The sequence below is a fragment of the Heterodontus francisci genome, chromosome 32 (genome assembly GCF_036365525.1).
Source record: "Heterodontus francisci isolate sHetFra1 chromosome 32, sHetFra1.hap1, whole genome shotgun sequence".
Taxonomy (NCBI): Eukaryota; Metazoa; Chordata; class Chondrichthyes; order Heterodontiformes; family Heterodontidae; genus Heterodontus; species Heterodontus francisci.
The window spans coordinates 14,798,179-15,086,536 of NC_090402.1; the positions used below are offsets into that span (position 1 = coordinate 14,798,179).

General features: G+C 42.8%; 3 protein-coding genes and 2 pseudogenes across 5 annotated transcripts; 3 read left to right on the plus strand and 2 right to left on the minus strand.

Moving 5' to 3' along the window:
- The first annotated feature begins 8,728 nt into the window (after positions 1 to 8,728).
- cdk9 (cyclin-dependent kinase 9 (CDC2-related kinase)) lies at positions 8,729 to 32,713 on the plus strand. Its single transcript, XM_068012296.1, has 7 exons — positions 8,729 to 8,902; positions 23,343 to 23,424; positions 24,735 to 24,825; positions 25,533 to 25,699; positions 26,668 to 26,839; positions 28,816 to 28,964; positions 30,563 to 32,713. Exons 1-7 carry the CDS (start codon positions 8,760 to 8,762, stop codon positions 30,926 to 30,928), a joined length of 1,170 nt encoding a protein of 389 aa, XP_067868397.1. The 5' UTR covers positions 8,729 to 8,759; the 3' UTR covers positions 30,929 to 32,713.
- Positions 32,714 to 38,665: 5,952 nt separating this feature from the next.
- On the plus strand, positions 38,666 to 89,626 carry fpgs (folylpolyglutamate synthase). Its single transcript, XM_068012307.1, has 16 exons — positions 38,666 to 38,854; positions 44,615 to 44,749; positions 45,402 to 45,455; positions 46,488 to 46,552; positions 54,766 to 54,880; positions 55,973 to 56,050; positions 56,410 to 56,471; positions 56,713 to 56,815; positions 57,253 to 57,330; positions 63,809 to 63,956; positions 67,139 to 67,240; positions 69,271 to 69,368; positions 70,552 to 70,604; positions 73,454 to 73,529; positions 79,980 to 80,046; positions 82,434 to 89,626. The coding sequence occupies exons 1-16, from the start codon at positions 38,681 to 38,683 to the stop codon at positions 82,859 to 82,861; spliced, it is 1,836 nt and encodes a 611-aa protein (XP_067868408.1). The 5' UTR covers positions 38,666 to 38,680; the 3' UTR covers positions 82,862 to 89,626.
- LOC137347386 (CDGSH iron-sulfur domain-containing protein 1 pseudogene) lies at positions 47,261 to 48,459 on the plus strand (annotated as a pseudogene).
- Positions 89,627 to 89,856: 230 nt separating the features above from the next.
- LOC137347654 (transforming growth factor beta receptor type 3-like) lies at positions 89,857 to 234,722 on the minus strand. Of its 3 annotated transcripts, XM_068012305.1 has the most exons (18): positions 234,453 to 234,722; positions 233,795 to 234,154; positions 231,077 to 231,304; positions 200,550 to 200,722; positions 178,782 to 178,895; positions 154,406 to 154,565; positions 148,969 to 149,128; positions 143,199 to 143,346; positions 136,063 to 136,234; positions 131,485 to 131,594; positions 129,224 to 129,361; positions 124,726 to 124,767; positions 121,751 to 121,894; positions 118,741 to 119,010; positions 118,124 to 118,190; positions 108,534 to 108,575; positions 102,573 to 102,686; positions 89,857 to 99,308 (listed from the first exon to the last, which is right to left on the minus strand). In XM_068012305.1, the coding sequence occupies exons 3-18, from the start codon at positions 231,132 to 231,134 to the stop codon at positions 99,190 to 99,192; spliced, it is 2,031 nt and encodes a 676-aa protein (XP_067868406.1). In that variant the 5' UTR covers positions 231,135 to 231,304; positions 233,795 to 234,154; positions 234,453 to 234,722; the 3' UTR covers positions 89,857 to 99,189. The 3 variants fall into 3 exon arrangements, with proteins under 3 accessions (XP_067868406.1, XP_067868405.1, XP_067868407.1); XM_068012304.1 differs by lacking the exon at positions 233,795 to 234,154; XM_068012306.1 differs by lacking the exons at positions 108,534 to 108,575; positions 233,795 to 234,154.
- Positions 234,723 to 267,818: 33,096 nt separating this feature from the next.
- Positions 267,819 to 268,202, minus strand: LOC137347419 (macrophage migration inhibitory factor pseudogene; annotated as a pseudogene).
- Positions 268,203 to 288,358: the final 20,156 nt, after the last annotated feature.

Genomic DNA, 288,358 nt, shown 5'->3' on the forward strand with positions numbered 1-288,358 from the left:
CACTGACGCCCCCACCACCCCCCCATGCCATGTGATCCATTTCGGATTGAGGACTGTTTTTCATATCTGCATACAAGGCCAGAGCTTGCATCCACTTTTCCATTAGCTTAAGGGGCAGCTCCTCAATTTCTAGTTGCACTTCATGCCCATACTCATGCTCCACACTTGGGTGTGCAGATGGAAGAGCAGATTGGAGGTCTGCTCCTGGGCTGGTGTTAACAACTACAGGTCCAGGATACATCAGGTCGACAGGAGGGGTTTCTCCGACTGCTTGCTGCTGTTCTGAGACCTAATGCACAGTCAGGTGAGCTGGATCAAGTGTGTGTCCACTGATTCGCCCGATGCCTTCTGCGACCAATGAGCACCGAGGAACCTCGTTTGTCCCATTGACGACACAAAATGACTCATTATCTAATACACTTTGCAGCACTCTTACTTTGACTGGGTCACTTGTTATGTATTAGCGGTGCCCTCCTCTGGAGGGGGAGCTTAGAAATCATACAAATTATAGAATCATTACAGTACAGAAGGAAGACATTTGGCCCATTGTGCTCATGCTGGCTCTCTGCACGAGCGACTCAGCTAGTCCCACTCCCCCGTCCTTACCCCGTAGTCCTGTAAATTTTCTCTCTTCAGATAATTGTCCAATTCCCTTTTGAAAGCCATGATTGAATCTGCCTCCACCGCACTGTCAGGCAGTGCATTCCAGATCCTAACCACTCGCTGCGTAAAAATGTTTTTCCTCATGTCACCGTAATTCTTTTGCCAATCACTTTATTTTTACTGGTGGTGTTCTCGACCTCGTGTTTGAATTCCTCCATGGCCTTGTCCCTCCCTATCTTGTAACCTCCTCCGGCCCTACAATGCTCCCAGCTCTTCTGTGAATTCCCTACTCCCATTGCCCTGCCATTGGCTGCTAGGACTGCAGTCGTCTCGGCCCTAAGCTCTGGAATTCCTGCCCTAAACTACTCTGTCTCTCTCTCTCTCCTCTTTTAAAGCACTTCTTAAAACTTACCAATTTAACCCAGCTTTTATTCACCCTGTCCTACTATCTCCTTTGGATCTTTTGTCTAATTCTTCTTTGGCCTCCTTATCTCGAGAGACAATGGGTAAGCGCCTGGAGGTGGTCAGTGGTTTGTGGAGCAGCGCCTGGAGTGGCTATAAAGGCCAATTCTAGAGTGACAGACTCTTCCACAGAAAGATTTGTTTGTCGGGGCTGTTACACAGTTGGCTCTCCCCTTGCACTTCTGTCTTTTTTCCTGCCAGCTGCTAAGTCTCTTCGACTCGCCACACTTTAGCCCCACCTTTATGACTGCCCGCCAGCTCTGGCGAATGCTGGCAACTGACTCCCACGACTTGTGATCAATGTCACAGGACTTCATGTCGTGTTTGCAGACGTCTTTAAAGCGGAGACATGGACGGCCGGTTGGTCTGATACCAGTGGCGAGCTCGCTGTACAATGTGTCTTTGGGGATCCTGCCATCTTCCATGCGGCTCACATGGCCAAGCCATCTCAAGCGCCACTGACTCAGTAGTGTGTATAAGCTGGGGATGTTGGCCGCCTCGAGGACTTCTGTGTTGGAGATACGGTCCTGCCACCTGATGCCAAGTATTCTCCGGAGGCAGCGAAGATGGAATGAATTGAGACGTCACTCTTGGCTGACATACGTTGTCCAGGCCTCGCTGCCGTAGAGCAAGGTACTGAGGGCACAGGCCTGATACACTCGGACTTTTGTGTTCCGTGTCAGTGCGCCATTTTCCACACTCTCTTGGCCAGTCTGGACATAGCAGTGGAAGCCTTTCCCATGCACTTGTTGATTTCTGCATCTAGAGACAGGTTACTGGTGATAGCTGAGCCTAGGTAGGTGAACTCTTGAACCACTTCCAGAGCGTGGTCGCCAATATTGATGGATGGAGCATTTCTGATGTCCTGTCCCCTGATGTTCGTTTTCTTGAGACTGATGGTTAGGCCAAACTCGTTGCAGGTAGGCGCAAACCTGTCGATGAGACTCTGCAGACACTCTTCAGTGTGAGATGTTAAAGCAGCATCGTCAGCAAAGAGGAGTTCCCTGATGAGAACTTTCCGTACTTTGGACTTCGCTCTTAGACGGGCAAGGTTGAACAACCTTCCCCCTTGTGTGGAGGAAAATTCCTTCTTCTGAAGACATGAATGCATGTGAGAGCAGCAGGGAGAGGAAAATCCCAAACAGTGTGTGTGCGATAACACAGCCCTGTTTCACGCCACTCAGGATAGGAAAGGGCTCTGATGAGGAGCCACCATGTTGAATTGTGCCTTTCATATTGTCATGGAATGAGGTGATGATACTTAGTAGCTTTGGTGGACATCCAATCTTTTCCAGTAGTCTGAAGAGACCACGTCTGCTGACGAGGTCAAAGGCTTTGGTGGGATCAATGAAAGCAATGTAGAGGGGCATCTGTTGTTCGCGGCATTTCTCCTGTATCTGACGAAGGGAGAACAGCATGTCAATGGTCGATCTCTTTGCACGAAAGCCACACTGTGCCTCAGGGTAGACGCGCGTGAATAACAACACAAACAACAACTTGTATTTCTGTTGCGCCTTTAATGTAGTAAACATTGCAAGACACTTCACTGGAATGTTATCAAATAAAATTTAACACCAAGCCACATTAGCAGATATGGGGCGGGTCTTGGTCAAAGAGATGAGTTTTAAAGACCATCTTAAAGCAGAAAAGGAAGGTAGAGAGGTGGAGAGATTCAGGGAGGGAACTGCAGAGCTTAGAACCCAGGCAACCAAAGGCACATCCATTAAAATTGGGGGTGCTTGAGAAGCCAGAATTGGAGGAGTCCAGATGCCTCAGGGGGTCTTCGGGCTGGAGGAGGTTACAAAGATAAGGACGGGTGGGGAAGGACTTGAAAACAAGATGCAAATTTTAAAATTGAGGTGTTGAAGTGCTTTGGGATGTTTTCTTATGTTAAAGGTGCTATATAAATACAAGTTGCTGTTGGTGTTAGGGTTATGTCAGTGTCACTCTATTGGTTGAAATTCAAAGTAGTCTGAAAAAGGAACTGCTTCAGAAAATCCATAGAGGTGTCATTTTCTAACTAGAAAGCATTTGTCTCTGTGTCATATTCACCTTTGTGTTTTAATAGGCACTGCTAACCACCAAATATGGCAAACTATTAGCACTATAACCATAAAATGATACAGCAGAGGAGGCTGTTTGGCCCATCATGTCTGTGCTGGTTCTTTTTTAAGAGCCGCCCAGTTAGTCGTTCTCCCCTGCTCTTTCCCCTGTAGATGTTTTACCCTTTGAGGATTTTTGGCATATTTTAACTAACTCAATGTTGAGACTTAATGAAGGTGATTTTTTTTGCTCTGTAGCATAAATTATCTGAAGCTACTAGATTTAAAAATATGAAGAACAATAAATGAGTGCCAAAAATGGCAAATAATGGTTTTCAATAAAATTCAGCAAATGCCACTTGGTATCTATGGATTTCAGAATAGTGGGGGATATACAAAACCACAAGTGAATTAAATCCTCTGTCCAGTGGCTGTATCAGCTGAGGAAGGGTCTGTCCAGTGTATCCCAGTGTGTGTATCAACTGGGGAAGGGTCTGTCCAGTGTATCCCAGTGTGTGTGTATCAGCTGAGGAAGGGTCTGTCCAGTGCATCCCAGTGTGTGATAATCAGGTGAGGAAGGGTCTGTCCAGTGTATCAGAGTGTGTGTGTATCAGCTGAGGAAGGGTCTGTCCAGTGCATCCCAGTGTGTGTGTATCAGCTGGGGAAGGGTCTGTCCAGTGCATCCCAGTGTGTGTGTAGCAGCTGAGGAAGAGTCTGTCCAGTGCATCCCAGTGTGTGATAATCAGCTGAGGAAGGGTCTGTCCAGTGTATCCCAGTGTGTGTGTATCGGCTGAGGAAGGGTCTGTCCAGTGCATCCCAGTGTGTGTGTATCAGCTGAGGAAGGGTCTGTCCACTGTATCCCAATGTGTGTGTATCAGCTGAGGAAGGGTCTGTCCAGTGCATCCCAGTGTGTGTGTGGCAGCTGAGGAAGAGTCTGTCCAGTGCATCCCAGTGTGTGATAATCAGCTGAGGAAGGGTCTGTCCAGTGTATCCCAGTGTGTGTGTATAGGCTGAGGAAGGGTCTGTCCAGTGCATCCCAGTGTGTGTGTATCAGCTGAGGAAGGGTCTGTCCAGTGTATCCTAGTGTGTGTGTATAGGCTGAGGAAGGGTCTGTCCAATGTATCCCAGTGTGTGTATCAGCTGAACAAGGGTCTGTCCAGTGTATCCCAGTGTGTGTGTAGCAGCTGGGGAAGGGACTGTCCAGTGTATCCCAGTGTGTGTGTATCAGCTGGGGAAGGGTCTGTCCAGTGTATCCTAGTGTGTGTATCAGCTGAGGAAGGGTCTGTCCAGTGTATCCCAGTGTGTGTGCATCAGCTGGGGAAGGGTCTGTCCAGTGTATCCCAGTGTGTGTGTATCAGCTGAGGAAGGGTCTGTCTAGTGCATCCCAGTGTGTGTGTAGCAGCTGGGGAAGGGACTGTCCAGTGTATCCCAGTGTGTGTGTATCAGCTGGGGAAGGGTCTGTCCAGTGTATCCTAGTGTGTGTATCTGCTGAGGAAGGGTCTGTCCAGTGTATCCCAGTGCGTGTATCAACAGGGGAAGGGTCTGTCCAGTGCATCCCAGTGTGTGTGTGTATCAGCTGAGGAAGGGTCTGTCCAGTGCATCCCAGTGTGTGTCTATCAGCTGAGGAAGGGTCTGTCCAGTGTATCCCAGTGTGTGTATCAGCTGAGGAAGGGTCTGTCCAGTGCATCCCAGTGTGTGTGTAGCAGCTGGGGAAGGGTCTGTCCAGTGTATCCCAGTGTGTGTGTATCAGCTGGGGAAGGGTCTGTCCAGTGTATCCCAGTGTGTGTATCAGTTGAGGAAGGGTCTGTCCAGTGCATCCCAGTGTGTGTGTATCAGCTGAGGAAGGGTCTGTCCAGTGCATCCCAGTGTGTGTGTATCAGCTGAGGAAGGGTCTGTCCAGTGCATCTCAGTGCATGTATCAACTGGGGAAGGGTCTGTCCAGTGCATCCCAGTGTGTGTGTATCAGCTGGGGAAGGGTCTGTAAAGTGTATCCCAGTGTGTGTATCAGCTGGGGAAGGGTCTGTCCAGTGTATCCCAGTGTGTGTATCAGCTGGGAAAGAGTCTGTCCAGTGTATCCCAGTGTGTGTATCAGCTGGGAAAGAGTCTGTCCAGTGTATCCCAGTGTGTGTGTATCAGCTGAGGAAGGGTCTGTCCAGTGCATCCCAGTGTGTGTGTAGCAGCTGGGGAAGGGACTGTCCAGTGTATCCCAGGGTGTGTGTATCAGCTGGGGTAGGGTCTGTCCAGTGTATCCCAGTGTGTGTATCAGCTGGGAAAGAGTCTGTCCAGTGTATCCCAGTGTGTGTATCAGCTGGGAAAGAGTCTGTCCAGTGCATCCCAGTGTGTGTGTGTGTATCAGCTGAGGAAGGGTCTGTCCAGTGCATCCCAGTGTGTGTCTATCAGCTGAGGAAGGGTCTGTCCAGTGTATCCCAGTGTGTGTATCAGCTGAGGAAGGGTCTGTCCAGTGCATCCCAGTGTGTGTGTAGCAGCTGGGGAAGGGTCTGTCCAGTGTATCCCAGTGTGTGTGTATCAGCTGGGGAAGGGTCTGTCCAGTGCATCCCAGTGTGTGTGTATCAGCTGAGGAAGGGTCTGTCCAGTGCATCCCAGTGTGTGTGTATCAGCTGAGGAAGGGTCTGTCCAGTGCATCTCAGTGCATGTATCAACTGGGGAAGGGTCTGTCCAGTGCATCCCAGTGTGTGTGTATCAGCTGAGGAAGGGTCTGTCCAGTGCATCCCAGTGTGTGTGTATCAGCTGAGGAAGGGTCTGTCCAGTGCATCTCAGTGCATGTATCAACTGGGGAAGGGTCTGTCCAGTGCATCCCAGTGTGTGTGTATCAGCTGGGGAAGGGTCTGTAAAGTGTATCCCAGTGTGTGTATCAGCTGGGGAAGGGTCTGTCCAGTGTATCCCAGTGTGTGTATCAGCTGGGAAAGAGTCTGTCCAGTGTATCCCAGTGTGTGTATCAGCTGGGAAAGAGTCTGTCCAGTGTATCCCAGTGTGTGTGTATCAGCTGAGGAAGGGTCTGTCCAGTGCATCCCAGTGTGTGTGTAGCAGCTGGGGAAGGGACTGTCCAGTGTATCCCAGGGTGTGTGTATCAGCTGGGGAAGGGTCTGTCCAGTGTATCCCAGTGCGTGTATCAACAGGGGAAGGGTCTGTCCATTGCATCCCAGTGTGTGTGTGTGTGTATCAGCTGAGGAAGGGTCTGTCCAGTGCATCCCAGTGTGTGTCTATCAGCTGAGGAAGGGTCTGTCCAGTGTATCCCAGTGTGTGTATCAGCTGAGGAAGGGTCTGTCCAGTGCATCCCAGTGTGTGTGTAGCAGCTGGGGAAGGGTCTGTCCAGTGTATCCCAGTGTGTGTGTATCAGCTGGGAAAGGGTCTGTCCAGTGTATCCCAGTGTGTGTGTATCAGCTGGGGAAGGGTCTGTCCACTGTATCCAGTGGGTGTATCAGTTGAGGAAGGGTCTGTCCAGTGCATCCCAGTGTGTGTGTATCAGCTGAGGAAGGGTCTGTCCAGTGCATCTCAGTGCATGTATCAGCTGTGGAAGGGTCTGTCCAGTGCATCCCAGTGTGTGTATCAGCTGGGAAAGAGTCTGTCCAGTGTATCCCAGTGTGTGTATCAGCTGGGAAAGAGTCTGTCCAGTGTATCCCAGTGTTTGTCTATCAGCTATAATAAAAACAAAAATCGCTGGAAATACTCAGCAGGTCTGGCAGCATCTGTGGAGAGAGAAGCAGAGTTAACGTTTCAGTTCAGTGACCCTTTTTTTTTGGATTAGATTAGAGATACAGCACTGAAACAGGCCCTTCGGCCCACCGAGTCTGTGCCTAACATCAACCACCCATTTATACTAATCCTACACTAATCCCATATTCCCAACAAACATCCCCACCTGTCCCTATATTTCCCTACCACCTACCTATACTGGTGACAATTTATAACGGCCAATTTACCTATCAACCTGCAAGTCTTTTGGCTTGTGGGAGGAAACCGGAGCACCCGGAGAAAACCCACGCAGACACAGGGAGAACTTGCAAACTCCACACAGGCAGCACCCAGAAGCGAACCCGGGTCCCTGGAGCTGTGAGGCTGCGGTGCTAACCACTGCGCCACTGTGCCGCCCAAAGAACTGGCAGATATAAGAAATGTAAAAGATTTTAAGCAAGTAAAGCGGGGGTGGGGCAAGAGATAATAAAAGAGAAGGTGTTGATAGGACAAGGTCACAAGAATAACTGACCAGAAGGTCATGGAGCAAAGGCAAACAATATGTTAATGGTGTGTTGAAAGAGAAAGCATTAGCACAGATAGGGTGTTAATGGACTGAAAGCTGAACAGCCACAAGCTCAAACATGAAAAAGACAGTGAGTAGGCACAGTAGAAACAAACTGAACAAACTAAAAGAAAAGGCTGCGTTTGCTGACGCTACCACGAGGTGGCGCTGTAGTGGCACATGCACAAATGCAGCATGTGCCACTAAAACGTCACAGTCTGCGACTTCAGGAAGCTGCCAGGACTAAAGATGGCGCTGTTCAAATAATCACACGAAGGCAACCTAACCTAAACACATGGCAGCACACAATGGCGGGCGGGATGGAGAGCGAGGGGGATGGGGGGGGGAGCGGAGCGGGATGGGGGGGGGGGAAGCAGAATGGAGCAGGACGGTCGGGGGGAGCAGAGCGGAGTGGGACGGTTGGGGGGAGCGGAGCGGGACGGGGAGCGGAGCAGAGCGGGACGGGGGGGGGTGGTGGGGAGCGGAGTGGGCCTGGGATGGAGGGACGGGGGCGTGGGGAGTGGAGCGGGCCGGGGCTGGGGGAGCGGGCCAGGGATGTGGGGGGGCGCGGCCAAAGAGAGCCGCGAGGGGGTTGAGCGGAGCGGCTGGAGAGAGCAGCGAGGGGTGGAGGGAAGCGGCCGGAGAGAGCAGCCAGGGTTGGGGGAGCGGAACTCGTCGCATGGGTGAATACCCGTTGGGCCGACCAGGCGCATGGCCCGAAGATGCACACGTTATGCGATGACGTCATCGGCGCATGCGCTAACCAGTCCTGGCAAGTCGGAATGCAGCACACGTGCAGAGAGCAGCAGCCCGTCTGCGCGTGTGCGCACCTTGGCGCAGCCTGACGATGTCAGTGGCTGGCTGCGTTGTCAGGAATCACTTTGAAAATAAAATAAAAACAAAAAAGGAAAAAGAAAAAAAAACTAAAAATAAAAGTAAAATGTGGGGCGCGTCATGCTCTGAAATTATTACACAGAGGGTGGTGAGTGCTTGGAACTTGCTGCCAGGGGAGGTGGTGGAAGCAGATACGATAGCGACGTTTAAGAGACATCTTGACAAATATATGAATTGGAAGGGAATAGAGGGATATGGGTCCTGGAAGTGCAGAAGGTGTTAGTTTCGGCAGGCATCAAGATCATGATGAAATGTCACTGACCTGAAACATTAACTCTGTTTCTCTCTCCACAGATGCTGCCAGACCTGCTGAGTATTTCCAGTGTTTCTTGTTTTTATTTCAGATTTCCAGCATCTGCAATATTTTGCTTTTATTTTTGTGTCTATCAGCTGGTGGACTGTGGGTGCTCAGGCTGCAGTGCCGCTCCCAGCCTCAGGGGGCCGCTGTCGGCAGCGGATGTGGATCAGCTCCCGGCATGCCGCAGCGGGCCCGGAAGTAGATGATGGCGAGGTGCCCGGATGGCGGAATGAGTGTCCGGCTCAGCGCCGACATGATCAAACATTATGAAGCGCTGGATTTCCAGTTCTGCGACGAAGTCGGGAAATACGAGAAGTTGGCGAAGATTGGGCAGGGTACCTTCGGGTGAGGCCTGTTTGGGGTTGGGTGGGAGGAGAGCGCGGGGCCTGGGCCCGGGCTATGTGCTGGGACTGGGGATGGGGTATCTGCTGGGGACGGGGGGGAACTGGGGAGGGAGTCAGGGGACTGGGCCTGGGAGGTGGCCGGGGGCCTGGGAGAGCTCACATACGCTGGACAGGCCCTGCATTTCTCTCAAGCTGTTGCATTTATATAGTGACCACCACGGCCTCAGGAAATCCTGAGGTTCATCATAGCCAGTGAATTGCTTCCAATGGCCCCTCTTCCTCCCCCATTGATACAGACCTTGTACCTCAGTCTGTTTGATCCAGTCCAGTCCCTTCTGTCTTCTTAAGACCAGCTTCTTTGACCAAGCTCTTCCCCTAATATTTCCTTATCTGGCACTGTGAGCTTTTGTCTGATAATTGCGCCTTTGAGATGTTTTGCAGTGTCACAGGCCCTATATAAATGTAAGTTGTCCGGGTCACGGATATTTCCATTCAGCAGAATAAATAACCCCATAATGGTTTGGGGAGCCTAAACCAGTCCCTGAGACCCTCCCTGGGTGTTGTGTATCCTGAGCCTTTGACTGAGTCTTGTTCCCCTTCCCACTAGAGAGTGGTAGTGAATGGTTGTTTTTCAACCATTGGAGAAAAGGTTTTGCAGTGGTGTCCCCCATTGGCTCAAATGCAGACTGTTGCTGTTTTTGTTATCTTGAATTTGGGTATACATGGCATAATTGTAAAATTTGGAAATGTAATAAACAATGGGAGGATGGTCAACTTCAGGGGGGTATAGACTGGTGAAATGAGCAGACACATGGCAGATAAAATGTAATGCAGCCAGTGTGAAGTGTTACATTTTGGTACAAGGAGGCAATATAAGCAAAATGGTACAATTTTATTGGGAATGTAGGAACAGAAATTTGGGGGTGTATGCACATAAATCTTTGCAGGTGACAGGACAAGCTGAGGATGTTTAAAAAGCATATGGGATAATTGCCTTTATTATTGGGGGCATAGAGTACAAAAACATGGAAGTTATGATAAACTTTTATCAAATACTGGCTGTATTGTGTTCAGTTCTGGGCACTACACTTTAGGAAGGATACCAAAGCCTCAGAGGGGATTCAGAAGAGGTTTACTAGAATGGTATCAAGGATGAGGAACTTCAGTATGTGGAGAAGCTGGGGTTATTCTTGTTAGAGCAGAAATGGTTACGAGGAGGTTTGTTGGAGGTGTTCAAAATTATGAAATGTTTTGATAGAATAAATAAACAGCAACTGTTTCCAGTGCCATCAGGCTCAGTAAACGAGGGTGCATATTTATGGTAATTGGCAAAAGAACCAGAAGTGAAATGAAGGGAATAGATTTGCGCAGCAAGATGTTATGATGTGAAGACCTGTTAAGGCACAAATGAAAAATGCAAGGCTCCATTGCATATACTTTAATGCAAGGAGTCTTACTAATAAGGCAGATGAATTGGCATTGATTAGCACATGGGATTATGTTATTGCTATCACAGAGACGTGGTTGAGGGAGGGGCAGGACTGGCAACCCAATATTCTAGGGTATAGAATCTTCAGGCGTGATAGGGGAGGGGATAAAACAGGAGGTGGTATTGCACTGTTGATCAAGGAGTCAGTTACTACAGTAAGGAGGGATGATATCTTAGGTTCCTCAAATGAGGCCATATGGGTAGAACTTGAGAACAAAAGGGGGGCAGTCACTTGGCTGGGCATGTACTACAGGCCTCCAAACAGTCAGGGTGAAATAGAGGAACAGATATGTAGGCAAATCTCAGAGAAGTGTAATAGTAGTAGGGGATTTCAACTTCCCTAATATCAACTGGGATAGTCTTGGTGCAAAAGGTTTAAAGGGGGAGGAATTCTGAAAATGCATACAGGAGAGCCTTTTGAGCTAGTACGTAGAAAGTCCGACAGGAGAAGGGGCGGTACTGGACCTAATCCTAGGGAATGAAGCTGGACAGGTGGTAGACGTATCAATGGGGGAGCATTTCGGGGATAGTGACCATAACTCTAAGATTTAAGGTAGTTATGGAAAAGGGCAAAGATGGGCCAGAAATAAAGGAAGGTACTGAATTGGGGGAAGGCCAATTTCAATTTGATAAAACAGGATCTGGCCAAAGTGGACTTGGAGCAGCTACCTGTAGGAAAGTCTACATCAGGCCAGTGGGAGTCATTCAAAGAGGAAATAGTGAGGGCTCAGGGCCAACATGTACCTGTTAAGGTGATGGGTAGGACCAACAAGTCCAGGGAACCCTGGATGTCAAGGGATATAGAGAATTGGATCAGGGGAAAAAAGGAGGCTTATGGCAGATTCAGAGCACTGAAAACATTGGAGGCATTAGAGGAGTATAGAAAGTGTAGGGGGGTACTTAAAGTAATGAGGAGAGCAAAGAGGGGACATGAAAAAACATTGGTGGTCAATATAAAGGAAAATCCTAAGGTGTTTTATCAGTATATTAAGGGCAAGAGGGTAACCAGGGAAAGTGTAGGGCCCATTAGGGATCAAAGTGGCAATCTGTGTGTGCAGCCGGAGGACGTAGGTGATGTTTTAAATTATTACTTTTCATCTGTTTTCACTGTGGAGAAGGACGATGTAGGTGTAGAGATCGGGGAGGGGAATTGCGATATACTTGAACATATTAACATTGAAAGGGAGGAAACATTAGATGTTTTAGCAGGCTTAAAAGTGGATAAATCCCCAGTCCCAGATGAGATGTATCCCAGGCTGTTATGTGAGGCAAGGGAGGTGATAGCAGGGGCTCTGACACAAATTTTCAGATCCTCTCTGGCCACAGGAGAGGTGCCAGAGGACTGGAGGACAGTGAATGTGGTACCCTTATTCAAGAAGTGTAGCAGGGGTAAACCAGGTAATTACAGGCCGGTGAGTCTAACATCAGTGGTAGGGAAACTATTGGAAAAAATTCTGAGGGACAGGATTAATCTCCACTTGGAGAGGCAGGGAATAATCAGGGATAGTCAGCATGTTTTTGTCAGGGGGAGATCGTGTCTAACTAACTTGATTTAATTTTGAGAGTTGGTGACTAGATGTGTAGATGAGGGTAAAGCAGTTGATGTAGTCTACATGGGCTTCAGTAAGGCTTTTGATAAGGTCTCGCATGGGAGATTGCTTAAGAAGCTAAGAGCCCGTGGGATCCAGGGCAAATTGGATCAAAAATTGGCTTGGTGACAGGAAACAGGGTAATGGTCAAGGGTTGTTTTTGCGAGTGGAAGCCTGTGACCAATGGTGTACCACAGGGATTGGTGCTGGGACCCTTGCTGTTTGTAGTGTACATTAATGATTTAGACGTGAATATAGGAGGTATGATAAGTAAGTTCGCAGGTGACACAAAAATTGGTGCTGTCGTAAATAGTGAGGAGGAAAGCCTTAGATTACAGGATGATATAGATGGGCGGAGCAGTGGCAAATGGAATTTAATCCTGAGAAGTGTGAGGTGATGCATTTTGGGAGAACTAACAAGGCAAGGGAATATACAATGGATGGTAGGACCCTAGGAAGTACAGAAGGTCAGAGGGACCTTGGTGTACTTGTCCAAAGATCACTGAAGGCAGCAGCACAGGTAGATAAGGTGGTTAGGAAGGCATATGGGATACTTGCCTTTATTAGTCGAGGCATAGAATATAAGAGCAGGGAGGTTATGATGGAACTGTATAAAACGCTAGTTAGGCCACAGCTGAAGTACTGTGTACGGTTCTGGGCAGCACACTATAGGAATGATGTGATTGCACTGGAGAGAGTGCAGAGGAGATTCACCAGGATGTTACCTGGGCTGGAGCATTTCAGCTATGAAGAGAGACTGAAAAGGCTAGGGTTGTTTTCCTTAGAACAGAGAAGTATGAGGGGGGACCTGATTGTGGTATACAAAATTATGAGGGACATTGATAGGTTAGATAGGAATAAACTTTTTCCCTTGGTGGAGGTGTCAATAACCAGGGGGCATAGATTTAAGGTAAGGGGCAGGAGGTTTAGAGGGGTTTGAGGAAAAATATTTTCACCCAGAGGGTGGTTGGATTCTGGAATACACGCCTGATGTGGTGGTAGAGGCAGGAACCCTCACAACATTTAAGAAGTATTTAGATGCGCACTTGAAACGCCATAGCATACAAGGCTACGGGCCAAGTGCTGGAAAATGGGGATGGAATAGTTAGGTGCTTGATGGCTGGCACAGACACGATGGGCTGAAGGGCCTGTTTCTGTGCTGTGTAGCTCTATGACTCTGGCATGTATTGGTTGAATCGGTTGAAGCAGTTTAGACAGTAACCATCAAAATGGAATTGGATGAATACTTGGGGGGAAATTTGCAGGGATGGGGGAAAAGAGCAAGGGTTTCTGACTACTTTGTTAGCTCTTCCAAAGAGCTGGCGCCGGCATTCTGTGGTAAATGAAAAGTCTAAAATGAAATAGAAAATGCTGGAAATGAACATGAGTAACCGCATGGAAAATATTTTGGGTTTTGTCCCTTTATTGAAACCTCCCATTGTCACACTGTAAATATTAACTGGGGTTTTCTCTGTGATGCTGATGGACTTGTGTACTTTTGGTATCTTCAGGTTTCATTTTAGGGACTTGCCAACTGGCTCATGTGATTCAAGGAGGTTTTGTGGATTACTGGGACTGGTTGCTGTGGATTATTATTTTTATGGGTGGATGTGTTTGGAGACAAATTTCTTTGACTAGCTTAGGAGTGTCTGATACTTATTTTAAACATTTGATTGCTGAATCTCTATCTGGTTATTGAAGGGAGGGTAAAAGATCCATAAAAGGAGGGGGGCACAGGTGAAGGGTGATTTAGAAATCTAAAGATAAAAGTCGAGGCAATAGAGCAGTGTAGCGATTTGGGATAGGAAGGGTGTTATGAAAGTGACTCCATTTTTAAATATTTTTTGAGGACTTGTGTTCTAAAATTGTGGAGATGGATTCATTGGAGGACTGAAGTGATTCCATAGATACTGGACTTTTTTTAAAGGGTAACTGGAAGGACTCTTCAAAAGAATATTTACTGGATGTCATGTCTTCAGCTAAGTAAACAACAGAAGGTGCCTTCTGACTATGGGAGTTGTTTACAAGAGATGTGACATGTCAAGATTTATGGTGCTCAGTGGTTTCATTTTTGAATACTGTTTTGAGTCCGTTGGGTTTGTAGCCTGAAAGAAACACCCAGCTCATCTTTTCTCCACCTCTCTGAGAAACCCTGCAAAAAATCCAGTGTGTGATACCTGTAACGCCTGATGCCATATTTCTCCTGAGAAGCTTTTGGAACTCCTCGCGACATCTGAACGAACTGCTTCTGAAAAGATCCCGGATACCCGACTGTGTGCCACCTGGAACATAACATATCTTATCCTTTATCTTCAAGAATTAACAAGTATTTTGGCCAAAGCATCTTTATTTTTCCTTTAACCGTTAACTGGTGTGTGTCTATGTGTTTGTTTGTGTTGGGTATTTAGAAGGGAATATATATTTACTGTCTTCACTTGAGTTGTTTTAAACAGACTCCAGAAGCTGGCTGAGCATGTCTACCCTGAGGCACAGTGTGGCTTTCGAGCAAAGAGATCCACCATTGACATGCTGTTCTCCCTTCGCCAGCTACAGGAGAAATGCCATGAGCAACAGATGCCCCTCTATGTTGCTTTCATAGATCTCATGAAAGCCTTTGACCTCGTCAGTAGACATGGTCTCCTGAGACTACTAGCAAAGATTGGATATCCACCAAAGCTACTATGTATCATCACCTCATTCCATGACAATATGAAAGGCACAATTCAGCATAACGGTGCCTCATCAGACCCCTTTCCTATCCTGAGTGGTGTGAAACAGGGCTGTGTTCTCGCACCTACACTGTTTGGGATCATCTTCTCACTGCTGCTCTCACATGCGTTCAAGTCTTCAAAAGAAGGAATTTTCCTCCACGCAAGATCAGATGGCAGGTTGTTCAACCTTGCCCGTCTTAGAGCGAAGACCAAAGTACGGAAAGTCCTCATCAGCGAACTTCTCTTTGCTGACGGTGCTGTATTAACATCCCACACAGAAGAGTGTCTGCAGAGACTCATTGACAGGATTGCAGCTGCCTGCAATGAATTTGACCTAACCATCAGCCGCAAGAAAACAAACATCATGGGACAGGACGTCAGAAATGCTCCATCCATCAATATCGGCGACCACACTCTTCCTAGGCTCAACTATCACCAGTAGCCTGTCTCTCGATGCAGAAATCAACAAGTGCATGGGAAAGGCGTCCGCTGCTATGTCCAGACTGGCCAAGAGGGTGTGGAAAAATGGCGCACTGACACGGAACACAAAAGTCAGAGTGTTTCAAGTCTGTGTCCTCAGTACCTCGTTCTACGGCAGCGAGGCCTGGACAACATATATCAGCCAAGAGCGACGTCTCAACTCATTCCATCTTCGCTGCCTCCGGAGAATCCTTGGCATCAGTTGGCAGGACCATATCTCCAATGCAGAAGTCCTCGAGGCAGCCAACATCCCCAGCGTATACACCCTACTGAGCCAGCAGTGCTTGAGATGGCTTGGCCATGTGAGCCGCACGGGAGATGGCTGGATCCCCAAGGACTCATTGTACAGCGAGCTCGTCACTGGTATCAGACCCACCGGCTGTCCATGTCTCCGCTTTAAAGACGTCTGCAAACGCGACATGAAGTCCTGTGATCACAAGTTGTGGGAGTCAGTTGCCAGTGATTGCCAGAGCTGGCGCACTGCCATAAAGACGGGGCTAAAGAGTGGCGAGTCGAAGAGACTTAGCAGTTGGCAGGAAAAAAGATAGAAGCGCAAGGAGACAGCCAACTATGTAACAGCCCCGACAACCAATTTCATCTGCAGCGCCTAGAGTCTGTCACTCTAGAAATGGCCTTTATAGACATTCCAGGCGCTGCTCCACGGACCACCTCTAGGCGCTTACCCATTGTCTCTCGAGACAAGGAGGCCAAAAGAAAGAAGATATATTTACTGTCATATTTCAGACAGTGTGTTAAAGCTTTGCATCTTTATTGACAAAGTCTTGTTTTATAATAAATTAATAATTTTGCTGATTATTAAAGAAACCTGGTTGGTGGATTTTATTCTGAAACAAAAATAGAGTATATAATTGGCCACATCGGTTACTGGGTACACATTTAAATAGATGTTGTGACCTGTGCCTGTGGAGAAGTGGAACCAGAGAAAGACCGTGCACTTCTCCCACCTTGGTCGTAACAAGGGACAGAGAGTTTAACGGTAATAGTGTATCAGTGAGTAAGATCCGTGCAAAGAATAGTGGTAAAATCATAACATTAAAGGCTCTTTGTCTGAATGCACAAAGCATTTGTAATGAGATTGATGAATTAGTGGCACAAATAAAGATAAATGGTTTAGATCTAATCTCCATTACAGAGGCTTGGTTACAAGGTTGGGAAATAAATATTCCAGGGTACACAGGCAGAATGGAAAAGGAGTAGCCCTGATAAAGGATGACATAAGGACAGTAGTGAGATAGGATCTTGGCTCAGAAAATCAGGGCATACAATGAATATTAAAGAAAGACTTGGATTTGTGTAGCATTTTTCATGACCACTGGACGTCTCAAAGTGCTTTGCAGTCAATTAAGTACTTTGGGTGGAGATTATGAATAACAAGGGTCAGAAAATGCTGTTTGACGTAGTTTATAGACTCCCTAGCAGTAGTTGTACTGTTGGACAGAGCAAGAAATAATTGGAGCTTGTAACAAATAACAATAGTCGTGGGGAACATTAATCTTCATATAGACAGGGTAAATCAAATTGGCAACGGTAATAAGAACAAAGAAAATTACAGCACAGGAACAGGCCCTTCGGCCCTCCAAGCCTACGCCGATCCAAATCCTCTATCTAAACCTGTCGCCTATTTTCTAAGGGTCTGTATCTCTTTACTTCCTGCCCATTCATGTATCTGTCTAGATACATCTTAAAAGACGCTATCGTGCCCGCGTCTACCACCTCCGCTGGTAATGCGTTCCATGCACCCACCACCCTCTGCGTAAAGAACTTTCCACACATATCCCCCCCTAAACTTTTCCCCTCTCACTTTGAACTCGTGTCCCCTTGTAATTGAATCCCCCACTCTGGGGAAAAAGCTTCTTGCTATCCACCCTGTCTATACCTCTCATGATTTTGTACACCTCAATCAGGTCCCCCCTCAAACTCCGTCTTTCTAATGAAAATAATCCTAATCTACTCAACCTCTCTTCATAGCTAGCGCCCTCCATACCAGGCAACATCCTGGTGAACCTCCTCTGCACCCTCTCCAAAGCATCCACATCCTTTTGGTAATGTGGCGACCAGAACTGCATGCAGTATTCCAAATGTGGCCGAACCAAAGTCCTATGCAACTGTAACATGACCTGCCAACTCTTGTACTCAATACCCCGTCCGATGAAGGAAAGCATGCCGTATGCCTTCTTGACCACTCTATTGACCTGCGTTGCCACCTTCAGGGAACAATGGACCTGAACACCCAAATCTCTCTGTACATCAATTTTCCCCAGGGCTTTTCCATTTACTGTATAATTCACTCTTGAATTGGATCTTCCAAAATGCATCACCTCGCATTTGCCCTGATTGAACTCCATCTGCCATTTCTCTGCCCAACTCTCCAGTCTATCTATATTCTGTTGTATTCTCTGACAGTCCCCTTCAGTATCTGCTACTCCACCAATCTTCGTGTCGTCTGCAAACTTGCTAATCAGACCACCTATACTTTCCTCCAAATCATTTATGTATATCACAAACAACAGTGGTCCCAGCACGGATCCCTGTGGAACACCACTGGTCACACGTCTCCATTTTGAGAAACTCCCTTCCACTGCTACTCTGTCTCCTGTTGCCCAGCCAGTTCTTTATCCATCTAGCTAGTACACCTTGGACCCCATGCGCCTTCACTTTCTCCATCAGCCTACCATGGGAACCTTATCAAACGCCTTACTGAGGTCCATGTATATGACATCTACAGCCCTTCCCTCATCAATCAACTTTGTCACTTCCTCAAAGAATTCTATTAAGTTGGTAAGACATGACCTTCCCTGCACAAAACCATGTTGCCTATCACTGATAAGCCCATTTTCTTCCAGATGGGAATAGATCCTATCCCTCAGTATCTTCTCCAGCAGCTTCCCTACCACTGACGTCAGGCTCACCGGTCTATAATTACCTGGATTTTCTGGACAGTGCGTTTGTAGAATGCTTTCGTGACAGTTTCCAACTAAAGACAAAGCTATTTTAGATCTGTCATTGTGTGATGCGGCAGGGTTAATTAGTAATTTTGTCGTAAAAGATCCTCTGGGGGGGAAAAAGTGATCATAATACAATTGAATTGCATATTTTGTTTGAGAGCGACATTCTCAAGTCCAAAACAAGGATCTGAAACCAAATTACATAGAAATGAGAGGAGAGTTGGCTAAGGTTTATTGGGTAAATAGGCTAAAAGGCAGTAAATAACTAGTGGCAAACATTAAAGACATGATTCAAAATATTCAACAAAAATATATTCCATTAAAAAAAAAACTCAGCAAGAAAGATCCATCCATGCTGGTGAAGTTATGGATAGCATAAATTAAAAGAAGCTTACAATGTTGCAAAGGACAGTAGTAAGCCTGAGAATTGAGAGTTTTAGAAACCAGCAAAGAGTGACCAAAGATTTGCTAAAAAGGGAAAAAACTAGAATGCATAAACAAGCCAGGAATATTAAAACAGATTGTAAGAGCTTTTACAAATATGTTAAAAGGAGAGTAGTTAAAGTAAGCATTGGTCCCTTAAAGGCAGAGGCAGGAGGAAATATCATGGGGCATGAGGAAATGGCAGAAATGTTGAACAAATATTTCGTGTCTGTCTTCACAATAGAAGACACAAATAGAGGATAACCAGTAGGCTAATAAGATTAAGGAACTTAAAGTAATTATATCAGCAGAGGAAAAAGTATTAATAGAAGCTTATGGGACTAAAAGCCGACAAATCACCAGGACCTAATGGCCTACATCCTAGGGTTCTAAAATAGGTAGCTGCAGAGATAATGGATGTGCTGGTTATGATTTTCTAACATTCCCTAGATTCTAGAACGGTCCCAGGGGATTGGACATTAGCAAATGTAACACTGCTATTCAAGAAATGAGGCTGAACGAAAACAGGGAACTACAGGCCAGTTAGTGTGACTTCAGTCGCTGGGAAAATGTTGGAATCTATTATTAAGGAAGTCTTAATGCACTTAGAAAATCATAGTATGATCAGACACAGTCAACATTGTTTTATGAAAGGGAAATTGTTTTTCACAAATTTATTAGAGAATGTAACTAGTAGGGTAGATAAAGGGGAGCCGGTAGATATAATATACCTGGATTTCCAAAAGACATTCAATAAAGTGCCACACAAAAGGTTAATATGCAAGATAAGGGCTCATGAAATTGGGGGTAATATATTAGCATATATTAGCATATTAGCTCCCGAGGAAGCTCCCTAGCTGTTCAACTCTATCCATGGCCATCTGCTCCCATCCCTAACGTTTTCTCCCCCAATCTGCCCTCTTAAACTGTTTAAATTCCCCTGGCTCTTTAAATCAGTTCATTTTAGCCCTATCTAAAAGTTAACAGTTAGTTTAGTGTATGTTACCTGGGCCCACTGCCCTCCACCAGCCACACCTGCTCTTTGTTTTCTCAATGAAATTGATCCGGATGAAACTGACGAGAACAGCTGCCGATACTTCAATCTCCGATCCTGCTGTCTTCACAGTCCAGAGTGTCTGCAGCCACGGCATGCGGTAAGTCCATTGAGGTGAAGAAGGAGCTGCGGGACCCGAGAGAAGTCCTGTGAAAAGGTGCCCCGAACACCCAAAACATCCACGAACGGCCCCCCCGGCCGCAACTTCAAAGCGCCCGCGGGAGATGGCTCGGAGAGCATCTGCAGCGCACTGTCGGCAATGCTGCATGCCTTTATTTAAACCACTGGAAAAAAAAAACCCTTAGCAAATGTAATCACCTCTAAGTCTGCCAAATGATGCTTCACCTCCCGAAGGACGTGGATGAGCTTTCCGGACGTCGATGGTGGGCACTGAGGAAATGGCTTATTACCTGCACCAGCTTCCCCCCCCCTCCCCCCCCTTTACCCCCCTTCCACCCCCCCCCACCCCCGTCCCCTTCCCTGCTCCATCCTCTCAGCTCACCCCCTCACAACCCCGTCCCAGCCCGCACCCCCCTCGCACCATCTTCACCCCGCACCCCCTTCCCCTGCACCCCCCCCCCACCCCCTCCCTCTACCCCTCCCCCTTGCATCCCCTCCTCCCAACGGCACCATCCTACACCTGTGTAGGGGCCCCAACAACCCCACTGCCTTGTGGGCGTCTCGGGAGAGACCAAGGCTAAGGGAGTAAACCCTAACAGAAAATCCGGAGCGGAACCCCGTAGGCGGTCATGTGTCACCTTTGGCATGTTTCCGGCAGTTCCTGCAGCCATACTGGTGCCAAACGTCGTGTCCTGCACTCCTTTGGACCCCACCAGAAAGGCCGAGAGGGGGGTTTTGACGACTGGGCAACTCTCAACCTCCATAAATTTGCCCAGGCATGCGCCATGGAGAGGTCACTCCATAGTTGCCTCACAGCGACTGAAACAACACGGAAGGCAGCAGTTACGGGTTATAAGTCCAGATAAATTGGCGTAGAAACTGGGCGCCACGGGTTGCCTTTGTCGGTGGGAGAGGTCATTGCACCTCACTGGACAGCTACCGCCCGCCTCAAACCGGGCAGCCCCCGGTCAATAAGGTTCTGTCCCGCCACAGTCTGCCTGCTTCAATGGGTGCTTGGAGCTCAGGGTCATTGCCCGAAAGGTGGACTGATACACCGCACCAAACAACAAAATTTCTCTGCAGCACCTGTGGAAGAGCCTGTCACTCCAGAATTGGCCTTTATAGCCACTCCAGGCGCTGCTTCACAAACCACTGACCACCTCCAGGCGCGTATCCATTGTCTCTCGAGATAAGGAGGCCCAAAAGAAAGAAAGAAAGAGAAGAAGAATATTAGCATGATTGGAGGATTGCTTAACAGGCAGGAAGCAGAGTGTCGGGATAAATGGAGCATTTTTAAGTTGGTAGGCTGTGACTAGTGGGGTGCTGCAAGAATCGGTGCTGGGGCCTCAGCTATTTACAATCTATATTAATGACTCAGATGAAGAGACAGAGAGTAATGTATCCAAGTTTGCTATCGATATACACGTAGGTGGGAATGCAAGCTGTGAGGAGGTCACAGAGGCTGCAAAGAGATATAGACAAGTTTAAGTGAGTGGGAACAAGGTGGCAGATGGAGTATAATATGGGGAAGTGTGAAGTTATTCACTTTGGTAGTAAGAATAAAAAGACAGAATATTTGTTAAATGGCATGTAACTTTTAAATGTTGTCCAGAGAGACTTGGATGTGTTTGTATGAGGAACACAAAGTTAGTATGCAGGTACAGCAAGCAGTTAGGTAGGCAAGTAGCATGTCGACCTTTATTGCAAGGGGCAATATCTCGGTCCTGGGATTGCTGCAGTGTTCCAGTGAACATCAACGCAAGCTCGAGGAACAGCATCTCATCTACCGATTAGGCACACTACAGCCTGCCGGACTGAACATTGAGTTCAATAATTTCAGAGCATGACAGCCCCCCCCATTTTACTTTCATTTTTAGTTTTTTCTTTTTTACATTTTTTACAACCTTTTTTTGCATTTATTTCATTTCCTCTGAGTTTGTTCAGTTTGCTTAGCCACTGTTTTTTTTCATGTTTGCACTTGCTGCTGTTCAATATTCAGTCCGTTAACACCTTTTCTGTACTAATGCTTTGTCTTTCAACACACCATTAACATATTGTTTGCCTTTGCTCCATGACCTTTTGGTCAGCTATGTGGCCTTGTCCAATCTACACCTCCTTTGTTATGTCTTGCCCCACCCCCACCTCACTTGCTTATAACCTGTGACTTTTTTAATATTTGTCAGTTCCGAAGAAGGGTCACTGACCTGAAACGTTAACTCTGCTTCTCTTTCCACAGATGCTGCCAGACCTGCTGAGTGGTTCCAGCATTTCTTGTTTTTTATTTGATTTCCAGCATCCGCAGTATTTTGCTTTTATTTATTGCAAGGGGATTGGAGTACAAGAATAAAGGAGTCATGCTACAATTGTATAGGGCTTTTGTGAGGCCACACTTGGCGTACTGTGCGCAGTTTTGGTCTCCATACCTAAGGAAGGATTTACTTGCCTTGGAGGTGGTACAGCAAAGGTTCATAGAAACATAGAAAAGTTACAGCACATAGAGACCATTCAGCCCATTGTGTCTGCACCGGCTGGAAAAACTAGCCGCCCAATCTAATGCCATCTTCCAGCACCTGGTCCGTAACCTTGCACGTTACTAGATTGCTTCCTGGGATGAAAGGGTTGCCTTATGATGAGAGGCTGAGTAAATCGGGTCTATATTCTCTGGAGCTTAGAAGAATGAGAGGCAGTGTCATTAAAACATACAAGATTCTGAAGGCGCTTGATAGTGTGGGCACTGAGAGGTTGTTTCCCTGGCTGGGGAATCAAGAGCAAGGGCACAGAGTCAGGATAAGGGATTGATTATTTAGGACTTAGATGAGGAAAAATTTCTTCACCCAAAGACTTGTGAATTATTGGAATTCTTTACCTCAAAGGATTGTGGATGCTCTATTGTTGATTATATTCAAGGCTGGGACAGATAGATTTTTGATCTCTTGGAATTGAGGGATTATGGGGCACAGGCAGGAAAGTGGAGTTGAGGCAAACTATCAGCTATGATTGTATTGCATGGCGTAGCAGGGTGAAATGGTCTACTCTTGCTCCTGTTTCTTATGGTAGGATTGGTATCCTTGCCCAACATGCATCCCTCAAACAATGCCAATGAAAGTATCTATCTGACATCTCATTAACTGTTTGTAGTTCTTTGCAGGGCAGTGAATTGGCAGTATTTAAAACACTTCAAGAAGTATTTTGTTGTGAAATGCTTTGAGATGTCCTAAGGAAGCACAAAGCCCTCTATGAAAGTTCTTTTAATCAGCTAGTTCAGATACAATGTCTCCATTGCAGATAGAACATACTTATATGGTGAAACTTCAAGAAATGCTTCTGAAGGCACGACACAATGGCTTGAAGAGGAGTAGGAATGGGAAACAACATTTTATGTTCTCTGATGCTGTAATACTTGCCAGTTTTACAATGAAGTTCTGTCGTTTCGATTTCAAGACCTATGAGTATACAAAAGTGGTGACTATTGAAATTGTTTTACAAAATTGTTGGAACTGTTTGACTCATTTTCCTTATTGTGGAATAGAATTATATGGCTATAATTGTTCGGGAGAATCTGTTGGCTCCTGGAAGTTTTGGACTGAAAATGCTGTGTTTGTTTTACAGGGAGGTATTTAAAGCACGTCATCGACAGACAGGCAAAAAAGTGGCTCTGAAGAAAGTCCTGATGGAAAATGAGAAAGAAGGGGTATGTGGTGTTACGTCAGCCTAAACATTAAAGTTAACTTTGTCTCCTCTGGAAGCTTACTGATGGGTTAAGTAATGGTGTGACATCTGTGAACACTGAATCTTGTGGTTTAAAAAAGTAATTGCCTATTCCTTAAGATTGAAGAATTCTTTCAGAAAACTTTCCTTTCTCTGTATACATTGGTTCATGTTGGTACATAACTGTGGGCACTGATCTCCCTCTGGTACCTCACCCAGGTCAAAGCCTGGGTGTTCTGCAGCAAGCAATTCACCTCCTGACTTCCTGCAGCCTATCCACCATCCACAAGGCCCAAGTATGATGGAATACTCTCCACTTGCCTGGGTGAGTGCTGCTCCAACAACACTCAAGAAACTCAACACCATCCAGGATACAGCAGCCCAATTGATCTGCACTCCATCCACCACCTTACAGTCACTCCCTCCACTACCAGTGCATCATGGCTGCAGTGCGTTCCAACTACAAGATGCACTACAGAAACTCGCCAAGGCTTCTTCAACAGCACCTCCCAAACCTCCAGGCACATGGGAACACCACCATCTCCACATTCCCTTCCAAGTCACACACCATCCTAACTTGAAAATAAATCGGCCTTCCTTCATCGCAGCTGGGTCAAAATCCTAGAAAGCCCTATCTAACAGCACTGTGGGCCACCACGCTGACTGCAGCGGTTCAAGATGGTGGCTCACCACCTCCTTCTCGAGGGCAATTGGGGAAGGGCAATAAATGAGGGCCTTGCCAGCGACACAAGCATCCCATGAACAAATATTAAAAACAAATAGTCGCTCGTGTGAGAGTCAAGCTAGTTGCCTTTTGCTGAGAGTCAAAATTCCAAGAGTTGACTTAACAAGAGAGTTGCTTCCAAATCCTGCATTCGTCTCTACTTCCGACCACATCTAATGGGCCAGGCATCAGTCCTGCGACCCTACTGTTCTATGTGGCCTAGTACAACACCAGGCAGCCCTTTACCAATTGATCTTTTTGATGTATCCCTGCCGCAGGGATTTTTATTTAATATAATCAAATATTCTTCTGTTTATTTATGTTGCTTGAGCTATTTTCCTGTGATTTGCTTTTTCTTAATTTTATTGGCACCTGACCCCTTCTAAGTGTTGCTTTTGATGGGTCAGGGGAGATGGAAATCTTATCCTCAACTGTAAATCTGCTTTCTCCTGTACCTGGTTGCAAATTAATATTTTGTAGTATAACTAGTTTGTTCGCTCTATTAATTTAAAGAAGTGTTTATACACAGGATTGCAGTGCAAATAATAGTTTTTCAATGTTTCTGCTAGTTTCCCATCACGGCTCTGAGAGAGATAAAGATCTTGCAACTTCTGAAGCACGAAAATGTGGTGAATCTTATTGAGATCTGCCGCACTAAAGGTGAGTTCACATCTCAAAATGCAAATCATTCATCGTATAATGTTTTAGTGGACTCCTGTCTTTGTGGAATTGTCGATCAATGTCCTGGTCTTTCCATTGCAGTTAACTGAAACTTGTCCACAGCAGATAGCCGCTATTATGCAGGGTTCATAGAGTATGTTCACATCCTGTCCATGCAGCATGTAATGGGCTGGCTTGGTGGGACCATGCGTTGGTGAGGGAAGTATGCAACATAACCCTTATCAGTAATAAAGGCTCTACATTTCTCCATCAAGTCTGCCTCAACAATAGAGCAACTCCTTCCTCAAATCAACTAATCATGCTTTCAATACAAACCTAGTGCTGACAGGCTTGTTTAAAAACGGATGGCATTGCAGCCAAAGAAATTTGCTCTTCGCCTGAAATTCAATTCCGTGCATTTTCCCAGTGAATAACAAGCATGAACGTTGTCTTTTGTTTCATCATTTATATATTTTTTAAAAATACAAATGTGCCAAACACCTTACTGGCTTGGGCAAATCTGTTTCCCATTCCAACCTATAGCCTGAATTGATGGCAGGTGAAGTTCTAGGTGAGGAAGACCCCACAGAACCGTAGTTTTTCTCCAAGAATGGCCATCTCCCTGCTTGGCTTACAGTTTTTGTTTCAACCCTAACAATGGATGGTTAAAGGAGGCAGTGATGTATATTTCTGTTTAATCGCTGCAGCCACACAGTACAACCGCTACAAGGGCAGCATCTACCTGGTATTTGACTTCTGTGAGCATGACCTTGCTGGACTGCTCAGCAATGCCAATGTGAAGTTCACGTTGGCAGAAATCAAGAAGGTTATGCAGATGTTGCTGAACGGGCTCTACTACATTCATCGGAACAAGGTGAGAAGCAGTGAAATGGGGTGACCTTGGTTGGTTTCATTTGCCTTTGGCTGGTTTGATGGGTTATGGTTAGCACTAAGCCTGCAGTTTTGGTCATAGCTACATGGTTAGCTGAGCACTGTAGAGGTAGGGCGGCACAGTGGCGCAGTGGTTTGCACCGCAGCCTCCAGGGACCCGGGTTCGATTCTAGGTACTGCCTGTGGAATTTGCACGTTCTCCCTGTGACCATGTGGGTTTTCGCCGGGTGCTCCGGTTTCCTCCCAAAGCCAAAGACTTGCAGGTGATGGGTAAATTGGCCATTGTAAATTGCCCCTATTGTAGGTAGGTGGTAGGGAATATGGGATTACTGTAGGGTTCGTATAAATGGGTGGTTCTTGGTCGGCACAGACTCGGTGGGCCGAAGGGCCTGTTTCAGTGCTGTATTTCTAAATTTAAAAAAATAATAATTAATAAATACATTATGCTGTTTTACCTGCAGTTTTGTATTTAAAAGACATTGGAGCTCTGTTAAATGGGGGTTATTTCTATACTGGGGTGCCTCTTCTAACACGGATACAATAGATTAAGTGGTCTGTGCTTTGTTGGCTGTAAAGTGCTTTGAGATGCCCTGAGTCTCTGAAAGTTGCAGTACAAGTGTACGCCTGTCTTTCTTCTCTTGTTGGTGTGTGTGGTGTCTTGTGTGCACAGTTACTACCACATTTTGTCTGTGACATTGCACTTCAGAGTAACTAAAATCCTTAATACATCTTAAAGGTGTTGGGTAAATGCAAGTCTCTCTAACTTTAACAGACACATTGTGTAACACACTGTAGTACATTATTGAGCTATGAAAGGCTCAGCATTTTAAATGGGGGCCTTCAGACTAACTGCAAAAATTTCAACTCACGATCCTGTCTTTGGAGAAATAAATACTAGTGTAAACTACTGACTCCATTTGTTTTATACAGTTTTTGCCCTTTTTTTTCCAGATCTTGCATCGAGATATGAAAGCAGCCAATGTCCTGATCACTCGGGACGGTGTGCTGAAACTGGCTGACTTTGGTCTAGCTCGAGCATTTAGTCTGGCCAAGAATAGCCAGCCAAACCGCTATACCAACAGGGTAGTGACACTGTGGTACCGGCCACCAGAGCTCCTGCTAGGTGGGTTACTTCAAACTCTACTGTATGTGACTAGCTTGGGTAGAATATACCCCTGGTGATAATTACCCCATGTGCCTTCAGTGTTTACAGGGTGAATATTGGAGGGGTGGGCGGTGGTGATATTGCTGTGGGGCCTTATACCTCCCAGGATCTCTTGCTCCCACAACCTATAGCTTTTAAAAACTGAACTTTGGTATCACCTAGTAATAATATCTGACCTAGCTTGTCAGTAAATCATTTCACTCTTAATGGGCATTAGCTTTTCCCTCATGGGTTCTGAATAAATGAAAGAATTCCTTCACCCTTTGCACCCCAAATTACTACCTTAAAGGAGCATCACCATCATATGTTCAGTAAATCTTTGTTTAAGAGCAAATGCAATAACAAGTATTGTGTTGAAACATGTCCAGGTGTCACTTGTATAATGTGGTGATGGTATGCCTCCTTGTTCCAAGCCCAAGACGCATGATTGAATACTGTTCCATGATAGGCTGTTTAGAATCAGTGCCAGACACTATATATGTTAAAGGACATAAATGTTATGTAGTGTGCTGAACATTTAGGGCTTATGTATGTTGTGGTAGTGTATTTGTTAGTATGTTAAATATAATCATTTAAATATATGTTTATGCTAATCTGTATGTCATCACAGGAAGTGATACAATATCACATGATCCAGTTCTCCTGCCCAGTCTGTTGGCACCTGCTAAGCTGAAACAGCAGCAAGGCTCCAATAAAGCTCTGTGTTCTAAACCTTTATGCCTGCTCTTCAGCTTCTTTAGTATTAGTCTAGAGAGAGATAATACAACAGTGTTATGCCAGTGAAAGGTGCTAATGCTGATTTATGAAGTAGAATCTGAAGGTTTGGCAACATCTTGTGGCCTAGAGAGGTCTGTATCAGGTAGGAAATGTTCATTTTTTTCTCACTAGTTTTCTTTCTTTGAGGGGTTGACTCTCCTGGGACACAGTGCTAGAGGGTGGTGGTAGGGGTTTGGAACTCACCGCCTGAAAAGGTGGTAGAGGCAGAAACTTTCATTGCATTTAAAAAGTACTTAGGTATGCATATGATGTGCTGTAACCGACAAGGCTACGGACCAAGCGCTGGAAAGTGGGATTGGGTTGGATAGCTCTTCTTTGGCTGGCATGGAGATGATGGACAGAATGGCCATTTTCTGTGCTGTAAATTTCTAGGGTTTTATGAATCTAGTTGCTCTCCACTGCCAGGCCCAAGTGGCATCGTGCAAACAAGCCAAGGATAAGGAGAAAAAACTTTGTCACTATGGATTTTAGGCTGGCTATCCTGTAATTGCCCATTTGAATTACATCTTATTTGTGATATTGGAAACAGGTTTGTAATTCTCTAGTTAGCTGGTACAATGTTTATGGAGGCCTAGAAAATATCCCTAATGCTTCACTAGTTTCTTCTAACTCCCTGGACATTCCAGGGTATATCCGACCTGATCCATGAACTAAGAGGGTATATAATCCTTCCGGCTTCTGCACAGCACATTCTTTGCTAACTTTTGTTATTGACTGCTTAAATGTATGTACTATGATGGAATACCACATGATGCAGTATTAAGCTTCACACACTGGATGGTGTTTGATTAACCAGTCTAACCCAGAGCAGTGGTGGCGGCTTCAGTGTTGCCAGTCAAAGGAAGGGATAAATGAGCCAGGGTAGCAGCTATCTAATGATTCCTATGGTAAGTGCATGTGTCTGTACATTGGGTGAGGACAGAATTGGACTGAGCTGTGATAACTATGTGGTCGATTGGTCTGTTGACATTCATTGTGCAGGTTTGCATGTGAAGACTAGCCCCTGGATGAGGTAAGAGGGCTACCTATGCTCTCGGGATTATATCTCAGCACCTTTGAGTGGAGGGTAGAAAACTGGGGAGTAAAACAGCCCTGCAAGTCATGTTTTGCTTCTTCGTTAGTAATGTTATTTCTTTACCTATTTTTCCTCAACACAGGTGAGCGTGATTATGGACCACCCATCGATCTGTGGGGAGCTGGGTGCATCATGGCTGAGATGTGGACTCGGAGTCCTATAATGCAGGGCAACACAGAACAACATCAGTTAACACTGATCAGTCAGCTCTGTGGCTCCATTACAGCAGAGGTAAGGCCAGCTGGTTCTGTTTTGACAATGGTGCTTAATGGTGTTCTATGAAGGCGGAGTTTACATTCAATACTAAGTTTTCAGATGTGGTGCAACTGTAAATGTATTGAGTGACCCATCGGCAGTGCTGTGGACCTGTGCTTCTGACTGTCAGAACAACTTGCATTTAGTGCATTTATTGTGGAAAACTTTCCACGGCTGCAGAGAAATTGCAAAGGATGAGGGGGCATAATGCAGCACGATCAGGATGTCATTTGTGACTTGGATTGGAGCTTTTTTAGTGCTGCGGCTGGGGTGGAAACTGGATTGGAGAGTTTCAACCATGAAGTTGCGGGAAAATTTGGTGCGTATTTGGAAGGCAGCAGCCTGTTCAAGGACTTGAGAGGAAAGAGTGTTTGGAGATTGGGTAATAATTTTCACAGACAGATAAGTCATGGTTTTTTTTGTTGTTGAGGGGTTGATGATGGAAAATTTGAAAGGAAGGAGGACAGTACCTTAGGCGAGGGTACCATTCACTATCAGCTAACGTGGACAGGAAAGGTAGCTGGATGGTCAGTTTTTAATGAGAATAGCTTTGAGACTAGGAGATGGGTCTAATGGACAAGATGAGCTCTGATGGTGTGAAGAGGGAAACTAATGAAAGGCGAATTCAGGGCTACGGCTTTGGGGAAGTTTGACTTGGGCAATGGGACGGGAGGGATATGGCCAAGGCAGCTGAATGTGTACTCTGAATCAGTGACAAAGCGGTCTGAGCTGCTTGCACTTGTTCGAGATGAGGGTGCTGGGATGGGCGTGTAAGGACACTGATAATAGAAGAAAGATGCTGCACGTCCGCTCTGCATTCCAGGATGATCCTAGAGTAGTGAGCAAATTTGGGATATAGTAGTTACTGGGTTAGTAATCCAGAGACTTGGACTGATTTGGAGACATGAGTTGAAATCCTACCATGACAGCTAAGGAATTTAAATTCAGTTGATTAAATGAATCTGGGATAAAAAGCATGCATCAGTAATAGTTGCTTTGAAACTACTGGATTGCTGTAAAAACCCATCTGGTTCACTAATGTCCTTTCGGAAAGAAAATCTACTGTGGTTGACTTTTAACTGCCCTCTGAAACGGCCTAGCAAGCCACTCAGTTGTATTCAAGGTGGCAGTTCACCACCAGCTTCTCGAGGGCAATAAATGCTGGCCTGGCCAGTGACGCTCACATCCCATGAATGAACAAACATTTTTGACAGAGGAGAAAATAACATTTTGGGATAAATCTTGAGAATCTTTTGGAAAATAACTTGCCTTCTATATTAAACTGCACAATTTAAACATTTCCTGTTTTAATCCCAGATTTCCAGTATTTTCGAGTTTAGTGTGTTATCGAAGACCCCAGTTTTATGGTGATTGAATAAGTAAAGCTCCAGATTTTATAACATGGTGTTCTGGGATTTTTACTGGTGACTTGGAGATCTCATTCCATGATTATACCCATTTCTCCATGACTATAATTCTATGTAGCATTTTACACAGTCTTAAGATATTGATAAAGATATTGACAAAAGAAAATCTTGTATTTTAGTGAAGATGAAACTTGTGCTTGCTTTCAGGTTTGGCCTAATGTTGAAAAGTATGAACTCTACCAAAAACTGGAATTGCCCAAAGGTCAGAAACGAAAGGTCAAAGACCGGCTGAAGGCTTATGTGAAAGACCCTTATGCACTGGACCTCATTGACAAGCTGCTTGTCCTCGACCCTGCCCAGAGGATTGACAGCGATGATGCGCTTAACCACGATTTCTTCTGGACTGACCCCATGCCTTCTGACCTCAAAAATATGCTCTCGACGCACAACCAGTCAATGTTTGAATACTTGGCCCCTCCCAGGAGGCGATGTAGTCACATGCCTCAGCAATCAGCCACTCAGAACAAGAATCCTGCTGCCGCCAACCAGACAGAGTTTGATCGAGTGTTCTGAATGTGTTAAAAGAAGTTAATGGAACAAAGAGTTGCCAGAGACAGGTTATTTTATTTATATAGCGGTGCCATTTTTGAGGTCTTATGATTGAGAAATATTGAACAGTCTACACATTAATTGTGCCTATTATTGATTGGGTGTTGATATCTTGGCAGAGGTACTTCTCTTCAGGAACCAAAAACTGAACTGAGGGTCCAGAAGTGACATTCTGAGATTCTGTTGTGAGCCTTGGGTTAGCTTGAGTTTTGCCCAGTGATGCTGTAGTGTTGAGCATCAGTTTAGAATTGTTCTGGACTTCTTTGTTCATGGTCTGCAATCATTTCATCATTGACTGATTGGTGAATTATCTTCATGTTGGTGCCTGGGGCAGTACGGGTGGCTCAGTGTGCATGGGCACACTTTGACGTGTTCGGGTATTGGTTTGTTCCTTGATCTCCACACAGTGTTGTCTGTCTGTTGAGATCTGGCGCTGCCCGACCGGAAAGGAAGGAAAAGTGAAGCATGCTACCCTGCTTGTAGCCTGTGAGTAGTTTGCCTCTCAAACCAGTTATGAGACCCTGAGACCTTGGGGGAGGCAGATGGAGAAGAGTATGATTTATGATCATTAAATTTTTTAATTTTACTGAGGCTACTTGGATCTTTGGATGTTAAGACAATTGCTTTTTAAAGATGTTTATCTTTATGATAAATTGTTCAGAAACTGTTCGTTTATAAACTTTTACCATGTTGAAGTGAGCGTCTTGATGGGCTTCTGGCTGTGTATCCGTAAAACCAAAAACAGCCAGAAATTTGCTTCCCTTTAATCCATTGATATTGTCAACAAGGTTATGTTGTACATTTGTGGAAGGGTTTTAAAAAACATTATATTAATTATTTAAGGAAAATGTTTTTTGTTGCAGGACAGTTGATACTTCAGGCAGGTTTGTGGTTACTGCCATTTTGTGATGCATTCCATTTGCGATGATGGATTTCTGATTCCTCTTCCGATGTTGCCTTTTTACTTATAGTCCACCCACCAGTTTGAGGGCCTGTCTGTAGCTGGAATGAGGTGCATTAAGTAGAATGGGTTTGTTCTTCCAAGCTGCATGCTTAATTTCAACCTCACTGTTCTGTGAAGTGCAGTCCTTTTTCTCTCTCTCTTCTCCCTCAACCCCGGCCCCCCCAAAATGTTGCGGCAGTGCTTACCTTGCTGGGTCACGTGATGAAAAGGATGTCCCTCCCCCCCCACCCTCTTGTGTAAGTGCACCAGTTGTCAGATGGTAGTTAGTGTCTGGCCAAAAGTATTACACTCTAGACTGAGAAGGGGTGTTTTTTTTAAACCTCATTTATGTAATAACTTTTGACTTGGTGCTTTCAGAGACCAGTGGTGTTGGCGGACCTGTTTTTTAAAACACAAAACCTGCTTCAGAAATTCCTTTACTGCAATTTTATTATTGGTCCAGGTCCCTTAATGTCAGGAGATCAGATTGCTCACTGGCAGTATAAAATAGTTCTTGGTTATCGGTGCTGCCAGAACTTTGCCTCTGGATGCACTTTACGTAGAAGTGCTGGAATGCCAATTAAGATTCAGTCCTGGTGGGGAGGGGGGGTGCTGGGGAGTGGCAGTTTAGGAAGTGCAGTTAATGTGCAATTCTTCAGTATAAGCAATTTCAATGTAAAGATTCTGTTACACGTACAGTGCAAGGTTAGAGAATATGCAAAATGTTTAGTAGTTTGTAACAAAGTGCATCAGTGAATATGAATTCTACCTTGTTCCAGATTTTTAAATAAACTGTTCTCAAACAACCCTGCTTTTCTGCTGTCTCCTATTTATAATGTAATGGGTCCATGGCTGTCGTACTGTGGATGGCCTTTGTTTTGGTTCATTGCCATGCTGTGTTTATTTTGGTGTTTTTTAAATCTATTTGTTTTCCTGTTCAGAACAGTCCATCCTGATAAGTTCTCTAGCAGGTACTCATTGCTTCAGCCAAATTCTTATCCATTTCCAAGAATTAAACTGAATCCCACCCAGCTTTGAGTTTAATGAATAGTCTATCATGTTCATGATGTAAAGCGCTTTGGGACATGAAAGGCCATTATATAAGTGCAAGTTTGTTCTTTCATGTTGGATATCTTTTGGGAGTCAAGGTTAGAATATGTAGGGCTTTGCACAATCAATTAGGGCTGTCATTTCCTCAAAAATGGTCAAGGAAATTGGTCAGGTGGGATCTCCCTCCACTCCCCCCACCCTGTGAAACCATGTTGACTGCTTTCAGCTGTACTTCCCAAGTGCTTCCACAAATCTGATTAAAATATGTATTTTTCTGAAGGATGTGTTTGCCCTGGACATCCTGCCCAAGGGCCAATCTTCATACAAAAGCAAAATACTGAAGATGCTAGAAATCTGAAATATAAACAGAAAATGCTGGAAATACTCAGCAGGTCTGCCAGCGTCTGTGGAGAGTGAAACAGTTAATGTTTCAGGTCAATGACCTTTCACCATTCTTCATGTGTGAGCCAAAACCTTAAGTATCAACAAGCTGTTTGACTGTGGAGGGTATCCCAGTGAAATTCAATCCTGTCCTTGCCCAATGTTCACACACATGCATTCTCCAGGCATCATTGAATCAGGAACCTTGGCTAATTTTCTCCTACCTAGCCCAAGGAAGATGAGGCCCCATCTAATAGTTCCCTATCCTGGTTGAAATTGGATAACAATACAGGGAATAAAACTTGGAATTATCCTAGATTGCATGACTGACAGTGATATATTTATCCACTATAATTGGAAGAACTTTAGATAGTATATATTGTATCACACCTATGTTTGTTGGTATCTTTATCATTTTCCACTTGTGTAAATGTCATTTTGTTCAGAAGAGTCTGATTTGACACACAGTGAAACAGAATGCTATCAATCCCAGATACAATCCTACTTCTGTCCAGCAGCCACTCACAGATCTAATGTGTATGATTGCAGTGATGAAATGTCACATCACAGATACTCTGGTCTCTGTCTACATCACACATCACTTAGACTGGTACTGCTTGTTGGAATAATGCATATTAGAGCAATGGTTGTCCTTTATTGAGTAACTGTCACTCTTCAACCCTGAATCTCACAGAGCATTGCACTTCCTTCCAAAACACAGGATGTGCAGAAAAGTATAGTCAAAGTTTGAAAAAGAGATTTCGATGCTTGGGTGGGTGGGTGGGTGCAGGGAGGGCAGAAAATGTTTTTAGAAGCCACTTTTATCTAAAGTTATGATTTTTAGGTCAGGTAGTTTCTGATCGGCGATGTGTTGAGTGAGAAGTTGCCATGTGAGTTTCAGTACCTCCCAGTAGGGAAAAATTGGAGAGGACACTTTCCCACTAAACCAGCCATGGTTTAACATTCATCTGAAAAACAGCACCTCTGGCAGTGCAGCATTCCCTACTACTGCGCTGAAGTGTCAGACTAGATTATGTGCTCTGGATTGGGACTTGAAGCCACAACCTTCTGACTCAGGTGAGAATGCTACCACTGAGCCAAGCCAGCCTTGGACAAACTATACAGGTGGGCTGAACAATGTCCAGTGAAATTTAATGTAAATCCAAGAATCTTAGTAGATTTGACATTTAACATATCCACCAATAGCCAAACGAGCAATGAACAAAACCAATAGAATGAAGAACCATAATAATAAAAGCAAAATACTGGGGATGCTGGAAATCTGAAATAAAAACAAAGTGTTGGAAATACTTAGCGGGTCTGGCAGCATCTGTGGAGAGAGAAACAGAATTAACGTTTCAGGTCTGTGACCTTTCATCAGAACTGGAATGATCAACTAGAATGATAAACCATATAGGCAAAACAGAGTTTGATGGGAAGACTTTCCTAAACTAAAATGTTCTGGTCAGACCACACCTCATACTGTGTCCAATTCTGGTCGCGGAGTCACAGGAGTAACATTCCAATGCTAGAAGTAGTACAAAGAAGTAGTACCTGTATGGATTCAATAGGCCAAATGGCCACTTTCTGTGCCGTAATGACTAAGAGCCATGTGGTTGATCCCAGTATTAAAGGTCTGAGTTATGAGCCAACACTGGAAGAACATGGGCATTTCAGCCACAAATGAAGGTATCTTAGTGGTAGTCTTGGGTAGTAAACCATTTGGATAAGTAAATATGGAAAGTTGCTTTAAACTAAATTGCATAAGGGAAAGAGAAGGTAGGTTCAAAACAGTAACAGACAAATTTAGGAGCGATGGCATAAAGTTCTTCACACACAGAGTGATCAACACATGGAATAGGATCCTTGGATAATGCGATGCAGGCAAATACCCTGAACTTATTTGTAAAACAAAAACTATTCACTGGAATTGGGGAAGTGCAGGTCTTTCTGAAGGCATGAAGTAGAGTGGATGGAATGGCCATCCACATCCTAGAGTCATGGAGACATTTCCAGCATGGAAGGAAGCCATTTGGCCATAGAGTTCATGCCAGCTCTCCACGGAGCATTCCAGTCAGACCCGGAGCCAATGTAGGTTAGCGAGCACAGGGATGATAGGTGAATGAGACGTTGCCAGTTTAGACATGGGCAGCAGAGTTTTGCATGACCTCAAGTCTACAGTGGGTCGAATGTGGGGGACCTACCAGGAATGCGTTGGAATAGTCAAGTATAGAGGTAATGCAGACACGAATGAAGTTTTCAGAAGATGAGCTGAGACGGGGTGAAGTCAGGTGATGCTACAGAGGTGGAAATTGGCAGTCTTAGTGATGGAATGAATATGAGATTGGAAGCTCATCTCGGGGTCAAATATGACATCAAGGTTGTGAACAGACTGCTGCCAGGGAGAGGGATGGAGTCAATGGCTAGGGAATGGAATTTGGAGCTGGGAATGAAAATGATAGCTTTGGTCTTCCCAATATTTAATTAGAGGAAATTTCTGCTCATTCAGTACTGGATATCTGAGAAGCAATCTGCTAGTTTAGCAACAGTGGAGGAGTCAAGAGACGTGGTGGTGAGGTAGAGCTGGGTATCGTCAGCGTACATATTGCCAAAGAGCAGCTTGTAGATGAGAAATAGGAGGGGGCCAAGCAGAGATAGTTGGGGGACACCAGAGCTAACAGTGCGGGAGCAGGAAGAAAAGCCATTGCAAGTGATTCTCTGGCTACAATTAGATAGCTAGAATGTAACAGGTGAGAGCAGTCCCACCCAGCTGGAAGACAGTGGAGGGGTGTTGGAGGAGGATGGTGTGGTCAACCGTTTCAAAGGCTGCAGACAGATCAAGAAGGACGGGGCGGCAAAGTTTACCTTTGTCACAGCCACATAAGATGTAATTTGTGACTTTGATACGAGCTATTTCTCTACTGTGGCCGGGGCAAAAATCTAATTGCAGGGATTTGAACATGAAGTTCTGGGAAAGTTGTAGTGGATTTGGGAGGTGACAACATGTTCAAGGACTTTGGAGAGGAAAGGGAGGTAGGAGATGGGATGGTAGTTTTCAAGGATGGTGGGGACAAGGGTTGTTTTTAAGGAGAGGGGTGGTGATGGCAGATTTAAAGGAGAGAGGGCAACACCTGAAGAAAGAGACCATTAACAATATCAGCTAACGGGACCAGGAGAGGAACTTGGGTGATCAACAGTTTAGTGGGAATAGGATTGAGGGAGCAGGAAGTGGATCTCATGGATAAGATGAGCTCAAAGAGGGAATGAGGGGAGATAGAAGAGAAACTAGAGAAAGATGCGGGTTCAGGGCTAGGGCAGGGGGGAGCATTGGAGGAAGTTTGGCCAGGTGGGTGAGTGGAAGGAAGGGAAGTGACAGAGGCAGCTGATCAGATGGTCTTGATTTTCGTGACAAAGAAGTCCATGAATTCATTGCACTTGTTGCATATGAGGGTGGAGGGGTCAGGGGAGAGGGGTTTAAGAGGACGGTTGCATTAGAGTAAAGAAGATCGGGGTTACCTTAGCATTCCAAGATGATCCTGGAGTAGTGAGCAGTTTTAGCAGATGAGCGCAGGAACTGATAGTGTTTTAAGTGGTCTAGCTAGATCTGGCAGTGGATGGCTAAACCAATTATCTGCCATATCGTTTCAAGTCTGTGTCCCTTGGACTTAAGGGAGTGGATATGAAGGCCATACCCAGGGAAAGGGCTGGTGGGGGTGGAGCTGGAGAGTAATTGTTTTATTTAATGGAGCTGACACTTCCAAGAAAGAATGATGGTGAGGAAAACAGTGAAATATTGTAATTTAAAACAAATAGACAGCCGCGGGCTGTAACTTTCTGATTCAATTATTAAATGTCTAAGTACAGGTCACTGCCAAACTCTTCAATTGTTAATTTTAAATGTGGCATTAGACTTTTGTTAGCCAAAGGTATTGATGGATATGGGGCAAAGGCTATGGAGTTAGGATGCAGATCAGCCATGATTCTCATTGAATAGAGGAACGATGCGTGCAGGGGCTGAATGGCCATTCCTATTCCTGTAAAAGATCCCACATGGGAGACTTATCAAGAAAGCAAATGCACATGGGATACAGGGTAACTTGATAAGGTGGATTCAAAATTGGCTCAGCTGTAGGAGACAGAGAGTGATGACAGACGGCTGTTTTAGTGACTGGAAGCCAGTGATCAGTGGCATACCACAGGGATCTGTGCTGGGTCCCCTATTGTTTGTCATTTTATATAAACGACATAGATGACTATGTGGGGGGTAGGATCAGTAAGTTTGCGGATGACACAAAGATTGGCCGAGTGGTTAACAGTGAGGTTGACTGTCTTGGGTTACAGGAAGACATAGATGGGATGGTCAAATGGGCAGAAAAGTGGCAGATGGAATTTAACCCTGAAAAGTGTGAGGTGATACACTTTGGAAGGAGTAATGTGACACGGAAGTATTTGATGAACGGCCTGACCCCGGGAAGTTCCGAGGAACAAAGGGACCTTGGCGTGTTTGTCCATTGATCTCTGAAGGCAGAAGGGCAGGTTAATAGGGTGGTGAAAAAGGCATATGGGACACTTGCCTTTATCAATTGAGGCATAGATTACAAAAGCAGGAAGGTCATGTTGGAGTTGTATAGAACTTTGGTAAGGCCACAGCTGGAGTACTGTGTGAAATTCTGGTCATCACATTATAGGAAGGATGTGATTGCATTGGAGGGGGTGCAGAGGCCATTCACCAAGATGTTGCCTGGGATGGAACATTTAAGCTATGAAGAGAGGTTGGATAGGCTTGGGTTGTTTTCACTGGAGCAGAGAAGACTGAGGGGTGACTTGATCGAGGTGTACAAGATTATGAGGGGCATGGACAGGGTGGATAGGGAGCAGCTGTTCCCCTTAGTTGAAGGGTCAGTTACGAGGGGGGACACAAGTTTAAGGTGAGGGGCAGGAGGTTTAAGGGGGATTTGAGGAAGAACTTTTTTACCCAGAGGGTGGTGACGGTCTGGAATGCACTGCCTGGGAGGGTGGTAGAGGCGGGTTGCCTCACATCCTTTAAAAAGTACCTGGATGAGCACTTGGCACGTCATAACATTCAAGGCTAAGTGCTGGCAAATGGGATTACATAGACAGGTCAGGTGTCTTTAATGCATCGGTGCAGAATCGATGGGCCCAAGGGCCTCTTCTGCACTGTATTATTCTGTGATTCTGTAAATAAATTCATTCAATTCAAAAAAAACTTTTGCCAGTATTAAAGATGGCGCCCCCTTTACACTACTCTTGTGCCAGGAGGTCAGAGGTTAGAGTTGGAGGTCAGAGGTTAGAGTTCTGGTCGAGCGGCGTGTGGGGCAGTGATGGCGCGGTTGTTCCGCGCTCTGACGGGGGCTTGGCTGATCATTCACAAGAGTTTAGTAACTGGAGCTGAGAGGAAAGGGGCGGGTCACAGAACATTGCCAGGCGTCTGGAGGAGAAGGTACAGCAGGGCTCCGACTAAAGCGGCCCTGTGCCTCCCCGCCATGGAGTACCAGGTAAAAGCAGCTGCTACCGGCGGGGACTGGGACACGGCCACAGGGCTGGGCCGGAGCCGAGTCTCAGTCCCCGGCGACGGCCTGGAGTCCGGTACCTGCCCGCGCTTTTGTTGGTACCGGACACTCGAACTCCGGGGGTGGTGGGCAGAGGGTGGGTCGGACATTGGGGTGGGGGGGGGGGGGTGGTTTGGACACTCTGGAGGGGGGGTGGTGGGCAGAGGGTAGTTCGGACACTTGGGGTGGGGGGGGTGGGTTTGGATACTCTAGAGGGGGGGTGGTGGGCAGAGGGTAGTTTGGACACTCGGGGTGGGGGGGGGTGGGCAGAGGGTAGTTTGGACACTCGGGGTGGGGGGGGGTGGGCAGAGGGTAGTTTGGACACTCGGGGTGGGGGGGGTGGGTTTGGATACTCTAGAGGGGGGGTGGTGGGCAGAGGGTAGTTTGGACACTCGGGGTGGGGGGTGGTGGGCAGAGGGTAGTTCGGACACTTGGGGTGGGGGGGGTGGGTTTGGATACTCTAGAGGGGGGGTGGTGGGCAGAGGGTGGTTCGGACACGGGGTGGGGGGGTTTTGGACACTTTGGAGGGGGGGTGGTGGGCAGAGGGTGGTTTGGACACTTGGGGTGGTGGGGGGGGGGGTTTGGACACTCTGGAGGGGGGGTGGTGGGCAGAGGGTGGTTCGGATACTTGGGGTTCGGGCAGGGAATCATTTTTCTCCACTCCACCCCGCTCCTGTTGCTCCATTAAGTGAGTAAATGTTGCAGCAGTAACTTTGTTTTTTTTTTCTCCCTGAAATCCTCAGCTTCAAATCCCAGGAGGAATTTCTCCTGTATTGATGCCTGGGTCTCCAGGTTCTCTGCTGTGTGGCCCTGACAGATGGTCCCACTACAGGCTGGGGAGGAGTCCTTCTAAAGGGGTTCCTGCTCAGTTACTGTCAGTTTAAATGGCTGCAAGCAGTTTATATAATTTTTTGTTGGTGGGGTTAATGTTTCTGGTTTGAAGTCATTTTGTCCCAGGTTTCAGGCCATGGGTGAGACAGTGACAGACGTGCCCTGGTGTTGGTTTGTTAACTTTTACTCATTTCCTTCCCGGACGAGGTAGACCTTGCACCATGCATAGTAAGCATTACCAGATTCCTAAAGGTTACTGCATGCTTGGTAGGAAGATGGAACTAATGCCAAGATTCCTGACCTCCTTTCTGAGGCTGGGACTGTTCCATTGCAGCATTAGTGATGTATATTCACAGTAATAGTTCTCATAACAAAAGCAACAAGTTGCATTTATAAGAGCGTCTTTTTTTATATTCTTTCATGGGATGTGAGCGTCGCTGGGAAGGCTAGCATTTGTTGCCCAACCCTAACTGCCCTTGATAACTGAGCAGCTTGCAAGGCCGTTTCAGATGGCAGTTAAGAGTCAACCACATTGCTGTGGGTCTGGAGTCACATGTAGGCCAGACCAGGTAAGGACAGCAGATTTCCTTCCCTAAAGGACATTAGTGAACTAGATTTTATGAAAATCCATGATGCTTCATGGCAGCATTACTGACACTGGCTTTCAATTCCCGATTTTTATTAAAGAATTGAATTTTACTAATTGAATATTTAATTGAATTTAAATTCCACCAGCTGCCATTCCACCAGGCTTTGAACCTGTGTCCCCATGGCATTAGCACGGGCCTCTGGATTATTAGTTCAGTGACACTACCACTACAGCACTGTCTTCACAAGACGTAAGGAAAAATGGATGCCAGGCGAAGAAGAAAAGATCGGGAGGGGTAACAAAAAGTTTTATCAAAGAGGTTGATTTTGAGGCGGAGAGACAGAGGCATCTAGGGATGGAATTCTAGATCTAAGTGGCTGAAGTATGTCCTCCAGCGGTGAGCAGAGGGATGGGGGAATAATAGACAATAAAATATGACCTAGCCTATGTTATCCAGCTCCTCGGAACAAATATTTTCAAAAGAAGCAACAGAGAGTCCACCTCCGTTTCCTGGCAAAATTCTGTGACGGTGCCACAATCCCTAGATTTATAAAGGGAGTAATAGTCCTTCTTGCTCATCACTCCCATTAAAATCTGAGACAGGACCAGTGTGCTTCCATTTTCCCTTTGTGACTTGAAATCTGTGTCGGACTGATGGGATGGAAGTTTGCTTTCTGTCAGGCATGGAAACCTACTTAAATGTTTCAAGGTACTTTCATGAGAACCCTAAATGTGCTTTTCTCCTTCCACCTCCTCCTCTGGAGGTGCTGAGGTACAGTTCCACAGGAGACAGCAGCCCCTGGTACTTTAGCTGCCTGTCATGTGTGAGATTAGACTGAGAGATTTAGTTTTGGGGGTAGCATTTCTACCCTCCTGCTCTGCCAACCTACTTGGACTTTGAGCTGGGCTTTTCTGGAGCAGGAAGCACAGTGGCTGACATTTTTGAGCTCCCTACCAAGCCTGGGACTATTGAGGGAAGTTGTAGCACCTTAACTGGGATTGGCACACTCCTTGTAGGCAGTGTTTTGATCCTGTGTCCTTGCTGGTCTCTATTGCTCCTTGTTGCTCTGGGTAGTGCAGTTACCGCTGCCTGATTGGGAGAGACTGCCTCCTTTCATTTTATTGAGTTCTCAAAGAAAAACAGTAGGTGCGGAATGATGTAGATTAAATTCCCACGTCTGTGTCCTTGAACTCAGTTGTTCTGGGTGAAGGGGACTGGTAACTGGGGGGGCATCTCTAGGTAACTGGCCAAGAGTGAGAAACCTGTGAGTAAGGTAAAGATCGGCGGTGGGGTTGGTGGAAAGCAATGAATCACATGAAGCAAACAAAATGCTGGGGTTCATTTCTAGAGGGATAGAATTGAAAAGCAAACAAGTTATGTTAAACTTGTATAGATCCTTGGTGAGGCCGCACTTGGTGTGCTGTGAACAGTTCTGCTCTCTGTGTTTATTAAAAGGATTATGAAAGGGTAGAGGTAGAGAAGATGTTTCCACTTGTGGAGGAGACCAAAACTAAGAGCCACAAATATGATAGTCACTAATAAATGCAATAGTGAATTGAGGAGAAACTTCTTTACCCAGGGAGTATGAGTGAGAGAGTGAATGTGGAACTCGCTACCACAAGGAGTAATTGAGGCAAATAGCGTAGATGCATTTAAAGGGGAGTTAGATAAGCACTTGAGGGAGAAAGGAATAGAAGGATGTGTTGGTATGGTGAAATGAGGAATGGTACAAGGAGGCTTGTGTGGAGCATGGGCCTGTTAGGCCGAATGGCCTGATTCTGCACTGTAAATTCTGTAAATCAGTCTGTACTCGCTGGAATTTACTGTGCAGGAGGAGTGGAGTGTTTACATTTCCAGCTGGACATTGTCCTCGGTTTGGAGCCAGGTTAAACCAGATGCAGGTGCCGAAGTTAATGATAGAATGAGTACGGTATGAGGATCACTCAAAAAGCTGCATAAATGAAAAGCATTGGATCTGCACCAAGTGTCAGGTGGTAATAAACTTGAGTTACGTTTATAAACACTTCTTTGTAGTTACAACTACCAAGGTGTTGATGGAATTGATTCCATAATTTCTGGCTGTCTGGTAGTAACTTGGCTTGTGTGTGAGCCCAGATATCGGATGTGCATACTTTACATTAGGGATCATCCCGTGGCAGTCAGGAGTTGGATATTTGCCTGATTTCTCCCAATTCCACCCCCAACCGGTTGTGAACCCCCTTCCCAGGCTAAGATCAGTTCATTTAGCACAGAGTGGCAATCGTACCTGGGACCTGCCTGGTCTGTATGTATCAGCATCAAAGCTATGGGGGAGCATAAAACACTTTGTGTAAAAATGATATTGGTTATTCCATACATTTTTTTTTTATAGAGTCATAGAAAGATACAGCACTGAAACAGGCCCTTCAGCCCAACGAGTCTGTGCCGACCAACAACCAACCATTTATACTAATCCTACATTAATCCCATATTCCCTACCACATCCCCACCATTCTCCTACCACCTACCTACACTAGGGGCAATTTACAGTGGCCAATTTTACCTGTCAACTTGCAAGTCTTTGGCTGTGGGAGGAAACTGGAGCACCCTGCAGAAACCCACGCGGTCACAGGGAGAACGTGCAAACTCTGCACAGGCAGTACCCAAAATCAAACCCAGGTCACTGGAGCTGTGAGGCTGCGGTGCTAACCACTGCGCCGCCTTTTACCTCAAGATTCTGGTATCTCTTCTGCATTCTAAGGTTGAAGGATCAGGCAGTTGGACCTTCCTCTAGGCGCTGGCACTGCCAGCACACCACTGGGCTGTATTGTTAGCTGACTCTCTTTTCATACTCTTTAACAAGCCCCCAACTCCTCCGCCTTCCCAGTTCTCTGTGGTTGCCCAAGATACTGCCCTGTATGTGGTGGTTTATGAGCAGGCATTGTAGCTCCCTCCGTGTTTCAGCAATTGTGCTACAGAAGCTCGTCAACCAGGTTTGATGCATGGTCTACACTGAAATAGTTAATTAGTTAGTTTGGTAGTCGGGGGTTGCAATTTGCGACAAGATCCTGGACTAGGCCTATCCAGCGATTCCCCACGTGGTTTTGCATGCTGCCAGGTCTCAACAGTCTAGGCTTGCATTAAGGGGGAGTATTTGAATGAGGCACCAGAGGGTGGCCGGGACCCGTGGAATTGTGCCCCAGCGAGAGTCAGTACCCATCAATGCAAGACAGGAATCAAGCCTGGGGCTTGCCTTGGTTACACAGCTCAACCTCACACCGGGTTAATTCATGTCACAAAAATATTTTAAAAATTGGTATATTGAAAGTCAGAACCAGGAAAGACTAATCGAGTCCCTGGTCATTAACCCAGTATTTATGGTGATATGCTGTGGGTAGTACAGTGAGAAGATGTAGAAGAACACTTTATACCTCGTATGCCTTAGGCTGAATCCATTTGATGAGATTGGATGGTTATGGATATCCAGGAGTGTGTTACAGACTGGAATCTAATCCTGGGGTTTGGATTACATGGATCGTGAGCACTTATCTTCCCTTTGGTGTTATATTGCTGCTGTGGAATCCCTCCTTGGTGGCTGCAATGTGTCCTCATGTGTCAACTGGACATATTTAGGGCAAAGTGCACTTAAGCCACTTTAACAATGATGAACCTTCATTTTTCGATATGATAAAGAGCCATGCACCCGAAGAGGTAACCTGTCTATTGCATTTTACAGCTAACCCCCAACCTGCTGTGTTTGCAGTAGTGTTTTATTATACTTTTAATTTGATGAGGTTCATTGTTGATCAGTTCAAGTAGCTCCCAGCAATATGACTACCAGAAGTTGTAGTGCCGGACTGATTGCCACCACTGCTGTAATACTCAACCACAGTTTGGAACAGTAAATTCTGTAACTGTATGGTTGGGACACAGTATGAAAGTTCCACACTTCCAGAATTCAGACCTGCGTTCTCTGAGTGTGTGCAGAACTGTGACAATTCTGACCATTTGCCTTAGTCTGTGCGACTGTTGCTTATCATTTCCTTTTGAGTGGAGTAGTCTCAAGTGACCCTTTGTGTTCAGGAATGGGTTGTGGGGAGCGTTAACTCTGCCGTGTACCTCCTCCATCTTACCTTTCCAGAGGGTACTCTAGGGCCTGGTGTGTTGCAGAATTGTAAAGTCTAAATTTATTTTTAAGCTTCCAATCCACAGAAGATGATGGGCCGAATGGCCTGTGCTGTATGATACTGTTAAGCGATGATTCTTTTAATGTTTAGTTGACCTGTGTCTTTGTATTTGGCTCCAGGACGCAGTACGAGCACTGAACACCCTCCAGACCAATGCCAGCACCCTGGAGCAGATCCGACGGGAGCAGGAGCGCGGTCAAAAGCAGGGCACTCTGGAAGCAATGAAATCCTTTGTGTACAGAGCTGGAATGACGGTAAAGGCTTAGAGCTTTTGTTGGTTGAGTGGGGAGATTCAGGTCGATGTACCTCATCAACCATCCACCCAAGTAATTGATTTCAAGTGAAGGTATCCAGTCAACCCATTGCCTATTGGGTGGGTCAGGGAGATTTTCCAGGTGGAGTCACCCATCCATTCTTCTGTGCTTCCTGATGACAGTGACCTGGGAGCAAGAGATGTGATGGGTGAAGGAAGATAGAACAAAGACAATAGGCATGATCTGGGGCTGTTCTTGGTTGAGGTGATGGGGACACCACAGTTGGCCTCAGTGTCTGGGTGACTGGAGAAGGTAAAATCAACCATGGTTTTCTGCTTCTGAGCACCATTTGGTTATGCTTGCTGGAAAAGATGTAGATGTGGGCATTGGGTGGATGAGTAAGCTGCCAGGGTATTCACTCTCCAGACTTGTCCACGAAGGTTGGTCATTTACCCAAGGGCAGTGGGACCTGTGCTACTGAACCTTGCCAGAGTCAACGCCTTCAGGGAAGGGGAGGGGAAGGAGAATGTAGGGTGGCACTTGTCCCAATCTAATAGATCCTCACCAGAAGGACTCCACATGATTGACACTCTCTCTTGTTAGAAGTTGCAATGTTCCAATAACCTTGAGCCTTTTCTTTTGTCAACGGCAGATTGAGGAGCTGGACCAGCTCGCCATCATCCATGTGACTGGGACAAAAGGCAAGGTCAGTCCATGACTAAAGGTAAATGGGTTTAAAAACGACAGAGGCAGCTGTAAATATTTCTGTTTGCTTTGTGGTTTGTTTTCTTTTATGCTGCAATTCTGAGGGTTTTACACCTGGAGCTAATGTGCTGGTGCTCTGGGTTGAGAGTCGTCCCCCTCGATTTCCCTCCCATGTACACTTTCCTGATCTTGTGTCCCTGGTTGAAGGGGGTGAAGTGCAGAATCTCGGGACTCCCAGACTGTGAGTGAGAGCATCGCCCTTCATCTGCTGAGGAGTGGGGTCAGCAAAAGTTTGGAAGCTTGCTACACGCTCGGTGTCTTGGTGGGTGATCTGTGACATGAGAGGTGGGGGGGGGGGGGGGGGGTTATATAGAAAAAGGGAATGACTGAAAGTCCCTTCTCTTAACTTCTGTAATAGACAGCCACTCCCCTTGTGACAAAGGAAATGTTGGGACAGTGTGTTTGAGGACAGGAGGCAGAGGGTGGGATCATTTTATGAATTCTTTAGCATCTGTCAGCAATGTGAAGGTGTTGGTGTTTGGAGCTTCTCAACAATCATTGCTTTCTGTCTGTTGGTTGCTGGAGGTTATTTAAAGAAGGAGCTTGCATTTTATCACATCTTTCCTGGCCTCAGAATGTCTCAAAGCACATGACAACCAAAAAATTACTTTTTTGAAGCGCATTCACTGTTCTGAAGGCAAATGCAGCAGCCAATATACACACAGCAAGTTACCATAAAGGGGTAAAGAGATATTTATTTATATCTCTGTCTCCCTGATAAGGTACGATGCTTCCTTTAAAAAAAAAGTTCCATCTGGTTCTGAAGCATTATTTTTTAAATCTTTAATAAGGACTTGTGACAGAAATCTAGGATCTCTCCCACTATAGGGACTTTTGCTTAGGGTTAAGTGGGTTCTTTGCTGACCAGCATTTCTCCAGAATGTATGTTCGTGTGTTTTCTTTTGTTTTTCCCACTTTGCTGTTAATGTCCATCATTTAAATGGTGACCTGAGTTTACTTTTGCTTATTTTAGGGCTCAACGTGTGCATTTTGTGAGAAGATATTACACAATTATGGATTAAAGACTGGTTTCTACAGGTAAAATGAAGAGTCCTGTGTGTTGAACATTAATAAACTCTGAATGATGGGGCGGGATCGTGTTATATCTTTTGGGGATTTTACAATAGATCAATTCATTGTTATAGGATCACCACCACCGCCCCTCCCCCCCACCCCCCCCCCCCCACAGATAAGCACTTGCTTCCTATGACCTGGCCTTGAACACAGAACCTTATCACTATGCCTGATCTGGAATATATCTCAATGCCAAGTCATTTCTGCACATAGTATGAGAATAAATAGATAGTGGCTTGTGATTACAAACTATTATCAGTTTTATTGAATGGTAAAAGTGTAATTGAACAAAATATGGCACAAACAGTAGTTTTTACAATAACAACTTGCATTTGTGTAGCACCTTTTAATGTAGAAATGAAAAGTGTTTATTATTCCTCATTGGAAAATTGAAAACAACAAAAATGCTTCTCCTGTTCACGTACTCCCTTTATTTCCTGAAGTTTAGAAGAATGAGAGTTGTTCTTATTGAAATATAAAGTTCTTAAGGGACTTATAGGGTAGATGCTGGGAGGTTGTTTCCCCTGGCCGGGGAGTTGGGAACTAGGGGGTTATAGACTCAGGATAAAGGGTCAGCCATTTAGGATTGAGACGAGAGATTTCTTCATTTAAAAGGTTGTGAATCTTTGGAATCCTCTACCCCAGGGGACTGTGGAAGATCAGTCGTTGAGGATGTTCAAGTCTGAGATCCACAGGTTTTTGGGTACTAAGGGAATCAAGGGGTATGTAGGAAGTGTAGCTGAAGTAGAAAATCAGCCATGATCTTATTGAATGGCGGAGCGGACCCGAAGGGCTAACTGGCCGACTCCTTCTATTTCTTATACTCTTAATGTCAGACAGCCTCAATGCCCGAGCCTGATAACCTTGTGTTTCTTTTTTGTGCGATTACAGTCTCTGGTCTGCTTGTTTTCATTGCCTGCTGACTGGCAGAGGTCGGCCCAGATCTAGGTACTGGTTCAATTGAAAATTTCCAAACTGGAATAGATAAACTTTTCTTGGATAAGAGTGTCAAGGGATTATAGAACAAAAGCGGTTAATTGGAGTTGAGATACGGATCAGCTATAATTAATTGAATAGCAGGGCAGCTCAAGGGGCCGAATGGTCTACTCTGTCTCCCATGGTAAATGCCAGTCAAAGTCTTCTGACGATATATTGTAACAAAAACTGTTAAAAATGTATCACTTGTGGCCTCCGTTAGGTTGTCAGATACTCACAGATTCAGAATGATGTTTTTAGAGGAAGATTGAAAGACATCTCTCGACCTGTCTGCCTATACCTGCCCAATATGTCAAGCTGACCAAATTGAATTGACTGACACCTAAGCAGATAGACATTGAGGAATGTTGCTTAGGGGTGATGTCTTTGAAAGGACCTTGACCGTAATGTGTATCCTCCTTAGCTTGGAAAAGCAGCTGAGAGTACCTAACATTTAAAGTGAAAGCTGGATTCCTGTTACTAAGACTGTACACAGACTTTTTTTTAACCTCGACATCCAGAAGGATACCCCTAAAGTAATGCATGCATTCGATATTGAAGGCCTGGGAGATAAAGCTGTGTATTGTAGATGCTGGCGATCTAAACAGTTCCCAATGTGTGATGGTTCTCACACCAAACACAATGAAGAAACTGGAGACAATGTAGGGCCACTGATAATCAAAAAAAGAGAAGCCTGATGTAAGGATTAGATTAGATTAGAGATACAGCACTGAAACAGGCCCTTCGGCCCACCGAGTCTGTGCCGAACATCAACCACCCATTTATACTTAATCGTACACTAATCCCATATTCCTACCAAACATCCCCACCTGTCCCTATATTTCCCTACCACCTACCTATACTAGTGACAATTTATAATGGCCAATTTACCTATCAACCTGCAAGTCTTTTGGCTTGTGGGAGGAAACCGGAGCACCCGGAGAAAACCCACGCAGACACAGGGAGAACTTGCAAACTCCACACAGGCAGTACCCGGAATTGAACCCGGGTCCCTGGAGCTGTGAGGCTGCGGTGCTAACCACTGCGCCACTGTGCCGCCCTATATTTTAACAAAAAAAAGCTATAGAACATGTTTTGTGTTAATCATCAAATAATTGCTGCACGACATCATGGCAAGTGTAAAATGAAATCGATGTAAGCTGTGTGGTGCAGACCTTAATTTTCAGCAAGGTCTGTTCTGTTTGACTGTGAAAACCCTAATCTTGGCCATGATATCACTTGAGATGTTCTTCAAAATGTCTGTGGTTGCTATTATTTTCTTTCTGTATGTATAAAGTAAACTATTGGAGTAGCACAATGCAATAAGATCATTTTCTCTAAATTGTAGTTGACAAATATATTATTTTGATCATTTTACAAAAGTCAAAAGAATAAAGGATTGGATGTTGTTTGGGGAAAAGAAAGTACGCAGACTTTTTATTATTAGAAATGTGAATCTGTCACAGGGATGGAACACTTTCATTTGTGGGATTTGGGTTCAGATCCCGCATAGACTGTAAAAACAATTCTCTTTGGACTGAAGGGATAATGGTCTTCCTTGTTTGCTGGCTGTAAAGGTCTTGAATTTAGGCCGTTTCAGCCTAGTTGCTATCACAAAAACCTTTGTAGCTTGGCATTGCAATCTCACTTGGATGCCACAGGGTTTTCTGTGTGGGAAATGGCTAAATCCTAGGATTCTCTGGGAAGCCAGGGAGGAGATTGCAGAGCCGTTGTTGTTGATCTTTATGTCGTCATTGTCGACAGGAGTAGTGCCGGAGGACTGGAGGATAGCAAATGTTGTCCCCTTGTTCAAGAAGGGGAGTAGAGACAGCCCTGGTAATTATAGACCTGTGAGCCTTACTTCGGTTGTGGGTAAAATGTTGGAAAGGGTTATAAGAGATAGGATTTATAATCATCTTGAAAAGAATAAGTTGATTTGCGATAGTCAGCACGGTTTTGTGAAAGGTAGGTCGTGCCTCACAAACCTTATTGAGTTTTTTGAGAAGGTGACCAAACAGGTGGATGAGGGTAAAGCCGTGGATGTGGTGTATATGGATTTCAGTAAGGCGTTTGATAAGGTTCCCCACGATAGGCTATTGCAGAAAATACGGAAGTATGGGGTTGAAGGTGATTTAGAGCTTTGGATCAGAAATTGGCTAGCTGAAAGAAGACAGAGGGTGGTGGTTGATGGCAAATGTTCATCCTGGAGTTTAGTTACTAGTGGTGTACCGCAAGGTTCTGTTTTGGGGCCACTGCTGTTTGTCATTTTTATAAATGACCTGGATGAGGGTGTAGAAGGGTGGGTTAGTAAATTTGCGGATGACACGAAGGTCGGTGGAGTTGTGGATAGTGTCGAAGGGTGTTGTAGGGTACAGAGGGACATAGATAGGCTGCAGAGCTGGGCTGAGAGATGGCAAATGGAGTTTAATGCGGAGAAGTGTGAGGTGATTCACTTTGGAAGGAGTAACAGCAGTGCAGAGTACTGGGCTAATGGGAAGATTCTTGGTAGTGTAGATGAGCAGAGAGATCTTGGTGTCCAGGTACATAAATCCCTGAAAGTTGCTACCCAGGTTAATAGGGCTGTTAAGAAGGCATATGGTGTGTTAGCTTTTATTAGTAGGGGGATCGAGTTTCGGAGCCACGAGGTCATGATGCAGCTGTACAAAACTCTGGTGAGGCCGCACCTTGAGTATTGCGTGCAGTTCTGGTCACCGCATTATAGGAAGGATGTGGAAGCTTTGGAAAGGGTGCAGAGGAGATTTACTAGGATGTTGCCTGGTATGGAAGGAAGGTCTTACGAGGAAAGGCTGAGGGACTTGGGGTTGTTTTCGTTAGAGAGAAGGAGGAGGAGAGGTGACTTAATAGAGACATACAAGATAATCAGAGGGTTAGATAGGGTGGATAGTGAGAGTCTTTTTCCTCGGATGATGATGGCAAACACGAGGGGACATAGCTTTAAGTTGAGGGGTGAAAGATATAGGACAGATGTCAGAGGTAGTTTCTTTACGCAGAGAGTAGTAGGGGTGTGGAACGCCCTGCCTGCAACAGTAGTAGACTCGCCAACTTTAAGGGCATTTAAGTGGTCATTGGATAGACATATGGATGAAAATGGAATAGTGTAGGTCAGATGATCGGCGCAACATCGAGGGCCGAAGGGCCTGTACTGCGCTGTAATGTTCTAATTCTAAAGTCATGTTGGGTACAGTGGGTGAACCTCAGAGTGGAGGACCGTTAAGGCGCATTCCCGAGGCAGTGTGGAGGCAGCATTACTCTACATCTAATCTGAACTGTGTTTGGGATGCTTGATAATATTGGATGACAAAAAGTGGAGAAGTGTCCCCTTTGATAACACTGATGCTGTTTTTTATTCATTCATGGGATGTGGGCATTGCTGGCACGGCCAGCATTTATTGCCCACCCCTACTTGTCCTTGAGAAGGTAATGGTGGGCTGTTGAATTGGTGCAGCCCATGCGATATAGGTACATCCACAGTGCTGTTAGGAAGGGATTTGCAGAATTTTGACCCAGGAACTGTGAAGGAATAGGTACATGGTGATTGTATTTCCATGTCAGGATGGTGTGTGTCTTAAAGAGGAATCTGTGGGTTGTGATGTTCCCATGGGACTGCTGCCTTTGTTCTTCTAAGTGGTAAAAGTTACAGGTTTGGAAGGTGCTGTTGAGGGAGCTTTGGCGAGTTGCTGCAGTGCATCTTTTAGATCGTAGACACTGTTGCCACTGTGTGCCAGTGGTGGATGGGGTGCCATTCAAGTGGGCTGCTTTGTCCTGGATGGTGTGGAGTTTCGAGTGTTGTTGGAGCTGAACTCCTCCAAGCAAATGGAGAGTATTCCATCACACTCCTGACTGCATTGTAGATGGTGGACAGGCTTTGGGGAGTTGGGAGGTGAGTTGCTCGCCACAGAATTTCCAGCCTCTGATTTGCTCTGGTAGCCACAGTATTTACATGGCTGGTCCAGTTAAGTTTCACTGGTCAGTGGTGACCCCCAGGATGTTGGTGCGGGATTCAGCTATGGATTTGGTTAGATTCTCTCTCATTGGAGATGGTCATTGCCTGGCACTTGTATGGCGCGAAAGTTACTTGCCACTTATGAAGTCCAAGCCTGAATGTTGTCCAATTCTTGCTGCATCTGGACATGGACTGCTTCAGTATCTGAGGAGTGGTGAATGTTACTGAACACTGCAATCAGTGAACATCCCCACTTCTGACCTCATGGTGGAGGGAAGATCATTGATGAAGCAGCTGAAAATGGTTGGGCCGAGGACACTACCCTGTGGAACTTCTGCAGCGATGTCCCGGGCCTGAGATGATTGGCCACCAACAACCACATTCATCTTACAGCCAGTGGAGAGTTTTCCCCCGATACCTATGGACTTCAATTTTGCTCGGGCTCCTTGATGCCACACTCGGTCAAATACTGTCTTGGTGTCAAGGGCAGTCACTCTAGTCTGTCTTCTAGAATTCAATTCTTTTGTCCATTATGTGAACCAAGGTGGTAATGAGGTCTGGAGCCGAGTGGTTTGAGTAGCACGTTATTGGTGAGAAAGTGCTGCTTGATAGCACTGTCGCCAACAACTTCTATAATTTTGCTGAGGATTGAGTAGACTGATGTGCAGTAATTGGCCAGATTGGATTTGTCCTGTTTTTGGTGGACAGGACATATATAGCAATTTTCCACTTTAAGCAAATGCCAGTGTTGTGGCTGTACTGGAACAGTTTGACAAGGAATGCGACTAGTTCTGGAGCACAAGTCTTCAGTATAGCCGGGATGTTGTTGGGGGCGAAAGCTTTTGCAGTATCCAGTGCCTTCAGCCATTTCTTGATATCACGTGAAGTGAATCAAATTGGCTGAAGACTGGCATCTGTATTCTGGGGACTTCAGGAGGAGGCAGAGATGGATCATCCAGTTGGTACTTCTGGCTGATGGTTGCAAATGCTTCAGTTTTTTCTTTTGCACTGATGTGCTGGGCTCCACCATCATTGAGGATGGGGGTGTTTGTGGAGCATCCTCTTCTGGTTGTTTAATTATCCACTACCATTTGTGATTGGATGTGGCAGGACTGCAGAGCTTTGATCTCATCCATCGGTTGTGGGATCGCTTAGCTCTGTCTATAGCATGTTGATTCCACTGTTTAGCTGGCATGAAGACCTGTGTTGTAGCTTCATCAGGTTGGCACCCTCATTTTTTGGTATGCTTGGTGCTGCTCTTGGCATGCCCATCTGTACTCATTGAACCAGGGTTGGTCCCCTGGCTTGATGTAATGGTAGAGTGAGGGATATTATAGACCATGAGATTACAAATTGTGGTGGAATACAATTCTGCTGCTGATGGCACACAATGTCTCCTAGATACCCAGTTTTGAGTTGCTAGATCTGTTCTCAATCTAACCCATTTAGTATGGTGGCAGTGCCATAAGACACAATGTTTGGTGTCCTCAGTGTGAAGGCGAGATTTTGTCTCCACAAGGACTGGGCAGTGGTCACTCCTGCCAAGACTCATGGACAGATGCATCTACAACAGGTAGAATAGTGAGGATGAGGTCAAGTAGGTTTTTCCCTCATGTTGGTTCTCTCACCACCTGCCGCACACCCAGTCTGAGAAATATTTCCTTCAGGACTCTGTCAGCTTGGTCAGTAGTGGTGCTACTGAACCACTGTTGGTGATGGACATTGAAGTCCCCCACCCAGAGTACATTCTGCACCCTTGCTGCCCTCAGTGCATCTTCCAATGGTGTTCGACATGGAGGAGTACGAATTCATCAACTGTTGGAGGGCAATAAGTGGTAATCGGCAGGAGGAGTCCTGCCCATGTTTGACCTGATGCCGTGAGACTTCATGGGTTCCAGGGTCAATGTCGAAGACTCCCCGGGTCACTCTTTTCTGACTATATTTGTGCCTCACCTCTGGTGGGTCTGTCATGCTCACCACCACCTTCTCAAGGGCAATTAGGGATGGGCAATAAATGCTGGCCTGGCCAGTGACGCCCACATCCCATGAATGAATAAAAGAAAATGCTGGTGGGCTCATGGAGAAGACTGGCTGATTCGCTGAGTATGACTGTCAGGCTGTTGCTTGACTAGTTTATGGGACAGCTCTCCCAATTTTGGCACAAGTCCCAGATGTTAGTGACCTTGCAGGGTCAACTGGGCAGGGTGTGCCATTGTCGATGCTGGGGGTGGGTGGTGGGGGGTCTGTCTGGTTTTATTCTTGTTCGTCTTTCCTGTAGTGGTTTGATACAACTGAGTGGCCTGCTAGGCCATTTCAGAGAGCAGTTAAGAGTCAAAAACACTGAATTGGGTCTACATGAAGACCAGACTGGGTAAGGATGGCAGATTTCCTTCATATAATGAACCAGATGGATTTTTATGATCATTGTCACCGTTAGTGAGATTAGCTTTTTATTCCATATTTATTTAACTGAGTTTAAATTCACTAGCTGCTGTGGTGAGATTTGAAGTCGAGTCTCAGCATTAGTCTAGGCTTCTGGATTACTAGTTCAGTAACATAACCACTATGCTACCATTCCCCCATATAATTGATCCTAATATTAAAAAGGCGAATTGCTCGTCGTGGGACAGAAGTGAGTCTGAAGTTTCCGCTGTATCATCCTCATAAAATCGTGTTCTCCAAGCCTGTCATCAGATCTAATTTTTGGACAACTGGACGATTGTGTTGCCCTTGGCTCCAGTGGTTTGAAAATGGATTCTTTCCACTTTGTCATGGATGGTGGAATCTCACGACAGCAGCTTTGTATTAAGAGTTTTCTGGTACTTAACTGTCTGTTTAGAGAGTCACAAGGCAGCAATTGACCACAATCACTGTTTTTAAAAAAAAAATTCTTCTTATTCTTCCTCTCTGCTTTTCATTCCTTCTTTTTTCTCCCTCATTCTTTTTCTTTCTGTACTCATTCTATTTCTCTCATTCCCTCCCTCTCCCTCTTCCCATGATACGTGGTTGAGTGCTCTGCTGTCACTGTCCAGTTTGTTCCGCCCCGCCGTCAATTCTTTCACTTTTCTTTCTCTGTGCCACTGTCTTCCTGTTCTAATCTCTATTCCATCTGTGTCTCTCCCTTCCACCCACCACTCCCCCAATATGCTCGCATGTGCACTTTTACTCTGTTGTATTCTCTCCCCTGTCTGCCTGTTTTCCAGGTGGTGTGTTCTAACCATCCTCTCCTTGTAAATAGCTCCCCACACCTGGTGCAAGTAAGGGAAAGAATCAGAGTTAATGGCAAACCAATCAGCAAAGACCTCTTTACAAAGTACTTCTGGCAGGTTTACAGCCGATTGGATGAATCTAAGGTAAGCTGGGTATGTGCCTTCTGGGTATTGTCATAGTTCCCAATGTGTGTGTTAGACTCTAGACTGTCTGTATAAATGGATAATTTTCGTCATCACTCTGTGTTGCCAAAGGATTCTTTTGCCTATAATACGGTGTTATTAGGATGTTGTGGCAATTGTATGCTGCAGCCAATAAGAGACACGCTGGTTTTCTTTGTTCATTATTACCTTTACTCATTCACTGGAAGTGGGCATCGCTGGCAAGGCCAGCATTTATTGCCCATTCCTAATTGCCCTTGAGGAGGAGGTGCTGAGCCGTCTCCTTGAACCGCTGCAGTCTGTGTAGTGAAGGTGCTTCTGCAGTGCTGTTGGGTGAGGATCGCTTGGATTTTGACCCAGTGATGATAGGAGAAGCAGCGATTATTAGCTTGCGTCAGGAAGGTGTGAGACTTGGAGATGAGGGTGTTCCTCTGCACCTTCTAGATAATGAGGTGGTGGGTTTGGGAGGTGCTTTGGTGATTTGTGGCAGTGCATCCTGCAGACAGTACACACAGCAGCCATGGTGTGCTGGTGTGTGGAATGATCTAATACAAATTACATTAGGTATGATCATAACAGTAACAACGTGCATTTGTGTAGCGCCTTTATTTAATTAAAACATCTCAAGGCCTTTCACAAACAAATTTTGATTGGAGTTTGCAACTGGAACTAAAACACAATCATGGAAGACAGTGTGCTGTCCTCTTAGTGATGATCCCTCCAGATTATGCACTGTCCCCTGCGTAATGTGCGCTGTACACTATCATCCCTGCACTGCCACCTATGGTCCCTGTGTAATGTGCACTGCCGTCCCTGCACTGTTGCCTGTGTGATATACACTCAGGCCTGAGAATTGCCCTTTTTTTGCTGAAGACGGTAGCTTTTTGGACTGTGCCATTTTGCACTTTAACTAGATTAGTGAGGCTTGCGCCCATGAGTGTGTGGCTCCAGTATAATATAGCTTTTGGAGCGGGGTGGGGGGGTGCTTGCTCCTGCGCTGGGGGGTGAAACAAGTCTAGAATCACCTCTAACCCATTTCTTTGTTTTTCTCCTCTCTCTCGATACCGTGCGCAGGATACTGACTCTGGGCCCATGCCTGCATACTTCCGTTTTCTCACCATCCTCGCATTCCACGTCTTCTTGCATGAAAAGGTAACCTGCCTAGCTCTGTGCCATCCCATTTAGTCTGGAGGGTGAACAAGGGGCCAAGCGATGCCACTCTTGCCAGCGACTCAGTGTCCTATTGCCTAGCCCTGCAGGATTGTTAGACATGTGATGTAAATGTGCTGCAATATCGAGGGACAACTCGATTCACAGGCTCCTGGCTGCAAATTAGAGTTAGTGGGTGGTCTGGCTCTAATGTGAGCAAAGTCTTTAGGTGGGAGAGGGGCGATTAATATCGATAAATCAGCAGAGCTCTTAATATTTTGTTTGATAACACTGATGGATACAGTTTGCTGTAAATTAAGATAAAAAATAATCTTTGAGTTTCACTGTTACGTTCCCTCCAGGTTGATCTAGCAATAATAGAGGTCGGGATTGGTGGAGCTTATGACTGTACCAACATAATCAGGTAATAAATGTTAATTTGGCTGGGGATGTTTCTCATTCCCCCCGCCCTGGCCACCGTCTGTCTATCTCCCCATCTCTTTATCCACCCCTCCTCCCCCCCCCCCCCCCCCTCCTCCTCCTCCCTGGTTACAGACCTACATATTTGGTTTCAATATGTCTGGTAGTGCCTGCTCTTTATTTAGATTTACTCACTAACCCTGAGGGAGCAGAATTCTGATCACCTGTTTGCTTGAAATGTTTAGGCGTCCCGTTGTGTCAGGGGTTTCATCACTGGGGATTGATCATGTCAGTATCCTAGGAGACACCATGGAGAAAATTGCTTGGCAAAAAGGAGGAATCTTCAAGGTAAGAGGAGACCCTTGCTTAGCCTGACCTCGTAATACAATCGTCTTACAGATGCGTGAGACACACATCCCCCAGTCCTGCTTGTGAGAGAATCTGCTCATATAACAGCCCAGCTCTGAGCTCTGTGTGCCCAACAGAAGCTGAATCATTGAGAACTGAAAACAGCCCTCCATATTGAGCAATGTATGCTTAAAATCTCCACTTGTGAAATGTGTGTATGGGTTAAGGAATGCTTTGTTTTTTGATTTTTATATCTGCCTCCACTTCAAATATAAAAATTAATTGGATATGAAGCACTTTAATGTGTCCTCAGGATGTGATAAATAAACTCACGTTCATTCTTTTTTTAACCTTTCCCTTTCACCCCTCCACTTTCCATCACTCAGTAATCCTGACCTCACTCTATTGTAAGTTAATGGCATTTCCTTGTTTTCCAGCCAGGGGTCCCAGCATTCACTGTTCCACAACCCAGTGGCCCGATGGCTGTCCTTGTTGAAAGAGCAAAGGAAATCGGGGTGAGTGGTCCTGAGGAGTGGGCAGGGACGTACAAAATAATTCCATTCACACTCTGACTGAGTGCCCCTTTCGGGTGAAAGCTCCTTGTGCTGAAACCTGAGCACTGCTGTACCTACAGTGACAATGATGCATGTCCCTCAGGCTGCAACAAAGATTTACCCATGTGCAGATTTTAAATCATGTCGCCATTTGGCTGACTCTTGCCAGGGGTCTGCCAGTGCTCCATTATCATTCCATGTTTCAGCAGGGACAGGCAGTGAGCCTGAGCAGGCTACGTAACCACGGGGGCAACATTGCCTAGTCTTGATTCCGTGCTTGTCTGGCGCTCTTGCGGCATTCTCCAGCAGCAGTCACGCAGTCCACGGGGGAATCGGAAGTCTCTTTCCCCTTCCCCTCCTCCTTCCCGAGGTCAGTCACAGTGGCTGTATTGCTAATTCAAACCTGGTCAGTGTGCCTGCATTTACCCAGAGGGAACTTTCTCAGATGTTGTGATACTTCCAATGTTTACAGGCAGCAGCTTTCAGCTCCATCCACAGGGATTTGATGTAAAAACAGAAAATGCTGAGCAGGTCAGACAGCATCGGGGAGAGAACAGTTAATGTTTCAGCTCAATAACCTTTCAACCGGGATCTGCTGTCATGTTAAGGGTCCTGTTTGTGGGAACGGAGTTGGTGACTGGGAAAGATTTGAACACCATTCACCCATTTGCTCGCACGTACTATTGTCCCTGTTCTGAAGTTGCTGAACCAGACTGGTTTACGCTGCCATAGAGGTCGGCTGTGCTGGCTTACCCATGTGACAGATGAAACTTGACGGTGAATGCAAATGGGCTATTCAACCATGAGAGGCAGTGTGGCCAGGACTGAATCTGTACCCCATGCTGCGCCCCACTTCAGTGCCGGTCAATCATCAACATCCTGGGGGTTACTATTGACCAGAAACTGAACTGGAGTAGCCATATAAATACTGTGGCTACAAGAGCAGGTCAGAGGCTGGGAATTCTGCGGTGAGTAACTCACCTCCTGACTCCCCAAAGCCTGTCCACCACCTACAAGGCATAAGTCAGGAGTATGATGGAATCTCCACTTGCCTGGATGAGTGCAGCTCCAGCAACACTCGAGAAGCTTGACACCATCCAGGGTAAAGCAGCCCGCTTGATTGGCACCCCATCCACCAACATTCACTCCCTCCACCACCGACACACAGTGGCAGCAGTGTGTACCATCTACAAGATGCACTGCAGCAAAGCACCAAGGCTCCTCAGACAGCACCTTTGAAATCCGCAATCTCTACCACCTAGAAGGACAAGGGCAGCACCTGTAATTTCCCCTCCAAGTCACACACCATCCTGACTTGGAACTATATCACTGTTCCTTCACTGTCGCTGGGTCAAAAACCTGGAACTCCCTTCCGAACAGCACTGTGGGTGTACCTACCCGACATAGAGTTGTACAGCACAGAAACAGGCCCTTCGGCCCATCGTGTCTGTGCCGGCCATCAAACAACTATCTATTCTAATCCCATGTTCCAGCTCTTGGCCCATAGCCTTGTATGCTATGGCGTTTTAAGTGCTCATCTAAATACTTCTTAAATGTTGTGAGGGTTCACGCCTCTACCACCCCTTCAGGTAGTGTGTTCCAGATTCCAACCACCCTCTGGGTGAAAAATGTTTTCCTCAAATCCCCTCTAAAACTCCTGTCCCTTACCTTAAATCTATTCCACCTGGTTATTGATCCCTCCGCTAAGGGAAAAAGTTTCTTCCTCTTTATCCTATCGATGCCCCTCATAATTTTGTATACCTGAATCAGGTCCCCCCTCAGCCTTCTCTGGAAAACAACCCTAGCCTATCCAGTCTCTGTTCATAGCTGAAAAGCTCCAGCCAGGCAACATCCTGGTGAATCTTCTCTGTACCCTCTCCAGTGCAATCACATCCTGTACCAGAACTGTACACAGTGCTCCAGCTGTGGCCTAACTAACATTTTATACAGCTCCATCATAACCTACCTGCTCTTATATTCTATGCCTCGGCTAATAAAGGCAAGTATCCCATATGCCTTCCTAACCACCTTATCCACCTGTGCTGCTGCCTTCAGTGATCAATGGACAAGTACACGAAGGTCCCTCTGACCCTCTGTACTTCCTAGGGTCCTACCATCCATTGAATATTCCCTGGCCTTGTTAGTCCTCCCAAAATGCATCACCTTGCACTTCTCAGAATTAAATTTCATTTGCCACTGCTCTGCCCATCTTACCAGCCCATCTATATTGTCCTGTTAGCTAAGGCTTTCCTCCTCACTATTTACGACACCACCAATTTTCGTGTCATCTGCGAACCTACTGATCATATCTCCTATATTCACATCTAAATCATTAATGTACACTACAAACAGCACCGATTCCTGCGGTACACCACTGGTCACAGGCTTCCACTTGCAAAAACAACCCTCGCCCATCACCCTCTGCCTCCTGCCACTTAGCCAATTTTGAATCCAATTTGCCAAATTGCCCTGGATCCCATGGGCTTTTACCTTCTTGACTAATCTCCCATGCGGGACCTTATCAAAAGCTTTACTGAAATCCATGTAGACTACATCAACTGCTTTACCCTCATCTACACATCTAGTCACATCCTCGAAAAATTCAATCAGATTTGTTAGACATGATCTCCCCCTGACAAAGCCATGCTGACTATCCTTGATTAATCCCTGACTCTCCAAGAGGAGATTAATCCTGTTCCTCAGAATTTTTCCGAGTGGTTTCCCTACCACTAATGTTAGACTCAGTGGCCTGTAATTACCCGGTTTATCCCTGCTATCCTTCTTGAATAGTGTCCTCCAGTCCTCTGGTACCTCTCCTGTGGCCAGAGAGGATTTGAAAATTTGTGTCAGAGCCCCTGCTATCACCTCCCTTGCTTCACATAACAGCCTGGGCTACATCTCATCTGGGCCTGGGGATTTATCTACTTTTAAGCCCACTAAAACATCTAATACATCCTTCCTTTCAATGCTAATTTGTTCAAGTATATCCCAATCCCCCTCCCTGATCTCTACACCTACATCATCCTTCTCCATAGTGAACACAGATGAAAAGTAATCATTTAAAACCTCACCTATGTCCTCTGGCTGTACACACAGACTACCACTCTGGCCCCTAATGGGTCCTACTCTTTCCCTGGTTATCCTCTTGCCCTTAATATACTTATAAAACGCTTTGGGATTTTCCATTATCTTGCCTGCCAGTGTTTTTTCATGTCCCCTCTTCGCTCTAATTACTTTTTTAAGTATCCCCCCACACTTTCTATACTCCTCTAGGGCCTCTGCTGTTTTCAGTGCTTTGATTCTGCCATAAGCCTCCTTCTGTTCCCTTATCCAATCCTCTATATCCCTTGTCATCCAAGGTTCCCTGGACTTGTTGATCCTACCCTTCACCTTTATGGGAACATGTTGGCCCTGAACTTTCACTTTTTCCTTTTTGAATGACTCCCACTGGTCTGATGTAGACTTTCCTACAAGTAGCTGCTCCCAGTCCACTTTGGCCAGATCTTGTTTTATCATATTGAAATCTGCCTTCCCCCAATTCAGTACCTTTATTTCCGGTCCCTCTTTGTCCTTTTCCATAACTACCTTAAATCTTAGAGTTCTGGTCACTATCCTCGAAATGTTTCCCCACTGACACTTCTGCCACTTGTCCGGCTCCATTCCCTAGGATTAGGTCCAGTACTGCCCCTTCTCTCGTAGGACGTTTCACATGCTAGCTTAAAAAGCTCTCCTGTATGCACTTTAAGAATTTCGTCCCCTTTAAGCCTTTTGCACTCAGACTATCCCAGTTGGTATTGGGGAAGTTGAAATCCCCTACTATTATTACCCTATTATTTTTACACCTCTCTGAGATTTGCCTACATACCTCTATCTCTCCCTGACTGTTTGAAGGCCTGTAGTACACTCCCAGCCAAATGATTGCCCCCTTTTTGTTTTTACTTTCTACCCATATGGCCTCATTTGAGCAACCTTCTAAGATATCATCCCTTCTTATTGCAATAATTGACTCCTTGATCAACAGTGTGATGCCACCTCCTCTTTTACGCCCTCCCCTGTCACTCCTGAAGATTCTATACCTTGGAATATTGAGCTGCCAGTCCTGCCGTTCCCTCAACCAGGTCTCTATGATAGCAATAATATCATATTTCCATGTGTTAATCAATGCCCTCATTTCATCTGCCTTACTAGTAATGTGTTAAAATAGATGCAATCCAGCCTTGCATTATTCGCTTGTATCTTAACAGGTCTATATTTGCTCTGCCTTCCAGACTGGCTCAGTTTCTCTTCTATATTTGACTGTGCATCACCCCCTTCTGTAACTCCACTCTGTATCCCATTCCCCTGCCAAATTCATTTTAACCCCCCCCCCCCAACAGCACTAGCAAACCTCCCAGCAAGGATGTTGGTCCTGTTCCGGTTCAGGATCAACCTGTCCAACTTGAACAGGTCCCACCTTCGCCAGAAACAGACCCAGTGATCCAGAAAACTAAAGCCCTCCCTCCTGCACCATGTCTTCAGCTACGCATTCATCTGCTCTATCCTCCTATTCCTGTACTCACTAGCACGTGGCACCAGGAGTAATCCAGAGATTATAACCTTTTGAGGTCCTGCTTTTTAATCTGCTACCTAGCTCCCTAAATTCTTGTTGCAGGACCTCATCCCTCTTTCTACCTATGTAGTTGGTACCAATGTGTACCACGACCTCTGACTGTTCACCCTCCCCCTTCAGAATGTCCTGCAGCCGTTCCATGACATCCTTGACCCTAGCACATACCATCCTGGAGTCACGTTTGCGGCCTCAGAAACGCCTATCTGTTTCCCTTATGATTGAATCCCCTATCACTATAGCCCTGCCATTCTTCGTCCTCCCCTCCTGTGCAGCAGAGCCCTCCATGGTGCCATGAACTTGGCTCTTTCTGCTTTCCCCTGAGCCATCTCTCCCAACAATATCCAAAGCGGTATATCTGTTAGACAAGCAGATGGCCACAGAGAACTTCTGTACTACCTGCCTTCCTCTTTGCCTGGTGGTCACCTTCCCTTCCTGCCTTTGCAGCATTTGCCTGCAGCGTGACCACCTTGCTAAACGTGCTATCCACGACGATCTCAGCATCACGGATGCTCCACAGTGAATCCACCCACAGCTCCAGCTCCATAATGCGGGTAGCCAGTAGCTGCAGATAGATGCAGTTCCTGCACACGTGGTCGTTGGGGATACTGGAAGCGTTCCTGATTTTCCGCATAGCACAGGAGGAGCATATCAGGGGTGCAAGCTCTCCTGCTATGACTTACCTTTAGATTGCTTAGTTACTCCCTTTAATTAAAAAATACTAATTATGCTAGGGGCCTTGTTCTACTCCAAACACTACCCATTACAATCTAAAGTCCTTAATAAATTGCAGTAAAAAAAACACACTTTAGTGGTGCTAACCTTATCACTTATAAGATAGGTTTTAAGGTTTTTTTTTCCCCCAAAAAATAGAATTTTCCCCTAATTTTTTAAAGCTATTTACAGGCACTAACAGCTATTACTCACCAACCAATCACCTTGCAGCTTTCCTGTGATGTCACTGACTTTTTTTTTCAAAACTCCGGCGCGCCTGGACTGCTCTCCTCTCCTGGAAGGTAAGTGTCTAGGCCACGATCCTCGGGCTCGATTTATTGGCTCCTCTCTCGGCATTCTCCCCTCAAGTCCACTCCTCTCCGCTCTGCTCTCGGAAGGTAAGTGTCTAGGCCACGATCCTCGGGCTCTATTTATTGGCTCCTCTCTCGGCATTCTCCCCTCAGTCCACTCCTCTCCGCTCCCGGAAGGTAAGACATTTATTTTATTTTATATTTAGAGATACAGCACTGAAACAGGCCCTTCAGCCCACTGAGTCTGTGCCGACCAAGAACCACCCATTTATACTCACCCTACAGTAATCCCATATTCCCTACCACCTACCTACACTAGGGGCAATTTACAGTGGCCAATTTACCTATCACCTGCAAGTCTTTGGCGGTGGGAGGAAACCCACACCCGGCGAAAACCCACACGGTCACAGGGAGAATTTGCAAACTCCGCACAGGCAGTATCCAGAATTGAACCCGGGTCCCTGGAGCTGTGAGGCTGCAGTGCTAACCACTGTGCCGCCCATGGACTGCAGTGGTTCAAGAAGGCAGCTCACCACCACCTTCTCAAGGGCAATTAGGGATGGGCAATAAAAGCTGGTCTGGTCAGCGACACCCATATCCTACGAATGAATTAAAAAAAAAATTCCTGCAGGACTCCTGGCCAGCTGTATTTCCCTCTTCCCCCTCCCCAGTGCCGATGTCATGGGGCTAATTGTGTTGCTGCTGCTGCTCTGTCTGAATGGTTCGAATGACTTGCCGCTGAAATTTCTGAGATTTGAAGTAAAGTAGCAGGGCTAGGTAATGAGCTCCTTCATTGTGCTTTCCCCAGTGTTCCCTGCAGCTCTGTCCGAGTTTGGAGGATTTCCAGTCCGAGGGGGAAAAGCTGAGTTTGGGATTGGCGGGAGAACATCAGAAATCCAACGCATCTCTGGCGCTGCAGCTGTGCCGGACGTGGCTGCAGCATCATCACCACCCAGGTGTGCAACTGCTGCCCTGACTTTGTGCTCTTGGTGCTGTCTCAGTAATTGGAACTGGAAAAGCAATCCGTGGATTTGGATTAAAGGTTTTTGGGATTGAAATTTTTAGGATCATTCTTTGGGTTAAATATATTTGCTTTTCTAGCCCCAATCTTGGTCTCGCTGTGATAAAACACCCCACCCCAGCCTGTGACTATTGGGATGAACTGCCTGTTGGTGTCCTCACATACCACCAGGAGGCATCCATGAGCTTTGTTTGATGTTTGGCCACAGTAGATCAGTACCTCATTGCGGGTACAAACCCATGTTGTCCTCTGTAGCACTCTTGCGGTGCTGTACAATCACAGGAATATACGCTGTACTTGTTTGGTGAATTTTGGGCTCATCAAGGTACAGGACATCAGAGCTAGAGGATGGAACTTCTTTTTAACCTTCTGTTAGCCCAGTTTCCAAAAGGCCTAGAAGATGAGAGTGACTGCCCTTGACATCAAGGCAGCGTTTGACCGAGTCTGGCATCAAGGAGCCCTAGCAAAACTGGAGTCAATGGGAATCAGGGAAAAATCTCCCGCTGGTTGGAGTCATACCTAGCTCAAAGAAAGGTGGTTGTGGTTGTTGGAGGTCAGTCCTCTAAGTCCCAGGACATCACTGCAGAAGTTCCTCAGGGTAGTGTCCTAGGCCCAACCATCTTCAGCTGCTTATTTTTATTTATTTAGAGATACAGCACTGAAACAGGCCCTTCGGCCCGCCGAGTCTGTGCTGACCATCAACCACCCATTTATACTAATCCTACACTAATTCCATATTCCTACCTCATCAATGACCTTCCCTCCATCATAAGGTCAGAAGTGGGGTTGTTTGCTGATGACTGTACAATGTTCACCTTTCGCGATGACTCAGATTACTGAAGCAGTCCGTGTAGAAATGCAACAAGACCTGGACAATATCCAGGCTTGGGCTGATAAGTGGCAAGTAACATTCGCACAAGTGCCAGGCAATGACCATATTAAACGAGAATATAACCATCTCCCCCTGATCAGTGTCTTTGCCATCACAGAATTCCCCCACTATCAACATCCTGGGGGGGTCACCATTGACCAGAAACTGAACTGGACCAACCACACATACTGTGGCTACAAAGGCAGATCAGAGGTTAAGAATCCTGCGGCGAGTAACTCACCTCCTGACTCCCCAAAGCCTGTCCACCATCTACAAGGCACAAGTCAGGAGTGTGTTGGAATATTCTCCACTTGCCTGGATGGGTGCAGCTCCGACAACACTCTATGTTCGACACCATCCAGTACAAAGCAGCCCACTTGATCAGCACCCTATTCACCACCTTCAACATTCACTCCCTTACCCACAGACGCACAGTGGCAGCAGTGTGTACCATCTACAAGATGCACTGTAGCAACTCACCAAGGTTCCTTCGACAGCACCTTTCAGACCAGCGACTTCTACCACCTAGAAGGACAAGGAACACCACCAGCTGCAAGTTCCCCTCCAAGCCACACATCATCCTGGCTTGGAACTATATCGCCATTCCTTCACTGTCGCTGGGTCAAAATCCTGGAACTCCCTTCCTCACATCACTGGGTTTACCTACACCCCAAGGACTGCAACGGTCAAGAAGGCGGCTCACTACCACCTTGTCGAGGGCAAATCGGGATAGGCAATAAATGCTGGCCTAGCCAGTGAAGCCCACATCCCACCAGCAAATTAAGTGGGCAAGTGTTGTAATAGATTGTGCCAGCTTGTCTTTGTTACAGGGGTTTATAATTAATGTTCTGTTTTTGTGGAATGTCTTTATTTAAACAGTGGAGGGAGCTAGGGAGCGGTCACGGAATCTGGCACATCCAGTAACAGCTGAAGCCACCCTTGCCCTCCCTGTATGGGTTAATGATTATACTCTGGTTGAGTTGTTCTTCCCGTATCTTGGAATCATGCACTTTGCTCTCTAGCCAGGCATGTACTGAAAGTCAAATAACAAATTAAATTGCTCCCCCATCTCCCTGCACCACGTGTGCTAGAAAGAGAGGTGAAGGGAATCAGCCAGGGGTCCTGCTGCTGTTCACTGTCCAGCCAGACCAGGTGGAAAATGCCACATGTGAATGTTGGGGGAATGGGTAACGCTCAACTTGGCTGCACTGCCCTCACCACCCCTCCCCCGGGGTCGATTACCTTGTGAATGCAGATAGTGGGTAAAGACTGGCTGCTTGTGGATAGGTGGTGTCGGAGAGGGACAGTACCCCAGCATGGCCCCAGTGCCTAAGAGGAATTTGGGTAGTTGGGAGTGGGGGTGGAAATGAAAACGAATTTTGACGTGTTATTGGAGTTGCGGCTGAGATTTTGCTGTGGGGACAGTGCAATTGCTTTCAGTCGGAATGTCCATTTAGCAACATCGTTTTCACTCTGCCCCTTGAGAGCCAGTGTAGGAAAAATAAATATTTGTTAGTAGAGTACAGGTACAGTGTTTACACTGCACCTTTTAATCAGGTACAACCCTGTCTGACATCAAAAAGGAAACCCTACTATTAGGCTTCAGTTTATAGGCTGTGTGACCAAGCGTATTTTCTTCCTATAGGTGCAGGGTTTCTCAACCATTTTGCTTCTGAGGTTCCCCTCTCGTGTTAGATTTCATGCGTCTCCTGTAACAGTTTTCGGTATAAAAATTTAGTTAATAGTTCATTGAATCTATGTTCTTTTTGTTTTGCTTATTTAATGTAAAACTTGTTGCTGGGCACCAGACCAAGGCTCGGGTGTTGCAGCTATGAGCCGCAAACCTCATTTACTGGCTGTTGGTCGAATAAAATAATCCTGGTGCTCAAGTCGGGTTTAAAAATTCACGAGAGAGAAAGAGAAACAGGGTGGTGGAGGGTGAGTGCGGTGCAAGGGTACAGAGACCCTCAAATTCCATGAAAATGCTGTCTTGCACCAACGGCCCACTTGGTGCACTGATCTCAGCTGTGCTGTTGAGGCAAGTGGGTGTGAGTCTGCAGTCGCCGGCTTCTAGTGACTAGATTCAGAGTAACCTCGTTGGAGGCCTGACCAGCACCACAGCTGGTGTGGCCGTTATGCGGTGTTGGGAAAGGTGCCGTTTGATTCTGTGTACTTGAGATACTTCACAGATTTTCATTTAATTTCCTGCAATGTCCTGAAACCCTTTTGTTTTTGGTTTCTTGCAGATTTTCCTCTGCTCCAAGGATCGCAGGACTTTGCCAGGGAGTACGTGAGGCAACAGCCGCCTATCAGCTCAGGATTCTGCCCGACCACCGCCATGATAGACGGTAACAACCCACCGGTAGCCCCGTGCGTGAAGCAGTTCCATGTGCCTTGGGCCAGCTGCTCTGTAATCGCCTATTACAGCATTCATTGCTCATAACTTCCTCAGTCTCGTAGAATTAGATATTACCGCACATTCAGCTCGGGGCTTTTTCTCCATGGGTCACATTCAGGATTGCTTTTGCTCCAAGTTTCTCTCTCTCTGCTGATTTGTGCTGTGGAATTTAGCGCTCCTGCCCTCTGGTCATTGTTCATGTGAGTGCAGTCATTCACTTTGCTGCTGTAAATATGTGCAGCTGCTGCCCTCTGGTGGATTTTTCTGACATAACATATAACACATGGTTTGCAGGAAGTGAAGAATTTCCTTTACTGCAGCGGGTTTCATTGTTCTTGAGTCTGGCATCAGATCATTTATGCAAGTAGCTGATGATCCAGAGGGTAAATGGAGCAGTAGAGAACTGAGCCACACGCTGATAGAGTTAGAGGAAGAGGGGGTGGGAGGAGGCTCGTTTTGAGCTTAAATGCTTGCATGGATCAGTGGGGCTGAATGGCCTGTTTCTGTTGACTCAAGAGTTTCTGCTCATTTTTGAATGTCAGTAAGGATAGATCAGATTCACCAGTAATGCCCCTTGAAGTAGAATAGTTTTTGGCTCACAGATGAATAAGGGGTGCTTGACTGAGATATTGGTATGTCAACAGCACAAGAAAGAGATGGGAGAAACTGAGGGAAGAAAATTAATTGGCTCCAACATCATACTGAGTTAAGGGAACCCAAAATTGGAGCGGGGGAGGGGACTGAGTTGCTACAGAAGGACGTTGGTTGGAGGGGTGATGTGCTAGAAATAGCTCTCATTGAGAGGAGAGGAGGGTAGCCTGAGAGAGACACCGAGAGAATGATGGTTTTCTACACTTCGTGTTTTCACTGGAGAAACACAAAAATTGAGCTATAACCAGGCCACTTTATCTGAAACGGTGCTGAAGGTCACTAGGAATGAATTCTGATGACCGGGGCTCACTGGAGCTGTATATAATGTGGAGAGGCTTGTTTTGTTAAATTATGTGGTGTCAAACTAACAAAAAAATTAATGAGAGGAGCTTTAAAATTGAAATGGATTATGTTGCATTATGTATGACTGCTGTTTTATTGGGGAGGTGGGTGGGGTGCTGAATTGCCGCCCATTGACGATACATTAGGTTTTAGACTGCACTTATCTTTATTCTGACTGGAGGTAATGGACTGAGTCTCTGGTTGCTGTCTGTTTTACAGTCTTTATTTCTCTCTTTTGAAGGCATCAACGTTATCTCTAGGGTTCCACATGCATTGGCTAAATTCAGATAACTCAGCCAAGATGGTCAGTATCATAGCAAAACCAATCACAAACCTTATCCTGTGCCACTAAACAAGTCATCTCCAGCAGGACTTGATGGGATCCTGGCCTATTACCCTCCACCCTGGGACCAATTGTAACACTTTGGCTGTAATAATCATGAGAGTTAAAGTGGCCCCTCATTATCTCCATGTCTCAAACTTCTACTGTACTGGAGAACCAAGGCAACTGAAACCAATTGTAACACTTCCATGGCCACCACATGCAGAGATCAGCGAACAGACCCAGCTCACATTTGAGACCCTCTTGTATGGGCTGGTACACATTGGAGGATGTATTTATCAAATGAGCCACCAGTGAGAGAGCGAGAGCTACTAACATGCTGAACCTCTCCTTTTTGCTTCTGTCTTGCAGTTGGCAAGGAATGACACCAACTGTCCAATTCTTAAAGTACAAAGCCAGTAACTACCGACGCGCTACAGTTCCCTGCTGTGTTAGTTATAGAAGAGACAACATTGAGCTATTTGTCCCTGGGTTCCCTGTAACTAGGTGAGACTTTTGAGGCAGACTTGAGTAGCTGGCCCAATCTCCCTGACATGGTTTGAGTTGGTGAGTATTTTTGCTGCAGACCCATATTTCTCCTGAAAGCAGTTCAGGGGTTTTAAGTGAAGAATCAATTTGTTGTGTCTTTGATCCTCTTTCCCTAGGATTACGTGATACAGAATGGCTGGGTCGATCGCAGATCCTGAAGCGAGGACCTGTGACGTATTACATCGATGGCGCTCACACGATTGGTAGTATAAAGGTGTGTTGGCATTACCTAGAGTCTGGCCTCTTCATTAGTGTTAGGGCTCCTACTTTGAGTCTGTAGTAGAGTGTTGAGGGTTGGAATCCCAACCAGTGCCTTGTATAAAGGCTTTCAGAACAGCTGCAGTGCACTACACCATATGATCAGGATCTGTGCAGCCAGTATCCCATACTTGGGCAACTTATTTGCCAAGAGGCGTATTGTAGGAACAGAGGGAAGAACAGTGTAGCAGTACAGCTGGGTGTTGCAACATGCATGGGGCAGCTGGCATGTCTATGGATAATGCCACTCCAGGCTGCATGTAGCTGAAGAACAGTGTGGCACTTGGGTCATGCTTAGCCCAATTTAAGGTGCTAGAATAACAAGATTGAAGTTCCCGCCTCCTGGACGATGAGCTCGCCCGAACCTGATCTTTGTGATGGAGACAATATGGGGTCAGAAGCTTAGCTTGGGGCCAAATAGGCTACTGAGTTTGCAGGCAGTCTGGTTCAGCCTTAGACAGTGGCTAGGGGAAGGGGATGGAATTGTTAGAAATAAGGTTTGCAGAACACACAAGCAGTGGAGGTGGTGGAGAAGTACAGCTGAATGTTGCATTATGCATGTGGAAGCTGGCATGTCTGCAGATACTGCTCCTGAGGCTGTATGTAGCTGAAGAAGAGGAAAGACCCACAGATAGATGTGGGACTCTCGATATAATGGTGCCTGAGCGAGAAGACAGGCCATTGATGATGATGATCTGGCTGCTGTTGGATAGCAAAAGGTGGAATCAAATAAGGATTGTCCCACTGAGTTGGACAACAGAGGAGAGGTGTCGGAGGAGCATGGTCTGGTCGATGAGAGGAGAGAATGCATCACGCTCCCAGAGAATGTTTGATACCTTTTGGTTAAGGCTGTTCTGTCAGGCATAAACCTGATTGAGAGATGTGAACAGTGTTGTGGGAAAGGTGGGCACAAATTTTGGAGGTGACAACATGTTCAAGAACTTTGGAGAGGCAAGAGAGGTTGTATTTGGGGTTGGTGGTTTTTAAGGACAGATGGGGTTGTGGGTGTTTATTTCTTTGAGGAGGGTGTAATGTCAAAGGGGGACATTTTGCAGAGAGGGATAAAGTTATAGAAGACATTGTGCTCCTTTACAGGTTTGTTCTTGGTGTGTGAGCATTGACTGTGGTCTTGTTTTCAGGCCTGTGTCAAGTGGTTTCGCGAGCATTCAGTGAAGGAGGCGCAGGCCGTGAGGTGAGTACCTGAAACTATGTGACCAGGGCTGTACTGTACTAGAGTACCTGGGCACATTACATCTGAAAGTTATTTACATTGCAGCAGCTTCCCCATGACTGAAAGCAGTGTACTGAGCCAGAAAGGTCCCAGGCTCGGTCCTGGTCTGTGTTGAGTTAGTGACTCTCAGTTTGTGCAGCAGTTAGGGCAATAAAATGACCTCTGTGCTATTTGCCAAGATTGGGGGTGGGGGGAGGTGGTTCGCAGGGTTGGGGGCTGGAGTAGGTTGGGGGAAGAAACATCAGCCATGATTCTCGTTTCTGATCACTGTCTCGAGGCTCCTGCTGGAGGCATGTGGTTGGGTGAGGACTAAAGATTGAACGAGATTGGGGGGAAAAAAAACTATTGTGATGCCAGAGGACTGGAGAATTGCAAATGTTACACCCTTGTTCAAAAAAGGGTGTAAAGATAAGCCCAGCAACTACAGACCAGTCAGGCACATGTACTAATGCAAATTAATTAAGAAAAATTTGTTTGAGAAAATCGTGTTTGACTAACTTGCTGGAGTTTCTGAAGAGGTAACAGAAAAGGTTGATGAGGGCAATGCTATTGATGTGGTGTACATAGACTTCCAAAAGGCATTGATACGGTGCTGCACAAAAGACTTGTGAGCAAAGTTATAGCTCATGGAATAAAAGGGACAGTGGCAACATGGATATGAAATTGGCTGTTTTACAGGAAACAGAGTAATGATTAATAGATGTTTTTCGAGCTGGAGGAAGGTTTGTAGTGGAGTTCCTCAGGGATCAGTGTTGGGACCCTTGCTATTTCTGATATATATTAATGGCCTCGACCTTGGTGTACAGGGTACAATTTCAAAGTTTGCAGCTGACATGAAACTTGGAAGCATTGTGAACTGTGAGGAGGATAATGTAGAACTTCACAAGGACATAGACAAGTTGGTGGAATGGGCGGGCAAGGGGTAGATGAAGTTCAATGTGGAGAAAAGTGAAATGATTGATTTTGGTAGGAAGAATGCCGAGAAACAATATAAGATAAAGGGTACAACTCTAAAGGGCGTGCAGAAGCAGAGGGACCTGGGTGTACATGTGCATAAGTTATTGAAGGTGGCAGGACAAGTTGAGAGTGCGTGAAGTACACAGTGTCCTGGGCTTTATTAATAGGGGCATAGAGTACAAGAGCAAGGAGATTATGTTGAACTTTTATAAAAGACACTAGTTCGGCCTCAGCTGGAGTATTGCGTCCAGTTCTGGACGCTGCACTTTAGGAAGGATGTGAAGGCGTTGAGAGGGCGCAGAAAAGATTCACGAGAATGGTTTCAGAGATGAGGAACTTCAGTTATGAAGGTAGATTGGAGAAGTTGGGACTGTTTTCCTTGAAGAGAAGGCTGAGAGGTATTCAAAATCATGAGGGGTCTGGGCAGAGTAGATAGAGAGAAACTGTTCCCACTTATGAAAGGATTGAGAATGAGAGAGCACAGATTTAAAGTATTTGGCAAAAGAAACAAAAGTGAGGAGGAAAAACTTTTTCACGCAGCGAGTGGTTAAGATCTGGAATGCGCTGTCTGAGTGTGTGGTGCAGGCAGGTTCAATCGAAAGGAATTAGACTGTTATCTGAATAGGAAGAATGTGCAGGATTGTAGGGAGAAGGTGGGGGAATGGAACTAGGTGAATTGCTCATTCAGAGAGCCAGTGCAGACATGAATGGCCAAATGGCGTTCATCTGCACTGTTACAATTCTGTGGTTCTTAGGGCCAGAGGCATGCTCTGTCTTTCATATTCTTTTTGCTAAATACTATATAGATTTCCTGCAGTTTACTGACATGGTCTGCCTCTATTCCTTCAGTCGGGCACTCCACTCTACACATTCATCACCGTATGTGTGCATGGAAGCTTTGTGCCAAAGCTAAGACTTCCTTTCATTCAAAAGCAAAATACTGTGGATGCTGGAGATCTGAAATAAAAACAGAAAATGCTGGAAATACTCAGCAGGTCTGGCAGCATCTGTGGCGAGAGAAACACAGTTAACGTTTCAGGTCTGTGACTTTTCATCAAACCACAGGTCCTGAACCTGAAATGTTAACTCTGACGCTGTGCGGCCTGCTGAGTATTTCCAACGCTTTTTGTTCTTCTGCTTTACAGTAGTGTGGTGGCCAAAATTTAACACCGTGTCCCTGATTGTGGCAGGCCAGTCCTCTGTACAGATTCGGTACCATTACTTGGTACCACTTCTTGGAAATGTTCAGACAGGATTGGGATTAGCCTGTCAATCCATTCGAGCCAAAATTTTTCCTGTCATCATTACTTTGAAGGCAGAGCTGACACTCTTCAAACCGTTGTTAAAACAACGCTGATCTTGGCATCATTCTGTAGCTCAGCAGTCCAGAAAGGCAATAGGGAAAGATGCCAAGCAGCAGCTGGCACCTGTAGAATTGTATTCCAGTCTGGGTCAGAGTCTTCAGGAGAATTGAAAGTGAGCTTTATAAAGAGGACGGCTGTATTCATTGTTAGAGTATCCTGATCCTTTTTCACGGGGGAGTGGTGTTTTAATGGGACACACTTCCCAGACCATACAGGGTGGTGGGTTTGAGGGAGGAGGGCAGGGGTGGATGGGGGAGAGGAAGGTTTAATGGGACGCACTGCCCACAACCGGGAGGTCGGGGGGGTGGGGGGGCGTGCGGATTTAGTGGGATGCACTGCTCAGACCCTGCAGGGTGTCAGGTTTGTGGTTGGGGGGGTGACGGGTGTCGTTTAATGGGACACATTGCCCAGACCCCAGCAGTAAGGGATGTGAAACTGCAGGTGTGAATTTGATGTATGAATTTGATTATTAAGCTGTTCTTCCGGCAGAGGATCCGTGGTACAGGTGCTGCTGTTCAACACAACAGGGGAGCGAGATGCTGCCGCACTGCTCAAACTGCTGATGGTAAGAATGGGATGTACGATGTATCCTGTGGAGAGTTGGGAGTTTGATCTGTCGCTCGCTGTTATACATAGGAAGGCACTTGTTTGCACCCGAGAGTTTTGAGTTCAGTCTCATAGAAATAGGAGCAGGAGTAGGCTATTCGGCCCTTCGAGCCTGCTTTGCCATTCAATAAAATCATGGCTGATCCACATCAACTCCACATTTCTGCTCTATCCCCATATCTCTTGTTTCCCTTAGTGCTGAAAAATCTATCAATCTCTGCCTTGAATATACTGAATGACTGAGTATCCCCAGTAGGAATTCCTCTACCCTCTGAGTGAAGAAATTCTCCTTATCCAAATGGCTGACCATGTGTCCTGAGACTATGACCCCTAGTTCTAGACTCTGCAGTAGGGGAAGCAGTCTCGGAGCATCTCCCTGTCAAGCCTTCTAGGAATTTTTTACGTTTCAATGAGGGACTCTCGTTGTTCTAAACTCCATAGAATCTAGGCTCGTGATACTGAACCTCATATTCATAGGAAGCTCTCTCATCCATCCCAGGAATCAATCTAAGTCACAGTGTTAGAATCTCAGGCCCTGTACACTCTGCGGCACATGGATTCCGGAAGGAATGCGCAGGGGGAAAAGTAATTCTCAATAGGACAAGAAACGTAATTTTCTTTACCTTTTCCTGTAGGTTACCTTCAGAGGTCAGGTTAGGTCAGGTTTCGGCAGTTTTGGTTGCCATCCTTCCAAAAAAGTGTACTTATAATGGACAGGGGACAGAGAGACACAGGAATGATGCTGGGGACCTGGGTGGCGCAGTGGGCTTCAAATCCAGCTCAGACAAGAGGATAAAACTGTCTGCTGGATGCAAGGGTCCTATTTGATTGAGCTTGGGCAGTCTAACTTCTAGTGGGCTGGAGCCTGTAGCAGAAAACTGACCGTGCTTTGGCGTTAAATGGCATTGTCACTTGGATGGTTGGTATGGGAAATGTGAAAAAAACCAAACTGATGTAGAAGTGAATGCTGTTCTGAGGTTGGGCTTGTCAGGTTTAATTAAAGTTTAGCCAGTCAGTGGAAACCCACGTTTTTGGTATCGCACTTGCACAAGTGCATGCAACGAGGATAGGATGAGATCACCCAGCAACCCCTTCCCTCACCCATCCAGCTCCGATGAAACCATTTACCCATTCAATAACTACACAATTCATTTTGAGAGTTGTGAAACTTTATAGAGTTCTCTACCTCAGAGGACTGTGAATGCTCAGTCGATGAGTATATTCAAGACTGAGCGATGGATTTTGGATACTAAGGGAATAACAGGGTATGGGAATAATGTGGGCAAGTGAGTTGAGGTAGAAGTTCCACAATTCAATGGCAGAGCAGACTCAAGGAGCCATATGGCCTACTTCTGCTCCAATTATGTTCTAATTTTCTGGGAGAGAGACAAAAGAACCCAGAGAAGTCTAATTCTGTTCTTGCTGCCTCTTTTTTTATTCATTCATGGGATGTGAGCGTCGCAGACTAGGCCTGCATTTATTGCCCATCCCGCATTGCCCTTGACAAGGTGGTGGTGAGTTTCCTCCTTGAAGCGCTGCAGTCCATGTGGGGTAGGGACACCCACAGTGCTGTTAGGAAGGGAGTTCCAGGACTTTGACCCAGTGACAGTGAAGGAACAGCAATATAGTTCCAAGTCAGGATGGTGTGTGGCTTGGAGGGGAACTTGCAGGTGGTGATGTTCGCAAGCATTTGCTGCCCTTGTTCTTCTAAATGGTAGAGGTTGCAGGTTTGGAAGGTGCTACCTAGTTTATTCAGGCAATGCTAGGTTATTCACCTGAAACTCTATTCAGGGCAACACCACGATTTCCAGGGAGTCACTTTTCTGTTTCATGGAACTGACGTCATTGAGGACACACAGCAGCTGAGAAAAGCTGGTTTGCATTGATGTTGGCAGATCCGCCCTGCACAGTGAAATATGAATCACATTTGTTACCTCAGTAAGAATCTTAACATTAAAATATGAGATATGAACCCCAGAGTAATTTAAAGAATTACACGACAAGATTTCACATTTTAAGACTTTTATTATAGCAGCTAAACTAAAAGAAATATTCATTAATTAAATAGTACTTTGTAAGTAGCTGATATCCCAAATTACAAAGAAGGGTATTTTCTTTACTTATTAAAATCTCACACAACACCCTATCTGTTACACAGTCCGCTTTTGGCACATTTTTAGCGGTTAAAAGTCCCAAACTCCTCCCTGTCGCAATGGGTTGGACCTCCCAGACCTTTTCAATGTCACTGCTGTCTTTGCTGACTTTTCCGACCACTTCCATCTGGTCTGCTGTAGATAAGATCACCCCTTGGCGATCCTATTGGTCTTTTCCTTCTCCGCAAACTTCAACTTTAAAAAAAAAAGAGGTTCAAATCTTTGCAGCCTTACGTTGTACCAGTCTTTGAGAGCAGGTTTTCCCCCTATCTCCCTTTGAGGCTGCCACTGCTGGTTGTCTATCTTACAGCCTGTCTGCCTTCAGAAAATCTGTTTGAATTTATCTGGAATCAATAGTTGATAGCTCATTGTCCTTTTCCAAAATGCAAAGTCCAGAAGTCTGACTTCCACAGAGCCACCTGGAGCTTCCATTGTTTCCACGTGTTAACAGCTGTCTGGTACATTTGCATCCTCAGAATCACTGACTCCTTGTTTACAATCCGCAAGTCTGGGAGGGTGAAACCCATTGTTCTTCAGGTGTTATACCCTAGCAGTGTCTCTGTCAAAGAAAAAGTCTTTGATCTGTGTTTTCTGTTCTGGTAACTAAGATTTCTGTCTTGTCTAAGCAGAGTGGATGTGAGGACACCTGACTTCACGGACTCCATCTTAAACTTATAAAAATCATAGTTTTTAAAACATAATCATGTTACAAAGTCCAGCGTTCATAATGCAATTATGTTCAGTTCCTGTAATTTTGGTTACTTGTCTAATAGGGTGGCACAGTGGCGCAGTGGTTAGCACCGCGGCCTCACAGCTCCAGCGACCCGGGTTCAGTTCTGGGTACTGCCTGTGCGGAGTTGGCAAGTTCTCCCTTTGACCACGTGGGTTTCCACCGGGTGCTCCGGTTTCCTCCCACAGCCAAAGACTTGCAGGTTGATAGGTAAATTGGCCATTTTAAATTGCCCCTAGTATAGGTAGGTGGTAGGGGAATATAGGGAAGGTGGAGATGTGGTAGGAATATGGGATTAGTGTGGGATTAGTATAAATGGGTGGTTGATGGTCGGCACAGACTCGGTGGGCCGAAGGGCCTGTTTCAGTGCTGTATCTCTAAATAGGATATGAATAAAAATGTCCTATGGTCCCAACTATAATCTGCACTCTTAATTTGTCTAGTTAGTCCACTTATGAAATATAAATCAAATCCCCCAGCACCTCACGTATCTAGTACCCTGCAATACCCTTCCAAAAGAGTTCATGGTTTGCTTGGAACTCTGCCATAAGGACTGCAGCATTTCAAGTGGACAGATCACTACCACCCTCTCGTGGGCAATAAATGCTGGCCTTGCCAGCGACACCCACGTCCCATGAACAAAAAAGATAGTTTACTGTCAGTCGCTTGTTATACATCAGTGTAATGTAAGGTAGTATTCCTTTCCTTTTATTTCTTTTTGATACCTACTCTTCAGTGAAGCCTTTGACTTCCTGTCCCAGGAAATTAAATCCTTTCTGTGTGTGGCAATTCGTTGGGTCTGAAGAAAAAGTTGCTGTTTCACTTTATGCGTGCCCGCTTCCTTTCACTTCCTTCACACTCAACCGTTCATACCATTATGTCCACATTCTGTTCCTTTAAGTCGAAATGGCCTTCAGGCTGGATTATTTCTGTAAAGCTAAAATTATAGATCACGTGCAGTGTATAAATTGTTTCCCATATATTATAATTGACAATTCCTGATGTAGGATGCTCCTTTTTTCTAGATTGTATAGTAAGTGATAACCAAGACATTATTAATGTTGAGTTTTATAAGATTTAGAACCTTACTTATAATTTGTTCTTCGTCCAGACAATAAGAATTTGGACAAGGAGACACCCGATGTAGTGGTATCAGGATGATTTATTAAGGTTCAAAGCAATACTTAACAAATCCAAGGCAGTTGATATCTTAGTCCAGATGGCCTTTACTCTCCTCCGGTCTAATGGCGCAGACAGCTCTTATCTTTCCCTTTATCATCATCAAATCTGTGCACCGAACCTCTCCAGGTCTGTCCTTTTATTCTTTGTAGCTGGTGGCTCCTTCTGTGCGCTGATTGGTTAGTTCATACATATCACTGTTTCGATTGGTCCTGCCATTTCATTTGTCAGTACTTCCATTTGTACATTAATTGTCACATGCGTGAAACAAAGTGCACTAACAATCCATTATAACCTTGAGGTCCATTAGATCATACAAACTTGTTACATAGTTTTCCATATCTGTTCTTTTCCTTCTGATTACCAAAATAAGTACAAATTAATTCTGGTTGACTCAAACTGTATAGGCTGAATTTTTTTCCAGTAAGATGCACAGCTAAAGTTAGCTCTTCATTTACCAAAACCTTATGCAACATATATTTATATATCATATATATATGATATATTCAATATGATATGTTCAAGTCCTCTGAAGAAGGAATTTTCCTCCACACAAGATCAGGGGGCAGGTTGTTCAACCTTGCCCGTCTAAGAGCGAAGTCCAAAGTATGGAAGGTCCTCATCAGGGAACTCCTCTTTGCTGACGATGCTGCTTTAACATCTCACACTGAAGAGTGCCTGCAGAGTCTCACCGACAGGTTTGCGGCTGCCTGCAATGAATTTGGCCTAACCATCAGCCTCAAGAAAACGAACATCATGGGGCAGGAGGTCAGAAATGCTCCATCCATCAATATTGGCGACCACGCTCTGGAAGTGGTTCAAGAGTTCACCTACCTAGGCTCAACTATCACCAGTAACCTGTCTCTAGATGCAGAAATCAACAAGCGCATGGGAAAGGCTTCCACTGCTATGTCCAGACTGGCCAAGAGAATGTGGGAAAATGGCGCACTGACACGGAACACAAAAGTCCGAGTGTATCAGGCCTGTGTCCTCAGTACCTTGCTCTATGGCAGCGAGGCCTGGACAACGTATGTCAGCCAAGAGCGACGTCTCAATTCATTCCCTCTTCGCTGCCTCCAGAGAATACTTGGCATCAGGTGGCAGGACTGTATCTCCAACACAGAAGTCCTCAAGGCGGCCAACATCCCCAGATTATACACACTACTGAGTCAGCGGCGCTTGAGATGGCTTGGCCATGTGAGCCGCATGGAAGATGGCAGGATCCCCAAAGACACATTGTACAGCGAGCTCGCCACTGGTATCAGACCCACCGGCCGTCCATGTCTCCGCTTTAAAGACGTCTGCAAATGCGACATGAAATCGTGTGACATTGATCACAAGTCGTGGGAGTCAGTTGCCAGCGTTCGCCAGAGCTGGCGGGCAGCCATAAAGATGGGGCTAAAGTGTGGCGAGTCGAAGAGACTTAGTAGTTGGCAGGAAAAAAGACAGAGGCGCAAGGGGAGAGCCAACTGTGTAACAGCCCCGACAAACAAATTTCTCTGCAGCACCTGTGGAAGAGCCTGTCACTCTAGAATTGGCCTTTATAGCCACTCCAGGCGCTGCTTCACAAACCACTGACCACCTCCAGGCGCTTATCCATTGTCTCTCGAGACAAGGAGGCCAAAGAAGATATATGAAAGTACATTAAGTTCATAATACAAAAAAGGGCCAGAAAAAAATGACAGAATCCACATTTCTTACAGTGTCCAGTTTCATTAGTCCTTATTTCTGTGATGTCTCCCATGTTTCTTTTTAAATGTAGTTATCTTTTTTAAGTGGAGAAGCTTGCAATGTGGGTAAATGCTGGACCCAAATCCTCAATGCCGCAGTATCTTATGATACAAAAGTACCACTGTTATGGCAGAAAGCTGAGCACCTACTTATGGCTTCTGCATTGGCATGACATCCCCTTTTTCAATAATCTGGGTGAAATGATGCCACTTGAGCACAGTTGCATTAAACAAAGAAGGGAGAGGAAGGAAGAAAGGAGCGAGTTTGCACACGAGAGCATTAGTCACAAAGGATAAAAAAATGCAGAAGAAATGTCTGAGTGATGAAACAAAGACCTTTAATTGAATAGTGAAAGTTAGTTGACCTTTAATATAACTTCCTCCTCACTCTGGCTGAATTCCTGATTTCACCTGCTGAATCAATTAGCAGATGATAAGTCTAAGAGTCGTCAGTGGCTACTCTCATAGATTAAGAGAAAAGTAGGAGGAGGTCATGAAGCAGGTCTCCCTTTTGACTAGAGTTGGTGCATGATGTAGGCAGACCGAGACGGGGGAGGAAAAATAATGGGAGTCTTGCCTGCTGCTAACAAAACAATCTGACCTCTGATTTCTTTCAGCCTTGTCAGTTTGATTTTGCTGTTTTCTGCCCCAATCTTTTGGACACGGCACAGAACCTGAATGCTGGTAAGTGCAGTTCTGGTCAATCATTTGGTTTTGAAATGTGGGCTCTAAAAAATGAAACCTCTAGGGGCCCTGTTGACAGTTCAGTGGATAAATGGTCTCATTGAAGATGTATTGAGCCATTCAGTCCAAGTGTACGGTGAAACATTGTTCTCACAGTATACGGAAACGTTACCCTTCTGTCTGGGAGAATCAATACTCAAGAATAGCCAATGTAAAAGGAAAACACTGAGACACGAAGATAGCTGACCCACCTTGGAAAAGGTTGTAATTCATTTTGGGCTAGAAACAGATCAACGGCAGTGATATCTGATCAATAAATAGCATTTGTCCCCATGACCCCGGTACCATTTCAGCTGATAAAGCGATTGAAAAGATGTATTTATGATGAGAAACTCGTAACGTTAGGACTCTATCTGTTGCAGCAGAGAAAGTTACACCACAGGGAGAATCTACTAGAAGTGTTCAAAATTGAGAGAGGTTGTGAAGTGTCAAGTAGGGAAGGATCCCCACGGTTTGGTGAGTCAGTAACAAGGACTGTAAGATTCAGGATTAGTAACAGAAGTGTAATGGTGTAGACACAATTCAGGGGAAGCTAGCTAAACACATGAGGGAGAAAGGAATAGAGGATCTGCAGCAGTTCAAGAAGGTGGCTGTCGAGGGCTATTCGGGATGGGCAATAAATGCTGGCCTTGCCAGTGGCACTCCTATCCCATGAACAAATAATGGGGGAAAAAATGTTGATGGGGTTCGATGAAGAAGGGTGTTAGGAGGTTGCTGGAGCATAAACCCCAGCATGTAAATACTATGTAAATTTGATGAAAATTTGCAATCTCGTTCAGTAGGCACAGGATGACTGGTGGGGGAAATTGAAAAGCTGGCACAGTATGTGTTGAGGCACATTGTTGGGACTGGGACAATGCAGAAAAGTGTTTTTCAAACGTTTTCAGTCTGGGAGGATAATGTATCCCAAAAATTTGAGCAACAGTTAAAGCTAGCTGCTTCACGGCGCTACTATGCAGTAGTGACACGTGTGATGTTTGCCACTAACAGGATGCTGCCATCAAGCCAAAAAGACGTCCTGCCTATCACACTAACGAGTAATGTGAAGCCAGAATTTCAATGCCAGTGTGATGCTAGGTATGTAGGCCGTACGTCACAAAGGCTGGCGGATCGTATCAAACATGTCCCTTCTGCTGTTCGCAACGGGCAAGATACGGGCCATACCCAACCAGCCCGTGCTTGCAAAACTCAAAACACAGTGTCCAACATTAGATGTGATTCTGCGATTGGACAACATTTGCTAAATAGTCCGCAGTGTGTTGAGAATTACGCCGACAACCAATTTAAGATTGCCAGTAGGGCTCGCAGTGTGGTGCATTTGCGTGTACTGGAAGCTGCATATATTAATATAATGGCCCTGTTCTTTGCAGGCAGAAAGAACATGTACACACATTGCGCCTGTTTCAGCTGAACAAAATAAGTGACAGCCATTCGCTGGTTCATTCTCAGGGCAATGTCTTGGCCAATCAGAGTAAAGCTGCCTGGATTAAATTTCAAACAAAGCTTGGCAGTTAACTGTCAGTCACTGTAAACTGGTGCATTCTCCATGGCAACGCTTCTACCAATCAGAGTTCACTTGCCAACCAATCAGCACTCTCTTCTCATACAGTATAAGTTGTTGTTTTCCTTTACATTGGCTATTCTTGAGTATTGTCCTGGTGAGTCCAAGATGAAAAGCTTTGACAACATGTCTCTATTTTCAGCAATTCATAAATTATTTTATTACTGACTCAAGTATTGTAAAGATTAGCAAGGGAAGCTGCAAGAGTTTTAATTCTGTATTTATTTTTGGAACACTAAGAGGTTGAACAAGATTATTTCTCCTTGGCTTTGGTAACCTTTTTAATCCTGGTGTGAATTTCTAGAAATTGGTACAACCTATCAGTTTGGCTCTGTTGGTAAAACTCCCAACTCCCCAGTCAGCAGGTTGTGGACTGAGACTGTATTGATTTGAGCATGTTATCTAGGTCAACAACAGTTTAGTACTCAAATAGTGTTAGATTGTTGGAGGTTCCAGTTTTGGAGGAGATATTAAACTGAAGTTCTGTCCTCTCAAATGATGTAGACGAACAGTAAGGTTCCTATGAATCCATTTAAAGAGCAGGAACTTACCCCAGTATCTAAACTTAACTGATCATTCATCCCATTACTATTTGTGGAATCCTGCAGTGTTCTGTATCTGACCTGTTACACTACGCTAGGAGTATTTGATGCTGGCACTGAGCCTTGTTCCCCAACTCTAGCATCTTTCATTTCGATGAGCACAAAAGATTTGCAAGAGAAAAACTGTTGATTTAAGTTTGACACACAAGATTTTGTTTTCTCAGATCAGAAAAATTACACAGTGTCTTTGGAGAACATGCTGAGTCGTTGCCTTGTCAACCATCGTGCCTGGTGTAAACTTACGGAGGTGAAGCGTGACAGTTTATGGAGCCTTCCTGGCAGTACCCTGGAGAGCTCAACCACATTGGTTAAGAAGGGTGATTTGGATGAGGGAATGTTACTGTTTCACGAACCGGAGCGTGAGCAGATAACCACTCGTGCGCTTGTTTTCCCTTGCATTAACAATGGCCTGCATTGGATAACACAAGGGCGCGACCCTGACCTCCAGCCCACATTGGCCAATCCACTCAATGTAAATCTGGCGGGGGCTGCGACTCTGAAAGAAGCTTCCACCATACAGATCCTGATCACGGGAAGCCTTCATCTTGTGGGCGGGTGCTTGAAACTGCTTGACCAGTCTTTATCTCAGTAAAAGCTCTTTTCTTTTTTTCTCCAGACCTTGCTGTATCCCTTTTAAGGATGAGGTGGGGATTCGGGGGGACATTTTCTAGGCCTGGGACGTTATCTGTTGTATTTAACTATATTCAAATACCAAGTACCTTAATGTAAAAGAGTTAAAACAAAGGCAGAGATGATGGTATTGACTGAGTAAAGTGGAATCTTGATTTTAATTTCACTAGAAGGTAGATGCCAGTCATGGCAATGAATCCCAGAACATAGATTTTTCTGGTATGTTTTACATGAGGTGAAGGTCAGGCTTTCAAGCCTGGAAGCATGTATTGGTTAAATTTTTGCACATGATTTATTTAAAAGAAAAAGTCTTAATTTTTATGGGTCTTAAAAAAATAAACTGGAAAGTAAGCTGGGTGTGGTCTAGTGAGTGACACGTTCTCTTTAGCACTACTGTTAGCTGAGTACAGTTGCACAGGAATACCTGAGATAACTTGACCTCTGATTTTTCTTTCTTCCTTTCCTTGTGGGAAGTGCATTACCTCTGGTAACACAACAGCAATTGGAAGTCAATATGTGGGAGTCGTAATGCTTCAGTGTGCACTGTGTGGCTGGTGGCTGACCAAATGGGCTCTTTTTTCAGGTTTTGAAGGTATCCAAAAAAAGATGTTAAAGAACTGGTTTTCACAAAAATTAATGAAACAGTTACCCTGTACAATTTGTGAAGAAATATTAATGAACCCTACCAACTATATTTGAATTGTAAACCAGAAGTCTAGGACAGGGGAGTAATAGTTGCAATTGACAGTCAGGTGGCATTTTCCACATATGTCCCAGGATCTGGGTGTCATTTCTAGGCAGAGGCTACGTTAATGGTCTGCCTGGGGATTTCACCAATAAAGACCTGTGGAACTGGGATAGGAGAATGACCAACCAGCAGAGACAATGCTTACAGGCAGGCCACGTGGAATTGCACAATCTTCCCCCATCGCCACAGAGTGACTCAGTCAGGGTTAGCTTGATGGCATTTCTAATGAGAAAGTAAATCTGTTCTTGCAGATTTCATCAGGCTAACCTGTAGAAAGGATAGTATTTTTTAAAAATCCTTCTGTTCCAACCCATCATTCATATACTTAGAGGACTAACTCCCAAGAGGATGACTGTAGAGTGGTCATGTGCCCTGTGCCCAATACCATATAAAAATGAACAAGTAAAGATCAATTGGTCTATCCAGCCTATCCCACATAGTTATGATGCCTTGTGTATCGCATCATACTCAAATGGACCTAAATGATCTCTTGGGGGAGGTGAAAAATGTGTAAAAACCCAAAACAGTTAGGTGGAAATAAATAAATATATCTCACCATAGCATGGTCACATTCCCAACATGTTGCAGCAAAGACTGATCATGTGAACCTAACTTGCTATGTCAGAGTGGCGGGACACATATTAGTATTAGTGATTCTGTTGCATGGTGTATTTGAGACGAGAACTCAACAGAGGGGAAGGGGAAAAACAGACGGCAAGTCACCATGATAATAAAAGCAAAATTCTGCGGATGCTGGAAATCTGAAATAAAAACAAATGCTGCAAATATCCAGCAGGTCTGGCAGCATCAGTGGAGAGAAACAGTTAACGTTTTAGGTCTGTCACCTTTCATCAGAACGGATGGCAAGTCACCAGGGGTTGTTCTTATGCACCATCTAGTGGTTTGTTACAGTAGCATGAAGTGAATTACTGATTGGAATTTTCACTGTGATGATGTTGCAGAGCAGCAAGATCTATTTTTTTAAAATACATTTTTACATTTTCTAAAAAAAAATTGCAGGGCATAAGCTTGCATGTACTTAGAGGATACTTTTTCTTGGTGGAATTGCCTGTGCTCAGCCCCAAACTTTGAGATAGAACATGCTGCAAGACTGTGTGTCTGCCAACAGTAGCAAACTCTATCTTTTTTGGCTATTGCATTGCCCATAGATTTTGCTTTTGGCTTTGTTGTGTTTATTTTATATTTTAACAAGATTCTCTGATTCAGAGTGTATTCCAGTTATTGGCATGCTAGAAACTTTTAGCTTTCCCTCTGATCACAGTAGGAGGATGAAACATCTCTGATTTTTTACAGTGCAGTGTGTTACTGTGTCACTGTGAGAATTCATCAAGTGAAGCCCATGTCCTTCCCCACAAAGAGGAGAAAAATAGGAGACATCTGGCAGAGTTAGTTATTCATACCTTCGCAGCCAGCTATAAAGTAGCCTTTAGTTGGGGCTCCAAGACATCCTGGCAATTGAGAATAATTTCATGAATGGAATGATCTGTAAATCAAGAAAAAACCCATACAGTTGAAGTTCATGTTCTGCCCTCCAGAATAGTGGCTGTTACAGATGCTGTAACCATATTGGTAGATTGAATAAAATCTATGGTTGTCACTGATTGCTGATGAGAGAAGTTACTTCCTTCTAAAGACAAGCAGCTTTATTAAATAATTTTAAATAATGACTGCTCAAACGGAACAGGAAACTATTGAGAACGGCTGTCAAATTCCTAAATGTGAAGTGGAAAAATAGCACCTCACTTCATACTTAATTAGATCTAGAACTGCTGTGGATGATCTGGCAGATTTATGTTGGAAAGGGTCGAGTTAAGCTGTTAAAACACATTATTATAGGATTTAGTTCCAAATGTTTTCACTGCTAGTGTAAAATCTGATTAACCAATTACAAGCTGCATTACCATATATTTTCCATATAACATACAACCAATACAAGGAAAATGAAACCTGTTTTAAGTAGATTATGTATAAACTTTTTTTAATATTGGAAATAGCCCCTGAAGTTTTTCTTGTTAAATTTAGTGTGAACTATTTCCAGTCTGAAAATAGACTTGGGATTCCAGCTGCATTTTTGCATACGTTAAATGTGGACAGTCAGTTTAGTCGTTTGTATGAAGCTGGTTCACCAGTATGTATGTTAATCTGTTATCTTAATTTTGTGTTGTGATCATCACAAAATGAACTAATTGTTAATTGTCATGGAAAATCATTAACTATAGAAAACATTTTAGTGAAGACCAAAAAGGGGATTTCGGGTTAGCAGAACAGCTGCAGTTCCACAAATTTGCACACCTAGTTGTTTCTCTGCTGTGTTGCCTTTTTATACTTTTAAAATTTGCTGATTTAGAGACAGCCTTTGAGTGGATATTTTCAGTGACCTCAAAGTTCTGTTTTAATGATCAGAATTGAGTGATGTCACTAAAGAGAATTCATACAAAATTTCTACTCTCAGGGTGGGTCAGTTTGAATGATTAACAGGCAGAATGGCATTGGGGAGGGAGGAATTATTTCAAGTGCTATAATTGTTTCCTTTTAAGGAGTATTGTGTCAATTAAGACCGATATAGTTTTCCTCTAAAGATCTCACAGCAGGATTGTCCACGTTGTTTCCTTTGAATTTCTTTCATTTTGAACTTAGAGCAGTGGCTTTAAGAAGTTATTCAGAAAATTAATTCCTGTTCAGATTTTTAAAAGACAATTTATTTTTGCATTTAAGTTTCTACTGAACGTCGATCCAAACAAGTCAACAAGTTTAATGCGTTATCAGATTGATAACTTGAAATGATACTTGTAACTGGTTTGAATGATTTCAAAGTAAATGGTGACTGAGAAAGTAATTCTAATCAACCTATTGCAAAGTTTTGTGATTTTTGCTGTAAATTATTAGTGTTTGCACTATTTGAGAAATTTGCATTAAAGAACTGATTTTTTTCATGTTGCTGTAACGTAAATCAGTATGTACCTTTTGAGTTGAGCTCATGTTCATTTAATACCACAAGAATACCCTAAAACTAATCGACTGCTATGGTTCTGGGTTTCTTTGCTATCTTCAGCACTTGCACCATTTAACACCATTTTGCATATGAAAAATTGCTAACATTCTATTTTTGTGCGTTACGCCACTTATGCGCTGTTAATGTGTGAGTTTCCTAAATCTTTTTGGCAACTGGAACAATCTCCTCGCCCAAGGCTTATGCACATTTACAAAGCGGTACCATTCACCTGATGGTGCTGTATCTGGTAACTTGGTTTATACCTATGTAAAAGAGGCACAGCTGCTCTCTGTTACCTGATACAGGGAGAAGTGTGGAGTTTGAGGGCTTTTGAAGAGATCCCCCTAAATTTTGTATGCTGATTTCTAGCTTTATAAGATCTTTTTCAATTTTGCTCTGAGACTTGCATTTGATCCCTACCCAAATAGTGCTACAGTTTGAACTCATCCCTACATTCTAGCTCTCATCTCCCCAACCGACAAAGAACAACTCTGGAGAAGGTATGGCGTACCTCTCTATGCCATTCTTATGGAAGAGCAACAGCAGCATGTGATGGTATTGAGTAAGGCAATAGAGCAGATGTTAACAATGACTGCCGGGGCTACCTTCTGCAAGGTAGTAAGGTTTACGCTACGGGATGGCTTCCTGCCTGCCATTCTCAGGAATCTGTCTTGTCTTCTGCCTCTTCTAAGATGACTTGCTGGTCTTTGTGAAAAATTCACAACCATTTGGTAAAATGCTGGCCTTTCCTGGTGCCCTATGAGCACAGCTGGCATTGGTGTTCAAATTTTCTACACTGTCTAAATTGTCAGACTGCTTTGCTGATGTCCAGTATTGGATGAACACAAATTTCCTGCAACTAAATATTGGAAGAAAAGTCTTCAGTCCCCGCCTCAAGCTCCAGACCGCTTTTTGGCATGGTTCACAATCTTGGTGTCACATTTGACCCCATGATGAGTTCCAATCAACTCTTGTGCCATTGCTACTTCCACCTCTCTAAAATCACCTGACTTTGCTCCTGCTGTTGAAACACTCTTCCTTGCCTTTATTACCTCTGGGACTTGACTATTCAAACACACTTGTATCCTGTCTCCCATGTTCCACCCTCTACAAACTTGAGGTCAACCAAAACTCTGCTGTCCTTAATACAATAAGTCCAATTCACCCATTATCACTGTGTTCACTGACCAACATTGTCTCCTGGTCGAGCAACACTTCGATTTAAAAATTCTCCATCCCTGTTTTCAAAACCTGTGAACTTGCCGCCACCCCTGCCCCCCCAATCTCTGTAACCTCTAACCCTACAACATTGCAAGATATCTGCACTCTATAACATTGCCCAACTCTACCCCCTTCCGCAGCTATGGCTTTGTGTGCATTCCTGATTTTAACCATGTTGGTGGTTGAGCCTTCAGCTGCCGAAGCTCTGGAATTTCTTACCTAAACTTCACTTTCCTCCTTAACATTCCATGAAACTTAGTCATCTGCCCCAACATCTTGTGTGATTTGGTGTCAAATTTAGTTTGATAACACTCCTGTGAAGCATCTTAAAATGTTTTTAACGATGTTAAAGATGTATAAATACAAGTTGTTCCCCATTAATATCTCCTTTTTTTCACATGCTGGCTATGGGAACACCATCAATTCTAGTGTTGTTCAGGAGGTAGGTAAGGTCTATTAAAATTTGACCAAGATAATTGTGAAGCAGTTGACTGCCTTGATCAGAACACTTCTAAAATGTTGTTTATCTTCAGTTGACTGTGCTATACTGTGCCCCAGTAATTGTCTCTCTTTCACATCAGTTTCCCTCTCCCCCTACCAAAGTGGAGGTTGGTGCTCCATTTTTGGCTATAAACCCTGGCTCACTGAAGATCTTTCACTATCACAGGAGAAAAGGCAATTTACTTCAAGTGCTAGAAAATTACACTTTAAACTTCTAATATTGTAAATTGGAACACAGGCTCGAGATGGGCAGTTTGTGGAAAATCAGCCATGTATAATTATTGACAGGATTCAGTCTTGTGGTGTTTGTGACGTTCTACTTATTGGTTTATTAGCTGTAGACCATTATACAGAATGCATCTTGGGACTAATGAGTTATGAGTGATAGAACACATACTGGATATCCCTAATAACTTGTATATTTTGCTGCTACATCATCCTGTAATTAAAACTACGCTATGTTCTGCACATGATTTTTCAAATGTAAGGGGGACTGGTTGCCCTCTGAAGCTCAATGCTAAAGTCACAACCCTTGACAAAAAGTATACAATGTAAAACTTGAGAAGTTATGGATGTGACTCTTGTTGTAATAAATGTATGATGATGATTAAAATGTACATCTGAACCAGTGTCATTAAAATGAAGGGTTCAGCTGGGTTCCAACCCTTCTAGCACAAACTGGCCAAAAAATTGATTCAGATTGTATTGATTGGCATCCTTCCGTCAGCAAGAGATGTTGGGAATGCCACCTCAGAACTTTGAGGTCCCATGAGATCATTTGCTGCACTACTTTTGATGGCTGAACAAGCCGATTCTGGAAAGGCAAAGTCTACCCCACGTGCCATGCATGAAATTGTCCCTTGATGGTGTTGCAGGATGATCTCTGCTGATGCCTTGTTTGCAGGGCTGCCGTCTGCTCTGGAGCTTCTGAAACCATTTTGGAGTGGTGAATTCCTGCTCCCAGCTGGTGTTGCTATTTATATCGATCCTCAGCTAGCGTTTCCCACTTGTGATTGACGTTGAAGGCTTTCATGCCTTTTTTGACAGCATCCTTGAATTGGGGCACCTGCTGGTCTCTTGGCACAGGATACCTTCCCATATAGATCCTGGAGAATGTGGCCATCTTCCTTCCTGGCTACAGGCCCAAGCCAGTGAAGCCTTCTTTGCATGCTATTAAGTTTTGTATTTCTATTGGTTAAACATTAGCATGTGCTCAGTTTTTTAAATAAAGAATCTAAAAATCATTCTAGCAACTAAGAGTTAATTTTTTTTTTAAAGTCCTGCTGAGGAGTTCTTGAGCATCTTGTTCTCACTGATATTATAGTACAAGGCCAGATAGTCCGATCATGCTCCAACTGGTATATCGATCCTGATGACACACTTTGGAAATAGCAAAAAAATGTCCTTGTAAATGAGAATGACAAAGCTTGATATAAATATCCTCCACCCCTCCAAAAAAAGGATTTTCTGCAGCGATGTCTAAAAAAATGTTTATTGTGACAATACTACTACATATGCTAGTACTCCATAGCACATAGGAGAAAGTCATAAGTAAAAGAACATGTGCTGGTTTTGCATTGTACATTGTGTGCTTTTATAACATTCATATTGCTGAGGTGTGGTTTAGTTTAGTTTAGAGATACAGCACTGAAACAGGCCCTTCGGCCCACCAAGTCTGTGCCGACCATCAACCACCCATTTATACTAATCCTACATTCCTACCACATCCCCACCTGACCCTATAATTCCCTACCACCTACCTATACTAGGGGCAATTTACCTACCAACCTGTAAGTCTTTTGGCTTGTGGGAGGAAACCAGAGCACCCGGAGAAAACCCACGCAGACACAGGGAGAACTTGCAAACTCCACATGGGCAGTACCCAGAATTGAACTCGGGTCGCTGGAGCTGTGAGGCTGTGGTGCTAACCAGTGCGCCACTGTGCCGTTGTTGTACATTCACCTGAGGGGGAGGGGGGGGGGAACAAACCCTTTCTTTGAGTATAGTTTTTTTAAAACAAGTATTTTGTTTTTCCCAGCATTGCATATCACTGAGCGTGTGATCCACCACAAGGCCTCCTCCATAACTTTATAATCAGCTATTAAGAGGCAGTCTTACCAGCTGCTCACACAACTCCAAACAGGTAACATAATGCATGAGCAAAAGTAGGCACAAAAACATGCTGATAACCTACATCTGTTTCGTTAACAACTAGTTACAGCAAGTGGAATATGTAGTTTTCAAATTAGTTCTGGTTTAGGTTAGTTTCAACCATTGATTTCCAACTATCCACAATTCAGCAACTTACATGTGTAAAATGTGACAAACTTGCTCATGTCTGAATCCTAGGTTGATTTTCTGTTGCACTTTAATGAGAGTATTTAATCCTCAGCAACCTTTCCATTCAGTTCTACTTTAATATTTTAATACCGTTTTACAGGATTTAAAGGTTTTTTAAGTCTACATAATTGAGTTCATGTTCCCAGAACAATTAAGAATAAACTTTATAATACTGACAGTAGTTATATATATATATCTCATAAAAGACTGATACAGGTCAATAATTATGTCTGTCTTCTTCGAAGACAAATCATTTGTAACTTCAGAAAATACATACAGAAATAGAATTAGAGCTTCTGTTAAAATTTCTATAAACAGAATATTTAGGATCTTCCAGCTAGTAGAACTATAGTTTGAATGAATATTCTGCCAACTGAAGATTCTGTAGATCAACACATGCTACAGTTTAAAAAGTACATCCTTCAATATACTTAGTCCTCACATTTTTAATTCATTCTATTGATATCAAGTCACTATGCAAATTAAAAGGATTTTAATAAAAATGCTTAAGATAGGGTAACTGTTACTATTCCCTTACACACATTTACACATGCATGTGGGTCAAAAAGGTACAAAGTACAATATATTTTAATTTTTAAAAATCAGAATCAAATTGATTTGAAGGCTCTTCCTGGAAGGAAGGCATACAAATCCTCAACTTTTGCAAAGATACAAATCTAATGCTATCCCTTTCAGAACTATTGGTTAAAACGATATATGTAAAAGGTTCTTTTAAGTACAGTTAATGAGTTTTTGTGTAACCATAAGGGATCATCTGAAGTTGCTTTGTGATCTCTCTTTGTCCTTTTACTTGTGAAAATATAATTTGCACTTCAAAAAATCCAGATAGTAGTTACCAGCAAAACAAATTTAGTTAAAAAGATCAGATTTTTTTGTAATGATAAAAGTTGATAAAGAAGAAACACTCAAATAAAAAAAACCACAAACATTGGGAAACTCAAGAGCCTCCCTTTTACTACGATGTGCTCTGGATATACATAACTGCTGTTTGTTTTCTCAGTGTGGAGCACGTTACTTTAAAACTATGAACTGGTTTGATATGGTAGATGTGTTCAGTTGTGGGAAAGACCAAAAAAAAGGGGCGGGCCATAAAAATAAGAGTCACCAGTAAATCCAACAGAGAATTTAGGAGAACCTTCTTTACCCAAAGAGTGGTAAGAATGTGGCTCTCGCTATCACAAGCAGTAGCTGAGGTGAATAGCATCAATGCATTTAATGTGAAAATAGGTAAGCACACAAAAGGGAGAACGAAACAGGATATGCTGATATGATTAGATGAAGAGCATCGGGAGGAGGCTCATGTGGAAACAAATGTCAGCAAAGACCAGTTTTGCCGATTGGCCTGGTTCTGTGTTGTAAATCCTATTTAAAATATGTTTCATCATAGGTCACCTAAAGGGAAAGTAGAAACTTATAAAACACATTTTGATACATCATATTTTTCAATGTTTCTACTGAATTTTTATATTGTCCAAAGAAGAGTTATTTATCTTACTGCTGTTTAGAACATGGCTCTGTGTTTACCATCTGCTTTCTATGTAGTGACTGCTTTTTATAAAATAAATTGCCAGAATGATGCTTCAGTGATCCAATATTGACTTGCTGCATATTTCTACCTCTGATGCTGGTTTGCAAGGTCGCCAATTTCATTAGTATATGGGATAAATCATTGTTTCCTTCATATACAAATAGTTTGATGATAATGAACAGTAACTTTAAACAGATCCTCAAACATTAGTTTTAGGGAAACAAAAAGGTTTGAATAGCATCAATTTCATGATTTCATACCTTAAGCTGTGCCAAACATAGTATCTCCAATCCCATTTGAAGTGCAAGCAAGTGATACCTACAAAGTTATTAGACTTGGGGAAGGTAAAGCTACAAAAGATATTTTATAAAATGCTGGATTTGAATGTCTACAAAAAGTTGTTTTTTTTAAAAAAAAAAGAAGAGGGACAACACTTGCCAGTCACACTGAAAAATGTGAGGGACCAGCAAAACCTCCCTTAGACTTAGTTCATGATTTTGTGACTGAAGGATGAACCCTGAACATTCAAGTTTGCTTTTGCCTCCCTGGTTGTAGATATTGCTGCAGATTTTGTGGATCATTATAAAAGACAATATTAAAATAAAAGTCCAATAGCAGAAGATTAATCAAAACAAAGATCTTTCAAACATATATAGAGCTCAGCCCCATGGAGTGATCCTATTGCATAAGTGAAGAATAAACAAAACTCAATTTTGGTTTAATCCACCTTATTCCACAGTCTAGAAAGGAATCATAAAAACACTGAATAATTGTAGTCATAACTGCAACACTGTACTTTCAGTAAATCAGCCATGTTTTCTTGTATTTTAGGTAAGGTTCTCCCTCATTGAATTAATTTTCTAGAAGAATTCAATCTCAATCCTTGAAAGCACTCAATATTCAATCCACTGCAGCATATCAAAGCAAATCAACATCTTACTTGACTCCTTCAGTACCCTGCACAAACACTGAAAATGGTAAAGACATCGCATTGAACATATGTAACAGATGGAAACCTCTTAGAGCAAATGTTTGCCAAGTGCCATCAGGCTGCAATTACCAGGCTTGAATGCATGAGTACTTGCAGCACAGAGTGTGTTGAGCGAGATACCATGTTAAACAGAGTTTTGGGAGATGGTCTTCATAAAAAGAAAACCTGAGTTTTAGATGGTGCTATTAGCTGTTGATAAGGCTGTTTAACATGACAAAAAATATCACAATGGTTTTGTAGTTGCCACAATATTATTTTTAAAATAAAATTATTAAATGTACGATACTATAATTAAAGCTCGACTCAATGCTGTTTATATTTACCACTCCTTCTGTACAAAAGATAACATTTTTATGAAAGATTCAGTATTTTGCAATAATCTACTGTAGAATTTTACCTTTTACAGTAGCTTACAGGATTTTTGTAATTTTTAAATCAAATAACTAACAAATTATAAAAGGGAAGCACCTACCAATGACGGCTAAATTCACGCTGTTCCATTTTCGTAACTACATAAGAATTTGAATTCTAGAGTATCAATTTTGTCACATCTTGTTCGGAGATGACAGGTCACTCCTGTTATTAATGGTTCCAATGGTAGAAGAATTGTGTGAATTTACTCAACTTATTTATTAACAAACATATTTGTTCATGCAAAGATGGATGGGGGAGAAACTAGGTGACAGTTGTCTGCAATACCGGCTTTCACCTCTCACACCTGAGTGATGGGATAGCAGTCTCTTGCCTCTGATAATTATAAGAGCTCCATGTGAATGAGTTTGAGCAGTCTCACCCACATACTTAATAAGCAGGGTTCCACTGCAGGAAAACTGTGCGACTGCCAAAGTTCAATCAGTAATGCCACAGTGTTAGCTGATGTGGGAAGATTTACACTTATACAGTAGGGGCGCTCTCCATTGGTTGGTGTGGAGGGCACTTTATTTGCTCCTAACTATGTTTGATGCGCACAAATTCACACTATAAATGCTAGGATTTGAATAGCCATCAACTATACAAATTAATATGACAAATAAAATTGTAAGTATTTGGGAACCAGAAATGATTTAAATGATAACTGGTGACACAAACCACATGAATATGCATTATAATACTTTGGTGATGGGAATCTACATGTAAACTATTGCCCCTTTGCATTAAAAAAAAATGATTGAAACATACAGTTCTTGTCCATTTATAAGAATGCATTTAAATATACTCACTCCAAAGCTAGAAATCTACAGACTAGGGCGGCACAGTGGCGCAGTGGTTAGCACCGCACCTTCACAGCTCCAGGGACCCGGGTTCGATTCCAGGTACTGCCTGTGTGGAGTTTGCAAGTTCTCCCTGTGTCTGCGTGGGTTTTCTCCGGGTGCTCTGGTTTCCTCCCACAAGCCAAAAGACTTGCAGGTTGATAGGTAAATTGGCCATTATAAATTGTCACTAGTGTAGGTAGGTAGGTGGTAGGGAAATATAGGGACAGGTGGGGATGTTTGGTAGCAATATGGGATTAGTGTAGGATTAGTATAAATGGGTGGTTGATGTTCAGCACAGACTCGGTGGGCCGAAGGGCCTGTTTCAGTGCTGTATCTCTAATCTAATCTAATCTAGACCTACTGGCAACACACAGCCTGTTGTAAAGGTAGGTTACAGTGGTGCCATCTAATAGCACCAGTAATTAACTGAAAAAAATTTGGCCATTGCCTGGAAGATACTTGGATGGAGAGGCAGGGGAATGGAGTTTTCAGGCGTATTTCTGAACATCAACACATTCTTCTGGATGAGAGTAAACAAACAAGCTTTTTTGTTCTTGGAAGAAGTGTAGCAAAAAAATTAAGAAACTTTATCTGAACGAAAACGCAATTAAAAACTGTAGAAAATTTAAATGCATTTCTTACATCAGTAATTAAATTCATGAATAAAAATGATTTCTAAGATAAACAATTTAACAATGAACAGAGGTATATACCATTTAATGAGATCATTAAAGGTGCACTACATTTCCCAATGGCCCACATTGGGAATTTATAAAATGAAGCTGGCCTTTGGACAGGACATCCTGATTTTTCTGCTAACAAAAACATGATTTCTTCCTTAAACCCTCGGTTTTTGTTATTTCTGCCCTTTTATGTTGCCCTGATCTATATTTTCCCCTAGTCAACCTGTCCTCTGTGTCTTCACTAACACTATGTAATTTTATAAATGGAATTACATACTATTCCTCATGGCTAACCACCATAATAGTACATTTATACAATTTCCTTCCCCTTATAATCTACAGGTTTTCACTCCTAAGCTTGACGAGATCTAATTGCCACTTGAATTAATTATTTTAAAGTTTGGTAGTGTGTGTTCTACACTACCAATTATCCTTCCTCTAGAATTCCTAATTTAAAAAAAAACTGAAAACTTGTGACTTTGCTGCTTGCGTGTTAACGTGGTACGATGTGTTAAGCAGTTGGATGCACTGAGCTCAAAGTCAGTTCACACTGATAACTATAAGGTGCTAAGCAACATCAGATTAAAAGACTTTAACTTTAAAGTGTTAATGTAGCTCCTATGGAATTTCTGTGGAAGTGAAACATTGAATGTCAAATTCAATGCTATGATCCAAATATATGCTGCCTGCATAGATTCTGAACATGATCTTCTATATTATCAATGAACTCAAAAGGAAAAAACACTTTAAAAAAATTAGCTACTGCTTTGAAAATATTTAATTTTCTCCTCTTAATGTAAAACTCCCAAATTGAGAGAATGGGCTGGAGAAACACTTCCCAGTCTCTACATGGTGCCATTTCAAAACCACTGTATTCCAGTCTTGTAAAGAATGAGAACAAGATCAGAGCATCAGAAAGGTCTGAGAAAGCCATTCACTTTCCTTTACTGATTTCCATAAGGCTTTGAGAGTCTTTCTAGAACAATCTGAAAGATGGCAGACTATATGATTAAATTTAATCTGGGATTTTTATTCCAGCTCCAAGATCTGTGTATGGGCTGATAAAGAGACTCACTGAAACTCTCTTTCTCCCTCTCGTAAGGCAAGGTTATCCACTGTCATTCATCTTGTTCAATGTCTAGATTAGTGTTTTGTTGGATACCAAGGTAGGAGATGGACTTGGCCCGATAAAGCAAAGCCAACTCAATTGAATATAACTGCACAGCTCCAGCGCATCGCTCATTATGCACCAGGAGCACAAAGCGGGGGAGCAGCATAGGGTCAAACTGGAATTTTGGGTGCCAGCAATCAGGGCAGGGCTCAAAGCTGCCAGTGGGGGTGGGGTTTGCAAAAGACCATTGTTCTTGAACAGCGTCTCCCCCTCTGCACCAGTTTCAAATAGGATTGATGTTGTAATACTGGCTCGAGTGCCTATACTGAGAATATTGCAGCAGTCCTTATTGCAGATTAGATTGTGTTAAATTCACTTGGGGATCTTGTACATTCTATGATGGAATTTGATGGTAAGTGCTCTCAAGTCTGTTAATAATGTCTTTGCATAGCCCAAGAGGGGATCTTGAGGAATTAATTGGACAAATCATGGAGCATATCTGTTCCAATTTTTCATTTATACTAATATGGGTGTTCCAGTGGATGCCAACTTCAGTCTAGTCAGAGTCCTTCCACAACACAGTGGGCGGCACAGTGGCGCAGTGGTTAGCACCGCAGCCTCACAGCTCCAGCGACCTGGGTTCAGTTCTGGGTACTGTCTGTGCAGTGTTTGCAAGTTCTCCCTGTGACTGCGTGGGTTTCCGTCGGGTGCTCCAGTTTCCTCCCACAGCCAAAGACTTGCAGGTTGATAGGTAAATTGGCCATTATAAATTGCCCCTAGTGTAGGTAGGTGGTAGGAGAATATGGTGGGGATGTGGTAGGGAATATGGGATTAATGTAGGATTAGTATACACGGGTGGTTGTTGGTCGGCACAGACTCGGTGGGCCGAAGGGCCTGTTTTAGTGTTGTATCTCTAAATAAAAGTAAACAAACAACAACTTATATTTGTATAGCACTGTTAACATAGTAAAATGTCTCACGGTGCTTCACAGGAGTGTAATCAGACTAAAACTGACACTGAGCCAAAGGAGATGACATTAGAACAGATGACCAAAAGCTTAGTCAAAGATATAAGTTTTAAGGAGTGTCTTAAAAGGAAGAGAGAACAGGAGAAAGGTTTAGGGAGAGAATTCTGGAGCTTAGGTTCGGGACAGCAAAAGGCACAGTCAACAATGATGTAGAAAAGAAAGTGGGCAATCCACAAAAAGTGAAAGGTGGAGGAATGCAGAGTTCTGAGAGGGTTGTAGAACTGCAGGAGGTTGCAGAGATAGGGAGGAACAAGACCCTGAAGGAATTTGAACACAAGGCTGAGAAATTTAATAAGGCTTTGCTGGACTGGGAGTCAATGTAAGTCAGTGCGCACAGGGGTGATATGTGAATGGGTCCTGGTTTCTTTTACATTAATTGTTCAATATAGGAAGAAAAAAAATCCTTTCTTCCCCTCTTCTTTAAAAAATAATCTTTGTCCAATTTGTGTAATTTTACTCCCTGGCCAAGTACAACAACAAACACATGCATTTATATAGCTACTTAGCATCGTAAAATAGCCCAAGACATTACAGTTTACAATGATGGAGGATGGTACTTTTTTCCATTTGGTAATAATTTTGGAAATTAAGTTGAAATAGGGCTTAACTGAAAGTCAATTGTCATTGGCTAGCACTGAATTCACATAAATGGCTCCTAGATTAGAGTTTAAATCTTGGCGAACACAGCACTCCGAATTGTGATCACTTCAATAATCATCTCTAAAAAGACTATATGGATGTAGTGCTCAGTTGAGTCTTTGTTTTATGACTTGTGAGCTCAGAAGATAATGATTTCTGGTTGTTTTAGTTTAATAATTCTGCAGTTAAAGACTGTACCCATGATTTTGTTTTTACATAAAAAACACAACGTTAAGAACCTGTAAAGCTGGTTTACCTTTTTTGGTTCCCTCTGACGTACCTTGTTTAGAGAACAAACCATCACAAGCTAGTTTTTTTCCTCTTATTTAGTCCATCATAATTTTCAAATTTTCCTTTTTTGAAAAGAATATTACTACCAGTGATATTGCAATTTAATATGTGCAGGGTACAGATAGCTAAATGCAGAGAATATCTTGATAAAATTGTGATAACTATAAGGAGTATTTTCACACTCCCAGCAGGGAATTGTACTCAAGTGCAGCATGGGGCAAAGATGTAGACCACAAAATCATAGCCCCAATTCTCTGACCTGCACTCTTGTTGATTGCAACTGCCTGCAGGGGCACAGGATTGTGGAATCACCCCTTATGTCATAATTGTTCAATTTCTTGCTTTAGTTGAAAATTAAAGGGATGAGACTAGTTATGTTTGCATCCATATAGGGGCAAATGCAAATGACAAAGCACACCCGTATAGTTTATATTACCACTGATAATCTTTCCTGTGAGAAAAAGAGCTAAAACTTGTTAAATCCCCACATAAAATACTTAAACAGTACTTCAATATTAAAAATACACAAATACCTGAATATTCATGGTTTATTCTAGCCTTATGTTCAGATGATAGTAATAAATCAGCCAAACCTTTACCCTTAAGACATCACCTGAACATTGTGAACAGATTACTGCATTGTAGTCACTGTCTGGCATCATTATTCTCTAGATGCCTGGCAGCTATCAGTTGGCAGTGCTTCTATCCGAGTTGCTGATGGTAGACTGTAAAGCCACCGATAGGAATTTGTAAAAAATTGGGTGACGGCTACTAGATTTATTTTGCAGCTGTTAAATTCGTCATTGTCAAAGATATTTTACCGTTGAATTCACCAAAGGTTACTTGGGAGCATTTTTGCTGAAATGGTGGTTGCCATATAACAATAACTAGTCAGTGTTGTCAAAAACATTGTAGATGATGGCTATGCAACGCTGCTGGTGGAACATGGTGTACTTTGGGTGCTACCGATGCTGTGGTTGGTGCTGCTGTTTTCAGATGCAGGTGGATTAGTAGGAACAGGCTGTTTCTTTTCAGAAGGACCTACAAGGCAGAAATAGGCAACAAACTAGTCATTGAAATTTTACCAGAAGTATGTCATGAACCTGTATACACGTTTGCAGTATTTCCTTATTTATCTCCAAAAATGCTATCACCGCTGTTAATTTAGCCATATATTCAAGTGCCTAATAGATGGTTCAGATTCCAATTTAGAATAGATCCAAGTTTTCCAAATTGGAAACGTCATTTTACTAAAGTTTGTTGCAGTATTAATGACCTTTCACTAGTACAGTTAGTAAATGCTATGGTTGATTTGGTAGCTCAGACTCAGTTTAGGCTTAATAATGCAGCTACTAGTGCAAACCTAGCCACCTTCACATTGAGCTGACTGTCTATAATTTGGTGGGGTCAATTCATATGAATAATTATTTTTAGTTGCCTGAGCAACTTTGTTCTTGTGCAAGGAGCTAGTCTAAATGGAAGGGGGAAGTGTGTGGGATGGGGTAACAATAAAATAATGCTTTAGCTGAAATTTAGAGGGATGTGGCTAGTTATAGTTGTGGCCATACAGGAGTAACATTTTTTTGAACTTTAGAAAGGCAGTAAATCCTGCCAAAGGCATTTTCAATGACTAAAGGGAGGAAATTAAATGGAAAGGAAACCCAATGTGGAGACACAAACTAGGGTCTGTGTGCAAGTGATGGATGATACAGCACTTGACTTCCTGTTTCATGGCTGAAGAAGTGGAGTGCTGTTGACTGAAGAGGCTTGTTCTGTTTGACACACCAGAATACCATCTTTTCAGGACAACAGTGCACCATAACTGGTAGGTGGTGGTGGCCAGGTTCAATACTGTGTACCCTAGCTGCAGGATCTGTGAACAAATGCAGAAGAAGATGGCACACTTTAAGGTAGCCAGCAAGGCAAGGTTATCCAACAGCACAAGATTATATGCCACAAAGTATTACCTGTTCCAAATTTACTGATCACCTATGCCAGGTTGTCCCACATACCTACAAGCGTTTTATTATATCTCATGCAGACTTCAGCAGTGCACATATTCAAGACGTAACTTATAACCACGAATCTTGCCATGTATCTTCCAAGGACATCACAACTCAAATCATATCCATGCAGACTTTCCTCCGCAATCTAGGATGCATCCTACGAGGGCCGCTTAACTTTTCTACTTTGAGGGCTGCCAACCTTTTAAATACCACCTCTATCTATTTTTATCCTATCCAATTTCTCTACTACCTCCTTCTTTACTATGACATTGGCAGCATCCTATTCTTTTGTGAAGTCAGAAGCAAAGTACTCACTTAGTACCTAAGCCATGCCCTCAGCCTCCACAACATTTCCTTTTTGGTTCTTAATCAACACCACCCTTCCTTTGGCTATGCTTTTACTCTGGAGATGTTTATAGAAGACTTTAATGCTTCCTCTTATATTACTTATCAATCTTTTTGCATATACACTCTTTGCCCCTCTAATTTCCTTTCTCAGTTCTCCTCTGCATTTTCTGTATTCTGCTTGATTCTCTGCTGTATTATGAACCTGACATTTATCATAAGTCTTTCCAATTTCTTTAGTCATCCAAGGATCTCTAGTTTTGAATGCACTTCCTTTCCGTCTCATAGGAATATGTTCAGCCTGTATCTATTTCCTTCTTGAATGCCTCCCATTGCTCATTTACTGTTTTACCTATCAATTTTTATTTTCAATCCACCTGGCCTAGATCCCTTTCAGACTCAGTGAAATTAGCTCTCTTCCTGTTGAGTATCTTTACCTTTTGATTGTTTCTCGTCTCTTCCATAATCACTCTAAACCTATTAGCTCACGTTGTACAATCCACCATCCCCAGCCAATGCTGTAGTAATATGCTCTGCTCTGTCAATGGTCAATTACACTTCTGAAGAAGGGTATCCACCTCAAAAGCTAACATCTTTTCTCTCCATAGATTCTGATTGGCTTGCTGAATATTTCCAGAATTTTATTTTTATTCTACTTCATTAGTGGTTGCTTGAAGCGGTGTTTGGGGAAACTCTTCCTATAATTGTTTCTCCTTCTCTGTGGTAGACACTTGGCCTCAGCTCAACACCTGCTCCTGAAACTGGGAGCTCCTCATTGGGGAGAAATCACAGCCTTAGACTCTGTCACTCTATTCTGTGGTGCCACTGCCATTTCTGGGATAAGAATATTGTACTGTGCTCCAGCAAACAGGGGATCAGATTTCTGGCTCTGAAAACTGGATGGGCACTCAGCAGCAAATAGAGTGACGAGACCCCCTGCCCACTCACCAACGCCCCCCCCCCCACTGCCACCACAAACCCCCAGCCTGTCCTTCCAGTAGGGATTTGCAATTCAGGCTAATGACCAGTGCATGTTAAAAAGGGTCTTGTTACAGATCTGCTAGATGTAAAAGCAGTGGAAAAAATTAGTTGCCTCATATTTCACTAGGCATGGAAGAGAATGAAGATATGGGGCGGGATTTTCCTTCTGGGGTCAGGAACCAATGCCGGGTGAACTTCTGGATCCCGACCCCATACCAGTTTGGAAGTAGACCCCTTACACGATTTTTCAGTGCCAGGTCAATTAATGGTCTGAGGGCACACTTGCCATCCAAATTAAGGATGGTGAGAAGGCTCCCGAGGCTGGGCAGCTAATAGGAGGCCCTCCAGTAATGATACTTTGGCAGCCCCAGCATCTGAGGTGGAAGCTGCCAATGTATGTAGGAGACAGAGAGTGCCCCCATCTTGAGGTGCTCTCTGAACACCTTGCTTTAAAAAACAATAGAAAGAGGCCACAGCTGACAGGCCATTCTCATGGAGGGGTGCCCCTCCACAGGGCGGCCTGCAGTCACAGCTGTAGCCATCACGGTATGGCAGTTGCAGGGGAGGGGTGTTTAAAAAGCCGGTTGGACCCTGTCCCCCCATGTGGTCTGCCACCAGGAGGCCACCTCCTCTCACCGGCTGTGTTTTGGCCACTGCAGGGGGCCCACCTGCCAACTGGAAAATTCCAGTCAGTGGCCAATGTTTATTGGCTACCCACCATTTGCGGGCAGTTCGCTGTTCTGCCCCGATCCGGCCTCTTTGAAAATGGCTCGGGGAAGGAACAGTGTCGGCAAGCCTGCACGATTTCAGCGGCGGCAAATTCTGGGCCCACCCAATCATGCTTCGAAAATCCAGCCCATGGTATCTGAAAATCAATAGTGAGTGTGGCAAACTGATACTCTAAAATGCTGGTTAAGAGGTCAAAATAAATGTATATAATTTATTAAAAATAGACTGTGAAGTTGGTACTCACTAGTGTGTGAATAGATATACCACAAAGCTGCAGTCAGCAATGCTCCAATGACAAATGCACCAAATGCAATTCCTAATACAGCTGACATTTCCAATCCTTGGATTTGTGAGGAATCTAAAACACATAATTAAGAACAGCTTAATTAGAATCAAGTTTCAACATTTAAACTACACCAGATTAACAGAAAATATTCTAGTCTACTAAAGAGTGTCAGAAATACATTAGCATCAAAATATTAGTTAGAAAGTGCACTAATTAAACTTTTGTTTTAGGAATCTAGGTATGCAGAAATATCCATATTACTGAGAAACAGTTTCCTTTACAACATGGGAATATTATAACAACTTAAAAATTTGTTCAGTATTGGCATTGCAGACATTAGCTATTTTAAAAGAAACATTACCTCAGCCGATCGCATTTTCAAAAAATATTTTGAACAACTTCATTTGTTCCCTTTTCTTTTTATTTTGTTGCTGGCTGTTTGTCTAACTGCCATCCACTCAGTATTTCACTGAAGACATCATGGCTGCTTCTTGAATGACAGCTACTACTGTACAGAATGATGTTTCTATGGTCAAATACTACCTGAACATTGAATGCAAACTCATTTGCTTCATGAAGGCCATGGGGTTGATAATGAAGTGCCCTGATTTCCACATCTGTGCCAAGTACAAATCCTTGTACTAGAGGGGATCATGCCACCCCAAGATAATTGTGCTATTTGGTGCCTCCTTTCCATGGAAAAATTAATGAAGGAATTTCCCCTTGCAAGCATAATGGTCATCACTTCCTTGACATGTACACTGCAGACTGACTGATATGGCAGATGTTTTATGGGATCATTTGGAAGGAGGCAGCAACAGCAAACCTCATGCTACAGTATTGGTAGAGAAAAAGAGGAGTTCAAAAATGGAAAACTATCCGGCATAAACAACTAATGTGCAGAACAAAATACATTTTCCATGTATATAAAAACCACCTCCCACCAAAAGTGAAAAATGTATTGAAGTCTGCTTCAGCAGTTGAAAGCCCGCAACTCCTGATTAGAGGCCTGCTCAGGTCGGGAAAAAAGAACCCGACCGATCCACAGTGGACCCGAGCCCGACCCGGCCAGAGTCCCTCAGAATTTGCCCTGAACCCGCCCCTACTCGGCCCGGCTCGACCCGACCATCCCTTTCACTTACCTTCCAACTGGGAAGCTCCATGAAGCTGCAGTGCATGCATGATGATGTCGTAGTGATGCCATCGCGCACTGCGCAGACTCTCAGTTTCATTCCGGACTCCCAGCTCAGGTAAGTTTTTTTTATTTTTAATACTTACCGGCAGAGCACTTACTGTGTGTGTCCGGCCCAACCCGACCCAATTCGACCTGGACTCAGCCCGACCCGACCCAAGCCCGAAAGTCATACCCTGAAGATGGGCCCGACCCGACCTGAACCAGACACGTCGTCGGGTCCAGGTTGGGTAGCAGGCCTCTACTCCTGATGCATCCACTTTTTTGGGCGAGCCCGCACTATGGACAGAGCCTCATCCAAGGTCATTAGATTAAATCAAAGGGCTACAAATCAAAGAATTTTAATATTTAAGTGAGAACTAAATCTCCCTCTGGAAAATCAGGTTCCTCATGGACTGGATGGATAAGGTAGAGCGCCTAATTTTCTAGCCCTGGAGCTAACAAAGGGCATTGTAAAATTTATCCTATATCAGACGTGGATCTCCTGTGGCATTGTTTGCAGTGAATTACATGAACCTATGGGGGTTAAACTAGATAAACTCTGAAAACGGATTTGGGGATCACGGTATGCAATTAACCTGCAACCATTCATAGCAATGCAGACAGCATGTAAAATTCATGCTGTCTGCAGCATCAGCAGGGTTGTCAGATATTGCAAAAAGGCTAGTGCTACTTAAAGGGAACCTGAACCTCTTAAAGGGGAATTGGATTGTGGCTATAAGAAGTGATAGGAGTCCTTTGTGAACTGAATCAGTGGCGTAATACTTAGCAGAATGATTGGTGCACAGTCTTTCACGTGCTTAATGTTTTCTGATGCTGCACTGGAGGCCTTGGTGCAGGAGACGGAGAGAAAGAGAGACATCCTAGGCTCAGGAGACACTAGGTGGAAGTAACAGGAGGTCAATGCCAAGAACACGGATGCAGGGCACTATTTATCAAGGTGAGCGAGTTCAATCTTCAAATAGCATATCCTATCAATTGTCACACTAGCTTCAGTAACTGCTCAATTCACAACACCCCCCTCACCCACCTAGTTCGATCAGGAAGCAACACTTCAAGTCATATGCTTTAATTCACCCCAGACAAGGTATTGTTGCAAGTCTCACACTCTGAACTCTCCACACTGGAGGCTATTTAACATTGACAGTCACATCCTTTTTTAAAAAAAATTTCATGGGATGTGGGCATCACTTGCATTTATGCATAGTAAAATGCCCTAATATGCTTCACAAGAACATTATTAAACAAAGTTTGATACTGAGCCACTTAAGGAGATATTATGGCAGGTAACTAAAAGTTTGGTCAAAGAGGTAGGTTTTAAGGAGCATCTTAAAAAAGAAAAGAGAAGCAGAGAGGCAAAGAGGTATAGGGAGGGAAAATCAGAGTTTAGTGCCTTGGGAGCTGAAAGCAAGGCAACCAATGGTAGAGTGACCAAAATTGGGGGTGCACAGGAGGCCAGCACAGCTATCACGGAGGGGTGTAGGACTGGAGAAAGTTGCAGATAGGGAGGGGTGAGGCCATGGAGTGATTTGAAAACAAGGATGATAATTTTAAAAATTGAGGTGTTGCTTAACTGGGAGCCAACACAAGTCAGCGAGCATAGGAGTGATGGGTGACTGGGACTTGGTGCTAGTTATGATACTGGCAGCAGAGTTTTGGATGAACTTAATTTTATAGAGGGTGGAAGATAGGTGGTCAGCCAGGACATGTAGGGATAATCAGTCTAGAGATAACAAAGGCATGGTTAAGAGTTTCAGAAGCAGATGAGCTGAGGCAGTGGTGGAATCAGATCCATTGATAGTATAGAGAGATCTGTAAGTGGTGGGACTCTGGGCACAAGCGCAGTGTGCAGAAGCCAGAGGCGATGTCACACAGTAGTTCAGCTGCAAAAGGACTTTGATGGTCCAGGCTGCAGAAGGCAGCTGAAGGGCATACACATCAAATGCTTGGTGCACTGAAAAACCTGCGCACAATTTAAAAGGAGCATGGAGGTGTTCACCACCAACTTGGTGCAGAACTTGGAGCTTAATCTTTCCAATGTGAAACAGGTGGTCCTCTCCATAAGCATACCTGTGGATCCCATCATGATGCAGTATCAGATGACCAATGTCACAGCTTCCATTGCAGCAGAAAGAGCTTCCATTAAAGCTCTGACCATTTGGAATCTCAGACTGTTGGCATGGTGGCTCTGGGTACCACTGTTGAAAGGAGCTTCCAGTCCAGCAATATGTTCTCCAACAGATCACAAGGATTGCTGAGGCACTTTCCTGGGAGAGTAGCAGTGGTTCTACAGAATACAAACCCTATTGTCCTCAGCATTCCCACTCCCAGTCCCTTGCTGTTGCCCGTCATCCAGTTGGTCAAGATTGCTGTAGCCCATACCAAGATGGTGTAGTCTGAAACTGCAACCTCATTTCAGAACTGCTCCAAGGTGTCCTTCAAACTCATCTGTAGCTTCCTCAACTGAAGGTCAGCAGATTGCCATGCTGCAGACACAGGGGAAGTACCTCATAGGAGCATTAGGTCAGGCACAGTTCCTGTCCAGAATCATGAGCCATGTTATGGGGGGAGATAACCCTCATCACCCAGTAGCTAGCCTTAAACTTGCTGTGCTATTTCAAATACAGGTGAAACAGTGGACTGCATCCAGGATAGAATGCATTGATCTGCATGATGCACTACCTGTGGAGCAGCTCACTGTGGGAGAGGAATCTATTTCTGTTGATGAATATGGCAGAGCTCAGATGAAGAGCACGAAAGATGATCTGGGTGCAACTGATGGTACCATGCACTTTGTGGAAGCCTGAAATCTGCTGTGGTTGCTCGTCTTGCTGGTTTCTGACAGGAGGGAATGAGATGTACTTGTTTCTCATTGTATGGGGATGGGGGTAGGGAACATGCAAGAATGACCATGCAAGGATGAACACATGGAAAATGGGTATGGTAAAATGTGTGCTGGGGAACAATTGCACAATTGAAGGGAGGGCAGGCATACTCAAAGCTTAAATGTAGGGACCAACTATAATGACAGACATCTTAGCTTCACTGAGGTCTATGAAGGAAAAGTTAATAGATATATTGAAAATAAGAAAAAATATTTTGTTAGATTAAATGTTATTAGTATGGTGCATGCAGTTTTAAACTTTTTTTTTTATTATGCAAGAAACTATTTTAATTCCTGCATATTTGGATTTGTGAGAAAGAAAAGTGGTGAACAAAAGATTTTAGAAAAAAAGATTGAGTCATTTCATTGCTTCAGTTCTTTGCTTGGTCCTCACTTGGAGTGAAGTAATTTGTTGTTTTTATTTTCAGCAAGTCAAGATGACAGCTGAAGGGTGATAACACACAGAAATGCATAGTTATAAAAAAATGTTACAACACTAGTAAATCCCACAGCAAGTCAGATGATATGCTGTTTTATAAAGAGAGAAGTCATACCACATAAAATGCAATTACTCCAAAATAAACGTATGTCTCTTTCTAATTGATGTTAGAGAGAGAAAGAGAGAGAAAGAGAGAGAGAAAGAGAAACAGAGAGAGAGAGAAAAAGAGAGAGAAAAAAAGAGAAAGAAACAGAGAGAGAGAGAAAAAGAGAGAGAGAGAGAGAGAGAGAGAGAGAGAGAAAGAGAGAGAGCGAGCATAAAAAGAGAGAGCGAGAGCGAGACGGAGACAGAGACCTAAATAGATGCCATTTTCATTAGGAACCCAATGGCAAAAAGGCTGGCATGCAAATACTTCATAATATTGTGCTATCAGCCATGTTTTATCTGTTGGATGAATCTATGTAAGTTATGATCTGATAAAATTCACATGCCATGTTTTAAATTAGAATGATTTTAAGTGAGATTGTAGTTATACTCAGGAATAGTTATACTTTGTGTCTATATATATATATATAAGGTTATAACTAAGTTATGGACTTTGTATTTAGAATCATGTTGTTAAATGTGAAATATATATTTGTATACTGTAGTGGGGAGATGGTGGGAGATGGTGTTTATTGTAACAATAATAGTAGAAGTAGTGTTGCTGTGAGACCGGACACCCATTCTGCATTTCAACTAAGACAGACTCAGTCACAATAAGGGATAGACTTGTAGGCCTCACAAAGGATGATGATGCAAATAAAGACCATTCAAGACTGGTGAGGTCATACCTGACCAAAGGGTTAAGGTGGACTATAACCTAATATGGAAGCAAGGAACCCTCGGAGGGAACCATAAATGACAGGTGGTGGGACAACTCTGGGCACACCAATTCAAGAAGAAACCAACCTACAGTCAACAGAGCACCTCAAGAAAGAAGACATCACCACCTTATGCAGCTTGGAAGGCAAGGACCGAGGACACACTCTATCCTGCTGTATAACTACTGCTGTTGGTTAAGTATTGCTTGTATATTCTTGCTGTACTTAATAAACTCTCTATCTTGATTAAGAAGCCAGAGTTTGTACCTTGTGGGTCAAAAGCTAGTCAACATCCCACCTAAACACACAAAAAACATACAGTGCTGCATGAAATATACTGGGCCAGCTAACACACACTGGAGTAATTTGAGAGAGAAAATATATTTTAATAACCTGCATGCATGCAAGAGTTGAATCTGCATTTTCTCAAATGTCCTTTTCCTCCCCTATAGATTTTAATTTTTCTATAATACACTAATGTATCATCCACTATACAAGAAACTTTTCAACTCTGGTATAACAGCATGGCAAAGGTACTAACCTTCTGGCCTGTAACTTGTGGGGTTTGGTAATTTGGGACAATCTAGAAGATAAAAATAAAACAATTTAACAAAATATTTCAGCAACCCCTTCTTGTAACTGTCCCTTGCAAGCCTTTCTAAATAAGTTATTCGTTTATTGTACTCAATACAATTTTGTTTGTAAATATTTAAAAATCAATTACTAATTCTGAAGATCTCAACAGTACTAATATTTTCAGTTTAATTTTATAGACCAAGTAAAATGTTTTTTAAAAAAATGATCAAATTGTCTAACTACTGCTGCCATCATATGTTGTTTGGATGAATATGAAAAGTTTTTTCTGTTAATCGGGTTTAAATTGTTATTAACTGCATCACAAGATAACTGCAGATGAGGAAAGCCATTAAACCACCTTGACTCTTCAGTCCAGACTAAGTCTGAAATCCCAACGCAACATACCACTGCTTCTTAAATGGTTCTTGGGGTTTTGCCTCCACAACTGTGTCCAGAAGTACTGCATGTATTGATCATGCTTCATGTGAAGAAAACAAGGCCCTAAGGAGAATTGGAAGATTATGGCCAGAGCCTCTGCAATTTCCACTTTTTTTTTTAAAATAATCATTCATGGGATGTGGGAATTTATTGCCCATCCCTAACTGCCCTTGAGAAGTAACCCAGGATGCAAGTCATCTGGGCTGGGTTATTTTTCTAATTGGAGTATTGCCAAGCTTTTAAGTACCTCCTCTTTATTTTTATTTTATTGAATATCACTGCTACCTCCTCCTTTACTACGACATTGGCAGAATTATTATTTTTTTTTTAAAAAAGAGACGCATTGGTGGACCAGGAACCAATATAGGTTAGCAAGCACAGGGGTGATGAGTGAATGGGACTTTGTGCATTAGCATATGGGCAGCAGAGTTTTAGATGAGCTCAGGATTGTCAAAGATTGAAAGTCAGCCAGGAGAACATTGGAAAAGAGAAAATGCAGTAAGTTGTCACTCCTAGTAACTATTCAGTAGCCGATGGTAGAATTGTGCATGTGCAGATGATGGCAAGTACATTATTGAGCATGTCTGTGATACCCCAATGGGCAAATGACCTGCCTAGAATCAGTGATGGCACTGAGAGTGTGGCGATTATGTATTTACAGCTCCACTGGATTAAATCCTTTGGGAGGTGAAAAAAAGGAAATTGATAGAGGAAATACTGGAGAGGAATTGGAAAAAAATCTGAAAAAGGGTGATGAGTTTCCAGATCACTAAAGCTTAGTTTTGCCTTAGGTTAAATGGTTGACAGCTCACAATGTCAATCATTAATTAATAGAACTGTGACAAGATAGTTTATAGGATATTACATTTCTTTTGTTAATGGTATTTCCATGGTTAAAGTAGACTCTCTTGAAAATAATTCATCTTTGGGACTGCATATTTCATAAAGCCAAAGTATTCACTTCTGGTGCCAAATTAGCTGTGATGTAACAGTGCTCTGTTGTAAACTAAAAGATATAATGCCAACCTGAATTACCTGCTGCTTTATTCTGAAATGGTCAATTAATGTAATTGTCCAGTCGAAAAGAAGATTTCTCCTACTCTGCCCAAGTGTTGGAATAGCTAAGCTCGATCACAGTAAGTTGCTGAGCCAGCAGTTTTGAGCTATTGGCATTCTGTGTTTTAAATCTTGTGGCTATTTAACAGCCTTATAAGATTGTGAAAAATAGAGTTTTGATTTCCTTCATTCATTGTTGAAGTTCAATTGAAATAAAGTACATGCCCAACAACCTTGCTGCAATTTATGAGTTTTCTTCCATCACTGTATTGCAGTCTGTGTGATGGTGGTGGCGTGTAGAGACTTGGTGGTAATTAGACAAAATCTCATTTTTAGTTTCAAGTTGCATATGCTTGTCCAGGTTTGTCATTAGTAAGATAGTTAGAAACATATCACAGCCAAAGTTCCTGGTTACTTTTTGTAAACCCAAGAAAGCAATAGTTAGAAATTCTGTAATCAAGTGAAATCTGCTGTATTGACTACTATTGTTTTGCTTTTATTTTCAATATAAAATCACATTGTCCAACATGTTATTGTTCTACAGGGTTCCCAAAAGTTCATTTACAGGAGTTGTCTTTGATACAGAGGATGACAGAAATATTCAAGTAAAGCCTAAAAAAATACAAGAACTAAACTTTTTGGAGTGCTCCTAAACTGCACAGAAACTAAATATTGATGCACTTTAATGATACTTCCAGTATGATAAAAATGATTGTGAGACATAACATATATAGGGGTACAAAGTGGAAAAAATCTGTAGGGAAAAAGCAGGGGAGTGGGACTAATTGGCTAGCTCTTTCAAAAAGTTGGCACAGGTATCACGGGCCTCATTCTGTGCTATATCATTCTGAATCTATGAAATTGGTTATGCAATGCATCCATTCTGTGGGCATAAAGCGAGCACAAAGCATACCAATTTAGCATGGGGACAGCCTGCGTTCAATCTGCACTGGCTTTGGTCTCACTCCTAAATTTGTGGGACCCTTTTTCTTTAGGCGCCCAGTGTTAGGACCTTTAATTATTTAAATTAGGGGCCTAATACCTGTTGAAAGGACCTCATTAAGGCAAGGATTCTTCAGCAGTTGCCAATAGGGTAGGTGAATTTTTCTTTACAAAAAACACATTCATGTGGAGCCACTGTGCTCCTCCAACGTCTCCCCACATAGCAAGTCCCCACATAGCTTCTCCAACACCTCCTTCCAGGAGGTCCTTGCCGACAAACCAAGTACCTCAACACTGATGTCTTCACTTGAGTTGCTTGTGCAGGGATGACTGTCAGCAGCTCGAACAGAATATGCTGATGAGGTCCAAGGACAAATTTCCATTCATGCTCGGGCCCAGACCAAAATCTACCCCACAATATATTTTTTAAATTACACTATTTCAGAAAGCACTGATTCTGTTTTTGACTAACTGGCTAGTAATTGAAGAATGTACTTCACCTCAGTCACATACTTCAAAAAGAAAATTCAAATGCAACTTTAGAATAGAATGCAAATGTTGGTTGTAATGAGTTTCAAGGCCAATCTTGCAAAGTCATATCCAATTCATTGTAGATTTTCTTTGGTCTATGGTGTCTTGGGAGCTGAATAAACAGCAACAGGAAACAAGAAACTATGAAAGGTTCAGCTCCTGCACAGCTGCAGAGAGGGAAGGAAAAGCTGCCTTAGGAAAGATACAGAATATTGTAAAACAGGAAGGAAGATCAGATTTCAAGTCTGCCTGCCACGATAACATCATAACTATAAACATTTCAGCACCAGCCTCTTGTACAAATAGATTTTTTTTAAAAAGTATGTTATTGACAGTATCTTTAGAAGTATTTGTCAGGACTTTTATAGCTACACAAATGATTGAAAGACACCAACTCAAGGTCAAGTTGGGGTAAGCAAATATAAAGATGTATGTGAACTTGTGAATATTTGAAGAATTAAAGTAAATATTAGCCATTTATTTTAAACCCCAGTTTTGTACGTTTTTAGAGCTTCTCACTAATACTCATCCTTCTCTGGCTAAGGATAATAAAAGTTGTGAGGTTAACTATCAATATTGCTCCATTGCAATGCAAGTCATTACAAGCTAGCTATTACATAAGAAGGTGATTGCTTTGCCATCTAATTTGAGGGAAATTTAATGAAGTTAAAGGTATTGACAATTAGTTGCAGAATCCGAGTTTTTGCTGACAAGTCTAGAAATAATTAATTCTGACTATTTCCTCAACACTTGATGTACATAAAAAGACAGAAAAAACAACAAATTATGTCTGGCACAAATATTTGTCACTTAGATTACCAACTGGTATTTATGATTTATCTATGTCTTATAACCACAAAACCTATTTCTTAAATTATGAAAGGTACCCACCTACCTAGGCTCAACTATCACCAGTAACCTGTCTCTAGATGCAGAAATCAACAAGCGCATGGGTAAGGCTTCCACTGCTATGTCCAGACTGGCCAAGAGAGTGTGGGAAAATGGCGCACTGACACGGAACACAAAAGTCCGAGTGTATCAGGCCTGTGTCCTCAGTACCTTGCTCTACGGCAGCGAGGCCTGGACAACGTATGCCAGCCAAGAGCGACGTCTCAATTCATTCCATCTTCGCTGCCTTCGGAGAATACTTGGCATCAGGTGGCAGGACTATATCTCCAACACAGAAGTCCTTGAAGCGGCCAACACCCCCAGCTTATACACACTACTGAGTCAGCGGCGCTTGAGATGGCTTGGCCATGTGAGCCGCATGGAAGATGGCAGGATCCCCAAAGACACATTGTACAGCGAGCTCGCCACTGGTATCAGACCCACCGGCCGTCCATGTCTCCGTTATAAAGACGTCTGCAAACGCGACATGAAATCGTGTGACATTGATCACAAGTCGTGGGAGTCAGTTGCCAGCATTCGCCAGAGCTGGCGGGCAGCCATAAAGACAGGGCTAAATTGTGGCGAGTCGAAGAGACTTAGTAGTTGGCAGGAAAAAAGACAGAGGCGCAAGGGGAGAGCCAACTGTGCAACAGCCCCAACAAACAAATTTCTCTGCAGCACCTGTGGAAGAGCCTGTCACTCCAGAATTGGCCTTTATAGCCACTCCAGGCGCTGCTTCACAAACCACTGACCACCTCCAGGCGCGTATCCATTGTCTCTCGAGATAAGGAGGCCCAAAGCAAATAACCACAAAACCTATTTCTTAAATTATGAAAGGTAGGCATAAACTTGTCCAATGGATTTTTCAAATTCATGAGCAAATCTTCCCCTATAAATATATTTCCAGTGGGTCAAGGATTAATGCAGGAAAATCTGATGGATAAGCTTGACAACAGAATATTTGATGGACAAATATTCAGTGGAAAAAAATGAAAGATAACTCTAAAGAGAAAGGGAATTATTCGAATTGGAGGTTTATATATCGATATGTAAACATAGATCCATAGGCAAGGATCTTTCTGTTCTCATTTAACAAGATTGTTTGTGCTCATGTGTAAACTCAAAATGCTTTTTATTGAATTCTTAATGGTTGGAAATATTAAATTTTTACTCATTGTCTAAAAAGCAGACAACTATTTCAGAAGATTCTGTAAAACATCATGGGCTGGATTCAGTTCTCTCCCAGGCGCAGGGGCCTGAAGATGCCTCTGGGAGAGGGCTGCCACACACCCCGACGCAGGAGGACCCAGTCCGAAATTACCCGTGACAGCGGGGCCTCATGGCACCCCCTCCCCCCCCCCAACCGCTCAGTGACGGGACCCCCCCCCCCCTATTTGCATATTTCAATAAATTAAAATGACTGCATTAATGATACTTACGTCACCGCCTGAGCTCCTGCTCTGATCTTTGGCCCGGTGGCCGGCACTCCCGCGCATTCGGATCCCCATCCGGGGTAACGAGGCGCCACACTGGTGGGGAGGAGGTAAGTTTCTCTGTGCGGTCAGTGGGGGAGCGAAAATGGGGTCAAAGTTACCGCACTGGTGTAGGGGATGATGGGAAGGGTTATAGTTTAATGTTTATTCACTTTGTGGGGCGGGGGGAAGGTCAGGTAGACAAGGTAGGTATTTTGGAGGGGGGGGAAAAAAAAAAAAGAGGGCAAATAATTAAATTGTTATTGGTGAGATGGGAGAGGGGCAGAAGACGTGTCTTTTTTAAAAATTTACTTTTACTGGTAGGGCTCAAAGCGCTTTAAAAATGGCATCAGCGCCTGCGCACAGGCAGTTGACGCCATTGCTGGGGACGGACTGCTTGCCCTCTCCATGTGATCGGGGCAGGGGGGTGGCGGGGGCGGCCCGCCCCAGCTATTACGATGAGCTGCTGCACAGAAGATTGCGGTGGCTCTGGGACTTTGCCCATCAGCTGCAGGAACAGATGATTCAGCACAATATGCAGCATTGAGAAGATACCCAATGGGTTAGTACATAAGTGTACCATCTAATGTGGCATGGAGTCAATTAGATCACCAAGACCACTAGGCTAGCAAGTGGAGGGTAGTTTTTGGCTTCTGATTAATATCCAATGCTGTAGGATGCATTAGTGAGAGACTCAAATGAGGACAGGATCAAGACAACTGTGATACCCTCCACTGTTGAATAATCTGCCAAAATTCACTGTCTAGGTTCACACAGGAGGGGTACATTTTTAACTTTGCACTCCCACCAGTAGAACACAATGGAAATTTGGGTACATTGAATTTCTGACATACACTGCCACCAGTCAAGACTCCACACCAGAGGATAAAATTGAAAAAATACTCAAAAAAACAATGTCTAGTTGGTGTAGGTATAGAGGGCTGCTGGATGGGAGGTTTAAGAAACAAAAAACTGGAAAGGTCAGTGTGCATTTTTCATTCAGAACCAAAATAACAGAATATTCTTGTTCTGATGTCCAAAGGCTTATACATTATGAAAACACTAATCTTAGTTTTTCTTGCTCTTGTCACGTCAGGATTAATGTCTGTTTATACTGGCTTCTGTCCACATGCAAGATACAAACAGATCCCTGCATCCCCTCTCTGATCATATATTCCAAATGTTTGATATCTTGCCACTAAGGTCACCTTCCACTCCTTCCCAAGGGCAATCCCGCCCTGACGTGGTGACATTTCAAGTTCATCGCCATGGTAACTGTAATTACCAGGAAAAAAGCTGGATTGAAAGGACCTCAGAGGTGCAAGTTGTTAAAGAATATGAAGTCAGCTGCCAAGTTTCAGGCTGCTCGTCTACAGCTTTACAGAGACAAAAACCAGGACAGACCATTCCGATCATTACAACAGATTTAACTCTTTCCAATCCAGCAACTCCAGAATCATCTTAAAGATCAACAGCAAAATGGATCACTGTGTACTAATAACACTGGTATAATCTGAACCATATAAATCAGTAAATGCAAAATTATGAATGCATCTTGTTTTATTTACCCCCACCCTACTTCCCTCCCCACCTCTCTAGAAAACACTAGGCTCTAAATTCAAAACAGTTGGCTGGCTTTACAGAAGTAATATAGGCAAAATGACAACAGATTTAGCAGTGTGACAGCCTGTGCCTGATTTGCATCCACACCCATTCATCACAACCTTTTTTAGGCCGCCCTGGTGACCACCTGAAACAAGCACAAACCTCACTTCAAGCTGCATGGTTACAGGACTTATCCATAAAATTCATCTGCCCAGAGCTCCACTGAGCATTACCTGGTTGGTAAGAGGCTTAACCAGCGGTCCTTGTCCCCATCAAATAAGCAATTAAAAAAAAAATCTTACAATGACATGGAGTCACTAGGAACAGGAGATTCGCAGCACGACTGTGGGCCACTGCCTACTCTCCTCCCCAAGAGCAACACCTCCCCCTCCCTTTCAGAACTTCCCTTAGGGCTGCTGCTGGTGAGGCAGGCTATAACAAATTAAGCCCCTACTGACTCTTACCAATTGCTGACCAAAGGTATTATTTCTTTGTGTGAGAGCCTATATAGTGTGTCAGCAGACTACTCACCACAGGGATCATGTGAGCCCAATTTGTTGATTCAGAGTGGAGTCATGCACTGATAGAGATTAAAGAATAGTGATCAAGAGAAAGAATATTGATTGGCTTTTCCCCCCTATAGCTCAGGAGCACTAAGGCTAATTATACTATACTCCATCTACTGTCCTGGCTGAGATCGGCCAATTCAAAATAGACCAAAAGTTGAATATGGCATCTTTTGGTATCCATGGGTTAGTGCTACACTGGGAGTGTCATTTCCCCATTAGGCCATTGGTGGAGATCTGTACAATTTTCCATTTAAACTAGCCAAATGTTAAGGTTTTATTTACTGCATGCAGATCTGATCACCTATTCATAGGAAGGATATTTGTGCCCTTGGGAGAGTAGAGAAATGAGCAATGAAAATGATTCCTGGCATCAGGAAATAAATTAAAGATTAAGGAAGCATGGTTTGTTTTCTTTGGAAAAGCAGAGACCCTGGAGGTAAAGTAATGCAAGTTTTCAATGTTATGATGGGAATTGACAATGCTGACCCAAGCAAATTTTTCATAATGGTGAAGGCTTCAAAAGGCAGATGACATGATTTAAAAATTAGGATGTCTGGAGGTAGGTAGCACTGGTAAAGGGGGGAGGGTAATAAACTTGAGGAATAAGCTACCAGGGAAAGTCAGTTATGTGGACAATATAATTGAGTTCAAGAGACAATTCAAAGAAGATGGGTAGCGGGTTTGATCTATCAAAAGATAATGGACTTCTTTGGCCTAATGATTTTTCCCATTCCTGAAAATTATGTTCCAGTCAGATATCACTCAAGCACCTTCAAGTACCACCTCCCACTGTGATGAATACATCTGAAAGACGTTTTTAAAAGCTGTGTTTATTAATTGTAAATTTATCTAGTCTAGGAAGCCAACTCAACAGTTGCTGTGACCATTGGAAACATGCAATCTGAAGGGATGAGAGTATGTTGTGAAATAATCAGCAAAAGAATGTATAGGGTTGGAAGATGAGCAGAGAAGGTCACTAATATGAAAGAACGACGAATAAAAAAGACAGACAGTAATCCAATTTAGTGGAAAAAGTATATATTGCTAACAGAATATTTTAAACAACTAAGCTGTTTCTACAATCAACACATTTCTCTTTTCTTTTGGTAAATTTACATTAAGCACAAAATTCAGACCCCTTCTTCAAAGTGCAGCTAAAGTCAGTATTCTATGATGTACTTTTTCTTTAAGACATAAGAAGTGTTGTCAATTTTATATTAAATGTTTAATTGTATTCAGGTGGTGGGCATTAACTGGGGATTCACTTGTACTCTTGTATATAGAAGTGGACTAAAACAGTGGTTGTTGGATTTGAAGGTGCATGTTTAGAATATGTGTCTGTAAAAAAAAAGCTTGTAAGTGTGTAACGAATAGGCTCTGGTTCTGTCTTTCACTGCCTGGCTATCTATGATAGAATAAGTGTGAGCTGGAGGAGAAACCTGAAGGCTGTTTTAACCCTTGACAACAGATCAACCCTACCATGGACTATATGCAAAATAAAACTCTTTACCTCGCTCCAACTATGGGGTAAGTTTCCCTTATGTGCTATTTGTAACAAAGAGCATAAATCCATTTATTATAAATGGGTTTGTTACACATAGGGCATTAAATAAATCTCCCCCATTGTGCCTTAGCACCAGGCTCAGAAAAGGGCACCCACGGCATGTGTTGCATTTTATACCTTGTGTCCTTTGAGTGCTAGATTCTGTCCAGTTTTGTTTTTGTGGAACAATTAAAACTGTTCTAAATTTATCTAAAAAGAGAGGAGATTTTTCCCATCAGATCCAACTGGGTCCAAAGTAAATGCAAGAAGTGAAAGAATAATGGTTTAACTCATTATGCTACTCTGTCCTTTTATGCCTTAACTTTCTCCTTTCTATTTGTTTGTCTTCACTTCTTTACCTCCTGTTACACAAATTCAAATAAGTAATGATATTGTTCAAATATTATGAAAAGCATAACAATAAAAAATACATTATAAAATTAAACACCTTAATGTTAAAGCACTTTTACAACCAAGTGGTTAATGAGCTTCAACAGGAAGCTGAACTTACCAGGATGCTGAGGACTACTGTTGTCAATTTTCAATGCTTTAGTTACCTTTCCCATTACAAAGCAAGTCTAGGAATAACAGGTCAAACAAATATTATTTATATGCAACTCATTTTAGTGATAGTGATGCAAGCTTATAGCCCTAGGAAGACACATGATCCTGGGGTTTATTTTACATGCACTGTTTCTTCACTAAAATTCTCTAACTACTGAACTACAAATTTACAATTTTGTCTTTTGCATAATATTAACAAGCAACATTTGAGTAACAACATTTGAAATAGTATGCATTCTGCTCCATAGAAGTCCTCATTTTCTATAGCAGTTGGAAGAAACCAGATTCACAAAGCAAAAACGTTGGCACCATTCCACCTGGCATTTTTGTTTTTCCAAACATTCTGGTTATTTCGCAGAACACTCATCTCAAAGTTTCTTTCAAGCAATTGTGTATATTACGTTACATAAATTAAAAATGATATATTGCTGTCATATCACGAGCAAAAATATAAAGATATAGCAAAATCTGGACCAAACAGAATCACCTTTAATCTCAAAGGGTTGATAGTTAAAATATTTAAGCAAACCATTAATATTATTATATTGTGGAACAGTGACTTACCAAAAGAGTATATGCTTCTTTATTGCATTCCATGTGTACATCCTCAACGTTTGGGCTCCATATGTTATAGAACATAAACTTGAAACGGCTGTGCAATATTTCTGTTTGATCACACTTAGTTTTATATGGTTCTAGATCAGTAAGAGCCACTGAGATGTTAGGGAGAATGACACCTTTATTTATTGAATTGATGGTAAATCTTGGGATAAGAGAGCAGTTTCGTAGTTTCACATTTTTAATCACCTCTCGTCCCACCGAAGGAAGTAAAATCTGCAAAAATATGACATTTCAATCAAAGCTGTGCAGCATAACTTAATAAAATTTCTTCAATATTAAAATAGGACAATTTTTTTATAGGTTTAGGCAAACTTTAATGTAAATAAAATTAGCTAATAGTTTGTATTTTATGAAACATATCAACAATGTTGGGCAAACACATGTCAAAAGAGAATACACAGGAAGGGAAGTGTGATAGAATACACAAAACACAAGAAATAGGAACAAGAGTAGACCATATCACCCATCGAGCCTGCTCCACTATTCAAAACGATCATGGCTGATCTTAGGATTCAACTTCACTTTCCCGCCTGCTCGCCAGACCCCTTAATTCCCTGAGACACCAAAAATTTGTCCATTCCAGCCTTAAATGTACTCAATGATGGAGCATCCACAACCCTCTGGGGTAGAGAATTTCAAAGATTCACAACCCTTTGAGTGAAGTAATTTCTCCTCATCTCAGTCCAAAACGATTGGCCCCTTATCCTGAGACTGTGACCCCGTGTTTTAGATTCCCCTACCAGCAGAAATAATCTTCCAATGTCTACTCTACCCAGCCCCTTTAGAATCATATATGTTTCAATGAAGATCACTTCTCATTCTTCTAAACTCCAGAGAATACAGGTACAATTTATTCAGCCTCTCATCATAGGACAACCCCACATCCCAGGGACCAATCTAGTGAAACTTCGCTGCACTACCTCCAATGCAAGTATATCCTTACTAAATTTGGAGACCAAACCTGCATACAGTATTCCAGATGTGTTCTCATCAAAACCCTGTACAAATGAAGACTGATGTTCCGAGGCACTGTCAATATGAGCAACCAATTTCATCAATTTTCAGTTGATTCATTGCAAGTCATCCTACAACCCTCTTTCCACAGAAATTTCACATAGATCTAGAAGGTGAAATTGGTCCATGCCAGTATTATGAAACAGACTCCTAGCAAAATCGACAGATTTTTCATCGTGCTAGCTTTCATTTCCTTGGAGAACATTGCTGAGATTTTTAATTTCAAACCAAGTAAAATCACCAATGAGACTAGGAAATGAGTCTCCAAAAAGAGTTTTTAACTAACATTCTGTGAACTTCAGTGGAATGAGGATTGGGCTCTGTGAAAAATCAGATGCCGATTCACTACAAGCCCATTTCATGCTGCTGGTGTAGACCAATTTCACCCCCTAATATTCAGCCAGATAAGTCACAAGCAGGTTGGTATTGGAAGCTGTAGTGGGTCCTTTAGCTGGAGGAGGATGGGATAGAATTGAAAATCTAGGAAAAAATCTAGCTGAGGATCCAAAAAAGAATGGAGCCATTAAAAAGCTGAATAATTTAAATTAATCAGTTCAACAATATATAATTGTTTGTCAAATAAGGTCTAATTTAAGACTGAGTTGGAACTTCAATTTGAACTTTGTTTATATGATTAATTTAATCAAATAAGTATTTATTTTTATTTATTTAGAGATACAGCACTGAAACAGGCCCTTCGGCCCACCGAGTCTATGCCGTCCAACAACCACCCATTTATACTAACCCTACAGTAATCCCATATTCCCTACCACCTACCTACACTAGGGGCAATTTACAATGGCCAATTTACCTATCACCTGCAAGTCTTTGGCTGTGGGAGGAAACCGGAGCACCCGGCGAAAACCCACGCGGTCACAGGGAGAATTTGCAATCTCCGCACAGGCAGTACCCAGAATTGAACCCGGGTCCCTGGAGCTGTGAGGCTGCGGTGCTAACCACTGCGCCACTGTGCCGCCCGTTAAACATTTCTCATTTATTATCTGAATTTCCTCAATATATTTTTCACTCACATTACAATTAAATTTCAGATTTTTATTACAAACTTCTCATTATATATCCTGTAAAATTATGGTTGAGAGCAAGTAATAAGGTTATAATGTACTTTGAAGGGTTAATTTACTCTAATTTCAGTAAACATGCATTAAATGAAGGATTGAGTGCCAGGTACAATGAGGATGGCTGTCATGTATCTTAAATTAATATTCATGGACATGACCCTAAGTTATCTTACATTTTTTGGATGAGAGAGATGTTCAACCTCATTCTTGTCTGCTTTTTAAAGGGAATAATGACAACAGAAGAAGAAATCAAAACAGATATTAAGACATTTAAGATAGAAAAGGGGAGATAACTGACAAACTAATCAAGCTTAGATAAGATGAAACCCATAGACCAGATGCATTGGATTCACATATATTTAAAGTTTGGGAAGAGATAGTAGAGGTGCTATTACGTATATATAAAAAAATCATTAGAAAAGGGAACAATGCCAGAGGACTTGTGGACAGCTAATGTGATTCCTATGTTTAAAAGAGGGAGATAGAACAAGTCCAGGGAATTATAGACTTAATGTCGGTGATAGGAAAGATAATGGAATCCTTATTCAAAGATGTAACAGAAAACATCTAGAAACTAAAAATATAATGAAGAGTAGTCAGCATCGTTTCCAAAAGGGAAGGTCTATAGTTTAAAGTGTAGTAAATTTTATAATAGGTAAATGTTACACAGACTCGGAGTTCCTGATAAATGGATTAAATGTGGCAAATCACTTACAGGAGTCAACTGCACATATTTTATAAAGATTTATGAAGGTGAGGGAGTAAGAGAAAGATAAGCATAAGACGACAGACTGAGAGAGGTCAAACATATAAACCTTAGACAAAGCTAGTTTAAAAATTGAATTAAAATATTGCTGTACCTCTCCATAGACAGCTGTGTTGTTGTAAATCTTTGAGGATGGCTTTTTAAAGTCAGGAAGCTCAAGAATTCTGATATAACCTCCGTCGCCAATAATGTTTTGTTTAACAAGATCACAAACCACTTGCATACGTGGGCAAACCACCTGATTAAGAAAGACAAGAGAAAATAAGATCAAAGATCACAATGAATACATTATTAAAGGGAAGCTTAATTTCAATTATGATTATGAATTAAAAATTGCCCAAGCCATTTTAAAAATAGATGAGCAGTGCATAGCCTTTGCAGTATCCAGTGCTTTCAAGTCATTTCTTGAACTCTTGCTGAATGAATCGAATTGGCTGAAGTCTGGCATCTGTGATACTGGGGACTTCAGGAGGAGACTGAGATGGATCATCAAATTGGCACTTCCGGCTGAAGGTTGTTGCAAATGCTTCAGCCTGATCTTTTGTACCGATAAGCTGGGCTTCCCCCATCATTGAGGATGGGGATATTCGTAGAGTCATCTCCTCCAGATAATTAATTGTCCACCACCATTCGCAACTGGATGTGGCAGGACTGCAGCACTTAGATCTGATCAATTGGTTATGGGATCGTTTAGCTGTATAGCATGCTGCTTCTGCTGTTTGGCTCGCAAGTAGTCCTGGGTTTTAGCTTCGCCAGGTTGACACCTCATTTTGAGGTATGCCTGGTGCTGCTGCTGGCATGCCCTCCTACACTCTTCATTGAACCAGAGTTGGTCCTCCAGCTTGATGGTGATGGTAGAGTGGGGGAATATGCTGGACTATGAGATTACAGATTGTGGTTCAGTACAATTCTGCTGCTGATGATGGCCCACAGCGCCTCATGGATGCCGAGTATTGCATTGCAGATCTGTTTGAAATCTATCCCATTTAGCACAGTGGTAGTGCCACACAACACAATGGAGAGTATTCTCAAGAATGACAGATTTCTAAATACCATTGACCTAAAGGGATATGAGGATAGTGTGGGAAAAAAGCAGTGAAGTGGGTGATCAGCCATGCTCATACTGAATGGTGGGGCAGGCTCGATGGGCTAAATGGCCTACTCCTGCTCCTATATTCCTATAAATGAATTGAAAAGAAGGAAGCACTAGCATTTATATAGCACTTTTCATGACCTCAAGACATCCCATATAAACTCTGCAGCGAATTAAGTATTTTTTCCCCAAGTGTAGTCTCTGTTGTAATGCCGGAAAATGCTACAGCCAATTTGCACAAAATATGATCCTACAAACAACAATGAAATAAATGACCACATAACTAGTTTTAGGGATGTTGGTTGATGGATAAATATTGGCCTGGACACCATAACACCCCGGTCATCTCCAAATATACCATGGGATCTTTTATGTCCACCTTTGAGAACAGGCAAGACCTCAGTTTAATGTTTCATCCGAAAGATAGCAGCTCTGATAATACAGCACACCTGTTGTTCTGCACCGAACTGTCAACCTAGATTATGTAGTCAAGACTCAGGAGCAGGGCACAAGCACATGCCTTTCTAGCTCAGAGGTGAGAGTGCTATTAATGAATCAAAGCAGACAACTTTAGTATTGCAGTATTCAGAGTGCCAAAAAGTCAAGAGGCAGGATTTTGCCTGCAGGCTTCTAAACCCCACCATCAGGCTCAAATGGGGGTCAGAAGCCCGCACTGTGAGACAAACAGTCACTCAATGTGACTTTCACCAGAGCGATCAATTAGAGGTTAAAGGGCTGGCTTGCTGTTCAATTAAAGGCGGCGTGCAGGCTCTTGTGACTGGAGAGCCAATCAGAGGCCTTCCAGCTTGAAAGAAGCAGCAGGATGCCATAGCAGGTAAGTGAAGGACAGGGTGCTTCAAACTGAAGGCATCTTCTCGCCAACTTAAAAATTTAAAACAAAAAATGGCCTTTGCAGCTGGGTCACCATTGTGAGGGGAGCCCTTCTACAGGATAGCCTGTGGCTTTTGCTGTGGCCAGGCAGAGCCTCTGCCTGGAGCACTGGCCTCACCACCCCGCCCCTATCTGCCATTGGGAGACCGCTTCCAGACAACTAAACGTTCACTTGGCGCCTCCGGAAACCTGGAGGCCAACTGGATTTTCCATTGGTCTTAATTTGTTTGATTGGCCACTTGTGGACATGTAGCCCTGTCACCTCCAGGATGGAGCCAGGGAACTGGCATACCAGTTGGCAGCACTATTTTCAGCACCCACCTACCTCCATTCCTGGACCAGAGGGGATAAAAATTCAGCCCAGGGAAGTCAAAAACCAGAAAGCCACTTACATAAGGACTTGGCTGGTAATAGTTCCTTATTAAGCATATCTCCTGTTTTGAAGATTACAATGTTCTAATGATGAATTCTGGATTTTCTATTAGTGATCTGAGGATCAATTTGCATGACTCTGTCCATTATTGCATGATAACTGTACATAGTAGCATTTATTATATATATGCAGGAAGTGAGGCCTGCTCCAAGTAGGGACAATCTTTCAGCTAGGAACAGAGCAAAACTTCCCAGTGACCTCAAAAGAAGCAGTTTTTCTGCTTACCCATCATTGTTAGCATGCTTAGTGTATCTCTATAAATTTCAGCACTAATTGCAGAACAGTGTTAAAGGGAGTAATGAGAAGCCCAATAATTGCTGCTCTCATTGGTTAACTCACCCACTAACATGAATGCAAGCAACCTGCGCAGGGAGCAATGGCATACTGTAACTGTGATAGTACTGCAGAGTCAACTCTACTTTTTTATATATTGATCGCAGAGGAACATTCAGGTGTACAAGTTATGATCGCGTTTGTCACTATTTTACTGTTGATGGTATTACAGACAGTCCCCAATCATCTACTATGAATTATGTATTAATGTTTGCGCTCTGCAATGGATCTTTTAGGACAGCAAGTCTGTAAATTTTAAAAGTGTATGTGCAAACAAAACCTATTTGCATCAGTAATATGTACTGAAAAGATTACTTACATCATCAATTATTTCAGTTCCATTGTACAACTTCACCTTTAGCTGTATAGAAAGGAATTTTGACAGAGTTGATTTTCTAAGTGTACACTGATTGGTTTAAATAAAAACAAGCATTAGGTCTGGTGGAATTTGACATGCATTCTGTTTATATATTTTAATCTATTTAGCAATTCCTTTATTCCCATTAACCTTTCATCTTCTTTCTGTAGGCATCAACATGCTATTATATTGTTCAACATTCATCAACAAATCTTCATTACCTTGCTCAAATGATTATTGATTTAAGATCTAGACAGATTGTCAGCAGGCTGTTTGATCACGGAGGCAGGAAAACAGGATCATCTCTTTCCTGTAGCCCAGAAATGCTGAAGCTAATTATAGCATTCCAGCACTGCCCGAGATCTGCTAACTCAACATAGACCACGGCTCAATAGTAATATCAATGTTCTGTTTCCATTAGCTTTTTCTTAGGTCTCCATAATACAGAAATACCTTTTTACAGGTAGCATTACAATATGGGAAAGTTCTTCAAATCCATTTTTGTTTGTATTTTCCCCCTATTTTGAGGCCCCATGTGCCAGACACTATTTCATTATCTGTTAGAGAATGATCTATTCCAAGAATTCCACCACTCGAGCCAAATGCTAGGATGTCAACAAGACTGACCCTTGTAGGAGAGGGATTTAGATTTGCTCTGCAACTTACCCTCAAACATGATTTCAGATGTTTCACTGTGACCAACCCCTCCACAATCATCTGGTTGAGTGTGACAGAATGGTACTTTTTAGAAAGGGATGCGATCCATAGATGGAAGACCCTCACAAACTGTACCACAGGCTAGCTGTCGTTAACTGTCGCATATTTCATGCCCGGCCAAGGAGCACTCTTTTTAAAGGAAACAAATGGCTCCTAGCCAGACTCTAAACTCCTTAACTAAGTCACCACCAATAGCGTGTAGGAATTATGCCTTCATTCATTTATTTCACAATTCTTTCTCCCTAGTTTTCTGTTTTCTTTCATCCTCTTCTGAAGGTATTGGCCCATGCTCAAGTACTGTTCGCTAGTACACTATTTATTCACTTAAAATTTTTACAATACCCCAAGCAGTCTAAATAGATTTTTTTTCTAAGTGCCTCTGTGTGCACATTTTAAGGCATAAAATATGGTAAAAGACTCACTATAAAGTGTACAAGCTACCTCACTTAACAGTATTTAGGATTATTTAAATCAAATGAACACAATTTTCCTTTAATACATTTTTTAAAAAAAAATTCGTTCATGGGATGTTGCCGTTACTGGCTCATTGCCCTCGAGAAGGTGGTGCAGACCATGTGGTATAGGTACACCCACTGTGCTGTTAGGGAGGGAGTCCCAAGATTTTGACCCAGCGACAGTCAAGTAACAATAATTATATTTCCAAAATGGAGACATGTTGTCGAAGCTTTTCATCTTGCACTCATCAGGACAATTGCAAGAATACCAATGTAAGGGAAGCAACAAATTTACACAGCATGAGAAGAGAGTTCTGATTGGCTGACAAGTGAACTCTGATTAGTAGAGGCATTGCCATGGAGAATGGACCAGTTTATGGTGACAGTTAACTGCCAAGCTTTGTTTGAAATTTAAACCAGGCAGCTTGACCGATTGGTCAAGGCATTGCCCTGAGGAACGAACCTATGAATGGGTGTCACTTATTTTGTTCAGCTGAAAACAGGCGCAAAATTTGTACATATTCTGTCTGCAAGAACAGGACCCTGTGTATTAATATATGTAGCTTCCAGTACGTGCAAATGCGCCATGCTGCGAGCCCTACTGACCATCTTAAATTGGTTGTCAGCGTAATTCTTAGCACACTGCGGATTATTTAGCAAATGTTGTTCAGTCACGGAATCACATCTAATGTTGGACACTGTGTTTTGAGTTTTGCAAGCATGGGCTGGTTGGGTACGGTCAGTACCTTGCCCGTTGCGAACAGCAGAAGGGACAAGTTGTTTGTTACGATCCGCCAGTCTTTGGGATGTACGGCCTATATACCTAGCATCACACTGGCATTGAAATTCATATATCACATTATTCATTTGTGTGATAGGCAGGACATCATTTTAGCTTGACGGCAGCATCCGGTTAGTGGCGAACACCACACGTGTTGCTACTGCATCGTAGCAGCGTGAATCAGCTAGCTTTACCTGTTGCTCAAATTTTTACCCTTTCAGGGTAATTTGAGGTAGACTGGGCACTTTTCAGGGCCGAAAAAGACAGCCTTAGACCCATTAATAAGTTGGTGTGATATACCATGAGCAATGATCTGATCAGTGTAGTCATGATCATGCAGGATGTATTGACCAGCAAAGGTGGGTATGTGGTAGACTGTGGTAGAGAACCCCTTAACAGATTTCTCAACTAATATGTCAAGGAAAGGGAGCTCGTTTGACTGCAAGTGTAGTTTTCCCTTCAAATCTCTGACTTCAACTCTAGCAGGGTTCCTTGATGCCATACTCAGGTAAATGCTGCCTTGATGCCAAGGGCAGTCATTCTCATCTCACCTCTGGAACGCAGATCTTTCTCTATGTTTCTACCAAGGCTGTAATGAGGTTTGGAGCCAAGTGATTCTGGTGGAACCCAAATGCAGCATCAGTAAGCAGGTTATTGGTGAGCAAGTGACGCTTGATAGCACTGTCGACCACACTTTCCAGCACTTAGCTGAAGATTGAGTAGACTGATGAGTGGTAATTGGCCGGGTTGGATTTGTCCTGTTTTCTGTGGACAAGATATACCTGGACGAGTTTCCACATTGTCAGTGTTGTAGCTGTAGAGGAACATCTTGGCTAGTGGTGTGGCTATTTCTGGAGCACAAATATTCAACACGACAGCCAGGATGTTGTCGAAGTCCATAGCCTTTCCAGTATCCAGTGCACTGGATTTCTTGATTTCACATGGAAGTGAACCTCCTCTGAACTGCCTCCAATGCAACTACATCCTTTCTCAAGTAAGGGGACCAAAACTGTACGCAATACTCCAGGTGCAGTCTCACCAATGCCTTGTACAGTTGCAGCAACACTTCCCTACTTTTATACTCTATTCCTTTAGCAATAAATGCCAAAATTCCATTTGCCTTTCTTATCACCTGCTGTACCTGCAAACTAGTTTTCTGCGATTAATGCATGAGGACACCCAGATCCCTCTGCACTGAAGCACTCTGAAGGTTCTCTCCATTTAGATAATAATTTGCCTTTCTATTCTTCCAACCAAAATGGATAACCTCACACTTATCCACGTTAAAATCCATCTGCCAAATTTTGGCCCATTTATCTAATCTATCCAGATCCATTTGTAGATTTCTTATTTCTTTATTGCAACTTACGATCCCACCTGTTTTAGTGTCATCTGCAAATCTGGCTATAGTACCTTCTATCCCTGCATCCAAGTCATTTATATAGATTGTAAATAGTTGGGGCCCGAGGAGCGAACCCTGTAGCACCCCACTAGTTACATCTTGCCAAACAGAAAAAGACTCATTTATCCCGACTCTGTTTCCTGTTGGTTAGCCAATTCACTATCCAAGCTAATAAATTGCCCCTAACCCCTATGAATTTACCCTGTGTATTAACCTTTTGTGTGGCACCTCACTACCTGCCACTGGCCCCCTCTGGCAGCTCTGACTTTCAGGCCTCAGCCAGCTCTGTCAGTAGCGCTGCTACCGAGCCACTCTTGGTGATGGAAATTTACATTCCCCACCCAGAGTGGGTTTGTGCCCTTGCTACCTTTAGTGCTTCTTCCAAGTGATGTTTAACATGGAGGAGTACTGATTCATCAGTTGAGGCAGGATGGTAGATGGTAATCTGGTTCCCTGCCCACATCTGACCTGATGCCAGTCAATGTTGAGAACTCTCAGGGCCATTCCCTCATAACTGACAAAATTGTGCTGCCACCTCTGGTCCTGTCGGTGGGACAGCATATCCTCAGGGATGTTGGAGGAGTCTGGGACATTGGCTGAAATGTATGATTCTGAGACTATGACTAGGTCAAGCTATTGCTTGACTAGTCTATGACACACCTCTCCCAATGTGGCACAAGTCCCCAGATGTCAGTGAGGAGGACTTTGGAGGGTCGACAGGGCAGGGTGTGTCTGTACTTTTTTTTGTTATTCAATTTTTCTGTAGCAACTTGATACAACTGAGTGGCTTGCTAGGCCATTTCAGAGAGCAATTAAGAGTCAACCACATTGCTGACAGTCTGGAATCACATGTAGGCCAAACTGGGTAAGGACAGCAGGTTTGCTTCCCTAAAGGGCATTAGTTTTTACAACAATCCAGTAGTTTCATAATCATCATTACTGAGAATAGTCTTTTATTCTAAAATTATTTAATTGAATTTAAGTTCCCCCAAGTTATGCTGATAACTTGTTCAATTAGTTTTATTGCAGTTATATTCCAATAAAATCACTATACTAGTATTATTAACTTGGATTTTTTTTTTAAATAGGAGGAATAACTCCTACCTTGTTTGTGTAGTTCTGACCATTTGTACTTTTGGTAGTTTTACATTTTGTGTATGGAAAGTATTTTAGGTAGAAGTGTGTTTCATTACTGCTTCCTTTGCAGTTGTCATCCAGTAATGTGATTTGCTGAATTGAGTTCTGGGAAAAGAAAAACAGAAAAAAAGTGGGAAAAAATAAAGTTACTCAAATATTAATGCACAAGTCCATTATCAGTAAAAAATGAACAGAAACTGTGGTAGGTGTAAGAAACACTGTTTTCCTCAATTGAGGATTCCCGATCACTATGCTCGACCATGTCCATCCCTTTTCTCACCCCTTCACCTCCCTTCCAGAACCACAATAGTATTCACCTTGTTCTCATCTTCCACTCACTAGCCTCCAGATTCAACAGATCATCCTCTGCCATCTCCAACATGATAAATAAATCTTCCCCTCCCCTTTCAGCATTCTGAAGGGACTGTTCCCTCTGCAACACCTGGTACACTCCTCAATACCCCTTCCCATAATACCTGCCTGTGAAAGCACAGGAGGTGCAACACCTGCTCTTTTACCTCCTCTGCTCCACTCCTTCCAGGTGATACAGTGATTTACTTGCACTTCTGTCAATTTAGTGCACTAAATTCGCTGCGCACAATACAGTCTTCTCTACAATGGGGAGACCAAAAGCAAACTGCTTTGCCAACACCTCCATTCAGTCCGCAAGCATGACCCTGGGCATCCGTTCGCCTGTCATTTTAATTCTCTATCCCAATTGGACCTCTGTGTCCTCACTCTCCAACACTGTTCCAATGAAGCTTAATGTAAACTCAAGGAACAGTACCTCATCTTTCCATTAGGCACTTTATAGCCTTCCAAGTCAACTCAGATCATCAATTTCAGCTCATAACCTGTACTGTTTCAGATTGCTTATGTTGGTAATGATCCTGCTAATTCCATTTACAGTTTCCAAAAGCTTCGCCTTCTTGCACCATCTTCCCTTATGTAATTTAATCTCTCCTACCTTCCACCTGATCACAGACCTTCCCTTTTGTTCTTCCCTCCCCTCCTCCCTTCGCTTGCCTTTGTACCTGTTTAAAATCTGTTGATCTTTCATCAGATCTGGAAAAAGAATTATCAGCCTGAAATGTTAACAGTTTTCCACAGATGTTGCCTGACCTGCTGAATATTTCCAGCATTTTCAGTTTTTATTTCAGATCTCCAGCATCTGCAGTATTTTTCGTTTGTAAGAAACAGTGTTGAGCTAAAAACTAGACAAATTTAGTTCATTTTTTTTTGGAAAATATTAATGAATGAAAACTATGCCCAAGGTACCAAAAACAACTTTGGTGGAGTTAAATAATCTACTTTACTTTTGAGTTTTCCTATAATTTTAGTAGTTCAATATTTCTAATTTGATCATACGTTAGTTCAGATCACATTGAATTAAGCCTTCAAATCTTACTGCGTGGTATCTGTGCATTGCAACCCACACCCAATGAGTAGAATGCCTTACTTTAGGGAGGCAAGAGCTACTGATAGTACTTTCAAGCTTGTGGTGTGAAACATTAACTGTGGCTCTATTTAAGTATATTCCATTTTGAATTTTCTTTAGTTACAATATTGAAACAGTGAGGTAGTTCACTTCAAAGTCTTGTCTTTTTCAAAGAGAACAAACTAGTCTGCTTTGATCATGATGCTCATCTCTTTACTCTCTCAAGGACAATATCTTCTTATGATTAGGTGACTAGAACTGCAAACATTTTCCAGTTAGGATATGACCACTGCCTTAGACAACCAACTGGTGCAGTTTCTGGACAGTTCTGTAAATGGCTAAGCTGCCTGCCCACCTGCTTCTGACCTAAGCCTGCTTAATTATGCAATCAGGGTCCTACACCGCAATATTCAGCTACAAATCGGCATTGTGTGCCATGCACACTCTGCCCATTTGTACCAGGAGGCATGCAACCAAACCAGTAGCCCTTAAAGGGGCTGTTTGTGGACACTAAAGGAAAGTCCCATAAATTTTCTTGGAAGAATTTTTTTGGTTCCAGGAGGAGCTAAATTACCATGGCTTGCTTCCAGCCCATGCTCAGTGTGGGAGTCAGCCAATTATCTGCCCTCCCACAACTAACAAGCTGCAGTTGTGCAGCTGTTTGGCACCTGCAGCTTGCCAACAGCATTTAAATGAGTCCCAAAACCAAGGCCTCACTGACTTTGTGCTCATTTTGGGTGCAAATCTAATACCCCTTCCTTGTTGCAAGAGCAGTATACTTGGTAGTTACCTTCCCAAATTTACTAACAGTGATTTCCATGCCTGATTCTCCACAGTGAACAGACTTAACATATTTGCCTGGAGACTCCGATTGCAATGTAGAAGTGTGGACATCATTTCCTGTTTAAGAAGATAAATAGTTCATAGTCAACCATATTGTTTCTAAAAAATGCCCACATTCTCCTTCCCCTCACCATAAGCGCTGAATTTCATACCATCCACTTTCAGCTGGCAAGGAAGTGGTTAGATAATAGAATGGGAGAAAATAATACATAATGAGCATATAATGTTTTCTTATAGAATGACAGCATTCTCTCTTTAATAACTAGAAGGGCACCAAGTCAAATTAATGAGACACATCTCAACCCAGTTCCAGACTATGGTTCACAAAACAAAACTGCCTTTCACTGTTGGGACAAATTCAGACAATTACTTTACCATTTGACCCATGCTATACCCAAAAACCATATTCTTTCCCCTGCACTGATTTTTTAAAAATGTTGCTTTTCAACCACAAATTTTGGATTATATTAAACATAAAATTATTTTCTAATTTTCAGGTGAACGAAAACCAGCAAGTTGGAAGGTAAAGACCAACAAATAGGAGGTTCCTACTGTACAGAGGTGTCAAATGATACATAGAATAAATGCTATTTCAATGCATATTTGTGGAGGCCATCATGCAAGAGATTTGAAGCGGAAATAAACTATTGTTCTAAACAAGGATATTTTAAAGTCATTGAAAGTTTGACTTGATTTTTGAGCAATATGTAATTACATACAAATATATATACACAAGTAGTTGGAGGTTTGCACGTCATGCATTTCTTTCCACAGTAAGCTTACTGCCTGTGTCACAAATTTTGAATAAATTTTTTAAGTTAACATTTATAATGGCAAAATCATATCAGCATATTATAATTGAAAATTTCTATTTGCTCATTACACAGAACTTATAGCACAGGATTAAGCCATTTGGCCCAACTTCCCAGTGCCAGTGTTCATGCTCCACATGAGTTTCCTCTCACCAATTTTCATCTAATCCTATCAGCACATACTTTATTCCTTTCTCCCTCATGTACTTCCCCTTAAATACATCGATGCTATTCACATAAACTAGTCCATGTGGTAGCAAGTTTCACTTTCTAATCACTCTCTGATTTCTCCTAAATTTCTTACTATCAGTGACTATCTTATATTTATAAATCCTAGTTTTGGACTCTTCCAGTGAAAATATCTTCTCTACATCATTATCTCACACTTTCAGAATTTTAAAGACCTCTATTACATTTCCCTTGGCTGGCTCTCTTTTCTAGAGAAAGGCTTGTTCAGTCTTTCCTGATAACCAATGCTCCCAGTAAGCTGCGCTACCTAGTGGCAACCCAAAAGTTCATGAGCAGGCTGCGCACAAGTTGGCTGCTTTAAGTTACGTGTGCATGGCCGCACAGAAAAGTTTTAAGAGACTGCGCACAAACAAATCACATGCACGCTCTCCAAAATAAAAAAAAATTAGAAGGTACATTGGTTTATAATCTCTTAGTTCTGGTATTATTCTTGTAAATTTTTTTGCATCTTCTTCAGTGCTTCTATATCCCATCATCTCACTGGATCTCTGCTACCTGTCCGACTATTCTGATTATCTGATTTGGAGCACTGATCCACCATCTACTAGCCCCCTTTCCTTTTATTATCAGTAATTGATTCAGACTTCCACTTAAGGCCCCAAGATCTACCACTTTATGATTCCACCTGCACGCCCCCTCCAATCTCATTGACCCTGAGACTGTGACCCCCAACCTCATGATCCCTTCCTGATCCATACTCCACCGACTAATCTTTTCACCTCTTTATCCTTCAGACCTGTCTTCTGAGCATCTAATCATGATTAAGTCAGCACTGAATTCTTAAAACAACATGAATCCTTTACAATCAATAACTGATTAAACTGCACAAAAGTGTGTAATGGGACAAAATTGGGCTCTGTAAAACCCATGTTTTGCATGCTACAAGCCCCATTAAGGTTCCAAAATTATGTCTGCAGCACCACACACTTCTAATACAAAGTGCACCAGATGCTATATTGGTAGAGGGTTAGCATGCATACCGAACATCTGCCAGCAGATGTTTTGAAGCTAGCACTGCCATTTTGAACCTCCAAGCGCCAACCTATTCCCTCTCTGAGCCTCGCATGGTTGAACATTTCATTAAGCAGCATGAAACCCTCACCACCCACCCTCAACCTGTACTATTTAAAGGGATCATCAACTACTTACAAATTAGTTGCTTGTTTATTTCTTCTGGCTGTTGCTGCAATTCCGGAAGTTTTGGATACTTTCTATAGTTGTTTAAAGTTTCAAAAGTCTACAGGGTATGGCCTGGCAGATACTGAAGTATTTCAAGGCTTCTGCACAAACCAGTTGCTCCCATACATTAATGCACCAATCGGCTTTCCCCTTGGCATTGAGCATGACAGGGATAATCAGAAGAGGGTATGCAGAGCAGGACAAGCTGCTAGGAGAGGGAGGAGGGGGAGGGTGGGGGGGGGGGTGGGTGAAAGAGAAGGATTCTCAGCAGGTCAAACCTGTCCTGGATGTTTAGGGAGAAATTGGCCTACCTGTACTTTAGCGAAGACCAATGTTCGACATGTCTGCACTTTACTAAGGTGGTCATCACTGCAGCCACAACCTCAACCTCGGAGCAGAGCAAGGACCACATTGTCCAGGGCTGTGAAGGTGACCGTGGCTATGAGTGTGTGTCTGGCTTCTTCTAGGCTGCTGCTGGAGAGTTACTGTTTGCAGTGCACTGATGCACAAGGTTCTCTCTGCTATGAGAGATAATTTAATTTCATCCACTCCTGCCTGACTCCATCCCTCTCCCTGGCAACAGTCTGAGATTAAGCCAGTCTGTTCACAACCTTAGTGTCGCATTTGACCCCGAGATGAATCTCTAACCTCATATTCGTGCCATCACTAAGACCGCCTATTTCCACCGCGAACATCGCTCAACTTCGCCCGTCTCAGCTCATCTTATTGATGCCATTGTTACCTGTAGAACTGACTATTCCAATAACCATCTGGCCAGCCTCCCACACATCCTACCCTCCATAAACTTGAGGTCATCCAAAATTCTGCTGCCCATATCTTAGCTTGCACCGAGTCCTGTTCACCTATCACTGCTGTGCTCACTAACCTACATTGGCTCCCGGTTAAGCATCATCTTGATTTAAAAATTCTCATCCTTCCTTTCAAATCCTTCTGTGGCATCGCCCCTCTGTCTCTAATGTCCTCCAGCCCCACAACCCTCAGGGATATCTATGCTCCTCTAATTCTGGTTTCTTGGGCATCCCTGATTTTAAATTGCTCCACCATTGGTGGCTCTGGCTTCAGTTTCCCAGGCCCCAAGCTCTGGAATACCCTCCCTACACCTCTCCACCTCTCTAACTTGCTTTTCTCCTTTTAGACACTACTTAAAACCTATCTGGTCATCTGACATATCTCCTTATGTGGCTTGGTGTCATATTTTGTTTTAGAATGCTCCTGTGAAACATCGAGACGTTTTATTACATTAAAGGTGCTACACGAATATAAATTGTTGTTGTTGTACTATCCTGGCAGCAGTCACAATGCATTTGTACTGTGGCAGTCTTCTCTGCCATGTGTATGTTAACCAGAGGGAACCAAAGGGTGGCTACTAGGCGACAAGAGTTATCCATTAACGATAAGGCTGATGACTTTGGTCTGTAACCTACACTCAAGCGCAGCAGGTATACAAGAGCCATGATGCCACAAGAAATCTGATAAAGCAGACCACTGACATCCTGAAGCATTGATTCTGTTGTTTGAACCACTCTGGAGGAGCCTTGCAGTACTTGGCTGCGGTATGCGGCATGCTGCACATCTTTGCCATCATGAGGAAACAGTCCTTGCCATCACCTGTCAAGCGAGAAGCTGAGAAGAGGAGCGTGAAGAACAGGAGGTGGAGGAGAAAGAGGAAGGGAGGCTACAAATTAGATACCCCCTTTTTGCCCAGACTGTATACAAACAACAATTCAAGAGTGATGCCAGTAACCTCAACTTGCCATTCATCAACAGTCCCACATTCATTACCTTCCCTCTGGCACTGACCATCACATTATCCTCTTGTCCACAATGCAAAGATAAAAGCCAACACAAAATACACATTCCAATCCAAACATATGAATTAAATCATGCCCCAAGTCTGTGTCCTCTGCTTATCAGCACTTCTGGCACTAGCAACAGTTTTTCCTTATTTACTCAAAACCATACATGATCCCGAATACCTCTATTAAATATCCTCTTAAATTTCCCTGTTCCAAGGTGAACAATGCCAGCCCCTCTAGTCTCTCCACATAACTGCAGTCTCACATCCCTGGCACCGCTGTAGCAAATCTCCTTTGTATCCACTCCAAAGCTCCAACACCTTTCCTAAATTTATGCTCCTTAATTTTTGGGAATTTGCTTATGCCACGTACCATTTCAGGCTCACATAGTTTACTTGACATCATCATATATTTCTTTGCCAACAAAAAATAACTTCAAAGGCTGTGCGAAACTATTGTTCCTCTTACCATGAAGTTCAAATTTAAGTTTGATCTCATCAACCAATGGAATCTCTGTCAGAGATGCAGTAGCTAACCCATTTTGAATGGTCCATTCCATCAGTTCTTCTGAGGCTTTTGGGAGATTAGAATCAACTGCTGATTTCAATCCTGGCCATGTTCCATTGGTTTCGTGAGATAGCTGAAAATTATACAAGGTTATTATTTAAATCAGACTACAGTTTACATTCAAATGCCATTACCGATGTCACCCTTCTAACTTTTCATTTTGTCAAGCAGTAGTCAGTTTACTCTGGTAAAAAGGAAAAAAATGCATGAAAAAAAAAGTTCACATGTTGGTCCTTTAGAGGATGAGAAGGGGAATTTAGTTATGGGATATGATGAAATGGCCGAGGCATTGAACAGGTATTTTGTATCAGTCTTCACAGTGGAGGACATTAATAACATGCCAGTAATTGACAAAGAGACGAACGTAGGTGAGGACCTGGAAACAATCATTATTACGGAAGAGGTAGTATTGGGCAAGCTAATGGAGCGAAGGATTGATAAGTCTCCTGGCCCTGATGGAATGCATCCCAGGGTACTAAAAGAGATGGCGGGAGAAATAGCAGGTGCACTGGCGGTTATTTTCCAAAATTCGCTGGACTCTGGGGTAGTCCCAGCAGATTGCAAAACAGCAGATGTGACGCCACTGTTTAAAAAGGGAGGTAGACAAAAGATGGGGAATTATAGACCGGTTAGCTTAACCTCTGTAGTGGGGAAGATGCTTGAGTCTATTATCAAGGAAGAAATAGCAGGGCATCTCGATAGAAATTGTCCCGTTGGGCAGACGCAGCATGGGTTCATGAAGGGCAGGTCATGCTTGACAAATCTTTTGGAATTCTATGATGACATTACGAGCAAGGTGGACAATGGGGACCCAGTGGATGTGGTGTACCTAGATTTCCAAAAGGCCTCCAACGAGGTGCCGCACAAGAGGCTGCTGCGTAAGATAAGGATGCATGGCGTTAGGGGTAAAGTATTAGCATGGATAGAGGATTGGTTGACTAACAGGAAGCAGAGAGTGGGGATAAATGAGTGCTATTCTGGTTGGCAGTCACTAGTGGTGTGCCTCAGGGATCGGTGTTGGGACCGCAATTATTTACAATTTATATAGATGATTTGGAGTTGGGGACCACGTGTAGGGTGTCAAAGTTTGCAGATGACACTAAGATGAGTGGCAGAGCAAAGTGTGCAGATGACTGTGAAACTTTGCAGAGGAACATAGATACATTGAGTGAGTGGGCAAAGGTCTGGCAGATGGAATACAATGTTAATAAATGTGAAGTCATTCATTTTGGTAGGAGTAACAGTAAAAAGGATTATTACTTGAATGGTAAAAAGTTGCAGCATGCTGCTATGCAGAGGGACCTGGGTGTCCTTGTGCATGAATCGCAGAAGGTTGGTCTGCAGGTACATCAAGTAATTAGGAAGGCAAATGGAATTTTGTCCTTCATTGCTAAAGGGATTGAGTTTAAAAGCAGAGAGGTTATGTTGCAGCTGTATAAGGTACTGGTTGAGGCCGCACCTGGAGTACTGTGTGCAGTTTTGGTCTCCTTACTTGAGAAAGGATGTACTGGCACTGGAGAGGGTGCAGAGGAGGTTCACTAGGTTGATTCCGGCTTATGAGGAGAGACTGAGTAGATTGGGATTATATTCATTGGAATTCAGAAGAATGAGGGGGGATCTTATAGAAACATATAAAATTATGAAGGGAATAGATAAGATACGAATAGATAAGATACAAGTAGAGAGGATATTTCCACTGGCAGGTGAAGCTAGGACAAGAGGGCATAGCCTCAAGATTAGAGGGAGCAGATTTAGGACTGAATTAAGAAGGAACTTCTTCACCCAGAGGGTTGTTAATCTATGGAATTCCTTGCCCAGTGAAGTAGTTGACGCTTCTTCAGTAAACGTTTTTAAAGCTAAGGTAGATATCTTTTTGAACAATAAAGGAATTAAGGGATACGGTAAGAGCGCGGGTAAGTGGATCTGAGTCCACGAAAAGATCAGCCATGATCTTATTGGTTGGCGGAGCAGGCTCGAGGGGCCGGACGGCCTACTCCTGCTCCTAGTTCTTATGATCTTATGATGTTCTTTGGGAAAAACAGCTAAATATTTTCTTTCCATATGCTCTTTGAAAGATGGGTCAAATGGCCTCCTTCTGTGCTATACTATTCTATTCTGTGAAAAACAAAGCATAATCCACTCCATTAACAAAATTATTTCTACTCTCAAAACCATTTTAACTTTTCAAGTTGTTCAGCAAAGTCTTACATCAGTGATCATTAACTCTTTTCATGTTTTGGAAGAACATTGCTTTGTATTATATTGTACATTTGAATAAAGTACAAAGGTAGCCAATTTGTGATGGCTATTAATAGTCAGCCTTATTATAAGCTTGTGCAGAATCAATCCAACTTTAATTACAAAATTTTCCACAAAAATTTTATTTTTTAATATTTGAATCACATCATCTTATGGAAATGCTACTGTCATAGGGAATTCAACAATCAGGGTGATAGACAGGGGTTTTTGCACTGCCGAAATGAGTCTTGCATGGTGTGTTGCTTCCCTGGTATCAGGGTAGGGGACATCATTGAACAGGTACAGAACGTTCTGTCAAGGGGGAGAGCAAGAATTCATAGCTCATGACAATGGAAGGAAAAAAAAGAGTTGAGGTCCTACAGACAGATTTTCAGGAGCTAGAGAGGAAACTAAACAGCAGGACCACAAAGTTGGTAATCTCTGGATTACTCCCAGGGTCACTTGCTAATGAGTATACGAACAGCAAAATAAAGCAAGTTAATGCATGGCTAGAGAAATAGTGCATGAGAAAAAGTTTCACATTCTTGGGCCAATGAGAGCAGTTCTGGGGCAGGAGACATCTGTATAAGGTGGATGGGTTGCACCCAACAGGACTGGGGCCAATGTACTCCCGGGAGGTTAACTGGTGCTGTGGGGAGAGTTTAAACTAATTTGGCAGAGGGAGGTGAACCAGGATGAAGCATCAGAGAGGGAAAAAGTGGTACATAGAGGACTGGGAAAGATGATCATGAGAATAAATAGTCCAGAAATAGGAGGGATCATACAGAAGAACAATGCTCAGCAGGCTAGGGCGGGTTTGGAGTGCATATGTAGAAATGCACATGTATAAATGCACAGAATGTGATAAATAAGGTTTGTGAACTGCAGGCACAAGTTTGCCATATGGAGTTATGATATCGTGTCAATAATGGAATCCTGCCTAAAAGGGGGGAATAGGAATTTAACACTTCTGGCAAGAGTGTATTCAGGAGGAATACAGGAAGGGATAAATGCAGAGGGGGCAATGGCGGCGACAATAATAGTCAAAAGATACAGGACTGGATTTTTGCCAGCCCCTCGATGTTGTGGATCGTGGTGGAGAGGCCCGTAAAATGCTTGCAGGAGCGGCCCCCCATGGCCCACAATGCCGAGAAGGCCCCGTTGATTATTGCCAACGGCAGCCAAGATTTCATTTGAATAATCAACTTCATGTAAATTAAATGATAACGAACGTACTTGGTCACGGCAGCCGTCCCACAGCGATATTATCAGCGACGGCTGCAACTCGCACGTCTTCGGAACTCCGTACGGAGTTCCAAGGTGAGACACGGTTGGGGAGGGGGTAGAAGTGCAAATTTCAGGGCGGGGTGGGGGGGGAAAAAACGGGAAAAAGACTTTTCATTGGTGAGGGGGATGGTGGGAAGGGACCAAGGTTTAAAGTAGCTAAAGGTCAGGAGGGGGAAGGTTGGGATCAGACCAAAACTTTTTTGAAGAGAAATGTTCAATTAATCCATCAATTCTTCCTTGGGGGTGTGTGTAAGGGCAGTGGGAATGTTATTAGGTGTTTCACTTACATTTGCACCATCGTCTATCTTTAAAAAATTTTATGTTGTGCAAGGGCTTGAAGCTCTTTAAAAATGGTGCTGGCACGGTGGCGCTGGACGCCGTTGCTGGGGACACAGGGGGTGCGGCTGTTATGCCCCCTCCAATTAAATGGGCACTCGCGTGTAATATCACAGGGGCTCTGCGGCAGCGCTTCCGTGTCGGAAAGCTGCCAACTTCAAAGCAAGCCGCTGCGGAGTGTGGCACCACGGTAAAATTCAGCCCACAGTTTAAGCCCTGAAAAGGGATTATTTTTTTAAAATTCTTTCACGGGATGTGGGCGTCACTGGCAAGGCCAGTATTTCTTGCCTGTCCCCAATTGCCGTCAAAAAGGTGGCGGTGAGCCGCCTTCTTGAACCCCGCTGCGGTCCATGTGGTGAAGGTACACCCACAGTACTGGTAAGAAGGGAGTTCTAGGATTTTGACCCAGTGACAGTGAAGGAACGGCGATACAGTTCCAAGTCAGGATGGTTGGTGTATGGCTTGCAGGGGAACTTGCAGGTGGTGGTGTTCCCATGCATCAGTTGCTCTTGTCCTTCTATGTGGTAGGGGTCGCATGTTTGGAAGGTGCTGTTGAAGGAGCCTTAGTGAGTTAATGCAGTGCATCTTGTATATGCTACACATGGCTGCTACTGTGCGTCACTGGTGAAGGGAGTGAATTTTGAAGATGGTGCATGGGGTGCCAATCAAGCAGGTTGCTTTGTCCTGGTTGGTGTTCAACATTCCAGAAGTTCTTGAAGCTGCACCCATCCAGGCAGGTGGAGAGTATTCCAGCACATTCCTGACTTGTGCCTTGTGGTGGACAGGCTTTGGTGAGTTACCCACCACAGAATTCCTAGCCTCTGACTTGTGCTTGTAACCACAGTAGTTATAAGGCTGGTCCAGTTCAGTTTCTGGTCAATGGTAACCCCCAGGGATGTTGATAGTGGGGGATTCAGCAATGGTAATGCCATTGAATGTCAAGCAGAGATCATTGGATTCTCTCTTGTTGGAGATAGTCATTGCCTGGCACTTGTGTGGCACGAATGTATCTTGCCACTCATCAGCCCAAGTCTTGCTGCATATGGATGCAGACTGCTACAGTATCTGAGGAGTCACAAATGATGCTGAGCATTGTGCAATCATCAGCTAACATCCCCACCTCTGACCTTACGATTAAGGGAAGATTATTGATGAAGCAGCTGAAGATGGTTGGGCCTAGGACACTACCCTGAGGAACTGCTGCAGTGATGTCTTGGGATTGAGATGATTGACCTCCAACAACCACAACCATCTGCCTTTGTGCAATGTATGACTCCAGCCAGTGCCAAGTTCCCCGCCACCCCCCCCACCCCCCCGATTCTCATTGACTCCAGTTTTGCTAGGGCTCCTTGATGCCACATTCACATGAGTAAGTGCTGTTTGATAGTGCTGTCAACGACACCTTCCATCATTTTGCTGATAATCGCGCGTAGACTGATGGGATGGTAACTGGCCGGGTTGGATTTGTCCTGCTTTGTGTGTACAGGACATACCTGGGCAATTTTCCACATTGTCGGGTAGGTGCCAGTGTTGTAGCTGTACTGGAACAGCTTGGCTTGGAATACGGCCAGTTCTAGAGCACAAGTCTTCAGTACTATTGCCAGAATGTTGTCAGGATCCTTTGCAGTATCCAGTGCCTTCAGCCATTTAGTTTAGTTTAGTTTAGAGATACAGCACTGAAACAGGCCCTTCGGCCCACAGAGCCTGTGCCGACCATCAACCACCCGTTTATACTAATCCTACACTAATCCCATATTCCTACCACAACCCCACCTGTCCCTATATTTCCCTACCACCTACCTATACTAGGGGCAATTTATAATGGCCAATTTACCTACCATGTGGAGTGAATCAAATTGGCTGAAGACTGGCATCTGTGATGTTGGGGATCTATTCAGTTTGAGTTAAGAAACAGAATAGGAACTATTACGCTGCTGGCTGTATACTATAGACCACCAAGTACTAGGAAGGAGATGAAGGAGCAAATTTGCAAACCAATTTTAGAAAGATGTGAAAACATTACAGTAGTGATAATAAAACAGAAAATGCTGGAAATACTAAGTAGGTCAGGCAGCATATGTGGAAGGAAAAACAGAGTTAACATTTCAGGTTGATGACCTTTCATCAGAACTGAAAGGAAAAAATCAGGAGAAACAATATAAAATGAAATGGTACAATTTTAAAGGGGTTGCAGGAAGAGTGACCATAGATAACTGTCATGTCTCCAGATGATGTCCCCAAGAAGCGACATATAGTTGAGGAAATGGAAGTAGCCAAGTATAGATCCTTGGGGATTCCAGAGGTAATGGCATGAGGGTGGGAAGAGATGCACTAGCTACAATTGAATAGGTGAGAGTGGGATTAAATAAGAGCTTGGTTAAGATTTATCATGTACATTAACTATCAAGCCATATCTACCGAAGTTCTTCTAAGCTACTTGCCAACTTTCTCAGCAATTCTTATTTTACAGAAAAAAATACAAACGTAAGTTTTATACTCTAGCTCTTCATTAAAGAAGGAGCATTAAAGGATAAATATTATATAGGAGAAAGGGGTCCATGAAATCCATGCAAGAGGAGATTGCTACAATTGACAAATTGTGTACAAATATAAGCCACACAATGAAAAGATAGAAAAGGTACAACGTTTGTTTTTAAAAACTATTCACATTTTGACTTTGTGTTCCTTAATGTAAGAAAACAGAGGAACTGTGATTTATAAATGCTAGCCAGCTGAGCAAAATGTGAAGAGAACAGACATCAGTTTCATTATCAGAGCTTTATGCAATTTCCTATAATGCAGGGAAGTACAATAAATTTTAATTTGACAAAATTAATCCTGTCTCATTTTACAAATTGTTCAATTGTATCAAAATTGGAGGTGGGAGATATTCTCATATCATGCAGGAGAGAGAAAATCAAGGGAAGATCACATCCTCCTTTAAAATACTACTTAAATGAATAGTTATCCATTCAAGATTTGTTTACTGGATATGAATCTATCCCATTTTAGGCACAATATAACAAAAAATACCAAATATAATTGCATCAATGTTTAGAACAAGATATTATTACATTTATTTAATTTATTTGAAAAATGTTCACCTCCCTAACCACAAGTGTTCCAAATGATTACTGTAACTTTGATGATATACGATTCTGATATTGTTTTGTTACCTTAAGGTGTAATGAAGGAGGAACTTCTCCCCTGATCTTTAAGTTCATAGGCTGATTGCTCTGTATAATGAGCCACACGCTGCACGAATGGCAATTATTCCCATGTGTAAATTCAACATCCATGTTAACGCTCTTCTTTTCTGAGCTCCTAGTTTCGTGACCCCCAAAAAGATTTGTGTCAAGAATACAATATTGCATAAATAGATAAGTCACAATATTTTAATGTTTGACCATACAATAGAAAATTAATAAAAGCTACAAGAACTAACAAAATGAGTCCAGATATGCAAAGTTTGATCATCCAGTCTTTCCCTCAAATCTAGATTTAAAAGCTAAAGAGGGACATAAATAAATAAAAAGGATTAGGAAAAAAATCCAGTCATCTAAAAATACAGACACAGGAGTTCTTTTGTTTGACTTACAATATGAGCTGAATATTTATTCATACTTATATATACAAAAATAATTTTCATTTTTGTTGAAAATTGTCATTCAAATAACATGTTCTACTTTAATATATCCTAGACTTTTCTACGGACTGCGAACTTTTCTACATCATACCAATACAACTTTGCAACAGGTAACAATAGACATGATTTGTTGGATGGGATTGGTTTCCTATTCTGAGTTTTCTTCCTGAGATGAAGATGCAGTTCATGTATGGCTCCATGCTAATATTCGTCCACCAAACTCAGCTTGATGTATTTAATAGCAGATAAAAATTTGCAGATGACCAACATAAGGAGCACAGTGAAGAAGAATGCAAGAGGCTCTAGGAGCACATAGAGACATTAGGGGAAATGGAAAATCCAACTCAACATTGATAAGTGTGAAATAGTATATTTTGGGATAAGGATAGAAGTGAAAATTGTAAAATTCTGAATGGAGTGAGAAAACAAAGGCTGCAGATACACATCTTTAAAAGCAGGACTGCCAGTGGAAAAAGCCACAAGTAGGGCAAATAGGTTTTATACAGAGGAAAAACATAATGATTAACTTATAGAAGGCACTGGCTAGACTGCAGTTGGAGTATTATGTGCAGTTGTGAACAACCCAATATAGAAAGCCATGGAACAGATGCAACTTTGATTCACTGGGAAAGCAACTAGGAAAAGAGCATCTAGTTATGATGAGAGGTTTGAAAACCTGTAGGTCAATTCACTAGAGCAGAGAAGGGTAAAGGGAGAAGATCTCAAATATCCATGTTGTTTCCACTGACTGGTGAATTGGTAACAAAAAAGATGTAGATTCAGGATTGGAAGCATAAAAGGGGAAGTTAGAAGAATTTCTTTGAAAGCTTAGCATTATGAGAATATTGAATGCTTTACCACAATTAGCTACTGATGTTGGAGCATTCACAACATTTGAGAGAGAATTAGGGAAAAATTTTGAGAAGAGCAACAAAATGGGATTATAGTATATTTGTTCCATTGCTTAAACACAACCAAATGGATTCCATACTTTCTATGGCTGTGATTAATATCAGTTTGATCCAACATTCATCATCATTAGCATGAACCTCCATAATCTAATACCTGGATCACAGCTCAACATCCTTAAAAATGACACGAGAACAAACTTTTTTAAAAAACTATATAACAACTTGCATTTATATAGCAGTTTTAATGTAGAAAATTGTTGAGGCGATATCAGACAAAATTAGACACTGAACCAAGGAAGAAGAAATTAGGAGGGATGTTAAAAAGCTTGGTAAAAGAGGTGAGTTTTAAAGAGCGTGGGTAGAGAGAGGAGAGAGAGAAAAAAAAAACCTGCTCTCAGAAGTCTGAGAAGACTTGAACCTCTTTTGAAAGTTGAAGCTTGGGGAGAAGTAGAAGACCAGCAGGATCATCACCTTATTCACAGATGTCCATGTCAAAAGTGCCCGGAGAAGTGAGCAAAGAGAACACTGATTTCTATAAAGGTCTGGGAGATCCAATCTATTGCAACTGGGAGGAGTTTGAGACTTTTAACCACAATGATTTTGCCAAAGAGGACTGTGTAACATGTAAAGTGTGGTGTGAGGTTTAAGTATTTTAATAAGTTAAAAAAAAACTTCTTTTTAATCTGGGGTATCAGCTGCTTACAAAGTACTATTTAGTTAACAGGGATTTCTTTTAATTTTGTTATAATAAAAGTCTTAAAATGTGAAATCATGCTGTGTAATTCATCAAGTTGGTCTGTGGGTTCATAGCTTGTATTTTTAATGTTAACGGTCTCAGTGAGGTCGTAACACATGTCCAAAGTTTTTTCATGAGCTGAGAACCAGAACCTTCCCAAATATGGTCTATAACTCAGTATTTGCTCCGATCTAAGGTCTTGTTTGATTAATTTTCCATTTTGTTAGCCCAAAATGTGATGAATAAATCAAGAGATTTTCCAGAAATTATTAATTTTTAAACTTGAAAGCCAAGATGTCAGGGTAGATTTGGGTGTAAATTGGAAATTCTGGTGCAAGCTGCTCTGGTTTTCAGTTGTGATTTTTTTACTTAAATTTCCACTCAAATTCATTTGCAAATCATCAAATGTAAAATCTTCCATGAAACAGCACAATTGGACAGTGTTTTCGAATGTAGCGACGTTTAAGAGACATCTTGACAAATACATGAATAGGAAGGGAATAGAGGGATATGGGCCCCGGAAGTGCAGAAGGTGTTAGTTTAGGCAGGCATCAAGATCAGCGCAGGCTTGGAGGGCCGAATGGCCTGTTCCTGTGCTGTACTGTTCTTTGTAATTTTTTTTGCATTAAAAATGTTCCTAGATATATTTAAGAGAACCCGGTGCAATTTTAATACTGCTGTAAATAGGAATCATCAGAAAAAATAAGCATTTATAATCAGAGTGTCTAGTCCACCATCTGAGAGTATCCCAATTTTAAATAACTGAAAGTGACTTAAAAAAACAGAACTATTAACTAGTCCCATTGGTATACAGTAGTCCGTTTTAGTATTTAAAATATTTAAAAGCTTCTAATAAGGTGCCTATTAGTATCCTTGCACCTAAAAAAAAAAAGTTCTCAAAGGCTTGCAAACAGGCACAATTAGCAGAAAATTGCCATGGTGATTAATTCAGTGTGGGGGAGGCAGTTTTCAGCATATTATTTTTCAACTAGTGCAAAAGATTGCAGAAACTCGATTTGCACCGGACATAATTTGCACGTGAAATTCTTCGATCTTTTGCACTGGTCTGGTCGATTTCAGACAAATTGCTGAGAAAACAGTGCAACCTAGTGAAAACGCTACTGTGTAATTGTACCATTTATTATTTTTAAATACAAATGATGAAACAATACAAATAAAACACTTTAATGCTGTTGGTGATATTAGTGGACGGACATTATTTTAAATGGATTAAAATAGTGGACAGTGAAATGTTAAAAGGTACAGATTAAATGTTTCTTCACTAACATTTCAATAGAAACTATTAGGCTAATATTTGATTCTTAAATTATTGGTACTAGACTTATAACGAAGTGTTTCTCCTTCAAAATCAACAAAATATGTTCAAAGAATAATGGAACGTAGATGATAAACAAACCCCCTGCAGAAAAGGAAAACAAGAATAGATCTTTCAGATTATTTTCTCTTTCTCCTGGAATAAAGATAAAACCTCTGCACAGTAAAACTCCTGTGCTTAGGAAAACATTAATTCGCACCAATTGAACTAGGCACTAGAACAACACTGTAGAGATAAAAAGAAAACTGAATATTGGAACTCTGAAATAAATTCAGAAGAATGCTGGAAATAGACAAGCCAGCCTGCATTAAAGATAGGTATCATTCAATCTCTCTAGAAATGTTAATTTAAAGGAGTTCAGTGTGAAATCATCCACTTTGAACCTAAGAAAGACAGATCAGAATATTTTCTAAATGATGAGAAGGTCAGGACTGTAGAAGAGCAAAGAGACTTTGGGATGCACGTTCAGAAATCACTTGCTAATGCAGAAGCTCAAAAAATAATTAAAAATCTAATAGAATATTAACCTTTATCTCAAGAAAGCTGGAATTCAAAGAGGGGGAAGGAAGTTATTCTGCCTTTGTATAAGGCTTTAATTAGATCACATCTGGAGTTCTGCATTCAGTTCTGGGTACTACACCTCAGGAAGGATATATTGGCCTTGGAAAGGATTTCAGCAGAGATTTACTAGAATGAAGCAGGAGCTAAACATATTGGGCTGAATTTTACGCCACCCCAACGGGTCGATTGGTGGCGTGGGGACGATGTAAAATTGAGCGGGAGGTTCCGGGAGGCCTACCCGCTCCCGCCTCCAGTCAACTTTACGGCGGTTGGGAGAGGTGGGGGGGCAGGGAACGGCCCGCCCAACTGAAGCCAATCAAGGCCCTTAAGAGGCCACTTAAGGGCCCGTGCCCGCCTCCATTGGTATTTTACTCATGGCAAGCGGCCATGCTGGGGACGTGAAAGGCCACCCAGCGATAGCTGCAAGCTAAAATCCAGCCCATTGTATTGTAGGAACAGGTTGCATAAACTAGGTTTGTATTCTATATAATACAGATTACGAAGGGATAATCAAATTGAGATGTTCAAGATGATCAAAGAATTTGATATGGTAGATAGAAAGTATTTCTTCTGGTAGGGGAGTTCAGAAAAGGGGGGCATAACATTAAAATTAGAGCTATGTTAACATAAGATTTTCACACACTGATTTATCCTGTTGCGTATTTCCAACATTTTTCTGTTTTTATATAGTTTTGGGGAGCGTGCTGGTTACCCTAATTTTTTTTCTCCACCTGTGAAGGATGCAATATCTTTTAAATATTTATAAGCTGACTTATACACCAAGCACTGTACGTACAATAACTGCTTTTAAGATCATCGTTCATTGTTATTTGACAGAAGTAATTGCTTTTGTTGGCACTGTAACTTTGGAAATGTAAAATAAAGTGTGGCTAAATAATGGTTTCCTCCTAGTACAGAAAAATTAAATATCTCAATTATGTTGACTCCTATATTTGACACAAATTAAATCAGAGATGATCTACAATTCCAAAATAAATTAGGTTAATTGATACTTTGAGAAGCACTAGAAAATTATTTATATTTCATTAATATGTCAGTAATTTTCTGACCCAGATAGAAATCTGGTAATTGGATTTTGGAAAAGTGAGGTGAAGGTTGTGAAGTTTGTTTTAGGTCTCATGACAAAGGGAACCCAATTCATTATACTCTTTTTTTTTTTTAAATACATAGGTTTTCTGGAGATAACCATGATGGGAAGCTGTACTTTAAAACATTCTTGAAGGCAAATGTCAGCAGTGCCATTATACACCCAAACTGCGGCAGTACTTGCGGATAAGTTAAAAATTACTGATTTGTGGGTATTTACTACAAAAATTACATACTGCCCAACTGGACCAAAGAACTGTGACATATATACCAGTTAAATGACTTATTAGCTGCTATTGGATTTTTTTTTCACTTTTGCTATAGTAATTGAATTTCCCAGAAGTGAAAATTTTTAAAACCCTGTTTCCACAATTTTGTCAGTGGGTCACCAATAATGATAAAACAGGTATTTCACACATTTTTTCATTAAAGAGGAAAAGACATGTGTGAGGAACTTACTCCTTAAATTGCATTTAGCTTTAACTCACCATTGATTACATCACTTTACTGGGATATCTGACCCTAGTTTTTCATAAAATACTTCATTACAATCACCTCATCGCCTTCACACCAGACTATATTTGTATCCAAGTTTTTAAAAATGTACTGAAGAAAAGAGTTGGGTTAATACACCCAACAAATTCTGTACCTGAAAAGCACGGGTATTAGATTTATGATGTGAGTTTGAGAAGCGATGTGTTGATCAGATGTCACACAACCCACCAAGTCGTCAGGAGGAAGTTTGTAATCTAGATACTTTTGATCACTGATACAAGGCTGTTGTTCACATTTAGACAGAAGCATTTCATCTGTTTAAAAAAAAATACAAGTTTAATTTAAGCAAGATAGATTCCAGTATTGATTATGCTAATAGAAAGAAAATCTTTAAAAAAAAAATCAGGGAAATAGCATAATCCTAGTAATGGCAGTTTTAGTTTTAAAACTATTTTTTTGCACTGAAAAACAAATATGTTTACAAATAAAGAGTTCCAAGTTAAATAGAATTGTTTGAAAATTCTAAGTCAAATGGAAATTGTTAAGTTTTTGAACAGAAAAAATGAATAGTTCTTTCCAGACTGGTTAGTTGCAGATAGCAAAGGCTCAAAACCTAAAATGAAAGCAAAACAAAAACTTTGTTACACTCTTAAGATAGCTATTAATAATGGGCTGCAAAAATAATGGTGCTCAACGATACACACAGTTATTGATGTGCAAATCAGCCAGCAAACTTGAGGGATTAATAGATACAGCGTGGGTGGCAAATCTTAACAATTGATTAACTCCATCCACCATTTATGTCAAACAAACAGTATCGCACCCTGACCCACTGTGTTATTTTTAAGAACTTACTGGATTTACACATTATTTGTGCACTGAATTTGCCACAGTAAGTACCTTTTTAACAATATGTTAATCAATCATTAATGAAAGACATAGCAACTTATCTAGCCCTAAAAGGGAACAATGTAAATGGTTCAATCTCATTCCTACACAGTAAATTGTTACTACATATTTTTTTAAATGCCAACTATAAAATTTACATTTTTTCAGTCTTTTTCTCTCTCAATCCAATCATTCTTTTCCTCTTTATTTCTCTTTCTGTGCCTGATTTAACTCTAATTCACCCACTCTAGTTTGCCCTCCTTCTCCATGGTTCCTGTTTCTTTCTCAATCCTTAAAATCTCATCGATATTGCTGGCTGTTAGTCGTATATTAATTGTTTTTAATTGTATCTAGTTGTGAGCATTAGCTGGAGATTTACTTGTGCCCCTATAAACAGACACAGATTGAAACTGTTGGGCTTGTTAGGTTCAGAGGTGTATGCTTGTAATGTGTAATTCTGTAACTAAATGCTTAAAAAGTGTATTGAGTGGCTCCAGTGCTATCCTTCAACTGCTTTCTGGAGTATAACATGGTAGCAGAGGATGGTTGCCTAAAGGTGCAGGTTGGAAACTAAGTAAACAAATTTTCAGACAGAAAACTAAAATCCTATTGGACATTGTGGAAAATGGCAGAGCAGGTGTAAATTATTGGGGTATGTTTATCCTCCAATGTTCTTGGAGTCGGAACCACATGATCAGTGAAAGAACGAAGTGGATATGTGGACATGAGTTACATCCCTACCAAAGAGGAAACGAGGTATAGTTTTGGCATTGTCGATTCCGACAATAAGTAAAATCAGAATAAAAGGATTTTGAGAGATGGATGCTGGGCAGTTGGATCGTGATGACGGTTTGGACTTTTATTAGAGTTCTTGGATGAAATCTACAAGAAAGATGATAGGTTAAATGCCTATGAGGCATTGTTAGACTTTGATAGGATTTTGGAAAACGGATAGTCATTCCATGGAAGAATATGTCATGATTTTTCATTCAGCCTTCATAGAACAAATGGGACATTCTGCAGTGACAGAAATAATATTAGACTCAATGATTGCCAGATTTCAAAATGGTCCACTGGATGCAGTGGAAGGGTGCCTTAGATCTAAAGGTATGGGATAAAGAGAAATATTTTCATTCTACATTGTAGACCTAGTGGCCAGATTAAGTCATTCTACAATAAGACATAGCAAGGACAAAAAGGTTATTATAAACAAAATCATGGAGAAATGGATAGGGATCAAACCTGGGACACCAGCTAAGTTTCTGACTGATAATAGAAAGGAATTTTCCAATGACATGTTCAGAGACTTTGTGAAAACATGAATACCGCAACTGAAAGTCCTTTCAACAATGAAGTCTGCAAAAGGAATCATGCAGTGATTGGTGAAATGCTGCATAAAATTCTTAGCTGATTAACCAGACTGCAAGTTGGCAGGGTGGTTCATGCCAAGAATTCACTCCTGATAGTTGGGGGATACAGGCCCTATCAATTAGTCCTTACACAATAGTCCTCCTGCTCTAGAAGGTATCCATTTTTTTCTGCATATTTGTTGCATGGACTGGCAGAATAGGGTGAAAGAGTAGAAAGAAAGAAAACACAGTGCAAGTACTGATGGCCGGTCTGGAAGTGACTCGTGCATCAGAAAATGCTCACCTACCGGGTAAGATCCTCTGATTTGTGCAAGAGGGAGATCTCGCTGCAGTAGTCCCGACAGACAGAAAAGTGAAGGTAGAGGCCATAGTTTGAATAGATCACACAATGAAATAAAGGTCACAAAACATACATCAACATAAAAGCTGCACTTCTGCAGGGTGACACTTATCAGAGAAGTGTTTCTGAAATTGGCCAAAGGAACAGCAGATTTAGAAGGAAAACTATGGAAACTAAACAAATGTATCTATGGCCCGAAAGAGGTTTCCAGTTTGTGGTATTTTTTCATTGAGATCTATGTTGCTGAAAATAAGTGGTGTTCAACTAAAAGCAGATCCCACAATGTTTTATTGTTATCATAAAGGAAAACTTTCAGGCATCTTCATGATATATACTGATGACTTACAGGGTGGTACTGTAAAATTTGGGAAATGTGTTATTAATAAAGAGTAGAATTTAAAATTGGGGGTCAGGTTTGTGGGGGTTTAAAATATATTGGTTTAGATACAAGCAGAGTAGGTCTGGAATAACTTTAAAATCAATAATCTTATTTAACCAGGATGGGAGTAGCACTCTCTAATCATACTAGGCCATCATTGAAAGATGATGTTATATCTAAGGAAGAGACCGAGCAATTGTGAAGCTTGACCGGTCAGTTGAACTGGTTAGGCATTCAAACTAGAACAGATGCCAGTTTTGATGTACTGGAGTTGAGTACTATGATGAAACACCCTAAAGTCGAATGTTTTAAAAGGGAAATAAAACAAAAGATTAAATGTGTATGTACATTCCCACCCTTAGGTGACCCAGAGAACATGAAACTATTTATTTTTAGTGATGCTTCACATGTTAATCTTCCTGATAAATATTCTAGTGCAGCTAGTTTTGCCAAGTATATTAAACTTATGAGCAGTCCGCTTGTGGGGCTGGATTTTGTGCTGGAGACGGGGCTCCTGGCATCGGGCCAAAAAGGCAGGGAGAACCCAGCCTCTGCCTCCCACCCCCTTCCCCTGGAGCCATCCTCCACTCTTTTTTTGCCAAAGTTTTAGGAGGTGGGATTCCTGTCCCAATCACAGGACTGACAGCTCAGCAGTATCAGCAGCAGCACCACCAGAAGCGGTGGTCATTGCCAGTACTGCAGAGGCCTCGGACACAGGCCCAGCACTGGAACCCTAGAGAGGAGGTAGGTCCAGAAGGCCTCGGCAAGGTCGGGGGGGAAGAGTGGTGTCTTGCGGCCCAGGGGGAACGGTTCCCTCATGGGACCCCCCACCCCGACTGATTCCAGAATGCTGGGGCCCTTAATTGGGCCTCAATTTGCCCGGGAAGATCGCTGGATGATGGGGATGCCACCCGCAGTGCGTCTCCGTGGCCCCCCCAGCCTCCGATCCTGCCTCGGTGGGGTCTGTAAAATCCCAGCCCTGATTTCAGCAAAACTGGTAGAATGCTGCTGTTCGGATCCTCAAGATGTTTGTAGCCAGCAACTTCAAAAGTACTCAAGCCTGCCTGCAGACTGCTTCACCTAACCGATGCTCCTTGGTTTCCAAGGCCACTAATGTCCAGAGCTTTTCCCTCCATTTGGGAGAGGGCTATTATATCTAGTACTCCCCTGCTCTTCCTTCTCTCACAAGTATTAAATACTGTTTTGTCCTGCTAAAACAGAGGTAAGTGGAGATTTGTAGGATTTATACATATAGAGCATCTACTGAAAGCGACAGAAGATGCAAGATGGAATGAAGATGGGGAGATGAAGAATGGAAAGTATGGAAGGTAATGTGAGGAAGAATACCTGGAAGAAAGTAGCAATTGTGCAAACAGTCCTATGACAGAAGAGAATGCTGTTGGTATGGTGTGAAGACAGCAAAGGAAGAAATGAGCGTGTTTGGATTAAGAGAGTTGTTTGATTAAGAGAGTTGCTGCGTGCACTTGTGATTGCATGCTGAAAGAATTGAAGAGAGAATTATTTAGTGGGAGGTGGGGGGAGGGGGGTAAAAGGAGTGTTGGCAGCTTTGTTGAAGGACATACAGAGCTATACACACCAATGCTGCCCAAGGTCACAGAGCCTTCTTCCAAAATAAATTCCAGGTCCTACAGGTCATGCTGCTGGCATTAACCCTCTAATGCCACCTCTGTCCAAGGCTGCTGGATAGTTGCCCTGGGTATGTTCATGTATGCCAAGAAATTGTACCTCCCTCCTATCCCTGACCACCTCCATCAGGACTTCCAGCAAGGTACATGAAAACCTGGGGGCACCCTGTGTCTCATTTTTTTAGATTTCCCTTCCCTACAGTAAGACAGTGAAATCCATCCAAAAGCAGGGAATGCAACCATGTATTCTCACTTTAATTAGGCCTTGAGGGGCCTACCAGAAGTTGCACAAGGAAAATCGGTAGACTTCCCATTTCCAGAGTTAAAATCAGCCCAGCCTCAAACTGGCAGCTGTGGGATTTTGCTGCTCACCCACCCACCCAGTTGAGAGCCTAATTTCAAAGCAAAATACTGCAGATGCTGGAAATCTGAAACAAAAAAAGTGCTGGAAAAACTCAGCAAGTCTGGCAGCATCTGTGGAGAGAGAAGCAAAGTTTACATTGCAGGTCTGAAACATAACCCTACCATTCACACAATTTGGTTTCATTGTTAGATCATGAGAATTAAATGGGTAATGCACCATTTAGAAAATGCTAGAACTAAAAGCATGTCAAGAAGAAATGACAGGTTAATTCTTCAGCTGCAAGACTCAGGACCCAGATAAGGAAGAATGTTGCACCCAATGTTAACCTGTCTTTTCTCTTTGCAGAGGCTACAAACATGTTCTCTATTTCCAGTATTTTCTGTTCATGTTTATATATATTTTTTTTTTAAATGTGGCTCCACAAGATTATAAAACAAATGTCTCATTTCAGTGTTCAGATCAATTATAAACCCTGAGCTTTTGTTTACTAGAATGATCACTAATTATATAGAACTGCAATTTTATATTTTAAACGTTCCCCCCACCACCCCAGACACCAGCAGAGAAATTGCCTCTGCATATTAAAATCTCTCTATATACTTACCTTCTTTCAGTTTTATTGTTATTCCATCAGACTTTTCAAGCTCAACAAAGTTGACGACTGAACTGCAATTTTTTTCAGCTGTCTTCAATAGTTCCTGAATAACTGAAGGCTTCATAATTCCCCTTGGGTTTAGAGGTAACACATGGGATTTTTTACCAGGCTGCAAAAATAAAAGCTTTAACAATTAGAATAACTACTTTAAAAGAACATATTTACAACATTTCTTATTGGTAACAGTTTTATATAATACTACTTTTTAAGCTGACACAATTACAAATGTTGAACAGTTCTTTTTTTTCACAAATACATTATAGCAGGGACCTTTGTGTATTTTGTAGAACACACTGCCATAATACCTTTGGAGGAGATTTTCTTTTGGCCACTGTTTATAATAAAATCATTCTAAAAGAACACATTGCTGATTTTGTTAGAAATAGGTAATCTTCCTGGTATGTTGTCACCATCATTATAAAAAAGTGTCAAAGATATTTTCCCTATGTATGTGCTGATGTAACTTGACAACTTTTTGTTTAAAGCATACATTCCAATTATCCATATGTAAAATAATTACACAACAGCACATCTTCTGTGGCTTTTCAAATTTTGATGATAATTAATCTCACAAACTCAGACAGATAACTGAAAGGTCAAATGTGTGTGACTGATTGGGAGGGGTGGGGAGGCAGGGAGTGGATAGAAAGAGAGGGAAAGAAATGGGATGCAAAGACTTGCCTGAAGAACATTTATGTTTAAAGAATTACATGCATAAATCCAGAATTGTGTGTTTTGGATTTCCAGCATTTGATTTATTTCTACTAGTCATTAATATGACTGATATTACCATTATTTAATTTACTAAATTTTACCTTAATTTTAAGATACAGAATTTCGCTTGCACACAATCTACTAGCATAAAGTGCTTTACATATATTATAGATAACTACAATGTTTCAAAGAAGTTGTAAAGCTACATTTGTACATACACACAAAGAAAAGAAAGCTCCCGCCATTATCTATTAAACTTAAATAAAATTAATCACCCTGTGGTTGTTAGGCAATAGTACTATCTTGAAATCGATTAGCTTTTAAAACAGGATGAAGATACCATAATAACAATAAAAAAGCAAAATACTGCAGATGCTGGAAATCTGAAATAAAAAGAAGAAATGCTGGAAATACTCAGCAGGTCTGGCAGCATCTGTGGAGAGAGAAACAGAGTTAAGGTTTCAGGTCAGAAGCCCTTCTTCAGAACTGACAAATATTAGAAATGTGAAAGGTTTTAAGCAAGTAAAGCGGGGGTGGGGCAAGAGTTAACAAAAGGTGAAGGTGTTGATAGGACAGGGTCACAGAGAATAATTGACCAGAAGGTCATGGGAACAAAGGCTAATGGTATGTTAATGGTGTGCTGAAAGACAAAGTGTTAGTAAAGAGAGGGTGTGAAAGACTGTAAAGCACAGAGCACTGCAAGGACGAACTTAAAAAACAAAACAGTGGGTAAGCACAGTGGAAACAAACTGAAAAACCTAAAATAAAATAAAATAAATAAAAAAAGGAAAAAGAAAAAATAACTAAGCATAAAAAGGTGGAACCCGTCATGCTCTGAGACTATTAAACTCAGTGTTCAGTCAGGCAGGCTGTAGTGTGCTTAATCAGTAAATGAGGTGCTGTTCCTCGAGCTTGTGTTGATGTTCGTTGGGACACTGCAGGAATCCCAGGACAGAGTTGTGAGCATGAGGGGGGGGCGGTGTTGAAATGGCCAGCAACCGGAAGCTTGGGGTCATGCTTACGGACTGGGCAGAGGTGTTCCGCAAAGCGGTCACCCAATCTGCCTTTGGTCTCCCCAGTGTAGAGGAGACCACATTGTGAGCAGTGAATACAGTACACTAAATTGAAAGAAGTACAAGTAAATCGCTGCTTCACCTGAAAGGAGTGTTTGGGGCCTTGGATAGTTAGGAGGTAAATGGGCAGGTATTACACCTTTTGCGATTGCAGGGGAAGGTGCCGTGGGAAAGGGACGAGGTGGTGGGGGTAATGGAGGAGTGGACGAGGGTGTCGCAGAGGGAATGATCCCTTCGGAATGCTGACAGGGGAAGATGAGTTTGGTAATGGCATCACGCTGTATGTGGCAGAGGATGATCCTTTGGATCTGGAGGCTGGTGGGGTGGAAAGTGAGGACAAGGGGAACCCTGTCGCACTTCTGAGAGAGAGGGGAAGGGATGAGGGTAGAGATACCATACTTGGTCTTGTAAAACAACCAAAATTATTCACTGTCAATACTGAATGAATTAGAGTGGTTACTTTGGAGTATGAATAGGACATAAAACAGGCAGTGAGCTGACCCTTGAGGTGACATTCCCCACTGTTGACCATTCATATGTAGACCTATTACAAGGACTGCCTGTCAGTGACCAACAGACTATTTATTCTTGGATACAATTAGAAAAAAATGTTTATTTTCATTGCAACCCCCTCAAGTCTCAGTTGAACACTTTGGAGCCAAACTTCTTCCTAAACTTCCTTCAAGTAGGACAGGAAGCAGGACCTTTTTGAACTTTTGTGCGTCAGCAGCTCAGAGTCTAGCTTTTTAAAGGCCCTTTGGTGGCCCAAGGCCATGACAAGAGAATCACTGTAAGGATTAAGGTGACTGCTTCTGACACAGTTTCTAGATTTGCTGACTAAATTGCCATTATTTTGTAGTAGTATAGAATAGCAAAATATATTGTAGTTATACCATATTAATTAAAAGCAAAAAATCTTATGCTCTAATCACCATTAACAAAGAAAACATTCTAACTCAAGAACTCTGTTCAGCTTAACTTTGCATTTATTCAAAATATTATATGCAGCATTGGATAAGAGACTGGGAATGATAAATTACATAGGTTTCAAAGATAACACTGTGGAAGGAAATAATGTGTCATGTATACTGTTGTATACTGTTATATACAGGTTAAAAAAAAAATTTGTTAATCATTCGTGGGATGTGGACATCACTGGAAAGGCCAGCAGTTATTGGCCTCGAAGGTGGCAGTGAGCCGGCTTCTTGAACCGCTGAAGTGCCATTAGGTAGGGAGTTCCAGGAATTTGACCCAGTGCCGATGAAGGGAGGGTGATATTTTCCAAGTGAGAATGGTGAGAGACTTAGAGCGGTACTGCTGGTGCTGTCATGTGCCTGCTGCCCCTGTTCTTCTAGGTGTTACAGGTCACTGATTTGGAAGGTGCTGTCGAAGGAAGCTTGACGAGTTGCTGCAGTGCATCTTGTATGTGGTACACACTGCTGCCACTGTACGTCGGTAGGGGAGGGAGTGAATGTTTAAGGTGGTGGATGGGGTGTTAATCAAGTGGCTGCCTTGCCCAGGATGGTGTCAAGCTTCTCGAGTTTTGTTGCAGCTGCACTCATCCAGGCAAGTGGAGGGAGTGTTCATTAAACTCCTGACTTGTGCCTTGTAGATAGTGGAAAGGCTTTGGGGAGTAAGGAGGCGAGTTACTCGCCATAGATTACTGAGCTTCTGACCTGCTCTTAAAGCTACAGTACTTATGTGGCCTGGTCCACAGTTAAGAACACAAGAAATATGAGCAGAAGTAGACCATATGGCCCATCGAGCCTGTTCCGCCATTTGATACAATCATGGCTGATCTTGGGCTTCAATTCTACTTTACTGCCCGCTCCCCGTATCCCTCGATTCCCGGCAAGACCAAAAATCTATCTATCCCAGCCTTAAATGTATGCAATGATGAAGCATCCACAACCCTCTGGCGTAGAGAATTCAAAAAGATTCACAACCCTTTGAGTGAATTAATTTCTCCTCCTCCTCAGTCCTAAATGATCGACCCCTTATCCAGAGACTGTGCCTCCACGTTCGAGATTCCCCGACCAGCGGAAACAATCTCTCAGCTTCTACCCTATCAAGTCCTTTCAGAATCTTGTATGTCTCAATTAGATCACCTCTTATTCTTCTAAACTCCAAAGAATATAGCCCCAATTTACTCAGCCTATCATAGGACAACCCCCTCATTCCAGGAAACAATTTAGTAAATCTTTGCTGCACCGCCTCCAGTACAAGTACATCCTTCCTTAAATGTGGAGACCAAAACTGCACACAGTACTCCAGGTGCGGTCTCACCAAAGCCCTGTATAACCTTAGTAAGATTTCTTTATTCCAGTACTCCAATCCCCTTGCAATAAAGGGCCAACATGCCCTTTGCCTTCCTAATAGCCTGCTGCACCTGCATGTTAACTTTGTGCGTTCCTTGTACGAGTACCCCCAAGTCTCTCTGAACATCAACACTTACCAGTTTGACACTTCTAAAAAATATTCTGCTTTTCTAGTTTTACGACCAAAGTGAACTTCACACTTCCCTACATTATACTCCATTTGCCATCTTGTTGCTCACTCACTTAACCAGTCTATATCTCTTTGCAGCCTCTCTACGTCCTCGCTGCGGCTTAGCTTTTCACCGAGCTTTGTATCAGCAAACTTAGATATATTACTCTCTGTCTCTTCATCCAAGTGGTTAATAGAGTGTAAATAGCTGAGGCTCCAGCACTGATCCTTGCAGCACCCCGCTATTCACTGCCTGACAACTTGAAACTGCCCTATTTATGCCAATTCTCTGCTTCCTGTCTGTTAACCCATCCTCTCCACACTAATATATCACCCCCAACACCATGAGTCCTTACCTCGCCTATTAATCGTTTATGGGCACCTTATCGAATGCCTCATGGAAATCCAGGTATACTACATTTACCTTTATTCTATAACACCTACCACATTCCCTTTTTTCTACCCTACTAGTTACATCCTCAAAAAACTCTAATAAATTGTCAAACAGGATTTCCCTTTAGTAAAATCATGCTGACTTGTTCTAATCATACAATGCTTTTCCAAGTGCATTGTTAAAACTTCTTTAATAGTTTCCAGCATCTTCCCAATGACTGATGTTGGGCTAACTGGCCTGTAGTTCCCCGTTTTCTCTCCACCTCCTTTCTTGAAAAGCAGCGTAACATTTGCCAACTTCCAATCTGACGGGACCATTCCTGAATCTAAGGAATTCTGGAAAACCATAGCCAGCGCATCCAATATCTTAGCAGCTATCTTTTAGAACCCTAGGGTGTAGGCCATCTGGTCCCAGGAACTTGTCAAGATTTTAGTTCCCTCAAGTTTCTCAGCTGATATCAATTTCCTTAATTTCCTCACTTTTTAGCCCCCAGGTTACTGCGTTTTTCTGGTATGGAACTTGTGTCTTCTACGGTGAAGACAGACACACAATATTTGTTCAATGCCTCTGCCATTTCCTCATTCCCCATGATGATTTCTCCTTCTCTGCCTCTAAGGGACCAATGTCTACTTTAGCTACTCTCTTCCTTTTTACGTAGCCATAAAAGCTCTTACAATTTGTTTTTATATTGCTGGCTAGTTTCTGATCAATGGTGACCTCCAGGATGTTGATGGTAGGGAATTCAGTGATAGTAATACTGTTGAACATCAAGGGAAGATGTTTAGATTCTCTCTTGTTAGAGATGCTCATTGCCCGACGCATGTTACTTGTCACTTATCAGCCCAAATTGGAATGTTATCCAGGTCTTACTACATACAGGCATGGACAGACTGCTTCATTACCTGAAGAGTTATGAATTAGAACTGAACTCTATACAAATCAGCAAACAACAACTGCCAACATTTTCATTGAATACTTTTGAGTGATGTGGTCAATAACATCACATTAAATTAATATAAAAGCAAAATACTGCAGATGCTGGAAATCTGAAATAAAAACAGTGCTGAAAATACTCAGCAGGTCTGGCAGCATCTGTGGAGAGAGAGAGCGAAAAACAGTTAACATTTCAGGTCTGCGACCTTTCATCAGATTTCCCACATCCACAGTAATTTGGTTTTGTATTCCTGCAGCTGCCGGCCTGCCACTGCAGAGGGGGAGCTTCTCCACAGGACAACCCGCAGCTTTGGCAATCGCATTGGGTGCGAGGTTTTACTAATAATTTGTACATAAACTTTTGGAATTATATTTAAAGTCCTTCATCAGGAGAGATATGGAAGGTCTTTGTGTTGTAACCAAAAGCAAAGTTTTGCATTATTAGTTGATAATATTGGATATTTTACATTAGCTACTGCCATTAAATCTACAAATAACTTGGTTATTTTTGTATCTTCACAGTTCTCCCTTGGAGAATGTGAAGTAGTGGATTGATTAACAGTCTCATAGGGCTGAATTTTCAAAAGGGCCGTGGAGGCAGGATCAGAGGTGGGAGAACCTACATTTTCCCACTACCCACCGGCATACTGGTCAGTCTCCACGATCCTGCCTCTGAGCAATTTTCATGGCAGCTACAACAGAGGGTAAAGGCTACCCGCCTGCCAATTAGGCTAATTAAATTTCCTATTGACGGCAATCATCAGAAGCCATCTGGAATAAGTTGAGGCAGTCTCCCAACGGCAGATTGGGGAGTCATCGATGCCACAATGATTTTAACCCCACCCCCAATGCGACTGCCACAGCTGCAGGCTGTCCTGTGGAGGAGCTCCCCCTCCGCAATGGTAGCCAGCAGATGTAAGAATACAAAAGAAAACTACTGTGGATGTGGGAAACCTGAAATGAAAACAAAATGCCGGAAATACTGAGTAGGTCAGGCAGCATCTGTGAAGACAAAAAGTTAAGGTTTCAGTTCGAAGACCTTTTCATCAGATCATCGACCTGAAACGTTAAATCTGTTTTTCTCTCTACTTGATCTGCTCAGTATTTCCAGCTTTTTTCATTTTTATTTTTAATGTTTGAACACTTCTTTGAAAGGGCGCCTCAAGATATAGGTGCCCCCTTGTTCTCCTACCTACATCGGCAGTTCCCACCTCTGACTATGGGCCTGCCAATTTTTCAGCGTTGGAGGGCCTCCAATTGGACCAGGCTCCTGAAAGCAGCCATTTAATTGGCCACCTTCTCAAATCAGCCTCTGGGTCCTGGTGCCAGCATGTGTGGGTTCCCAACCCGCATTTACTTTCAAAGGTAAGATCAGGACCCAGGAGCGAAAAATCAGCCTATAGTTCCTAACCTGCATAAACACTCCTCCTCATGACTGTGGCCAAATTTCACACCAGATAGGCAGGATGGGGTTTTGATCTTCCACAACAGAAATAATTAAAAGTGGCCACCCACATCCACTGAAAGCAAGTAACCCGCTAGTCAACTTGGGTCTCCACTCCTGGATAATACGGAGCAGGGTTCAAAGCCTGTACCTTCTGACTCAGAGGCAGGAATACTACCAAGCCAATGGCTCGCTCTATAATTACTGTTGGTGATAAATGCAAACAAAAACGAGATACAGTCATTTGATATTCCTGTTTATTTTAACATCTGCACCTTTCGAACAAGTACTTAGTCAAAATGTTTATTCTCACACGTCCACCCCAACGACATTTATATTACCCTTTAACATATGAATGCTAACTTTACTCTTGGTTATACCTGAAGTATAATATTACTCATTCCTTCTATTCTTCCCCTGGCAAAGTTACCTCTCCAAATCCAAATTTTTACTAATATTAAAGGCCAAAGTAGCCTTCTTGCAACTGACTGCAGTTAATTAAGAAATTCTTGGAGAATGGTCTATTACTGCAAAGTATCCCTGTAATACTCAAATACCAAAGCTCACTGCAAACAGATTTTTGGCTGAAAGCAACAAACATCCAAGTTAAATAACAAATAAAGGCTATTACTGTATTCTTAAACCAACTATTTCATATTTTCTACTTAAAATTCCAAAAAACACTAAGGATATTATCCATTTTAATTACTTTTTGTTATACAACAGGAGTACAAAACACTGTAGATTTGTGGTACTCAGCTTTTTTTTTTGAATATCAAACCACAATTATTCTTTAAAGGTTTTTAGTGTAAAGTTTATTTCATAGCAGACCACATTATATCAGAAATTTTGGAAAGCTGCCTGTCACTCAGATAACAGACACTGCCACTCACCCCGCTGCTCAGACTCCTTCCTGTACCATAGTCTACACCAAAGAAAAATAGCGTCAGTTATAAACAATGAGATTCCATAGTCCAGGAATGCTGCCAGCAGAAGAAAACAGAAGAAAAGTGTGATATAAAAAGAAGCAGCTTCTAAAGAAACACACTAAAGAGGATTGTTTGATCACAATTTCTCCAGAAGTGTAAATATGGGGTACAGTAGTACAGTGGTTATGTTACTGGACTAATAATTCAGGGAATGAGAGTTCAAATCCCAAGAGAATTTGATTCATTTTTTAAAATTGGAAATCATAAACTGGCCATCAATACAACATTGTTAAAAATAGTTATAAAAACCAAGCTGATTCACTAATGTCCTTTCGGGAAGGAAATATTCTGTTTTTACCTGTTCTGGCCTGGCCTATATGCGACTCCATTCTTACACCAGTGCGGCTGACTCAACAGCCCTCTGAATTAGCCAGAAAGCTGTTCCAAGCAGTTCAAGACCCCACCATCTTTTCAGTGCAACTAAGGTGGGGCAATAAATGCTGGCCTTGCTATTGACGCCCATGTCCCAAGAATGAATTCAAAAAATGTCTACCTTGGTCCCTATAGGCACCTTCCTGGAAAGTGTTCCCAAATCCTTCAAACTTTCCCCTCAAGTCTCTGCATGCATGCTTCCATTGCCACAATTGTCTCAACTTGAAAGTCCCTATACCACCAGATCTTTGATGGTGTTCCATCCCCACCATTTCTTCTTGGTTCCAGCTCCATACACTGAGCTTCAGTACTTATCTCATATGACTGCCAGCCACACAGTCCTACCTCATTCCACCTCTATATTGTCCTTTGATATATCCTGAGGATATGAACAATGCTTTAGAAATGAAAGTTCTTTTTCTTTTCCACACTGCACATTTCTGTTCCATCCTCCCATTCTTCTCATTAAACTCATCAGGGGTTAAATTAAGCCACATAGTGGCTGTTTCTCAGGTGTTACACAGCCATCTAATGACCCAAAATGGCATCCAAGAGGAATGTGCACACTTTCGTCAGGAATTGTGTAACACGCCATCTTGGTATAGCAGTTGGTGTGGGCACTGGCAACATGCTGAACAGAGAGATAATGTTTTTAGTTTTAGTGTGGATCAGGGTGCAATGCTGATTTGTAGCCACCACTACCATTTTGGAAGTCAACAGTGAGACAAATGCCCTGTCCTTTACCTCGCTCAGGAGAACATGATGCAAAACAGGATGATGCACACACCCCTTTCCCCACCCCAGCTTGCACTATTTAAGGGATCATGCGGTATTTAGAGGTTAGTTGCCACTTTATTGTTTCTGTTTGCTGCTGGAGTTGCATGCTTTTTTGGATGAGTTCTTGAAAGTGTCATTTATCTGCAGAGAGGGGTCTGGCTATGCTTGCAGCTCTGTAGCAGCTGTCTACTCCACAAAGTAGTTTCCTCCAGCCATGGGTGATCTAGTAGGGCCACTTGTCAATAGAATATGACTGGGAGCAGACTTAGAGAGAAGGAAAAAAAAAAGATGGAGAAATTAAAAGAAAATTAAAAAATTTAAAATTTGATAATTCCCAAGTACAAGTTAATACCTGAAGGACGACTTCACTGTTTCAATTGTTCCCCTTCTGGACCACAGATTTAAGATGCCATTTGTGCAAAACAAGCAGGGGAGAGGTGAAAATTGGCCAGAAAGTTTTGGAGATTTGCAACTCATGCCCCATCTCTTAATCCATTAAATTTGATGGCTAATTTTCTCGTTGTTAATGGTGCACGTTAATAACATGCCAGTACTCCTTCAGCAAGATGGAGCCCACTAAATGTATTCCCTTTGGCAAACACTATTATCTTAATGCAGAAGAGTTTCTAAGTACTGCAATCAGAGGCATGTCAGGGACATCAACAAGCACCACCGTAGGTTTGGTTGCATTCACTGGAGTAAATTTTAATTATTGGACAACTGACTGGTGAAGATTCCCATCCAGCCGTCCAAAAGTGCAGATAGGAGGCCTGGATAATTTAAATGTCAGACCTCATTATCATACACGCTGCAGGCTGAAAATTAGTGCCCTAGGGCATCCTGCCAGCTCTGAACTGCCACTATATCAGGCAGCCAAAGGGCTGGCCTGGGCCAGAAAAACATAGGGCAGGAAGGGAGTTTGTTCACACGACTGTGGGTGAACCAATGAGGCACTATCCTAGGTTATTTTTGTGCAGCCCAGTTGGACTACCCGCTAAAAATTGGTTGAGCATGCATAATGAAGCTTCACTCAGTTCTGTCCTAAAATGGCATTTGGAGCCCTATGTACATCACAGGACCTTTATTTGCATTATTAAAATGACCTACCGCCTGGGGCACTTTGATCACTCAGTGATAGATCTCTTTGAAGAAAACAGTTAGAACTCACTCCTATATGAAGTAGTAAGCAATTTTCAGGTCACTACTACCCTCATTATGCTTGGAGGCCCATGTTAAAATTTACCCCACTATATCTGCTAATTCTGTCACATCTCATAATGATTGTTGAGAATTAGATCTGCAGACCCTAGGTCAGAATGGATCCACCTATAGGTCTCTTCCATCTGCTGTGAGCACCTGCAGTCAATCTGTTCCATAGGTACAACAAGGTCAGCAGCAGGTGAGGTTACGAATTTCTTCTTGCTTTTTCCAACTTTCAGTCCTACCTGAAGGATCATCTGCACTATCAGCCAATGTGCTGGCCATATATGCATGGATGCATCAGTTAGCATAGCCAGCTATTTCATTTCCTTTGCCATTGACTAGCACCATGCGCAGGATACGGCTGCCTAATGTTATTGCACTGCTGCATTTCCCAAATTACTGTGCACTGAGCACTAAATGTTCTACAGGTTGCCTGGCAAATATTGTAGGATACATGCTTAGTAAACAGTACTATTGGGTAGTCTATTCTGACAGCTTTCTTAAGGTGTGTAATCACCTTCTACATGTTTCATGAACTGGCAATTAGTGCGCACAGCATTGAACCTTCCACTGTCATGCTGCAGTACTGCCCTCTAGAAGAGAGTGCCAAACAGAATAAAACTCCTCAAAACCATATACTTTAGCACATCCTCTCACAAGCCATCAAAAAAGGGTTCAAATATTGTACTGCTCTATCACTTGGCCACAGCCTTCATTTCCTGCTGGCCAAAGATTCCCCACCCCCTCCATGCACCTTCAAAGGCTTTTTAAACAGTTGCCTACGCAAGACAACAATTAAAAAGGCTTTCAAATAATTCCATTCACCAGCACAGCCTTCATAAATATAAAAATTTAAGTTTCCTTTTAAGTTTTCCAATATGGCTAACACAGAACTTCCCATTTCCCATCATGCTGAGCACCCATCATTAGGCCCATTATGGAGGTTTATCCGCACAAAATAATTAAAATTGGCTAACCACATGAAGTCCAAGAAGTTGGTCAATAGACAATGTGGTGGATGTAAAGTTTTAGTACTGAAACTAGAAAATATACACTTTTAGGCCTCAAGTGTCATGTATTGCAAGAGTATTTGTTACTTTGATCTTGAAATGGTCATAACATCTATCTCAAGAAAAAAAAATGTTTGCTCTAGTTCATCTTCCTTTTTGTCATATTGCATTTAACCAATTTTTGTTCAAAACACAGATGATTCTGTAAAGAGTAGAAATAAACAAACAACTCAAGATTTAGCTTTTTCACTGTCCTCTTTTTAATCTAGTAAATCTTGTATATCAAATATTATTTTGAGGACTGTGCAACAGTAGAAGGACCTGGCAGTGCATATTCACAAATCTTTGAAGGTGGCAGGACAATTTGATTTTTAAAAAGCTTATGGGGTAGTTGGCTTTATAAATAGGATCAATGAATACAAAAACAAGGAGGTCATGCTAAACGATTGCAAATCACTGGTTAGGCCTGAACTGGATGTCGATATCTTAGACAGGAAACAGAGGAGGTTACTCAGGATGATACTAGGGATGAGGGAGTTATGTGGAGAGATTGGGAAGCTGTAACGGTTCTCCTTAGAACAGAGAAGGTCAAGAGGAGACATAATAGAGGTATTCAAAATTGAGGGAGCTTAACAGTGCAAGTATGAAGAAACTGTAAGTGGGACAGTAACCAGAGGTCACAGATTTAAAGTAACTGTCAAAAGAACTATAGGGGAAAATGAGAAGAAAACTTTCATAAGGTGTAAATTGGGCTGTTAAGATCTGGAATTAACTACCTGAAAGAGTCGTGGAAGCAGATCACATAGTAACTTGCAAAAGGCAATTGGACATGTACTTGAAGAGGCTATGGGGAAAAACTTAGGATGTGGGCCTAATTTTGGACTGCCCTTACAAACAGCTGGCACAGGCACTATGGGCCAAATGTCCTCCTTTTGTGCTGTAAGATTTTATGATTCTACTGTTTAACTTTTCTGTTGGTAAGAGAAAAAACCATCAGTAAAATTTTCCCACAAAACACCTGGTAACTTGGACCAACGGAAATAACATTATGTCCAGAAAAAATTTGGTATTGCAGTTGCTTTATGTAATGTTGAAAATGTTGTCTTGCTGCCAGTTTAAGTAAAGGGATGTTACAGACCTTATTGAAAATAAACAACAGATTTGGCTTGATGGTGGCTGACTTACTCAAAGACAAACAAAACAGTAGGAGTGCTATTGACATAGAAGATGGGGATTAGTGTTACCTTACATACTAAGGTTTATGACCACATTACCCTGGACATATAGGAGAAGATGGGTGATACTGCAACTATATTACCTAAAGAAATGACAGCAAACTAAATCTTTGGAAGATGTCTTGGTGGAACAACATGTGACCCCACTTATAGAGAAAAGAATTATAACAGAACAAAATATAATAAAACTAGTTTTGTATACTAAAAAAGGACGAACTTGGATCCACACAGACTGTGGGAAAAGGACTACTGAATAACACCCCTTCGGTTTGAAACAAAAGAAAGACTGATCACCATGGAAACCTACATAACCTGGCTGTCCAGAGCAACGTTGCCCCTAATTTTTCTCAGCTGTGCAAGGCTTGCTTGTTGCAGTGCACAGTCCCTTCAGAGACTGCCACATGGCCACACATGCACGTATTTTAAAGAAAGAATTGTATTTTCACAACCACCAGATGTCTCAAAGCGCTTTACAGCCAATGAAGTACTTTTAAGTGTTGTTATGCAGGAAAGCTCCCACAAATAACAGTAATAATGACCAGCTAATTTGTTTTTGTGCTGTTGACTGAAGGATAAATATTAGCCAAGACACTGGGGATAACTGGAAGAGAAAAGGTGAAGGTGACGGAAAAAGAGCTCAACGTCATGCCGAGCGCAAAATTCATTTGAGGTGGGGCGTGTGAGGGGATAAAACGGAGTCCTTTGCCGAGTACAGATAACTGGGCATAACTCCCCAGCTCCTCTTCAAAATAGTGCCATGAGATCTTTTACATCCACCCAAGCAAGCAGATGAGGCCTCAGTTTATCTCATCTAAAGATGGCACCTCCGACAATGCAGTGCTCCCTCAGTACTGCACTGGAGCATCAGCCTTGATCTTTGTGCTCAAGCCCTGGAATGGGACTTGACTCTAAATCACAAGGTTTCGGGTTCAAGAGTGCTACCAACTGAGCCACAGCCTGTTTGTTCCCTGTGCTGGATATTCCGAATTGCTACACACTCGGAGTTTAGAGGGAACATTGGCCCAAAGGCCAAAGTAAAAGGAATGGATGCTACAAAAAAAAGGATTGCTGTGGAAAATTGTTTCATTGAGCTACAGAGACAATAGATGGAGAGCATGAGTCAATTCCTGAGCTCTATTTTTAAGAAGTCTATTGTTGCCTAGCAAGGCCCCAAGGTGTGGCCCAATCAAGGGGACTTAAAATATGACTTAATGATTTAGACGTGAATATAGGAGGTATGATCAGTAAGTTCACAGATGACACGAAAATTGGTGGTGCCGTAAATAGTGAGGAGGAAAGACTTAGATTACAGGACAATATAGATGGGCAGGTACGATGGGCGGAGCTGTGGCAAATGGAATTTAATCCTGAGAAGTGTGAGCTGATGCATTTTGGGAGAACTAACAAGGCAAGGGAATATACAATGGATGGTAGGACCCTAGGAAGTACAGAAGGTCAGAGGGACCTTGGTGTACTTGTATATAGATCACTGAAGACAGCAGCACAGGTCGACAAGGTGGTTAAAAATGCATATGGAATACTTGCCTTTATCAGCCGAGACACAAAATATAAGAGCAGGGAGGTTATGATGGAGCTGTATAAAACGCTAGTTAGGGCACAGCTGGAGTACTGTCTCAGTTCTGGGCACCACACTATAGGAAGGATGTGATTGCACTGGAGAGGGTGCAGAGGAGATTCACCAGGATGTTGCCTGGGCTGGAGCATTTCAGCTATGAAGAGAGACTGAAAAGGCTAAGGTTGTTTTCCTTAGAGTAGGAAGCTGAGGGGGGACATGATTGAGGTATGCAAAATTATAAGGGGCATTGATAGGATAGATAGGAAGAAACTTTTTCTTTTAGCGGAGGGGGTCAATAACCAGGGGGCATAGATTTAAGGTAAGGGACAGGAGGTTTAGAGGGGATTTGAGGAAAAATGTTCTCATCCAGAGGGTGGTTGGAATCTGGAACGCACTGCCTGAAGAGGTGGTACAGGCAGGAACCCTCAACATTTAAAGTAGTATTTAGATGAGCACTTGAAACGCCAAAGCATACACGGCTATGGGCCAAATGCTGGAAAATGGGAATAGAATAGTTTGGTGCTTGCTGGCCAGCACGGACACGATGGGCCGAAGGGCCTGTTCCTGTGCTGTATAATTCTATGACCGTGTGGAAGTCGTCATAACTGAGTTGCTGCTGTTTCCTTTAATGCTGCCCTGATCTTGAGAACATGTGTTACAAAACTACCAGTGGGCATCTCCAAGGCCTCGACAAACCTCAAAGTCAAGCCAATGCTATGTGATACTTTAAGGCATTGTATAATATAGACCCTTCTCTCCAAGTAGTGTGTGCATTTTGGAGTCAGGTGGTTATTTCCTTTTTCTGTTGTTAAAGTAGTTCTAAATTATGCATAAACTATAAATATTATTTAACCCCAGGTCTGTATTTGTGATATGATGCAATATTCGATTCTTTTTAAAAAGCCATGGTTCATGCCTGCAGTTCATCAGGATTACAAGCCCACTTCATTAAATATATAATTTAAATTGAATCAAGATAAAAAGGCACTTCCCCAAAGTAAAGAACACATTGCAAGCTTTGTCCCTGCAGCACAGGTTATCTGCCTCTACCACCCCTTTCAGGCAGTGAGTTCCAGACCTCCACCACCCACTGGGTGAAAATTTTTTTCCTCATCTCCCCTCTAATCCTTCTACTAATCACTTTAACTCTATGCCCCCTAGTCACTGACTCTTCTGCTAAGGTAATTATGCCCTTCCCATCCATGTTATACAGGCCCCTCACAATTTTGTACATCTCAATCAAATCTCCCCTCAGCCCCTTCCATTCCAAGGAGACCACCACCAGCCTATCCAATCTTTCCTAATAATTGCAATTTTCCAGTCCCGGCAACATCCTCATAATTCTCCTTTGTACCGTCTCTATTGCAATTACATCCTTTCTGTAATGAGATGACCAGAACTGCTTGCAATACTCAAGTTGTGACCTAACTAATGTTTTATATAGTTCCAGCATAACCTCCCTACTCTTATATTCTATACCTCAGCTAATAAAGTAAAAGATTCCATAATAAAAACAAGAAATGTTGGAAATACTCAGCAGGTCTGGCAGCATCTGTGGAGAGAGAAGCAGAAAATTAACATTTCAGGTCAGTGACCCTTCTTCAGAACTGGCAAATATTAGAACTGTAAAAGGTTATAAGCAAGTAAAGCGGGGGTGGGGCAAGAGATAACAAAAGACAAGGTGTAGATAGGACAAGGTAACAGAATAGCTGACCAGAAGGTTGTGGAGCAAAGGCAAACAATATGTTAATGGTGTGTTGAAAGACAAAGCATTAGTACAGATAGGGTGTTAACGGACTGAAAATTGAACAGCCGCAAGCACAAACACAAAAAAAAAAGTGGGTAAGTAAACAGAACAAACTAAGATGAAATAAAATTAACAAAAAAAAAAAAAAATCAGAAAAAGGAAAACGAAAAAAATAACTAAGAATAAAAGTAAAATGAGGGGCCCGTCATGCTCTGAAATTATTGAACTCCATGTTCAGTCCGGCAGGCTGTAGTGTGCCCAATTGGTAAATGAGATGCTGTTCCTCGAGCTTGCGTTGATGTTCACTGGAACACTGCAGTAATCCCAGGACAGACATGTGAGCATGAGAGCAGGGGGGAGCGTTGAAATGGCAAGCAACCGGAAGCTCGGGGTCCTGCTTGCGGATTGAGTGGAGGTGTTCCGCAAAGCGGTCACTCAGTCTGCGTTTGGTCTCCCCAATGTAGAGGAGACCACATTGTGAGCAACGAATACAGTATACTGCATTGAAAGAAGTACAAGTAAATCGCTGCTTCACCTGAAAGGAGAGTTTGGGGCCTGGGATTCCATATGCCTTCTTAACCACCTTACCGACCTGTCCTGCTACTTTCAGGGGCCTGTGGACATACACTCCAAGGTCCCCCATTTCCTCTACACCTCTCATATCCTCCCATTTATTGCATATTCCTTTGCCTTGTTTGACCTTCCCAAATGCATCACCTCACATTTCACTGCCCACTTGATCAGTCCATTGATAACTTGCTGAAGTCTACAGCTATCCTCCTCACTATCAACCAGGCAGCCAATTTTTGTGTTGTCTGCAAACTTCTTGATCATTCTCCCTGGATTTATGTCCAAACTGTTAATATGTACCTCAAAGAGCAGGGGACCTAGTACTGAGCCCTGCAGAACCCCACTGGAAATAGCCTTCCAGTTGCAAAAACACCCATCAACAATTACCCTTTGTTTCATGCCACTGAGCCAATTTTGTATCCAGCTTGCTACATTCCCCTGGATCCCATGGGCTCCAGGATGGTGCATCCTGAAATGGGAACAAAGAGTTAGTTAAAACACGGGGTTGCACCTCAAGTTTTAAATAAAGCCCTCCAGCATTAAACACAATGTAACGTTCAGTGCACGAATAATGGACAGGCAGTGGAAAGGCAGTAGCTGACTCCAGTCTCCGAATGAGGGCTTCTGCTGCACATTAATAGTATTGTCTCAGGGAGTACAGTTAGTTAACAAAACACCCCAGAATGAAACTAAAATCTACAGTTGATGCATCTGATCACCGTCTGTAAAATACACCATACTGAAATTTGACCCATTGCCAACTTTACCCCTTGTGGCTCCATAAAGAAGCAATTAGGTTTTCTTTGGAGTCACGATAACATGCCTGGTGACCAGTAAATCCTCTGTGGGGGACCTGGTATTCAGACAGCTGAGCCAGACTAGTCTCCAATACTGAGAACACCGTTGATGTTTGACCAGACTGGTTCATTGATGGCGTCACAAGAGTTTTGTTTCTTTTATTTGAAAGCTTAGAATTCTGTGTGCTTTTAAATGACTGAGAAAAAGGCTTTTCTGTGAACATTGAATGCTGAAACTTGGTGTTTGAACTTAGGACAGACTTCAAGACACCTGTTCCAAACAGCATGGGAAATGACAGGTCACATGACTTGATTGTTAGTGTTTCAGTTTTGCTCTGGAGACCAGTGCTGGACAGGCAGGAGGCAGAACAAACTGGCTGGGACTTGTACCTGCCGCCGAGAAAAAAATACCTCTCCCTGAAAAATGAGGCTTGCCTCTCTTGTAAAGAGAAATTCTACATTTGAGATGGTGGCTGTGGTCTGCCCAGAGAGAGGAAAGAGACCCCTGGAGAGGAAAAGACCCAGCAAAAGAGGAGTTGCTGCTCTCTGTGGAGAAAGGCTCCTTTGCTGAGAGGAAGCCCTGCACTTTAAAAAGGCAGCACATTCCTATTGCCTCCAGTCTCTGAAACATCTCTGCCTCTGGAATGATTCCTGTTGCCTCTTATGTTTTGGGAGATCCTGAAAGCTCAAGAAAGCATCTATTGCAAGACTGCTGTTTTAAAACCCAAGTAAACCTGTTGCTACACCATTTCCTGAAAGATCTGTGTAACGCCTGCTGCAAACGAAGTGCCGTGAACGCCTACCCATCACAGACTGTTCATCAACCTCACCTAGAGAGACTTCGAGTGGCATCCGACTATTCGACTCGAGGCCACCTCACCGACCCAGCAATATCCTACCAGAACGTGACAACCTAATTATTTTATTATTCCTAAGGAACAGTTGTAATCCAAAACATCCTTTTAAAACTGGCTAACCCTTTTTTCTAATGTATGTGTGTGTATGAGGGTTAGGAAGTATAAAGTTTGAAAAGAATCCTTTCACATATAGAGTTATCTCATTATTGTATAAGACTTAACTTGGCCATGTGAGCCGCATGGAAGATGGCAGGATCCCCAAAGACACATTGTACAGCGAGCTCGCCACTGGTATCAGACCCACCGGCCGTCCATGTCTCCGCTATAAAGACGTCTGCAAACGCGACATGAAATCGTGTGACATTGATCACAAGTCGTGGGAGTCAGTTGCCAGCATTCGCCAGAGCTGGCGGGCAGCCATAAAGACAGGGCTAAATTGTGGCGAGTCGAAGAGACTTAGTAGTTGGCAGGAAAAAAGACAGAGGCGCAAGATAAGAGCCAACTGTGCAACAGCCCCGACAAACAAATTTCTCTGCAGCACCTGTGGAAGAGCCTGTCACTCCAGAATTGGCCTTTATAGCCACTCCAGGCGCTGCTTCACAAACCACTGACCACCTCCAGGCGCGTATCCATTGTCTCTCGAGATAAGGAGGCCCAAAAGAAAAAGAAGAAATAATTTTGTTGTTCTTTAAAGAAACCTGGCCCCCCCCCACCAAGAATGAGGAAAATTAATTTTGCCACATGAACATTGATTTTAAACTATTGTTGAAGCAAAAATGCTTGAAAAAACAATTGGGGACTTCGGTTGGAGAGAGACATTAGCTTATCAACAGACAAGTACTTCAAAAGGACAAAGGAGCTATTCCCTGCTCCAATTTAATCCACAATGGACTTTTGATTACCAAACATTACAGGTGGAAAGGCTAGCATTACAGGTTAATTACTAAGATGGCCGAACACACAAACAGACGTGGTCGGACCAGTTTGGTCACATGACTGGCTGACTGTTGGAATTTTTGAATTTGAACTTCCAACAAGGAATTTGAAATCAGAAGGCTATATGCTCCTGGACCGCGAACACCTCTCTCCTGTCTGCTCCCATCTCTTTCTCACGGAACTGAAGAACCACTGAAGACACAAACTCAGAAAAAAGTCTCCTACGTGAACAAGGTTTAAGAATACTGGGCCCCAACAAAAAGTAACAGCTGTCTACAATCAAAGACTCTACAGTGAGCTGGAAACACAAACAGTAAACAAGAAACTCTTCTGATATTGCCTCAAACCTTTCCATTTTATTTTTATTCTGCTCTTTTCTGTCCCTACTTGCACGTGTGTATCACGTGTGCATGCTAGCATGGGCCGTCGTATATCTGTAGGCATTAACCGTATTAGAGTTTAAGGTTTAATAAATTAAACCTGTTTGTGCTCATTTCTTTGCCTTATAATTGGAAAGAAGTGAACAAGGATTCACCAAGTGGGAGCTCAAAACACTATTTAAAAATTAAACCCTGTTACAAATAAGACCAGGTGAAGACAGTAGAAGACCCCTAGACACCTTTCTCACCTGGTCATAACACAGCCCACGGATTACCAGATTTATTGAATTCAATTTCACAACTTACCATAACTAGACTGAACTCAGTCTCTGGGTTACAAGTCCAGTAGCATAACCACTACAGTACCATAATCACAAAATAGCAGCTCTCCTCAGTTATCAAATTGTTCTTCCATCCATTGTGTCCAGTCCTAGGACATGTCTTCACTCATGTCTCACACAAGATTCGTGAGCTACTTACTAGGGAGGAGTGGGTGGTAGTTCTTGCCTGCATCTCAGTTTTTATCTTTAAAGTACCTTTTCCTTAGTGGTTGCAACTAAGGCCAAAGAGCCCCACCTATGCTTTACAATGTTTGGGGTGGGAAGGTGATGGCTATCCACACTCATTGGACGCACGTGGCCCCACTGGCTGTTAATAAAGTATTCAGTGCCTACGATCCTGTCTCTACTCATCAGGGGTGGCTAGACTGACCCAAACACAACTCTTCTGATTCAGCATGGGAAACAGAGTAGCTGTCACTCCATCCGTTCATGACCACCCCGCAGGATATCAAACCAGTATTTAAAGATTCTAGTCGCCAGTTGCCAGGGCTATTTGGAGTGAGGTGTGAAACCTTTATCTTCTGACTCAAAAAGTGAGAATGCTACTACCAAATTTTGCAAATCCTCGGTCATATGCCCTCAGTCACAAATGTTTGTGGTCTTTAAATTGAAATTTAAAGAGAATAATTCTGCTTTCTTCAATAAAATCTGCATTCTGTAGCTGGATATTGCACACTGCCAGCTCTGGATTATAACACATAAACCAGAGGATTCATTACAGAAGGTTTCAGTACATCACTCACAGCTGGCAGGTGCTGGTTCAGTCAATCCCCACAACGCATAACACAACCGCATTTTGAACTCCCCCAATAAACTGATATATTCCAATTCATTACATTTCACTTCTCTATTTTGTCGTTTAAAAGACATTTTTCCAAACATCAAATTAAATTTCGTTTTCATGTACTTGGTAAATTAATCCTCTTGCCTTGAAGTAATATTCTGAATTCACCTCATTAATGCCATTCAATACTGTGGGTAGAGTTTCCACTAGGTTGCACAATTTGCCCAAAAATGGCTAAACCAATGAAAAATGTTGCAGAATTTCAAGTGCAAGTTGTGAAAGTCAACTGCATTCACAAAATTGGCCTTGGCCCCAGATCAAATTAATCACCATGGCGAGTTAACACTAATTGTTTGTGGGCCCTTGAGGATGGTCTTGAAATTAAGCGCTAGTTATAGGTGCAAGGGCACCAATGGGCACTTTTTAAAAGCTGTTACAAAAATGCTTCCATTATTTTTATTTTGAGATCTTGTGTTAAAACTGAAAAACTTCCATGGATGTGTTTTTTTAACCAAGTTCACCAACAGGACAAGAAGTTGTTTGAAAGCTACCTGTGCTAGAGGCCACATTTGATTTGGGCTCAGAATACAGAACCCTTGGTGACTTGGGGAAAAATGGTTACAGAGAAGCCACATGTCAAGTTTTATGGAGGTCATGAGGTCAACTCACTGTTTGTGCGTCGAACATTGTTTTTCCAGTTTAAGTTGAGGTGTGAACTGCTTGAAGACAGTTGGTGTTTTCCTGCCAAAGGAAAAAGAAATCACCCAGCTCTTTCTCCTTCTCTACCTTTTTGAAGAAATCCTGCCAAGATTAAGTATGGAAGAGCAAAAAGTCTCTGGTGCCGTATAGATCCTGAGGAGCTGAAATAAAATCCTGCAATTCAAGTGTGTGCTGGCGGAAAAACCTTGATGCCACATTTCTCCTAGAAAGCCTACTAGAATATTTCGACATCTCCAGAACGGACTGCTTCTTAAATTAACCCAGTGACCCGTCTCTCTATACCCGGATGCCAGACCAAAAAAGGGACAACTGACTTCCTTCCAGGTCATCTTTTTTTGCCAAAAATTAGCAACTATTTGGCTAAAGTAGCTTACTTTGTCCAATTTTTGTAACAGACCTCTGCAGAGTGAATTTCTATTTTTTTTTTCTAGTGCGTGCAAATGTAGTTGGGGAATTTTTAAAAAAGGGAACTTTCATATTTGAATCAGTGTGTTAATGTTATGTTTCATTACTGGTTAAGTCTGGTTTTATAATAAACTGGCAATTTTGTTGTTTATTAAAGAAATCCGGTTGGTGTATTTTGTTCTGGAAAAAAAAAGTATACGATTGGCTGTGTCGGTAACCGGGAGAACATTTAACTAGATGTTGTGACCTGTGGAGAAGTGGAACTAGAAAAGACTCCTCCCGCCTCTGTCACAACAAACCTTTTAAATAACAAAAATCGTAACTAAGAGACTGACCACTGTACACCAATGAAACTTGTAAGTGGGTCTATACAGCTTTTTAAAAGTCATTTCAGTTACTTAAAATCACGTCACTCACAGGTGGTGAACTAGACACTGACTAAAATGCTTATTTGTGATCAACCCATTTTCAGTTGTAATAATAAAACAGCAAAAGGTTACTCTTAAATATATCGAGTATTTTTAATGCAAGAAAGAAAAAACAATTACTTTCTAAAACACTGCCCAATTACGCTGGTTTATGTTTGATTTTACACTTGTGATTATGCAAATAAGTTTGAGCTGTAACTTGAACCTTATAATCAGTTCAGAAACTAGTGCAATTTTGAGCGCAATCTGCACCCAGATTGCCGATTGTGCCCAAAGTGGAAACCGTATCCCTGTATGTTGTTGAGGGCTCTGCTCAGCCAACATTTTGACAGATTGCAGTTTAAACTTTGCTCATCTTTTCTCATAGCTCATCCTCTTTACACAGTTATCATCACTCTGGAAAGTTGCACATATGTATTCCCTTTCTTTTAGTCCATCACTCCAAAATAAATCGTGTTTCAACCCAGTCTGTACTGTTCACAAAAAGAGATTGGAGAACTGACGCTGATTTTCCTCAGGGTAGAAGTGAGGTTTTGCCAAGTTTGATAGGAAATATGAGGCAAAGTCTAAGACAGAGGCAGCATGCTGTTGAACATAATGGAGTCTTCTTTATCCTGTTTTACTTTCACTTTCAGCTCCCTCTGCTGGTTCATGTGTGCATGGTATCCTCAAGTGAACAATATGTAAAATGCAATTTTCAGAACACTACACTGACTCTAAACAGCGCAAATGAAAAATATCAAACACAAAATGAATGTCGTTTAAGTACATTTACAATTTATTAGAAGCATCATGTATATAAATGAGCTGCAAAAGCATAAGGAAAAAAAGACACACGAGGAAAAGTCATTCAGCCCTTCAAGCTTGTTCCTCTAGAACAGATGTGTCCAAATCTATATGTATCTCCTGAAAACTCAGTCCTATTTGCACTTACAGGGGTAATTTCATAAATTAATGCTCCCCGCCTGGAGATTTGTTCATTGGGTATGCAAACCAAGGATTAGGACAAGTAGCCCCACAAATTCGATCCATTAACTGCCATTATAGTAACCGAGCTCTTAATGTTCACTATAAAGCAGATCAAACCACACAATTTTTTTTTTAAATTTTAGTTTGTTTCATCATTTTTTTTTTAAACCATGTGCCTGCCCACTGTTTTTTTTCATGTTTGTGCTTTTGGCTAGGGCCGTTCATTATTCTGTCATTTAACACCATCGCTGCACTCACGCTTTGTCTTTCACCACACCATGAACATACTCTTTGCCTTTGCTCCATGACCTTCTTTGTCAGTTAGTTATTCTCTGTGACCCTCTGTCCCATCAACACCTTCCCTTTTGTTATCTTTTGCCCCACCCCAGCTTTTTTTGCTTAAAACCTATTACATTTCTAATCTTTGCCAGTTTTGATGAAAGGTCTCTGACCTGACATGTTAACTCTGCTTCTTTCTCCACATATGCTGGCAGACCTGCTGAGTATTTCCAGCATTTGTTGTTTTTATTTCAAACTATACATATCCTTTCACTGATCCTCACCAATTATGTAGTTTTAAAATGAACTATAAATTAATTCTTAGATTTATCATGGAATAAAAAGACACAAAAAAATTCTCTTGTCTAAGTGTTATTATGCACCAAGGATATGAAGTAATTTTATAAGTCCTTGTTGCTTCACCAACCAGCAGTTGATAAAGGGAATTTAGACATGTGCTACACATGTTTTTGAATACTCCTTTAAAACTGGTTAGAAAATCATGCAGCATACACACAAATATCTGATATTCACTGCTGACAGGAAAGACTCCTTATTGGCAGCACCAAGAGGATACTGATAGTCAATGCAAAATAACAGTCTCCGCTGGGATAGAAACTGGCTAAGAGATAAGGAAAATCCATATAAAACTGAAACAGGATACACTATTAATATCAAACAAGAAATTGGTTTCCAGGCTATAAAATCACGAGTCTATTTGAGAATATTTACTTATTAACCAAATATCCAGGTAAGTGTTGTTTCATTTCATTACCATGCACTGTATGCAGTTAAAAATGCATCTATGAAATTATGGCACAGTAAATAATAAAACTTTCTGTTGCAGATATAAAGTATTATAGCAACCATTGCTATATTTAAATTATTAACTATATAATACTTACATAGACTTTAAATGGCATCTTTATAGCACTCATATCCCAAACCAAATCATGGCTGCTGTTCAGAACCAGAATCAATGTCTTGTTGACACTAACTGGCTGCACATTCAAAAAGATCTGCAAGGATCAAATAACATATGGTTAGTGATCTATTGAACATTGAAACACCACTACCTCTAACAAGTACAGATCTACGCAATTGGGAGAACTGATATATTTTCATATGAGATAAGCAAGCTTAATTGGCTGCATATTGTGACACAAGCCCTTCCATGAAAAGGCAGTGGAAGCTGATAACATAAATGATTTTATAAGAGAGTTGGACAGGTACTTAGGGATGAAGAAGTTACAGGGTTACGGACAAAGAGCAGGGATGTGGGACTAGCACGACTGCTCTTTCAAAGTGCCAGCACAGACACCAGGGGCTGAATGGCATCCCTCTGTATTGTAAATTTCCATGATTCTATGATATTCAGGAGACTCATGTGTGGTTTCAGACATGAGTTCAGAGACTCTCAAGTCCCGTCTTACCTCCAATTCAACTAACACGATGGTGCCAATATTCACTCCAAACTCAATTTAGAATATTCTACACTTATAAGGAATCTATCTAAGTCGTGCAGGGGGGTGAGAGGAGGTGAGAGGAGGGGAGGTCCCTAATAGCTCCATCTGCCAAGATTGATCTGCTAAAGAGCAGATCCTGGAGCTTTATTGGAAAAGATCACATATAGCATCACACATCTCTAACATGGCAACATTTTCCGAGTACTGAACATAGTAAAAATCCAAATAGGCTCAACTCGTGTGGAGAATGCAGAATGACGAAACAATTATTTCAATAATTCCTGCCATATCCTAACCCACTGTATAACATTCAAACTCTGACTTTTCCACTTTTGGAAGTGCAAGAGATATCAAATGGTTTTGATCCAGTTTATTTATTTATTTTTTTAAAGTGTTTAATCTATTACAATTCTCAAAAATTAGGTTTTAGCAATTTGTTAATTTTATAATAAAACTTGAAGCATATCATGACCTAGTCATTCAATGTTTGTCACAGAAAACTCAGTAGATTGCACGTTGCTGATACATGTGAACCAAATTTGACAATGAATGGAAATATTAACCAGTTTCACACTTTTAATGTATTTAATTAACAGTTTTCTTTTAGAACATATAAATGCATGGAATGTTCCATATGCATTTTGCCAATTGGGATACTCAGCTACCATGGGATAGTATTTTTCTTGAACACAAGAAAAATATTACTAAACCACACTGATCGTAATTACAGTTTTGTAAAATAATACAGAAAATATCCAATAGGCTCTACAATAAAACATCTGTGAATTTAATAGATAATAGGTACATCTGAATATCTAAATGAAACCAGAAATAATGTTATGCTATCTTGTAATAATTCTGTTAAATGGGACTGAATAGAGAGCAACTGAACATGGAGAGATTCAATTTAATAAGGAAAGCAGTTACCAGACTACAATAAATTACTGTGTAAACATGGTGTGGTTGATAGTCACATTGAGAAATTAAGAAAAGTGTCAAATTCATCACCCTGGGTTGGACCATGATTTGTTCATCTCCAAGACATGACTGCATACATGTATAACCTTTGTTTCTCATAAAATAACCTGATGCATAGAACATTCAAATCTCATTGAGAAAGGAAATAATATTGTTTTAAAACTATCCATTAAAGTTTGCAATTTCTATGAATTAAATAGAACCTATTCCCTATGAACAGTGATGAAAAACTGGAGACACACTAGCGTAAAGCTGAGCAACAGTGCTTTGTTATAAAGGCAGCTGCTGAATTGAGTGACATTTCCCACAACATGCAGGTGGATGTGAGTCTTCCTGCAAACACAGGAAAAGGAAGGAGTAATGGAAAAGTCTAAATTGGTTATTTAAATAATCACTTCAGGGCTGATCTTTTTTGAAACAGCTAAAAGGTGAACTACATTATAAAGTCCCATTAGCTACATGCAATATAGACAATGATGGAATGTATAATAGGCATTTGTATACACTGTATTAAATCTATATTTAGTTATTTCAGATTTCCATACTGGAAAGGCATTAATTTCTCATCTTTGTGCGACAAACAACTTTTGATCTGTTTGCCTAGGTCAAAATCCGACTGGTTATGATCAAACTCAAATCATAGTTTTGAATATTTACAAAATTGTTGTTGCTGATATAGTACATCATAAATTATTCACTCCCTTATTTTAACAGATATTAACCTGTTTAAATAAATTCCATTATATTCAAAATGGCTCAGTACTTTGTTAAAATAGCAATAACGTTGCTGAGACACTTATGGGTAGAAATGTTCTTCAGCTTATGTTTATCCTCCTCTTTCCCTTTGTTAAGACTTCAACTACAGATTCCTTCACCTGTAAGGAGAGCGAACAGGACTGAAAAAATTCTTAATTGCCTCCACTGTGCTTTTAGAAATGATTATGATGTATAGATGTGTTTGTATGATCCTATCCACTGTGCAGGGAACAGTAAAAATTGTCAACTTGCTTTAATACAAATACTCTAAGCTACTTTACATCATGGGAGATTAGAGTATTCAGAATTAGAGTCCATCCATTGAGTCCATGCCAGTTCTCTGCAGAGCAACCCACTCTGGCCCATTCCTCTGCTCTATCCCCGTATCCCTGCAAATTATTTCCCTCAAATGCCCATGCAAATTTATTTTGAAATCATTCATCGCCTCTGCTTCCAACATTCCTCATAAGCAGCAAGTTCCAGGTCATTACCGCTTGCTGTGTAAAAAAAAAACTCATCCCCGCATCTCTTTCCCAAAATCTTAAATCTGTCTCCCCTAGTCCTTGCACGATCAGCTAACGGGAAAAGCTTTTCTTTGTCTACCTTATCTAAAGCAGTCATAATCTTGTACAAATTCCCCCTCAATCTCCCTTGCTCCAATGAGAACCACCTCAGCTTCTCTAACCTAACCTTGTAGCTAAAATCCCTCATCCCTGGAAACATTCTGGTACATCTCCTCTGCACCCCCTCAAGGGCCTTCATATCTTCCCTGAAGTGCATTGACCAGAACTGGATGCAATACTCTAGTTATGGCCTAACCAGACCCTTATAAAAAGGTTCAGCATAATGTCCTTGCTTTTGAACTCAATACCTCTATGAAGGCCAAGGTCCCATATGCTTCAATAACTACTCTCTCAATTTGTTCTGCCACTTTCAAAGATCTATGCACATGAACACCCAGGTCCCTCTGTCCTTGCACACTCTTTAGAACTGTGCCATTAAGTGTATAGCACCTCTCCTTATCCCTTCTGCCAAAATTTATCACTTCACGTTTCTCGATTATATTCCATTTGCCACTTGTCTGCCCATTCTGTTAGTCCATGTCCTGTTGTAGTTGATTGGTATCATCCTCATTGTTTGCCACACCTCCAAGTTTGATATCATTGGCAAATAGTGAAATTTTACTTTATATTTCAAAATCCAAGTCATTTACACAAATCAAATAGAAATGTTCAGGTTACAAATTTTATAAATCATGCATGACAGAAAAATTCCTAAAGTATATAGTTAAACCACATTTACACAAAGGATTTTGGGTACTTGAAAATAAACAGTTGGTTTAATAGTAGCTTAACTCCCACAGTCATAGAACAACTTAGAGAAATATTGGCAAGAATATCAAACAGCATAAGTAATACAGTACATCATATTCTAAGTAATGCAAGAGCTGATCTATGTAATTTGCTAGTTCAATTTTCCATGTAACTGCTGCAAAGATTAATAAGGCTCCTTTGGTTTTCATGGGATAATAATGATGTTGTAGTACACCTTGAAGTGGGTGTGGTTACATTTTCAGTACATCTTACTAGAGAGAAAATGATATAGCATACCATGTGACAGTCTCACTCAGAATGCTGCTGATCAGACAGATCAGATATGTACAGATGTTCTCATCTTCTACCCTTAATAAAGGAATCCACTATTTAAGTGTTAAGAGACCCCTAATGTGTGGTCAGTGCCTTGATGTCTGAAGTCTTAGTAAGCACAAGGAAAAGAAAACAATATGGTGGCAGTGGTGGGATTTAGCCAGTGGTGAAGATTTGAATACATGAAGATTCTTGAATTCTAAGTTCACCAAAGCACGGAATCATCAATAGTGTAGAAACTAAAAGCGGCTAGTAAGCAATAACGAACTTCAGAGTCAAAACCTCTCAAATCAACAAAGAGTGTGCGGTGTAAAAACTGAAGACTGCTACACAGTGAGTTCCGTAAGTTTTAAAAATTGGAACAGCGCATCGAGTGGTATAGCATTGGGCAATGCTCAGCTAAGGAAAGCGAGTTACTGGTGCACAAGCAGCTGGATCGATTGTGAGCAAGGGAAATCAAAACAGGTTGTTGAAATTGGGCCAAGAAGGGTCACGAAAGTTAACGGTGAAAATGTAAGTTAAAGTCTGGAAAGTCTGCGTCGCCATTACAGGCTGTGTAAGCATTGTGGTGCATTCCTGCCACAACCGACCCTTGTGGGTGGAGTCAGAAAAAAGTGCGCAAAAGCGACACCCATTTTCACTAGTGCTTCAGCAATAAGACAAGCTGTGGTAAGCTGAGGGACTGCAGCGCCAACAGTGACTGCAGCATTCAGGCACCGAGATGTAAAATGACAGGAATGTCATTTTAAAAACACAAAAAGCAGCAGGAAAGTCGTAAAAAAGGAACAGAAAAAGACTGCAAAATTTCCAAGCATCAAGTGGAAAGTGGCTGATTTATTATTGGAATTCAGGCTGTTCAAACAAAGAACAGAGCTTTAGTTCGTTGACCTGGGAGTCTCTGAGCCAGATAAGACTATCAAAATCCGTATTGCGATTGGAAATGAAGGCCTACATCGATTAAATACATCTGGGTTCACAGAAGAGGACCAAAGGGGTCCAAAGAAAATCTGGGTAACTCTAAAAGACCAATTAAAAGTCCAAATTAATTTTCACATTCATAGACCAGAGTTTATGGCATTTCATCAGCAACCCCACAAGTCCCCTGACCACTTTATTAGTGGGTGCAGGGAAAAGAACAACAAAGAACAAAGAACAGTACAGCACAGGAACAGGCCATTCAGCCCTCCAAGCCTGTGCCGTTGTTGATGCCTGCCTAAACTAACACCTTCTGCACTTCCGGGGCCCATATTCCTCTATTCCCTTCCTATTCATGTATTTGTCAAGATGTCTCTTAAACGTCGCTATCGTATCTGTTTCCACCACCTCCCCTGGCAGCAAGTTCCAGGCACTCACCACCCTCTGTGTAAAAAAACTTGCCTCGCACATCCCCTCTGAACTTTGCCCCTCGCACCTTAAACCTATGTCCCCTAGTAACTGACTCTTCCACCCTGGGAAAAAGCTTCTGACTATCCACTTTGTCCATGCCGCTCATAACTTTGTAAACTTCTATCATGTCGCCCCTCCACCTCCATCGTTCCAGTGAAAACAATCCGAGTTTTTACAACCTCTCCTCATTGCTAATGCCCTCCAGACCAGGCAACATCCTGGTAAACCTCTTCTGTACCCTCTCCAAAGCCTCCACGTCCTTCTGGTAGTGTGGCGACCAGAATTGCACGCAATATTCTAAGTGTGGCCTAACTAAGGTTCTGTACAGCTGCAACATGACTTGCCAATTTTTATACTCTATGCCCCGACCGATGAAGGCAAGCATGCCGTATGCCTTCTTGACTACCTTATCCACCTGCGTTGCCACTTTCAGTGACCTGTGGACCTGTACGCCCAGATCTCTCTGCCTGTCAATACTCCTAAGGGTTCTGCCATTTACTGTATACCTCCCACCTGCATTAGACCTTCCAAAATGCATTACCTCACATTTGTCCGGATTAAACTCCATCTGCCATTTCTCCGCCCAAGTCTCCAACCGATCTATATCCTGCTGTATCCTCCGACAATCCTCAACATTATCCGCAACTCCACCAACCTTTGTGTCGTCTGCAAACTTACTAATCAGACCAGCTACATTTTCCTCCAAATCATTTATATATACTGCAAACAGCAAAGGTCCCAGCACTGATCCCTGCGGAACACCACTAGTCACGTCCCTCCATTCAGAAAAACACCCATCCACTGATACCCTCTGTCTTCTATGAGTGTGCCAGTTCTGTATCCATCTTGCCAGCTCACCTCTGATCCCGCGTGACTTCACCTTTTGTACCAGTCTGCCATGTGGGACCTTGTCAAAGGCTTTACTAAAGTCCATATAGATAACATCCACTGTCCTTCCTTCATCAATCATCTTCGGCAGAGTGCCTACTAAGACTGTTCAGACGCTGAGTTAGCAGGAAGAATTGCTGAGTTGGTGATTACATTTCAGAAAGACCTGCTAGATAAACCTAAAAGGTTGCAGCAATGACGAACTGCTTAAGGATGGACACAAATATGAAGCCACCATTGTGAGCTGACAGAGTCTACAAGGTCTATGTACAACATTGACAGCTGAACACACTGACGAGACTACCCAAGCCTGGGAAGTCATGTACGAGATGCGGACTTCTACATACGCCGAAGAGTTTCCCAGCATTCTTTAATTACTGCAAAGCATGCAGCATGAAGGGTCACTGGCAGAAACAATGCAGAAGAGTAAAGGCTGAAAGAGCTGCGAGGAGTCGTGCAAAGATTCCAGCAGACCACAAGCAGACAGCAATAAAGACCGGAGCAATTTGGCAGGAAAAGCATGCACGATGTAGCGGACAGCAGCAGTGAAGAGCAAGCTGATGCAAGGTGAAGGGAGCGCACTTTCCATACCGTCCGTACCACAGAAAACATAGATGTTATGGCACCATCTGAAGTTTTTGCCACGATTCAGAACACCTGTCCACGAAAAGTTGGCAAACATTTGTTATTGGCCAAAATAGATACAGGGCTCAAATTCAAACATAATCCCCCTATGGATTCTACAAAAAATGTATCCAAACAAATGGAAGGCCATGACGAAACCAACTGCTGTAAAACTGTCTGTATACAGCAGATCAGCCATTCAGAATCCATCGTGTTAGAGCGTAAATATAACCAGTCATCCTGGACCTCGCAAATGGTCTACAATGTTGAGAAAAAAGGTCCAGTGATTGCGGGTCTACCAGCTTGTCACGATCTAACCTTGGTGACGATAAACCAGGTGTTGAAGGGCAAACCAACATAAAATACACCCAGCACTTCAGGCAGCGATCTTAACAGCACAGTACCCAGATTCCTTTGATAAAATTGGCAGCTTCAAGGGAGCCACAACTTTACATCTAAGAGAGGATGCTGTACCATCAAATCAACCCCAACAAGCAAATGCAGAATCCACATTCAAACTAAGTTGAAAATCGTACTGGACAAGATGGAAATTGATGGGGTCATCAGAAAGGTACAATAACACATGAATTGGTTCAATTCAATCACAAGTGTAGTGAAGAGAGATGGATCACAGAGTCTGGCAAGAAGGTTGAACAAAGCGCTCAAAGCATTGTAGACACAATATTCCCACGCTGGAAGAGCTTAATCCAAAATTCACAGGAGCCAATTTTTTCTCAAAACTAGATGCAAAGAATGGTTGTTGGTCAGTACATTTGGCTGAGAAGTTTGAGCTGACCACATTCCATACCCCGTTTGGTCGGTACTGTTTTCAACATCTTCCTTTTGGTCTATCAATTTTTAAAAATTCATTCATGGGATGTGGGCGTCACTGGCTAGGCCAGCATTTATTGCCCATCCCTAATTACCCTCAATTACCCAAGATCACTTTCAGGCTCATATGGATCGTATTATTTGTACAGTACCAGGTTACATATGCATAGCAGACGACATTGCCATCATGGGATGGACAAAACAGGAGCGTGACAGAAGAAATGTACATCTCCTGATGCAAGCAGCATGCAAAGAAGGGCTGGTATTTAACAGTCACAAATTCAAGATTAATGTACAACAAATCAACTTCTTTGGGTCAACATACACAAGTGCAGGTATTCATGCTGACCCCAGCAAGCTGCCGGATGTTCATGCGATGCCAACACCCCAAGCTAAGGAGGACCTCCAATGTTGTTTAGGTCTCCAAAATTCTATTTTCCGTATATCCCAAATTTTGCACAGAAAGCGTCGTCTCTCCAGGAATTACTGAAGGAGGTGCCTTTTCTTTGTCGCAGAGACCACCGGCATCTTTTCCAGGACGTTAAGATGTTGATATCAGAAGCATTGTTGTTAGTTTTATGACCCCAGAGTGGTGACCACTCTTGAAGTAGATGCAACCTAGAAAGGATTAGGAGCATGGATCTTGCAGAAAGGCAAACCCATTGCATTCACATCGAAATCTTTGTCTGCAGCGCAGTCCAACTACTTGAACATCAAGAGAGAAACATTAGCCTTGGTGTATGAAATTATGCGTTTTCACACATATCTATTCGGGAAGACATTTGTGGTAGAAACAGACCACAAATTGCTCAAGATTATTTGGAATAAGCCACTGACTAGCGCACCACCAATATTGCAACACCTGTTGGTAAAAATTCAGGATTATGACCACGACGTGCAATACAAATCTGACAATCCGATGGTTACGCCTGACGTGCTAAGCAAGTTACCCAATCTGGACAAGACTGCAGAAGCAAGTTGATTTGATAGACATGGAGTTAGAGAATGTACTCCATGTGGATCTGATGAACTTCGCGCATCAGAAAGGTCAACAACTGCAGGTTGAGACACCAAAGGATCCAACACTACAGCTTCTTTGGAACACGATCATAGAAGGATGGCCAGACTCAATTCAGGATGTCCACGAGACAGTCTGGGCATAGCGCGACAAACCTGCGATATCCAGGGGAGATATTTTTGAAAAAAGGTAAACAGGTCATCATACCGGAAGCATTGAGACCTGACATACAACTACACCAATCTCATATGGGCATTAATTGGACCCGAAGACTAGCCAGAGAAAGTTTATTGGCCAGGCATCCACAATGACATTGAAGTCACAGTGAAGCAGTGTGAGGCATGCCAAGCAAAAATGCCAAGTCAGCAAAAGGAACCGCTCATTCCTCAAGAGGTGCCGACTCAACCATGGGCCAAGATCACGTCTGATTTATTTCATGCCCATGGGGATAATTTCATAGTTGTCACTGACTACTTCTCAAAGTATCCTATCATCCGTCAATTGCACAATACGTCGAGCACAACTGTTGCCAAAACAGTGCTGTTTTCAGCCTATTTGGAGCAGCCAGGGAGGTCATAATCAGACAACGGACTTCAGTTCACGGCGAAGCCATTCATTCAGGGACATGTGCGAAAAGTGGGACATTGACCACAATACATCATCTCCACACTACCCAAGATACAACAGTATGGCTGAGAAATGGTTCATATTGTGAAATCACTAATTCCGAAGTGTAGGAAAACCAAACAGGATCGACACATTGCTATGCTTTACTTCAGAGGCACTCCTCTGAACGCAATGATACCCTCACTGCTGGAACTATTATTTGGCAGGCCACTACATACCAATCTACCTCACTTCCATCACTCAATTCTCCCAGAAGTGAGAGGCATTTTTGGAAAAATGGGGAGGATGAAGGGTGTACATGATAGGAAAGCAGATTTTAAAAAAATTTACCAGATCTAAGGATAAGAAAGCAAGTAAGTGTTCAGAATCCCATGGAAGGTACGTGGCAGCCAGTTGAAGTGACACGGATCTGTTCAGAGCCAAGGCCATACGAGCTCAGTGGAGCAAGTGAGAAAAGAAACATGGGGCAAATCAGAGAAGAACCTCATTGTCAACATCCAGGTAACTCCGTTGCATCAAGGACAATGTCCAAGACCATAGTCTGTGCAACATTCAAGCATACTACTCCCACAGATCACAGTGAGAAGATCCAACAACTGCAAGCCAACATTACACTATCTAATATAAAAGCAAAATACTGCGGATGCTGGAAATCTGAAACAAAAACAAGAAATGCTGGAATCACTCAGCAGGTCTGGCAGCATCTGTGGAAAGAGAAGCAGAGTTAACGTTTCGGGTCAGTGACCCTTCTTCGGAACTGACAAATATTAGAAAAGTCACAGATTATAAGCAAGTGAGGTGGGGGTGGGGCAAAAGATAACAAAGGAGAAGGTGCAGATTGGACCAGGCCACATAGCTGACCAAAAGGTCACGGAGCAAAGACAAACAATATGTTAATAGTGTGTTGAAAGACAAAGCATTAGTATATTACATTACAATATCTAATATTGTGCAATTTGGGGCGGCACAGTGGTTAGCACCACAGCCTCACAGCTCCAGCAACCCGGGTTCAGTTCTGGGTACTGCCTGTGCGGAGTTTGCATGTTCTCCCTGTGACCGCGTGGGTTTCCGCCGGGTGCTCCAGTTTCCTCCCACAGCCAAAGGCTTGCAGGTTGATAGGTAAATTGGCCATTGTAAATTGCCCCTAGTGTAGGTAGGTGGTAGGAGAATGGTGGGGATGTGGTATGGAATATGGGATTAATGTAGGATGAGTATAAATGGGTGGTTGTTGGTCGGCACAGACTAGGTGGGCCGAAGGGCCTGTTTCAGTGCTGTATCTCTAAATAAATAAAATAAGTCAGGGCATGTGAGCCGACTGCCACAAGGATTTAGAGCTATAACCCAATGGGTTTTCTATCTCATCATTCTGTTATGCATACACACATTTTTCTTGCATAGTTAAGTTTAATTATAAAGGCAAGCTTTTTAGTTCAAAAAGGATATTGTGGTACACCTTTAAGTGCAGTACACCTTGCTAGAGAGAAAATGATGTAACATACCAAGTGACTGAGTCTCACTCTCTGTCTGCTGCTGATCACCAGTCAGACCAGCCATTTACAGATATTTATTTTTTTATTTATTTAGAGATACCACACTGTGCCGACCAAGAACCACCCATTTATACTAACCCTGCAGTAATCCCATATTCCCTACCAGCTACCTACACTAGGGGCAATTTACAATGGCCAATTTACCTATCACCTGCAAGTCTTTGGTGGTGGGAGGAAACCTGAGCACCCGGCAAAAACCCACGTGGTCACAGGGAGAACTTGCAAACTCCGCACAGGCAGTACCCAGAATTGAACCCGGGTCCCTGGAGCTGTGAGGCTGCGGTGCTAACCACTGCACCGCCCATGAGCTCTTGCAATGTAATACCATGCTACTACCCTCAAGAAAAGAAACCCACTGAGTTAACTGATCCTTGATGCGCCGTTAGTGCGTTGATGTCTGAGGTTGTAGTAAGCACAAGGAAATAATAGTTTGGTTCTTTATGTACTGCTCATTTATGATAGAAAGACACTTGTAAGTTATAAAACAAAACCTGACCGAAAATATAGTTACCTTCTTGGTAAGTGCTGCAAGCTGAAATAGAAACAATCTAATTTATCGTGTTTCAGTTGCAGCAGAAAACTACTTTTTATGGGTTTTATGTACTGTTGCAGAAATTAAATTCCACTGCTGGCTACTGCTTGATGGAAGGCAAGAGTCAGGTACAAATTTAAACAGGCTGTGCAAGGAGGCAAATATCACACTATTCTCCCGAAACTGGCATAGCAATGTCAAATCACAATAAACATAGCTCCAGAAACTTACTGAATTGTGTAAATGGGTGCATGAAGGAATGGTGAACTGATAGATCAACTGACGCAGCACTGTCTGATTTTGCTGTGCTACCTGATTTTGCAAGCAATGGATTGTATATAACGAAATGTTATTTAAGAGATATACTGTCCTGGGGCTAAGTTGTTGTCATATTATCACAGATCTTCTGCAAGTACTTGTAATTACAAAGTATTAGCAGCACAGAAAAAGGCCATTCAGCCCAACAGGTTCACGCTGGTGTTAATGCTTCATATATGTTCATGGTACAGCTATAGTACAATATAGCTGCTTTTTATATTATGCAAAATCCATTGTTGTGCCACTAGCTCCAGATGCTTGTATCTTGCACAGCCAGTGACAATGACAAAATAACCTTGTCCAATTTTCTAAAGCCAGCCATCACATGCTGGGCCCGGAACTTGCATAAATTGTCTATCCTTGCAAAACAGTTTGAAATTGGACTTTGCAGACTCAGTTGAATACTTCTCATGTTGCAGCGGGAACAGTAAGGAAATGTTAGAGTAACTCTTCCAAGCCTGTTTGTGAAGTAAACACTGAGACTAGGATGCTTTGGTGGAGATTTTTTATTGCTTGCCACAGAGCTTACTTCAGCTCGCCAAACAACGTCCACAGCCAGTGCTGTCTGTTGCCACATGCTTTGCAAGCATCATGGAAGCCGCACAATTTCTTGGTGAATGTATGAGGCCACATTGCCTACATGGCTTGCCACATTTGATTGTGCTGGCAAAGGCGCTAATGATAGATGAAGTGCACAGTGCTTGTAGGCTCCGCCTGCCCATAAGCATGGCTTCGAATTTACAACCACATTTAAGCAAGATGTCTAAAATTGTAGCCTCTGGAATGCTGCAATGGGGATGGAAGCTATCACAAGCTCCATAATTCTGTCAGCTAGATCAGCCACAGAAAAATCACTGTTATGCCCCTCATCTCTACACGAATTGCTCTACTGTCCCCTTTGGCTCCTGCCAGAACAAACTCGAGATGGTGAAATTCAAGCTCAATTTCAGAGTACAACTGGTCTTCCGACGTGGACCATATTTTACGCGGGTACTTTAAATCATCCTCTGAAAGACCAGATGTGTTTAACTTGTGTAAGCCTTCATTTCCAGCGACAATTTTGACTTTGATTGGTTGTCTATCTGGATCAGAACCGACCAAGTCAAGATAATAGTTCCATTCTTTGTCTGAATAGTTCAAATTCAGTGAGAAGGTCTGGGATGAAAATTTAGTTGACATTCTGTGTTGAACAGTATCAGTGATAGGAATAAAGATTTAAACTCAGACAGCCCTTAAGGGTTTAAGTTCTGTGGTCGCCATCTGGCCCTTTAACTGGCAGTACAGGCTTTCTCTGCAGCCAAAAATATTGCCTTGTTGCTATGGAACAAGAGAAAATCACTGTAGTGGTTTAAAAAAAGCTTCTTGCTTTTAAAAAAAAAAACCCTGCATACAATACCACTGGCTGCCACAGTCTAGTGGAGCAGTAGTGGGAAAAAGACAGGGCAGTGTGGTGCCGGCTCCGGGCTCCCATGCTCCCCATGTCCCGCCCATGTAGGGCGATGATGTGCGGAGGCCCTGCCCATGAAGGGCAATTTCCAAGTTAGAGGGGAAAAATTTGAGTCATCTCCCCAGCCACGTGCTGACTTTAGGCCACACCCATGAAGAGCACAAATATCTCAGAGGGTAGTGGGCCTGAAGGAGATTACAGAGATAGGGAAGGGCAAGACCATGGAGGGATTTGAAAACAAGGATGAAAATTTTTAAATTTGAGGTGTGGTTTGACCAGGAGCCAATGCAGGTCAGCAAGCAGAGGACGATGCGACTCAAGACACAGGCAGCAGAGTTTTGGATGACCTCAAGTTTACGGAGGTAGAATGTGGGAAGCCGGCCAGGGCTCCATTGGAATAGTCAAGTCTAGAGGTAATGAAGGCACGAATGAGGGTTTCAACAGATGAGCTGTGGGTGTGGGATGGGGGGAGGGGGAGGGGGGGGGGGGGGGGGGAGTTGGGCGATGTTACTGAGGCAGAAATAGGCGGTCTTAACAATGGCACAGATACATGGTCAGAAGTTCATCTCCAGATCAAATATATTCAGTCTCAGCCAGTTACCCGGGAGAGGGATGGGAGTCAGTGACTGGGGAACGGAGTTCATAGTGGGGACCAAAGACATGAAAAAAAATTGCCAGGCAACATTCAAAATTAAAAACATACTAGTTATTCAAGGTGTACTATTCTGACCATTTGCCAAAGATGTAGAAGAAACAGGATTAGTCTTGTCTGCTTTTTAAAAAGAAATAAAATGACCTATTCATTTTTTGGAGCCAACAGTTCCCTATATGAAATGTCTTACCTGGAAGACAGCTATTTTAGTTAATTAAACATGAAGCTGTAGCCAATTTCTTTGACACAAATTTTGAAGGAATATTCAAAGTTCTTTCCAAAAGTAATCTGAGTTCTAAATCAACTAGTTTACAAAACTTCTACACCCACATCCACATTAGTTTACTCTTAACGTATTTCACCATCTAAATATTTATAGTTCAGCATAGTTTCAACTGAACCCAAATAAATATTACAATTAATTCAACTTGTTTTTCTCAAATTAATTTAATTTTTAAGTAGACACTGTTTAAAATAGATTGAGAGTGCACCAGCTACATCCTAAAAAAGAGAAATGAAGAAATTATAGACCTATTCCTCGAACGTCTGTTGTGGGGCAGTTACTAGAATCAGTAATTTAGAGCGACTGAACACTTGGACAAGTATATACTGATCAGAAACCCAGGATGAATTTGTAAAGCTTCTTGTAAAATGTAAATCATATCGAACTAATCTAGTTAATTTTTTGAGATCATTTATGTGGTAGATAAGGCTGTGATACGGATTAATGCAGAACATGTTGGAAATACTTAGGTCTGGCAGCATCTGTGGAGACAGAAACAGAGTTGACATTTCAGGTCGAAGACACTTTGTCAGAACTAGGCATACTCATATCATTTTTAAGCAAGGCAGGGGAAGAGGGGGAGGGGAGGAAAGAACAAAAGGGAAGGTTTGTCATAGACGGCAGGAGAGATTACATGTTGAAAGGGATGATGGTGCAAGGCAAAAGGAGATGGTAATGGGGCAAGAAACAAAGATGTATCTAGAGAAGGTATGTGAGATAGACAAAATCATCACCAGCATTTATCATCTAAAAATTTAATGGGGGCAGTGGTTACAATCTGAAATTGTTGAATTTAATGTTTAGTCCAGAAGGCTATAGAGTGCCTAGACGAAAGGTGAGGCATACATTAAGCTTTGTTGGAACAGTGCTGGAGGCAGAGGTCAGACTCTGACCTCTCTGTCCTCGAGGCCAAACACTAATGTTTAATAAAATACCAAAATGTTAAGACACATCCAAGACTGAACATTGAACAAGCAGTTTAATGGCCAAGTTGTGGAAGCTGTTGGAGATTTAGAGCTGCATTTGATTTGCATAAAGGTGGAAACTGATCCAGAATAAAAAGGCATAAACTTAAAATTAGGACTAGGTCATTTGGGGGTGAAATCAGGAAGCACTTCTTCACACAAAGGGCAGTCGAAGTCTTGAACTACCAAGAAGCTGTTCAGACTAGATAAGTTGAAAATTTCAAATTTTCAGGGTATTAAGCATTATGTGGGTAAATGGAGTTAAGATACAGATCAAGCATGATCGAACTGAATCCGAGTAGGCATGATGGCCTTCTCTTGTTCTTATGTACCTATCTTCTCCTAGATTAAAGAATGTGCTATCAAATGTGGTTGTTTTCAATTTCACAGATTACTACTTTCAAGAGTCTTAATTGTTATGCTATCAATAGCCAACTTATAAAGCTTTCTAGTTTAGGTTTTATAGTTACCTTGTCAATGGATGTGCCACTTGTATATGCATAGAAGAACTGATCAGAAAGAGAAAATAGTTCAAAGTAGTTGGTCTATAAAACAGATATTAGTTAGCCATCTTTTTCTCTGCACTTTAGGAATGAAAAATCTATGTAGCTGTCAATGTTAAACTGAATAGGTCGTATAGGAGAGTATGCAAATTAATTTTTAAAATCACGGTGTAATACATGTGCAACTGGATACACTAACTTGCATCCTCCTTCAAAGAAAGCCAGAAAACTATGACAAGTAATTTCTCGCTTAAACCTTTCTGCCATCCATCATTTATTTAATGGTAGTTTTAAAAATAGAATGCTTCTTACTTATCAAGTTATTTAATGACTTTTTCAAATGTTTCCTGTAAAGAATTACTTTTATAATGTTACTTGGAAATTTTATGCCAGCTACTGGTTTGCAATAACCCCAAAGTTATTCACTTCAGTTTTTGAATTTGTGGTACAATTTGTATCTGAAGGCGTTCTCCTTTGATTGGATCATGTGTACAACTGGGTCATTAAAGTCAGCATGTACAAAACAATTAAAATATTGGGCTACAGTTACTATGTTTGCTTGTGTTTCTTGTAGATATAATTGTTTTCTGTTTGAACTTTTTTTTCCCTTTTGCTTTCATACCCAATGCTTATGTAAACAGGTTTCCCGTTATTCTTTGATTCCATTTTAATAGAGACGGCTCCATGTTAAGTTGGGCATTCTGCCAGCCATGTGCTTGCCAGGCGTAGGACATCAGCCCTGCTCCTGTATATTTTATCTGTCTAGTAGATCTGTTTACACAATGTATTGTAAATAGTATAGCTTTCATTCACTTCTCTCACTAGCAAATTACGTATGCCAACAAAAACACAAAATAAAAAGGCATTTCTGCTTTTTAAAAAAAGGTGACCAGAAACCATATTAGGTTACATCATACAGTGCTTCTGTGGACAGCGACACTTAATGCAAGCAGAGGGGTCAGATGGGGATTTAACAGTGTAGTGTCAATTCTCTGACCCATGCCTCCCCACAGGAAATGCAGAATTGGAAAATTTACCCTTGCAAAGTATGAATGAGATCTAATTATTTTCTGTGTAGTATAGAAATAAGATGAACTTGTAACATATTTTGCGCAAGTGCAAGTAATTAAAGTACATATTTAAATTAGGTTGCAGTTAAACTGAAAATACCAGGGTTAGAACAGTATCTGTAGAATGCAACGCACACCAGATCAGAAATTATATTGTTCACCACACCTGGCTGCAAGTCACATGGCTAATTTTCAACATTAAGAGGAAATAGTCTGTTTTCTTCCAAAAATTTTACATCATCTCAGGACAATCAAAATGGAGCTTCACATTGGGCTCCATTTTTACTACTGTTGGAGAAATCTCAAACTGAAGTGAGGCTCTAATGCAGGATCTGAGGCCGAGTTATAATGCCAATTTTGCATTGATAGGTACCAAAAGTGAGAGTATAACTGCATGCTTCATTACTACCATTATTAACTTGGATATTCAAATTTCCTTCGTAATCAAAATTTTCTTGCTTGGATTTGGAATAGGAAAATAAAAAAGTCAGGTCATGAAATAAGACTTAGATATGGAACTGGATGGAATAAAAGATTACGTGTTGTCGTTCTTAAATTGAGTTATTAATTTTTTTTTTATTTGTTTAAGGGATAGGGGCGCTGCTGGCCAGCCCAGCATCTATTGTCCATCTCTAATTGCCCTCGAGAAGGTGGTCGCGAGCCACCTTCTTGAACCTCTGCAGTCCATGTGGGGTAGGTACACCCACAGTGCTGTTCGGAAGGGAGTTCCAGGGTTTTCACCGAGTGACAGAGAAGGAACGGCGATATAGTTCCAAGTCAACATTGTGTGCGTGGCTTGGAGGGGAACTTGCAGGTGGTGGTGTTCCCATGCATCTGCTGCCCTTGTCCTTCTAGGTGGTAGAAATCACGGGTTTGGAAGGTGCTGTCTAAGGAACTTTGGTGAGTTGCTGCAGTGCATCTTGTGTCAGTGGTGGAGGGAGTGAATGTTTGTGATTGAGATACCAATCAAGTGGGCTGCTTTGTCCTGGATGGTGTCAAGCTTCTTGAGTGTTGTTGGAGCTGCACCCATCCAAGCAATTGAAGAATATTCCATCACACTCCTTACTTGTGCTTTGTAGATGGTGGACAGGCTTTGGGGAGTCATGAGGTGAGTTACTCGCCGCAGGATTCCTAGCCTCTGATCTGCTCTTGCAGCCATGGTATTTATATGGCTACTCCAGTTCAGTTTCTGGTCAATGGTAACCCCCAGGATGTTGACAGTGGGGGAAATTCAGCAATTGTAATGTCATTGAATGTCAAGGGAAGATGGTTAGATTCTCTTGTTTGAAATAGTCATTGCCTGGCACTTGTGCAGCGCGAATGTTACTTGCCACTTATCAGTCCAAGCCTGGATATTGTCCAAGTCTTGCAGCATTTCTACACAGACTGCTTCAGTATCTGAGGAGTCACGAATGGTGCTGAACATTGTGCAATCATCAGCGAACATCCCCACTTCTGACCTTATGATTGAAGGAAGGTCATTGATGAAGCAGCTGAAGATGGTTGGGACTAGGACACTACCCTGAGGAATTCCTGCAGTAATGTCCTAGGATTGAGATGATTGACCTCCAATAACCACAACCATCTTTCTTTGTGCTAGGTACGATTCCAACCAGCGGAGTGTTTCCCCAATTCCCATTGATTCCAGTTTTGCTAGAGCTCCTTGATGCCATACTCAGTCAAACGCTGCTTTGATGTCAAGGGCAGTCACTCTCACCTCCGCTCTTGAATTCAGCTCTTTTGTCCATGTTGAAACAGGCTGTAATGAGGTCAGGTGCCGAGTGGCCCTGGCAGAACCCAAATTGTGGGTTGGATTTTACGTTGGGTGGGAGAGAGCTGGCCACCGACGTGAAATTCAGTAGCAGACCCATTTCTGCTTAGCCTGGCCGGCAGGACTGCAGCCTAGTCTTGGACATGGAGCCAGGAGTGCAGGTAAGTTTGTGTTGCCTCGCCGGAGGTAATCGGTCGTGCCCTGGCAAGGCAAGGGTTGTCGTTTGGGTGGGGGGGGGGGGGGGGGGGAAAAGGGGGTCTCGAGTCCTAGGGCTGGCTGGGGAAGCGGGGATGGCCCATTTTCCACCCCCCACCCCTACGTAAAGTGGGGCAGAGGCAGGAGCGGGTGGGGATGGCCTCCCAGAGTCCCTGCTCCATTTTACACTACACCCCACCCACCCCCAGCCATCATCTAGCTCACTGGGGTGGCATAAAATTCCAGCCTGAGCATCACTGAGCAGGCTATTGCTAAGTGCTGCTTGATAGCACTGTTGACTACACCTTCCACCTTTACTGATGGTAGAGAGTGGACTGATGGGACGATAATTGGCCGGGTTGGATCTGTCGTGCTTCTTGTGCACAGGACATAGCTGGGCAATTTTCCACATTGCCGGCTAGATGCCAGTGTGTAGCTGTACTGAAACAGCTTTGCTAGGGGCGCAGCAAGTCCTGGAGCACAGGTCTTCAGTACTGTTGCCGGAATGTTGTCAGGGCCCATAGCTTTGCAGTATCCAGTGCCTTCAGTCATTTCTTGATGTCACACAGAGGTGAATCAAATTGGCTGAAGACTGAAATCTGTGATGCTGGAGATTTCAGAAGGAAGCCAAGATGGATCATCCACTCGGCACTTCTGGCTGAAGATTGTTGCAAATGCTTCAGCCTGGTCATTTGCAATGTGCTGGGCTCCCCCATCATTAAGGCTGGGGATATTTGTATAGCCACCTCCTCCAGTTAGTTGTTTAATTGCCCATCATTCACGACTAGATGTTGCAGGACTGCAGAGCTTTGATCTGATCTGTTGGTTGTGGGATTGCTTAGCCCTATCTATCGCATGCTGCTTACGCTGTTTGGCACACAAGTAGTCCTGGGCTGTAGCTTCACCAGGTTGACACCTCACTTTGAGGTATGTTTGGTGCTGCTTCTGGCATACCCTCCTGCACTCTTCATTGAACCAGTGTTGATCCCCTGGTTTGATGGTAATGGTAGAGTGGGGGATATGCCGGGGGATGAGGTTACATATTGAGGTTGAGTAAAATTCTGCTGCTGATGGCCCACAGCACCTCATGGATGCACAGTTTTGCGTTGCAAGAACTGTTCGAAATCTATCCCATTTAGCACAGTTCTCAATGTGAAGACGGGACTTTGTCTCCACAAGGACTGTGCAGTGGTCACTCCTACCAATACGGTCATGGACAGATGCATCTGCATCAGGCAGATTGGTGAGGACAAGGTCAAATATGTTTTTCTGTCTTGTTGGTTCCCTCACCACCTGCTGCAGACCCAGTCTATTACCTATGTCCTTTCGGACTCAGCCAGCTCGGTCAGTAGTGGTGCTACCGAGCAACTCTTGGTAATGGACACTGAAGTCCCCCATCCAGAGTACATTCTGCACCCTTGCCACCCTCAGTGCTTCCTCCAAGTGGTGTTCAACATGGAGGAGTACTGATTCATTAGCTGAGGAAGGGACCGTAGGTGGTAACCAGCAAGAGGTTTCCTTGCCCATATTTGACCTGATGCCATGAGACTCCCACGGCAACTCCCTCCCAACTACATACCACTGTGTCACCACCTCCGCTGGGTCTGTCCTTCTGGTGGGACAGGCCAAACCCAGGATGGTGATGGCAGCGTCTGGGTCATGGTCTGTAAGATATGATTCGGTGAGTATGACTATGTCAGGCTGTTGCTTGACTAGTCTGTGGGGCAGCTGTCCCATCTTCTGACTTTTTCTAAATATGCTTCTTTTTTAAAAAAAAAATATACACCACAGGACAATACAAGTGTGTTGTAGATCAACAATGGCTTATTCATATTAAGGACGGAATGACACTGGATGACATAAATCACAGGCCTGTAGTACTGTACATTACTTATACTGTTCACTTGAAATGACATGCCATTTTACCTTGGTTTAAATTATCAACAGTGGTGGGGGTTGGTTAGCTCAGTTGGCTACACACCTAGCGTGTGATGCAGAAAGACACCAACAGTGCAGGTTCAATTTCCGTACCAGTTGCGAGAGTTCATGGAGGCCTGCCTCCTTGCCTTGGAGTGATGTCCCTCAGGCTATACATTACCAACTGTCTTTTTGTAATGGAGAGTTGCGCCTATAGTCCTTTGGAAATACGGCTAGAATAATAATAAATTCTCAACATGCAGTTTAGAGGAACAATCCATAGGGGCAATTTTTGGCAACTCCTTCAGGCAATGGGGTCCTGAGCTGGAATGCTAATTCAGCCCACGTTTTACACAAGAGCCACCTTGGTAAAGGAGTTGAAGCTTGCGCTAAGAACGTCCAGCCGGAGGATCCTGAAGGGGCGACTGCCACTTAAATTGCTGCTAGCACTCATTAATGAGGCTGCACGGCAGTTTTTGGTAGATAACACTTGATCCGATGCCCTCTCCTTACTCTGATTAGTTGGTCGCAGTTAACAAGGGCGTTGAGGTTTTTGAGAGCTTCTTAAAGGTATATCACCTTTTTCTATTCATCTGCTATTGAGGTTTGAAAAAGGAAGTTTGAAAGACATTGGGAGACATTCTGGGAGAGTATGTCAAGACTTCAACACTATCAATATTGATTCCAGACATTTTCCAAGGACTTCACTGAAAAAGAGTGAGTGCCGCGATACTCTACCTTATTCGGAGTCACCAGGAGAAAGAGTGTGCTTGGTCATGGCATCTTGTTAGAGAAGGAATGGGAGGAGATCATGAGGTCAGAGACAGAGACACACAGAGAAAGAGAAAGAAACAGGAGGAATAGGAGGGAGAGGTGGGCTCCTTCCCCTCTGCAGGTAGAGGACATCCCTGATTCTCAAGACTTCCAATACTGCATCTGAGAACCTGTGTGCCCTCTCCGTCAGTTCCCTAACCATCCTGAAACCTACCATTGTGGGTCAGTCAGCGTACTCCACACCCACATATACTGCTCCATGAAGATTGCTTCTAATAAGCGCTCAAGTGCTAATCCTGCAGGTGTCTGTTTTAGCATCTCTAGGCAAGTTAAATTATGGTAATCAGCAATTGGGACCAAAGTTGTGTGCTAGAACAAGACTTTCAAACAGGTGTATCTTATTAGCATAACACCCATTTTCACACTTTCATCAAAATAATCCCCCAAGAATAAATACATAAATTTGTTAAAAGTACCTTAAGGAGGCCAGTGGAAGGAGGTGTGATCAAATTAATGGCATAAACAATTTCATTAGCTGTAGAGTTGCCACTGCACACGCAGCCTTGTAAAACATGGTGAAGCTTAAGCTGCAAGATGGTGACAGGATGGTTTCTTCCAACCTTTCCGACCTTACATTCGTTGATGGATCCTGTGACAACCAAACAAAAAAACAGTAATGTTTAGTTATCCCATAGTAATAAGGGAGGGAGGGTTACTTCAGAATGGGAAATTGAAATTTAAGTAAATTCTTCAAAATTAATATAAAATATGCATTTATTGGATCAAAACGATAGCTATCAACTTTGATAAGCCATAAGTTATCATTTGTCATCTCAGAGGGGTGTAACAACAATAGGGTAATAAGAGTAGGGGATTTCAACTTCCCCAATATTAACTGGGATAGTCTTAGTGCAAAAGGCTTAAAAGGGGCGGAATTCTTAAAGTGCACACAAGAGAGCTTTTTGAGCCGGCACACAGAAAGTCCTACAAGAGAAGGGGAGGTACTGGACCTAATCCTAGGGAATGAGGCCAGACAAGTGGTAGAAGTGTCAGTGGGGGAGCATTTCAGGGATAGTGACCATAACACTAAGATTTAAGGTAGTTATGGAAAAAGACAAAGAGGGACCGGAAATAAAGGTATTGAACTGGGGGAACGCAGATTTCAATATGATGGAACAGGATCTGGCCAAAGTGGACAGCGAGCAGCTAGTTGTAGGAAAGTCTGCATCAAACTAGTGGGAGTCATTAAAAAAAGGAAATACTGAGAGCGTTCAGGGGCAACATGCTCCAGTAAAAGGTGAAGGGCAGGACTAACTAGTCCAGGGAACCCTGCCCGTCAAGGGATATAGAGGATTGGATAAGGAAATTTTTAAAAAAAGGAGGCTTATGGCAGATTCAGAGGGCTAAAAACAGCAGAGGCCCTAGAGGAGTATAGAAAGTGTAGGGGGGCACTTAAAGTAATTAGGACAGCGAAAAGGGGCATGAAAAAAAATAGTGCTAGGCAAGATATAAAATGCCTTGGGATTTTCTTTTCAGTATATTAAGGGCAAGAGGATAACCAGGGTAAGAGTAGGGCCCATTAGGGACCAGTGGCAATGTGTGTGTGGAGCCGGAGGACGTAGGTGAGATTACTTTTCATCTGTGTTCACTATGGAGAAGGACGATGTCGGTGTAGAGATCAGGGAGGGGGATTGTGATATACTTGAACATATTAGCATTGAAAGGGAGAAGGTATGAGCGGGCTTAAAAGTGGATAAATCCCCAGACCCAGACGAGATGTATCCCAGGCTGTTATGTGAGGCAAGGGAGGAGATTGCAGGGGCTCCAACACAAATTTTCAAATCCTCTCTGGCCACAGGAGAGGTGCCAGAGGGATGAAGGACAGCGAATGTGGTAGCATTCTAGAAGGGTACAAGAAGGGTAGCAGGGATAAACCAAGCAATTACAGGCCAGTGAGTCGAACATCAATGGTAGGGAAACTATTTTTAACAAATTCTGAGGGATAGTATTTATCTCCACTTGGAGAGACAGGGATTAATCAAGGATAGTCAGCATGGCTTTGTCAGGGAGAGATCAAGCCTAACAAACTTGATTGAATTTTTCGAGCTGAAGACTAGATGTGTAGATGAGGGTAAAGCAGTTGATATAGTCGACATTGACTTCAGTAAGGCTTTTGATAAGGTCCAGAATGGGAGATTGGTCAAGAAGGTAAGAGCCCATGGGATCCAGGGCAATTTGGCAAATTGAATCCAAAATTGGCTAAGTGGCAGGAGGCAGAGGGTGATGGCCGAGGGTTGTTTTTGCAATTGGAAGCCTGTGACCAGTGGTGTACCGCAGGGAGCGGTGCTGGGACCCTTGCTGTTTGTAGTGTACATTAATGATTTAGACGTGAATATAGGAGGTATGATAAATAAGTTCACAGATGACACAAAAATTGGTGGTGTTGTAAGCAGTGGAGGAGGAAAGCCTTAGATTACAGGACGATATAGATGGGCTGGTAAGATAGGCAGCGCAGTGGCAAATGCATTTTAATCCTGAGAAGTGAGAGGTGATGCATTTTGGGAGGACTAACAAGGCAAGGGAATATACAATGGGTGGTAGGACCCTAGGAAGTACAGAGGGTCAAAGGGACCTTGGTGTACTTGTATATAGATCACTGAAGACAGCAGCACAGGTAGATAAGGTGGTTATGAAGGCATATGGGATACTTGCCTTTATTAGCCGAGGCATAGAATATAAGAGCAGGGAGGGTATGATGGAGCTATATAAAATGCTAGTTAGGCCACAGCTGGAGTACTGTGTACAGTTCTGGCCGCCACACTATAGCAAGGATGTGATTGCACTGGAGAGGGTGCAGAGGAGATTCACCAGGATGTTGCCTGGACTGGAGCATTTCAGCTATTGAGAGACTGGATAGGCTAGGGTTGTTTTCCTTAGAAAAGAGAAGGCTGAGGGGGGACCTGATTGAGGTATAAAAAATTATGAGGGGCATAGATAGGGTAAAAAGGAAGAAACTTTTTCCCTCAGTGGAGGTGCCAATAACCGGGGGCATAGCGTCACGGTCCTGTAGTTTTTTTTTCGGGAATGCTTGCCTTTAAGGCTTGAAAGGGATCAGTATTGCTTTAAGAACCAGCAAGCCTCAGGAGTTATAGGAAGGTGCATTTCCATTGCCTTAGAAACAGCCATTTGGAGACTGCGATTCAAAGGGTGCATTCTCGTTACCATAGATACAGCCACCGGGTGCGAGTCTCATGTGATAAATTTGTTACAATTCAGTTTTGAACTGGCTTTTACTTGAAGACAGTTTGTTCTAACAGACACAAAGAACACAGCTGTGATGACAGCACCTGGAAAAAGAGCTCTCAACCATTTAAACTGAAGGAAGAGGATTTTAATTAACTCATCAAAATTCTAAAAAAAAGTCAAGCCAAAACAGAGATCTCTGGTAATTTAAATTGAAGGGAAGTTAGACTGTGACAACCTTTTATCCCGCAAAAACTCTAAAGTCATCTTGATTCTATTGAAAGCGGTTGCAAGTCGTTAATTGTTGAAATTCGCTGGAGAAGGAAAGCATCACCTACTGCTGAAGTTAGACTACGGACTGTGCAAGAACCTTTTTCCCCCGCATCGGACTGTGAGGACTTCAAGCAACATTGGACTGTAAATTTGCAAGGACTCTTAATTTTTTCTATTTTAAATGTAGTTTATATCTTCATTGTGTTTAAGAATTTAGTTTTTCGAATTAACAGAGTTAATTCGTTGATTTAAAGACACCTGGTTTGGTTAGCCTCATTCGAGGGTTAATAGATGGTAAAATTTGGCTGGGTCTTTCTTAAATTTGGAAAGTTTTAAATGATATGTCAGCCGATCTGTGGAGCAATGGGATTGAATTAACAGTGCGTTGCTCCCACCACAATCAGAATCGTACTTTGACAGGAGCGGTCAGTCGGCACCGAAAGGAAGAAACTTTTTCCCTTAGTGGAGGTGCCAATAACCGGGGGCATAGATTTAAGGCAAGGGGCAAGGAGGCTTAGAGGGGATTTGAAGAAAATGTTTTTTCACCCAGTGGGTTGTTGGAATCTGGAACACACTGCCTAAAGGGGTGGTAGAGGCAGGAACTCTTGCAACATTTAAGAAGTATTTAGATGAGCACTTGAAGTGCCATAGCATACAAGGCTACAGGCCAAGTGCTGGAAAATGAGATTAGAATAGATAGGTGCTTGACAGTCGGCATGGACACGATGGACCAAAGGGCCTGTTTCTGTGCTGTATAGCTCTATGACTATTTGTGAATTGTGTTCTTTTTCCCTCTGACTATCTGCAATTATCAAAAGATCCAGCAGAATTAAGTTTCTATTTTAATATTTTACATGAATATATGTCCACAATATCACATGGTTTCACAGATTACAGTGTTATGTAAAATTAAAGCAAACACAAGGGCGGCAGAGTGGTTAGCACCGCAGCCTCACAGCTCCAGCAACCCGGGTTCAATTCTGGGTACTGCCTGTGTGGAGTTTGCAAGTTCTCCCTGTGTCTGCGTGGGTTTCCTCCCACAGCCAAAAGACTTGCAGGTTGATAGGTAAATTGGCCATTATAAATTGGCCATTATAAATTGCCCCTAGTATAGGTAGGTGGTAGGGAAATATAGGGACAGGTAGGGATGTGGTAGGAATATGGAATTAGTGTAGGATTAGTATAAATGGGTGGTTGATGGTCAGCACAGACTCGGTGGGCCGAAGGGCCTGTTTCAGTGCTGTATCTCTAAACTAAACAACAAATAAACAATGAATATTAAGGTATAAACAGATGAAATGAAATGTCCTTTATGGTGGACACACAATTCCTGTAAAAAAAAATTCTAAGTATTATACTGCAAAACACAATCAGGAATCAAACAGATCAGCCGACTTTTAGTGTGCACACATTCCCACCAATTACACTTTTGGTACAATCACAAGTTTGCAGTTCATTGTCTAGTTCAACTGGCAGATTCCAGTTCGCAAATAGCAAAGACAGTAAATTATTTTGTATCAAACAGATTGCAAATCTAAGTTTTACCTAAGTATGTGGGTGGCCTACCCTGTATAGAATGCTGTATTGTCAACAGTATGTAAAAGGAACTCAAATGCAGCGTTCAATTGAGAACCTCAAAACAGCATTCATGCAGAGCCAACAATGGCAGAGAAAATATACAAGATAAACATGAAAAAAAGGCTTTACATGAAAGAAAATGGCAAAACTCCATTCCCAGAATGGGGTTTTCCCTCAACTGAAATGCAAATTGTAGAATCAGACAAGGTAACCAGCATACCCAATTTGTGGCATCCCCAATTTTCCAGCTGGTTGAGTCAGAATTTCATAGCCAACATGTCCTTACTGATATTGATCCAAAGAAATACCCAAAACGTCAAATCCTATCTTTTCTTTTTACAAATCTGAATTGACCCATTCTGTCTTTCAGACTCTTTCTTAAATCTCAGATTTCAAACATTTCCTATTTTCCTGTTGTACTGATCCCCAAAACCCACTTACGTTCAAGTTACCATAACAAAACAGGCAATATAATCAGGGTAGGTCCCTTGAAAAATTAATGCTCATGGTTGGAGATAGCATAGAGAAACAGGACAAAATTGTCTTGAGGTGCCTACGGCAAGTCACATATCTTATAGTTATGTTTAACCGATCTTGGCATTGTCAGATAATGGTAAATTGTGCTTAAACTTCTGCATTTAAAAAACAGAAGTTTCAATTTTGCTCTGCATGCAAGATGTAGGCAAGGTGGGCACAGTGCATCAGAAATGCAGTCCAGCGAGACCACAACCTCAGGGCCCAAGCTTTTGTTCGACATAATTAAAATATTCTTGATACACACAGGGCACACTGCTGACTGCAAGCTAATAGGGAAACAGGGAATTTGTGCTCTTCTTGGGCACTGAAGGCAGCAGTAGCCTTAAAATAGCATGTACTGCAGAAAACCAGATGGACTTTGAATTGAAGTTCAGAGATTACTGGAATGGAATTATTGTCAGAATAGCAGTGAGTTTTTAAATCCAGTTATACTAGCCAAATGCTGTATGTTACATGTCTGTTTGTCCATGTCTATTTAAAGATTCAGTACCCTGTGACTATGCATGCAGAAGTCTGAGCATTGCTACAGAGTGCCTTGAAGGGAGTTGGTAAAACGTAAGTTGCCCGAGGAAGGCACAGCAGTCAGTTGTAGACGCTAGAAAGTCAGGAAGAAAATGAGTGCAGTACCATTCAGGTGCAGAACAGGGAAACAGAATTTCACCCATTTTCCAATCACTGTTGCATCCATTTTTCAACAGGGCAAAAGAAAGGAGTAGGCCATTCATCCCTTTGAGCCTGCTCTGCCATTCGATAAGATTGTGGCTGATCTGGTTGTGGCCTCAACTCACTTTCCTGTCTTCCCCCCATACCACTCAACTCCCTTCTCTATCAAAAGTCTATCTAACTCAGCCTTGAATATATTCAATGACCCAACCTCCACTGCTTTCTGGGGAAAGAGAATTCCCCAGACTAACGACCCTCTGAGAGAAAATATTTGACCTCATCTGTGTCTTAAAAGGGAGACCTCTTACTCTTAAACAGTGTCCCCTAGTTCTAGACTCCCCCACATGTGGAAACATCCTCCCGGTATCCACTCTATCAAGCCCCCTCAGGATCTTACAAGTTTCAATAAGATCAGCTCTCAATCTTTCTTCATAAAATAAGCCCTTCATCCCAGGAATTAGTCGGGTGAACCTTCTCTGAACTGCTTCTAACGCAATTATACGATTTTTCAAATAAGGAGACCAAAACTGTACACATTACTCCAGATGCGGTCTCACCAAGCTCCTGTACAGCTGCAGTAAAACTTCCCTACTTTTATATTCAATTCCCCTTGTAATAAGATGCCAACATTCCATTTGCCTTCCTAATCACTTGCTGTACCTGTATATTAACTTTTTCTGATTCATGCACCAGAACACCCAGATCTCTGGGTGTTCCAACATAACACTGTCCTCCCCCACTACCTTGCACTATCCTGCAATCACTGCACCACACTTCAAATAGCCTTCTCTTCATGCTGTTACAATCAGGTGAGGAGGGGTTGAGGGCTCCCCTGTTATCCCTCTCCTTGTTTGACCACAACAGGTTTATTTCTTTTTAAAAAGTGGAGTGCTGAGGTGCAACCCCAGGAGAGTGCCCTTGGTGTTGTTCTACCAACTATGCACTACTCCGTAAACTATCTCCAGATGAACAGATTTGGCCGTGGTATTGGGAGTTTTGCTCAGTGATGCATTTTTATGAAGCTACTATAAAGATGCCTTGATTTCCATTTCCAAGCTGGTTCATTTGTAATAAATTGAAATCTATTAAGATCAACGCTATTTATGCAAGATTAAGTTGACCTGATCAAATTATTTAAATATTCAAAAATTTGCTAAGAAACCTTCAGAGATTACAAACATTTAAAACTTGAGGATTTTTAAATATAAACAGAAGTACAGTCTTCGCAAAGTAAACCTAATAGCTATCAAGTAATTAAAATGATTGTTACATAATGTTATTTCCTTTAGTGTAGCATTCCTAACAAATGGAGTTAACATCCTGATTTAGGTCCTGCAATTTTCCATGGTCTTACTGTGGAAAACTGGATGTCTCCAATTCTGTACAAAGCAGTTGTCTTAAAGCCATTACCACCTGGTTTATCAGGCTGCTTTTTGGGCAAAAGCTATTTTAAAGAATAAATTCACTTAAATGGCTACTAGTATACTTCAGTCCTGCTGTGTGGTCTTCAGATAGTGGTAACTCAAATTAATGTGTTAAATGGCAGTAAATGCTGCAGAACGCAATAATCAGCTATTCCTAGTCAGTAATTACTTTCCATAGCTATTAGTAAATAATCTTGCATTCCACAAGATATACAGGACACTGAATTAAACACAATACTTAACAGGCAACAAAATGATTTCTTAAAAATTGATCTAATTTAATTCAATGTTCAAATACAACATGCATTAAATAAAATGAAGGCATTTAATACTACAGTTTCTGCATTGATTGCTTGAAGCACAACATAACTACTTTGACGGTATTTAGCATGGATTAGATGGGCTGAATGGCCTCCTTTTGTCTCATAATAACTGTGTGAAAACAACGTTGGCAAGCAGTACTACAGCACATCAAGAAGGTGACCTCACGGTGTCTGGAATTAACACCAGATACTTTACAATAGCAAACAGTGCAAAGCCATCCTTTCAAATTTCACTTTAGAAGTTTAAAATGATCTCAAATGGTATGAAACAGCATTTCCATTTTTTGTGTTAATAAAGGATGGATAGGAAGGTGCCTCTTCAGTAAATTTAAAATATTTCACTAAAACTCCAATTCTGGTGAGTGGAGTTCTGTATATTTGTTTAACTACACACATACAGGATCCCATGTTGCCTGAAAATATAACTCAGCATTATCAATTTGCATTGGTTGAAAGAGCGTGTACTGGTATATAGACAGCAGAAACTGATATCATGTAACAAAAGTATAGTGTCTACATGCACATTTTTGGAATAGATTCAATACAAAATATGGTACATTACTCAATCGGACACTGATTATAGGAAAAATTAATAGTGCTTTTACAACAACTTGCATTTATATTCTAACTCCATCAGTGCTCATCATAGTTTTCATTAAATTTTTAAAATCCCATATTAAATACAAAGAAATCATGCAAATGAAATCAAAGACTATTAAACAAAATGGAAGAAATTGAAAGACACGATGGAGTATGGAGTTTACTAAAACCACATGTCCACTCGCGAAACAGCGATCAATAAAGAAAATAGAATTATATGCTACAGTTGTCCACGTTGGAGGAAGTCAAGTTCAAACTGTATTGTGCTCATGTGAGACAACAACCTCAAATACCATATCCAGTTCAGGTCACTGAGACATTAAGCGAATAGTCAAGCTCAGATTAAAGGCCAGCTACCCGACCCGAACCAGACGACGAGTCAGGTTCGTGTTGCACTTCCGGGTCTGCCATTCGGGCTCGGTCGGGTCGGGCTGGATCGGACACGCTCTATCACCACCTCAGGTAAGTGACTAATATTAATTTACTTTTTGGACTTGAAAGGTGGTTTTATTACAGTTATTTTAAGCTTGTGCAGATAAGGAACAAAGTGATAAATGGAAGGTAAGTTAACTGGTCAGCTCAGGCGCAGGAAAAAATGGAAGGATGGGCCGGGTCGGGCCTCATTTGCAGACCCTAACAGACCTTTAGCTTAGATGGCAATTCACAACTGGTATCCAGGAGCAAGGACTGAGTTATAAGGAAAGACTGAAGAAACCTGAGCTTTTCAGCTTTTAACAGGTGAATCTTAAACATATAAAACTGGCAGAGATCATCTCAGCAACATACAGTAAGAGGAGAAAAAGATGTTAGAAATTAAGCAGATGACATCAAGGGCCATGGAGTGGCAGTGGTGGGGGGGAGGGGGTGACAGGCACACACAGAAGTGGAAAAATAACGAAGTGACATAGAAAAAGGAGAAATGAGAGAAATAGATCATGAATGGCAATAATGGAAATGCAGAGATGCTGGACCAAATATAATTTGTTCCTTTTTTCTCCTCCTTGTGATTAGCACAGGAAACGTTCAAGTGCATCCTTCCTATTCACACCTCCCCATTATTAAATTGAATTGCATTGAACCCGTGTGGTCCTGAGTATATTTCAACTTATTTGATGTAATTATTGTGCATAAAGCAGTTCTTTTTAAATATTCTACCTTGGTGCCTATACTCAGTAAAATAAGGACATAACAATTACAGAAGCAATTTATTAAAAAAGGTGCAACATAGACAGATGGCCTACATACAAACAATTCTGTCTCTAAAGACGACAGAACCCAAGGACTCAACAATTGAATAAAATCTTTCAATCCAAGGACAACCTCTGCAGTCATCTTTCATACACATCTATTGTCCTACATTTCCTCAAGTGTACAAGCCATCAGCCCAGAATATTTAGTAATGCCTACAACATAAACAAGCTCTTATCAAAGGCAAGCAGAAGGCCAAATCCATCCCTTCCTGCCCTGCTCTAGCTGAGCCCTTTTAGGCATTGTATAGTTAGTCCAGCATAGGCACTGAATCCAAACATTAATTTTAGAAAGCTAAAATATTTAATTCCTATTCAGAAACACAAACCACCCTTAAATTGTGAATTCTATACTTATGTCAAGTTTCACCCTTCCTTGAGTCAGCAGTCTTCACTTTCCTGCCTTGGCATTATTCAGACTAAGAATAGATGCCTTTCTGTCAAGAACAAGGAAAAACCTAGCAGTCAAAGAAAGCTAAAGGGTAAATATAAACTTTAGGCTTTATCTCTTCTATTCTAAATGTTTCAAAATTGCAGTGACTATTGTTAGCAATTTTGCATATAGAAAGATTCCACAGGAGTAATGAGATGAATAACCCGTACATAATAAAAAAACAATTTGTGCTACAAATACTCAGCAGGTCTGGCTGTATCTATGGAGAGAGGAGCAAAGTTAATGTTTCAGGTCAGTGACCTCAACTGCCAGACTTGGTGAGTATTTCCAGCACTTTTTGTTTTTATTTCAGATTTCCAGCATCTGCAGGATTTTGTTTTTAATTTATTGAATAACCTGCCCATCTGTTTCTAGTGATTTTGGTTCAGGGAGGTATGTTAATCAGGACACCTGGAGAATTTCCTGCTCTTCTACAAATGTTCCGGAACACAGGAACAGGAGTCAGCCATTCAATGAGATCATGGCTGATCTGCAACCTAACTCTATATTTGCTTTCCCCATATACCTTGATACATCTGGATAACAAAAATGTATCACAGTCAGATTTAAAATTTACAATTGATCTAGCATCAATTACAATTTGCCAAAGAGAGAGTTCCATAACCCCTTGTGTGAAAGTGTTTCCCAATTTCATCCTGAAAATGTCTGGCTCTAGTTTTTAGACTATGCCCCCTAGCCCTACCCAGAAGAAATAGTTTCTACCTACCCTATCTGTTTCCCTTAATATCTTGAAAACTTCCATCAAATCACCCCATAACTTTCTAAATTCCAGGGAATACAACCCTAGATTATGTAATCACTCCTCTGCATGCTTTCCAAGGCAAATATATCCTTCCTAAGGTGCGGCGCCCAGAACTGCTCACAGTATTTTAAGTGTGATCTAACCAGGGCTTTGTACACCTGTAGCATGATTTCTCACCCATTGTATTCTAGTTTTCTAGATATAAAGGCCAGCATTCCATTAGAGTTTTCTTTGATAAATCTTTGAGGTCCACCTGAATCACTGGAAAAGGTAGATAAAGGTCTCAGGTTTTGCATCTCATCCAAGAATGAAGCATTCCCTCATCACTAACTGAAATATCAGTCTAGGTTATGCGCTCAAGTCCTGTAGTAGACTTGAATCTACAACCTTCTAACTCACACGTAATAGTGCTATCAACTAAGTCAACTGACACTATGATGATCACTATCTACATTTCTTCAGCTTTTAGCTAATTATAACCACACAGTCTTTTATTGTACAATCTATTAAGTTTTTTAATACACTTTAGTTGTATTTTTCTGGTCATAATGACCTTAACTGCTTATGTTCGAATATATAAACAAAGTGTAATGGTGAGTAATACCAGCTATCTACCTAGTCACAGACAGAAAATAACCTGCAATGACTTCTCTTCCTATTCCCGCATCAGTGCATCTAGATTCCCCAAGGTTCTATCCTTGGTCCCTTCATATTTCTTTTCTACGTGTCATGTGGCAACATCATCCGAAAATACATGGAGATTCCAGAGATACACTGATGACATCCAGTTCTACAGCACCACCACCCCATCAACTGACCCTGATTACAGATAATTAAAAATTGGGAAGACCAAATCCATTGTCCTCCGTCCCCATCACAAACTCTGTTCCCTAGCCACCAACTCTTCCCTCTCCCTGGCCACTGTCGGAGGCTGAACTAGACTGTTCACAACCTTGGTGTCCTATCTGACCCCAAATTTAGCTTCCAGCCCCATATCCTCTCCATCATCTAACACTGCCTCTATCATTGCCCACCTCTTCTCATCTGGAACCCTCATCCACGAAGCAGCAGAATGTAGTAAGTCAGAAATTAGAGAGGCTTGTGGCAAGACCAAAGTTGTTTTAATGAGTGTTCAATTTTCATATAATTTGTGAACAGCAGAGTAGCATATGACAGAAAGTTAGTGAATTTCTTGAGTGCATTCAAAATAATTCAACTGGAACAGTGTATTCTAGAATCAACAAGAGTGCAGGTCATATTAGAACCAGAAATGACTAACAAGCCAAAATTAGTTACTAATCGAAGATTAGGGGAACATTTATCGAATAGTGATCATAAGATCATCAAATTTAATGTTAGGTTTGAAAAGGAGAAACTTAATGTCTGTGATTGTGACCATGGTACATTCGTCCTCTTCAGCTTCCTTGACCTTTCTGCATCCTTCCCCAATTTCTTTCCTCCAGCGTCCAGCTCAGTGGAATTTCTCACTTGGTTCCACTCTTACCTACTTGATTGTACCCAGAATATCTCCAGCAATGACTTTCCTTCCTGCCCCGACATGGTTATCTTCGAAGTCCCAAAAAGCTCTACCCTTGGCTCCCTTCTCTTCCTTATCTACATGGTGTCACTTTGCAATATTGACCACATATCTGTGGTCAGTTTCCATATGAATGCCGATGACGCAAAATTCGGCTGCTCCACCAGCTTTCACAACTCCTTCACTGCCTCTGTCTTATCAGGCTTCCTGTGCAACAATCAGCCTGGGACGAGCCTCAATTTCCTCCAGCTAAGCATTGACGAAGCTATCGCCATTCGCCACTGCCACGAATACTGCACCCCTTAGCACCATCTCTTTACCCTGGCCATTATCTCAGGCTGACCCAGACCGCTTGCAACTGCAGCACTCTATTTGACCTCCTACATTGGAAAAGTCACCTCCATATGAGACTAGTACAATGCTGGTCTTGCTGGCTTCACATCCTCCACCCTCTGCAAACTTCAGCTGATCAAAAACTCAGCTGCAGGTATCTATCCTGCACCAAGTCCCAGTCAACCATCATCATTGTCCTCAAACTTAAAGCTTTTATCCTGGTTTTTAAATCATTTCAGATCCTTGCTCTTCACTATCTCTGTAACCTCCTCCAGCCCTGCAAATCCCCCCAGAAATCAGTGTTCTCCAACTCTAGTCTTTCGTGCATTCCCTCCTACCCTTCGCCCCACCACTGGCAACTGTCTAAACTCCATGCTCTGAAATTTCTTCCCCGAGCCCCTCCATCTTTCCACCACCCTCTCCTCCTTGAAGATTTGCTTTAAAACCCTCTTCTCCGACCAAGCTTTCGATCACCCTTCTATTATCTCCCTCTTCAGTGTGGTATTCATTTTTTTCCCCTTATGCTCCTGAGAACTGCCCAGAGATGGAGTTTTTTCCTACGTTAAAGATGGCATATAAACGCACATTGTTACGACCAAGGCAGGAGGAGCACACTGTCTTTTCTAGTTCCACTTCACCACAGGTCACAACATTTTTTTTTTTTTTTTTTTAAATGTTTACCCGGTTACCAATGCAGTCAATCAATCATTTACTCTGTGTATCCCAGAATAAAATACACCAACCAGGTTTCTTCAATAAACAACAAAATTATCAGTTTATTATAAAACAAGACTTAAATAGTAATGAAGCAAAGCATTAACATAGATTGAAATATGAAAGTTCCCCTTTTTAAATTCCCCACACACAAACAGAAAAACAAAAATACAGAAATTCTCTCTGCAGAGGTCTGTTACAAAAGAAAAAAAGACTTTGGCCAAATACTTGCTAATTCTTGAAGAAAAAAAAAAGATATGGAAAGATGTCAGTTGTCCCTTTTTGGTCTGGCGTCCCAAATATGCGTGGACGGCTGTCACTGGGATCTTTCTACGGCAGTTCTGTTCAGGCGATGTTGAGAATCAGTTTGCAGGCTTTCCAGGAGAAATGCAGCCAAAGTTTCTCTATTTTTTACACTTGATTCTCAGGAAGTTTTCAAAGAGATAGAAGAGGGTGCGCTAATGGTGGCTGCTCTCTGGCTGGTTTTCTCCAACTGCCTTCAAAATACTTCACCCCCAACACACTGTCCAAAGCGAAACCAAAAACAATATCTCAAGAGTCAAGCCTCCTGACCCCTATAAACCTTGACCTGTCACTTTTCCGTAAACTTCTTCCCCAGGTCACCAAGATTTCTGTTGTTTATTGCTTCAAGCACATGACTTCCAGCAAGGCTGCTGTTAAACAACATCTCAGTGTCCTTTCAATGAACTGTCAGTAAAGCAAAGTCCAGCTTCTATGAAATCTCCAGCCTTCCAATGAATCCATCTTCACAATTTAAGTCCTCAAAACATATACTTAAACATATAGAAGCACTTTCATAACAATGTTATTGCTATTAATAACCTTTCTAGCCAATTCCAGGCAATTATGATGAGCACTATTTTATTAGTACTGCACAGTAACGGGCCAATTTTTGTTTCCTTACATAAATGATTGAAAGCCATACTCAAGTAAATATATGTAAAATTAAACACAAAACAGGAAATATTTTTCCCTAAAACTTGCTAGGTAATACCAATGGTGTACATCAAAAGCTCCACACTATATATGCATCTCCAAGGATCATTACAACTAAAAAAAAAATCACTGCATTATCCCAAGTGCCTAATCTTACAAGTTGATGTACCGTTCAGTATATACAACAACAGGTGCTTGTTGGACAATCTGACTCTGAGACTATGCAGCACATTTCCTCAAACTAAATATATTCTTTTGGGATTAGTGTTTTTTTCTCCAAGAAATTTAATAAGGCATGAAGAATTTCACTCAATGTTTACTAGTTGCTTTTAGGAGACCTCCCTGGAGTAGATCTTGTTCAAAATAAAAAGCAAATCATTTCAACTGAACATGGATAATAACCAAGTTTGGCAGTTGTTGTTTATAATTTAACAGAAAAGAGGAAATCTGCCAATCAGCACTTGTATCTGTGTCCTCAATATGAACTTATCTTTCTTCCATTTGAACAGGATCAGTTCAATTGAAAATGAAATGGGACTACATTTTTATATTTTCAAAACGACTGAATGTTTTTGGTTTCCCCACCCCATATGCTCATAAATATTCCTAGATAAAGTTGTTTTGTCAATTTGTTCTAGCATTTCTTTTTCCTATACGTGTGTGTGGAGCTTTAAGGTTCATTCACAAAATTATTTACAGTTTCTAACAGAATGTTTCTCAAATATACTCAAACAAAAATATTAAAAATCTGCAGCATTACTCAGATATAAGTAAAAAAAGGCTCTCTTCCTCTGAAGGTCTTCCCCCATCATCTTTTCTGACTTCCTCTATCTCTTTCGTTTATCTTCAACTCTGCATGCTTCTTAGACATTTTCTCTCATCATCTCTTGCTTGCACTTTTTTTCTCACTATATCTTTCTCAATCTGTGCTTCTTGTTCTCAGTTCATCTCTCCTCTGTCTGTCTCCCATGTTTACAGCCCCAATTTTAACCTGTAGCGAATGTTACATGGAGTCAGTGTCATTTACGATACAGAAGGAGGACATTCAGCCCATCGAACCCATGCCGGTGATATTATATTGTTATATTAGTTGTAAGGCTAATGGTAGGTTAGCCTTTATTGCAAGAGGATGAGAGTACAGGGGTACTGAATTCTTGCTTCAATTGTATTGAAGCTCGGTTAGACCACACTTGGAGTACAGTGTGTAGTTTTGGTCCTCTTACCTTAGAAACGGTATTATTGCCATAGAGGGAGTGCAACGAAGGTTCACCAGACTTTTTTCTGGGATGGCGGGACTGTCCTATGAAGAGAGATTAGAGGATACAGGCCCAGTTTCCCGAGTGTTTCGAAGGATGAGAGGTGATCTCATTGAAACCTACAAAATACTGGAGATAGACAGGGTAGATGCAACTAAGAGGTTTCCCCTGGTTGGGGAGTCTAGAACCAGGGGACACAATTTCAAAATAAGAGGGAAGCCACTTAGGACAGAGATAAGGAGAATTTTGTTTTACTCAGAGGGTTGTGAATCTTTGGAATTCTCTACCACAGGGGGCTGTGGAAGCTCAGTCATTGAATATGTTTAAAGCAGAGATTGACAGATTTCTAAACGCAAATGACAGAAGCGGATAGGAGGATACTGTGGGGCAAAGGCATTGAAGTGGATGATCAGCCATGATCATATTGAATGGTGGGGCAGGCACGATGGGAAAAATGGCCTACTCCTGCTCCTATGTTCCTTAAGAGCTAGGAACTCCGATGTTTAAATGTGTTCCGGGGGACCACATTCACTGCTGAACTGCAGTCATGCGGTGTGTAACACTACACCACTCTGAGCAAAGGATTCCTGAAAGACTAATATGTGACAATCAGATGGAATTCACCTCCAGAGAATTTAAGGAATTCGCTGAACAGTATGGGTTCAACACCATCACATCACCACACTACCCATGGTGACACTGGTTTAGAGAGACACATCCAAACGGTCAAAAGAACCCTTGCAAGATGCCAAGAGACGAAGGAAGACCCAAATTGTCACTCAGATCTACACCTAAGACTGACATGAAATCATCTGCAGAGCTGTTGAATGGAAGAAAGTATAAGACAACTCTGCCAAGCAAAATACATCCTCCAAGTGACCAGGAAGAAGGGAAGACAACAGCTCACTGAAGCACAGGCAAGAGGAGATCAACACTTCAACAAGCATGCTAAATCCCTAACTGAGCTGTTGAATGGATCCTGTACATCTACAGTTTGTCCTATTATTAAAATCTGTAGCCCAGCAAATTGTTAGTGAAACTGAGACTTCAAAGTCATACATTGAGTCCGAAACCAGTAAGCAAATGAGAAGGAACAGAGTCTATATTCAACCTACACCTGAGCTGGAAAAACAGAACAGACCAACACCACCAGAAACATCACTATCCAGCAAGTCAACATCAACAATGGCACCAGCAAGTAAGACATTAGCAACAGCAAGCACCACTCCTACAACACCAGGAGCAACCGCATGACATCACCTGTGCAGTGTGCCAACTCACCACTGACAGCAATGAATGCCAAGTCTACAAGATGGAGGCACAACATCTGTCCACCTAAGCGATAGTGAATTATATTTTTTAGAAAAGAAAACATGCTATAAAAAGACTAAAAGAGGTTCTGTTTATTTCTAGTTTAGAAAAAAAAAAAATCGACTTAATGAAGATTAACGGTTAATGATTGGACCAGTTAAATTGAATATAGAGGCATTATGTTTTTAAAGAATGAGAGATATTATATATTGTTATATTAGTTGTAAATAGCTATGTGTAACCATATAGCTATGTGGGACCACATTCACTGCTGCACTGCAGTCATGTGATGTTCAATGCTACACCACTTTGGAGCAGTCCCTACCAGGCAGCATGGTGGGCGAAATGAAATAAACAGAGCACCTGCATTTCTAAGCTTGAAGTGAGATTATTTCTAGCTGATGGGAACCAGAGGACATAACAGTGGGAGTGCAGAATTACAACAAGGGAATGGGGAAGCCCAATACAGGCCCAAGGTTTCCCTGGACAGCACAGAGGAACACTATGTGAAGTAACTCACCTCATCTGGACTTGCTTCTAATATGGCATCAGGCTTTGCTTGAGAAGTTAATTGGTACCAAGTGCTGAACCAGATCCAAATGACATCACTGCACTGTGACTTTTGAATATTTAAAAGGCTTGCATGCCTCCAGTTAAAGTTTCACATGCCTCCCAAGACCCAGGAATTAAAATTATGGGCTGCAAGAGTGCAATAACAAGCTAGAGAGCAATGCACTGCCATTATTTTAGCCCCCATATGCCCTGAGGGATAAAATTGACCCATATATCTTTCACATTGGTTATCCCTTTTTCTCCATACATACACATCTTCCTTTGTCTTCATAGCCTTGACTTTAAGCCAGGGCGGAAAACAAAGCATGCAGGGGCCAGGGTGGGTGTCAGTCCCTCCCACCATCTGCCCCTACCACCCAAATGACGTGTTTGGCATCAGGCCTGATCAATGCCTCATTTTAATAATATTGACTGGCTGCTCTTGCAAATCAGGCCACCCTCATTACACGTACAATTTCCGGCACAACTCAAGGCCTTCTTAAAGCAGGCATGCATCTCTTAAAGCAAGGTTGCTTCCCCTGCCTACAATAGTAATTGTAAAATGGTGAAAGACTTCAGAACACAGTACAAAGGCTACCCCCTGCTTTTCAATGCGTTCCTGGAAGTTCTAGTGCCTGAAAGAAGAAGGGAGCAGCTATACACAAAAACCACAAGGACATCTCCAAGGCCAGAATGAAGCAGGCTTTGACTAAGGTGTCAGAAAGGGTCAGTGACACCAGCATCACCCACAATACCGGAGATGAATGCACAAAGAAATTCAATGACCTCAGAAGAGCAAGTGTCAGTATAGCTCTTAACCTTCCCACCTCTCAACAATCCTGTCACCATCTCCCCCATAACTCTCAATAATTCGCTTCTCTCCATTACATCCTTTAGCTTAGAAGCACGTTCACATACTGCCTCATCTCAAAACACGCCTCTTCCTTTCCTCTCTTCAATCCACATACTAAGACTAGTCTCTTAATTCTCACAATCACTTACACAACCAGCAACTCCTTTCACCACTCCTTTCTCACTTCACATTGCACATACTTCTCTTTACAGTCACTACCTCTTCATTCTTATTCCATCTTGCTTCTTCTCCACCTCTCACCATATGCACTATTTACACAAGCCCTACAGATCTCCAGCGACCTTCTCAACAGACAATAACTCACCCCTCAGCAGGGTAGGACCATGCATAACACCAGAACAAAAAGTGGTGGAGTCGCCAACATCATCACCCTCACTCAGTCACAGCTCAACCAATACCACCAAATCAGAATAACTATCACAGGAAACAGAAACAAAAGTGCTGGAAACATTCAGTCAGTATTTGTGAAGAGATCAGATGTTTCATGCATAAACAAATGTTGACTGACCTGCTAAGTGTTAAGCATTTTACGTTTTTATTTCAGATTTCCAGCACCCATAATTTTTTTTAACTGTTATGGCTACTACCTTTGCCTACATCTTAGAACATTTTCCCATTTTAAAGCTTTCATGACACAGATTTAAAGTTTTGGGCCAAAGGTGCAGAGTGGGGGAGAATGTGAGAAAGAATTTTTTTTTTACTGAGCAAGTGGTAATGACTTGTAACTTGCTGCCTATCAAGGTAGTGGAAGTAAAGATGATGAATGACTTCAACAGGAAATTGAACAGGCACTTGAGGGGAAAAAGCTTGTAGGACTATGGGGATAGAGTGGTGGAATGGGATTGACTGGATTGCTCTACAGAGAGCTGGCATGAACTCGAAGGGCCAAATGGCCTCCTTCTGTGCCCTAACGATAGATCATTCCAAGCTGTTGCTGGACTACAATTAAGAATTAATCACTAGTGCTTTTGGATGTCCTGCAGATCTTAAAAGGGTTAAATGTTTTTTTCTTATCTTTATTAGAAGTTTTCTTTGTTACTGTAAACTTATATTCTTCTTTGGCCTCCTTATCTCGAGACACAATGGGTAAGCGCCTGGAGGTGGTCAGTGGTATGTGGAGCAGCGCCTGGAGTGGCTATAAAGGCCAATTCTAGAGTGACAGGCTCTTCCACAGGTGCTGCAAAAAAATTTGATTGTTGGGGCTGTTACACAGTTGGCTCTTCCCTTACGCCTCTGTCTTTTTTCCTGCCAACTGCGAAGTCTCTTTGACTCGCCACACTTTAGCCCCGCCTTTATGGCGGTCTGCCAGCTCTGGCGAACGCTGGCAACTGACTCCCACGACTTGTGATCAATGTCACAGGATTTCATGTCGCGTTTGCAGACGTCTTTAAAGCGGAGACATGGACGGCCGGTGGGTCTGATACCAGTGGCGAGCTCGCTGTACAATGTGTCTTTGGGGATCCTGCCATCTTCCATGCGGCTCACATGGCCAAGCCATCTCAAGCGCTGCTGACTCAGTAGTGTGTATAAGCTGGGGATGTTGGCCGCCTTGAGGACTTCTGTGTTGGAGATACAGTCCTGCCACCTGATGCCAAGTATTCTCCAGAGGCAGCGAAGATTGAATGAATTGAGACGTCGCTCTTGGCTGACATACGTTGTCCAGGCCTCGCTGCCATAGAGCAAGGTACTGAGGACACAGGCCTGATACACTCGGACGTTTGTGTTCCGTGTCAGTGCGCCATTTTCCCACACTCTCTTGGCCAGTCTGGACATAGCAGTGGAAGCCTTTCCCATGCGCTTGTTGATTTCTGCATCTAGAGACAGGTTACTGGTGATAGTTGAGCCTAGGTAGGTGAACTCTTGAACCACTTCCAGAGCGTGGTCGCCAATATTGATGGATGGAGCATTTCTGACGTCCTGCCCCATGATGTTCGTTTTCTTGAGGCTGATGGCTAGGCCAAATTCATTGCAGGCAGCCGCAATCCTGTCGATGAGACTCTGCAGGCACTCTTCAGTGTGAGATGTTAAAGCAGCATCGTCAGCAAAGAGGAGTTCCCTGATGAGGACTTTCCGTACTTTGGACTTCGCTCTTAGACGGACAAGGTTGAACAACCTGCCCCCTGATCTTGTGTGGAGGAAAATTCCTTCTTCAGAGGACTTGAACGCATGTGAAAGCAGTAGGGAGAAGAAAATCCCAAAAGGGGTGGGTGCGAGAACACAGCCCTGTTTCACGCCACTCAGGATAGGAAAGGGGTCTGATGAGGAGCCACCATGTTGAATTGTGCCTTTCATATTGTCATGGAATGAGGTGATGATACTTAGTAGCTTTGGTGGGCATCCAATCTTTTCTAGTAGTCTGAAGAGACCACGTCTGCTGACGAGGTCAAAGGCTTTGGTGAGATCAATGAAAGCAATGTAGAGGGGCATCTGTTGTTCGCGGCATTTCTCCTGTATCTGACGAAGGGAGAACAGCATGTCAACGGTCGATCTCTCTGCATGAAAGCCACACTGTGCCTCAGGGTAGACGCGCTCGGCCAGCTTCTGGAGCCTGTTCAGAGCGACTCGAGCAAAGACTTTCCCCACTATGCTGAGCAGGGAGATTCCACGGTAGTTGTTGCAGTCACCTCGGTCACCTTTGTTTTCATAGAGGGTGATGATATTGGCAGCGCGCCTGTCCTGAGGTACTGCTCCCTCGTCCCAGCACAGGCATAGCAGTTCATGTAGTGCTGAGAGTATAGCAGGCTTGGCACTCTTGATCATTTCAGGGGTAATGCTGTCCTTCCCAGTGGCTTTTCCGCTGGCTAGAGAATCAATATAAACTTATATACAAAAGAGAAATGAATGCATATTTGAAAAAAATAAAAAGGATATGGATAAAGGGCACAGCAATGGGACTAAGTGGCAGCTCTTTCAGAGAGCTGGTGCAGGCATGATGGGTCAAATGGTTTTCTTCTATGCTGTAAAATTCTATGGGGTAAAAGTTTAAGCCTGCCCGCTTGGCCAAAACTCAGCACTGTCAAGGCATTGCACACCGGATGCAAGAGTCCAGAGGACAGGCCATAATAAATATATTGATTAATAAAGACAGAATTAGTTAATAATCTAAGAGAATATAATATGATCAAATTCAATGTTAGGTTTGAAAGAACAACTTAACAGTTACTACGATACTAGATTTTGATACAACTTAACTTTAACAGGATGAGATAGGGACGGATAGCAAACTGGTCAAAATTATCGGGCAAAACTAAGATGAACAATGGAATGTGGTCAAAAGACAATTTAGCTTAATACAGGACCAATACAAACCCTTAACGGGAAAGAGTTCGACTTGCCAAATAAAACTGCCTTGGTCAACAAAAGAGTTGAGAGATTACATAAAATCAAAAGAGCATGCAAATGTGCAAAGAGTAGAGCAGATTCAGGGTACTGGGAGAGATATGAAGAACAGCAAAAGGAAGACAAAAAAAAAACCATGAGAGCTTCAAAAAGGAAGACAAAAAGAAACTTACAAGGGAGATCAAGAGACACAAAAAAGCTTTTACAATTATATTAGAAGAAAAAGTAGTTCGGTAAAAGTGGGCCATTTAAAAAGTGATAATATTGCAAATGAAAAATAATGAAATAGCAAACTTGTTGAATAATTACTTTGTGTCAGTCTTCACAGTAAAGATGATATACTTAACATTCCAGGGAAGCTAAAAATGAATAAGGACTAGTACTAGTTAAAAAGTTAACATAAGCAAAAAAGTGTTGGAAAAAAATAATGGCAACAGAGACTGACAAATCCCCAGGACCTGATGGTTTCCATACCAGAGTTTTAAAGGAAGGTGGTGAGGAAATTGAAAGATTGTGGCTAAAGCATCTGCAAAGCTCTCTGGATCCAGGAATTGGCCCTTTGGACTGGAAAACTGAAAATGTAACTGCACTATTTAAGAAAGGTGGAAAATAAAACAAAAACAAAATTATAGACCTGTTAATCTAATATCTGTTGTAGGTGAGTTATTAGAATCTATAATTAAAGGCTGAGTGACTGAGCACTTGAGAAATTTGAGCTGATTAGAGAGAGCAAATATGAATATGTAACGGGTAGGTCAGGTCTAACACACCTAATAGAACTCTTTGAGGAAGTAACTAAAGTACCAAGTGGGAGAATGTCTATGGATGTAGTTCACAGGACATTCAATCAGGTTCCACTTAAGGGACTGTTTGCTCATGGAATTGAATGCAAATCATTGATCTGGTTAGGAAATTGGTTAGGCAGAAGGAGTCAAAGAATAGGGATAATGTGTATGTACTCGAATTAAAAGGAAGTGATTAGCAGTGTTCTGTAAGGATCTTTGCTAGGGCCTCAATATTCATTATATTTATTAATGACTTATATAACATAATAGCGAGTCATACATCCAAGTTTGCCGATGACACAAAGATTGGTGGCACAGTAAGAAGTGTAAACGGGAGCATAAAAACACAGAGACGTTGATAGTTTAAATGAGCGGGCAAAACAGCTGAATTGAAATCAATCTGCGGCAAAATGGGAGATCACCTGTTTTGGATCAGAAAAAAGTGTAGATCAGAGTACTACTAAAATAGAGAAAAGCTAGGAACAGTGGAAATCACAAAATTTAAGGGGCCATGTATGCTGATCACTGAAATATAGCAGTCAGGTACAAAAATCATAAGGACTAATGGAATGTAAACCTTTATAACTAGAGGATTATAATATAAAAGGGGATGAAGTTTTACTACAGCTATACAAAGCCCTGATTAGACCACATCTGGAGCTTTAGAAAGGATATAATGGCCTTGGAGAAAGTGTAGAGCAGCTTCACCAGAATGTTACCAGAGCTCCAAGGGTTAGAGTCATAGAGTTATACAGCACAGAACCAGGCCCTTCGGCCCATCGTGTTTGTGTCGGCCATACAGTACCCAACTATTCCAATCCCATATTCCTGCACTTGGCCCATAGCCTTGTATGCTATGGCGTTTTAAGTGCTCATCTAAATACTTCTTAAATGTTGTGAGGGTTCCTGCCTCCACCACCTCTTCAGGCAGTGCGTTCCAGATTCCAACCACCCACTGGGTGAAAAAATGTTTCCTCAAATCTCCTGCCCCTTACCCTAAATCTATGCCCTCGGTTCATGACCCCTCCACTAAGGGAAAAAGTTTCCTCCTATCTAACCTATCAATGCCCCTCATATTCTTGTACCTCAATCATGTCCACTGTCAGCCTTCACTGCTCCAAGGAAAACAACCCCAGCCTTTTAAGTCTCTCTTCATAGCTGAAATGCTCCAGCCCAGGCAACATCCTGGTGAATCTCCTCTGCACCCTCTCCGGTCCATCACATCCTTCCTATAGTGTGGTGACCAGAACTGTACACAGTACTCCAGCTGTGGCCTAACTAGCATTTTATATAGCTCCATCATAACCTCCCTGCTCTTATATTCTATGCCACGGGTTGAATGTGAGGAGAGATTACATAAAATATGCCTAGATTCCCTGGAATACAGAAGGTTGAGCAGTGATTTGATTGAGGTTTTAGGATTTTGAAAGGAACTGAAGTGGTAGATAGAGAGAAACTTTTCTGCTGTTGGGGGAGAAAGGACAAGGGAACATTACCTTAAAATTGGAGCCAGGACATTCAGGAAAGTTAGAAAACACTACTTCATGCAATGAGTGGTAAAAAGTATGGAACTCTCTCCCACAAAAAGCAGATACGAGCGCAATTAATAATTTTAAATCAGAGACTGATGAGCAAAAGTCTGTCAAAGATATTAAGCCAAGGTGGTGGATGGAGTTACAATATAGAACAGCCATGATCTCATTGATTGGTAGAACAGGTTCAATGGGCCAAATGGCCGACTACTGTCCTATTCTGGAAACTGGTCCTCAGGCCTCAACTGCACCTGCCTCAGACCTGCCCTGTGACCAATTAATGAAAAGGAGTCCTATAACAAGCATTAAGCTCTTAATTTATATATTCAAAAGGCCCCCCACACCCTACTTTAGGTGATCACCCAGGATAAATTAAAAAGGGCTTCATGCATTTGGCAGAGACACCCAATGACAGAGCAGATTGGGTGCAGGCCATCCCACTGCTAAGCTGGTATGCATTGTGCCATTTTATGCCTGAAAAACAGGTGCAATGCTTACCAATATTTACCCCCATTATTCTATTTTAATTCAGCTAAATAAAGGTGAGTTTGAGTTAAACTGGAACTTATGAACAAAATCCAAGAATGCTTCCAAATCTGATTAAAAGAAATAAAAATTAAGCATGGGATAATAGCAATGCTATCTTTTAAGTTTACCGGAAAGTAATGCCGCACCAGTATTAAACAGCTATCAGATAAGTGGGCAGCGCTGACTGTGGCATTAAACAAGTCACAAGGGTGTGAGCCACAACATTATATGTAAATATAAAACGGAAAAAAAAACAAGGCGAGACTAGCTGGCAGCAAGCAGCACCAAAATGTCTCCCAGCTGGCTACACAAAGATTTTTATCTTCATTTGTCTTTAGCATGTGTTAGTTGGCTGTGATATTACAACTGCTGAATAAGGATAAGTTCCCCCAAGAAGCAACTGGAAGGCTAAATGACTGCCAGACCCCATCTATAGCAAAATTAATTAAGTCAAATAATTTCTATTATGGCATGCACAAGCAATTCATGATTAAGTAAATGCTAAAATTTCACTTGACTAGAATACTGACCAAGAGAACACAAACAATTCTTCACAATTGTACAGACATTAGTTTACAGGCTTATGGTATCATCATAGTGATAAATTTTAAAATTGCAATGTTTTCTCCTCCCTTAATTCATCCAGAGAAACATCACAAAGAGAAAAAAATTATTTTAACCAAACACTATAGAATGAATATTGAAGGCCTCACCCCTCATTTTACTACCCTTGTACCTACAGAAGACTCTTGGATTCCATTTTATGTTGGCTGCCAGTCTTAGTTGGATTTCCAGATGGCATTTGACAAGGTGCCACTTAAAAGGCTATTGCGCAAAGTAGGAACTCATGGTGTAGTGCATAACATATTAGCATGGATAGAAGATTGACTGGCTGGCAGAAAACAGAGAGTGTATATAAATGGGTCCTTTTCTGATTGGCAGGATATGACGAGTGGAGTCCCACAGGGGTCTTTGCTGGGGCCTCAACTTTTTACAATTTATATTAACGAATTAGATGAGGGGAGCAATGGCATGGTAGCTAAATTTGCAGATGACACAAAGATAGGTAGGAAAATATGTTGAAGAGGACATAAGGAGGTGCAGACTAATAGATAGGTTGAGTGAGTGGGCAAAAATCTGGTAGATGGAGTATAATGCGGAAAAATGTGAAATTGTTCACTTTGGCAGGAATAAAAAGCAGAGTATGACTTAAATGAAGAACGACTGCAGAACTCAGAGGTGCAGAGGGATCTAGGTGTTCTAGTGCATGCGTCACAAAAAGTTAGTATGCAGGTACAGCAAGTAATAAAGAAGGTTAATGGAATGCTATCCTTTATTACGAGAGGAATTGAAAATAAAAGTAAGGATGTTATGCTTCAGTAAGACAGGGCATTAGTGAGGCCACATCTCGAATACTGTGTGCAGTTTTGGTCTCCTTATTTAAGGAAGGATATGAATGCGTTGGAGGCAGTTCAGAGGAGGTTTACTAGATTGATACTTGGAATGAGCAGGTTGTCTTATGAGGAAAGGTTGGACAGACTGGGCTTGTTTTCACTAGAGTTTAGAAGAATGAGGGGAGACTTGATGGAAGTATGCAAGATCCTGAATGGGCTGGACAAGGTGGATGTGGAAAGAATGTTTCCTCTTGTGGGGGAGTCCAGAACTAGGGGGCACTGTTAATATTAGGGGTCGCCCTTTTAGGACATAGATGAGGAGAAATTTTCTCTGAGGGTTGGGCGACTTCGGAACTCTCTGCCTCAGAAGGTAGTGGAGGCATGGTCATTGAATAATTTAAGGCTGGGGTAGATAGATTCTTGTTAGGCAAGGGAATCAAAGGTTATTGGGGGTAAATGGGAGGGTGGAATTCCAGACACAAACAGATCAGCCATGTTCTTAGTGAATAGCGGAGCAGGCTAGAGGGGCCGAATGGCCTACTTCTGCTCCTAATTCGTATGTGCTCTTTTTGCTTCTCTTACTACTTTTTTCCCCACTTGTCCTCTAACCCTTCTATATTGGTTCTTACTTGTATTATCAACCGGACATCAGCATCCTTTTTCTGCCTCATCTTACTCTCCATCATCACTCATGCTTTCTTTGTCCGACCTTTCTCTCTTGTGGCAATATATTTCAATTGTACCAGAGCCTGCAACCTTATTTGCTGCGTTCCACTTTCCTCCCCTTGTCTCAACTCTTTGCTGTGGTCCAGTTCCACAACCATTGGGCTCTCCCTCAAATATCTCATCCAAGGAAGATGGTTGTGGTTTCCCCCCCACTGTGGTTGACAGGGCCCTCAACCGTGTCCGGCCCACTCCCCACACCTCTACCCTCACCCCTTCCCCTCCTTCCCAGAACCGTGACAGGGTTCCCCTTGTCCTCACTTTCTACCCCATCAGCCTCCATATCCAAAGGATCATCCTCCACCACGTCCGCCACTTCCAGCGTGATGCCACTAACAAATGCATCTTCCCCTCCCTCCCAGTCAGCATTCCGAAGGGATCAGTCCCTTCGTGACACCCTGGTCCACTCCTCCATTACCCCCACCACATTGTCCCCTTCCCAGGGCACCTTGCCCTGCAATCGCAGGAGGTGTAATACCTGCCCATTTACCTCCTCACTATACCAGGCCCCAAACACTCCTTTCAGGTGAAGCAGCGATTTACTTGTACTTCTTTCAACGTAGTATACTGTATTCGCTGCACACAACATGGAATCCTCTACACTGGGGAGACCAAATGCAGACCGGGTGACCGCTTTGCGGAACACCTCCGCTCAGTCCACAAGCAGGACCCCGAGCTTCCGGTTGCTTGCCATTTCAACACTCCGCCCTGCTCTCATCTCTGTTTTGGGATTGCTGCAGTGTTCCACTGAACATCAACGCAAGCTCGAGGAACAGCATCTCATTTACCAATTAGGCACACTACAGCCTGCTGGACTGAACATTGAGTTCAATAATTTCAGAGCATGACAGGCCCCCCGTTTTACTTTTAATTTTAGTTATTTTTTTCTTTTTCCCTTTTACAAAATTTTTTTTTGTGTTTATTTTATTTCATCTTAGTTTGTTCTGTTTACTTACCCACTGTTTTTCTCATGTTTGTACTTGTAGCTGTTCAATTTTCAGTCCGTTAACACCCTATCTGTACTAATCCTTTATCTTTCAGCACACCATTAACATATCTTTGCTCCATGACCTCCTGGTCAGCTATTTTGTGACCTCGTCCTATCTACATATTCTCCTTTGTTATCTCTTGCCTCGCCCCCACTTTACTTGCTTATAACCTTTTACATTTGTAATATTTGCCAGTTCTGAAGAAGGGTCACTGACCTGAAACGTTAACTCTGCTTCTCTCCACAGATGCTGCCAGACCTGAGTATTTCCAGCATTTCTTGTTTTTATTTCAGATTTCCAGCATCTGCAGTATTTTGCTTTTAATTAAGATGGTTGTGGTTGTTGGAGGCCGATCACCTCAGGACATCGCAGCAGAAGTTCAAGGTAATGTCCTGGGGGGGTGGGGGGAGGAGGGGGGGACAGTGGTTTGTGGGGAGGATGTTCGTTGAGATTGCAGTGTTCATTTGTAACACTTTGGATACTGAAGCAGTCCATGCCCGCATGCACCAAGAGCTGGACAACATTCAGGCTTGAGCTAAATGGAAAGTAAAATTCATGCCACACAAATGACAGGCAATGACCGTCTCCAACAAGAGAGAATTTAACCATCTCCCCTTGACTTTCAACAGCATTACCATGATTGACATCCCCCCACATCACTGACATTCAGGGGAATACCACTGACCAGAAGTTTAACTGAACCAACCATATAAATGCTGTGACTACAAGAACAGGTCAGAGGCTGGGAACTGAGGTGAGTAACTCCAGGTCTGTCCACTATGTACAAGGCACAAGATAGGCATGTGATGACATACTCTCCACTTTCCTGAATGCATGCAGCTCCAACAACACTCAAGAAGTAGGACACCATCCGGGACAAAGCAGTCTACTTGATCATACACCACCTTAAACATTCACTCCCTCAGTGGCAGAAGTGTGTACCATCTACAGGATTCCCTGCAGCAACTCGCCAAGCCTCCTTCAATAACACCTTCCAAACCACAACCTCTACCACCTAGAAGGACAAGGGCAGCAGCTGCATGGGAACACCACCACCAGCAAATTACACCCTGACTTGGAACTATATCACCGTTCCTTCATGGTTGCTGGGTCACAAAACCTGGGAATCCCTTCCTAACAACACTCTGGTTGCACCTCCAGCACATGGACTGCAGTGGTTCAAAAAGGCAGCTGACCACTATCTCCTCAAAGGCAATTAGAAATGGACAATAAACGTTGGCTTTGCCAGTGATGCTCGCACCCCTGATCAAATAAAAAATAAGTGGCTATTATTTTTGTGTACTAGAAGCCAGGGATGCTAAATCCACTTGTAGCATTCCTACTGAACGCTGGGTGAGGTCAGTGAACCTAGTACAAACCTAATATAAAGTCAAGATCCTTCCTGGTTTGTATGGTTCAGCCATTCACAGGATAAATGTGGTACACCAACAGGGTAGCTCATTTCCTTAAGTTAATGTTATGATTTATTTAGATTATTTTTTTTAATCTAATTTTTTGAAATTGTATTAGTTCTGAATTCTGATTCATGGCTTTGCAGGGTGTATGACAGATATTGATTTCATTGACAGTGGCTAGTTGCTGCATCCTATGGAAGTCTGTTAGCTTCAACACATGCAGCCTGACCAATTCCTTATTTATTGAATAGCATAACTCAAACTTTTTCAAACGATATTTTAAGATAATTAATATTGGCTAGTTTCTTATTAAATTTCTATGATTGTGTGCTGTAAAATACATAAAATTAGAGAATACACATTGGGAATAGGCATGGTTACAGTACTAGACTAGTAACCCAGAGGTGTGAAGTCAAATGTAGCATAGCAAATTATGAAACTGAATTCTAGTATTTTGTGAGTTAGCATTAGACAGAATGACCAAGAAGGTTGGCAGATTGTTATAAAAACCCAACTACATCACTAATGCTCTTCAGAGAAAAGAACATGCCACCACTACCTTGTCTAACATATGACTCTCAATGATCTAGAAAGCCCGAAAAATAAATACCTCCATATTTTCAAGACAACTGAGCATGGGCAATAAATGTAGCATTGACAAAAAAAGATGCTGAATCAGAAAGAAAAGTTACCAAATGACAATGAGATTAATGATACTGATTGATGAAGGTCCTTTCATGGTGTATTTATTAAATAAAACAATTTTGCTCTGTATTGTTTCAAACAGGTATTACATGATATTCAGAAATATTTGAGAAATGAAATCCCAGCCAATCAAGTACATTTGCACTGTAGTCATTATTGTAACGTAGGAAACATGGCAGCCAATTCATACACAGCTAGGTCCCACAAAACAGCAATGACTTTTATGATTAGACAATCTTTTTTTGGTGATATTTGAAGGATATGTGGTCAAGACACCAGAAGAACGCCGTGCTCTTTGTGGGAGCTTTCATGTCCATCTGAGAAAACAGCTAGGGCCTCAGTTGAATGTCTCATCTGAAAGACAGCATTTCTTCAGTATTGTGCTGAAGTACAGCCTAGATTACATGCTCAAGTTTCAAGTGGCTTGAACCCAGAAGTGAGAATGCTACCCCACTTAACCAAGGAACAGCTGTCTGCATGAACTACATACAGGGCAGGTACAGGTCTTTAAGTTAATTATTAACGATACAAATTTCCTCTATGTTAAGATTCAGAAAATATGTTGTAATGCCAGGAGTTGTGCAGCAGATGCGACAAAATGTCACAGAAAACTACAATGATCTCGAACTAGATTTAACTACTCTTAAAATGAAATAAAAGACAGACTAATACACAAATCATTCAACGGATGATCTAGTATATCAATACATTTGAAGTTTAACTATATTTTGATATAAAAATTCTTACAGCCACAGATTCCACAAGAGGAAAATTAAAAAGTCTTTCTTTAAAACATTCTTGAAATTTCATACTTAACATCTGCTTTATGTACTTACTTGTCCATTTCAGAAGAATTTCAAAAGCTAAGATTTTGGAAGGCAGTCTCATCAAATCTAATGCCCATCTGCTTCGTTCATTTACAAATTACAAAATGTTTGCGCTCAGCTGCTGATAAAAAATTTAATATGAACTTACTTGCTTGCATCTGTGATCCTAATGCGATTAATATGGCGACTGGTAAAATTGCCTTCATGTTTCAATTTTCCTAATGAATGGTTCTTCTATCCTGTATCTAGGAGGTGATACACCAGAAGCTCCTCTTCTCCAGGTGAAAGGGAAGATTGTTGTAAAATGGGCTTAGAAAAAAAATCTTGAAATGTAAGACCGTACTCCAGAAATCCAGCCTTGAGGCAAGTTAGCAATCTATCAGAAAAGTAAAAATGCAATTAACTGTTGCAACAAAAAAAAACTTTGTCTTTTTCATCTTTTTAATCTGACGTCAATTGTTATTGTACATTAACTGTATCTCAGGGACAGTTCAGCAAACAGTCAGACTTTATAAAATCATTCTGATCTAGATCTACCTTTTTGAGAAGTAGCTTAGGAGGAGGATTAAGAGTATAGATTGTCATTTTGTGCTATACTTTCCCATTTTGTTAAACATGTAATCTTTGAAAGAATCTATATTAAACCTAAAATTGTATTACTTTTGTAATCTAACTTCAAATCACCCTATGGCCAGGAGCTGGTTTTTCCTTCCCTGAATTTTTTTTTCAATTCTTTCAAAGCGTCACTGGCAAGGCATTTGTTGCCCATCCCTAATTACCTTTGACAACTGAGTGACTTACTGGACCATTTCAGACGGAAGGCAAGAGTCAACCATATTGCTATGGGTCTGGAGTCACATGTAGGCCAGACTAGGTAAGGACGGCAGATTTCCTTCCCTAAAAGACGTTAGTGAACGAGATGAGTTTTCACGGCAATCGGGGATAGTAAAAGGTGCCGTGAAAAGTTGCCATGGTGGGATTTGAACTCGATTACAAGTTCAGTGACATTACCATCGCGCCATCATCTCCCTGTAAGTCGAATATTAAAAGCATAAGAGTGACCAGTAGCCACAATATTTTGTTCCTTTTCTTTTTATTAATGAGTCTGAGATTATCAATACTTATATGCCAGATATCTGCACAAAAATCAATCTATTACAACGCTTAACTACTCAATGTATCATTAAATAACGGAACTAGAAACTCAAGTCACAGGGGCCCAAAATAATTTCTTCTATAAAAGGATAAATTTGATTCCCTGGAAAAGTATTTTTATAGATGTGAAGGTGAGAAACAATGAATGGACCTATTCCAAATTGTTAGAAGAAAAGCTTGCAAATTATCACGTCTTTCCATTTCAGATACAAAGACGTGATTAAGCAGGGCCAGAGCAAGATCTCACCAACAACAATATGAATGAATAGTTATTCTAGAAGATTGTCCAGAAAACCAAGAGAACACCCTGCTCTTTTTTCAAAGGTGACCTGGGATTTTTCCTGTACCACCGGAACAGACAAATGGGCTTTACCTATTAGTGGAAATGAGGACATTTCAAGCAATACAACATTCAGTGTCATAAATTTTGTGAACAAGTCATAGTAATAGCTTGAACTAAAGGCCTGCTACCCGACGCGAACCAGACGACATGTGTCGGGTTTGGGTCGGGTCGCTCTTCCAGGTCCGGCTTTCGGGCTCGGGTCGGGTCAGGCCAGACCAGACACACACAGCAAGAAGTGTTAAAAGTAAAAAACCTATCTGAGCTGGGAGTCTGGGACCAAAGAAGTAAACTCTGAGTCTGCTCATTGAGCGAGTGAGCATCTCTATGACGTCATCACACTCAGGCTGCAGCTTCCTGAAGATTGGGAGTCGCAAGGTAAGTAAAGGGAACATTCCGATGGTCGGGGGGGGGGGGGGGGAAACGGAGGGACTCGGGCCGGTTTTTTTTTCGTGACCTGAGCAGGCCTTTAGCTTGAACCACAACTTTCTGAATCAAGGGCAAGAGCTCCATCAGCTACAGCAAAATAATATCCTTGCATGAGAAGCTTGTGGTACAATTAAAAGTATGAAATGGCTTATTCTAAATAACCCGTATTACTGGTCAGAAGTTTTGTTAATCTTTAGTCATACTAATTACAGAACACATGCACATTTCAATGAGTTCTCCAACCAACAACGGAAATCTACCCTGATATTACCCACATTAAGTTAAGTATATCACAGGATTAGTTACTAAAAGCACTGTCTAACATTTGCTTGTAACTTGACCTGCATTCAGCGGATAGCAATAAGTGAACTTCGCGTTAAATGCGGCACAGATTGCTATTGCACACAAAGTCGGTTCTTTCCAGGATTATTTCTCAAAAATGTTCGTCTCAGTTGTAAAAGAACTCGATCAGAAAGCGTAAGAACGACATTACCGATAGAATGTAAACTGTAAAGATGGTTACTTCCATTGTTTGCTACGACCTGTTTGTTCCCTAAAGTCAGGATCTCATTTGCGAACAGTATTTTAATATTCCCATCCAAAATCTACCTTTATAAAATGTATCTGTACCTGTGATCTGACTGTATTGAGAACGCCAACCAAATAAACAATCATACCGTAAAGTCCTATTTTAGTGCCGATATGATTTATAAATTATTCATTTCTATACAACACAGCAAACCGTAATCTCCATCACTGACTTGAAACCTTTTTCCAGGGCTAGGGGCTGTTGAATCGTTTCAATGGTAGAAGTTGGTCAAATATCTTTTCTCGCAAATCTATGGCATATTTGAGTGAACTCTAAATTGAAGATTAAAAAAAAATTACTCAACATAAAGTTTCTACAAACTTCTGCCCAGGAGCCAAGCGTAAATCGGTTACCTGGAAATACAATTTAGGCAGTCGACAGAGCCCTTTTTTAATTCGTTGTTATTCCCGTCTTGCGTGCGAAGACTAAATTCAGCGCTTTAACTCAATTTTTTTCATCACTATATAATACTCTGGTTGAACATTTTTGTTGTTGCTCTGAGCAAACGTGGAGCTTGCAGCAAGTTCTGCCCTTCCGGCTGACTGACAGATGCAATATCGAATCAGACGTTATTATTAGAGCTTTGGCCCCCCGCCCTGGGGAAAGCAAATAGCCAATCGGCATCGAGATAAGGCGGGATCATTGGGATGCGAGTGAATGACGCCACAGTTTGTCCGGTTACAGGAAAACGGAATACATATTCGTGTCAAGAACTGTACGGAAAGACAAATAAAACCTACAAAATTTTCCATTCAAAAAAATGTCATTTAATAGACGTATTTAAATACTATTTATAAACAAAAATGAAAACAATCTCAATTTTGTGAATATCCAGCCCAGTCTGTGGTGAATTATAAATATTCTACAATTGTGTCGTTATTCCCTGACTTTTTTAAATTACTTTTTTGAATAACTAAACCCTCCGTACAAATTAAACATGGAAAAACTTTTCAGCAGTAACCGACAAATTCGAATTCAGTACTGTCAACGTTACAAAAGAACATTTCTTACCACAGATTCAGGAAGTTCTGAATTTCCCCAATTTCTCTTTTAATTTCTTCCTCCCTCCTCAAAAAAAAATAACGGTCCGAAATGGCGGTTTTGACCTTATGCGAGCTCGGGCTGTGTGTTTCTCCGCCGGGATGGAAGTTTCCTGTTCCGTGCCTTCCTCTCGTCATGCACTGTGAGTAAACTTGTTTTTCTGCTTCACCTCTTGCCTTGAAAAAGACGAGAGGGAAAAAAAAAATGTCCCCAGCCGGCGCCGGGAAATCCGATTGGAGGCGCGTCGCGTGGGGACTGTGAGGCGCGTCGCGGGGCGGCGACCGTTAGGAGCGCGTGAGGTTAGAGGAAATGGATCGGCACCAACTGGGAGATGGTGTGTGGGGGAGCATTGATAGGGGAGAAGGTGGACATGGGAGAGGGTGGGCATGGATAAAAGGGAGAGGGTGGGCATGGGAGAGGGGGAGCATTGATGGGGGAGAGGGTGGTATGGATAAGGGGGAAGAGGGTGGGCATGAGTGAGGGTGGGCATGGATAAGGGGGTGAGGGTGGGCATGGGAGAGGGTGGTATGGGAGAGGGGGAGAGGGTGGTATGGGAGAGGAGGAGAGGGTGGGCATGAGGATAGAGTGGGCACAGGAGAGGATGTGGAGAGTGAGTGGGTGGGTAGGGCATGGGCATGGATAAGGGGGAGAGGGTGGTCAATTGAGGGGGTGGGAAGGGGTGTGGGCATGGATAATAGAGAGAGGGCAGGTGTAAGAGAGGGTGGGCATAGATAAGAGGAGTGGGTGGGCATGATCAACGGAATGGGTATGTATAAGGTGGGGAAGATGGGCATTAGGAGAGTGGCAGATGCTGTAGAGCGAGAAAGTATGAGCATGTATAAGGGGGAGAGGGTGGCCATGAATGAGTAGAGGGCAAGCATGGGGGAGAGGGTGGCGGGGGAGAGGGTGGCATGGATAAGGGGGAGATGGGTGTGGATAAGGGGGAAAGGGTGGCATGTAAATGGATGAGGGCGGGCTTGGGATGGGAGAGGGTGGCTAAGGGTGGGGGGAGAGGGGTGAGCAAGGAAAGGGGTAAGGGTGGGCTAGGATAGGGAAAGGGTGGGTAAAGACAGTGAGAAGGTGAGCAAGATAGTTTGCACTGATTGGGAGAGGTCGGGCAGAATCGGGAGAGGGAATCGGGTGTTCAAAATCATGAATGGTTTTGATGAAGTAAGTAAGAAGAAACTGTTTCCAGTGGCAGAAGGATCGCAAACCAGAGGACACAGAGTTACGGCGATTGGCAAAAGAACCAGAGGCGACATGAAACATTTTCTCATACAACAAGTTGTGGTAACTGTTGTAGGAGAAACAAGTCTCAACAATGTCTTGATTCAGAGTATACCTTTATTTATACCTTCGAAGGGAGAAGCAAGAGGGCACTATGCAGAGTCCCACTCGTTCTACCCAGTCCACAGTCTTACGAGTACTTATACATTCTGCTAATCACAATGATGACTTCAAGCTGACCCGGTCTGGCAGCTGCTTCCTGTTGTGAACGGATTTCAAGCTGACCCTGCTGGTGCGTTTGCGCAAGCTACCTAACGAATGCAGGTTATGGTTTCACACTAAAGCATAAGCAACATTTTGTTGTCTGCTGGTGCAGAAGCGGTGTTTGCTTCTCAGCAGGTTCTAATGACCTACTTTCAATTGGCCTACTTCTAGCTCCCATGCCCCACTGCCCCTCTTCAGTAACCTAGGGTGCACTGCTTGAAAAGGTGGTGGAAGCAGAGTTAATAATAACATTCAAAAGATAATTGGATAAATACTTGCAGGGAAAAGAATTACAGGGCTATGGGGAAAGAGCAGGGGAGTGAACTTGATTAACTATCTCTCGCAAATAGCCGGAACTGGCACGATGGGCCATATGGCCTTCTGTGCTGTATCATTCTATGAAGATTTGGGAGAGGTGGGCATGAATCAGTAGAGGGTGCTACAATGAAGGAAGGTGAAGAGAATATGGCAGAAGATGGTGATGTGGATGCATGATGGTGAAAAAGAATGGTAGAATGCTTTTTTCTAATAAAAGCATAAGGAAATACCGGGTTGCCCCATTGTCACTAAACAAAAGTGCTCCCTTTTTTTAGATGGGAAGCAACTAATAAGAAAGTAAACCATAAAACAATGGAAACTTATAAAATTAACCAATAATATTCCCAGTGTCCACCACGCACCCCAGTCCCTGCAGGTGCACACTGGTCGTGTACCTTAAATTGGCAGAATGTTGTGATGGATATATGGTGATTAAAGGAATATGGTGGTAAATGATTTGAATGTCTGAGGATGAAGGAAATTACCACCATTTGTAACTCCCTCACCTGTTGTCCACCACTCACACTGATGTTGGAATCTCAATTGTGCTTCCATTTTCAACACCATTGCCATCACCAGATTCCTAAAGGGCTCCAACCCCCACTTCTATCTTTCCCCAGTGCAATCGCCAGCTCTATTGACTCATGTCCACATACTATAAATGCTGGTCTCCTACCTTCACCCTTCACAAACTTCATTTAATCCAGAACCCTTCCCCTAAATCCTCTTGTGCATAAAGATCCAGCACTGATCCAAAATACTCCTCAGCCATTACAGCACTACCTTTGGAGTTTTCCAAATTCACTTTCCTTTCTTGTTTTTTTTCCCTTCAAAAACCCTCTTAAAAACTATTTGTTTGAGCCTGTCTTGGTCTCTCCACAGCTGCCTATGCCTGTGGTAGCAATATTTATTTTGCTGTTAACTTCAAGCGCAGAATTGCACAGGTATAGCAAGCATACTAGTAATGGGAGCAGAAAATTGCATATATGTGAAATTTAAAGGGTTGAGACAATTAAAGGAAGATATTAGAAAAGGCTGCCAGCAATATTGAAAGCCTTTGAAGAATCTAAAAGGGCACCCCAACCCATTCAAGCCCTGCTTGCAGAAAGCAGCAGGGACCAAGTGACAGAAAAAATAAAGGGAAAATAAGCCCCATGTGAGGCATATGAGAAGCAGTTCAGCATTCACCACTCTGACTGATGGTTGCTGAAGTGAAGGTGGTGCTACATGAGATGGCGAGGATGATGGTCCTCTGTGCCACTCCATGACACATCCTCTTAGTTAATATTGCAGACATCTGCAAGCAGGCGGGTTTCAGGCCACAGCTGACTGTTATGGTCATTTGACATCTCGTCTCTATGATGTATGATAACTGCAGATATCGTAGCAGCAGATGGCACAACTGGGCATTTGTTTGTCTGCTGATCCAGACTGTTGAAGACAGTTTCCTATGGTCATTGCTAGGTAGAAGTGCCAAGACCTGAAGATATGGTTCGTGGCATTTCAAAAGTACAGCCAATTCAGCTGTATAAAATGCTAGTTAGGCCACATCTGACGTACTGTGTACAGTTCTGGGCGCCACACAATAGGAAGGATGTGATTGCACTGGAGAGGGTGCAGAGGAGATTCACCAGGATGTTGCCTGGGCTGGGGCATTTCAGCTATGAAGAGAGACTGAAAAGGCTAGGGTTGTTTTCCTTAGAGTAGAGAAGGCTGAGGGGGGACATGATTGAGGTATGCAAAATTATGAGGGGCATTGATAGATTAGATAGGAAGAAACTTTTTCCCTTAGTGGAAGGGTCAATAACCAGGGGGCATAGATTTAAGGTAAGGGGCAGGAGGTTTAGAGGGGATTTGAGGAAAACTTATTTCACTCAGAGGGTGGTTGGAATCTGGAACGCACTGCCTGAAGAGGTGGTGGAGGCAGGAACCATCACAACATTTAAGAAGTATTTAGATGTGCACTTGAAACGCCATAGCATACAAGGCTACAGGCCAAGTTCAGGAAAATGGGATTAGAATAGGTAGGTGCTTGATGGCCGGCACAAACACGATGGGCCGAAAGGCCTGTTTCTGTGCGGTATGACTCAATGACTTTAATTACGGTGCACTAAATGTTAAGCACAGCAACATCCTTTCTTTTAGTCAAAGTCACTTGACATGATATCCTGAAATTGGGTGTTTCTAAAGAAGCAGAATTCAAGGCATACATGCCCCTTTATAAATGAATCACATGTCTTTGCTTGTCCTCACCAGAAACTATTACAAGCACAGGGTATATAGAGATTGGGCAGGCTAGAACTCAGGTCCATTTTCTGCTACTGGCTGCCCGATATATGCCATAGCAGTAAGGAACCAGCAGCAGAAATTCTGACTGGTCTGTCTGCAGGGAACCTAAAAAGGTGAGGGGAATATATAAAAATCTCAAAGTATTTTAATGTTTCACATAGAGCATACTTGTGCAAAATGTGCACACACTCCCAGCGAAAAGTATTTCACTACTACATGTCAAGGATTCAGGGTGTTGTTCAATGTAAAACAATAATTCTTATTAAATTACAGTATGGCGGTACATATAGTCACATACCATGCAACATGGAAAAGGTCAAGAAAAATCACAGTATTTGTATTACTGCAAAAAATGTTGAAAGTTATAAGAAGCTTATGTCTGAGACATCCAGAAGGCACGACAGTGATAATGTTTAAAGTGCAGACTCACAGACCTTTTTACAAAAAACACAGGAAAGTATGAGATCAACTGATAGCAACATGCAGCCAAACAACCTTGGAAATAGGAAGCAGTCTAGTCTGAAGTATATCACTGGAAAATCTGTTTGGAGTCACAGTGACATAAAGGACAAGGTATTCGAAGTGCACAATGGGCGATAGCATACTTGAGAAGAAAGGACCCAGTGGTGTCAGTTTATTTTCTGCCTGAATTAATCTAAAACGACATCTTTATTTTGCCAGACACAACACCAAATATAAAATATTTCCTTTATCTCTGTTGACAACCTTTTTTTCTTTGCTATGTCATTGCCTCGCCGAGATTTAACTTCTTATTTACGTAATACTCACAAATTAACATATTAATTTTTAACCATATTCCAAGACTAAACTTGGAAAGGGAGTGTGACTGGAGATATGGTCCTTCTCTAAAACTTATGGTGGCCCCAAAGAATATTTTTTATAACTGCAAAATTATCTACTACCCACACTCTTAGGTTGAGTTGGTAGTATCTATACTGAACTGCTTCAAATGTTTTGGGCTCTGAGCACAAGTCTTAAACTAACTCTTATGCTGTAGGAACAATTTTGGTAGAAGCTGTTGGAAGACGAACACCACAGTAAAAAAAAAAATGCTGAGGGGATATCACTTTGGCAAGCAGATGCAAGGAAGCAGTTGTATCCTTTTGAACATAAGGATGGAATAAGAAAACTGAGGTGCTTCATATTAGTCAACAAATACTTTTTTCCCTCCAATTTTCTACCTCCTTTCACGAGTACCCCACTCAGCCTAGATTAGGTAGATGCTCGCTTTCGGAGTTTGTGTTTGAACCCATGACCTTCTAACTTATCATAAGAACTAGGAGCAGGAGTAGGCCGTCCGGCCCCTCGAGCCTGCTCCGCCATTCAATAAGATCATGGCTGATCTTTTCGTGGACTCAGATCCACTTACCCGCGCTCTTACCGTATCCCTTAATTCCTTTATTGTTCAAAAAGATATCTACCTTAGCTTTAAAAACGTTTACTGAAGAAGCGTCAACTACTTCACTGGGCAAGGAATTCCATAGATTAACAACCCTCTGGGTGAAGAAGTTCCTTCTTAATTCAGTCCTAAATCTGCTCCCTCTAATCTTGAGGCTATGCCCTCTTGTCCTAGCTTCACCTGCCAGTGGAAATATCCTCTCTACTTGTATCTTATCTATTCCCTCTCTGCTTTTAAACTCAATCCCTTTAGCAATGAAGGACAAAATTCCATTTGCCTTCTTAATTACTTGATGTACCTGCAGACCAACCTTCTGCGATTCACGCACAAGGACACCCAGGTCCCTCTGCATAGCAGCATGCTGCAACTTTTTACCATTCAAGTAATAATCCTTTTTACTGTTACTCCTACCGAAATGAATGACTTCACATTTATTAACATTGTATTCCATCTGCCAGACCTTTGCCCACTCACTCAATGTATCTATGTTCCTCTGCAAAGTTTCACAGTCATCTGCACACTTTGCTCCACCATCCTCCAATACCTTACCCAGCTAGCCACCCTGGACTACTTAGATACCCCTGAAGCCCATAATGTTTTAAAGAAAAGGGATAATTAAATAATAAGGAACTGCTCGTCATACAGCTGGTTGCAACTGGATGTGACTTTTAATCAACTCGTGGTTCTCAAGTTCCTTTATTTTAGCTAGTGGATCTCCCATATTCTTGATTATGGATAAAAGCAAAAAACATTGCATTCTTCCACCAGTAATTGGGAACTTCTCTCTTACTCTGTAATTATGTTAGTCCCATTTTATGTTCAGTATTACTTTGGTTGATTGTATTTTATATTATTTTCCCTTTTTCATATCTCCGTATTTCTTTGTCCCCTTTCTCATTTTTTCTTTAATTCTCCAGCAAAATCTCGTGCTCCTATTTTTAGATTATTTCCTGCTGCTTTATCGCTTTTTTTTCCTCCCGTTCCCTTTGCCATACCAAGAAGCAGAATTAACAGAAGTCCCCTATTGCTTTCTGAAAGTTTTCTGTTTTATCTTATGCAGACAATTCTTCAAAAGCCATCCTTTTAATAGAAGATGCCCTTCCATTTTTTCCCATCACTATGATTGTATCCCTTCTTTACCCACAGAGTGTCTGCAAAGTGAAACTTGCTACCACATGGAGTAGTTGAGGCAAATGGCACAGATGCATTTAAGGGGAACCTAGTTAAGTACATGACAGAGAAAGGGATATAAGGATTAGATGAAGTAGGTTGGGAGGAGACTTGCGTAGAGCCTAAACATCAACTTAGACTAATTGGGCTCAATGGCTGTGAATTGTGTAATTTACATCATACGGTATGAACTAAATTTTAACTTAAACAGTACAAAATGTTGCAACTCTTATAATCTCTATATTTATTTTAGAAAGTATAATTTTTAAATATAAATTACATGCTTTTTAACATAACGATGAAATTTCTATTTCCCACTCGTTCTTTGATGGTGGTCCCCAAATGTTTCAATCCATCATCGAACAGCCATTAAATCAATAAGCAACAGCAAATGAGACCCTGACTCCACACAAACCCAATAAGCAGCAAGCTCATACCAAACACTTAATGACGAATAGTAATAGACTAGGCTAAAGGAGGGTGATAAACCGTGTTCTATCAAAAATGTAAGTAACTCTGCATGGTTTTATTCCAACATTACAAGCATTATATAAAAAAAAATCAAATGGCTCTGCATAGTAGATTCGAAAAGGGAAATGAAGGGCCAAATCTTACCGTCTTTGAAATTATTCTTCCATCGGGAACAAATGCGGTTCCCAACCCCGATGGTGTCGGTATCCCAAATGATACTGAGATCTTCCCGGAAAGCAGACAATTAAGATGCCTCTGGGAGCACCATCCAATTAAGGATGGTGGGCAGACCAGAGGATGGGGAGGACCAACAGAAGGACCCACAGTGATGTCCTGCCAGCAGCCTCAAAAGGAGAGGTCGGTGTTGCTGAGGCAGGCACCAGATCACAAGGGTGCCTCAAGATGGAGGCACCCTCTAACAAATTTTAAAAATTAAGTGTGGCCACAGCCGCCAGGCCATCCCTATGGAGGGGGAGCCCTCCATAGGATGTTCTGTGGCCATGGGTATGGCCCAATCTTCTAAGTGGCTCAGAGAGTGGAAAAAATTGAAGGAGACGTTGATGGCCCCTCCACACCTCCCACCGGGCGGCCTCCTCTCCTTACCTGCCAGATTCCAGTCTCATTGGGGAGATGGGTGCTGGTCTGCCATAAGTAGGATCTTGATGGCTCCATATTTCTGCGCCCAATTTACACCTCAATTGGTCTAATTTTCTGCCCGCTGTTAGCTGCATTCTCATTGATCCTGCCTCTGGCAAGAATGCTCAGAGGCAGGAAGACGTTATATATCCGACCTGATGCTCATCTGTCAGATTTCCCCAACACCATCTCACATCCCCCACCTCCAAAACTGCCTCCACATGGCTGATAACATTCTGCCCCTGAGGAGCAGAGTCAGCAATTGTTGAACCAATCTAAATGGGATTTTAAAACATACATTTCATTGCTGAAGTATAACTATTTTCTCTCAATACCCATTTCTGTCTTTTTAGGATTCTGTTTTGAACATAGAACATAGAACAGTACAGCACAGTACAGGCCCTTCGGCCCATGATGTTGTGCCGACCCTTTAACCTACTCTAAGATCAAACTACCTACATACCCTTCATTTTGCTTTAACAATTCTTTTCAGTAGTAATCATGAGTTGGTTGAACACTTAACAAGATGTAAACTAATTGGCAACAGTCATCATGGATTTATAAAAGGGAGCTTGTGCAAGTAACTAAGAATGTAGATGCTCACTGTTTATAAATGATCTGGAGGAGGGTGTTGGTAACTTCAACTCAAAATTTATGTTAGGGTGGTTAATACTGTGGAAGATGAGGAAAAGCTACAGTAGCTGCTTAAATTGTTTGAGGAGGTGGGCTGATTTAGTTTATAATGTAGGTAAATATGAAGTCATGCACTTTAGGATAAGAAGTAATCAGAGGGATTATAGGACTAATGAAAAAAATCATCTAATTGTCATGGGCCAGATTTTCCATTCTGATGGTTATCCTCCCTCCCCACCACCCCTCCCTAACCCCATTCCCCCACCCCCAATATTGTTGGTCAAACAGGCACTTGTGTCCATCTATCTCACTCCTTCTTCATCCTAGTCGATCTTATGTGGTCAAACTAATTGCAATAATTGGGGTTGTCTCCTGGAAGTATGAAAACCCCACTGGGTTGTCCATCGTGGATGGGGGAGGGAACTCGCTGTAAGGTGTCAGCTGTGGCTCAGTTGTTGGCATTCTCGCTTCTCAGTCTGAAGGGTTCAGGTCCCAATCCAGAGATTGAAGCACAAAATCTAGGCTCACCCCCAAATACAGTACTGAGGGAGCGCTGCACTGTTGGAGGTGCCATCTTTCAGATGAGATGTTTTACCAAAGCCCAGTCTGCCCTCGCAGGTAGACATAAAAGATCCCATGGCTCTATTTTCGAAGGGAAGTAGGGGAATTATAACTGGTGCCTTGGCCAATATTTGTCTCTCAACCAACATCACCAAAAACAGAATTTCTGATCATTATCACAAATTGGCTGCTGTGTTTCCTACATTACAATAGTGTTACCACTGACTGCTCAAGTCAAAGCCCCCAATCAAAACATACGATTCTGATTGTGGTGGAAGAAATGCACTGTTGATTCAGTCCTGTCCCTCCACTGATCGCCTAACACATCATTTTTAAACTTTCCAAATTAAAGAAAGACCCAGCAAAATTGTATGTCAATTATCTCTGCATTTTTGGCACCTGATTTCAATTCTAACCCCAATTTGGCTGCCAATTCTTTTAATTTGTTCTTGGTAAAAGTTATCAAGTTACTCAGGGAAGCATTCTGCTTTCCCAAAAACTCTGCTGCAACCACTAATGCCATAACAATGGTATAGACTGTATCTTATTATACCAGAAACCTGGTTATTTTAATTTCATTATAATTGGTGTCAGTTTAGATCCCAACAATTGACTTTCCAATTGCTATGATCCTAGATGCAAGAGCAATTAAATATGATGCCAAACGTAAGACCCCAATTTATATGATATCCCAGAGATGAGCAGTTAATATGATTCCAAATGCGAGCCCTCCAAATTAGTCTGATTCTGATCCCAGACACAAGCATCTTAATTAAATATGATTCAAGCACGAGCGAGACCCCAATTAATATGATTCAATCTCGAGCGAGCCCCCAATTAATATATTACAACTGACCACTCAAGTCAAAGCCCCCAGTCAAAATATACGATTCTGATTGTGGTGGGAGAAACACACTGTTGATTCAGTCCTGTCCCTTCACAGATCGACTAACGTATCATTTTTAAACTTTCCAAATTAAAGAAAGACCCAGCCGATTTGTACCATCTAACCCCTGAATGAGGCTAACCAAACCAGGTGTCTTTAGATCAACAAATTAACTGTTTAATTAGAAAAACTAAATTCTTAAACACTACTAAGATATAAACAACTTTTAAAATAGAAAAATCAGTGTCCTTGCATATTTACGCCCCTGCCGAAGTGAAATCTTCGAATGTGGAACAATTCAAGGCTGCTTAAAGTTCTCACAGCCGTTCGATGGGGGGAAAAAAGGTTCTTCAACAGAAGAACAGTCCGTAGTCTAATTCAGCAGTTGAATTGATGCTCTTCTTTTCCAGTGATGAATTTCAGCAATTACAGTTCAGTAAAGGAATTTGGTTATTTTTCTTTAAGAAATTAATCTGGCTTGACATCAGAATTCTGAGAATATAACAAATAGGGTTTAACTAAACCGAGAGAGAGCTCTCCTATCCTCAATACATGCAGGCAGACAGTCTGTGTATCTGTCAAAAGCCAGTTTTTCAGCTAGTTTCAAACATCAGTCAGCAACAATGTATCTTATGTCCTTGGTCCTGAGTGGTCAGGGACAGGAGGGTGTGACTGTGAGTGAGGCAGGTATGGGGACCCAGAATTTAGCTTTGGAGGAGCCTCGGTCAGTGCCCTTATCCAATAGGTACGAGGTTCTTGCTGCAGCGTGGACGAGGGCACAGACTGCAAGGAGGATGAGCAAACTGATCACAGCACCGTGGTTCAGCGTACCATTTAAGTGGGGGGAGAAAAAAGAAATGTAGTGGTAATACGGGATAGCATTGTTAGGGGAATAGATACTGTTCTCTGCAGCAAAGACAGGGAGTCCCGAAGGCTGTGTTGCCTACCTGATGCCAAGGTTAAGGACATCTCTTTTGGGCTGGAGAGGACCTTGGAGTGAGAGGGGAAGGGTCCAGTTGTCGTGGTCCACGTAGGTATCAATGACATAGATAGGTCTAGGAAAGAGGCTCTGCTGAGGGACTATGAGCAGCTTGGGGCTAAATTAAAAAGCAGAACCACAAAGGTAATAATCTCCGAATTTACTATCTGAGCTTCGTGCAAATTGGCATAGGGTAAATAAGATTAGAGAGGAAACGCATGGCTCAAAGACTGGTGTGGGAGAAATGGGTGCTGGTTCATGGGGCACTGGCACTAGTACTGGGGAAGGAAAGAGCTGTTCCATTGGGGCGGGCTTCATTTGAACCATGCTGGGACCAGTGTCCTGGCAAATCGTGTAACAAGGGTAGTAGATAGGACTTTAAACTAATTAGTGGGGGGGGAGGGTTCAATTAAAGGGAAGTTTAAAAAATCAAAAAGAAACTTGCCCCTAGTATAGGTAGGTGGTAGGGGAATATAGGGAAGTTGGGGATGTGGTAGGAGTATGGGATGAGTGTAGGATTAGTATAAATGGGTGGTTGATGGTCGGCACAGACTTGGTGGGCCGAAGGGCCTGTTTCAGTGCTGTATCTCTAAATAAATAAATAAACGAGAGAGCAGAGGTGCAATGTAGTGAAGAGGCGAATGGTAATCAAAGTGTGACAGGAAGGGGCAGAAAATATAAGCAGAAGAGTACAGCGGAAATTAGAACTAGAATGAGTAATAATGGTAAAAAGCCATAGCTTAAGGCTTTTTATCCGAATGCACGTAGCATTTGTAACAAGATAGATGAGTTGACGGCACAAATCGAAATAAATGATAATGACTTGATAGCTATTACAGAGACGTGGTTGCAGTGTGACCAAGACTGGGAACTCAATATTCAAGGGTATCGATATTCCGGAAAAATAGGCAAAAAGGAAAAGGAGGTGGGGTAGCTTTGTTAATAAAGGAAGGTATCAGTGCGGTGGTGAGTTGTAATATAAGTGCGATGAGTTGTGATGTGGAATCAGTTTGGGTGGACATAAGGAATAGCAAGGGGAAGAAGTCACGGTTGGGAGTCGTCTATAGACCCCTAAGAGTTGCCTCACTGTAGGACAAAATATAAATCTGGAAATAACGGAGGCGTGTAAGAAAGGCGCTATAATTGTCATGGGTGATTTTAATCTGCATATTGACTGGACAAATCAGATTGGCAGAGGTAACATGGAAAACGAATTTGTAGAGTTCATCAGGGATTGTTACTTAGAGCAATATGTTGCAGAACCTACCCGGGAACAGGCTATTTTAGATCTAGTAATGTGTAATGAGGTAGGAGTAATAAGAGATATCGTACTTAAGGATCCTCTAGGGGGTAGGGATCACAACATGGTAGAATTTTAAATTCAGTTTGAGGGCAAGCAACTTGGGTCTCAAACCAGTGTCCTCAGCTTAAACAAGGGCAATTACTGAGATATGAAGAGTTGTCTACAGCGAGCTGGGAAGATAGATTAAGGGGAAGGTCAGTGGATGAGCAGTGGCAGACATTTAAGCAGGTATTACAAAACACTCAGCAAAAATTTATCCCAGTTAGAAAGAAGGACTCAATGAGAAGGATGAACCACCTGTGGTTAACAAAGGTGGTCAAGGAGAGGATCCAATCAAAAACTAAGGCATACAAAGCGGCGAAAACTAGTGGTAGGCCAGAGGATTGGGAATTTTTTAGGAACCAGCAGTGGATGACGAAAAAGCTAATAAAGAGGGAGAAAATTGATTATGAAAGTAAATTGGCAAAAAATATAAAAAACAAACAGCAAGAGCTTCTACAGATATATAAAAAAAAAGTCACTAAAGTGAGCGTGGGATCTTTGCAGGATGCGACTGGAGAATTGATAACGGGGAACAGGGAAATGGCAGGTAATTTAAACAAACATTTTGCATCGGTCTTCACGGTGGAGGACACTATAAACATTCCACAGATATCAGATAAGCAAGGAGCTAATGGGAGCAAAGATCTTGTAACAGTCTCTATCACGAGGGACAAAGTATTTGACAAACTAATGGGACTAAAGGCAGAAAAGTCATCAGGACCTGATGGCCTACTTCCAAGGGTTTTAAAGGAAGTGGCTGCAGAGATATTGGAGGCATTGGTCGAAATATTCCAGAACTCACTGGATTCCGGGAGGGTCCCAGCAGATTGGAAAACTGCTAATGTGACGCCCCTGTTCAAGAAGGGAGGGAGACAAAAAGCAGGAACCTCTAGGCCAGTCAGCCTAACATTGGTCATTGGGAAAATGCAAGAGTCCATTATTAAGGAAGAAATAGCAGGACATTTAGAAAAGCTTAACGCAATCAAACAGAGTCAACATGGTTTTGTGAAAGAGAAATCGTGTTTGACAAATTTATTAAGAGTTCTTTGAGGGTATAACAAGCAGAGTTGATAAAGGGGAACCAGTAGATGTAGTGTATTTAGATTTCCAGAAGGCATTCGATAAGGTGCCACATAAAAGATTATTGCACAAGATAGGAGCTCACGGTATTGGGGGTAATGTATTAGCATGGATTGAGGATTGGTTAACACACAGAAGAGAGAGAGTCGGGATTTGTGGGTCTTTTTCAGGTTGGAAAGACGTAACTAGTGGAGTGCCACAAGGATCAGACCTAGGGCCTCAATTATTTACTATCTATATTAATGACTTGGAGGAGGGGGCAGAGTGTAATATATCCAAATTTGTTGTTGATACAAAAATAGGTGGGAAGGCATGTTGTGATATGAATCTGCAAGGGGATATAGATAGGTTGAATGAGTGGGAAAAAACTTGGCAGATGGAGTTTAATGTATGAAAGTGTGAGGTCATGCACTTTGGTCGGAAGAATCAAAAGGCAGACTATTATTTAAATGGAGAGAGACTCCAAAAAAGTGCAGCACAGACGGATCTGGGTGTTCTTGTGCATGAAACAAAAAATTAGCATGCAGGGGCAGCAAGTAATTAAGAAGGCAAATGCAATTTTGGCCTTTATTGCTGGGGGTTTGGAGTTTAAAAATAGGGAAGTCTTGTTACAACTGTACAGGGTGTTGATGAGGCCGCACCTGGAGTACTGTGTACAGTTTTGGTCCCTGTATTTAAGAAAGGATATACTGGCATTGGAGGCAGTTCAAAAGAGATTCACTAGGCTGATTCCCGGGATGAAAGGGTTGACTTATCAAGAATGGCTTAACAGGTTAGGCCTTTATTCATTAGAGTTCAGAAGAATGAGGGGTGATCTTATTGAAACGTACAAGATTCTGAGGGGGCTTGACAGGATAGATGTTGAGAAGATGTTTCCACTAGTGGGGGAATCTCGAACTAGGGGACATAGTTACAGAATAAGGGGACACTCATTTAAAACTGAGATGCGAAGGAATTTCTTCTCTCGGAGGGTAGCGAATGTCTGGAATTCTCTACCCCAGAGAGTTGTGGAGCTTGCTGCCTTAAAGCAGTACTGATCCTGTTACAGCCTTAAAGGCACACTGCATACTTCCCGGAAAATAAAAAAAAAACTACCGAATCATAACACCTCCACCCCTGGTGGAATGAAACATCATTCCTGAAAAGCATTTCATTACAATGTGCTAAAAATACAAATTGAAAAAAACGCTAAAATTTTTTTCGCATGTACAGGCATATACATTTCTAAAATGTTAAGACTACAGCAACAAGTTCCGCCAGAACATTTTGGCTTTAATTTTTCAAAAGTTTGTCCCAATTAACCCATTTCAAATTTCCAAGCATAGTCCCAGTTGTTTTGTGTTTTCCTTCCAAGTGTCCCTATTGTCCATCACCTCAGCCAGGTGAACTGCACAGATAGAAGCACTGACCACTACTGGGTTGACTTTTCTCTGAGAAGGTTCTCCAGTACCCCTTAACCTATGTGGCATCACCTGACACTGGAAAACCCTGTCCGGTGTAACAGAAGCTGATTTTTTCTCGCCCTGGGGTGTCAAAGGAATTTGACAGGTTTCCTCCAACACAGTTGGCTCTTTAAGACACATGGTGTTGCCCACTCTTTCCATACAGTCCTTTTAATAAGAGTTTGGGTAGGAGTCTGCCTTCTTTACCGCATTTACCTTTCTAGCGTCTATGCAAGTTTGAGCTGACCCACCAGGTTTAGTCATCAAGACCATCTGTGAATTCCAGCTGTCCTGACTAGGTTCAACTAAGCCCCCTTCAGCATGCATTGTACCTCTGTTTCCACTTGGGCCTGTCTGTCTGGATCTGAGTGGCAAGGATGTTGTTTTAAAGGAATGGTCTCCCCTATACCCACATCATGTGTGACTAAGGTTGCACATCCTGGCTTATCCCTAATTTTCCTAGCCATTCTGTATTTGCTAATCAGATAGTTGGAGATTCAGTCTGAGAATTTCCTAGGCCTGCTTCTGCTTTTTCCTCACGATCCTTTTCCTACTCAACAGTCCCGATTACCTGACATACCTGTACTGGCTTATCCTCCTCCCTGCAGTAATATTGTTTGAGCATATTGATGTGACACAACCGGTTCTTCTTCCGGCCATCGGGAATGTCAATCAAGTAATCTACCTTACCCACTCTTTAAATCACTCAATATGGGCCACTGAACTGTGCTTTTTATGGTTTTTCCCTATGACGGTAACAACACTCATACTTCATCCCCTAGTTTTATGGTAGGTTATGGTTTTCCCACCATTTGACAGGTATGGCATGTTCTACGAAATTGTCCCACATCTTTTGTAAGACCTGGCCAGTAATAATGTTGGCTAATGCATGATTTGGTCTTCCAAATTCCCCTATATCCTGCAAAAGGAATGTCGTGTGCTAACCTTAATAATCCTTGTTGATATTTAGGTGGTACCACTATCTGTTTAATAATAATAATATAATAATAAAAACAAAATACTGCGGATGCTGGAAATCTGAAATAAAAACAGGAAATGCTGGAAATACTCAGCAGGTCTGGCAGCATCTGTGGCGAGAGAAGCAGAGTTAACGTTTTGGGTCAGTGACCCTTCTTCTGTTTAACAACTGTCCAGACTTCATCTGCAGGTCTATGAAGTGGTCTCCATTTCCTCCTCAAACCCCCGTTTACCACACTATAGCCTTGCAGAACTCCTTTCGCCTCATCTTCTGACAGAGCTGTCTGTGCTATTCGGTATATCTCAGGATCAGCTTGCTGTGCTGCAATGATAGACGATCTGTTAAACATCTCATTTGGATTGTCTAAATCCCCAAATAAGGTTTCAGATGCTTAGCTACCTATTTGTGGTGCTCCTTTTACCTCCAACAATGGATCCTGTTTAGCCATTGCTCGGGGGACTACACACGCAGGAAATATTCCTGGAACCTGTAATTGCTCCGTTTCCTTAATTTTACTTGGTTTCTCTGTAACTATAGGAGAAACTGATATTTTTGATCCAGCCAAATCATTTCCTTGAAGTTGATCAATTCCCTTTTACTGGTAAATTGTGGACAACATCTATAGTAACTATCCCGGATATTAAGTCACTCTCTAGACATACTTTATACAAAGGTATGGGTATATTCTCCCCGCCAATTTCATTAATTAAAACTTTAGCGTTCAAGGTACTCTCTGGTGGAAACCTTATATCTTACCCCAGCAAGAGTGTTTGGGTTGCTCCTGTGTCCCTGAGTATAATGATAGCTTTTCCTGCCTTACTTACATGATACAGAGTTACTCTCCCCTTTGACAAAAATTCATTATAACTCTCAAGTATTTTATTCTCAACCTCTACACTCCTTTTAGTTTTAGTATCTGGTTTCACATTCACAGCTGTCGTTAAAGCTATAGCCTGGTCTGCTATAATCTCAGTCAGAGTCTTTTCCTCTGCGCTAACTTTGCATACCCCAACAAGTTCTATGGGTTTACCTAGCAATTTCCAGCACACTGAACAAAGGTGACCCGTTTTGGTGCAATGATAACACTTTGGCTTGCGAACCTCACTTCTACCCTCAGCAGCTTCCTTTCTGACCTGAGGAGGTGATCCTGGGGCATTTCCAGCTGTTCCTTCTTGTCCCTGGCTACTTGCCTTCCTTTCACTCTCCCACTTTCCATCCTTCTCGGGTTTATGGGGGTGACGGACAAAATAGGTTGGCTTATTTACAAGCCCAAAATCATCAGCAATTTCTGCTGCTTGCCTAGCTTTGAAATCTTTCATGTTATCTATATGAGTTCTCACTACTGAAGTAATGGAGTTTTTAAACTCTTCTAAGAGAATCAATTCTAGAAGGTTCTCATATGTGGTTTCTATCTTTGATGCCCGTATCCAACAATCAAAAGTAATTTGTTTCACCCTCTCAAATTCTAAATATGTCTGCCCAGCCAATCTCCGTAAGTTCATAAACTTCTGATGGTAAGCTTCAGGGACTGACTCATACGCAGCGAGAATATCTCATAATCTGTAGAAGCCTCCTCAGGAAGCATGGCATAAGCTTCATGAGCTCTGCCTACCAGCCTGCCCTGCATGAGCAATGTCCAGCTTTCTTTTGGCCATTTCATCTGTTTGGCTATTTTTTCAAAAGATAAGAAAAATGCCTCTCCATCCCTTTCCTCGAAAGTAGGAAGAGCATGTATAAATTTAAACAGGTTTTCGCTGGGTCCTGATCTAAATTCAGATTCTTCCTGACCCTTTTGTCTTAGTTACATCTCTTTTAGTCTAAATTCCCTATCTTTCTCCCTGTCTTCCAATTCAAGTTTTTTTCATTTCTTACTGAATCCTAGCCAATTCCACTGCATCACTCTCGGACTGACTACTTTCTTGTACCTCGTATTGCCCTTTATCATCATCATCATCTTCTACCAATTCCGGATGTTCGGCTATTATGTCAATTATCTTTGCTTTTATGGCACCTGATTTCAATTCTAACCCCAATTTCGCTGCCAATTCTTTTAATTTGTTCTTAGTTAAAGTTATCAAGACACTCAGGGAAACATTCTGCTTTCCCAAAAACTCTGCTACAATCACTAATGCTGTGACAATGGTATAGACTGTTTCTTATTATACCAGAGACCTAGTTATTTTAATTTCATTGTTAAGAGCAATTAAATGTGATGCCAAACGCAAGACCCCAATTTAAATATGATATCCCAGAGACGAGCAGTAAATATGATTCCAAATGCGAGCTCTCCAAATTAGTCTGATTCTGATCCCAGACATGAGCCACTTAATTAAATATGATTCAAGCGCGAGCGAGCCCCCAATTAATATGATTCAATCTCATATATTACGACCGACCACTCAAGTCAAAGCCCCCAATCAAAATTTACGATTCTGATTGTGGTGGGAGAAACACACTGTTGATTCAGTCCTGTCCCTTCACAGATCGACTAACATATTTTTAAACTTTCCAAATTAAAGAAAGACCCAGCCGATTTGTACCATCTATTAACCCCTGAATGAAGCTAACCAAACCAGGTGTCTTTAGATCAACAAATTAACTGTTTAATTAGAAAAACTAAATTCTTAAACACTACTAAGATATAAACAACTTTTAAAATAGAAAAATCAGTGTCCTTGCATATTTACGCTCCTGCCGAAGTGAAATCTTCGAATGTGGAACAATCCAAGGCTGCTTGAAGTTCTCACAGACATCCGATGGGGGGAAAAAAAGGTTCTTCAACAGTAGAACAGTCCGTAGTCTAATTCAGCAGTTGAATTAATGCACTTCTTTTCCAGCGATGAATTTCAGCAATTACAGTTCAGTAAAGGAATTTGTTATTTTTCTTTAAGAAATTAATCTGGCTTGACATCAGAATTCTGAGAATATAACAAATAGGGTTTAAATAAACCAAGAGAGAGCTCTCCTGTCCTTCAGTACATGCTGGCAGACAGTCTGTGTATCTGTCAAAAGCCAGTTTTTCAGCTAGTTTCAAACATCAATCGGCAACAATGTATCTTGTGTCCTTGGTCCTGAGTGGCTGTATCCTATGGCAATGAGAATGCATCCTTTGATTCAATCCCTGAAACTTGCTGCCTTAAAGCAGTACTGATCCAGTTACAGCCTTAAAGACACACTGCATACTTCCCGGAAAAGAAGAAAAAACTACAGGATCATAACAATAGTAACCATACTTCAAAAATACTTCATTCGCTGTAAAACACCTGGGGGACATCCTGAAACATTGAAAGATGTTGTTTAAATGCAAATCCTTCTTTCTTCAGTGCTTGCCATCACATGGCATGCTCAATCATGGTGGGATAAAAACAGTTTATTTCAAATATTTCACAGTAGGATCAAATGCATAATGAATATGCAGCCATTTGCAAACTTAACATCAAGATTCCAGGAGCACCACAACATTTCTGGTGCCACTTTTGCTAAGTAATTGATGACTAAAAATATGTCAGGAGGCAAATTTTTACTCGTAACATTTAATTTCAATCAACTGCGAAGGTGTTTTTAGCACCTTAGATCAGAGTGGCCAGGAAATCTGATGGAAAGGCTCATTAACTTATTTTCCTCATCTGATTTCCCAGAAACTGCCCGGAATTGGATGGAAACTGGTCAAAAACCATGCCCTTGTCTCTCAAAGTATATTAACTACTCAATCCTACATGAATCTGCACTGCTCAGGAGAGACAAGTCGGCTTGCTTCCATGAACGCAGCATGTGATGGAGCATATTTCTTGCAGGTTATAAGGTTGCTTGTTGGTTTTAACTCGTGTTTTGACTCTGACTTTGTTGTATGCTAGTTTCATTGATTTATTTTCAAGAACATATAACACTCCATACCCCAACCATTGCTGGTCTATATTGAGTTGATGAGAATCAAGATTGTTACAGGAAATAAGCTGGATCAGTCCATTATTTTCTCCTGAATTATCAGAGCTCCACTTAGTGGTCAAACTGATTAGAAGTGTGAAGTTTGCAAAATCAACTTGTGTTTATTTGGCACTGCTCACATGGCAAAGCAAGAGAATTTGAGAACACAGGTGTAGTACAGAAATCTGATGGTGGAGCAGAGTGAACAGAACTTGAAGAATAATCTACAGCTAGAAAAGCAGAGAGAATGAGCAGGTACATAAGGTTGGACAAAACTGCTCAGAAAGTGTGAAATGAGGTTATGAAGGGATTTGAAGTAAGTATGAGGATCTTGAAGTTGATTTTCTGGGGTACAGGGTGCCAGTAGAGATTGGTAAAGACAGTGTTAATATACCAGGAATGTAAATAACCTGTGGAAATCTATATTAACTAAATTTGTAAATGATGGAGGCAGAGGGTCTGATGAGAAGGGCATTTGAAAAATCAATCCACAGTGATGAAAGCATTAGGATTGCATTGGTGTTGGGGGGCAAGTGAGATTTTAGCAGCAATGTTATGGAGATTTAAATAGTGTAATCTTGGCAATAGTTTGGATCTAAAATTTTAAAAATCCAACTTGAATTAAAATGAGATGCTAATGTTGCATGTGATAGTTCACTTGAGAGGACAGTCAGATAGGTTGCTGGAGTTAGAGCCAGATACACACAGGTAGTGGCAGGTGGCAAAAATTATGACTTCATTATATTTTGACATTGAATGGATGGACATTTTGGATTATATAGAACTTGATGGTTGAAGTCTGGTAATGGATGTAGAATGTTAGATGTGGAAGATTACATATACTTATGAATGATATAAAATCGGAGTATAGAAATAATAAAATGCCTGCAGAGACATGGCTGCAGGATGACATAGATTAGGACCTGAATATCAAACGGTACAAGATATTTAGGAAGGACAGAAAGCTAGGAAAAGGTGGAGGGCTCGCTCTGTTAATTAATGATGGTATTAACACATTAGAGAGGGATGACCTAAGTTCAGGAAACCAAAACATATAAGCAGTTTGGGTAGAGATGAGAAATGATAAAGGCAAGAAGTCACTCATGGGATAGTGTACAGGCCCCCTAACAGTAACCACATGGTAGGAAAGAGAATAAAGGAAGAAATAATGGGAGCTTGTCAGGAGGGTACAGCAATAATCATGGGGGATTTTAATCTACATATAGACTGGAAAAATCAGATGAGAGAAGATAGCTTAGATGAGGCATTCATAGGATGTTTTCAGGATAGTTTCTTAGTACAGCACATACTGGAGCCAACCAGAGAGCAGGCTATACTAGATCTGGTGCTGTGCAACGAGATACAATTAATTGATGACTTCATAGTGAAAGAGCCGCTAGGCAGCAGCAATAATATGATTGAATTTTACATTGAGTTTGAGGGAGAGAAGGAGTCGAAGACTAGTATTTTAAACTTAAATAATGGCAATTATGAGGGCATGAAAGTAGAGCTAGCTAAAGTGAACTGGTAAATTAGGTTATGGGACAGGTCAGTGGAGGTGCAGTGGCAGACATTTAAGGGGAGGTTTCAGAATACACAGAATGGATACATTCCAACAAGAAAGAAAAATTCCAAAGGGAGGACCCACTATCCGTGGTTAACTAAAAAGTTAAAGGTAGTGTCATACTTAAAAAGAAAAAGCATATAATTGCTCAAAGATAGGTGGCAGGTCAGACAATTGGACAGAATGTAAAGGACAACAAAGAATGACTAAAAGATTAATAAGGAGATAAAAATTAGAGTACGAAAGAAAGCTAGCTAGAAATATAAAAACAGCTGGTAATAGATTCTATAGATATTTAAAAAAGGAAAGAGTTAACAAAGTGAGCGTTGGTCCTATAGAAAGTGAGTCTGGGGAATTAAGGAAAAATAAGGAGATGACAGATGAATTGAACAGGTATTTTGCATCGGTCTTCACTATAGAGGATACAAATAACATCCTAGAAATAGCTGTAAATCAGGAAATGGGAGGGAGGGAGGAACACAAGAATATTACAATCACCAAGGAAGTGGTACTGAGCACATTGTTGGAGCTGTGGGCTGACGTCCCCGGGTCCTGATGGACTTCATCCTAGGTTGTTAAAAGAAGTGGCTAGTGAGATAGTTGATGTATTGGTTTTAATTTTCCAAAATTCCCTAGATTCGGGGAAGATTCCATTAGATTGGAAAATAGCAAATATAACTCCTTTATTTAAAAAGGGAGGGAGACAGCAAGGAGGAAACTACAGGCCAGTTAGCTTAACATCTCTCTTAGGGAAAATGTTCGAAGCTATTAAAGATGAATAGCAGGGCACTTAGAAAAATTCAAGGGGCTGTATTTTAGCGGCCCCTCAACGCCGCGGGTTGTGGCACGGGGGCTGGTATAATTCTGTGGGGAGAGGCCTGCCTCAACCCCCGACGTCGAGAAGGGCCCGTCGCATATTACCGGCGACGGAGGAACCTCGGTGCTGTCCCCCTGCCGCTCGACAGTGGCACCCCAATTACCATATTCAAAATAATACCTCTGAAGATTATGCAGCCCACTGCCTCTCGATGTACACTTCCAGATTTTACATTGAACGGACGGACGGCTGTCACCTGCTGTCCCATTCCTGAACAGAAAAGCTGGCGGGTCATCAGAGGCAGAAGCTTTCTCAACCGAAGGTAAGTTCAGATATTCAGGGATCTCACTGTGCATACTGGGAGGAAGGGAGGGATTCCAGGGATCTCACTCTGCCTACTGGGAGGGAGGGGGGGATATTTAAGGGTCTCACTCTGCATACTGGAAGGGGGGTGGTTTACAGGGGTCTCACTTTGCATACTGGAAGGGGGGGATTCACAGTGGTCAGCTCTGCATTCTTAAAGGGAGGAGGGAGGGGAGTCTGGGATTACTGGAGGGAACGCTCTGCAGCCATGATGGGAGGTACTGTGTACCCTCCCTCCATAAACAGTGTATGCTATGCGTTTGTTTGAAGGAACAATGGCACCCTTTGGGTGGGGAGGGTGTCAGAAAGGGTAGGAGCATTGAGGTTATATGGATGGTGGAGGCAATTGATACAGCTGGTAGGATTCTGATGTGGTCATCCTGTGCCATTCTGTTAGCCAAGATGGGCAATGCCATGCCACACCAGAGTTGATCCATGAACGCACCTGTTGTACCCGTCAACAATCCCTGCCCTGTATTGGAACCTTCGAATAAATGAAGGGTTCAACTTTATTTATCACATGGAAATGGGTATGGCTTATCCTACATTGTATGCTCCTCTGCTTCTGAGGATGCATATGCACCTGAGCCAAAATCAACAGGCAGGTGCGGTCCACATAGAGACCCCCGGTCGTGAGCAGCAGCCCCCAAGGGGAGCTTGCCATTACGGTCGCCGTGCATCTACAGGCCCTACATGACATGGCATCGGATGTCAGAGCACCAATGTCAGAGGCAATTGTGCATGTAGAGAGGATGGTGACACGTCTCTGTGCCCTGCTCAAAGATGACCTGCAGCCCATGGGCTTCGGTAGACATCCTATGCCTGCGGTCCTCATTGTGGCAGCGGTTCCTAAGCTTGACGCCTGTGCAGCTTTACAGGGGTCCACCAGAGACCTTTGTGGGGTCACACAGTCAGCAGTGCACTGCTGCATCAGGGAGGTCACCGATGCCCTACACCTGAGTGCTAGTGAATATTTCGCTTCAGGACAGACCTTCACAGCCAGGCCCAGAGGGCCATCGGTTTCGGCACCATTGTCGGAGAACCATAGGTTTTAGGGTTCATAGACTGCACCCATGTGGCCATCAGGCCCCCCGCCAGGCTACCACCTGCAGACATTACCATTAAAGGAATCTTCTCAATCGAGGTGAAGCTGGTATGTGATCACCGGAGATGCTTCATGCAAATCTGTGCCGGCTTCTCAGGCAGCTGCCATAATACCTGGGCCCTGCGGCAGTTCCAGCTGGCACCATTGTTCACAAAACTGGCTCAGATGGAAGGGTGGCTTTTTGGAGACAAGGGCTATCCCTTGCAGACATGGCTCCCGACACCTTTGAGAGACCCCACTACTGCTGCAGAGGAGGGATACAACGCCAGCCACTGAGCTACAAGAGCCACCATTGAGCAGGTGATCAGCATGCTCAAAGAGTGCTTCCAATGCCTGGATGGATAGGGTGATGCCCTGTACTATGAGCTGAAAAGGCCAGCTCCTTTCTTTGCTGTTTGCTGTGCTCTGCACAACTACGCACCCAATAGGGGCCAGACCTGGCATGATGAGGAGAGACATCAACTGGATTCCTCCTTGGACTATGAGGACACTGAGGACCTACAACAGGAAAGGCACATGGGAGGGCATATGGCACCTAAGCTCTGCATGCAGGGCCAGCAGTGAGCTAGGAGTGTACAGCAGTGAGCTCGGAGTGTATAGCAGTGGCTTATCAGACAAAGGCTGTCTGCTCCATAGGAACCGACATGAGCTCTGCAAGCCACACATCACCCTCGCTCACCTGCTGTGCAGCAGTCCACATCTGCAGCATCCCTGTGTAAACCATTAGAGGCAGCAGTTGACTGAGCCAATGTCCATGTCACAGTATCCGTGGAGACGCTCATGAGTAATGGTGGCATGGCAATGATGTTACTGTATACGTTGGCTCTCCTGAAGGGCCAATGGAGCAAAGGGATGTGACATTGGCACTACATGCTGGCACTTATCATTCACACAGAGAAAAGGATACACATGTTGGTGAGGAACATTTAGTGAAAGACGTATTTACATTGGTGTGACACCCGTGCATTCCCATTTGTCAGTGTGTTCCCTGTAAACGCTTGCGAGTGCCCCTTCTCGGTGCAATCTCTGCGCTAGTAGCCTGATTGCCCTTTGGCTGTGGATGATTTTGGCGCTCGTACCCTGTACACAAGAGGCCTAGAGGGCCCTGGCTGGCTGGGGGAGTGCTCATTCGTCCCCTTCCGGCATTGGACCCTTTGATGCCGGATGGCCCCACGGCTACTCACCTCCTCTGCCATCTCCAGCCAGACTGCTTTGTTCAGGTGGGAGGGCCTCTTCTTCCGTCGCTGGTGAAAAGGACCTCCCGCCTTGCCCACACAGCCTGGAGGAGAGTGAGTAGGGAGGCTTTGCTGAACTGTGGGGCCACCGCAGAGCACCCCTCTGCCGTCCTTGTCTTTTGGTTCGGTCATTTAAATGCAAAGGTGACTCCACCATGTAACTGCTCTAACTTCTGGATGTAAGGTTTGTCTTGCACATGTTTGAAAACCAATGCAGGACTAGTAAGGAAATCTGTGCTGTTGTCATGGTTTTTCAACTATTACACATCGACGCATGTTCACGAACACTTTGCATCTGCAGCTAACTGATCATAATTATTGGTATGATATTTCTAGTTGGTAATGCAGCTAGAATATGAACATTTTCCTATTTTTTAAACAAAGGTCGTTCAATTGCAGTTGGCAGAGAAATTAATACAGATTTCAAATGCATATTAGTCTGCAGCTTTTCACAGTCCAATGATTAGGAGCCCATAGTATGTAAATATTGTTCAATTATGGTTTTATTTCTCTATCTATGGTTTCGACTCTATCTTTTCTCCCCGGTCCAGTCTCTTCCCACTTACGTCTGTGACTCTTTTGACGCCCTACGTCATTTTGACAATTTCCAGTTTCCTGGCCCCAACCGCCTCCTCTTCACGATGGACGTCCAATCTCTCTACACCTCCATCCCCCACCAGGACGGTTTGTGGGCTCTCCGCTTCTTCCTTGAACAGAGGCCCAACCAGTCCCCATCCACCACCACCCTCCTCTGCCTGGCTGAACTTGTTCTCACATTAAACAACTTCTCCTTCAACTCCACTACTTCCTTCAAGTAAAAAGTGTTGCTATGGGTACCCACATGCGTCCTAGTTATGCCTGTCTTTTTGTGGGATATGTTGAACATTCCTTGTTCCAGTCCTACTCAGGCCCCCTCCCCCAACTCTTTTTCCAGTACATTGATGATGGTATCGGTGCTGTTTCCTGCTGCCACCTGGAACTGGAAAACTTTATAAACTTTGCTTCCAATTTCCACCCTTCTCTCACCTTTACATGGTCCATCTCCGACACTTCCCTTCCCTTCCACGACTTCTCTGTCTCCATCTCTGGGGATTGGCTGTCTACTAATATTCATTACAAGCCCACTGACTCCCACAACTACCTCGAGAACACTTCTTCACACGCTGCCTCCTGTAAGGACTCCATTCCATTCTGCTAGTTTCTCCGTCTCTGACGCATCTGCTCTGATGATGCAACCTTCCATGACAGCGCTTCTGATATGTCTTCCTTTTTCCTCATGAGGATTCCCCCCCACTTTGGTTGACAGGGCCCTCAACCATGTCCAGCCCATTTCCCACGCCTCTACCTTCACCTCTTCCCCTCCCTCCTAGAACCGCAACAGGGTTCCCCTTGTCCTCACTTTCCACCCCACCAGCCTCCACATCCAAAGGATCATCCTCCGCCAATTCCACCATGTCCAGCGTGATGCCACTACCAAACGCATCTTCCCCTCCCTTCCCCATCAGCATTCCAAAGGGATCGTTCCCTCCGCGACACCCTGGTCCACTCCTCATTACCCCCACCACTTTGTCCCCTTCCCACAGCAGCTTCCCTGGCAATTGCAGGGGATGTAATACCTGCCCATTTACCTCCTCTCTCCTCACTATCCAAGGCCCCAAACACTCCTTTCAGGTGAAGCAGCGATTTATTTGTACTTCTTTCAATTTAGTATACTGTATTTGCTGCTCACAGTGTGGTCTCCTCTACATTGGGGATACCAAACGCAGATTGAGTGACTGCTTTGCGGAACACCTCCGCTAAGTCCGAAAGCATGACCCCGAGCTTCCAGTTGCTGGCCATTTCAACACACCGCCCTGCTCTCATGCCCACATCTCTATCCTGGGATTGCTGCAGTATTCCAGTGAACATCAATGCAAGCTCGTGGAACAGCACCTCATTTACTGATTAGGCACGCTACAGCCTGCCGGACTGAACATTGAGTTCAATAATTTCAGAGCATGATGGGTCCCCCCTTTTTATTTGTAGTTATTTTTTTTTTTGTATATATTATTTTAGTTTGTTTCTACTCTGCCTACCCACTGTTTTGTTTTCATGTTTTTGCTTTGGGCCAGGCTGTTCATTTTTCTGTCAATTAACACCCTCTCTGCACCATTGCTTTGTCTTTCACCACACATTAACATACCGTTTGCTTTTGCTCCATGGCCTACTGGTCAATTATTCTCTGTGACCTTGTTTGGTTATTTCTTGCCCCACCCCTGCTTTACTTGCGGCACAGTGGCGCAGTGGTTAGCACCGCAGCCTCACAGCTCCAGGGACCCGGGTTCGATTCCGGGTACTGCCTGTGTGGAGTTTGCAAGTTCTCCCTGTGTCTGCGTGGGTTTTCTCCGGGTGCTCCGGTTTCCTCCCACAAGCCAAAAGACTTGCAGGTTGATAGGTTAATTGGCCATGATAAATTGTCACTAGTATGGGTAGGTGGTGGGGAAGTGTGGGGACAGGTGGGGATGTTTGGTTGGAATGTGGGATTAGTGTAGGATTGGTATGGATGGGTGGTTGATGTTCGGCGCGGACTCGGTGGGCCGAAGGGCCTGTTTCAGTGCTGTATCTCTAATCTAATCTATTGCATTTCTAATATTTGCCAGTTCTGATGAAGGGTCACTCACCTGAAATGTTAACTCTGCTTCTCTCTCCACAGATGCTGCCAGCCCTGCTGAGTATTTCCAACATTTCTTGTTTTAATTTCAGATTTCCAGCATCTGCAGTATTTTGCTTTTATTATATATGGTTTGATTTCTGTTGTGTATTTGCCTTTTATGGTACATTTAAGTCTCACGTCCTGGAATGTGCAAAATTAAGATTATTCACCTAGGTATGGCACAAGAAGGAATGTAACACTTGAGTGGAAGAAGAGGATTGCAACTTCACCGGACACTGGGACACAACAGGGTAAGTATGTGGCAGCAAAGCAGAAAGTGCTGTAGAAACACAGCAGGTCAGGCAGCATCTGTGGAGAGAGAAACAAGGTTAACTTTCAGGTCTGTGAACCTGGTCTTCTCTCTCCACAGATGCTGCCTGACTTGCTGAGTTTTTCCAACACTTTCTGCTTTGCTGCCAGATTGACAGCATCCCCACTCTTCAACAGTGAGGTAAGTATTTCTTTGACAGCTGTCAGGGAGCAGGCGCTGGGGCGCTTAAAATAGGGCTACAGCACCTGCTACACAGCTGTCAAATGGTTCCTCACTGCACCGAATGTCCAGCTTCTCCCCACGTAATATGGGGGAGGGCGGCTCATCACAATGATGATTAGATTAGAGATACAGCACTGAAACAGGCCCTTCGGCCCACCGAGTCTGTGCCGAACATCAACCACCCATTTATACTAATCCTACACTAATCCCATCTTCCTACCAAACATTCCCACCTGTCTCTACATTTCCCTACCACCTACCTATACTAGTGACAATTTATAATGGCCAATTTACCTATCAATCTGCAAGTCTTTTGGCTTGTGGGAGGAAACCGGAGCACCCGGAGAAAACCCACGCAGACACAGGGAGAACTTGCAAACTCCACACAGGCAGTACCCGGAATCGAACCCGGGTCCCTGGAGCTGTGAGGCTGCGGTGCTAACCACTGCGCCACTGTGCTGCCCCAATGATGCTAATGAGCCACTGCGTGTAGTATCGCGGGGGCTCAGCGGCGGCCGCCTGAATAAAATTCAGGCCAAGGTAATGAGGCAGAGTCAACCTGGTTTTGTGAAAGGGAAATTTAACCAATTCATTGGAGTTCTTTGAAGAAGTAACATGTGCTGTAGATAAAGGGGAACCTGTGGATATACTCTACTTCGATTTCCAGAAGGCATTTGATAAGGTGCCACATCAAAGGTTATTGTGGAAAATAAAAGCTCATGGTGTAGGGGGTAACATATTGGCATGGATAGAAGATTGGCTAGCTAACAGGAAACAGAGAGTCGGCATAAATGGGTCATTTTCTGGGGTTGGCAAGATGTAACAAGTGGTGTGCCACAGGGATCGGTGCTGGGGCCTCAACTTTTTACAATTTATATAAATGACTTGGATGAAGGGACTGAAGGTATGGTTGCTAAATTTGCTGATGACATTAAGATAGGAAAGAAAGTTGTGAAGAGGACATAAGGAAACTACAAAGGGATCTAGATAGGTTAATTGAATGGGCAAAGATCTGACAAATGGAGAATAATGTAGGAAAATGTGAAATTGTCCATTTTGGCAGGAATAATAAAGAAGCATATTATCTAAATGGTGAGAGATTGCAGAGCTCTGAGATGCAGAGGGATCTGGGTGTCCTAGTGCATAAATCGCAAGAGTTTAGTATGCAGGTTCAGCAAGTAATTAGGAAAGCTAGTAGAATGTTATCATTTATTGTGAGGGGAATTGAATACAAAAGCAGGAGGTTATGCTTCAGTTATATAGGGCGTTGGTGCGACCACATCTGGAGTACTGTGTACAGTATTGGTCTCCTTATTTGAGGAGGGATGTAAATTCATTGGATGGTGTTCAGAGAAGGTTTACTAGACTAATACTTGGAATGGGTGGGTTGTCTTATGAGGAAAAGTCGGACAGGCTCGGCTTGTATCGCTGGAGTTTAGGAGAGTAAGAGGCAATTTGATTGAAACATATAAGATCCTGAGGGGACTTGACAGGGTGGATGTGGAAAGGATGTTTCCCCTTGTGGCAGAATCTAGAACTAGGGCTCACTATCTAAAAATAAGGGATTGCCCATTTAAGACCGAGATGGTGAGAAATTTTTTTCTCTCAGAGGGTCGTGAGACTTTGGAACTCTCTTTCTCAAAAGGCAGTGGAAGCAGAGTCTTTAAATATTTTTAAGACAGAGCTAGATACATTCTTGATAAGCAAGGGGGTGAAAGGTTATTGGGGTTGGCGGGAATGTGGAATCAAGGTTACAATCAGATCAGCCATGACCTTATTGAATGGCGGAGCAGGCTCAAGGGGCCAAGTGGCCTACTCCTGCTCCGAATTCGTATGTCCTTATGCCTGTTGGTTTCTACCACTGTGACGTGGTAAATCATTCTCCTTTACTTTCTGCAACCTTTGATATGGTCAAATGCTTTGCTCTCCTGCAGAGCCTTAGTGTTTGACTCAGTGGGACTGCCCTCTCTGGGTCCACCCTTTCCTATCTGATCATTGCCAGAGCATCTCCAGGAATGGCTTCTATTCATGCCTCATACCATTAGCTCTGGAATCCTCCAAGAATCTATCTTTGGTTCCTGCTTTCCTCGTATACGTGACACCCCTGGCGACCCCCTCCGCAGACAATCTTTTTTGTGCACATTGGCAGAAGAAGTCATTTTTCCTGTCAACATAGCAGCCAACTGAACAAGCAGAGAGCAAAAGTTTACGTTCCTTGATTTATCACTTAAATCCATTTGCCACTAGGATGAGTTTTATCAGTTCTTAGTCAGACTGTGGGGTGCCTCATGAAATGAAAGCACTTAGTTGCAGTGGCATAGCAAGGTGATGTGTAATAATGTGACACAGATTTAGTTCCTGACTTAACCAAGTTCCCATTTCCAGCCTTGGTGTATGAGGTGGTGTAAAGCAAAAATAGGAAAATATTCAATAAATGGTAAAACTATTTTTTTCTAGTTTGACTACTCACTGGGTAGGAGTGCCATCAACAACAAAAGAAAATGAACTAAAGGACGAGTTGGGAGCAAGGCCTTATATATGGTGAAATAAGGAAAAATCACATGAACCCAATTCAGCTAATTACTCACAATGCACAGAATTTTAGGTGATGGTGTGTTTCAGTTTCACCCATGGAAGTAATGGCAGCTACAGTTTTAGGGAAATGTTCAATTTTGTTGGATCTAACGTTTTATTAAAAACCTTCCTGATTTTGCACAGTGTTGCTCAATACTGTGCTTTTCTACTGTACTATAAAAAGACATGCAACATGGCAAACTTTCCAAACTACAAAAATCTTTTTGCATGTTAATTTGAACGAAATTGGCTCAATGCATTTTCTCTTGATTTCTTAGCCAAGAATAACTTTTTGTTCAGTTAATGTGGATCTGTCACAGTTGGCAAAACAAACAATCCTCAGCAAAGGAATAGCTGAGTGTTGGACTAGTAATCCAGAGGCCTAGGCTAGTGCTCTGGGGACATGGATTCAAATCCCATTATGGCAGATGGTGAAATTTGAAGTCAATTAATAAATCTGGAATGAAAAAGCTAGTCTAATAGTGACCATGAAACCATTGTCGATTATTGTAAAAATCTATCTGGTTCGCTAATGTCCTTTACGGAAGGAAATCTGCCGTCCTTACCTGGTCTGGCCTACATGTGACTCCAGACCCACAGTAATGTGGTTGACTCTTATCTGTCCTCTGAAATTGCCTAGCAAGCCACTCAGTTCAAGGGCAATTAGGGATCGGCAATAAATGCTGGCCTAGCCAGCGACGCCCACATCCCATGAACAAATGAAAAAAAAGGAAGAACAAAAATTTACCGGAAACAGCAATAGGGTAAAATGTTTAAAATTGGAAGGTTGTTTGTTTCACTTGGGTTTTTTTGGTTTTAGTTCTGAATTAATATCTTCTTCCAATTTTTTCCCCTTTCAAATTCCTTTTTTTTTGCTGAAAATGTTCTCCTTAGCTCTCCTCAAGGTGCTGACTCAACTGAGGTATCAGAGGACTGTCTTTCTAGTGTATGCATCTTGACAGTGAGTATTTGTAAGCTATTCAGGTGTGGATAGCTTCATAGCAAAGCTTGATCTGAGGAAATTAGAGAAGTTGAAGACGATCTATGGTACAGTACAACTTATAATTTTATTGCATCTTTAATATAATAAAAGGTTCCAAGGTGCTTCACTGGAGAATTATAAAACAAAATATAATACCAAGGCACTTAAGGAGATAATAGTAAAATAAAAGCAAAATACTGCGGATGCTGAAAATCTGAAATAAAAACAACAAATGCTGGAAATACTCAGCAGGCCTGGCAGCATCTGTGGAGAGAGAAGCAGAGTTAACGTTTTGGGTCAGTGACCCTTCTTCAGAACTGGCAAATATTAGAAATGTAAAAGGTTATAAGCAAGTAAAGCGGGGGTGGGGCAAGAGATAACAAAGAAGAAGGTGTAGATTGGACAAGGCCACAGAATAGCTGACCAAAAGGTCATGGAGCAAAGGCAAACAATATGCTAATGGTGTGTTGAAAGACAAAGCATTAGTACAGATAGGGTGTTAACGGACTGAAGATTGAACAGCAGCAAGTACAAACATGAAAAAAAACAGTGGGTAAGCAAACTGAACAAACTAAGATGAAATGAAATAAACACAAAAAACAGATTGTAAAAAATGTAAAAAAGAAAAAATAACTAAAAATAGAAGTAAAATGGGGGGCCCGTTATGCTCTGAAATTATTCAACTCAGTGTTCAGTCCGGCATGCTGTAGTGTGCCTAATGGGTAAATAAGATGCTGTTCCTTGAGCTTGCGTTGATGTTCACTGGAACACTGCAGCAAGCCCAGGATACAGATGTGAGCATGAGAGCAGGGAGGAGTGTTGAAATGGCAAGCAACTGGAAGCTCAGGGTCCTGCTTGCGGACTGAGCGGAGGTGTTCCCCAAAATGGTCACCCAGTCTGCGTTTGGTCTCCCCAATGTAGAGGAGACCACATTGTGAGCAGTGAATACAGTATACTACATTGAAAGAAGTACAAGTAAATCGCTGCTTCACCTGAAAGGAGTGTTTGGGGCCTGGTATAGTGAGGAGAGAGGAGGTAAATGGGCAGGTATTACACCTCCTGTGATTGCAAGGGAAGGTGCCATGGGAAGGGGAAGAGGTGGTGGAGGTAATGAGGAGTGAACCAGGGTGTTACGGAGGGAACGATCCCTTCGGAATGCTGACAGGGGAAGGGAGGGGAAGATGCATTTGGTAGTGGCATCACGCTGGAGGTGGCGGAAATGGCGGAGGATGATCCTTTGGATATGGAGGCTGATGGGGTGGAAAGTGAGGACAAGGGGAACCCTGTCACGGTTCTAGGAGGGAGGGGAAGGGGTGAGGGTAGAGGTGCGGGAAATGGGCCAGACACAGTTGAGGGCCCTGTCAACAACAGTGGGGGGGAATCGTTGGTTGAGGAAAAAGGAAGACATATCAGAAGCGTGTCATGCATCATCAGAGCAGATGCGTCGGAGACGGAGAAACTGGCAGAATGGAATGGAGTCCTTACAGGAGGCAGGGTGTGAAGAAGTGCAGTCGAGGTAGTTGTGGGAGTCGGTGGGCTTATAATGGATATTAGTAGACAACCTATCCCCAGAGATGGAGACAGAGAAGTCAAGGAAGGGAAGTAAAGTGTCAGAGATGGACCATGTAAAGGTGAGAGAAGGGTGGAAATTGGAACCAAAGTTGATAAAGTTTTCCCGTTCGGGGCGGGAGCAGGAAACGGCACCGATACAGTCATCAATGTACCGGATAAAGAGTTGGGGGAGGGGGCCTGAGTAGGACTGGAACAAAGAATGCTTGCCATATCCCACAAAAAGACAGGCATGGAGGAGTGGACCAAGGTGTCGTGGAGGGACCAATCCCTTTGGAATGCTGACAGGGGAAGGGAGGGGAAGACAGGCATAACATAACATTTTTTATTACAGTGATCATTTAGGAATGCTCTGGATCAGAAGGTGGTGCTATTCCAGCCAACATTAGCAGCATCCAGGTCTTGGAACACGATGTACATCCTGTCTGGAGAAATGTGCAGGTGCTTGTTGACCAGCTCGAACCAAATTTTGGAGTAAGTTTTGTTCTGCTTGCTGCCGATTTTGCTGATGCTGGAGAGGGATCCAAGAACATAGGGCTCATTGGATCCCCCGAACTGAATCATCTGGTCCGGCACGATGTGCACTGCGATCTACTGCTTGGGTTTGCCCAGCCACTTGGACAGCACCGCCGTGAATTCCTCCGCCAGCACGTGTGGGATGATGGAGCGGCTCAGATTTGTGTTGAGTATGAAAGTTGGCATCTTTCCGCCCGCTCCGAGAAACAACGACTGCAGCACGATCACTAACATGGGTACCCATAGCAATACCTTTTACTTGAAGGAAGTGAGTGGAGTTGAAGGAGAAGTTGTTCAATGTGAGAACAAGTTCAGCCAGGCGGAGGAGGGTGGTGGTGGATGGGGACTGGTTGGGCCTCTGTTCAAGGAAGAAGCGGCGAGCCCTCAAACCGTCCTGGTGGGGGATGGAGGTGTAGAGAGATTGGACGTCCATGGTGAAAAGGAGGCAGTTGGGGCCAGGAAACTGGAAATTGTCAAAATGACGTACGGCATCAGAAGAGTCATGGATGGAGGTGGGGAGAGACTGGACCAGTCAAGATAGGAAGAAATAAGTTCAGTGGCGCAGGAGCAGGCTGTCACAATGGGTCTGCCGGGACAGTCCCGTTTGTGGATTTTGGGAAGGAGGTAGAAGCGGGCTGTCCGGGGTTGCGGGACTATGAGGTTGGAAGGTGTACAGGGAAGATCTCCAGAGGAGATGAGGTCAGTGACAGTCCTGTGGACAGTAGCTTGATGTTCGGTGGTGGGGTCATGGTCCAGAGGGAGGTAGGAAGAAGTGTCTGTGAGTTGGCGTTGAGCCTCTGCAAGGTGGAGGTCGGTACGCCATACAACAACAGCACCACCCTTGTCTGCAGGTTTGATGACCATGTCGGGGTTAGACCTGAGAGAACGGAGTGCCTCAAGTTCAGAGGGGGACAGGTTAGAGTGAGTGAGGGGGGCAGAGAAATTGAGATGACCAATGTCTCGCTGACAGTTTTCAATGAAGGGATCAAGAGCGGGTAAGAGTCCAGGGGGAGGGGTCCAGGTAGAGGGAGAATGCTGGAGGCGGGTGAATGGGACTGCTGGTCGGGGGGAGGACTCCTGGTCAAAGAAGTGAGCCCGGAGACGGAGGCGACGGAAGAGCTCAACGTCATGCCGAGCGCGAAACTCATTGAGGTGGGGACATAAGGGGATAAAACTGAGACCTTTGCTGAGTACAGAACGTTCAGCATCAGAGAGGGGGAGGTCAGAGGGTATAGTGAAAACACGGCAAGGGGTCAGATCAGAAGGGGTGGGGTCAGAGAGAAGTGAAGGGGAAGGAGGATCTGGAGGAGCATTCGTCCCCATCAGCTGCTGGAGTTTGCCTTCCTTGACATCTGAAAGGAAGAAAAAAAGTTTTTTGTTAATGCGTCGGATGAGACAAAGGATGAAATGAAACTGCGGAGTAGAACAGCTTTGAGATAAGGTGAGGTGGTGCTGCTGGAGAGAGAGGTTCAGTGTGTGCATGTGGCGGCGCATAGCACTGAGTGTGGATCTCAGGATGTGGCGAGAATAGCAGTCCGAGGAACATTGTATTTCTCGGAGATACCTGTAGTCCTGGGTGGATTCAAAACATGATGGGTGAAACTGCAGTTGGAATCCACGTGGAATAAGTCCGAGCCGGAGACAGTCACTGAGGAAGGAGATGTGGCTGTGAAGACGCGTCCCCCTCTGAACTTGAGGCACTCCATTCTCCCAGGTCTAACCCCAACACAGTCATCAAACCTGCAGACAAGGGTGGTGCTGTTGTTGTATGGCGTACCGACCTCCACCTTGCAGAGGCTCAACGCCAACTCACAGACACTTCTTCCTATCTCCCTCTGGACCATGACCCCACCACCGAACATCAAGCTACTGTCCACAGGACTGTCACTGACCTCATCTCCTCTGGAGATCTTCCCTGTACACCTTCCAACCTCATAGTCCCGCAACCCCGGACAGCCCGCTTCTACCTGCTTCCCAAAATCCACAAACGGGACTGTTCCAGCAGACCCATTGTGTCAGCCTGCTCCTGCCCCAATGAACTTATTTCTTCCTATCTTGACTCTATCTTTTCTCCACTGGTCCAGTCTCTCCCCACCTACATCCATGACTCTTCTGACGCCATAAGTCATTTTGACAATTTCCAGTTTCCTGGCCCCAACCGCCGCCTCTTCACTATGGACGTCCAATCTCTCGACACCTCCATCTCCCACCAGGACGGTTTGAGGGCTCTCCGCTTCTTCCTTGATCAGAGGTCCAACCAGTCCCCATCCACAACCACCCTCCTCCACCTGGCTGAACTTGTTCTCACATTGAACAACTTCTCCTTCAACTCCTCTCGCTTCCTTTAAGCAAAAGGTGTTGTTATGGGTACCCGCATGGGTCCTAATTATGCCTGTCTTTTTGTAGGATATGTCGAGCATTCTTTGTTCCAGTCTTACTCAGGCCCGCTCCCCAACTCTTTTTCTGGTACATTGATGACTGTATCGGTGCCGTTTCCTGCTCCCGCCCCGAACTGGAAAACTTTATCAACTTTGCTTCCAATTTCCACCCTTCTCTCACCTTTACATGGTCCATCTCTGACACTTCACTACCCTTCCTTGACTTCTCTGTCTCCATCTCTGGGGATAGGTTGTCTACTAATATCCATTATAAGCCCACCGACTCCCACAACTACCTCGACTGCACTTCTTCACACCCTGCTTCCTGTAAGGACTCCATTCCATTCTCCCAGTTTCTCCGTCTCCGACGCATCTGCTCTGATGATGCATGACACGCTTCTGATATGTCTTCCTTTTTCCTCAACCAACGATTCCCCCCCACTGTTGTTGACAGGGCCCTCAACTGTGTCCGGCCCATTTCCCGCACCTCTACCTTCACCCCTTCCCCTCCCTCCTAGAACCGTGACAGGGTTCCCCTTGTCCTCACTTTCCACCCCATCAGCCTCCATATCCAAAGGATCATCCTCCGCCATTTCCGCCACCTCCAGCGTGATGCCACTACCAAACGCATCTTCACCTCCCTTCCCCTGTCAGCATTCCGAAGGGATCGTTCCCTCCGCGACACCCTGGTCCACTCCTCCATTACCCCCACCACCTTGTCCCCTTCCCATGGCACCTTACCCTGCAATCGCAGGAGGTGTAATACCTGCCCATTTACCTCCTCTCTCCTCACTATCCCAGGCCCCAAACACTCCTTTCAGGTGAAGCAGTGATTTACTTGTACTTCTTTCAATGTAGTATACTGTATTCGCTGCTCACAATGTGGTCTTCTCTACACTGGGGAGACCAAACACAGACTGGGTGACCGCTTTGTGGAACACCTCCGCTCAGTCCGCAAGCAGGACCCTGAGCTTCCGGTTGCTTGCCATTTCGACACTCCCCCCTGCTCTCATGCTCACATCTGTATCCTGGGCTTGCTGCAGTGTTCCAATGAACATCAACGCAAGCTCGAGAAACAGCATCTCATTTACCGATTAGGCACACTACAGCCTGCCGGACTGAACATTGAGTTCAATAATTTCTGAGCATGACGGGCCCCCCATTTTACTTTTATTGTTAGTTATTTTTTATTTTTTTTATTTTTTTTGTATGCTTATTTCATTTCATCTTAGTTTGTTCAGTTTGCTTACCCACTTTTTTTTTTAATCATGTTTGTACTTGCTGCTGTTCAATCTTCAGTCCGTTAACAACCTATCTGTACTAATGCTTTGTCTTTCAACACACCATTAACATATTGTTTGCTTTTGCTGCATGACTTTTTGGTCAGCTATTCTGTGGTCTTGTCCAATCTACACCTTCTCCTTTGTTATCTCTTGCCCCACCCCCGCTTTACTTGCTTATAACCTTTTACATTTCTAATATTTGCCAGTTCCGAAGAAGGGTCACTGACCCGAAACGTTAACTCTGCTTCTCTCTCCACAGACGCTGCCAGACCTGCTGAGTATTTCCAGAATTTCTTGTTTTTATTTAAGGAGATAATAGGTCAGATGACCAAAATTCTGGTCAAAGAGTTAGGTTTTCAGGAATGTCTTAAAGGAGGAAAGTGAGGTAAAGAGGCAGAGAGGTGTGGCGGATGGGGGGGCGGGGGCGGGGGGGAGAATTCCAGAGGTTAGGACCTAGGCAGCTGAAGGTACAACCACCAGTGGTGGGGCAATTAAAATCATGGAAGCTCAAGAGTACAGAGTTTGATGAAGTATGGTAGCATAGATGTTATGTTACTGGATGGGTAATCCAGAGGCCTGGACTAATGATACAGAGATATAAGTTCACGCAGCTGGGGTCATATAAATTCAGTTAATTAGATAAATCTGAAATAAAAAGCTAGTATTCGTAATGGTGACCATGAAACAACCAGACTGCCATAAAAACCCCATCTGATTCACTAATGTCCTTTAGGGAAGGAAATCTGCCATCCTTACCCAATCTCGGGGACAGGGAAGGAGAGAGGCGTGACAGGGAGAGACAGGGAGGAATAAGGAGAGGTGGGGGGGACAGGGAGAGAGACAGAGGGGGACGGGGGGGGGGGAGAGAGAGAGGGGAGACAGAGAGAGAGAGGATAGATATAGGGGATACGGGGGGAGAGATGGAGGGGGTGCAGGGGGAGAGATGGACGGGGTGCAGGGGGAGAGATGGAGGGGGTACAGGGGGAGCGAGGGGGAGGGGGGACAGGAATTCAGGGAGAGGGGAAAGGGAGGGATGGGAGAGAGTAGGATAGGGATAGAGAGAGAGGGGAAAGAGAGAGAAGGACAGAAGGACAGTGAGGGGGGAACGACAAGAGAGGGGGAACCACAGAAAGGGGGACACAGAGAGGGAGGGGGAAAGAGAACGAGAGAGTGATCAAGATCACTCCTGACAGATGGACATCAATCCACAATACTCCACATCGCTACAACAAATGTGTGGACAAGCACTGACTCCTTGTGCGTGAAAAATGCCAGGTATCTCACTAAATCAGTATCCAACACACTAACGAGAAAGTAAGTCAATAAATTAGTCTTCTCATTTAAAGCTTCTTGACAAAAATGCACATTTGTTCTTGCATAGATACATAAAAATATAGGAGCAGGAGTAGGCCATTCGGCCCTTTGGGCCTGCTCCGCCATTCAAAAAAGATCATGGCTGATCGTCTAATTCAATACCATGTTCCCGCTTTCTCCCCATATCCCTTGATCCCTTTGGCATTAAGAAATATATCTATCTCCTTCTTGAACATATTTAATGATTTGGCCTCTACTGCCTTCTGTGGTAGAGAATTCCAAAGGTTCGCCACCCTCTGAGTGAAGAAATTTCTCCTCATCTCCGTTCTAAATGGCATACCCCATATCCTGTGACTGTGATCCTGGTTCTGGACTCCCCAGCCATCGGGAACATCCTCCCTGCATCTAGCCTGTCAAGTCCTGTTAGAATTTTATAGGTTTCTATGAGATCCCCTCTCATTTTTCTGAACTCTAGTGAATATAGGCCGAGTCGACCCAAAACTTCACACAATACTCCAGATGTGGTCTCACCAAGGCCCTGTATAACTGCAGTAAGACATCCTTGCTCCTGTACTCAAATCCTCTTGCAATGAAGACCAACATACCATTCACCTTCCTAACTGCTCGCTGCACCTGAATGCTTGCATTCAGCGACTGGTGTACAAGGACACCCAGGTCTCATTGCACCTCCCACTTTCCCAATCTATCAGCATTCAGATAATCTGCCTTTCTGTTTTTATAACCAAAGTGGATAACTTCACATTTATCCATGTTATACTGCATCTGCCATGCATTTGCCCACTCACCCAACTTGTCCAAATCACAATGGAGCTTCTTTGCATCCTCCTGACAGCTCACATTCCTCCCCAGCTTTGTGTTGTCTGCAGACTTGGAAATGTTACATTTAGTTCCCTCAGCCAAATATATATTGTGAATAGCTGGGGCCCCAGCACTGATCCCTGCGGCACCCCACTAGTCACTGCCTGCCACCCTGAAAAAGACCCATTTATTCCTACTCTCTGTTTCCTGTCTGTCAACCAATTCTCAATCCATGCCAGTATATTACCCCCGTGTATTCCCGTGTGCTTTAATTTTGCACACTAATCTCTTATGTGGGACCTTATCAAAAGCCTTCTGAAAATCATATCCACTGGTTCTCCCTTATCTATTCTACTAGTTACATCCTCAAAAACTCCAGTGGAGTTGTTAAGCATGATTTCTCTTTCGTAAACCCATGCTGACTTTATCCAATCCTGTTTATGCTTTGAAGGTGTTCTGCTATCACATCCTTTATAATAGACTGTAGCATTTTCCCCACTACTGATGTAAGGCTAACTGGTCTGTAATTCCCTGTTTTTTTCTCTCCCACCTTTTATAAATAGTGGGGTTACATATGCCACCCTCCAATCTGTAGGAACTGCTCCATAGTCTATAGAAATTTGGAAGATGACCACCAATGCATCCACTATTTCCAGGGCCACTTCCTTTAGTACTCTGGGAAGTAGATTATCAGGCCCTGGGATTTGTCAGCCTTTAACCCCATTAATTTCCCTAGCACAATTTTTTTACTAATACTGATTTCCTTCAGTTCCTCTCATTAGACCCTTGGTTCCCTAACATTTCTGGGAGGTTATTTATGTTCTTCTTTGTGAAGACAGAACCAAAGTATGTGTTTAATTGTTCTGCCATTTCTTTGTTCCCCATTATAATTTCCCCCGTTTCTGACTGTAAGGGACCTACATTTGTCTTCACTAATCTTTTTCTCTTCACATATTTATAGAAGCTTTTACAGTCAGTTTTTATGTTCCCTGCAAGTTTACTCTCATACTCTATTTTCCCCCGCTTAATTAACTTCTTTGTCTTCCTTTGCTGATTTCTAAACTGCTCCCAATCCTCAGACTTACTGCTTTTTCTATCAATTTTATATGCCTCCTCTTTGGATCTAATATTATCCCTAATTTATTTTGTAAGCCACAGTTGAGCCACTTTTCCAGTTTTATTTTTGCGCCAGACAGGAATGAATAATTGTAATTCGTGCGCACATTCTTTATATATTATCCATTGCCTATCCACTGTCAACCCTTTTAGTAAAGTTCCCCAATCTACCATAGATAACTCGAGCCTCATACCTTCGTAGTTTCCTTTGTTTAGATTCAGGACCCTAGTTTCGGATTCAACTACTTCACTCTCCATTTTAATGAAGAATTCTATCATGTTATGGTCGCTCCTCCCCAAGGGACCCCACACAACAAGATTGTTAATTAATCCTTTCTCATTGCACAATACCCAGTCTAGGATAGCCTGTTCTCTAGTTGGTTCCTCAACATATTGGTCTAAAAAACCATCACGTACACACTCCAGGAAATCCTCCTCCACAGTATTATTGCTAATTTAGTTTGATCAATCTATATGTAGATTAAGGTCACCCATGATTACAGTTGTACCCCTATTGTATGCGTCTCTAATTTCCTGTTTAATGCCATCCTTTACATCTCCACTACTGTTTGGGTCCTATAGACAACCCCCACCAACGTTTTCTGCCCCTTGGTGTTTCTTGGCTTCACCCATACAGATTCCACGTCATGATTTTCCGAGCCATATCCTTCCTCACTATTGCATTGATTTCCTCCTTTACTAACAACGCTACCCCACCTCCTTTCCCTTTTTTGCCTGTCCTTCCTAAATATTGACTACCCCTGGATGTTCAGTTCCCATCCTTGGTCACCCTGCAGCCATGTCTCCGTAATCGCAACTATATCATAACCGTTTATATCTATTTGCGCTGTTAATTCATCTACCTTATTGTGACTGCGCCGCGCATTAAGACACAATGCCTTTAGACTTGTCTTTTTAACATTGATAGTCATCTTAGTTTTATTTTGCACTATGGCCCCATTTGTTTCTCGCCCTTGTTTTTTCTGCCTTCCACTTTTGCTTCTTACCTTTCTGTCTTTCATTTCTATTTTAGTTTCCCCCTCCTCTGTCTTCCTGCTCAGATTCCCATTCCCCTGCCATTCTAGTTTAAACCCTCCCCGACAGCGTTAGCAAATGCCCCCCGCCCCGTCGAGGAAATTGATCCCGGTACAGTCCAGATGCAACCCATCCAGCTTGTACTGGTCCCACCTTCCCCAGAACCGGTCCCAATGTCCCAGGAATCTGAATCACTTCCCCCCCTATTCCATTTCTTCTGCCACGTATTCATCTGATATATCCTGCTATTTCTGCTTTAGCTAGCACGTGGCATTGGTAGTAATCCTGAGATTACTACCTTTGAGGTCCTAGTTTTTTAAATTTTTGTCCTAAGTCCCTATATTCAGCTTGCAGGACCTCATCCCTTTTTTTAAACCGATGTCGTTGGTACCAATATGTACCATGACAACTGGCTGCTTGCCTCCCCCCTCAGAATGCCCTGCAGCCGCTCAGAGACATCCTTGACCCTAGCACCAGGGAGGCAACATACCACCCTGGAGTCTCTTTTGCAGCTGCAGAAACGCCTGTCTGTTCCCCTTATGATTCAATCCCCTATCACTATAGCCCTGCCACTCTTCTTCCTTCCCTTCTGTGCAGCAGAGCCACCCATGGTGCCATGAACCTGGCTCTTGCTGCTTTCACCTGAGCCATCTCTCCCAACAATCTCCAAAGTGGTATATCTGTTAGAGAGGGGTTTGGCCACAGGGGACTCCTGCACTACCTGCCTTCTTGTACTCTGTCTGGTGGTCACCCATTCCCTTTCTGCCTTTGCAGCATTTGCCTGCAGTGTGACCACCTTGCTAAATGTGCTATCCATGACGATCTCAGCATCATGGATGTTCCACAGTGAATCCACCCGCAGCTCCAGCTCCATAATGTGGGCAGCCAGTAGCTGCAGATGAATACGCTTCCTGCACACATGATCATCAGGGACACTGGCAGCGTCCCTGATTTCCCACATAGCGCAGGAGGAGCTGTTAGGGAATAATCTAAATAGCTCAGTTAGCTCCTCATAGGTGCGAGCTCTCCTGCCATGACTTACCTTTAGATTACTTAGTTACTCCCTTTAATTAAAAAATACCAATTACGCTAGGTGCCTTGTTCTACTCCAAACACTATTCACTACAATCTAAAGTCCTTACCTTTAATTTTGAAGCTACTGATAAATCCTACTAAAAATCAATACAGTTCACGAGTTCAAATAAACCTTACTCAAAACTTACTCAAAAAAAGTTACTCACTTGTCCCTTATTAATAAGCTATTTACACACGCACCCTAACACTGGTGTACTAACTCAGCTATTTAGAGTTATTCCCTAACAGCAGTTACTCACCAACCAATCACCTTGCAGCTTTCCTGTGACATCACTGCTCACTTTGTTTTCAAACTCTGGCGTGCCTGGACTCCTCTCCGCTGCTCTCCCGGACGGTACGTTTCTTGTTTTCATTAGGAGAAAGATAAATTTTTAATGCCACTGACCCCCTATGTTAGACAAATATTGTAATGTTCCCCCCTGCCCCCCACACGAAAAGTTTGAACACCCCTGCTCCAAGCCTTTAGCTTTTGGTTTTAAAATATACTAGCAGCGTGGTTATTTTAAATCACAAGTTTAAAGGCTAGTGTTATGTAAACTCATTTCAAAATGGAAAAAGTCACTTAGGGAATGTTTCAATTTCTGTGCTCTGGCATGCGTTACTTTCACCAGGGACACAAGCTCAGTGGCAAGTTGAAAGTTGCTGGACTTTTACTTCGACATAAATGTCACAATTCTGTTGCTATCCAATTGGAATCGCATTGTTCCAGAGCTTGTATTGAGGGAAAACAGGCAAGAAAATTCAAGGAATCTCCTGAAGTCAGTGCTGTAAGTTCCTCATGAATACAACAGTACAGTGTAATGGGGATGAGTGATATTGGCAAAAACAGGATGTTGCTGACCCATATACAATAGTTAGTAAGTACAATGTAATGGATAGCTTTCATAAACCTTAATCTATGATGAACTGGCTATGATTCCTTAACAAAATCTATGGTGCATTTGCAGGTTTAAAAACTGTCAGGGAAGACATTGTAAAAATGTATTATGTTTCTATGACCATATTAAGAGACAATCATTAACTGATTTTTTTTTTGCTGCCAGTTTGATTTAAGGGCAAGTTTTACAAGTATGTCAAAGATCAGCAACTGCAATGTGCATCATTTACTATCCACTTTGAGGGCAGATAACTTAAGTGGTCAATGTCATATGAAAGTTGTCTGTATCATACAATTACATTACATTAAAAGTACACCTTTGCTAACAGGTAATAGATTTGGCTTGGACATAAATTGGTTAGTCTGGAATACAATCGTACGGATGGTGACTAAACATTTTGTAACTGAATAATACATGCAGTAACAGCTGCTCAACTTTTTGCAGAAAAGCTTTTTGTTAATAATTAACTTGTCAGAGCTGAATCGGAATCGCCAGTGATCAACGAAGATATAGATGTAAGTGAATTTAAGAGAATGGCTTTATTGGAGGAACTGAAGGGCGCTCTTTATTTGTAATTGTATTTATCTAATTTTATCATGAGCTTTAGTGAACAAATGACATTTTGTCCACGAGAGATTCTGTTGTTTCTATCCTTGAGAATCCAAGACCTGGTTTCGCAGCCTGTCAAGATGAATAAACTGGTCTTTGCTAGAGGCCTGCTACCCGACCCGAACCTGCAGGACCCGACAACATGTGCCAGGTTTGGGTCAGGTCGGGCCCATCTTCAGGGCCCGGCTTTCGGGCTCAGGTCAGGTCAGGCCGAATCCATGTCGAGTCGGGTCGGGTCGGGCCGGACACACAAATTTAGTGCTCTGCTGGTAAGTATTAAAAATAAAAAACTTATCTGAGCTGGGAGACCGAGACGAAACTGAGTCTGCGCAGTGAGCGAGTGACATCACTATGACGTCATCATGCATGCGCTGCAGCTTCCTGGAGGTTCCGAGTTTGAAGTTAAGTAACAGGATGGTTGGGTCGAGTCAGGGCAGGTTCGGTCGGGTTCGGGTCGGGTTCTTTTTTTCTCAACCTGAGCAGGCCTCTAGTCTTGGCTACCTATCGTTAATCTCTCTGCCCCTTCTTGTCCCACTCTGCTTCTCTGTTTTATGTGACTCTTCTGAAGTACTATCTGCTTCACCCTATAAAATTCTGCTGATTTGGAGATCACTGCCCTTTTGTTGGCTGCCCTGTCTTCAGTTACATATTACAAGCAGGTGGAGAAGTTGCACAAAAGAGACTGTCACATGTTAAATTGTCTTATGACAACAGCAGTATGCGAAATGGCCCGTCTTTCTTTTGCTGATTTTTTTACTGCCTCACCTCAATGACCACAATATGTTTCATGGTTTATTGGATGAACTTTCACTCCTGACACAGTGTGCATCCACAGAGGTCATCCGATGTCCATCTACCACCCCGTGACAAGATTGTAACAAGCTCCATTGTGCCAACAAAAGTAATTTGCATTGGTATTGCATATTATTTTGCTAGCTAGCTAGCTAATACAGTTGTACTGCTCTCCATTGGTGTTTTTATGCTTAGCTACTTTATTTATAGGGAGAAATCTGTTTTAAATCAGACTGTGTTTTGATGGCATTAGATTGGCTATTGATTTTATATACAGCTGAATTGCCCCATGTCCATGTCTGAGTCAATAATTTTGTCAAATGTCTGTGGTGCAACATGTCAGTGCCTATCCCTGCCATCGTTGTTCCATGGCTGTAGTGTGTACCATCGACATAATACACTGCAATAACTTGTCAGGGCTTATTTGGCAGCACTCTCTGATGCTTAGAAAGGCAGCAGGAATATGGGAACACCACCAATTTCCTCTCTGAGTCATATTTTTTTTTAATTCATTCATGGGATGTGGGTGTCGCTGGCCAGGCCAGCATTTATTGCCCATCCCTAATTACCCTTGAGAAGGTGGTGGTGAGCTGCCTTCTTGAACCGCTGCAGTCCATGTGGGGTAGGTACACCCACAGTGCTGTTAGGAAGGGAGTTCCAGGATTTTGACCCAGCGACAGTGAAGGAACAGCGATATAGTTCCAAGTCAGGATGGTGTGTGACTTGGAGGGGAACTTGCAGGTGGTGGTGTTCCCATGTATTTGCTGCCCTTGTCCTTCTAGTTGGTAGAGGTCGCGTGTTTGGAAGGTGCTGTCTAAGGAGCCTTGGTGCATTGCTGCAGTGCATCTTGTAGATGGTACACACTGCTGCCACTGTGTGTCGGTGGTGGAGGAAGTGAATGTTTGTAGATGGGGTGCCAATCAAGCGGGCTGCTTTGCCCTGGATGGTGTCGAGCTTCTTGTGTGTTGTTGGAGCTGCACCCATCCAGACAAGTGGAAAGTATTCCATCACTCTCCTGACTTGTGCCTTGTAGATGGTGGACAGAATTTGGGGAGTTAGGAGGTGAGTTACTCATCTCAGGATTCCTAGCTTCTGACCTGCTCTTGTATCCATGGTATTTATATGGCTACTCCAGTTCAGTTTCTGGTCAATGGTAGCCCCGAGGATGTTGATAGTGGGGGATTCAGCGATGGTAATGCCGTTGAATGTCAAGGGGAGATGGTTAGATTCTCTCTTGTTGGAGATGGTCATTGCCTGGCACTTATGTGGCGCGAATGTTACTTGCCACTTATCAGCCCAAGCCTGGATATTGTCCAGGTCTTGCTGCATTTCTCCACAGACTGCTTCAGTATCTGAGGAGTCACGAATGGTGCTGAACATTGTGCAATCATCAGCGAATACCCCCACTTCTGACCTTATGATTGAAGGAAGGTCATTGATGAAGCAGCTGAAGATGGTTGGGCCTAGGACACTACCCTGAGGAACTCCTGCAGTGATTTTTTTTAGAATTAGAACATTACAGCGCAGTACAGGCCCTTCGGCCCTCGATGTTGCGCCGACCATCTGACCTACACTATTCCATTTTCATCCATATGTCTATCCAATGACCACTTAAATGCCCTTAAAGTTGGCGAGTCTACTACTGTTGCAGGCAGGGCGTTCCACGCCCCTACTACTCTCTGCGTAAAGAAACTACCTCTGACATCTGTCCTATATCTTTCACCCCTCAACTTAAAGCTATGTCCCCTCGTGTTTGCCATCATCATCCGAGGAAAAAGACTCTCACTATCCACCCTATCTAACCCTCTGATTATCTTGTATGTCTCTATTAAGTCACCTCTCCTCCTCCTTCTCTCTAACGAAAACAACCCCAAGTCCCTCAGCCTTTCCTCGTAAGACCTTCCCTCCATACCAGGCAACATCCTAGTAAATCTCCTCTGCACCCTTTCCAAAGCTTCCACATCCTTCCTATAATGCGGTGACCAGAACTGCACGCAATACTCAAGGTGCGGCCTCACCAGAGCTTTGTACAGCTGCATCATGACCTCGTGGCTCCGAAACTCGATCCCCCTACTAATAAAAGCTAACACACCATATGCCTTCTTAACAGCCCTATTAACCTGGGTAGCAACTTTCAGGGATTTATGTACCTGGACACCAAGATCTCTCTGCTCATCTACACTACCAAGAATCTTCCCATTAGCCCAGTACTCTGCATTGCTGTTACTCCTTCCAAAGTGAATCACCTCACACTTCTCCGCATTAAACTCCATTTGCCATCTCTCAGCCCAGCTCTGCAGCCTATCTATGTCCCTCTGTACCCTACAACACCCTTCGACACTATCCACAATTCCACCGACCTTCGTGTCATCCGCAAATTTACTAACCCACCCTTCTACACCCTCATCCAGGTCATTTATAAAAATGACAAACAGCAGTGGCCCCAAAACAGAACCTTGCGGTACACCACGAGTAACGAAACTCCAGGATGAACATTTGCCATCAACCACCACCCTCTGTCTTCTTTCAGCTAGCCAATTTCTGATCCAAAGCTCTAAATCACCTTCAACCCCATACTTCCGTATTTTCTGCAATAGCCTACCGTGGGGAACCTTATCAAACGCCTTACTGAAATCCATATACACCACATCCACGGCTTTACCCTCATCCACCTGTTTGGTCACCTTCTCGAAAAACTCAATAAGGTTTGTGAGGCACGACCTACCTTTCACAAAACCGTGCTGACTATCGCAAATGAACTTATTCTTTTCAAGATGATTATAAATCCTATCTCTTATAACCTTTTCCAACATTTTACCCACAACCGAAGTAAGGCTCACAGGTCTATAATTACCAGGGCTGTCTCTACTCCCCTTCTTGAACAAGGGGACAACATTTGCTATCCTCCAGTCTTCCGGCACTACTCCTGTCGACAATGACGACATAAAGATCAACAACAACGGCTCTGCAATCTCCTCCCTGGCTTCCCAGAGAATCCTAGGATAAATCCCATCTGGCCCAGGGGACTTATCTATTTTCACTCTTTCCAAAATTGCTAACACCTCCTCCTTGTGAATCTCAATCCCATCTAGCCGAGTAGGCTGCATCTCAATAATCTCCTCGACAACATTTTCTTTCTCTACTGTAAATACTGACGAAAAATATTCATTTAACGCTTCCCCTATCTCCTCTGATTCCGCACACAACTTCCCACTACTATCCTTGATTGGCCCTGTTCTAACTCTTATCATTCTTTTATTCCTGATATACCTATAGAAAGCCTTAGGGTTTTCTTTGATCCTATCCGCCAATGACTTCTCGTGTCCTCTCCTTGCTCTTCTTAGCCCTCCCTTTAGATCCTTCCTGGCTAGCTTGTAACTCTCAAGCGCCCTAACTGAGCCTTCACGTCTCATCCTAACATAAGCCGCCCTCTTCCTCTTGACAAGCGCTTCAACTTCTTGAGTAAACCACGGCTCCCTCGCTCGACAACTTCCTCCCTGCCTGACAGGTACATACTTATCAAGGACACGCATTAGCTGCTCCTTGAATAAGCTCCACATTTCGTTTGTGCCCATCCCCTGCAGTTTCCTTCCCCCATCCTACGCATCCTAAATCTTGCCTAATCGCGTCATAATTTCCTTTCCCCCAGCTATAATTCTTGCCCTGCGGTATATACCTGTCCCTGCCCATCGCTAAGGTAAACCTAACCGAATTGTGATCACTATCGCCAAAGTGCTCACCTACATCTAAATCGAACACCTGGCCGGGTTCATTACCCAGTACCAAATCCAATGTGGCATCGCCCCTGGTTGGCCTGTCCACATACTGTGTCAGAAAACCCTCCTGCACACACTGGACAAAAACAGACCCATCTAAAGTACTCGAACTATAGTATTTCCAGTCAATATTTGGAAAGTTAAAGTCCCCCATAACCACTACCCTGTTACTCTCGCTCCTGTCGAGAATCATCTTCGCTATCCTTTCCTCTACATCTCTGGAACTATTCGGAGGTCTATAGAAAACTCCCAACAGGGTGACCTCTCCTCTCCTGTTTCTAACCTCGGCCCATACTACCTCAGTAGATGAGTCCTCAAACGTCCTTTCTGCCGCTGTAATACTTTCCTTGATTAACAATGCCACACCCCCCCCTCTTTTACCCTCCTCTGTTCTTACTGAAACATCTAAATCCCGGAACCTGCAACATCCATTCCTGCCCCTGCTCTACCCATGTCTCTGAAATGGCCACAACATCAGGATCCCAGGTACCAACCCATGCTGCAAGCTCACCCACCTTATTCCGGATGCTCCTGGCGTTGAAGTAGACACACTTTAAACCAAGTTCTTGCTTGCCAGTGCCCTCTTGCGTCCTTGTAACCTTATCCCTGACCTCACTACTCTCAGCCTGTACACTGGAACTACAATTTAGGTTCCCATTCCCCTGCTGATTTAGTTTAAACCCCCCCGAAGAGCACTAGCAAATCTCCCCCCCAGGATATTGGTACCCCTCTGGTTCAGGTGAAGACCATCCTGTTTGTAGAGGTCCCACCTACCCCAGAAAGAGCCCCAATTATCCAGGAAACCAAAACCCTCCCTCCTGCACCATCCCTGCAGCCACGTGTTCAACTCCTCTCTCTCCCTATTCCTCTCTTCGCTAGCACGTGGCACGGGCAATAACCCAGAGATAACAACTCTGGTTGTTCTCGCTCTAAGCTTCCACCCTAGCTCCCGGAATTTCTGCCTTAAATCCCCATCTCTCTTCCTACCTATGTCGTTGGTGCCTATGTGGACCACGACTTGGGGGTGCTCCCCCTCCCCCTTGAGGATCCCAAAAACACGGAGACATCACGTACCCTGGCACCTGGGAGGCAACACACCAACCGTGAGTCTCTCTCGTTCCCACAGAACCTCCTATCTGTTCCCCTAACTATGGAGTCCCCAATGACTAATGCTCTGCTCCTCTTCCCCTTTCCCTTCTGAGAAACAGGGACAGACTCTGTGCCAGAGACCTGCACCCCATTGCTTACCCCTGGTAAGTCGTCCCCCTCAACAGTATCCAAAACGGTATACCTGTTGTTGAGGGAAACGGCCACAGGGGATCCCTGCACTGCCTGCTGGTTCCCTTTCCTTCCCCTGACGGTAACCCATCTACCTACTTCTTTTACCTGAGGTGTGACTGCCTCCCTATAACTCCTGTCAATAATCCCCTCCGCCTCCCGAATGATCCGAAGTTCATCCAGCTCCAGTTCCCTAACGCGGTCTGCGAGGAGCTGGAGTTGGGTGCACTTCCCGCAGATGCAGTCAGCAGGGACACTCTTGGCGACCCCTACCTCCCACATTCTGCAGGAGGAACAGACAACTGCCTTTACCTCCATTCCCACTATTCTAGATTCCCAACAAATCTACTGAAAAACCAAACGAAAAAAAAAAGTCAAAACTTGTTCGCTTAGCAATCCGACGGACTGAACTTTTTAAATAAAAAGCTTACCTTATCAACACACCAGAGTCCTTTTTTTTTGGTTAGAGGAGGAGGGTGGATGGGAGACACTACACGTGTAGTGTCTCGGGTACTGCCACTGCCCAAATAAATAGTTTTCCCTGACCCAGCAGTCCCCTGGTCCTCTGAAACAAAAGGGGATTAACTTGTAACTTACACTGAAATTGACCGTTCAGCTGTAAGTTCGCTCCGCACCTCGTTCTGTCAAAGCTGCTCCTCGCAAAAAGAAAAAGATTTTAAAACTGCCCAAATAAATAGTTTTCCCTTACCCAGCAGTCCCCTGGTCCTCCGAAACAAAAGGGGATTAACTTGTAACTTACACTGAAATTGACCGCTCAGCTGTAAGTTCGCTCCGCACCTCGTTCTGTCAAAGCTGCTCCTCGCAAAAAGAAAAAGATTTTAAAACTGCCCAAATAAATAGTTTTCCCTTACCCAGCAGTCCCCTGGTCCTCTGAAACAAAAGGGGATTAACTTGTAACTTACACTGAAATTGACCGTTCAGCTGTAAGTTCGCTCCCCACCTCGTTCTGTCAAAGCTGCTCCTCGCAAGAAGAAAAAGATTTTAAAACTGCCCAAATAAATAGTTTTCCCTTACCCAGCAGTCCCCTGGTCCTCCGAAACAAAAGGGGATTAACTTGTAACTTACACTGAAATTGACCGTTCAGCTGTAAGTTCGCTCTGCACCTCGTTCTGTCAAAGCTGCTCCTCGCAAAAAGAAAAAGATTTTAAAACTGCCCAAATAAATAGTTTTCCCTTACCCAGCAGTCCCCTGGTCCTCCGAAACAAAAGGGGATTAACTTGTAACTTACACTGAAATTGACCGCTCAGCTGTAAGTTCGCTCCGCACCTCGTTCTGTCAAAGCTGCTCCTCGCAAAAAGAAAAAGATTTTAAAACTGCCCAAATAAATAGTTTTCCCTTACCCAGCAGTCCCCTGGTCCTCCGAAACAAAAGGGGATTAACTTGTAACTTACACTGAAATTGACCGCTCAGCTGTAAGTTCGCTCCGCACCTCGTTCTGTCAAAGCTGCTCCTCGCAAAAAGAAAAAGATTTTAAAACTGCCCAAATAAATAGTTTTCCCTTACCCAGCAGTCCCCTGGTCCTCCGAAACAAAAGGGGATTAACTTGTAACTTACACTGAAATTGACCGTTCAGCTGTAAGTTCGCTCCGCACCTCGTTCTGTCAAAGCTGCTCCTCGCAAAAAGAAAAAGATTTTAAAACTGCCCAAATAAATAGTTTTCCCTTACCCAGCAGTCCCCTGGTCCTCCGAAACAAAAGGGGATTAACTTGTAACTTACACTGAAATTGACCGCTCAGCTGTAAGTTCGCTCCGCACCTCGTTCTGTCAAAGCTGCTCCTCGCAAGAAGAAAAAGATTTTAAAACTGCCCAAATAAATAGTTTTCCCTTACCCAGCAGTCCCCTGGTCCTCCGAAACAAAAGGGGATTAACTTGTAACTTACACTGAAATTGACCGCTCAGCTGTAAGTTCGCTCCGCACCTCGTTCTGTCAAAGCTGCTCCTCGCAAAAAGAAAAAGATTTTAAAACTGCCCAAATAAATAGTTTTCCCTTACCCAGCAGTCCCCTGGTCCTCTGAAACAAAAGGGGATTAACTTGTAACTTACACTGAAATTGACCGCTCAGCTGTAAGTTCGCTCCGCACCTCGTTCTGTCAAAGCTGCTCCTCGCAAAAAGAAAAAGATTTTAAAACTGCCCAAATAAATAGTTTTCCCTTACCCAGCAGTCCCCTGGTCCTCTGAAACAAAAGGGGATTAACTTGTAACTTACACTGAAATTGACCGTTCAGCTGTAAGTTCGCTCCGCACCTCGTTCTGTCAAAGCTGCTCCTCGCAAGAAGAAAAAGATTTTAAAACTGCCCAAATAAATAGTTTTCCCTTACCCAGCAGTCCCCTGGTCCTCCGAAACAAAAGGGGATTAACTTGTAACTTACACTGAAATTGACCGTTCAGCTGTAAGTTCGCTCCGCACCTCGTTCTGTCAAAGCTGCTCCTCGCAAAAAGAAAAAGATTTTAAAACTGCCCAAATAAATAGTTTTCCCTTACCCAGCAGTCCCCTGGTCCTCTGAAACAAAAGGGGATTAACTTGTAACTTACACTGAAATTGACCGTTCAGCTGTAAGTTCGCTCCGCACCTCGTTCTGTCAAAGCTGCTCCTCGCAAAAAGAAAAAGATTTTAAAACTGCCCAAATAAATAGTTTTCCCTTACCCAGCAGTCCCCTGGTCCTCCGAAACAAAAGGGGATTAACTTGTAACTTACACTGAAATTGACCGCTCAGCTGTAAGTTCGCTCCGCACCTCGTTCTGTCAAAGCTGCTCCTCGCAAAAAGAAAAAGATTTTAAAACTGCCCAAATAAATAGTTTTCCCTTACCCAGCAGTCCCCTGGTCCTCCGAAACAAAAGGGGATTAACTTGTAACTTACACTGAAATTGACCGCTCAGCTGTAAGTTCGCTCCGCACCTCGTTCTGTCAAAGCTGCTCCTCGCAAAAAGAAAAAGATTTTAAAACTGCCCAAATAAATAGTTTTCCCTTACCCAGCAGTCCCCTGGTCCTCTGAAACAAAAGGGGATTAACTTGTAACTTACACTGAAATTGACCGTTCAGCTGTAAGTTCGCTCCGCACCTCGTTCTGTCAAAGCTGCTCCTCGCAAAAAGAAAAAGATTTTAAAACTGCCCAAATAAATAGTTTTCCCTTACCCAGCAGTCCCCTGGTCCTCTGAAACAAAAGGGGATTAACTTGTAACTTACACTGAAATTGACCGTTCAGCTGTAAGTTCGCTCCGCACCTCGTTCTGTCAAAGCTGCTCCTCGCAAAAAGAAAAAGATTTTAAAACTGCCCAAATAAATAGTTTTCCCTTACCCAGCAGTCCCCTGGTCCTCTGAAACAAAAGGGGATTAACTTGTAACTTACACTGAAATTGACCGCTCAGCTGTAAGTTCGCTCCGCACCTCGTTCTGTCAAAGCTGCTCCTCGCAAAAAGAAAAAGATTTTAAAACTGCCCAAATAAATAGTTTTCCCTTACCCAGCAGTCCCCTGGTCCTCTGAAACAAAAGGGGATTAACTTGTAACTTACACTGAAATTGACCGCTCAGCTGTAAGTTCGCTCCGCACCTCGTTCTGTCAAAGCTGCTCCTCGCAAAAAGAAAAAGATTTTAAAACTGCCCAAATAAATAGTTTTCCCTTACCCAGCAGTCCCCTGGTCCTCTGAAACAAAAGGGGATTAACTTGTAACTTACACTGAAATTGACCGTTCAGCTGTAAGTTCGCTCCGCACCTCGTTCTGTCAAAGCTGCTCCTCGCAAAAAGAAAAAGATTTTAAAACTGCCCAAATAAATAGTTTTCCCTTACCCAGCAGTCCCCTGGTCCTCTGAAACAAAAGGGGATTAACTTGTAACTTACACTGAAATTGACCGTTCAGCTGTAAGTTCGCTCCGCACCTCGTTCTTTCAAAGCTGCTCCTCGCAAAAAGAAAAAGATTTTAAAACTGCCCAAATAAATAGTTTTCCCTTAC

Excerpts from the sequence above, each read along its gene's own strand:
- cdk9 (XM_068012296.1), top strand. The coding sequence starts at position 8,760 with ATGATGGCGAGGTGCCCGGATGGCGGAATGAGTGTCCGGCTCAGCGCC. Across the intron at positions 23,425-24,734 it reads TGGAAAATGAGAAAGAAGGG|TTTCCCATCACGGCTCTGAG; the intron begins GTATGTGGTGTT and ends TGTTTCTGCTAG. Across the intron at positions 28,965-30,562 it reads GTGGCTCCATTACAGCAGAG|GTTTGGCCTAATGTTGAAAA; the intron begins GTAAGGCCAGCT and ends GCTTGCTTTCAG.
- fpgs (XM_068012307.1), top strand. The coding sequence starts at position 38,681 with ATGGCGCGGTTGTTCCGCGCTCTGACGGGGGCTTGGCTGATCATTCAC. Across the intron at positions 63,957-67,138 it reads GCAGCATCATCACCACCCAG|ATTTTCCTCTGCTCCAAGGA; the intron begins GTGTGCAACTGC and ends GGTTTCTTGCAG. Across the intron at positions 69,369-70,551 it reads ACACGATTGGTAGTATAAAG|GCCTGTGTCAAGTGGTTTCG; the intron begins GTGTGTTGGCAT and ends TCTTGTTTTCAG.
- LOC137347654 (XM_068012304.1), bottom strand. The coding sequence starts at position 231,134 with ATGAAGGCAATTTTACCAGTCGCCATATTAATCGCATTAGGATCACAG. Across the intron at positions 154,566-178,781 it reads AGATGCCATTTAAAGTCTAT|CCTGGTAAAAAATCCCATGT; the intron begins GTAAGTATTATA and ends TTATTTTTGCAG. Across the intron at positions 131,595-136,062 it reads ACTTAAATTTGAACTTCATG|GAAATGATGTCCACACTTCT; the intron begins GTAAGAGGAACA and ends CTTCTTAAACAG.